Genomic DNA, 233372 nt, shown 5'->3' with positions numbered 1-233372 from the left:
CCTTCATATTCAAAGACAGGAATGGAATGGCACACAGAGTTCTTCTTATGCATTGACTCTCTGACATTCCTTTATACCACCAGCTATAGAAGGCTCTCTGCTTTCAAGGGCTAATATTATTAGATCAGGCTCAGCTAGACAACCTTCTTGTCTTAAAGTCAATTCTGCTATATAATATAACACAGTAATGGGAATGAGAACTAATCATATTCACAGGTTCCAGGAATCAGGATGGGACATCTTTGGGAGACCATTTTAGAAATTCTGCCTACCATAGTGGGCCACATGGATCCATGAGCCCACTCAGCAATTATTTTCTCAATTCCTGAATACATGGTTGGAATAGACACTCTTGGCTACTGGAAGAATCACAACATTGGGCCCTTGACTTGCAAAAAGGGATTTATTATTATAGGAAAGGCCAAGTAGAAGCCTGGGCGACATGGTAGGGAATAGTGTTAGCTTCAGTCTCTGGTACTGAGTATGGAGCTATTAGTCTAGGATATGCTTTATTTTCTGAATGAACAGAAAAGACCACCAGAAACAATAACTTTTTCTTTTTATGTGATTGGGATAATAGTATTCCCTTACTGTTTTACCCAGTGCCATGTCAGCTGTCAAAATTGAGAACACAGAGACATTGATTATCTCACCTTCCTGTAGAATATCATGCTATCCACTTCATTGATAACATAGTGTTGATGGACCTAGTTAAAAGGAACTGGCAAATATTCTAGGTGCCTTTGCTAGATATATGCATTACAGAGGTTGGGAGAGAAACTTACAACCTTAGTGAAGTTTCTAGGAATTGTGTAGTCTGGGGCATATGGAGATTAGCTCCTTCAAGTGAAAGACAAATTACTGCATATTGAGTGTTATTACTAATAAAAAGGCGTAGTACTTAATGGGATATTTGGATTCTGGTGGCAACATGTCTCTTATCTGAATTTGCTGCTCTAACTTATTAAGTAATAAATAAAGATAAGCTGATATGATACTTGAGTTTTATGACCTGTTTGGTCCCATTATGCCCAAAGCATCTGGTAAGAATGTTGTATGGTGTGCAGAGACACACATAGGCTCAAAATAAAGGGATGGAGGAAGATCTACCAAGAAAATAGAAAACAAAAAAGGCAGGGTTGCAATCCTAGTCTCTGATAAAACAGACTTTAAACCAACAAAGATCAAAAGAGACAAAGAAGGCCATTACATAATGGTAAAGGGATCAATTCAACAAGAAGAGCTAACTATCCTAAATATATATGCACCCAATAAAGGAGCACCCAGATTAATAAAGCAAGTCCTTAGAGACCTACAAAGAGACTTAGACTCCCACACAATAATAATGGGAGACTTTAACACCCCACTGTCAACATTATATCAACGAGACAGAAAGTTAACAAGGATATCCAGGAATTGAACTCAGCTCTGCACCAAGCAGACCTAATAGACATCTGCAGAACTCTACATCCCAAATCAAAAGAATATACATTCTTCTCAGCACCACATCGCACTTATTCCAAAATTGACCTCATAGTTGGAAGTAAAGCACTCCTCAGCAAATGTAAAAGAACAGAAATTATAACAAATTGTCTCTCAGATGACAGTGCAATCAAACTAGAACTCAAGATTAAGAAACTCATTCGAAACTGCTCAACTACATGGAAACTGAGCAACCTGCTCCTGAATGACTACTCGGTACATAACGAAATGAAGGCAGAAATAAAGATGTTCTTTGAAACCAACGAGAACAAAGACACAACATACCAGAATCTCTGGGACACATTTAAAGCAGTGTGTAGAGGGAAATTTGTAGCACTAAATGCCCACAAGAGAAAGCAGGAAAGATCTAAAATCGACACCCTAACATCACAATTAAAAGAACTGGAGAAGCTAGAGCAAACACATTCAAAAGCTAGCAGAAGGCAAGAAATAACTAAGATCAGAGCAGAACTGAAGGAGATAGAGACACAAAAATCCCTTCAAAAAATCAATGAATCCAGGAGCTGGTTTTTGGAAAAGATCAACAAAATTGATAGACTGCTAGCAAGACTAATAAAGAAGAAAAGAGAGAAGAATCAAATAGATGCAATAAAAAATGATAAAGGGGATATCACCACCGATCCCACAGAAATACAAACTACCATCAGAGAATACTATAAACACCTCTACTCAAATAAACTAGAAAATCTAGAAGAAATGGGTAAATTCCTCGACACATACAACCTCCCAGGACTAAACCAGGAAGAAGTTGAATCTCTGAATAGACCAATAACAGGCTCTGAAATTGAGGCAATAATTAAGAGCCTACCAACCAAAAAAAGTCCGGGACCAGACGGATTCACAGCCGAATTCTACCAGAGGTACAAAGAGGAGCTGGTACCATTCCTTCTGAAACTATTCTAATCAATAGAAAAAGAGGGAATCCTCCCTAACTCATTTTATGAGGCCAGCATCATCCTGATACCAAAGCCTGGCAGAGACACAACAAAAAAGGGAATTTTAGACCAATATCCCTGATGAACATCTATGCAAAAATCTTCCATAAAATGCTGGCGAACTGAATCCAGCAGCACATCAAAAAGCTTATCCACCATGATCAAGTGTGCTTTGTCCCTGGGATGCAAGGCTGGTTCAACATATGCAAATCAATAAACATAGTCCAGCATATAAACAGAACCAAAGACCAAAACCACATGATTATCTCAATAGATACAGAAAAGGCCTTTGACAAAATTCAATAGCCCTTCATGCTAAAAACTCTCAATAAACTAGGTATTGATGGGACGTATCTTAAAATAATGAGAGCTATTTATGACAAACCCACAGCCAATATCATACTGAATGGGCAAAAACTGGAAGCATTCCCTTTGAAAGCTGGCACAAGACAGGGATGCCCTCTCTCACCACTCCTATTCAACATAGTGTTGGAAGTTCTGGCCAGGGCAATCAGGCAGGAGAAAGAAATAAACGGTATTCAATTAGGGAAAGGGGAAGTCAAATTGTCCCTGTTTGCAGACGACATGATTGTATATTTAGAAAACCCCATCATCTCAGCCCAAAATCTCCTTAAGCTGATAAGCAACTTCAGCAAAGTCTCAGGATACAAAATCAATGTGCAAAAATCACGAGCATTCCTATACACCAATAACAGATGAACAGAGAGCCAAATCATGAGTGAACTCCCATTCACAATTGCTTCCAAGAGAATAAAATACCTAGGAATCCAACTTACAAGGGATGTGAAGGACCTCTTCAAGGAGAACTACAAACCACTGCTCAACGAAATAAAAGAGGACACAAACAAATGGAAGAACATTCCATGCTCATGGATAGGAAGAATCAATATCATGAAAATGGCCATAGTGCCCAAGGTAATTTATAGATTCAATGCCATCCCCATCAAGCTACCAATGACTTTCTTCACAGAATTGGAAAAAACTAAAGTGCATATGGAACCAAAAAAGAGGATGCATTACCAAGACAATCCTAAGCCAAAAGAACAAAGCTGGAGGCATCACGCTACCTGACTTCAAACTATACTACAAGGCTACAGTAACCAAAACAGCATGGTACTGGCACCAAAACAGAGATATAGACCAATGGAACAGAACAGAGCCCTCAGAAATAATACCACATATCTACAACCATCTGATCTTTGACAAACCTGACAAAACAAGAAATGGGGAAAGGATTCCCTATTTAATAAATGGTGCTGGGAAAACTGGCTAGCCATATGTAGGAAGCTGAAACTGGATCCCTTCATTACACTTTATACAAAAATTAATTCAAGATGGACTAAAGACTTAAATGTCAGACCGAAAACCATAAAAACCCTAGAAGAAAACCTAGGCATTACCATTCAGGACATAGGCATGGGCAAGGACTTCATGTCTAAAACACCAAAAGCAATGGCAACAAAAGCCAAAATTGACAAATGGGATCTAATTAAACTAAAGAGCTTCTACACAGCAAAAGAAACTACCATCAGAGTGAACAGGCAACCTGCAGAATGGGAGAAAATTTTTGCAGTCTACCTGTCTGACAAAGGGCTAATATCCAGAATCTACAAAGAACTTAAACAAATTTACAAGAAAAAATCAAACAACCCCTTCAAAAAGTGGGTGAAGGATATGAACAGACACTTCTCACAAGAAGACATTTATGCAGCCAACAGACACATGAAAAAATGCTCAACATCACTGGCCATCAGAGAAATGCAAATCAAAACCACAATGAGATACCATCTCATACCAGTTAGAATGGCTATCATTAAAAAGTCAGGAAACAACAGGTGCTGGAGAGGATGTGGAGAAATAGGAACACTTTTACATTGTTGGTGGGACTGTAAACTAGTTCAACCATTGTGGAAGACAGTGTGGTGATTCCTCAAGGATCTAGAACTAGAAATACCATTTGACCCAACCATCCCATTACTGAGTATATACCCAAAGGATTATAAATCATGCTGCTATAAAGACACATGCACACGTATGTTTATTGTGGCACTATTCACAATAGCAAAGACTTGGAACCAATGCAAATATCCATCAATGATAGACTGGATTAAGAAAATGTGGCACATATACATCATGGAATACTATGCAGCCATAAGAAAGGATGAGTTCATGTCCTTTGTATGGACATGGATGAAGCTGGAAACCATCATTCTGAGCAAACTATCGCAAGGACAAAAAACCAAACACCAGAAGTTCTCACTTGTAGATGGGAATTAAACAATGAGGACACTTGGACACAAGAAGGGGGACATCACACACTGGGGCCTGTTGTGGGGTGGGGGGAGGGGGGAGGGATAGCATTAGGAGATATACCTAATGTAAATGACGAGTTAATGGGTGCAGCACACCAACGTGGCACATGTATACATATGTAACAAACCTGCACGTTGTGCACATGTACCCTAGAACTTAAAGTATAATAATAATAAAAAAGAATGTTATGTGGAGGCTCTTGCAAGACTTAGTAAGAGAGTCACTTTGAAGAACATCTAGAATTTTGGAGCAAAGTCATGCCCTTCTCCTGCATTTGAGAAACAGCTTATTGGTTGCTAATTGGCCCTGGTAGAGATCAAATTTTGATCATGGGATAACAAGTGATTATGTGACTTGAACTGTCCAATATAAAGTAGTTATAATGTTGGACATAAACAGCAGCCTTCCACCATCAAGTGGAAATTGTACTGTGTCCAATAACTTTTGTTGGTCTTTCCAGATACATTTTTTACCTTGTTATTTCCCTCGGGAGATGACCATACACAATATCAGTAGACAATAACTATTACGTCCCCTGATTTCCAGCTTCTGGTTGGGTTGAATCAATTAGGAGCCTGGTGGGAGACTGAAAAAAGAGGAGGGAAGTTCCTTTCATGCAAGGTTACCTTGGGTTTGCTGTGTCCCTTAGCCAAAAGTCCTTTAATCTTGAACTTCTCTGAAGGAAGCCCTCTTCACGTAAGTTTCTCTTTTTGGATTACACTACCTGGTTCTCTTCTTTTGCTACTTCAAACTTAGGGAAGGTAAAAGCCCCAGGGTATTACACTATCCTTTTGTGATTTTCCCACACTCTGCACATACATTTGTTAATAATTTCTTCATTAAACCCTCCTCACATGATCTTATTTTGATGGCCTCATTCATTCCTGGTTCAGGACCTGACTGATGCAGTGTCTGGTACTAGAATTAACCACAAGAAAACAGAGCCTGAAAATTGGATTCTAGTTTGGGTTAATTATTCATATGAGTGGAACTGAGATATGCGTATTTCCAGAGTCATACGATTGCATCACAATCACTCAGATTATCATTGTTAGTAGCAAGGGATAAAGTGCAGGTGAAAAGAAAAGTGTTGGTAGATTACGTCCTAAAGACACAAATAAATTTTGTAAGCAGGTGGGTCAGACTCCTGGGGGAGTTCCCTTCAACAGACTAATGAGAGAGGAAAAAACTCGCTTAAAGATGGTACATTGACACATGGGTGGCTCTGACAGTAAGGAAAGAAAGATCTATTGTTTATTCAGTTGTGTGCCCGCTGGAAGATGACACTTTGTGAGTGGGGTGCTGTACTATAAGAAGTGGTATATGCTATGAGCTAAGAAGTTATACAAAGTGCTGTTTCTTCCATTTTTTCCCATTATCCCATAGTCTACAAATGGGGGTGGAGTTACCTGGCTTCTCTTTCTATTTTACCTAATAACCCATTCACATACATTTTGCTTTCCATTTCTGCAACTTTTGCCTCTGTTCTTCTGAAGAACCTCCAAAGTGTCTTCCATATCAGTCCCATTTTTATAGATAAGGAAACCTAGGCAAACAGAGGTTAAGTAACTTGCCTAAATTCACATAGCTGTCAAGTGGAAAGGCCAAGCTCAAACCAGTCTGTCAGACTCCAAAGCCCATGATTCTTTGATTATACTCCGAAGAAGACAAAGCAGGAATGTAGGCTAAAAGAAGGTAGGCAAATGGTATGAGCAAAGAGGTTTATGTAAAGTTTCAGTCACCAGGATAAACAAAGCAAAACTCAGTAGGACCCTTTTGCAATAATTTCAAATCCTATGATAGGAAACACAGAAGGATTGGGTGGAAGGAGACCTTCTAGCTATGGAGCCTCCTAGTGTGAAGGGCAAGTGCACCAACCCCAGCCCCACCTCCCCAGCACACTATTTTTGTGCATGTGGTTGTTAGGGAGCTAATGCCAGGATAGAGCCCAGAATTAACCCCAGAGAACATCAGAGCTATATGTTCTTCATGCACTTGGCAATTCTCAAGTGCCATACCTTTGCTAAGTGACTGGGAAAGGTAAGTGTTTACTTAGGATATTGCAGGGCAAGACTTCGAGGGAATCTGTTAGATACAAGTTTAAATTCTCTTAAATCTAGGGTAGTGCTCAGAGGGATCCAAGACCTCAAAGAGCATTTTTGGGTCCTGGCCTGATATTGTTTGGAATCCTGAGTTGCTCCTGGCATCTGGAGGAGCTGGAGGGTTGTCTGGCTGCTTGAAAAGGCCAAGAAAATCCTGCCATTTCATCTTCCCAATGTGTTACAGAAAAGTTTCCCAAGCTTGTGAATGGAGTGTCAATTCCAAACTTTGTCCCTTTGGGCCAGCAGAAAGCATTGAGTCCTCTTATAAAAGCAGATCATTCAGAGTGGAGAAACAGCAAAGTTTTAAAGTGGAATGTGATGTGTGTGTGTGTGTGTGTGTGTGTGTGTGTGTGTGTGTGTGTGTCCCTTAGAAGAAAGCCTCTTTCAGAATGGAAAACATTTAGTATTAATTGTTGTGAGGTGTCCTCATTAAACTTCCCATTGCTCTGTGCAAGGTCATGGTAGGTGCTCAAAGGGACTGGACAGATGCAGAACAAGTGTAAAAGGGAATGCTCAGGTGTAAAAGAGCAGTGCCCACCTCTGTCTCTGGCTCTCTTCCTCCTGGGGTTTGCCCTTACAAATTGCTCCTGGGTTTTTAACTGTGCTGGGGAGTTGCTACTACTACATACAGCCCTCAGGGCACAGTTCCTTCCAGGACACTCAGAGTATCTGCATCAGTGTTACCTGGAATGGCACTGAAAATGCAGATTCCTCATATGGAATCCAGATTACCCTGACATGTTACTTAGAAAAGCTTCTCTGGGTATTCTTACAAATGAAAGTCTAGACCATTTCTGCAGGGGCTTCTACCTGTTACCCAATATTGACAGTCAATTCTAAGAGCTTTATCTATATTTTTTCATTTAATCTTGACAATATTCCCCCGGTTAAGAACTATTATTATCTCCAGAATTTTTACAGAAGCTGAACATGAGGCACAGGGAAAGTAAATAACTTGTTCCGGGTCACATAGCAATTAGTGGAGTCAGCATTCGAACTCAGAGAGTTTACAGAAAACATGCTCTTAGTCATTATGGTAAGCCCTGTGGATTAATCCTTCTTTTCTTTATGTTGATCAAGATCAAATTGTGTTTTTTCTTCTTGCTGATGAACTTTGCTAAGGGATGAAGGGGAAACACATTTTCAGTGGAGAATTTCTTTATCCCTTCTACATAAGAACTGTCTGGACATGGTAGGTTTGGTTGACATAGCTTCCCCAGAGCAATCCACGTCCTGTCCTTAACTCATGAGGAAACACTTTGCCTCCACTCTGCTCCAACCTGCCCTTTCGACCTTACTTCCTGCTCCGGTGCAGGAACCTGGCTCCAGGTCAGCAGATCTATATACTTCCTCATGCCTACATCTTGGCCTAGCCAGTGTGGTTGCTTTGGCTTTCCCACCTAGTAAAGGACAAACATATGCTTATGCAATCTTCAAAGACCAGCCAGTTCAAATATTCCCTTTTCAGAGAAGGTATCAGAAAGTCCACAAAAAGCCTTTATCTTGTGAGGTCCCAGGGCCACTTAGCAGCCTGAGACCCACTTTTTGGGGCTTCTTTCCTCTCCTGTAGCAGGCGCAATGCTTAGCTACCTTTTCTCTTATAGCTTCTCTAGCTGAGTGGGGGCGGGCTTTGTTTGCTTCTTGACTTGTGAAGAGTGGGTTTCTCATTGTCCTGAAGGCAGATACATGGCCCTTTCCACTTGAAGAGTTTTAGTCCCATTCGTTATGCAAGCATCAAAAATCTTGCAGCTTAAGGAAACTTACTTTATTTTGTCATCGCCTCTGGTTCACAGCTCAATTCTCTTCCTGAGATGGTTACTGAGATAAACTTTCTCCTCCATGTTTTTCCCCTGAGGATGAAGTTTCATTAGCCTCTCTCCTCTTGTCAATGCCCACAAGTGAATACAATGCAGTTATCTTGGTGCAGTGCTCTCTGTCCAAAGTAGGGGCCTTGAGTTTCGACTTCTTTAACACATTTTGGCAGGCCTGTGTTCTGCTCAGAAGGGCTACCTTCAGACATTTCCTCTGAAAAGTCTGTCCTGCCCATTTCTTCCTGAGGTGAGCTCCTCAATTTTTAGGTCATGTATGAGAGAACAGCTCTACTTTTACTATATAATCACCATTACTCTAAGTGTACATGCTTTAATATTGTGATATTATAATATCACAATGTTATAGTTACACAAATAATACTGAGTAGAACCATTCCTCCTGAAAGGAAGTCAAGAACAGTAGAGAAGAGAGAGGCTTGATGAGGTTACTTACATGAGGGCGTGATCTATTCACCGTTTTGCTCTGACCAAAAAGGAGGAACCTAACAGATATTTCTCAAGACAGGAAAAGGAGGGAATCTGCTACCTTTTGGGCTCTGGAGGTTAGTCAGTGATGTGAAGCAGAGAGATCCTGGGGAAGAAGTGGGCCTTAGGAGGCACTATAATGAAGGGGCTGAAGGGAGGACCCAGGAGTCAATGAGGTGGATTTCCATCTGGCTGTTCCATTCACCAGCTGTGGAACCTTAATGTAGACATATTAATGAATTGCTGTGTCTTTATCTATTAGATAATAATAATTATCCCTACTTTGTAGAATTGTTGTGAAGGCTGATGAGTTAATATGTGTGAAGTGCAAACGAGAATGCTTGACATATAGTAAATGCTGTATAAGTGTTGGCTACCTAAAGGCCATATGACCACTGAGAGAAAGGAAAAGAAGGAGAGATGAAATGAGGGAGAGCAGGAGAGAAATGTGTTTGGGGAAAAACACAGAACTTACAGGTGGAGGGACTTTCAGGAAATCCGAGGAAGCATCTGGTCAGCAAATAGAGCAGAAAGTCAGGAAAGGGTGCTTGGATCAGGGAGGGAAATGTATACCTTGAGGAAGCAGGGGGCCAGGAGCTCTCATGAGAGGAAGAGATGGATGGAGAATCTAATTGGTGCACCTCCTTGGTCCTGTAGGAATACTGAGGGACCCAAAGAAGAGAGTGAGAAGGCATGTGTATCTCACCAGACCTCAAAGTGGTGCCCAGCCAGAGTCTCATGGGCTTGGGTATCTCAGAAGTTTGGCCTCAGGTGCAATTAAGACACAGATGAAAGAGCCCTTGACAACCAGGATGTTGTGCCAGCCAAGTCAAGTTGTAGCCAGGTTTCTGTTACTTTAAGATGAAGAAACTATGTTCAATTACTTTACCACTCAGGAGGATATTTAAATTATCCCATTTTCCTTAGCAAAGAAAAGAAACTATAGTCTGGTCTCAGCCAAAGTTATAACTGCGAGCAGAAGCCATTTGGGGAGTGTTTTCTTAAATTTTTATGTGCATCAGAATCACTACCTGGTCTGAGTGGAGCCTGGCAGTTGCGTGTTTAAGAGGGAACCATGTTATTTTGATGTTTACCAAAAAGTTTAGGAAACACTTCTCTCTCAATGCTTTTCAATCTTTAATGTACACACACATTACCTGGGGATTTTGTTAAAGTGAGGATTCTGAAGGTCTGAGGTGAGACTTGAGATTCTGCATTTCTAGCAAGCTCCCACGTGATGCTGATGCTGCTGGTCTGAGGACGACATGGCTTAAAATATTGTCCCCGTTTTGTTTTATTTGAACATTTTTATGGATATATAATTGTTTTACATATTTATGGGGGTACATGTGATATTTTGATTTAAGCATACAATATGTAATGAACAAATCAAGGTAATTGAGATATCCATCACCTTAAACATTTATCATTTTTTTGTGTTGGGAACATTCCAATTCCACTTTTTTAGTAATTCTTAAATATACAGTAAATTATTGTTAACTATAGTCATGCTATTGTGCTACTGAGCATTAGATCTTATTCCTTCTAACTAACTATATTTTTGCACCCATTAACGTATCCCTACCTATTCCTCCCCACACTACCCTTCTCAGCCTCTGGTAGCCATCATTCTACTCTCTATCTCCATGATATCAATTTTTATAGCTGCCAAATATGAGCAAGAACATGCAATATTTATGTGCCTGGTTTATTTCACTTAACATAATGTCCTCCAAGTTGCATCCATCTTGCTGCAGATGACAGGATTGTATTCTTTTTTATGGCTGATAATATTCCACTGGGTATATGTACCACATCTTCTTTATCCATTCATCTGTTGATGGACATTAGGTTGATTCCATATCTTGGCTAGTGTGAGGAGTGCTGCAATAAACATGGGAGTACAGATATCTCTTCAATATGCTGATTTCCTTTCTTTTAGATATATACTCAGCAGTGGGATTACTGCATCATGTGGTAGTTCTATTTTTAGTTTTTTGAGGAACCTCAATACTGTTCTCCACAGTGGCTCTAGTAACTTAAATTCCCATCAACAATGCAGGAGCATTCTCCTTTTCCTACATCCTTGCCAGGATTCATTATTCTTATTATTCTTTGATCTTTTTATTTATTTATTTACTTTTTTATTATACTTTAAGTTTTAGGGTACATGTGCACAACGTGCAGGCTTGTTACATATGTATACATGTGCCATGTTGGTGTGCTGCACCCATTAACTCATCATTTACATTAGGTATATCTCCTAATGCTATCCCTCCCGCCTCCCACCACCCCACAACAGGCCCCGGTGTGTGATGTTCCCCTTCCTGTGTCCAAGTGTTCTCATTGTTCAGTTCCCACCTGTGAGTGAGAACATGTGGTGTTTGGTTTTTTGTCCTTGCAATAGTTTGCTGAGAATGATGGTTTTCAGCTTCATCCATGTCCCTACAAAGGACATGAACTCATCCTTTTTTATGGCTGCATAGTATTCCATGGTGTATATGTGCCACATTTTCTTAATCCAGTCTGTCATTGTTGGACATTTGGGTTGGTTATTTTTTGATCTTTTTGACAAAAGCCATTTTAACTGGGGTGAGATGATATCTCATTGTGGTTTTGATTTGTATTTCTCTGATGATTAATGATGTTGAACATTTTTTCATACGTCTGCTTGCCATTTGTATGTGTTTTTTGAGAAATGCCTATCAGATTTTTGCCCATTTAAAAACTGAATTATTAGATTTTTTTTTCCTGTGGAGTTGTTTGAGCTCCTTATATATTCTGGTTAATAATCCCTTGTCAGTTGAATAGTTTGCAAGTATTTTGTCTTATTCTGTATGCTGTGGTATAATACTTTTGGTATTATTTCTTCTGTAAATATTTGGTGGAATTCAGCAGTAAAGGCACCAGATTTTAAGCTTTTTTTTTGCTGGGAAACTTTTTATTACTGCTTCCCCCTTGTTACTCGTTTATTCAGGTTTGCATGTCTTCATGGTTCAGTCTTGGTATGTTGTATGTGTCTAGGAATTTATTCATTTCTTTTAAGTTTCTAATTTATTGGCATATGGTTTCTCATAATAGTCTCTAAAGAACCTTTAAATTTCTGTGGTATCAGTTGTAATTTCTCCTTTTTTGTCTCTGATTTTATTTATTTGAGTCTTCTTTCTTAGTCTGGCTAGTTGTTTTTCAATTTTGTTTGTGTTTCAAAAAGCCAGTGTTATGATTCATTGATTCTTTGTATTTTTTTAAGTCTTAATTGCATTTATTTCGGTTCTGATCTTTATTATTTCCTTTCTTCTACTAATTTTTGGTTTGGTTTGCTTTTGGTTTTTTAGATCTTTAAGATGGATTGTTGGGTTGTTTAAATCTTTACTTTTTTTGATATTGGCTTTAATTGCTATATCTTCCCTTTTAGTATTGCTTTTGCTGTATCCTATAGGTTTTGGTATATTGTGTTTCCATTTTCATTTTGTTTCAAGAAATTTTTAAATTTTCTTCTTAATTTCTCCATTGACCCAATGATCATTTAGAAGCATATTGTTTAATTTTCCTGTATTTGTATTATTTCCAAAATTCCTCGCATTATTGAGTTCTAATTTTATTCCATTGTGGTCAGAGAAGATACTTGAAATGATTACAATTTTTGAAGAAATTTTTTGAGACTTGTTTTGTGATCTAGCATTGAGAATGTTCCATGTGCCAAGGAGAAGAATGTGTATTGTGCAGCTGTTGGAAAAAAATGTTCTATAATATAAATGCCTATTAGGTCCATTTAGTCTGTAGTGCAGATTAGGTCTGATGTTTCTTTGCTCATTTTCTGTCCAGATGATCTGTCCAACACTGAAAGTGGGATGTTGAAGTCCCCAACTCTTATTGTATTTGGACCTATCTCTTTAGCTCTAGTAAAATTTGCTTTAGACATATGGGTGCTTCAGTGTTGTGTGCATTAAATATTTACAATTGTTATATTTTCTTGCTGAATTGGCCCCTTTTGTTATTATATAATGACTTTCTTTTTATCGCTTTTGTCCTGAAATCTAGTTTTATCTGATATAAATATAGCTACTCCTGCTTGTTTTGGGTTTCTTTTTGCATGGAATATTTTTTTCCATCCCTTCATTTTCAGTCTGTTTGTGTCTTCATAGGTGAAGTTGGTTCCTTGTAGGCAGCATATAGTTGGATCTTGTATCTATAAATATATATATAATATATATATTTGGAGCTTCCATATTTTATATATATATATATATATATATATATATATATATATATATATATTTTTTTTTTTTTTTTTTTTTTTTTTTTTTTTGGGGGAGGCAGTGTCTTACTATGTTGCCCAGGTTTCAAACTCCTGGTCTCAAGTGGTTCTTTCACCTTGGCCTCCCAAAGTGCTGGGACTACAGGTGTGCACCACTGTGTAAGGTCTTGTTTTTTTTGTTAAATTCATTCAGCCACTCTATGTCTTGATTGGATAATTTGGTCCATTTACGTTCAATATTATTGTTAGGTAAAGACATACTACTGCTGTTTTGTTACTTGTTTCTTGGTTGTAATGTTAGTCATTTCTTCCCTTCTTCTTGTCTTCCTTGGTGTTTGAGTAATTTTTCTCTGGTAGTATGTTTTAATTTCTGGCTTTTTATTTTTATGTTTCTATTATAGGTTTTTGCTTTGTGATTACCATGAGGCTTGCAAATAACACCTTTTAATCAATTATTGTAAACTGATGATAGCTTTAACTCTGATCACAATTAAAAGAAAAAAGAGCAATCAAAGAGAAAATAAAAAACTCTACATTTAATCTGTATCCCTCCTGTGTTTTGACTTTTTGTAGTCTCAGTTTATATTTTTTATATTGTCTATTTCTTAACAAATTGTTGTAGTTATTGTTTTTGATAGGTTTGTCTTTTAGTCTTCATACTAAAGATATGAGTGGTTTATACACTGCAATTACAGTGTTGGAGTATTCTCTATTTGTACTTACTTTTACAGTGAGTTTTATACCTTCAGATGATTTATTGCTGCTTGTTAGCATTCTTTTCTTTCAGATTGAAGAACTCCCTTTAGCATTTCTTGTAAAACAGGTCTAAAGTTGGTTTAAATCCCTCAGCTTCTATTTGTCTGGGAAAGTTATTATTTCCCCTTCATGTTTAAAAGATAACTTTGCTAGATATAATATTCTAGGTCAAGGGATTTTTTTTCTTCATCACTTTGAGCATGTTATTCCATTCCCTTCTGGCCTGTAAGGTTTCCTCTGAGAAGTCTGCTGCCAGACATATTGGAGCTCCTTCATATGTTATTTGCTTTTCTCTTGCTGCTTTTAGGATCCCCCCTTTGTCCTTGATCTTTGAGAGTTTGATTATGGTATATCTTGATGTAGTCCTAAGTGGGTTGAATTTTCTTGGTGTTCTTTGACCTTCTTGTATCTGGATATTCATATCTTATTGTTTCTTTAAATAAACTTTCTACTCAGATCTCTTTCTCTAGACCAAAAACTTTTGATTTGCCCTTTTGAGGCTATTTTCTAGATTTTGTAGGCTTACTTAATTTTTTAAATTCTTTTTTTCTCCTATGACTGTATTTTCATATAGTCTGTCTTTGAGCTCACTAATCCTTTCTTCTGCTTGATCAATTCTTCTGTTGAGACTCTGATGCATTTTTCAGTTGGTCAGTTGAATTTTTTGGCTCCAGAATTTCTGTTTGATTTTTAAAAATTATTTCAATCTCTATGACAAATTTATGTGATAGAATTCTGATGAATACCTCCTTTGTGTTACCTTAAAGTTCGTTGAACTTCCTCAAGATAGCTCTTTTGAATTCCCTGACTGAAAGGTATCTTTGTCACTCCAGGATTGGTCACTGGTGCCTTATTTAGTCTGTTTGATAAGGTCACGTTTCCCTAGATTTTCTTGATGATTGTTGATGTCTGAGCATTGAAGTTAGGTATTTATCCCAGTCTTTGCAGTCTGGCCTTGTTTGTACCTGTCCTTGAGAGGGCTTTCCCAGAATTCAATGGGGATTGAGTGTTGTTACCAAAGCCTGTGGTCATTGAAGCTGTTTTAGCACTAGAGGGCACCCTAAACTGAGGAACACTGTGATTTTTGCAGACTCCTAGATACACAGCCTTGGTGTACTTGGTGGATTTGGGGAAGATAAGGGAGACTTCTCCAGGTTCCAGGTGAAGTCTGTTGCTCTTCTCTTTCACTTTCCTTCAAGGAGAAGGAGTTGGTGATATGGTTTGGCCCTGTGTTCCCACCGAAATCTCATCTTGAATTGTAGCTCCCATAATTCTCTCATGTTGTGGGAGGGACCCAGTGAGAGATAATTGAATCATGGTGGCAGTTTCCCCCATACTGATCTCATGGTAGTGAATAAATCTCATGTGATCTGATGGTTTTATAAGGGGAAACCCCTTTTCCTTGGCTCTCATTCTCTTCTCTTGTCTGCCGCCACGTGAGAAGTGCCTTTAGCCTTCTGCCACGGTTGTGAGGTCTCCCCAGCCAAGTGGAACTGTGAGTCCATTAAACCTCTTTCTTTTGTAAATAGCCCCGTCCTTGGGTATGTCTTTATTAGCAGTGTGAAAATGGACTAATACAGTCAGTCTCTGCACTGAACTGGAGTTGGGGAGGGGTGACGTGGGCACTCCCATGGCCACCACAGCTGGCACTGATTGGGTCACACCTGAAACTTATGACCTTCCAGATGAACACAGTACTGGGACTTGCCCAAGACCCACAGCCACTACTTCCTGCCTGCCTGCTGCTGCTGTTTATTCAAGACCAAAGAAGGGCACTTTAGGTAAAAGGGCATAGTTGGTGAATCCTGCTGGGACAGGGTCCATCCCACCAGGTCAGCAGATTGGTCTAGAAACACCACCCAGGAACAAAGGCTTGGAACTGGGAGCTTTAGGAATCTGCCTGTTGCTTTATTTTACTAGGCTGAGCTGATCCTCAGGTTGCAAAACAAAGTCCTCTGTACTATTTCCTCTCCTTCTCCCAAGCGGAAGGAATTTCTCCCTGCACTGCACTGCACTGCACTGCACTGCACTGCACTGCACTGCCTGGAGTTAGGGAGAAGTGATGCAGGCACTCCTGTGGTCACTGCAGATGGTGTTGCATGGGGTTGCACCCCAAGTCCACTGCCTCTGTGACCAGTGCAGCACCAGGGCTTGCCCAAGGACTATGATCTTAATCGCTGTGGCCTGACTGCCATTCAAATTTATTTGGGTCCCCAGGCCACTTTAGTCAGCTGGTGCTGAAGCTGGCCAGGATTAGAGTTCCTTCTGCTGGGGTGGGAAATTCCCCTCTGGCCCAGGGCTTGTCTAAATGCTCCCTCTGTGGGCACTGGCAGAACTCTGCCTGGTATTGTATTCCACTGTGATAGGGTGGTACTGAATTCCAGTGAAGAATCCCACACATAATTTGCTCTCCCTTCCCCAGGTGCTCAGGTTATCCCTTTGTGCTGTGTTGCCTGGGGTTGTGGGAGGGGTGGGGTAGGCACTGCAAGACTGTCCTTCCTACCCTCTTCAATGCCTCTTTCTTTGTTACTATGTTAAAACCAGATACACTATCTTTGTTATTATGTTAAAACCAGATCATAGTATCACTCAACTGAACTTTGGGTTCGTATGAAGGTGCTTTCTTGCAAGGATAGTTGCTCAGTCTGTTGTTCCTCGGGAGGGGATGGGCAATTGCTGGAGGATTCTATTTGACTATCTTGCTCTGCCTCCTCAAGGACTACGTTTTGAATAGCAAGACTGAGAACAAGTACCAAAGTCTGGGGGAAAAAGAGAGGGGGTGAGAGAGAAATCCTAGTATGGTTATGGTTACATAGGAAATGATGGCAAATCCCAGGAGTGGGAGAATTGGAAAAAGCTGTATCTGCTGTTTTCCTCCGTTTTATGTGCAGGAAACTTAGCTTAATGTAGAATCACCTGCCATACATAGGCAGTTACAGATTCCTGGGTTCCACCCTTGACTTACTAAATCAGAATCCCCAGGGAGGGTTTTGGGAGTTCACATTTTAAAAAAGCACCCCAAGTGATCTGTGTCATTAGATAAGTTTGGGAAACATTGACAAGAGTGTTGAGGAGAAAGTCAATTAAAAACTAAGCTAGTTTAAGATTAAATTTTAGAATAGATCACCGAAAACTATGTGTGATATAAGGAAATTTTCTCAGTCACCTGTAATTGTTTTCCTTATTGCTTGAAGAAATTTTCCATTTTATTGAATGCATTTTAGAGTTTTAAATACAAAACTTACATTATGTTTTATAGATTTAAGTTCAGAAAACTAGGAAAACAGTGGAGGTGAGAGAAAGTGGTAACAAAAAATTGAATGAAGATCCTTTAAAAAATGTGAGCTAATGAAAAATTTGAGTCTATGGAAAGAAAAGTGGCATTAGCAAATGAAACATTAAATGCTTACTACATGTTGTACTAGAAAATCATTGAAACCCTGATGAGCTCTGGATTTTAATGGTGTTCATTGAAAATCAGTGTTAAGCTTTAATAGATTACCAGAAAAATGTCTCTTGGTGTGCTTTGCAAAGTTGAAAATATTGATTAATGTGGTGACCAATTTCATCATATTAGGGGCCACAGAGATGTTTTAATTGTGGTTCTGAGAACATATAATTGACTACACCATTTTAAAGCTTGTATACGTATGGTGGTAAATACATCCATATTGTTATGCAGTCATCACCACCATCTATCACCAGAACTCTTTCATCTTGCAAAACTGAAAGCATTTCCATTAAACACTAACTCCCCATTCCATTCTCCCCTTAACCCCTGGCAATCACCATTCTACTTTTTGTCTCTATGGTTTTGACTACTATAAGTACCTCATATAAGTGGAATCATACCATAAGTCTTTTTGTATCATCTTCCACCTTTAAAACAGGGAAAATTAGTCTTTTGCCCTAGTGTCTCTTTCTTGTGCCTTCTCCATCTTTCTAATTATATATATTTGGTGTCATGCCCTCATATACCCTTTGTCTTACCACTCTTTTCTCTTTTCCCACATGAAAAACTTTTCAAAATGTTGATCAGAAAGACAGACTAAACACATATTTGTTCTCATTGAACTGTCAAGGATTGCAGATCTTTCATGGGTGTTTTCTTAGTCGGGTGTTTTTAACAGAAGCAAATGATTAGCAGAGAAATAAATCTCAAACATCAGTGAATAAATGCAAGATATTTGTAGTCAGTAGAAAAGTATGGGTGGGGTAAAAATTCCAAAGCCCAGGCCACAGCTGAGACCAATTAAATCAGAATCTTGAGAGTGGGCTCTAGGCCTAAGTATTTATTTATTTATTTTTTACAGCTTCCATAGTGACTCTAATGTGTGACCACACTTGAGAATCATTGTGTAAAGTAGATGCAAAGACAGCAGCTCTGAGCCATGCTTGGACATTAGAATCAACTGGGAGCTGAAAAAAAATATTGCCCAGTGCCCGAGCCCTGTCTCAGGCCAATTAAATCAGAATATTTGGGAATAGAGGCTGGGCAATGATGTCTGTTTAAAAAGCCCCCAAGTGATTCTAATATATAGGCAGGATTGAGAAGCACTGAACTAAAACATAAAAAAGCAGGCCCCCAAATTGAGTTTCTGAATAATTTTTTTCAACCTTCAAACAAAAATAATCTTTATGCTTCATACATACTTTCTGCTTATGAAAAATGGAATGCTATTAGAAAACAAAGTGGTGAAAATGGAATGATACTGAATTTTAAAGGAAATGTGGACAAGTAGCAGAGGCTGAAGACAGAAATAGGTGACTTTTATGTTAGATTTTTAGTTTTTATTACAAAACTAATTTGCATTTAGTACAAATCCTTTTAAAATAGGAATAAATGAATGATAATAAAAGTGATCAGATATAACCACCCTTAACTTTTTGAGATATATCATTTATCTTTTTTGTATTTTGTATTTCCATATTTAAATTTATTCCTATAGTACATAGTGTTAAAAAACATTATTGTGGAGAATTAAAAAAATAATTTCAACTTTTATTTTAGATTCCGGGGGGTACATGTGCTGTTTTTTTACATGAGTATATTGCATGATACTGAGGTTTGGGGTGCAACTGATCCTGTCACCCAGGTAGTGAGCACAGTACACAGTTGTTAGTTTTTCAACCATTGCTCCCCCTACCCCCATAGTATTTCTCACCGTAAATTGTTGCCATCTTTATGTCCATGAGTACCCAGTATTTAGCTTCCACTTAAAAGTCGAAAACACATGGCATTTGGTTTCCTGTTCCTACATTAATTCACTTAGGATAATGGTCTCCAGCTGCATCCATATTGCTGCAAATGACATGATTTCATTATTGTGGAGAATTTTGCACATATATAAAAGCAGACTGATAGTATAACGATCTTCCATTACTCAATCACTTCACTTCTATAATTGTTGACTCATGGTCCATATTCTTTTATCTAAACCCTAATTCACTTCCCCCATCATGAATTATTTTTGAAGCAAATCAAAGGCAGTACAGTATATCATTCGTTCATAAGTAGCTTAGGTTTTTTTCTCAGTTAATATATTGTGAATATTTTTCCATTTCACTAAATATTTTCCTATTCATTTTTAATGTCTGTATAGTATTTCATCATATGAATTTATCATTATTCATTTAAACAATCTCCTACTTTCTTTCTTTTTTTTTTTTGAGATGGAGTCTCGCTCTGTCACCCAGGCTGGAGTGCAGTGGCGCGACCTCGGCTCACTGCAAGCTCTGCCTCCCGGGTTCACACCATTCTCCTGCCTCAGCCTCCTGAGTAGCTGGGACTATAGGTGCCCACCACCACACCCGCCTAACTTTTTTTTTTTTTGTATTTTAGTAGAGACGAGGTGAAACCATGTTAGCTAGGATGGTCTGGATCTCCTGACCTCGTGATCCGCCCACCTCGGCCCTCCTAAGGTGCTGGGATTACAGGTGTGAGCCACCTCCCCAGCCAACAATCTCCTACTTTCTTTTTCTTCTAACTCTGGAAACTTAAAGTTTGTTTATCATTAATACTCTTTATCATTAACATTCTTTTTCTTTTCTTTCTTTCCTTTTTTTTTTTTGTAGTGCCCTAAAGTCGATTTTTTCTTTTATGTTGTTAGGCACTTAGCAGCCCTGAGTTCTGTGGAGTGAGCCGTTAACATTGCTTCTTTAATTTTACCTAACTTCTCTCACTTTTTCCTTCCTCCAACATCTTTTCCAATACCTTCTTTACCCTTTACTTTTAGCCTCTTTGAGATAGGCACAAGAGTCAAGAAGTCAAGAAATCAGTTGATATTTGTAAATTGCCCACCCTTGGGGATATAAAATAGGTAAGACATCTGACCTCTAAGAAACTTAAACATTGTAACTGTATTATTTGAAGACATGCTCTAATATCAACAAGTGATCATGATAAATTAGAACATTTCTTTTACTCAGGATCAGGATATACGTCATGTAAAGGTCTCATTTGAGTTGTGTTTGTATTAGGATATACTACCAGGAGTAGTAGAATGAGTAGTATTTAGGACATCGATTTTCACTTGCTTCAATAGGTGATGTCTGTGTTCATCTTCAGTGAAAGGACAGGCCAAGGGTTAATCATAACTAAGTAAATGAAATTCTCAGAGGCATGAAGGAAATGTGATTTTTTGGTATTATTTCCTGGTTGTCCTGCTTTGCCTAGGATAGAATTTAATGAGAGGGTAGTTGACAATGCCAATGAACTTTCTCAAATGTTAGATGTCTTAAATGTGCTCTGAAAGTGGCTGCTTTTTATTCTATTTGGAATCGGCCTAAGCCTTTGGCTGTACACAATAGGCTCTGACTCTGAAACTAACAGAGGACATAACTGTGGCAGTCCCATGGTATCATAAAATATGTTAATCCACTCATAACTTGCCAAACTCAAGCATCTACAGAAAAAGAAAATATAGGATCTAATTGCAAATGAAATGACACAAAATGAGCTGAATCTTTATCCACTTTCCTTTTAAAATTTTAAATACTTTGTAATGATTTTTTTAAATTTTTTGTTTTTTTAATGGGAAACGAATTTTATTATAAGTCAGATCAGTCTCCCCAAGCATTCAGAGGTTTTTTTTTTTTTTAATTTAAGTTCTGGGATACATATGCAGAACGTGCAGGTTTGTTACATAGATATACATATGCCATGGTGGTTTGCTGCACCTTTTAACCCACCATCTAGGTTTTAAGCCCCACATGGATTAGGTATTTGCCCTAATGCTCTCCCTCCCCTTGTTCCCCAACCCCCGACAGGCCCCAGTGTGTGATGTTCCCCTCCCTGTGTTCTCATTGTTCAAATCCCACTTATGAGTGAGAACATGTGGTATTTGGTTTTCTGTTCCTGTGTTAGTTTGCTGAGAATGATGGCTTCCAGCTTCAGTCATGTCCCTGCAAAGGACATGAACTCTTTTTTTATGGCTGCATAGTATTCCATGGTGTACATATGCCACATTTTCTTTCTCCAGTCTATCACCGATGGGCATTTGGGTTGGTTCCAAGTCTTTGCTATTGTAAATAGTGCCGCAATAAACATACTTGTGCATGTGTCTTTATAGTAGAATGATTTATAATCCTTTGGGTATATACCCAATAATGGGATTGCTGGGTCAAATGGTATTTCTAGTTCTAGATCCTTGAGGAATCGCCACACAGTTTTCCACAATGGTCGAACGAATTTACATTCCCACCAACAGTGTAAAAGCGCTCCTATTTCTCCACATCCTCTCCAGCATCTGTTGTTTCCTGACTTTTTAATAATTGCCATTGTAACTGGTGTGAGATGGTATGTCACTGTGGTTTTGATTTGCATTTCTCTAATGACCAGTTATGATAAACTTTTTTTCATATGTTTGTTGGCCACATAAATGTCTTCTTTTGAGAAGTGTCTTTTCATATCCTTTGCCCACTTTTTGATGGGGTTGTTTTTTCTTGTAAATTTGTTTAAGTTCCTTGTAGATTCTGGATATTAGCCCTTTGTCAGATGGATAGATTGCAAAACTTTTCTCCCATTCTGTAGGTTGCCTGTTTACTCTGATGATAGTTTCTTTTGTTGTGGAGAAGCTTTTTGGTTTAATTAGATCCCATTTGTCAATTTTGGCTTTTTTTGCAGTTGCTTTTTGTATTTTAGCCATAAAGTCTTTGCCTATGCCTATGTCCTGAATGGTATTGCCTAGGTTTTCTTCTAGGGTGTTTATTATTTTAGGTTTTACATTTAAGTCTTTAATCCATCTTGAGTTAATTTTTGTATAAGGTGTAAGGAAGGGGTCCAGTTTTTGTTTTCTGCATATGGCTGGCGAATTTTCCCAGCACCATTTATTAAATAGAGAATCTTTTTTCCATTGCTTGTTTTTGTCAGGCTTGTCGAAGAGCAGATGGTTGTAGATGTGTGGTCTTATTTCTGAGGACTCTGTTCTGTTCTATTGGTCTATGTATCTGTTTTGGTACCAGTACCATGTTGTTTTGGTCACTGTAGCCTTGTAGTATAATTTTAAGTCAGGTAATGTGATGCCTCCAGCTTTGTTCTTTTTGCTTAGGATTTTCTTGGCTATACGAGCTCTTTTTTGGTTCCATATGAAATTTAAAGTAGTTTTTCTAATTCTGTGAAGAAAGCCAATGGTAACTTGATGGGAATAGCATTGAATCTATAAATTGCTTTGGGCAGTATGGCCATTTTCATGATATTGATTCTTCCTATCCATGAGCATGGAATGTTTTTCCATTTGTTTGTGTCATTGCTGATTTCTTTGAACAGTGGTTTGTAGTTCTCTTTGTAGAGATCTTTCATCTCCCTAGTTAGCTATATTCCTAGGTATTTTATTCTTTTTGTGACAATTGTGAATGAGAGTTTATTTGTGATTTGGCTCTTGGCTTGAGTGTTGGTGTATAGGAATGCTTGTGATTTCTGCACATTGATTTTGTATCCTGAAACTTTGCATAAGTTGTTTATCAGCTTAAGAAGCTTTTGGGCTGAGACGATGGGGTTTCCTAGATATAAGATTATGTCATCTGCAAACAAAGATAATTTGACTTCCTCTCTTCCTATTTGAATGCCAGTTATTTCTTTCTCTTGCCTTATTTCTCTGGCCAGGATTTCCAATACTATGTTGAATGGGAGTGGTGAGAGAGGGCATCCTTGTCTTGTGCTGCCTTTCAAGGGGAATGCTTCCAGCTATTGCCCATTCAGTATAGTGTTGGCTGTGGGTTTGTCATAGATTATTCTTATTATTTTGAGGTATGTTCCTTCAATACCTACTTTATTGAGAGTTTTTAACATGAATCAATGTTGAATTTTATCAAAAGTCTCCTCTGCCTCTATTGTGATAATTATATGGTTTTCGTCTTTAGCTCAGTTTATGTGATGAATCATATTTATTGATTTGCATGTCGAACCAACCTTGCAACCTAAGGATGAAGCCTACTTGATTGCTGTGGATTTGTTTTTGGATGTGTTGCTTGATTCAGTGTGCCAATATTTTGTTGATGGTTTTTGCATCAATGTCCATCAAGGATACTGGCCTGAAGTTTTTTGTTGTTGTTGTTGTATCTCTGCCAGGTTTTGGTATCAGGATGATGCTGGCCTCATAGAATGAGTTAAGGAGGAGTCCCTTGTCTTCAATCTTTTGAAATAGTTTCAGTAGGAATGGTACCAGTTCTTCTCTGGACATCTGGTAGAATTCAGCTGTGAATTGGTCTGGTCCTGGGGCTTTTTTTTTCGTTGGTAAACTGTTTATTACCACCTTAATTTCAGAGCTCATTATTAGTCTGTTCAGGGATTCAATTTCTTTCTGATTCAGTCCTGGGAGGGTATATATATCCAGGAATTTATCCATTTCTTCTAAATTTTCTAGTTTGTATGCATGGAAGTATTTATAATATTTTCTGATGGTTGTTTGCATTTCTGTCGGTTCACTGGTAATATCCCCCTTATTGTTTCTGATTATGTTCATTTGAATCTTCTTTATTTTCTTTTTTATTAGTCTAGCTAGTGCTCTATTTTATTATTTTTTTCAAAAAACTACCTTCTGAATTCATTGATTTTTTGAATATATTTTTGTGTCTCTATCTCCTTCAGTTCAGTTCTGGTCTTGGTTATTTCTTGTCTTCTTCTAGCTTTGGAGTTTGTTTGCTCTTGGTTCTCTAGTTCTTTTAGTTGTGAAGTTAGGTTGTTAACTTGAGATCTTTCTCACTTTCTGATGTGGGCATTTAGTGTTATAAATTTCCTTCTTAACACTGCCTAAGCTGTGTCCCAGAGATTCTGGTATGTTGTATTTTTGTTCATTAGTTTCAAAGAACTTCTGGATTTCTGCCTTAGTTTCATTATTTACTGAAGAGTCATTCAAAAGCAGGTTATTCAATTTCCATATAATGGTATGGTTTTGAGTGAATTTCTTAGTCTTGATTTCTATTTTTATTTCACTGTCCAAGAGACTGTTATAATTTCAGTTCTTTTGCATTTGCTGAGGAGAGTTTTACTTCAGATTATGTGATCAATTTAGAGTAAGTGCCATGTGATGATGAGAAGAATGTATGTCCTGTCGTTTTGAGGTGGAGAGTTCTGTAGATATCTATCTATTTGATTCAGTGCTGAGTTCAGGTCCTGAATATCTTTGTTAATTTTCTGTCTCAGTGATCTAATATTGTCAGTGTGGTGTTAAAGTCCCCCACCATTATTATGTGGAAGTCTAGATCTCTTTGAAAGTCTCTAAGAACTTGCTTTATGAATCTGGGTGATCCTGCATTGAGTGTATATATATTTAGGATAATTAGATCTTCTTGTTAAATTGAACACTTTACCTTTATTTAATGCCCTTCTTTGTCTTTTTTGATCTTTGTTGGTTTAAAGTCTCTCTTGTCAGAAACTAGGATTGCAACCCCTGCCTTTTTCTGTTTTCTGTTTGCTTGGTAGATTTTTCTTTATCCCTTTATTTTGAGCCTATATGTGTCATTGCATGTGAGACAGGTCTCTTGAAGATAGCATACCAATGGATTTTGGTTCTTTATCCAGCTTGCCACTCTGTATTATTTAATTGGGCATTTAGCTCATTTACATTTAAGGTTAGTATTGATATGTGTGGATTTGATCCTGTCATCATGATGCTAGCTGGTTATTATGCTGGCTTGTTTATGTGGTTGCTTTATAGTGTCACTGGTCTGTGTACTTCAATGTGTTTTTGTAGTGGCTGGTAACAGTCTTTCCTTCCCATAGTGCTTCCTTCAGGAGCTCTTGTAAGGCAGGTCTGGTGGTAACAAATTCTCTCAGCGCTTGCTTCTCTGAAAAGAATCTTATTTCTTCTTCACTTATGAAGCTTAGTTTGACTGGATATGAAATTCTTGGTTTGTATTTATTTTCTTTAGGAATGTTGAATATTGGCACTCAGTTTCTTCTGGCTGTAGGGTTTCAGCTGAGAGGTTCACTGTTTTCTGATGGGTTTTCTTTTCTTTCTAACTGTTTTTAACATTTTTTTCTTTCATTTCAACCTTGGAGAATCTGTTGATTATGTGTCTTGGGGATGATCTTATCATGAAGTATATTACTGGTGTTCTCTGGATTTCCTGAATTTGAATATTGGCCTCTCTTGTAGGTTGGGGAAGTTTTAATGGATGATATCATAAAATATGTTTTCCAAATCGGTTCCATTCTCTCCATCTCTTTCAGGTACACCAATCCGTTTTAGATTCAGTCTCTTTATATAATTTCATATTTCTTGATGGTTTTGTTTGTTCCTTTTCATTCTTTTTTCTCTAATTTTGTCTGCCTTCTTATTTCAGAAATCCAGTCTTCAAGTTCCGAAATTCTTCCCTCTGCCTGGTCTATTCTGCTATTAATACTTATTATTGCATTATGGAATTCATGTAGTGTGTTTTTCATCTCTATTGGGTCAGTTATGTTCTTCTCTATACCGGCTATTTGGTCTGTCAGCTCCTGCAATGTTTTATCATAATTTTTAGCTTTCTTGCATTGGGTTGCAATGTCCTCCTTTAGCTTAGTGAAGCTCATTCCTATCCATATTCTAAATTCTACTCCTGTCATTTCAGTCATCTCAGCCTCAGCCTAGTTCTGAACCATTGCTGGAGAGGTGGTGCAGGTTATTTGGAGGAAAGAGGGTACTCTGTTTTTTTAGTTTTTAGTGTTCTTGAACTGACTTTTTTTTCCTCATCTTTGTGGGCTTATCTACTGTAACTCCTTGAGGTTGCTGACCTTTGGATTTTTTTTTTTCTTTTAACAATCTGCCACTTTTCTGTAGGGCTGCTGTCTGGGGTCTGCTCCAGTTTCTGGGGGTATGCTCCAGTTTCTAGTCACCTTGGATTTTCCAGTACCTGGAGGTATCACCAGTGAAGGCTGTGAAACAGCAAAGATGGTAGCCTGCCTCTTTCTCTGGGAGCTCTGTCCCAGGAAGGTATAGACCTATTGCTGGTCTAAAGGCACCTGTATGAAGTGGCTGTAGACCCTGGTTGGGACCAGGTAAACCCTGGGAGGGCCTCCAGTGAGGGTTGGGAGGTCCTGCCCAGTGAGGAGGAATGGACTGGGGACTTGCCTAAAGGAGCAGTCTGCTCACATTTTGGTAGAGCAGCTGTGCTGTGCTGGGGGACCCCTTTTACTCCCAGTTAGTTTGGATTCTCCAAAGCCCACAGGATAGAAGGGTCCAAAGGGTGGAAGGGCCAAGTTGCCTAAACAGCAAAGATGGCCACCTGCCCCTCCCACTGGGAACTCTATCCCAGGTAGGTGCAACACTGCTGCCAGTGGCTGGCTGGAATTTCAAGCCAGTGGATCTTATCCTGTAAGGTGCCATGGGAGTGGGGCCTGCAGACTGTTGCCCCTTGGTGCCCTGGATTCAGTCTCTTTCCCTGGGATATGTAGGGGGGTGTAATCTCCTGCTTTGCCAGAGTTTCAGTTACTTTTGCTGGGAAGCCCAGAGCTGAAGTATCTAAAGCTCCTGGGTCTCCGTGCTTGCCTGAGTGACTGCTCTGCCAAGACTCCAAATATCTCTCTGTGTCAGACTGTAGGCCCTGGTGGAGTCGGTTTGTGAGGGGTTCTCCTGACCCAAGAGTTGTAAAGCTTTGTGGGAAAAGCATGGTTTCCTGGGGTCGCACATTCACTCACTGCGTCCTGGGTCGGGGAGGTTCCCCAGGCTCCTGGGTTTGCCATCATACTGCCTTGCTTTTTTCTGTTCTCTGTGGGTCGAGTTGTTTCCTTGATTAGTCTCAGTGTGAGTACCTGGATGTTTCAGTTGAAGGTGCTGAATTTATGCACCCCTTTCATTCTTCTCTGTGAGAGCCACTCACCCTAGCTTCTTCTAGTTGGCCATCTTGACCACTTCCCGTGTTTTTTTTCAGATTGTTCACTGTTGGCCTATAGAAATACTTTTTGTTGTGTTTTGTTTTGTTTTATTGAGACACGGTCCTGCTGTGTCACCCAGGCTGAAGTACAGTGGTGTGATCTCAGCTCACTGCAACCTTCACCCCCTTGGGGTCAAGCGATCCTCCCACCTCAGCCTCCCGGGTAGCTGGGACTACAGGCGTGTGCCACCATGCCTGGCTAATGGCTAATTTTTGTATTTTTTGTAGAGACAGGGTTTCATCATGTTGCTCAGGCTGGTCTCTAATGTCTGGACTCAAGCTATCTGCCCACCTTGGCCTCTCAAAGTGCCAAGGTTACTGGCATGAGGCACTGTGCCCGGCCAGAAATGCTACTGATTTTTGGATGCTGATTTTGTGTCTTGAAACTTTACTGAACTTATCAGTTCTATGGTTTTCTTGGTGGAGTCTTCAGGTTTTTCCAAATATAAGATTATGTCACCTGCAAACAAGAATAATTTGACTTCCCTTTCAACTTGGATGCCTTTTGATTCTTTCTCTTGTCTGATTTCTCTAGCTATGACTTCCCATACTATGTTGAATAATGCTGGTGAAAGTGGGCATCCTTGTCTTGTTTCATATCTTAGTGGAAAGATTTTCAGTTTTTCCCTATTCAGCATGATACTAGCTGTGGGTCAATTGTCTATGGCTTTTATTGTGTTGAGGTATGTTTCTGCTGTACTCAGTTTTTTCAGGGTTTTTATCTTAAAGGAATGTTGAATTTTATCCAATACTTTTTTCAGCATCAATTGAAATGATCATAAAGTTTCTGTCCTTTATTCTGTTGATATATCACATTGATTGATTTGCATATGTGTTGAACCGTCATTGTATCCCTGGGATGAATCCTTCTAGGTCGTGACTAATGGTCCTTTTAATGTGTTATTTTTATTTCTATTATTATTATTTTTTTTGAGACAGAGTCTCGCTCTGTCGCCCAGGCTGGAGTGCAGTGGTGCAATCTCGGCTCACTGCAAGCTCCGCCTCCCGAGTTCACGCCCTTCTCCTGCCTCAGCCTCCTGAATAGCTGGGACTACAGGCACCTGCCACACCACGCCTGGCTAATTTTTTTGTATTTTTAGTAGAGACGGGGTTTCACTGTGTTAGCCAAGATGGTCTCGATCTCCTGACCTCGTGATTCACCCATCTTGGCCTCCCAAAGTGCTGGGTTTAATGTGTTACTGAATTTGGTTTGCTAGTCTTCTGTTGAGAATTTTTGCATAAATATTTAGCAGAGATATTGGCCTGTAGTTTTTTGTTTTTTTTTTTCTAATGTGTCTTTGTCTGGTTTAGTATCAGGGTAATACTGGCATCATAGAATTAGTTTGGAAATATTCCTTTCTCTGTTTTTTGGAATAGTTTGATTAAGTTTGGTAGTAGTTCTTTAAATATTTGGTAGATTTCAGTAGTGATGCCATCAGGTCCCAGGCTTTTCTTTACTGGGAGACTTTTTATTATGGTTTTGATCTTGTTACTTGTTATTGGTCTATTCAGGTTTTGAATTTTTTCATGGTTCAAACTTGGTAGGTTGTATGGGTCTAGGAATTTATAAATTTCTTCTATATTTTCCAATTTATTGGCATATAGTTGCTCATAGTAGCCACTAATGATACTTTGAATTTTTGTGGTATCAGTTGCAATGTCTCCTTTTTCATCTCCAATTTTATTTATTTGGGTCTTCTCTCTTTTTTGCTTAGTCTCACTAAAGGTTTGTCAATTTTGTTTATGTTTTCAAAAAAACCAACATTTCATTTCGTTAATCTTTTGTATTTTTTTGTTTCAATTATGTTTATTTCCGCTCTGATCTTTATTATTTCTTTTCTCCTACTAATTTTAGATTTAGTTTGCTTTTGTTTTTCTAGTTTTTAAAGATGCATCATTCGGTTGTTTATTAAAAGTTTTTCTGCTTTTATTGATGTAAGTGGTTATTGCTATGAACTTTGTTCTTGGTACTGCTTTTGCTGTATCCCATAGATTTTAGTATGTTGTGTTTCTATTTTTGTTTGTTTTAAGAAATTTTTAAATTTTCTTCATAATTTCTTCACTGACTCACTGGTCATTCAGGAGCATATTGTTTAATCTCCAGGTATTTGTATAGTTCTCAAAGTATCTCTTGTTATTGATATCTGGTTTCATTCCATTGTAGTCAGAGAAAATACTTGATATAATTTCAATTTTCTGAACGTTTTAAGATTTGTTTTGTGGCCTAACATATAGTCTATCCTTGAGATTGATCCATGTGCTAAGGAGAAGAATGTGCATTCTGCAGCCATTGGTTAAAATATTCTGTAAATATCTATTAGGTTTATTTGGTTTATAGTGCAGATTAGGTCCAATATTCCTAGGCTGATTTTCTGTCTGGATGATCAGTCTAATATTGAAAGTGGGGTATTGAAGTCTCCATGTGTTGTATTGGGGTTGATCTCTGTTTTTAGCTCTAATAATATTTGCTTTTATATATCTGAGCACTCCAGTGCTGGATGCCTATATGTTTACAACTTTTGTATCCTCTTATTGAATTGACCCCTTTATCATTACATCATGCCCTCTTTGTCTCTTATTTATAGTGCAGATTAGGTCCAATATTCCTTGGTTGATTTTCTGTCTGGATGATCAGTCTAATACTGAAAGTTGGGTATTGAAGTCTCCATGTATTGTATTGGGGTTGATCTCTCTTTTTAGCTCTAATAATATTTGCTTTTATATATCTGAGCACTCCAGTGCTGGATGCATATATGTTTACAACTTTTGTATCCTCTTATTGAATTGACCCCTTTATCATTACATAATGCCCTCTTTGTCTCTTATTCTAGTTTTGTCTTGAAATTTATTTTATCTGATACAGCTACTACTGCTTTTTTTTTTTTTTTGGTTTTCATGTGCATGGAATATCTTTTTCCATCCCTTATTTTCAGCCCATGTGTGTCTTTGTAGGTGAAGCATGTTTCTTGTAGGCAACAGGTCATTTGGTCTTGTTTTTAAAATCTGTTTAGCCACTCTATGCTTTTGAGTAGAGAGATTAGTCCATTTACATTCAATGTTATTATTGATAAGTATAAACTTACTACATTCATTTTTGTTATTTGTTTTCTGTTTCCTTCCTTCCTTCCTTCCTTCCTTCCTTCCTTCCTTCCTTCCTCTTCCTTTTTGTGAAAGTGATTTTCTTTGGTGGTATCTTTAATTTCTTGCTTTATATGTGTTTTGTGTATCTGTTGTAGGTTTTTTGATTTAAAGTTATCATGAGGTTTGCAAATAACATCTTATAACCTATTATTTTAAACTGATGACAACTTAACTCTGATTACAAAAACAAACAAGCAAAGCGAAAAGTAACAAAACCTTTATACTTTAACATCATCTCCCCTGCTTTTCAACTTTTTGTTTATTTACATCTTATTTTACTATCTATATCTTGACAATTTGTAGTTATTATTTTTGATAGGTTCATTTTTAATCTTCCTACTCAAGATATAAGTAGTTTACACATCACAATTACTATGTTATAATAGTCTATATCTATTTACTTACTGTTACCAGTAGCTTTGTACCATCAGATGATTTCTTATTGCTCATTAACATCCTTTTTTTTCAGATTGAAGAATTCCCTTTATCTTTTCTTGTAGGAAGGACTAGTGCTGACAAAAATCTTTCAATTTTTGTTTGTCTGGGAAAGTCTTTATTTCCCCTTCATGTCTGAAGGATATTTTTGCTAGATGTACTATTCTAGGGTAAAAGTGTTTTTTTACATATATCATGCGACTCTCATCTGGCCTGTAAGGTTTCCACTTAAAAGCCTGCTGCCAGACATATTGGAGCTCCTTTTTCTGTTATTTTTTTTCTGTTCTCTTGCTGCTTTTAGGATCCTTCCTTTATCCTTGACCTTTGGGAGTTTGACTATTAAATGTCTTGAGTCAGTCTTTTTTGGGGCTAAATCTGATTGGTGTTGTATAACCTTCTTGTACTTGAGTGTTGATATCTTTCTGTAGGTTTGGGAAGTTCTCTGATATTATTCTTTTGAATAAACTTTCTACCCCAATCTCTCTGTCTAACTCCTCTTTAAGGCCAATAACTTTAGATTTTCTCCTTTGAAGCTGTTTTCTAGATCTTGTAGATAATTTTTTAAAAATTCTTTTTCTTTTGTCTCCTCTGAATATGTATTTTCATATAGCCTGTTTCAAGCTTATGAATTCTTTCTTCTACTTGATTAGTTCTGTTGTTAAGAGACTCTTGTGCATTCTTCAGTATGCCCATTGCAGTTTTCAGCTCCAGAATTTTTGCTTGATTCTTTGTAGTCATTTCAATCTTTCCATTAAATTTATCTGACAGAATTCTTAATTCCTTCTCTGTGTTATCTTGGATTTCACTGAGCTTCCTCAAAACAGCTATTTTGAATTATCTGTCTGAAAAGTCACATATTTCTGCCCCTCTGGGATTGGCCTGTGTTACTGTTTTTAGTTCCTGTGGTGGGTAATATTTTCTGTGGATAGTCTTGATGCTTGGGGATGTTCGTGGATGTCTGGGAATTGAAGAATTAGGTATTTATTGTAGTCCTGGCAGTCTGGGCTTGTTTGTGCCCATCCTTCTTGGGAAGGCTTTCTAAGTATTCAGAGAGACTTGAGTGTTGCGATGTAAGTCTTTGGTCATTGCAGCCATATCTGCCTTAGGGAGGACCCCAATCCCAGTAACACTGTGGCTGTTGCAGACTTGTATAGGTACCACCTTAGTGGTCTTGGGTAAGATCCATGAGAATTCTCTGGATTATCAGTCAGTGACTCTTGTTCTTTTCCCTTACTCACCCCCAAACAAAAAGAGTCTGTCTCTCTGTGCTGAGTTGCCTGAAGCTGGGGGTTTGCTGACACAAGCACCCCCTGTGGCCAGCACCTCTGGTAGTGCACTGGATCAGACCCAAAGCTAGCAGAGAACTGGGTCTCACCCCACGCCTATGGTGACCACTGCCTGGTTCACTCAAGGCCCAAAAGCTCTGCAAGCATCAGGTGGTAAATACTGCCAGGCTTATGTCCTTCTGCTTAGGGCAATGAGTTCTCCTTGGTCCTGGGAGGGTCCAGATCTGCCACCTGGGAGCCAGGGTCTGGTGTCAGGAACCTTACAAATCTACCCGGTTTTCTATTCTACTATGGCTGAGCTGGCACCCAAGCCATGAGACAAAGTCCTTTTTAGTCTTCCCTCTCCATTACTTAAAGAGAGGAGTCTCTCCCTGTGGCTACCACCACCCCAGGCCTGTGGTGAGTACTGGCTTGCTACTGCCAATGTTCTATCAAGGCCTAAGAGCTCTTATGGTCAGCTTATGGTGAATGCTGCCAGGCATGAGTCTCTCCCTTTAGGGCAGTGGGCTTCACTCTGGCCCAGGGAAGGTCCAGAAATGCCAGCCAGGAGCCAAGACCTGGAATCAGGGAAAGCAGGAGTCTACTTGTCACTCTATCCCAGTGTGGCTAAGCTGGTATCCAAGCTCCAAGATAAAGTCCCCTTTACTCTTCCCTCTTTTTTCCCCAAGCAAAAGAAGTCTTTTCCTGTAGCCACCACAGCTGGGAATATGCTGGGTCACACCTGAAGCCAGCATGGCTCTGAGTCTTACCTGAGGCCAATGATGAGTCCTGCCTGGCTACCACTACTGATTATTCAGGGCCCAAGGGCTCTTTAGTCAGCAGGTGATTAATCTTGCCAGAACTAGGACATTCCCTTCAAGGTAGTGAGTTCCATTCTAGCCTAGGATGTGTCCAGAAATGCCATCCCAGAGCTAGGGCCTGAAATAGGAGCCTCAGGACTCTGTCTGGTGCCCTATTCTACTATGACCAAGCTGGTATCCAAGTTAGAAGACAGTCTTTTTTACTGTCTCCTCTCCTTTCCTCAAACAGAAGAAAAGTGTCTCTCCTGGATCTGTGAACTGTGCTGCCTAGAGTTGGGGGAAGGGTGATACAAGCACTCCCTTGGCTACCCTAGCTGGTGTCTCACTAAGTCACATGCACCCTAAGCCCACTGGCTCCAAACCCAGCACAACACCAGGACTTTCCCAGGAATTGCAGTTTTTGTGGCCCAGATTACCTTTTAAGTTTATTTCAGGACCCCAGAGCACTTTAGCCCATGTTGGTGGGGCTTGCCAGAACTCAGGCTTTGACTGCTACAATTAACAACTTGCCTCTGAGGACAAAAATCCAAACACCACATGTTCCCACTCATAGGTAGGAATTGAACAATGAGAACACTTGGACACAGGAAGGGGAACATCACACACCGGGGGGCCTGTTGTGGGGTGGGGGGAGGGATAGCATTAGGAGATATACCTAATGTAAATGACGAGTTAATGGGTGCAGCACACCAACATGGCACATGTATACATATGTAACAAACCTGCACGTTGTGCACATGTACCCTAGAACTTAAAGTATAATAAAAAATAAAAAATAAAAAATAAAAACCTTGCCTCTGGCTAGGGCTGGTCTAAACGTTCACTCTATGTGCACTGGCTGAATTCTGTCCCATGTTGCTTTCTGCTGTGACAGGGCAGCACTGGGTTCCAATGCAAAGTCCCACAATCACTTTGCTCTCCCTCCCCCAAGCACACAGATTCTCTCTCTGTGCCATGTGGCCAGTGATGGGGGTCGTGTGGTGTAGGTGATTGAAAACTCTCTTTCTTACCCTCTTCAGTGCCTGTTTCCTTGATATAAATTTAAAACTAGGCACTGTAATTGCTCACCTGATTTTTGATTCTCATAAAGGTGGTTTTTTGTATGTGGATAGTTGTTTAACTTGTTTTTCCTGCAGGGGGATCTCTAGAGGGTTCTATTTGGCCATAGTTGTCTGCCTCCTCCCCTATATTGCCTATTAGTTTTGCTGGTTCCATCTCATGGCATCTTTTCTTTTTGTGTGTCTGATTATCTTTAATCGTGTGAATTATCCTGTAATCACACTATGATTTTTAGAAATAATTTGAGACCCAGGAAGAGCTTGTCTTTCTCTAAGGAGTATTTTTAAAAATATTTAGTTAGATTATGACAGTATGTGGGAGAGCTAGCAATATGAATTCATCTTAATCCTAGTTCAGGGCTTGATATTTTCTGTGTTACCCAGATAGCTTGAAGGTGGTATACAGTCCATGGAAGGACTTGTTTCTTTTGATTTTATTCTCTTTTCTAAGATGCAAAAGTTCAGGGTGCAAAATGGGAGGTTGTTTTCTAAGATCCTGACTCTCTATTGCCTTGGATTGTGATCTTTGCACTTTGTCCTTTAAGCCTTCTCCAAAGCATAACTCTGTCTTTCGGTTATCACTTCCAGATCAATAAATGTCCACAGGACAAAAGCAGTGCCAACTGTGGGGCTCACCTTCCTGGATTCCTGTCTTCTTCCTAGATCTTGGTCCGGTAAGTTTTCTAACATCTTGTTGGTTCTCTGATGCTTAAAGAAAATTCAAAAACATTTCACCACTTCTTTTTATCTGTCTTCAGTGGAAGGGTTGGTCTGAATAACCTAGTCCACCATTCAAGGCCCAGTTGGCTTTCCTTAAGGTTTTGCTACACAGTTTTGTATTTCTAAACCATGTATCATGCGGGTTCCTTTTCTGTGCTTATAAAACTTTTTATATGGAATGTATTTTTCTGAAAATTGTTTTTCAGTATCACCCCTGTTGATGTGTGTGGCTTTAGTTCATTTATTTTTGCCAATGTATAGAGTTTCATTGTGTAAATATATCAAACTTTATTAATTGTCCTATCAATTGGTATTTGGGTTATTTTCAATTTATTTGCTATTATGAACAATGCTAACATTGAATTCATAACATTTAGTGCAAATATTTTAAAAGAGATCTTAGTAAATTGAGAGATATATCATGTTCATGGGTAAAGAGACACCACATTGCAAACATGTCTGTTTTCCCCAAATTGATTTATAGATTCAATTAACTTTTATATATATAACAACTTCAACATGCTTATTCCCACGGAGAGTCCATTGCTCATTAGACACCATGCTGCTCTAGAGACACATGGAAAAATAGAAGATGGACCCTGACTTCCACAAAATAGTTGTTTTAAATATCGCTTTGTCTTCCACCTCTTCTTTGCCCAAAGTAATAACTTCTTTCAATTGAGAAAAAGAAGGCCAAATTAAATAAATACTTTCAACTTTAAGTAGGTGTTATGCTATGAAGTACAAAGTATGAAGTATGTTCTAAATGTTCTAAATCTAGAACACTTTCACCTAGGACATGTTCTGAGAATCACATTCCCAGGTGGTAGCAAATAGTCATGAACAGAATTAGGGAGAGGCAAACAGGGCACACAGATGTTACTTGATGTTACTTATGTTATTTTCCTTTATAATTATTCTTTTGTGTTTACTCAATATTTAACAGAAACAATTTTAAAAACTGTTTTATAATAGAGGGGAAAATGTTTTAGAGGCTTATGTTGCAATTCTTAGTTTGGATGGTGAGCTCATGAGTATTTGTTTTATATGCATACACATTATATAAACACACATACAATCACATCTATACTTCCATATGTATCAAATGTTACAAAATACATCATTAAAAATGTCAGGAACAGATCACCCCTCCACCTTTGCCCCCAACTCCGTACATAGTGGACTCACTCCTCCCCAGTCCCATACCTCGGTGCACTCCACCCTGTTCCCTCGGCCCTATACCCCAGTGTGCCCCAGCCCTGCCCCAGCCTCCACTGTGTTTCCTTCCTCCCCGCACAACTGCCCCTCAGCTGATTTCTCCTCTGCAGCACAGACTCCCTGGAGAATGCAGCTTAGTTTCAGGGGTGAAGACAAGCCGCCTGCTAGGGGTAGCAGTGGACAGCAGGAAGCTGTGCCCCTGGGCAAAAAGCCACAGTAGCAGCTCACCTAAGAGCATAGGCAGTTCTCTATCCCACTGGGTCCACAATGGCCTGGGGACAGCCCAGCACCCAGAATAGTGCTCAGCAGGGACTGCAGACTCAGGATTGGACTGCCACACAGATCATGGCCCAGGTGGTGTCTGAGGAGGACACGGACAAGGATGTGCTTCTCCCCCAGCTGCTGAAGTCCAATGAGTCCATCAGTGCTTTCTGCCCCTTCCTGGCAGAATGAGACTTTCAAGCTTGGGCTTCCAAGTCACCCTCCTTCTCAAAGCTTGACTCAGTCAAGAACAGACAGAGACGCAAGTCTTCAATGAACTTCTTGAAGATTATCAATCTGAAAATCTTCATTAGGAAATTCCTGCTCTTGAGTGGGGTGGGTTCAGGGAGATCGGGAAAAACGAGAAAAGGCTTTTGCTTCAGAGTTAAGTTATGTGGCCTTTGTGTTGGCCTTTGTACTTTGCTCTTGGTTGCCATAGATGAGGCTCAATAAGGCTTGGGTCAGGGGTCTAGGCCCTCTGGATCCAGCCTACAGGCCAGGTCAAAGGCTAATGACACTTATGTGACTTTTACCAGGTCTCTAGTTTGGTGTTGTGCTCACTGCATCCTGGGAAACTTCAATGCCCTTTTAGGCCCTGGTCTGCTTCGTGGATAGCAGCTGCCTTCCTAGATGCTCCTGGTCCTTCTTCCTGAGACTCAGATCTGAGTCCAGGCTGCTTTCTTCTTCTCTTACACAACCACCTCCTTCTCTAGTCCTTGATGTTCCCTTCTCTAAATACTGGCTATGAAATTGATGAGTCTCCAAAGCTTTTTCTAAGATGGCTGCCAAGTTCCCTTTTGTTTCATTTTTATTTTACTAAGGCAGGACCATTCTGGCGAGATGGGCTCTCCTCCCACCTCTGGTTCAAGGGTTCCCCACAGACTTGGCTGAGCCTTTCTTGGAACTGGTCTGTAGTATGAAACTCTTCCTAGCCAGGCTTCCTTTCTGTCCTCTCTCCTTCCATGGTGTCAGTACTGCATCATTGTCTGAGGCTCTCTTCACCTTTTTGTGCATCATCTTCTAACAACTGTCTTTCATTTTTTTTTTTTTGAGTTGGAGTCTCACTCTGTCATCCAGGCTGGAGTGCAGTGATGCAATCTCTGCTCACTGCAACCTCCACCTCCTGGGTTCCAGTGATTCTCCTGCTCCAGCTTCCTGAGTAGCTGGGATTATAGGCGTGTGCCACCATGCCTGGCTAATTTTTGTGTTTTTAGTAGAGACGGGGTTTCACCATGTTGACTAGGCTGGTTTTAGACTCCTGACCTCAGGTGATCCACCCACCTCAGCCTCCCAAAGTGCTGGGATTACAGGTGTGAGCCACCTTGTCCGGCCTCTAATCCCATCTTGATGTCTGCTTCTTGGTGAGCCTGAGTTGATGAACTAATGCAGCCTTTCCTTTTTAGCACACAGGCCTGTAGAAGCAACATAAGTAGGATCAAAATATTCCTTCTGAAATTTGGGTTTCTGAGATTCTTCATAGAGGGGCACACACATCCCCATGAGTCTAAGTGGAGATATACTCTCCTGGGGATTTTATTATACCTCCTTATGTATCTGGGACTCAAAACTATCTGTCAGCCTCTGATCAGAGATCTGGAGACTAGAAGCCAGTCCTGGAACTGGAGCCAGCTGCAGGTGTGAGAAGAAGCCCAGGAAGGTGGAGCTCCATGTCTAGGAGGCTGGGGCAGGAAGACCTGGTGAGAGGAAGGTGGAATATATGGGTAGACAGGCAGAGGAATAGAGCAACCTGGGAGATCGCTGAGGTGAGGGGTCTGACAAACTGTACCCTCATCCTCAGGTATGATGCCAAACCCAAGACTAATCCCTGAAGACAGGAACAGGGTCAACACCTGATCCCAGAGGAGCTCGACCATAGCTGGGAAAAACTGGACAGGATGCTGACCACATTGGCTCAGTGGTGCATCATGGGTCCTTCTGCGCTAGGCAGGACTCCTTGAAGTCCTGCTGATTGGGAACAAGGTTAGAATCAGAGTCTCGGGTAGAAAGAATTTGAGAGTGAGGTCAGGTGGAAAGGGGGTGGTGGGGGGCTCAGGAAAATAGGTTCCTTCATGAGTGGAGAAGGGTGGGCAGCTCCCTAGGTACCTGCCTGTTCTGTGAGCCATACAAAAGGCTGCAGCAATGCTGTATGCTGTCTTTGTGGAGGACACTTGGGAAGAACACTGGACAGGCAAAATCTGGGGTACATCTTACTTTGTGACAATCTAGCGATTGCCTGAGGTCTGCATTTTCATGGGCATGACAGACATATATGAACATTTCTCAAAGTGCAGCAATTGGATAGATCAGCTCTTTAGCAGCACCATGAGCTGAAGAAGCTTGAAGGACCCTGACAGATGCTGGAAGTTCCTGGTAATGGCACTAATGGAAAATGTGGACATTTGAGAGCTGACTGCTTTCTTTAGCCTTTAATTCCAATTTCCTTTCCAAATCTATCTTCAACCCAAATTGCTACAAAGGGGAAAACTGACATGCTAAACCTCTTCCTGGGCTCAGGCTTAACAAAGGCACAAACAGTTAAAAAATCTCTACAGAGGGAAGGAGGAGTAGCCAAGCTTTTCATAATGCAGATGCCGCAATGTCAATTCCCAAATGCACTGAGCTGGCTAGCAAGTGGCAGAACTGATGTAGAAACTGGACAAATTCTAGGAAGCACATGGGTGCCAGTGGCAGGCAGTGAAGCCAACAGCCACAGTAGGCCAGACAGCAGGGAATTAGGAGGCTGAGAGTTCAAGAGGAACCAGATCAAATGCTGTTTCTCAGGTTTGCCACTTTGAAACATTCTCCCTAGTGCCAGTTAAATATTCAGATTCCCAGGTCTCTCTCCAGATGTGCTGCTTTGGAATCTCCAGATGATGACCTAGATTGTTATTAACAAGCATGTTTAGGAAACACTGGTACAGAAGAAAGTGCATCCTAAATCAGAAGATTTGACTGGTTAACTGAATCCTCTGTTGGCCCTCTGATGAAAAGGTTTGCTTGGATTTGTGTCTCGTGATTTCCACCCCTGCTATGATCTCAGACCCTGTGCTAATGTGGAAACATTACTTTGATGGAAACATAGAATGTTGTAACTCAAAGGACTCTTTCAAAGGCCAGGGAAGATGGCAGCAGGCACCAACTACTTTCTAGATACTGTGCTGGGCATTTTTACATGCAATATCTCATTTATTTCTTGTAGCAACCTCAGGCAGGTAATATTTGTTTCTTTTACACGGGAGGAAAGTAAGGATATCACACGCTAAGTATCTTGTCCCAAATCATGCCTTCACAAGGGTCAGAGCTAAAGATTTATTTGAATGCTTTTTGTTTGACATTAAAGCTCTTTGCCTTTCTACCTAAATACATTGCCTTTGATGTCATTGAGACACTTCATTTTGGGGAGAAGTAAATGGAGGCACAGAGGCACAAAGTGACTTGCAAAAAGTTACATAGAGAGTTGTGGTGGGTCTGGGATGGGATCCTGGGACCCCTAGGTCTTGTTCTGGTGCTCTTTCTTCCAAGCCAAGAGCTCATCTCGGTGGAAGGGCCCCTGCAGAGGCTTGTACTTTGGACCTGTTATGCACTTCTTGGATAGCTTCACAGACCAAACTCAAGCTCGTGTCTCTCTGCCAAGATCTCAGGCTTTTATGCTAGCCACATTTTGTTTACCATTTCCCAATATATGAGAATAAGAAAACTACATTAAAGCAAATGTTTATAAGAGTCAAATCTCTTAGATGAGTTTTTTTAAAAGTTTCTATTGAAATAGTTTTAATAGTTGCCTGTGAAAACATACCTTTTACCCACTGATAAAGCAAAATAGGAAGATTGCCAGGCAGGGGTAGGGAATGTGGTGAGGTGAACCACATGTGACAAACAACTCAGTTGGCAGCAGGGAGCTCACTATTGAGCAGGCCGTGTTCTTTGACCTGATGCCCAGCAGCCTCAGGACATCAGAGGAGGCAGGAACCTGTGCAAACCTCTCCCTCATCGCCCCCACTCCACAACTGCAGTGTTCTGGGAATACATGCTGACCTTTCTTCTTTCTACACTTTCTCTTGTGAACTCTCTTCTGCCAGGGATAATCTCCCTGATTTTCTCTCTAATTAATTCTCATTCCTTCTCTAAAGCCATAGTTCAAATTCTGCCTACTTTGTAAACATTTTTTTTCCCTCACAAGGAGATAGCTTCTCTCCCAGTCAGAAACAGTGCTTGGCATCTCTTATGCTCCTCCTTAAATGCTTCCTTGTTTTGTACTGACTTCCATTTTGGTCTTAGCTGCAGGATAAGACGTTCCTTAAGGGAAGGGAATCTTGTCTTTCTCATCTTGTCTTCTCTCAGTGCCTAGCACAGTACCTCAGCCATTAAGGAACACACAGTGAATCTCCAAGCATGGGGCCCAGCATAATAAAACACTTCAGTGATCTTCAACTACCTAATTTCTGAGTCTTCTAACTGAAGAATCTTATGGTTACTTTCCTCACAGCTCTCAACTTCTCTCCTTTCTCAGGCTCTGCTTGGGGAGAACCTTCTTACCTCCTGGTCATTTTAGACCACATGTTTTGGTGCTTGGGAAGAAAGAAATCCTGTTTTTCTTTCTTGGTCAAGATCTATCTGTAAGTCTGGAAGAGCAACTCTTGTCCTCTGTTGACTTCAGGGGCTGGGACTTGATTTTCATTTGAGCTGAAGGATAACTGTGCATTTCTGTGCCTGAAGCAGCCTTCAGGACCCACACTGGTTGTGGAACTGGTTGGTTGAGGAGGACTTAAAGACAATAGAATGAAGCCCCATGGTGGAGGGAACAGGGAGGACCTCCCTCAGCTCTGCCTCCCATGAAGACATCAGAAACCTGAAGGGAGTCCTCAGAGAGAATGTTGCTATAGGCTGTGAAGAAACTTTAGGAGAAGTTTGGGAGCGGGCTAGGATGAGAAGAAATGGCACCAGAAGTGTTTTTTTCAGGGAAGTAGAAGTTTGGGGCAACCAAAGCTGGAGGCTGAGTAGTGGGAGAACTGCTAATTCTTAGAGTGAAAAGCAGTGAAACTCTGAGTTTAGATTCTAGTGGCTTTCAGAGAGACTCACTGGGACCCAGACAGACAGAGTTTGACCTTCCAAGTGACTGAGAGAACTAATGAAAGTGCTTTTGGCTTTGGACTGAAGAGTGACCTGGAAAAGGAAAATACCATATGAGGTTGTGCCCTGAACTCTGAACTCATGTAAAGTAGTTTTACATGCAGTAATTTTGTAACCAAGGTACAAAGAAGTGTGTGGACTAAACAGTTGATTGCTGGAAGGGGCACAATAAAGGAAGAACTAAGGGAGAAAAGACCTGCCACTCTTACTTAGCAAACACTGACAATTTCATATCCTCCTTTCCTATTTGGATGCCTTTTCTTTCTTTCTTTTGCCTCTTTGCTCTGGCAAGGACTTTCAATACTATATTGAATAGAAGTGGTGAGAATGGGCATCTTGTATCAGCCTGTTCTTGCATTGCTATAAAGAAATACTTGAGACTGGGTACTTGATAAAGAAAAGAGGTTTAATTGGCTTGCAGTTTTGCAGGTTATACAAGAAACAAGTTGCTGGCATCTGGTCAGCTTCTGGGGAGGCCTCAGGATACTTACAATCATGGCAGAAGGCAAAGGGGGTGCTGGCATGTCACATGGCTGGAGCAGGAGCAAGAGAGATTAGGCAGGTGCTACACACTTTTAAGCAATCAGATATGTCAGAAACTTACTCTGTATCATGAGAACAGCACCAAGGGGATAGAGCTAAACCATTCATGAGAAATTTGCCTCCATGATCCAATCACCTCCTACCAGGCCCCACCTCCAATACTGGGGATTACAATTCAACATGAGATTTGGGTGAGGACAGAGATACAAACCATTTCATCATCCTTGCTCCAGATCTTAGAGGAAAGACTTTCAAGTTGTCACTATTGAGTATAATGTTTGCTGTGGGCTTGCCATATATGGCCTTTAATGTGTTGAGGTATATTCCTTCTACACCTACTGTGGATGAGAGTTTATCATGAAAGGATGCCAAAATTTGTCAAATGCTTTTTCTGTATCTAATGATATGATCATATGGTTTTTGTCCTTCATTCTGTTAATGTGATGTATCACATTTATTGATTTGCATATGTTGAACCATCCTTGCATCCCAGAGGTAAATTCCACTTGATAATGGTAGATGATCCTTTTAGTGTGTCATTGAATTCTTTTTCCTAGTATTTTGTTGGGAATTTTTGCATCTGTGTTCATCAGGGATATTCACCCATAATTTTCTATTCTTGTAGTATCCTTGTCTGGCTTTGGTATCAAGGTAATGCTGGCTTCATAAAAAGAGATTGGAAGTATTTCTTCTTCTTTGATTTTTTTGTAAGATTTTGAGAAGAATTGGTATTAAGTCTTGAAATGTCTAGCAGAGTTCAGCAGTGAAGCCATCAGGTCCTTGACTTTTCTTTAATGGGAGACTTTTTATTAGTGATTCAATATTCATACTCACTGGGCTTGTTGCATTTTCTATTTCTTCATGATTCAGTCTTGGTAGCTTGTATGTGTCTAGGAATTTATCCATTTCTGTAGATTATCCAATTTGTTGGCATAGAATTATTTACATAGTCTCTTATGATTCTTTGCATTTCTGTGATATCAGTTATAATGTCTTCTCTTTCATTTCTGATTTTATATATTTGACTCTTTGTTTTTCATAGTCTACTTACAGATTTGTGGTTTTTATCTTTTCAAAATCCAACTCTCAGTTTGTTGATTTTTTCCTGTATTCCTATCTTATGTATTTCTGCTCAAATCTGCATCATTTTCTTTCTTCTGCCAACTTTCTGCTTAGTTTGTTCTTATTTTTCTAGTTCCTTGAGGAGTAATGTTGTTTGAGATTTTTTCTTCTTCTTGATGTAGGTATTTATTGCTATAAACTCTCCTATTAGAACAGCTTTTGTTGTATTCCATAAATTTTGGTATGTTGTGTTTTTATTTTCATTTGTCTCAGATATTTTTAGATTTTCATTTTAATTTCTTCATTGATCCATGGGCTATTCGGGAGTATGTTGTTTAATTTCCATGTATTTGCAAACTTTCTAAAATTCCTCCTGTTGATGATTTCTAGTTACACTTATCGTGGTTGGAAAATATACTTGATATTGTTTCAATCTTCTTAAATTTTCGAAGGCATGTTTTGTGCTGTAACATGTGCTATATCTTACAGAATGTGCACTTGAGAAGAATGTGTATTCTGTGGCTGTAATGTTCTGTATATGTCTGTTAGGCCCATGTGGTCTAAAGTGCAGTTCAAGTCTGATGTTTCCTTACTAATTTTTTTTTTTTGAGAGGGAGTTTCATTCATGTTGCCCAGGCTGGAGTGCAATGGCATGATCCCAGCTCACTGCAACCTCTGCCTCATGGGTTCAAGCAATTCTCTTGCCTCAGCCTCCCAAGTAGCTGGGATTACTGGCATGCGCCACCATGCCCGGCTAATTTTATAGTTTTAGTGGAGGTGAGGTTTCACCATGTTGGTCAGGCTGATCTGGAACTCCTGGCCACTCCTGACCTCAGGTGATCCACCAGCCTTGGCCTCCTAAAGTGCTGGGATTACAGGCATGAGCCACCGTGCCCAGTCTCCTTTTTAATTTTTTGTCTGAATAATCTAGTCATTGTTGAAAGTAGGTTATTGAAGTACCCAAATATTATTGTATTACAATCTATCTCTCCCTTAAGATCCTTTAATATTTGTGTTATGTATTTAGGAGTTCTGATGATGGGTGCATATATATTTATAATTGTCACATCCTCTTGAAAAATTGACCCCTTTGTCATTATATAATGGCCTTCTTTGTGTCTTTTTACAGCTTTTGACTTAAAACGTATTTGTCAAACGTAAGTAGAGCTACCCCTGCTCTCTTTTGGTTTTCATTTGCATGGACTATCTTTTTTCATCTCTTCACTTTCAGTCTGTATGTGTCTTTAAAAGTGAGATAAGTTTCTTACTAGGCAGTGTATAATTGGGTCTTTTGCTTTTTTCTTTATATTCATTCAGTCACTCTATATCTTTTTGTTGGAGAATTTAATTCATTTATATCCAAGGTAATTATTGATAGGTAAGGACTTACTGCTGCAATTTTGTTAATTGTTTTCTGGTTGTTTTGTAGATACTTTATTTTATTCTTTCTCTTTTGCTGTCTTCCTTTGTGATTTGATGATTTTCCGTAGTGGTATGCTTTCATTCTTTTGTATGTTTGTTTTGTGCTTCTAAATGTTTCTGTCTTTTGGTTACTATGAAACTTATATAGAACATCTTATAATCTGTTTCAAGCCAATCATAGCTTAACTGTAATTGTATATAACAAATCTACAGTTTTAGCCCCCAATTTATGTTTTTGATATCAGAACTTAACATCATTTTGTAATGTGATTCCTTGACAATTTATTTTAGCTATAGTTATTATTAATTGTTTTGTCTTTTAGCCCTTATACTAGGAATAAAATTGTTTTCATCACCATTATTACAATCCTAGAGTGTTCTAAATAGGGCTCTGTTTTACTTATATCGTTGAATTTTGTGCTTTTGTGTGTTTTATGTTATCAATTAGAGGTCTTTTTTTTCAGCTTAAAGAACTCCCCTCAGCAATCTCTGCAAGGCGGGTCTAATGGTGATAAACTCTCTTAGATTTTGCTTGGGAAGGTTTTATTTCTTCCTCATTTGGGAAAAAAAAAGCTTTGCTCTGTCAGTTATTCTGGTTTGGCAGATTTTGCCCTCAGCAGTTTGAGTATATCATCCCACTCTCTCTTGATCTGCAGGATTTCTGCTGAGGAGACTACTAGTTGTATTGGCACTTCTTTAGATGTGATATATTTCTTATCTGTTGCTGCTCTCAGAATTTTTTCTTTATCTTTGGTTTCTGATAATTTGATTATTGTGTGTCTTGGTGAACTCCTCTTTGATTTGAATTTGACTGGAGACCTCTGCACTTGGTGTACCTGGATGTTGCCATCTATCCCCAGATTAGGGAAAATTTCAGTCATTATTTCTTCAAATATGCTTTCTGGGCCCTTTTTTCTTTCTTTGCCATTTGGAACTCCTGTTACATGAACACTGAATCTCTCAGTGGTGTTTCAAAATTCCTGTACTTTCTTCATTCATTTACTTTTTTTGCTTCTCTGCCTGGATAATGTCAAATATTCTGTCTTTGAGCACACTGATTCTTTCTTCTGCTGGATTGAGTCTGCAGTTGACTCTTTCTATTGAAGTTTTTAGTTCAGTCATTATATTTTCATATCTAGAATTTCTATTTTGTGCTTTTCTATTGTTTCTATTTCTTTATCTCACTTTGTGTATTGTTTTCCAAATTTCATTTAATTTTCTATCTGTATATTCTTGTAGTTCACTAAATTATTTGAGAAAATTGTTCTGAATTTTTTGTCAGTAATTTCATAGATCTCTATTTCTTTAGGGTCCATTATTAGAGCCTTATTAGTTTAATCATGAAAGTGCCATGATTCCCTGATTATTTTTAATCCTTGTGTCCTCTGCTTATTTGAGCAGACAGCCCCCTTTTTAGCCTTTACAGGTGTTCTTCGGCAGGGATGGGCCTTCACTGTTTAGCTTGTGATTCTGGGAGGACTAGCTGGTAATGACCTCTAGAAGTCAAAACTGTTTGTGAGTTCTTTAATTGGCTGAGTCACTGCTTTTGCTCTGATGTTGGGTGGGGCTTCTGCCTGGGCTCTGCTGTCTGGAAGATCACTGGCTGGGTTCTGAAATCAAGTGGAGCTGCTGACTGGGTACTGTGATGGCCTCTGGTCAGGCCAGCTACAGGATGTATTCCCTGGCTGAGTGATTCCACTATTTGGGATCTGTATTTGGACAGTGCTGCAGGCAGGGCTCTGAGGTTATGTGTAATTGCTGCTAGGGATAAGTTGAACCAGTCTATGCTCCTATAAATGCATAATTGTGGATTGTCTCCCTGTTAGTTTGGAGCTGTGGGGTGGACTTTTGGCTGAGTTGACCTGCTATTTGACCTCTCAGGTCAAGCAGGTCTATTCTCTATGCTTCTCCAAAAAGCACAGAGGTGAGTCTTCCTGCCTGGCAGGCTTGTTGCATTAGCTTTTTGACTGAATGAAGCTGTTGCTTGACTTACTGGGTCAAACAGATCTAACTCCTATATTTCTTTGAAATGGATGAAGGTGAGCATCTCCCTGCCTGGGCAGAATTGTTGGGGTGGGTTTGGAAACTGAGCATTGAGACTAGTCATCTATGAACTCAAGCTAGGTTGAACTTCCCACCATGCTTCTGAAAATGACCAGCTCAGCTTTGTGGGTGGGCTATGAAGTTGGCTGGTATCTTCAACTGAGCACCACAGGCCGGGTGCGGTGGCTCACGCCTGTAATCCCAGCACTTTGGGAGGCCGAGGCTGGTGGATCATGAGGTCAGGAGATCAAGACCATCCTGGCTAACACGGTGAAACCCCGTCTCTACTAAAAATACAAAAAATTAGCCGGGCGTGGTGGCGGGTGCCTGTAGTCCCAGCTACTCGGGAGGCTGAGGCAGGAGAATGGCGTGAACCTGGGAGGTGGAGCTTGCAGTGAGCCAAGATTGCGCCACTGCACTCCAGCCTGGGCGACAGAGTGAGACTCTGTCTCAAAAAAAAAAAAAAAAAAAATTGAGCACCACAGTTGGCAGAAATATAGAAATAACATTAAAATCTATACAGAGGTCACTGTGATCTATGTCTCTTTCTTTATTTCTACCTGACCCTAGGAAGTCTAGTCATGCTGTTACCCCTAGTGTTTTCCATGAGGTGAGACCAGAGTGGGACTCCTGGAAGTATCTCAGAATGCTAGAGAGAAACTGAACGATTGCCTCTGGTTCTGTTTTCCTCCTGTATAAGCTGTGGGTCCAGGGAATCCACTCCACCTGGCATTGTGCTGACTTGGGTGAGGATGAGGGGCAGTGCAGTTGAAATGAGACTATTCTTCTTTCTCTTCAAATTTGGTTTTCATCCAGTTCTGCAGACAACATGGTTGTCTTAGTCTTGTTTCCAAGTGTTGGAGTTTTTAAAAAGCTGTCTTGTCTGGACAGTTGCTAGTTGAACTTTCTGTGGGGAGGAGTAGAGCCTGAGACTTTCTATTTCTCTGTCTTGCTGCTGTTCAGTCTTTCTTACATTGCCTCTCTTACTTATACAGATAGAAAGTCTCCCAAATAGCAGATGAAGTGACCTCAGGGCTTTCAGATTCTTGTCTCTGAGTGTAAAGCATCAGGCCAGGTTGGGCATGTGTTGAAATGGGATGGGTTCCATTTCAGTCAGTCTCACACATGCTTCTTCTTGGGGGATGCCCCGATTGGAGGGTTTAATCTGAGACCGTCTAGTTGTGTTACATACCACCCTTTCCTATATCTAATCTATTGCTCTAAGTCATATGAAATTGTCAATCTAGGTTTGAAGGGCAGGATCAAGAGATTTCCACATGGTTAGATGAAAAAAATAAACAAAACCACACTTGCAACAAAACACCTTTAAAGTGGTTGGAACCTACTTGTGCTTTCTTTTCCTAGTAGTATCTGGAAGAGCCTAGCGCTTGTCTCAGACCCCACTGTGCTCTGTGAGGGACCCCTCTGCTCAGAGGACAGTCATATTAGTCCTCTTATTTGTCCTCTTATTCATTATCCCAAAGCCTTTCCACTAGCTTTGGGATAATGAAAGAGGGATCCGTAGTTATCCCTGTAAGTGGTAAGTGAAGGCAGATTTGGTGATGGTAGTGATAAGTGGATGGGATTGCCTTATTAATTTATTGATATGAGATATAGGTGTGTTTATGAAAAGCTGGCTCAGAAGCAAACATTAGGGATTAGAAATACTTTCCTGTTAATCTTCATAATTAAGCTAAAGACGGTTTTTCCAGTGGGACATTTTAACCCTGGAATAGTACAAATTAGACTTCCAAAAGCAACCCCTTAAAACATCAGCTAAGTGAAGGGAAAAATATGTTTTAATAAGACATCAATGAAAACCAGAAGTCACAACCAATCCATTCGATGATGAATGGAACATGTTGTATTAAAAACTGGGTTCCCTTGTGTCACTATGTTACCAGACTTCCAGTGGCTTAATGTTGCCTTTGTTGGCAACCTGGAGAATGTGGTTAAGAAGACTAATTTGGCCTGCAGAATCTAAGGAAACTTGACTGTCTTAGTTGTGCATGTTGGCACTGTGGAAGAAGGCATTGGGGCATCTCAAGTCTGGTTCCAGGGCTTAACAGTAATCAAATATACAAAGGTAAACCTCTCTCCCTGTGTCTCTCAGGTTAGCTGCTTTTCATAATATGCAGGAGAGCTATGATGGAGAGAGATAAGTCCTTAGTCATGATGAGTCTCCAAAAGTGACCTTTGATGCCAATGATGAGTGTCTATGAGGGAGGATTTACACATTAATCACATGAGCCTTGGGTTTGTACTGGCCACGCAGCATTTGAAAACCTCCTCCTGGGCCTGAGCTCCTGGTTCCTTGGCTCCAAGAATACTGCTTCAAAGTGTTCTCTGAAAGAACCAAGCATCACCAGAGAGGGTGAATGTCAGTATAGCATGGCACCCCTTTTGGAGTTTTTATCGTCCTCATCTTTTTATCAGGAATATAGAAGCAGTACAATTATAATATACAGGAACTCCTCACTTTGCATGGTTCCAATATGCATGAATTTCCACTAGCTAAATTTCTGTTATCATGGTATATTAGCTGTGAGTAATTGCATAAAGTATAAACTTTGCTGCTAGCAATTCAGTCCACAAATAACTACATAAATAACAGATGCACATCATGATCAGTGACTAATCACATCACTTTTTTCAAAGTAAGCTTATAATTGTTCACTGAGCTTCTGTTATGTAGTTCAGACACAGAGAGCAAAGCTCTCTATAGTTTTATCACTTCCTTGACTCTCAGTTATGTATCCATGTGATATTTTAAAAAATGGGAAATTGAAAGATGGAATTGACCAACAAAGATGAAAGTCCAGAAAAGAAAAAAGAGGTGATAACACTGGAAATTGAATTTAAATTGAACATAAATAGAATTGTAGAAGAAATGATTGTGGAGATGTTGACACTGCTGTTGTTTGCAAGACTCTAGATGTAAGTCTTACTGATACAGGAGATAGAAAGAAATTATTTGGGCAGGTAGTGAAGGTAAAAGAGTCCTCAGCAGGGCTTCTCTTTTTAACAAAAAGCATCCTCCCAAATCATTTCTTTTCTAACAAAGATCAGCCTTAAAAATTGAGCTGCAAACATAGATAAGCAAGCTAGAAGTTTGCACAGGTTTATGCTGGAATATGTGCCAGTAGAAAAGGGCTACCTGGAGGCCAGACATATCCAACATGGAGGTTCCATCTTCCCTTTTTTTTTTGTTACCACACGTGCAGTAAAAAAGCAGGCAACATGGTGCTGGCCAGGCAGAAGACCCATCTGCATAATAAAAGATTAGGGTGGGGGAAGCCAGCTTTTTGTGCCTTATGCAAATGGCACACCTAGCCCTAGCCAGTTTTTCACACCTTATGCAAATGGCACACCTAATCCAACCAATTTTTTGTGCCCTATGTAAATTAGACACTGCCTCCTCACCACACATCTATAAAACCCCCTGCATTTAGCCACGAATCTGGTGACCCATTTTTTGGGACTCCTCTCTGCTTCATAGAGCTTTTCTCTTACTTATGCCTATTAAACTTCTGCTCTTAACCTCACTCCTTGTGTGTCTGCATCTTGATGTCTTCTATCCACAGACTGCCATGTCTCCTATCCACTCTCTGTGTGCAATGCTGTGGGAATTTCTATGGTTCAGGGAAATAATCCTGTTAGGCAAGATCAGGAAATACTGCAGTAACTGGGAATATAGCTCAAGGGATTGCTGCTTTTGTGATTTTCTAGGAACCGAGGGTTTCCTCCCCTTCACCCATGAACGTCTCTCTCTATCCTTTCTCCTGAAAACACGTGGTATTTCAAGTCCTACAATGCCACCTAGTGGAATAGGAATCCTCTCCATGAGGCACATTGTCATCCCTTTGCCAAAACACTCAGTTTCCCAATTCTCCTCCCTTTTTGCACCCCTCTACTAGAGAACAGGCTTTATACCCCATCTGTGAATGGGAAAACTCAACAATGAGGAGAAAAATGTCCTCCAAAACCAAATTTGAGCCCCAATACTGTCCCATCAGCAGGAAAACCACCACTCAGTCCCTACATTCTTTTAAGGCACCTCTTCTGCCTTCAATTAAAATGGTACTTCAATAGTAAGAGGATATGTATGGAAGTTAACCAGAACCACTGCATAAGAATAAATACTCCAGTCCAGCCCATAATAGCAGAATGTAGAGCTTAACCCAGTAGACTTCCTCCATTAAGGGGCCTTGTCCAAATCTGGTTGTTGTGTAGTGTTTCCTGAGATCCATCTACTGGGGAGCCATGCAGATCACACAAGTGTAGGAAGTCAAAGGGAAATCACCAACAGAGGGACTAGAGCTGCATGGGTAAGCGTGACTAACTCCATATCTTAGTTCCTCTGGATCCATGGCTGAGGGTCACACTTGCGTCCACAGGTGGCACTTTTAATGTGTGCCAGGGCTCAGAGAACCAAGGAGGGAAAACAGTTGGGGGGACATCCCCACTGTCTTCCCTTCCACCCTGGACCATTCTAAAGGAAGGACGGGAATGAGGGACACCTTGTCTCCTGTATCTTTCTAGCCATCTTTAGTCTGCACACCTCTGGAGTACCTTCTGAAACAGTGAGACTACTTTAACCCTGAAACTTTGCTTTACACAAGGGCATGTCCTTCTTGCTAGACCTTTGAAGGCATTATGCAATTGACTCAGCTCTTAGCAGTCATATCATGCAGGCCCAAAGGGAGTGATTCCCCAAAACTAGAAAAGCAACTTCTGGGGGAATTATCTGAGGCAGCTATTGGGTGTCCCAGACCTTCTTGTCCTCTTTATTTGGAGCCCCCTCCAATTACACCATCAGCTCCTCCAGCTCCACCATCGTCAAAACTCTTCATTCCTCCAGCTTCACTCTTACCCCTACAGGAAATGTCCAATGAAGGTGTTGCCACTAGGGTTCAAGTTCCCTTCTCATTGCAGGACCTTAGGCAAATAAAGGGAGACTTATGCAGATTTTCTGATGATCCCAATAGGTATATAGACGCTTTCCAAAATTTAACTCAGATGTTTGACTCTCATGATGGGATGTTATGCTGCTGCCAAACCCTAACCACAGCTAAAAAACAGGCAGCTCTGCAGGCAGCAGAGAAATTCAGAGGTGAGCAATATGTCTCCTATAGTGGGACAAAAAGGAAAAGAGAAAATAGGGAAAATGAAGAAATAGGAGAATCATTATTCCCAATAGGAAGAGAGGCAGTAACTCTTGACAACCCTGATTGAGACCCCAGTGACTCCACAGATGAATGGGAGAGAAAACACTTTTTAATGTGCATATTGGAGGGCCTACAAGGAACTAGGGCCAAATCTCTTAATTAATCTAAATTGTCCATGATAGACCGGAAGCCAGATGAGAATCACTTGGCCTTTATGGGCAGGCTGAGAGAGGCGCTAATAAAACACATATCCTTATCCCCTGATTCAGATGAGGGACAGATAACACCAAAGTACAATTTATTACACAGGCATCTCCCAATATTAGAAGGAAACTGCAGAAGCAGGCTTTAGGACCAGACAGCACCTTGGAAAACCTCCTGAGGATGGCCACCTCGGTCTTTTATAACAGGGTTAAGGAGGAGGCCAAGGAGAAAGAGAAGAAACACAAAAGAAGGACAAAGGCTCTAGTAGCTGCTTTGCAGGCTTGCAAGATCCAGGATCCCTGAGGTGCATCTGCTAGTTGCTACCAGTGTGGCAAGTCAGGGCACTTTAAGAAGGAGTGCCCAGGGAGCAAGAAGAAGCCACCTCAACCCTGTTCAGCCTGTGGCAGGGACCACTGGAGATTGGAGTGCCCTTGGAGATGGAAGTCACTGGGTTAGGAGCCAGTCTCACAGATGGTCCAAAAGGACTGATAGGTTCCGGGGCTCAAAACCCTGGCACCAGCAGCTCAAACTGCCATTATTGCACAGGAGCCCCAGGTGATTCTGGAAATTGAAGGAAGAAGAGTAGACCTCCTTCTGGACATTGGAGTCAGCCTCTCTCTTTTCCTCTCTAATCCAGGCCTCCCCTCTTCCCATAGCATGACTGTGATGGGCATCTCAGGAAAGGTTCTAACCCAAAATTTTCCTCAACCTCTTAGTTTTAGTTGCGGGGGGGGTGGGGGGAGGCTACTATTTACACATGACTTCTTAATTATGCCTGAAAGTCTCACTCCTTTATTAGGTAGAGACATTTTAGCTTGCATGGGGTTGGCATCCTTATAGCCCTGGGACAGACTCTTTGTCTCTCCCTGGTGGAAGCTAATATTAATCCAGAAGTGTGGGCAACTCAAGGAAGAATAGGTTGAACTATAACTGCTAGGCCAGTCCAGATCCTTCTTAAGGATCCCACTTCTTTTCCTAACCAGAGAAAATATCCTCTAAAGCCAGAGGCTAGAAAAGGGCTAGAAGCCATTATTAATAACTTGAAAATGCAGGGCCTCTTCAAACCCTGTAACAGCCCTTTCAAATACTCCAGTATTAGGAGTGCAAAACCCCAATGGAGAATGGAGACTAGTTCAGTACCTCTGCCTCATTAATGAGACCATAGTCCCAATTTACCCAGTGGCCCCTAATCCTTATACCTTGCTGACTCAATTACCTGAGGGAACTAAATAGTTCACAGTCCTAGGTCTAAAAGTTACCTTTTTCTGTAGACTATTACCTCCTGACTCTCAATACCTGTTTTCCTTTGAAGATCTCTCTGGCCAAACTGCCCAGTTAACATGGATGGTGCTACCTCTGGGATTTTGACACAGTCCTCACTTGTTTGAAAAGGCACCATCAAAGGACCTTTCTGAGTTTTCGTATCCTGAGGTCAGAATCTTGCAATATGTAGATGACCTTCTGCTCTGTGTCCCAACTTAGGAAGCTTCTCAGGAAGACACAGAAGCTCTTCTTAATTTCTTAGCTGACAGAAGATATAAGGTTTCAAAGTCCAAGACCCAGCTTTGCCAAACCTCAGTAAAGTACCTGGGTTTAGTGTTGTCTGAAGGGACCAGAACATTAGGGGAAGAAAGGATTAAGCCCATTTCCTTCTTCCCCCTCCCTAACACCTTCAAGCAACTAAAAGGATGTTTGGGCATATAGGATTTTGCAGACTATGGATACCTGTGTACAGTGAGCTAGCTCACCCCTTATATCATCTCATAAAGGAGACCCAAGTGGCAAAAACTCATTTCCTAACTTGGGAACCTGAATCTCAAAAGGCCTTTAATCATCTAAAACAAGCCTTTCTTAAGGCATCAGCCTTCAGCCTTTCCGTAGGGAGGGCCTTCAATCTTTATGTATCAGAAAGGAAGTAAATGACCCTGGAAGTTTTAACTCAAGCTCAAGGACCAGCTCAACAGCCAGTGGCCTACCTGAGTAAGGAACTTGATTTGGTGGCTAAAGAATGGCCAGCATGCCTCTGAGCAGGGTTGCCATGGTGACCTTACTCGTACCAGAAGCCACCAAATTAAAACTCCCCTAGAAAATCCAGACTGGACCCTCTTTACGGATGGAAGTTCCTGTGTGGAGCAAGGAGTCCGTTAGGCAGGATATGTCGTAGTCACTCTGAATGATGTTATTGAAACTGCACCCATCTCTCCAGGCACAAGCACTCAACTAACTGAACTGATAGCTCTTACAAGAGCACTCAAATTAAGCAAGGGAAAAGTAACTAACATTGGCACTGACTCCAAGTATGCTTTCTTAGTCCTTCATGCTCATGCTGCCATCTGGAAGGAAAGGCACTTCTTTACAGCTAATGGGCTCTCTATAAAATACCATCAGGGGCCGGGCGCGGTGGCTCACGCCTGTAATCCTAGCACTTTGGGAGGCCGAGGCGGGCGGATCACGAGGTCAGGGGATCGAGACCACGGTGAAACCCCGTCTCTACTAAAAATACAAAAAATTAGCCGGGCGCAGTGGCGGGCGCCTGTAGTCCCAGCTACTCGGGAGGCTGAGGCAGGAGAATGGCGTGAACCCGGAAGGCGGAGCTTGCAGTGAGTGGAGATCGCGCCACAGCACTCCCGCCTGGGCGACAGAACGAGACTCCGTCTCAAAAAAAAAAAAAAAAAAAAAAAAAAAAAAAAATACCATCAGGAAATTAACAGGTTATTATCCTCTGTTTTCCTTCCACAAGAGACAGCAGTGATGCATTGTAAGGGACATCAGGGGGAACAGATGAAATAGCTGAAGGAAAAAAGTTAGCTGATCAGGCAGCCAAGTCAGCAGCAATTAAGCCTCAGGTTCTTAACACACTCAAAACCTCTCTAATCTGGGAAGGCTCTGTAAGAGAAATTAAGCCCCAGTACTCCCCTCCAGAAATAGAATGGCCATTTCTTGAGGGTACACTTTCCAGCCCTCAGGGTAGCTACAGTCAGAGGATGGCAAACTCCACTTGCCAGCCTGTAGTCAATAGAAAGTCCTTAAGACCCTCTCCTCTACCAAGCTTTTCACTTGGGAAAGGATAAAACTTATCAGTGTGCCCAGAGATTGTTTACAGGGGAGAACTTATTAAGAATAGTCAAATATGTTAATGCTTGTGAAGTCTGTCTTAAAAATAATCACCTCAACAGGCAGCTCCTTCCTCCTTAAATCCAAAGGATGGGAAGCTATCCAGGGGAAGACTGACAGATAGATTTTACCCACATGCCAAAGATGAAGGACATTCAATACCTCCTGGTATGGGTAGATACTTTCACTAACTGGGTAGAAGCATTTCCATGCTATACAGAAAAGTCGTCTGAGAATAAAAGTGTTAGTTAATGAAATAACTCCCCACTTTGGTCTACCTAAATACCTCCAAAGTGGCAATGGCCCCTCATTTAGGGCAGCCGTCACACAGGGGATCTCAAAGGCACTAGGCATACAGTATCATCTCCATTGTGCTTGGAGATCCCAGTCCTCAGGAAAGGTAGAGAAGACAAATGATATTATCAAAAGACACCTCAGAAAACTGTCCCAATAAACTCACCTTCCTTGGGTCACTCGTCTTCCCATGGCTTTATTGTGGGTAGGAAATACCCCTTCAAAGTTAGGTCTAAGCCCTTTCGAGATGCTGTATGGATGGCCTTTCCTTACCAGTGATTTTTTATTAGACCAGGAAACCTCTGAATTGGTTAAGCATGTAACCTCTCTGGCTCCCTTTCAACAGGAATTAACACAACTAGCAGAAGCCCAACCCCAAGAAACAAGGCCACCTTTATTTAACCCAGGAGATTTTGTATTGCTGAAAGCTCTCCCTTCTCTCTCTCCTTCCCTAAGCCCAAGCTGGGAAGAGCCCTACACTTTTCTTCTTTCAACCCCCTTGGCGGTAAAAGTTACAAAAATTGACTCCTGGATACATCACATTCAAGTCAAAGCCTGGAAGGCTGAGGGAGCAACTGCTGACAGCCTAGAGGAATGTCCCTGATATCAATGCAAAGAAATAGGAGATCTTAAGCTGAAAATCAGAAAAGATAAGTAAATGAGTAAGGGTTACTCATCCTACTAAGTCTCACCCCTAACTTATCAGATACTTCTGGTCATTTCTACATTTCCTCTCAAAATTCACTGTCAGATATTAGAACTTCTTTTTGGTGCATACTTGCAGGAAGATTTTGATTATCCATGGGATTAAATTTGTAAATTCATAAACCCCCCAAGGGAAATTCTATATCTTAGTCAGTAAAATTTTAGATGGAAATTATGTATTATGCCACTCTTGTGGGAACTGCTATACTCACTCTACTATTTGCAGTAGGACTATACACTGTGGCACCTGCAATGTGGAATTCTGGTTGCAAAATTTTAATTGCTGTAATATTCTGCCTAATTATCATGTTTGTAACAAGTAATTATATAATAATTACAGGAAAGATTTAGCCAAAATTAACACTAAAGTTACTCTAGCCACCCAATCCAATGTCACTTATCCTAAGAAAAACATTGCTTTTATATTAACGCTTCTGGTAAAGTACAGCGACATCTGGTGGAGGCAAACTAGTATTACAACCAATCGGAATGGCTAACAGCTGTCAAACCCTATTGTCATGGTTATGGCCTATACTACCCCCACTAATAATGGTAATCTTAATACTCATATTCGAGCCCTATATTCTAAATCTTCTTGTAAAATTTATCTCTTCTCACTTAGAAGTTATTAAACTCCAAATGGTGCTGCAGATGGAACCATGAATGGACACACCTTTCTTCTGAGGATGCTTAGATTGACCCCAGGAGGAGCCCTAGCTGTTTTTCCCCACACAACACCCCTTTTCAGCAGGAAGTAGCCAGAAAGAGTCGTCATCCAACACCCCCTAACAGCAGTTAGGGTTACCACTCCTGAGAGGGGAAATATGATAGAGGAGATAGAAAGGAATTATTTAGGCAGATAGTGAAGGTAAAAGAGTCCTCAGCAGGGCTTCCTTTTAAACAAAAAGCATCCCCCCAAATCGTTTCTTTTTTAACAAAGAGCAGTCTGAAAAATTGAGCTGCAAATATAGATAAGCAAGGTGGAAGCTTGCATGGGTGAATGCTGGAAGCTGTGCCAATAGAAAAGGGCTGCCTGGAGGACAGACATATCCAACATGGATGCTCCATCTTCCCTTTGTTTGTTACCACATGTACAATAAAGAAACAGGCAACATGGCACCAGCAGGCATAGGATCCAATTGCATAATAAAAGATTAGGGTGGGGACAGCCAGCTTTTCGTGCCCTATGCAAACAGCACACCTAGCCTTAACCAGTTTTTCACACCTTACATAAATGGCACATCTAGTCCAACCAATCTTTTTTGCCCAATGTAAATCAGGCACCACCTCCTCACCGGGCTTCTATAAAACCCCCCTGCATTTTGCCACGGATCCAGCAACCCATTTTTTTGGGACCCCTCTCTGCTTCATAGAGCTCCTCTCTTTTGCCTATTAAACTTCTGATTTTAATCTTGCTCCTTGTGTGTTCACATCCTTGATTTTCTTGGCATGAGACAATGAACCTCAGGTATCACCCCAGTCAATGAGGCCACTTCATTACCTTCACCAACGCATTAAACAGAATCTCACTCTATATCCTAAATTATGTGACGTGAAGAAGACAAGCACTATTCCAACTGTGCTTGATAAGTGGTTTTTTCAAAGAAATAAGACAATTCTCAATATTACTAAGGTTTTAAATTACAGTGTACTAAATAAATATTAGTTTTACTGTTTTCCCTCACCATTTTCCTATATATTCATAACCAACAGTAAGATAGTTTTTAATGTCTTCACAAAAAAATTTTAAAGGTCACAGAACAATTGTGATTTCTCCATTGATAATTAAAATTACTTTACAGGGTTTCAGCATGCACAGTCACTTTTAGGGTCCCGTGCTACGGTGCAAAGCAAGGACTGCTAATACATGCACACACACACAACACATACACACGCACACACCCCACTGGCTTTGATTTGCTGTTACAGTTAGGCCTTGAACAACATGGGAGTTAGGGGCACCAACCCCTACATAGTTGAAAATCTGTGTATAACTTTTCACTCTCCCAAAACTTAACTTCTAGTATCTAGTGTTGACCAGAAGCCTTACCAATAACATCAAAAGTCAATTAACAAATACTTTTCCTGTTATATGTATTACATACTGTATCCTTACAATAAAGTAAGCTAGAAAAAAGAAAACGTTATTATGAAAATCATAAAAAAGAGAGAATATGTTTACTGTATTGTACTGTATTTATCAGTATGATAAGTTTGTGTTATCTGTTGACAAGATGAATTATGTATCTGAAATGGCTGGCAACCTCAGCTGCAGGACACTTTGAGGAGACGGCTGATTGCAGATCTAGGGCAGAGAATGAATAAGGTAAGCCTGGAATGACATGTTTTGCAGAAAGCAAGTAAGCACTCAAAGACTAATGAGGTCATGTCAAAAGGACACAGGAGCCAGTCTGGAAAGGCTTCCAGTAGCCAAAGTTGGGACAGTTGAGGATCAAAAAGAAAAAGGACTATAAATGATGGAAACACATAAAACATGTAAAAATCAACCTGTCTTTAACTTTACTGAGAAAAATCCAAAACAAAGCAAAACCTTGCTTACTAACATGGGGGTCACTGCTAGAGCAACTTCTTACTCTAGATATTGGTAGCTAAAGAAAAAGAATCAAACACATAGTCTGTCTTTCCAGTAGGGACTGTGTATCAGGACAACCCCATAGTCCCAGTTTTTAAGGGAAAGCTCTTCCTTACTGAAGACTGTCTGCTAAAAAACAGAAAGCGGCAGAGAACTGGATTGTCACAAAATAGTCCCACTCAGACCTAGAGCTGATTCCAAGGGAAAAATGTAACTTTATATTGGAGGAATCTGATAATCAGCCTCTTAGTCATCAAATCAACATCCCTAATGGTGGCAAATGCAGATGACATGTGCTGTCTCTGGATGTTATGTATGGTGACTTATACAGCATCATCTATGAGGTACTCTTGCCTAGGATGTTTACCCAGAATCTAATTACACCTTTAGAACTAACTTCAGCTTACAGAAAATGCAGAGGATATAGGGAGAAAATGAAATAAAGCCATAAAGAAATTGATAAATCCCAAATGTGTCTGTTCTACAAGGCAGTTTAATTGTTTCTCCAGCAAGATAATAAAGGGAGGGGTTGTCTGTTCTTAATTAAAAGAGACTTAAGAGGCACATTAATCAAATGTAATGTATGGTACTTCATTGGACATTGGTTTGAATAAACACATTATAGAGCTCATTTTGGGGAGATCACTGGAAAATTTGAATATAGACTAGGTATTAAGTGATATTAGGAGACTATTATGAATTTTATTAGAAATAAATAAATTTTATTAGCAATAAATAAATAGCACAAAAACTTCCTTTTCAAGATGCATAATAAAATACATAGGGGTATGATATTGTAAGACAACATGTAAGATCTGTTATTTACTCTAAAATGCTTTAGCAGAAGAAAACTGAAAGGAATTAATATGGCAAAATATTAACAATTTTAAATTTAAAATGATGAGTATATGAGTGTTCATGATGCAGTTTTCTCCACTCTTCTTTATGTTTGAAACTTTCAAAAATAAAAAATATCCATTTTGAAACCAAAGATGTCTGATGACTAAAATGTCTGGCTGCCTGAGTGTGTTGGTTTGTCTTTCAGATTTGTGGAGAGGGAATTGGGTTCCTGGTTAAAGTGATAGGATTGTTTCATCATTGGCTATGATCTGAAGCCCTTAACCACAAAGTTGGAAAGCCAGCAAGACAATTGTCCTGGACACTGATTACTGGGTGTCACTGTGCACCTAAGGACTTCTTCCTTAGCTTCGTCCTGCCCTGATGCTCTGAGGTCTCTCTCACTGGAGGTCAAACTGTCCTGGACAAAGTCCCTTAAGCAGTGAAGTATTTTAGATGACCTTTCACCACTTGGACCCACTCTGTCCCCTGCCCCCACCCCATTAGGGAGGTTCAACTGAGATGAGTTTTCTATTGCGTCCAGGTCTGAGAGTCATTTATCCTCACTTACCTGTGTCTCTGACTACAGAAACTGACTGAGATACTTGATAGAAACTTGGGGCTAAGGAGAAAGCAAAAAGTTCCATTCATAGAATTAAATCACTCTCTATCTTTCCCTGAAACCCTAGATTTGAGGGAAACAGAGACTTTGGTATTTAAATAGTTGATACTCTATTTTTTAATTAAATTTTTTGTACGTTTTTATTTTTTTAACTGACAGATAAAATTGTATGTATCCGTTATGTAGAACATGATGTTTTGAAGTATATATACATTGTGGAATGGTTAAATCTATCTAATTAATAAATGTACTACTTCACATAGCTATCGTTTTTCTGGTGAAAACACTCACTTTTTTGTGTTTTTAAGAATACAATATATTGTTATTAACTATAGTCACCATACTATACAATAGGTCTATTGAACTTATTCCTCCTATCTAACTGTAATTTTGTATCCTTTAACTAACATCTCCCAAACCCACCCTCCCCTCCAACCACCCCAGCCCACCATTCCACTCTCTACTTCTACAAGATCAACTTTTTTTAGGTTCCACATATGAGTGAGACAATGCAGTATTTGTCTCTCTGTGCTGGCTTATTTCACTTAACATAATGTCCTCCATGTTCATTCATGTTGTCATAAATGCCAGAATTTCCTTCTTTTCTGGCTAAATAGTATTCTTTTGTGTGTATATATCATATTTTCTTTATCCATTCATCTGTTGATTAATACTTAGGTTGATTTCATATCTTGGCTATTGTGAATAATGCTGCAATAAACATGGGAATTTAGGTATCATTTTGACAGGTCACTTCCAAGATGGCCAAATAGGAACAGCTCTGGTCTGCAGCTCCCAGTGAGACTGATGCAGAAGATGGATGATTTCTGCATTTCCAACTGAGGTACCTGGTTCATCTCATTGGAACTGGTTGGATAGTGGTTGCAGCCCACAGAGGGCAAGATGAAGTAGGGAGGGGCATTGCCTCACCTGGGAAGCACAAGGGTCAGGGGATTTCCCTTTCATAGCCAAGAGAAGCCGTGACAGACTGTACCTGGTGAAACGGTACACTCCTGACCAAATACTGCACTTTTCCCACAGTCTTAGCAACCAGCAGACCAGGAGATACCCTCCCGTGCCTGGCTTGGCAGTTCTCATGCCCATGGAGGCTTGCTTACTGCTAGTGCAGCAGTCTCAGATCGACCTGTGACTCTGCAGCTTGTTGGGAGGGTGGGGCATCCACTATTGCTGAGGCTTGAGTAGCTCACAGTGTAAACAAAGAGGCTGGGAAGCATGAACTGGGTGGACCCACCACAGCTTAGCAAGGCCTACTGCCTCTCTAGATTCCACCTCTGGGGGCAGGACATAGTAGAACAAAAGGAAGCAGACAGCTTCTGCAGACTTAAACGTCCCTGTCTGACAGCACTGAAGAGAGCAGTGGTTCTCTCAGCACAGCATTTGAGCTCCGAGAACAAACAGACTGCTTCCTCAAGTGGGTCCCTGATCCCCATGTAGCCTGACTGGGAAATACCTCCCAGTAGGGGCCAACAGACACCTCAAACAGTCGGGTGCCCCTCTGGGATGAAGCTTCCAGAGAAGGATCAAGCAGCAATATTTGCCGTTCTGGAGTCCCCACTGGTGATACCCAAGCAAACAGCGTCTGGAGTGGACCTCCAGCAAACTCCAGCAGACTGCAGCTGAAGGGTCTGACAGTTAGAAGGAAAACTAACAAACAGAAAAGAATAGCATCAACATCAACAAAAAGGACATCCACATCAAAACCCCATCTGTAGGTCACCAACATCAAAGACCAAAGGTAGATAAAACCACAAAGATGGGGAGAAACCAGAGCAGAAAAGCTGAAAATTCCAAAAAAACAGAGCACCTCTTCTCCTCCAAAGAATCACGCTCCTTGCCAGCAAGGGAACAAAACTGGATGGAGAATGACTTTGACGAGTTGACAGAAGTAGACTTCAGAAAGTCAGTAATAACAAAGTTCTCCGAGCTAAAGGAGCCTATTCTAACCCATCGCAAGGAAGCTAAAAACATCGAAAAATGGTTAGATAAATGGCTAACTAGAATAAACAGTGTAGAGAAGACCTTAAATAACCTGATGGAGCTGAAAACCACAGCATGAGAACTTTGGGATGCATGCACAAGCTTCAATAGCTGATTTGGTGGAAGAAAGGATATCAGTGATTGAAGATTACATTAATGAAAAAAAGCAAGAAGACAAGATTAGAGAAAAAAGAGTGAAAATAAATGAACAAAGCCTCCAAAAAATATGGGACTATGTGAAAAGACCAAATATACGTTTGATTGGTGTACTGGAAAGTGACGGGGAGAATGGAACCAAGTTAAAAAACACTCTTCAGGATATTTTCCAGAACTTCCCTAACCTAGCAAGGCAGGCCAACATTCAAATTCAGGAAATACATAGAACACCACAAAGATACTCTTTGAGAAGAGCAACCCCAAGACACATAATTGTCAGAATCACCAAGGTTGAAATGAAGGAAAAAATGTTAAGGGCAGACAGAGAGAAAGGTCGGATTGCCCACAAAGGGAAGCCCATCAGACTAACAGCAGATCTCTCAGCAGAAACCCTACAGGCCAGAAGAGAGTGGGGGCCAATATTCAACATTCTTAAAGAAAAAAATTTTCAACCCAGAATCTCATATCCAGCTAAACCAAGCTTCATAAGTGAAGGAGAAATAAAATCCTCTACAGACAAGCAAATGCTGAGAGATTCTGTCACCACCAGGCATGCTTTACAAAAGCTCCTGAATGAAGCACTAACATGGAAAAGAGCAACCAGTACCAGCCACTGCAAAAACATGCCAAATTGTAAAGACCATCGATGCTATGAAGAAACTGCATCAATTAATGGACAAAATAACCAGCTGGCATCATAATGACAGGATCAAATTCAAACATAACAATATTAACCTTAAATGTAAATGGGCTAAATGCCCCAATTAAAAGACACAGACTGGCAAATTGGATAGAGTCAAGACCCATTGGTGTGCTGTATTCAGGAGACCTATCTCACATGCAAAGACGCACATAGGCTCAAAATAAAGGGATGGAGGAAGATCTACCAAGCAAATGGAAAGCAAAAACAAACAAACAAACAAACAAAAAAAAACAGAGGTTGCAATCCTAGTCTCTGATAAAACAGACTGTAAACCAAAAAAGATCAAGAGAGACAAAGAAGACCACTACATAATGGTAAAGGGATCAATTCATCAAGAAGAGCTAAATATCCCAAATATATATGCACCTAATACAGGAGCACCCAGATTCATAAAGCAAGTCCTTAGAGACCTACAAAGAGACTTAGTCTCCCATGCAATAATAATGGGAGACTTTAACACCACACTGTCAATATTAGACAGATCAGTGAGACAGAAGGTTAACAAGGATATCCAGGACTTGAACTCAGCTCTAGACCAGGTAGACCTAATAGACATCTACAGAACTCTAAACCCCAAATCAACAGAATATACATTCTTCTCAGCACCACATCACATTTATTCTAAAATTGACCACATAATTGGTAGTAAAGCACTCCTCAGCAAATGTAAAAGAACAGAAATCACAACAAACTGTCTCTCAGAGCACAGTGCAATCAAATTAGAACTCAGGATTAAGAAACTCACTCAAAACTGCACAACTACATGGAAACTGAACAACCTGCTCCTGAGTGACTACTGGGTGAATAAAGAAATGAAGGCAGAGATAAAGATATTCTTTGAAACCAATGAGAACAAAGGCACAATGAACCAGAATCTCTGGGACACATTTAAAGCAGTGTGTAGAGGGAAATTTATAGCACTAAATGACAAGAGAAAGCAGGAAAGATCTAAAATTGACAGCCTAACATCACAATTAAAAGAACTAGAGAAGCAAGAGCAAACAAATTCAAAAGCTAGCAGAAGGCAAGAAATAACTAAGATCAGAGCAGAAGTGAAGGAGATAGAGACAAAAAAACCCTTCAAAAAATCAATGAATCCAGGAGCTGGTTTTTGGAAAAGATCAACAAAACAGACCACCAGCAAGACTAATAAAGAAGAAAAGAGAGAAGAATCAAAGAGACACAATAAAAAATGATAAAGGGGATATCACCACCGATCCCACAGAAATACAAACTACCATCAGAGGATACTATAAACACCTCTACACAAACTAGAAAATCTAGAAGAAATGGATAAATTCCTGGACACATACTCCCTCCCAAGACTAAACCAGGAAGAAGTTGAATCTCTGAATAGACCAGTAACAGGTACTGAAATTGAGGCAATAAATAATGGCCTACCGACCAAAAAAAGTCCAGGACCAGATGGATTCACAGCCGAATTCAACCAGAGGTACAAGGAGGAGCTGGTACCATTCCTTCTGAAACTATTCCAATCAACAGAAAAAGAGGGAATCCTCCCTAACTCATTTAGCATCATCCTGATACCAAAGCCTGGTAGAGGCACAACAAAAAAGAGAATTTTGGGCCAATATCCCTGATGAACTTCGATGCGAAAATCCTCAATAAAATACTGGCAAACCAAATCCAGCAGCCCATCAAAAATCTTATCTACCATGATCAAGTGGGCTTCATCCCTGGGATGCAAGGCTGGTTCAACATATGCAAATCAATAAACGTAATCCATCACATAAACAAGACCAACAACAAAAACCACATAATTATCTCAGTAGATGCAGAAAACGCCTTTGACAAAATTCAACAGCGCTTCATGCTAAAAACTCTCAATAAACTAGGTATTGATGGAACATATCTCAAAATAATAAGAGCTATTTATGACAAACCCACAGCCAATATCATACTGAATGGGCAAAAACTGGAAACATTCCCTTTGAAAACCAGCGCAAGGCAAGGATACCCTCTCCCACCACTCCTATTCAACATAGTATTAGAAGTTCTGGCTAAGGCAATCAGACAAGAGAAGGAACATGATTGTATCTTTAGAAAACCCCATCTTCTCAACCCAAAATCTCCTTAAGCTGATAAGCCACTTCAGCAAAGTCTCAGGATACAAAATCAATGTGCAAAACATCACAAGCATTCCCAGACACCAATAACAGACAAACAGAGCCAAATCATGAGTGAACTGGCATTCACAATTACTACAAACAGAGTAAAATACCTAGGAATCCAACTTACAAGGAAAGTGAAGGACCTCTAACTATAAGCCACTGCTCAACAAAATAAAAGAGGACACAAACAGATGGAAGAACATTCCATGCTCATGGATGGGAAGAATCAATATCATGAAAATGGTCATACTGCCCAAGGTAATTTATAGATTCAATGCTATCCCCATGAAGCTACCACTGACTTTCTTCACAGAATTGGAAAAAACTACTTTAAAGTTCATATGGAACAAGAAAAGAGCCCGCTTAGCAAAGACAATCCTAAGCAAAAAGAATAAAGTTGGAGGCATCACACTACCTGACCTCAAACTATACTACAAGGCTACAGTAACCAAAACATCATGGTACTGGTACCAAAACAGATATATAGACCAATGGAACAGAACAGAGGCCTCCGAAATAACACCACACATCTACAACCATCTGATCTTTGACAAACCTGATAAAAACAAGAAATGGGGAAAGGATTCCTTATTTAATAAATGGTGCCGGGAAAACTGGCTAGCCATATGTAGAAAGCTGAAACTGGATCCCTTCCTCACACTGTATACAAAAATTAACTCAAGGTGGATTAAAGAGTTAAATGTCAGATCTAAGACCATAAAAACCTTAGAAGAAAACCTAGGCAATACAATTCATGACATAGGCATGGGCAAAGACTTCATGACTGAAACACCAAAAGCAATGGCAACAAAAGCCAAAATTGACAAATGGGATCTAATTAAACCAAAGAGCTTCTGCACAGGAAAAGAAACTATTATCAGAGTGAACAGGCAACCAACAGAATGGGAGAAAATTTTTGCAATCTACCCATCTGACAAAGGGATAATATCCAGAATCTACAAAGAACTTAAACAGATTTACAAGAAAAAAATAACTCCATCAAAAAGTGGGCAAAGGATATGAACAGACCCTTCTCAAAAGAAGACATTTATGCAGCCAACAGACATATGAAAAAATGCTTATCATCATTGGTCATCAGAGAAATGCAAATCAAAACCACAATATGATACTATCTCACACCAGTTAGAATGGCGATCATTAAAAAGTCAGGAAACAACAGATGCTGGAGAAGATGTGGAGAAATAGGAATGCTTTTACACTTTTGATGGGAGTGTAAATTAGTTCAACCATTGTGGAAGACAGTGTGGTGATTCATCAAGGATCTAGAACTAGAAATAGCATTTGACCCAGTAATTCCGTTACTGGGTATATACCCAAAGGATTATAAATCTTGCTACTATAAACACTCATGCACACGTATGTTTATTGCGACAGTATTCACAATAGCAAAGACTTGGAACCAACCCAAATGTCCATCAATGATAGACTGGATAAAGAAAATGTGGCACGTATATACCATGGAATACTATGCAGCCGTAGAAAAGATGAGTTCATGTCCTTTGCAGGGACATGGATGAAGCTGAAAATCATCATTCTAAGCAAACTATCCGAAGGACAGAAAACCAAACACCACATGTTCTCACTGATAGTTGGGAGTTGAACAACGAGAACAGATGGACACAGGGTGGGGAACATCACACACTGGGGCCTGTTGGGGGATGGGGGATGGGGGAGGGATAACATTAGGAGAAATACCTAATGTAAATGATGAGTTGATGGGTGTGGCAAACCAACATGGCACATGTATACCTACATAGCAAACCTGCACATTGTGCAAATGTACCTAAGAACTTAAAGTATATATATAAAAAAGATATCATTTTGACATATGAATTTTATTTCTTTTGGATCTATTCCCTGTAGTGGGATAGCTAAATGAGATAGTAGTTCTATTTTTAGTTTTTTGATAAAACTCCATACTGTTTTCTGTAATGGTTGTAGTAATTTACATCCCCCACCAACAGTGTGTTAGGGTTCCCTTTTCTCCATGTGTTCACCAACACTTACATTTTGTCTTTTTGATAAGTCATTCTAACAGGTGTGAGGTGATATCTCGTTGTTTTGCTTTGCAGTTCTTTGATAATTAGTTATATTGAGCATTTTTTTCATATACCTATTGGCCGTTTGTATGTCTTCTTTTGATTAATGTCTTCTTTTGAGTATATTAAGGTCCTTTAACCATTTTTAAGATTGGGTTATTTGTTTTCTTGCTATTGAGTTGTTTGAGTTCCTTATATATTTTAGATATTAAGCCCTTGTTATATGTATAGTTTTCAAATATTTTCTCCCATTCTATAGGTTGTCTCTTTACTCTGTAGATTACTTCCTTCACCATGCATAAACTTTTTAGTTTGATGTAATCCCATTTGTCTATTTTTGCTTTTGTGCCTATGGTTTTGAGGTCATATCCAAAAAAATCATTGCTCCGACAGATGCCATGAAGGTTTTCTCCTATGTTTCCTTCTAGCAGTTTTATAGTTTTGGATTTTAAATTTAAGTCTTTAATCCATTTTGGGTTAATTTTTGCATATGGTAAAAGATAAGGGTCTAATTTCATTCTTCTGCATGTGGATATCCAGATTTCCCAACACCATTTATTGAAGAGACTGTCATTTTCCCATTGTATATCTTTGGCACTTTTGTTAAAAATCAGTTGACTGTAAACGTGTGGATATATTTCTGGCTTCTCTTACTGTTTCATTGGTCTATGTGTCTGCTTTCATGCCAGTAACATGCTGTTTTTGTTGCTATAGCTTTGTAGTATATGATATTAAGTTTTGAACCTCATTGTACTATACACAGATTCACTACAGGGTATAACTGAGAATACAGGAATTCTAGCCCACCCTCTTATTTTACAGATGAAGATAGGCACAGAGAAAGTAAGGAGTTTGCCTAAGAGTGGTAGAGCTGGGCCTAGAATTCACCTGAGCTCAAGCTTTTTCAACCTATCAATTTCAAGCTATTTTCTACCAGATTGTCCCCAAATTCTTTGCCTCCACCCAGATCCTTTCTTGATGCTACAAGAAGTTTTCTAGATATTTCTGCCCCCATGCATCTTGTGACCTACTTTGATAAAGATTTAAAAAAACTAGATTGGAAGATGGTGGATTGGAGGCAGTGTTAGCATGCCTCTCTGACTTGGAAAGACAAAATAGTGTGTAGAGATTCACACTATGAACTTTTTTTCCAAGAAGCAATGCAGGAATTTAACAAAAAAACTGAAGGAAACCACAGACCCTTTGAAAGAAGTAGCAGACTACAGCCTACTCTGTGAGCCAGGCAAAAATCTGTAAGTCCCCAGAGTGTTAGAGGGTGAAAGACTGCCTCCAAGATACAGATCCCTACCAGGGAATCTGACAATCCAAGTCCTGAGGGAGGGCCTTAACCCTACTGAGGGCTGGAACTGATTTAGGGAGTGGTGAAAAATATATAAGGAGCAGCAGCAGGAAGAGCATTGTGTGCATTCCCAGTCTCCAGTGCAGACTAAGGGAAGCCATTTCTGATTCTACCTCACAGGAGATTTTATGGAAGTCTGCTAGCTAACGCAGGCAGTGGTTGTAGTTTGAGAGAAACTCCCAACTGAAATTTGCAATATAATCTCGAGTGATGATGAACTCCTCTTGCCAGAATTGTGGGGGAGAGAGGCCAGAATGTGGGGGAGAGTGGGAAGTGTGCTGCAGCCATGTCTGGAGGAGCTGGATACCCTGGCTTTTTGAGCAAACTGGGAGGGGAATGGCCTGAAAACCAAGGTTGTTGTCTCCCCTGTGAAGGCATATGGCCTGGGGCAGTTTTGAGTTTTGAGTGTAGACTGCCTGAAACTTACCTAGTTGCTGCTAGCAGAACACTGCAGGTATGAGAACTGCCTTGCCAAGTGCATGGGAGCAGGGTGGGGCTTACTGGCACCTGCTACCCCCGTTTCCTGAGAGAACTCTTCTGTGCAGCTGAGGCAGCCAAGCTTCTCCCTGGAACATTACCCCAGTGGCCAGAGAACCACCCCCTGGCCCCTACAGGGACCACTGCTTGCCCTGAATGTGGACAGCCAGAGCGCAGACCTGCCTGACCCAGCCCCCATCTGGCTTTGCCTCTGCACTCGCCCTGATAGCTTAACACAAAGGACAGAACTGTTTGGTGGCTTTATAGCCCCACCTATCGCCTGAAAAACCAGAGTGCCACTCCTGGGTAACATAAGGCAAGCATAAATCCCACTGCTACTACCACAGCTGGTGCTATTTTACAAGGGCCACCTCCTGGCCAGAGGTCAGCTAACAATTAACCTCAGCTATCACCACTGTCTTTACCACTCTGGCTAACCAGGAGGTCCCAAGTCTGTCCATGTGACCAGTACATTGCTACTGCAACCAGCATTTAAGAAAACCAACAATATAAGGCTATTTATAACCAAGGAACCTCACAGAGTCTACATCACTGCCCTGCCACCCCCATGAGAGCTGGTGCTGGTACCTACTGCTGGGAGACTTGAGGACAGATCACATTACTGAATCCCTTGCAGACATTCCCCAGCACCAGCCTGGAGTGTGGCAGCCCCACCAAACAGCTAGACCCAGAGGAGCAGCAGCATTCACAGTAATCTGGTTCTCAGGGACTCCTACTCCTAAGGGAAGGGGGAGTGCGCCACATCAAGGGAACACCCTGTGGGACAAAAGAATCTGGATGGAAGGCCTTGAGTCCTAAATCTTTCCATTGGTGGGAAGTTCCTTTCAGCAGAGGCACAGTTGTAGTGCTGGGCTCAGTGGGGAAAGTCTGCAGCTCTACTCCAACAGTCAGGCAGTCCTGGTACTCCTGAAGAATCTTGGAGAAGGGGACTTATTTTTCCCCCATCCACCACTGCAGACATAGCTGAGGGTTCTCCCATGGGCACTCAGGATGGGTGCACATATAGACAGCCTTTCTGGAACACTTTAAGGTGACTGCATTCACACAGGAGGAGCACTCTTCAGGTTCAGGCTTGCATGGGAGATAGGGTCACAATTCCTCTCTACTTGGAACATCAACATTTCTGCAGATGAAAATAGGTGCCTGTCTGGTCTGAATAGCCAGAACTCTGGGTCAAGAGTGTGCCTGGGAGGTAGATTGCTTTCCTGCTGGCCTGGCAGGGAAGCTGAGGTGGCTTCCATCCTCCCCATCAATAAGATCTCAGTGAATTTAACTGAGAGCTTCCCTGGCCCCTCTGTTGAGGCTGGGATCTCTGCCCACCATTGTGTATTGCGTTTATTCACCTGCTTTAGCCACAACTGGTTTCTACCAAGGAACACCTCCCCTACTGGCCTGAAGTATGAACTGTTCAACCCAGTAAATAAAATACTGGGGAAAAATAAATAAATAAGTGCACACCATGGAAGAATGAGATAAGCTTCAAGAGACCGCTGCCATTTCAATCCCATAGGGGATTGTGAAGTTTCTCACATACCAAGGATATTGCTACTATAACAAGCATCTGACAAAACCATCATATGAAGATTCCTTATAGCCGAGGAACTCATACAGCGTCTTCACCCTTGAAAGCACCAAGAGCTGAATTAGGCTACAATAAACTACATGCATTAAAGTCACATCCTTAAGAGGGAAAATTTAATTTAAAAAAACACAGTCAAACCAAAAGTAAATTCAAGAATAATTAGAAGAAATAGTAAACCCAAATGAGAAGGAGCCAGAAAAGTAATTCTGATAATATGACAAAGCAGGGTTCTATAACACCCCTAAAAGATCATACTAGCTCTCCAGCAATGGATCCAAACCAAGGTGACAACTTTGAAATACTAGACAAAGTATTCAAAAGGTTGATTATTAAGCCACTCAAAGAGATACCAGAGAAAGCTGAAAACCAACATAAAAAATTAAAAAAACAATTCAGGACATGAATAAAATTTTTCTAAAGAGATATTTTAAAGAAAAGCCAGTCAGAACTTCTTGAAATGAAAACCACATTTAGGGAATTACAAAATGTAGTGGAAAGTTTTAACAACAGACTAGAACAAGAAGAAGAAAGAATTTCAGAACTTGAAGCAAGGCTTTAGAATTAACCCAATCAGACAAAAATAAAGAAAAAATGAATCAAAAGAAATAAACAAATTCTCCAAAAAATATGGGATTATGTAAAATGACCAAACCTAAGAAAAATTGGTGTTTCTGAGGGAGAAGAAAAAGCAAATGGTTTGGAAAACTTATTTGAGGGAATAAATGAGGAAAATCTCACTGGCCTTGCTAGAGATTTAGATATGAAAATGCAAGCAGCTCAAAGAACTCCTGGGAGATTCATTGTAAAAAGGACATCACCATATAGTCACCAAGCTATCTAAAGTCAACACGAAGGAAAGAATTCTAAGAGTAGTGAGACCAAAGCATCAGACAACCAATAAAGCAAAAGCTAAGTTTCTACTTCTCAGTAAAAACTTACAAGCCAGAAGGGATTTTAATTTATCTTTAGCTTTCTTAAACAGAGCAACTGTCAGCCAAGAATTTTGTATTCAGCAAAACTAATTTTCATAAATGAAGGAGAAATAAAGTCATTTTCAGACAAACAAATGCTGAGTAAATTTGTCACTATCAGAGAAGCCCTACAAGAAATGCTAAAAGAAGTTTCAAATCTTGAAACAAAAGCTCAGTATGCACCAGAATAAAATCTCTTGAAAGCATAAAACTCACAGGAGCTATAAAACAGTAACACAATGAGTAAAACAAAGTGGGTAACAACTAACATGATGACTGGAACAGTACCTCACATCTCAATATTAATATTGATTGTAAATGGCCTGAATACTCCACTTAAAAGATACTGATTGGTTGCATGGATAAAAAAAAAATTGCAAACCTAATATCTGCTGCCTTCAAGAGACTCACCTAACATATAAGAATTCATATAAACTCAAGGTAAATGGGTGGGAAAAGATATTCCATGCAAATGGAAACCAAAAGTGAGCATGAGTAGCTATTATTATATCAGATAAAACAGACTTTAAAGGAACAAAGGTAAAAAAAGACAAAGAAGGTCATTAAATAATGCTAAAAGGATCAATCCCACAAGAAGATATTACTATCCTAAATTTATATGCACCTAACATTGGAGCTCCCAGATTAGTAAAACAATTACGCTAGACCTAAGAAATGAGATAACAGCAACATAATAATAGTGGGGGACTTCAACACTCCACTGACAGCATTAAACAGATCATCAAGACAGAAAGGCAACAAAGAAACAGTGGAATTAAACTACACTCTAGAACGAATGGACCTAACAGATATTTACAGAACATTTTACCCAACAACTGAAGAATATACATTCTTCTCTTCACCACATGGAATGTTCTCCAAGATTGGTCATGTGATAGGCCACAAAACAAGTCTCAATAAATTAAGAAAATCAGAATCATATTAAGTATTTTCTCAGACCACAGTGGAATAAAACTAGAAATCAACTCCAAAAGAAATACTCAAAACTATATAAATACATAAAAATTAAACAACCTGCTCCTGAATAATTTTGGGGTTAACAATGAAACAAAGATGGAAATTTAAAATATTCCTTGAAACGAATGATAATAGCAACCTAAGTTATCAAAACCTCTGGGATACAGCAAAAACAGTGCAAAAAGGAAAGTTTATAGGGCTAAATGCCTACATTGGAAAGCCTGAAAGATCACAAACTGACAATATAATGTCACTTCTCAAGGAACTAGAGAAACTAGAACAAACTAAAGCCAAAGCTGGCAGAAGAAAAGAAATAACAAAGATCAGAACAAAACTAAATTAATTTGAAACAAAAAATACAAAAGATCAATGAAACAAAAAGTTGGTTCTTTGAAAAGATAAACAAAATTGATAGATCATTAGCTATGTTAACCAAGAAGGGAGAAGATTCAAATAAGCTCAATTAGAAGTGAAACTGGAGACATTACAACGAAAACCACACATATACAAAAAATCATTTAAGACTACTATGAACACTTCTATGCACACAAACTAGGAAACTAGAGGAAATAAATTCTTGGAAACATGCAACCCTCCTACATTAAATTAGGAAGAAATAGAAAGCATGAACACACCAATAACAAGCAGTGAGATTGAACTAGTAATAAAAGAAAAATTGCCAACAACAGCAGCAGCAGCAGCAGCAGCAGCAACAACAACAACAACAACAACAACAACAAAAGCCCAGGACAAAATGGATTCACAACTGAATTCTGCCGGACATCCAGAGAAGAATTGGTATGAATCCTACTGAAACTATTCCAAAAAATTGAGAAAGAATGAATCATCTCTAAACCATTCTATGAAGCCAGTATCACCCTAATGCCAAAAACAAGGAAAGTACATAACAAAAAAAAGAAAACTATAGACAAATATCCCTAATAAACGTAGATGCAAAAATCCTCAACAAAATACTAACCAAATCCAATAGCACATAAAAAAGATAATACACCATGATCAAGTGGGTTTCATCCCAGGGATGCAAGGATGTTTTAACATACATGAGTCAATAAATATGATACATCACATAGAATTAAAAAAAACAAAAACAAAACCATATGATCATCTCAATAGATGCAGAAAAAGCATTTGATAAAATCCACATTCTTTCATGGTGAAAACCCTCAACAAACTAGGCATAGAAGGGACTTACCTCAAAATAGTAAAAGCCATATACAACAAACCCACATCCAACATCATACTGAATGGAGAAAAGTTGAAAGCATTCCCCCACACTTAGAATTGGAATAAGACAAGAATGCCCACTTTCATCATTTCTGTTCAACATAGTATTGGAAATACTAGCAAGAACAATCAAGCAAGAGAAGGAAATAAAGGGCATCCAAAATGGAAAAGAGGAAGTCAAATTATTGCTCTTTGCTGATGATATGATTATATACCTAGAAAACCCCAAAGACTTATTCAAAAGACTCCTATATTTGATAAATGAATTTAGTAAAGTCTCAGGTTACAAAATCAATGTACACAAAGTAGTATCACCGCTATATACCAACAACAACCAAGCTGAGGATCAAATCAAGAACTCAATTTTTTTTACAACAGCTGAAAAAAAAGACCTAGGAATACACTTAGTCAAGGAGGTGAAAGATCTCTATGAGGAGAACTATAGAACACTGCTAAAAAAATAATGGATGGCAAAAACCAATGGAAACACATTGACATTATGGATTTGAAGAATCAATATTATGAAAATGACCATATTACCTAAAGCAATCTACAGATTCAATGCAATTCCTATCAAAATACCAACATAATTTTTCATAAAATTAGAAAAAACAATTCTGAAATTCATATGAAACCCAGAAAGAGCCCAAATAGCCAAAGAAATCCTAAGCAAAAAGAACAGATCTGGAGGCATCACATTACCAAACTTCAAATTATACTACTAAGGTATAGTTACCAAAACAACATGGTATAAAAGTAGACACGTAGACCAATGAAAAATAACAGAGAACCCAGAAATAAAGCCAAATACTTACAACCAACTGATCTTTGACCAAGCATACAGAAATATAAATTGAGGAAAGGACACTCTATTTAATAAATGGTGCTGGGAAAACTGGATAGCCACATGTAGAATAATGAAACTGGATCACTATTTCTCACCTTATTAAAAAATAAACTCAAGATGGATCAGAGACCTTCAGATCTTAAGTCCAAGACCTGAAACCGTAAAAATCCTAGAAGGTAACCTAGGAAAACCTCTACTGAACATTGGCCTAGGCAAAGAATTTATGACTAAGACCCCCAGAACAAATGCAACTAAAGCAAAAATAAATAAATGGAACCTAATTAAACTAAAAGCTTCTGTACATCAAAAGAAATAATCATCAGAATAAACAGACAACTCACAGAGTAGGAGAAAATATTTGCAAACTGTGCATCTGACAAAGGACTAATATCCAGAATCTACAAGGAACTCACACAAATCAGCAAGAAAAAAAACCCACAAATAATCCCATCAAAAAGTGGACAAATGACATGAATAGACATTTCTTCAAAGAATATATACAAATGGCCAACAAACATATGAAAAAATGCTCAACATCACTAATCATCAGATAAATGCAAATTAAAACCACAATGAGACACTATCTTACCCCTGCAAGAATGGCCATCATTAAAAAGTCAAAAAACAGTAGATGTTGGTATGGTTGTGGTAAAAAGGGAACAATTAGATACTGCTGGTGGGAATGTAAATTGGTACAATCTCTATGGAAAACAGTATAGAGACTTCTTAGAGAATTAAAAGTAGATCTACATTTGATCCAGCAAACCCATTACTGGGTATCTACCCACAGGAAAATAGTCATTATAGAAAAAAGAGCCGGCGTGCATACATTTATTGGAGCACAATTCACAATTGCAAATATATGGAATGAACCTATGTGCCCATTGACCAATGAGTGGATAAAGAAAATGTGGTATGTATATATCATGGAAAACTACTCAGCCATAACAAATGAAATAATGTATTTTGCAGCAACTTGGGTAGAGCTGGAGGCCATTATTCTAAGTGAAGTAACTCAGGAATGGAAAATGAAATACCATATGCTCTAACTTATGAGACCTAAACTATGGTTACACAAAGGCATACAGAATGACATAATGGACTTTTGAGACTCAGAATGGGGAGGGTGGAAGCAGGGTGAAGGATAAAAACCTACATATTGGATACAATGTACACTACTTGGGTGATGGTTGCACTAAAATCTCAGACATCACCACTATGCAATTAATTTATTCATGTAACCCCAAACCACCTGTACTCCAAAAGCTATTGAAATAAAAACAAAAGAACTAGATTGTGCTTTAGTTGGAAAATTAAGGGTGAAATAGTAATGCAGGGCAGCATAGTAACACAAGGCAGCATATACACATGGCAAGTGAGTAATGAGTGCTGATGTCAGAGGATGCTTCTAGAAAAAGGCACAGAACTAGGCTGGTTGAGTCTTTAGGTGGTTTTTCAGTAGGTTCCTCAAATTATAGTCCTACAGGACAAGAAACTTGGTTTTTCCCATGTTTCCCGAGAGCACCGTACTGTCTAGGCCCAATCCACCCAAGTGACATTCTCAAGAGATTGCTGTGAAATACGGAAGGCCAATTTATTGGTTTTCAGGGGGGACTATGCATGTTTAGGGACCCAGATAGTTGTATCTTTATTCAGAGGATTCTCTCCCTAAAGAAGAGAGAGCGAAACCATCACCAGCATTTTGCCTGGTGATTTTTGAATCAGAGCAAAGGATACCAGATAGACTTAGAAGGAAGATTACCTTAATGTGACCAGACCCATCCACCCATCCTGTTCAGTGTCTTCACTGTAAGTCCTTTGGACTGGGTGGAATTAATACTACTCAAGCCTGCTATTTGAGTCCTCTTGCTTGCACATTTTAATACAATTGGTTATACAACAGGTTTTTTTTTTCAAATTTATTTATACTTTGATTTGATTCATAGGTCATTCTTCCTGCTTTGATCAAGCAATCATCATGTCCCTTTAGGTAAGGAGACCATCCATTTCATAAGAGTTTTGCCAGTCAATGTCTAGATGTTAACTCACTTTTAAGTTCCAGGGCATTCCACTGTAGCTCGCAGGTAGGCATCAAACAAATGAGAAGGGCTCTAGGACAGTGTTTCTAAGAAAGGGAACCTAACTGGGACTATGACTGTGAGAAGGTTTTCCTGGTTAAGAAGTAACTTAGGGAGCTCAGCTAAGGGTGAAATAGACCTGTCAGCCATTTCTCCATGCTAGACGCTAGCTCCTCTATCTCTGAAGGCCCCTTCTGAATAGAATTCTCATGTCACACATGACCTTGGCAGAATCATCTTTTTTTCTGGGAGCCCAGATGGAGTAAAATCATCTATAAAAGGTGCACAGAATGGAAGGCACATTTGGGGCAATGGCTATGACACATGGGGGCTTCTAGGCTTAATATTTTGCTAAGGGCTGTTTGGAAACACACCTTTGGCTGTGGCCTCTACAGTGTTTTCTCTAACTTGTCCTTTCTGCTAGTCTATTGGCTACGTTTAGAAATCTTGCTGAAGGAAAGTGTCGCATTATGAAACAATCACTGTTTTTGTGCTTTTAACATACTTTCCCCCCAGCCAGGATCTGTCTTTAAGGATGGGAGGTGTATCAGTCAGGGTTCTCTTATAAGGGAGTTTATTAAGTATTAACTCACACTATCACAAGGTCCCACAATAGGCTGTCTTGTAAGCTGAAGAGCAAGGAGAGCCAGTCCGAGTCCCCAGACTGAAGATGTTCGAGGGCAGGAAGCATCTAGCATGGGAGAAAGATGTAGGCTGGGAGGCTAGGCCCATCTTGCCTTTTCACATGTTTTTGCCTGCTTTATATTCTCTAGAAGCTAATTAGATTGTGCCCACCAGATTAAGTGTAGATCTGCCTTCCCCAGCCCACTGACTCAAATGTTAATCTTTTTGGTGACACTCACACAGACACACCCAGGATTAATACTTTGTATCCCTCAATCCAATCAAGTTGACAGTCAGTATTAACCATCGCAGGAGGAGAGCATGAGCTACCTTCCAGGTAAGAGCCACTTGACTTCAAGCCCTTTCTGTGTCAGGTTCCTTTTGGGGTCTGTACTCACTCTGGCACCACAGATTCTTATAAACACCAAAGGAAGCAGGTTTAGGGAAAGGAGATCTCTTGGAAAAAGCACAATGAGGCCCACAGTTGAGGCCCCCAAATGGCCACAGGCTTTTCTCTGAAGAAGCCATGGAGCTCCCTCCTGATGATAAAGCTAGCTCAGCTTGGACGTCAAGCATGGCTCTGGGGCACTGAGCCCAGAATTTGACCTTTGTTCAAGAACAGAGATCCCAGATGCTGGCTCCCAGGACTGTGCCTGTCCACAGTGATGTTTTCACTGAGATGCAGTGAACTGTCAGTGTCTGGTCATCAACTGTTTTTTTCTAGAATGGAAAAGACTTTCTTTTATTCTGTAATAGTATTTATCTACTTTTTAATGTCAAAAATATTATTTCTTGTATGAAATTATTATAATGGCAAACATTAGCTTTTTTAAAAAAATATTCAATTAGCAAAGTAAACAGTTGGCAATCCTTGGGTCTTAATTTTTAAGAAAATTAAATTTAATTTGTGAACCTCTCGTTTTGACCAAGGAAAAACTGGTTTCTCAGAGGCTGGGGATTGATTAGTAGGAGGGTTTTTTAGAAAAGGTGGGTTTAAAGCTCCGTGCTTCTAGATTCATTCATCTCCCAGTCCTTCCTTGAACTGTTCCTTTCTTAGACCTCATCTTCCCTTAGCTCTGACCCAGTTTCCTCATTGTGCAGACCTGCTTCTCCAAGAACACAGTGAACTTGGCCCGGCAGAGCTGTGGTTTGTGTCCACCCCCATAGCTTATGTCCTTTGATGTTCCGCCTGACTAATGGCCTGTCCATTCTCCTTCAGGACACATAAGGTGATGTCTTCCTGTTCTTCCTAATGGCATTTTTGGCCCACTACTATGAAAAAAGATCACATTAATACATAAACTGCCCCATGGAACAGATTCTAACTTGGAGATATGATTTAAAAGCTCTATATAACCCTCAAATATCTTTAAGAAAGGTCACTTAAATTCCTACTGAGATTTTTTTCAGTGGTCTTCCAGAAAAAAAGAAAAATTAATTTTTACCTGGAAGCAGTAGTGCATTGGCGTAGTTTATTAGAGCTGTTTAGCCCACTATCATGAAAAAACTTATTTGATCATCATTTTCTTATCTAGCATATCAGAGGTCCTTGAGGAAATTGGAAACGGGCAGGTAGGAAATCGGATGGGGTGATGTAAGGATGAAACTGATTGTGCATTAGGGTTTTATTCTACTCTGGATAGAGAAGGTTGCTGAAGAAACTCATGAAATCTTTATGAGCGTGTGTGTATGTGTCTCCAAGCACAGGGAGGTACTGAAGACTCATGAATAATAGAACTGGAGCTAAAAGAAGGTATTACATGCGAAAAATATATGGATTAAGGGCATTAGACACAAACATCTGCCTGCTTCACAATACTGTCCAGGGTTGGCCTGAAGGGTAAGAAGCAGGCCTGCCTCTAACATTTGTGGGGCTGAGTAAGGATCACATTAATGCCCTAATTACATATATCTAAATATTTAAAAGGTATACATTAAACCAATGAACTATTAAGTAAAATCTGTTTCTTTCTTTTTTTTTTTTTTTTTTCATTTTTTTAGAGAGGATCTTACTCTGTTGCCCAGGCTGGAGTGTAGTGGCACAATTACAGCTCACTGCAGGCTGACCTCCCAGGCTCAGGTAATCCTCCCACCTCAGACTCCTGAGTAGCTAGGACTACAAGCATGTACTACCGCACCTGGCTGTTTTTTTAATTCTTTGTAGAGATGGGGTCTTACTGTGCTGCCCAGGCTGGTCCTGAGCTTTTGGATTAAAGTGATCCTCCTCCTCAGCCTGGGAATGCTGGGATTACAGATGTGAGCCACCATGCCTGGCCAAATCTATTCTATCTTAACTTGACCAATATACAGCTGATTTTTATTATTCATGGATTCTGTCTTTTCAAATTTGCCTACTTGTTAAAGTTTATTCATGACCCCAAAATCAATACTTGGAGCACTTTCATGGCCATTTATGCACATGCACAGAGTTGCAACAAATATGAGTTGCCCAATGTGTGTGTTCTCAACTGAAGTGCCATGTTTTGTCTTTTTTTTGTTGGTGATTTTGTTATTAAAAAACGCCCCCAAGTGTAGTGCTGACATGCTGTCTACTATTCCTAAGTGGAAGAAGGTGGTGATGTGTCTTATGGAGAAATACAAGTGTGAGATAAGCTTCATCCAGGTGTGGGTTATGGTACTGTTGACCATGAGTTCAGTGTTAATGAATCAACAGTAAATAAGGTGTTTTTAAACAGAAGTACATGTAAAATGAGGTTATGTATTGATTAGCTGGCAAAAATGCAAAACAAAGTTAAATATTAATCAGTTGACAAAAATGTTGTGATCAAAGATTTTGGGAACCTAATGCTGTATATCTCCTGGGGTAAGCAATCAGCGTTCAATAACTCAATGTTCATAATGACTTTATAGAACATAACTGCTATGAATTATGTGAATTGATTAAACTTCCAAGGTGACAAAATTGAAAAATATGTGTAAAGCTATCATTTTTATTTGACTGGAGCTCATTAAAACATCACTGGATTTAACTTAATTATATCAAGTGTGTCTGGATATTTTGTTGATAGGCCTATGATATTTGGATAGATAATAAGGACATGCATAATTCATTACCTATTATAGCTAATTTTACAATATTTATTTGTATTGCCTTCATTTCATCAAAATCACTAATTATATTGTTATAATCAAGATTTTTACCTGTTCTATTAACATTAATGATTAAAATTTTTTTCCTTTACATTTTACTGCCTTGGTATTTTTTTTTTATTATTATACTTTAAGTTTTAGGGTACATGTGCACAACGTGCAGGTTAGTTACATATGTATACATGTTCCATGTTGGTGTGCTGCACCCATCAACTCATCATTTAACATTAGGTGTATCTCCTAATGCTATCCCTCCCCCCTCCCCCCACCGCACAACAGGCCCCAGTGTGTGATGTTCCCCTTCCTGTGTCCAAGTGCTCTCATTGTTCAATTCCCACCTATGAGTGAAAACATGCGGTGTTTTGTTTTTTGTCCTTGCAATAGTTTGCTGAGAATGATGGTTTCCAGCTTCATCCATGTCCCTACAAAGGACATGAACTCATCATTTTTTATGGCTGCATAGTATTCCATGGTGTATATATGCCACATTTTCTTAATCCAGTCTGTCATTGTTGGACATTTGGCTTGGTTCCAAGTCTTTGCTATTGTGAGTAGTGCCACAGTAAACATACATGTGCATGTGTCTTTAGAGCAGCATGATTTATAATCCTTTGGGTATATACCCAGTAATGGGATTGCTGGGTCAAATGGTATTTCTAGTTCAAGATCCCTGAGGAATCGCCACACTGTCTTCCACAATGGTTGAACTAGTTTACAGTCCCACCAACAGTGTAAAAGTGTTCCTATTTCTCCACATCCTCTCCAGCACCTGTTGTTTCCTGACTTTTTAATGATCGCCATTCTAGCTGGTGTGAGATGGTATCTCATTGTGGTTTTGATTTGCATTTCTCTGATGGCCAGTGATGATGAGCATTTTTTCATGTGTCTTTTGGCTGCCTAAATGTCGTCTTTTGAGAAGTGTCTGTTCATATCCTTCGCCCACTTTTAAAATTTAACTATGTTTTAAGTGAATATAACATGAATATATTTTATAATAAAGTATAAGTTTATACAAGGAAAAATTTAAGACTATATATTAAATTTATTTCTTGTAAAATATTAGAAATTATTTATTATATAAAAAATTAAATTATAATTAATGGATATCAACATTTAAGATCAGCTTTAATTAATCAAATTTTTAATTTTATTATTTGAAAATATAATTCAACCATTGAATATTTTTATAAAAACAAAACTATTTGTCATTCAGTGCTCATCAATTGCCAATCTATTGTTATCATTATAGACCTACATTTATATACACACAAAATGTGATTGTCTAATATTTCTTTCTAGTTGCCATGTAGAACTGTTGCAAACACTGTAATTACTGAATACTTCTGAATTAGAACTTGAGGAGAAGCAAGAAAATAAACTTGGCATTACTTGTAAACAATACTTTCTTATTGAACAACCCTTCTTATTAAAGAGTTAATTGTCTCATGCTATATAGGAAGAAGTACTTTAAAACTAATTAATTTGTATCTTCTTTTATCTAAGTGTTTTTGTCACAAATCCTTTCCGTACTCTGAGTCCCTTTACATCTCTGGTTCTTATGTCTGCAGTGAAACAACCTAGTGAGATCCAGTACAGCTTCCAACTTATATTAGACCAACTTTCCTCCCTATGACATTAATAGCTGGGGTATGGAGCTGTCAGAGTGACACGTAAACTCCAATCAGATCACCAAGTGGCCTCAGAAATGCACACATACAAGGTAAGACTGCAAGAAACTTAGAAACAAGAGCTAGAAGGCTAAAAGAGCTGAATAGAGATTTTGGTGGGTGCCCACTTCAGTAGATTTGGAGTTTTGATTTTAATTCCTGCCAAATGAGAGTGATTGGATGAACACCTCGGCCTTCCCACTGAGGCCTCACATCTTAGAAATAAAGACCATATTACAGGACTAAATGATTTTCCCCAGGACTAAGGGTGATACCAAAATAGAGCTACTCTTAAAAACAAAACAGACCAGGCACGATCTCTCATGCTTGTAATCCAAGAACTTTGGAGTATCACTTGAGCCCAGGAGCTTGAGATCAGCCTGGACAACATAATGAAACCTTGTTTCTTACAAAAAATTTAAAAATTAGCTGGGTGTGGTGGTGCACACCTGTAGTCCCGGCTAGTCAGGAAGCTGAGGTGGGAGAATTGCTTGAGCCTGGGAGGTCAAATCTGCAGTGAGCTATAATTCACCACTATGCTCCAGACTGGGTGACAGAGTGAGACTCTGTCTCAAAAACAAAAACATAAACAAACACACAAAACAACCTGCAAACCAAGTCTTCACAAGTTCAGAGTGATCAAGAAGAGGGATCAAATTTAGTGTCTCTACAACATGTCATTCATAATGTTCAATAGGTAATACAGAACTATTAGATGTTAAAGAAACAGGAAAATATGATCCAAGGTCAAGAGAAAAATCAGTTTATAGGAGCTGACTATGGTTACTCAGATGTTTGAAAAAGCAGAGAAGTGCTTTACCAACATATGTAAAAGAATCTGTGGGAAAAATGTTAAGAGTGAAAAGTTGGTGAATTTTTGAAAATATACAGGCACTGTAAAAAACATTCTAATGAAAATTCTACAACTGAAAAATAAAGTATCTGAAGTAAAAAATTGGATGAGATTAGTAGAAGTTTGGCCGATATAGAAGAAAGGATTATAAATTTGAAGACAGGTCAATAGAAATCATCCAAACTGAAGTACATAGAGAAAAAAAATGGTTGAAAAATAGCAGAGTCCAAGTGATCTATGGGACACTATTGAATACATATTGAAGTTTCAGAAGGAGAGGTGAGGGAGAATGAGGAAAAAATAGTTGAAGAAGTCTTGGTAGAAAAATTTCCAGATTGGGTAAAAAGATACCCATCTATGATCCAAGAGTCTTGGAGAATCCCGAACAGGGTAAATATACGGAAAACTAAATAACGTAAGAGTCAACTGCTGAAAACAGAAGGTAAAAGACATCTTAATATTTGACACAATTCTTCATTAGTCTCTTGTGTTTCTACACATCTGATCAAAGAGACTAATTTCCCTTTTGTTCCAGACTACCTTTTCAAAGATGGTTGTATATCAAACAGCCTTGGAAGATAGAGTGTCTCCTTGTGTAGCACAGGACAGGTTTGTTTACTGCTCAGTGTAAGAAATGTAATGTTTCCCTCCAGGACCAAGGTCTGGCAGGCTTACTGAAAGGCAGCTATTAGCTTGCTACTGAGTTCTTGTGGAAATTGAACACCTGACCATGGAGGCATTGTGTTGTGACTCTCTGCCTTGATATAACCATTTTTGGGTGTGTTAACTCAGACTCAATGAGTAGGAATCTAAGAGCTCTACTTGTCAAATGGAAATGGTATGTTCAAAAATGTAGCTGGCCAGATTCCGGTGGTATCTTGGCTTTACATGAAAAAGTGCCTTTTATTCCTTTGGGAGAAACTTCATTCCTATTTTACTGCCTGAAGCAAAACTATTGCTCAGTGGGCCCTTGAATCACCAAGGTTTCTCTAAATACCTGGGTTTAGTTAACAGGTGGCTAGACTAAAATCTGACTAACTTGAGCTGTTGCCAATGGCCTCGTGTTTGGTATGCCACACAGAAGCAACACACTGGTGGATTAATGGAACCCTTCTTTTGGGGCCATGAACCATGAGAACAAATTGTGGCTGCCTACTGAACTGTCTGAATTACTCATGGATGCCTACAGTAAGGGCCTATCTTTTTTTTTTAACAGCAGCATGGGACTCTATTTTGTTTATGTTACCATATTTTATTTAATCAATCTTTTATGCTTGAACATTTAGATAGCTTCCAATGTTTTGCAATTACAAATAATCCTATAGTGAATAAACCTCATACATATGCATATTTTTTACTTAATTTTTATAGTAGTTTTAGATTCACAGCAAAATTAAGAGGAAGGTACTAAGATTTCCCATACACCTGCTGCCCCCACCTGTGCATAGTGTCCCCCGTTATCAACATCCCCCACCAAAATGGTACAATTATTAACAATTGATGAACTTACATTGACACAGCATAATCACCCGAAGTCCATAAGTTTACTTTAGGGTTCACTCTTGGTGTTCATTCTATGGGTTTGGACAAATGTATAATAACATGTGTGTATGACTCATGCACATGTGTTTTTGTATCCCTAGAGGTGTATCTTTAGAAGTGGGGTTGCTGAGTCAAAAGGTAAATGCATCGGTAATTTTGTCAGAGATTGCTATATTCTCTTCCAGTTAGGGTTGTTATAGAGTGCATTCCCACCAGCTATCTATAAAAGTTCTTTTCCCCTCTATATCATTGCCTGCAGGATATATTGTCAAGCTCCTGAACTTTTGCCAATCTGATGAGTAAGAAATGGTGTCTCAGTGGTTTTAATTCTTGTGTTTCCTTTGTCTGACTTCCATTTCAACAACATTCTCTATGACCACTTTAAAAAATTATAATTGTATTTTAATTAAGTAGAGATATGGGAGATTTTTTAAAATATCAAATTCTATAGATGAAATCTATAGTGTATAGTCTGAAATGAAAAAAAGCACTGCAGAAGAAAACAAAACAAAAAACCATTGGAGAAGAAAAGATTAATGAGCTAGAAAAAATAGAGGTAGAAACTAACACAAATGAAACATAAAGGGAAAAATGAATTTGAAAAATAAAAAGACTATCAGTGGGAAAACTTTAAACACCCTACTATATGGGTAAAAGGAATTACCATTTTTTATTTCTTTTTAACATTTTTTTCTAATTCTGTGAAAAATATCATTGGTAGTTTGATAGAAATAGCATTGAATCTACAAATTACTTTGGGTAGTATGGCCATTTGAACAATATTGATTCTTCCTATCCATGAATGTGGAATGTTTTTCCATTTGTTTGTGTAATCTCTGATTTCCTTGTGCAGTGATTTGTAGCTGTCTTTGAAGACTTCCTTCACTTCCCTGGTTAGCTGTATTCCTAGGTATTTTATTCCATTTGTGGTAATTGTGAATGGGATTGCAGTCTTGATCTGGCTCTCAGCTTGGATGTTGTTGGTGTATAGAAATGCTATTGATTTTTGTACATTGATTTTGTATTCTGAAACTTTGATGAACTTGTTTATTAGATCAAGAAGCTTTTAGGCAGAGACTATGAGGTTTTCTAGGTATGAAATCATATTGCATGCAAATAGGAATAGTTTGACTTCCTCTCTTCCTATCTGGATGCCTTTTATTTCTTTCTCTTGCCTGAATGCTCTGGCTAGGACTTCCAGTACTATGTTGAATAGGAGTTCTGAGAGTGGGCATCCTTGTCTTATTCTGGTTTTCAAGGGGAATGCTTACAGTTTTTACCTATTCAATATAATGTTGGCTGTGGGTTTATCATAGATGGCTCTTATTATTTTGAAGTATGTTCCTTCAATGCCTAGTTTGTTCAGTGTTTTCAACATGAAGTGATGTTGAATTTTATTAAAAGCGTTTTCTGCATCTAGTTCTGTTTATGTAATAAATCACATTTATTGATTTGCATATGTTAACCAATCTTGAATCCCAGGAATAAAGCCTACTTGATCGTGGTGGATTAACTTTTTGATGTGCTGCTGGATTTGATTTGCTAGTATTTTGTTGCAGATTTTTGCATCTATGTTGGGATATTGGCCTGAAGTTTTCTTTCTTTCTTGTGTCTCTGCCAGGTTTCAGTAGCAGAATGATGCTGGCCTCATAGGATGAGTTAAGGAAGAGCCTCTCCTCAATTTTTTGGAATAGTTTCAGTTGGAATGGTGCCAGCTCTTCTTTATACATCTGATAGGAATTGGCTGTGTATTCATCTGGCCTGAACTTTTTTTGGGTTGGTAGGCTTTTTGTTACTGATTCAATTTCAGAGCTCATTATTTTTTCTGTTCAGGATTTGTTTCTTCCTGGTTCAACCTTGGGAGATTGTATATTTCCAGGAATTTATCCATTTCTTCTAGGTTTTTTAGTTTGTGTGCATAGAGATGTTTGTAATAGTCTCTGAGGATTTTTTTTTTTTATTTCTGTGGGGTCAGTGGTAATGTCCCCTTTGCCATTTCAAGATTATGTTTATTTGGATCTTCTTTCTCCTTTTCTTTATCACTCTAGCTAGTGGTCGATCAATATTATTTATTCTTTCAAAGAATTAATTTTTGGTTTTGTATGGTTTTTTGGTCTCAATTCCCTTCAGGTCAGCTCTGATTTTAGTTATTTCTTTTCTTCTGCCAGCTTTGGGGTTGGTTTGCTCTTGTTTTTCTCATTCCTCTAGGTATAATGTTAGGTTATTAATTTGAGATCTTTCTAAGTTTTTGATGTGAGTGTTTAGTGCTATAAACTTTCCTCTTAACACTGCTTTAGCTGTGTCCCAGAAATTCTCATATGTTGTTTCTTTGTTTTCATTTGCTTCAAAGAATTTTTTGATTTCTGCCTTAATTGTTTACCCAAAGGTCATTCAGTACCAGGTTGTTTAATTTCTATGTTGTGTGGTTTTATCTTCCCAAATTCTTCTACAGAAGCTGGTTCTCTGAGGCTAGTACTTCTAGACCTACAAACTTTCAAGTACTTTCTCCATAGTCAGGGTTTTGTTTCCAGCCTGTGTTCGGTATTTTTTTGTATTTACTGTTCTACTTTTTTCTTCTAGAGATGATTTTTGTTTGTATTTCTTCTAAGTTCTCTCCTTCCTTTTCTTCTTTTTCATGATGACTTTTTATTTCCTTCCCACCCCCACACACTCTTCACACCCACAGGATTGTGGTTGTGGCAGAGGCTGTTGGTAGAAACTGTGTTGGAATTTGATCCTTTATTTTTCCTGAAAGCCTAGTTTATTTCTCTACTTGAGTTTTTTTTACATTTAACTCTTCAATCAATTTGTAATGGTAAAGTAAGAATTTATCACTAATTTTTTCCTTAAATAGCCAATTTTTCAAAACCATGACATGTCATAATATGATTAGTTTTTTATTATTCGGGTTGTGGTAGTTGCTTTATTAAATACTAGGGTCTAGTTCAAGAGAATCTATTGGCTGAACATGGTAGCTCACACCTGTACTCACAATGCTTTGGGAGCCTGAGGAAGGAGAATTGCTTGAAGGCAGAAGTTAGAGGATGTAGTGAGCTACGATTGTGCCACTGCACTCCACTTGGGAAACAGACTGTCTCAAAAACAAAATAAAACAAACAAAGAGAGTACCTATTATAAATCATTAAATTCAAATATCAGTACCATAATGTATTACAATCCTTTCAAATATAAACTTTTAATTTTAGATGTATGGAAAAATTCTGAAGATAGTCTAGAAGGATTTCTCATACCCCACACCCAGTTTTCCCTATTATTAACACCTAATATTATCATGGGACGCACATTTGTGTGCACACAAAAAAAAGAACCAATATTGACAGGTTGTTATTAACTAAAACACACATTTCATTTAGATTTCCTTATTTTCAAATGAATGTCTGTGTTGTGTTTCAGGATCCTAGCTAGGATACTATACCATATTTAGTTGTCCTGTCTCATCAGGATCCTCCTGGTTTGTATTTACTTTTTTTTGTGATAGTTTCTCAGATTTACTTTGTTTTCAACGACATTGAAGGTTTTGAGAAGTATTATTCAGATATTTTGTGAAATGTTTTTGAATTTGGATCTGTTTTTCCCCCATGATTATACTGGGGCTATGGATTCTTAGAGAAGGAATAAAATATAGGTTAAGTGTCATTTTCAACACATTGTATGAGGGGTACATACTATCAATATGACCACCTTAGTCTGTTCATGCTATTGTCCCAAAATACCTGAGTCTAGGTAATTTATAAGCAACAGAAATGTGTTTCTCAAAGTTCTCGAGGCTGAGAAGTCCCAGATCAAGGTGACTGTAGGTTCAGTGTCTGGTGGGGCCTTAGTCTCTCTGCTTCCAAGATGTTGCCTTGTTACTGTGTCTTCCTGAGGGATGAATGGTGTGTTCTCATATAGCAGAATGGTGGAAGGGCAAAAGGGGCATCAGCTATTTTCCCCCAACGTATTTTTTTAATTAGGCACTAATCCATTTATGAGGGCAGAGCCCTTGTTACTTAGTCAATTCTCAAAGGTCCCACTTCTTAATTTCACCACAAGGGGATTCAGTTTCAACATGAATATTGAAAGTAAATAGAGGGAAAACATGTCCAACAAGTGGATTCTGAGGCATTTTTAAAGTCTAGAGGTCAAGAAACTGAAAAGGGATGATCAAAGGAGGTTGAGTAGAATGGCCAATAAGGTAGAAGGAAACCATGGGAATGTGATGTGTTGAGAGCCAAGTAAAGAAGGAAAGCATTAATGAATCAAACCATTCATCTTCTCTGCTCCATCCCCAGTATGCAAAACTATGCTAGAAGGAATGGCATTGCTTGTGTCCAACAGATTCACGATCTCCAAAAATAACTTTCACTACTATTCACTGTTGTGGCTCTTCTAAACCTTCACCCTTCTTGATTCCCTCTCCTTCAAGATGATTTGTCTTCTGCTTCACAGAGAGAACTGATATAATCAGGCTTTAACTTCCCCGACTTACCAGTTTTGTACCTCTGTCTATATGTGCATCTACTTTCACCTTCCTCTCTCAGCGTCAGAGGATGGGTGGACTATTTTCTGTTTAAGATGTGTCCCCTCACAGCCAGCATTTTTGTTTAAGTCCCACAGTCCCCTGTTGAAAATTGCTTATTAGTTTTCTTTATCTTTATATTTTTAGTTTCTTTCTGTCTAGTAGGTTCTTTCCAGTGGAGTGGGGGAAGCTGAACTGAGGAAACGTAGAAGAGCTTATGCTTATTATTTATTTATTCTTCTAAAGCATGGAGGGGAGTTCTGCCTACCCTTAGGGAGAAAACAGCATTGAAACAATATTTCTCATTCTTCCCACCTCTTCCTCCCACTTCCTCAACACGAGTGGGACGATTTATCTTGCTGATGAGATCAGGGCAAGAGGCAGTGCTCATGAGTGGTCTGTTTTTTTTGCCTTCTCTCCTGTACAGCCAGCTGTTTTGATTGGTGAGATTTGTCATTCTTTCTAGGCTGTCTCCTCTATGCAAAATACTGGTGGAAACCATGATGTGCTTGCTCAGGCCCCACAACTTCCCATCCTCTGCCTGGAAGTCAGTGAGATACTTTAGCTGTTGGAGGTAAGTTAGGAAGCACATTTCAGGCTGGGTGCAGTGGCTCATGCCTGTAGTCCCAGCACTTTGGGAGGCCGAGGCGGGTGGATCACACGAGGTCAGGAGTTCGAGATCAGCCTGGCCAACATGGTGAAACCCCGTCTCTCTAAAAATACAAAAATTAGTCAGTCGTGGTGGTGGGCACCCGTAATCTCAGCTAATCAGGAGGCTGAGGCAGGAGAATCACTTGAATCTAGGAGGCAGAGGTTGCAGTGAGTCGAGATCATGCCACTGTACTCCAGCCTGGGAGACAAGGGTGAAACTCCATCTAAGATAAAAATAAAAATAAAAAAATTAAAAAAAGCACATTTCAATTTCTAGTACAAGCTTTGTTCTCTGTTTCAACTTTATTATGAACATAACTGATATTTCCCCTCCTATTTGACTCATATCTGCTTATCAATTTGGTTCAGAACTTGGAGAAGAAGAAAGGTATAATTAGTACCTGGAACTTCCAACATATAATACTGGGAAAACTTCAGAGTAGATTCTCATTTGGAGACAAGGTTACCCTGTAGCAAGAAAGAGCCTTCGTGTGTGACCAGAGAAGAGGATTTAGCATGTCTCTAATCAGTGTGGTTTGCTGTACATTGTTGAGAGCAGATATGGTGGGTGTGCCTGATACTGGCATCAGATCAGAGTGTTTTAGTTCTGTCTAGTAAAGGCTTACTTCAGAACAGGTGGTGCTTCAGTATAAAGGCTTTTAAGGCTTGAGTGGATGCAACACTGTTTTTATCAAGTTGTTTTTAACATTTATTATTATTTATTTATTTATTTTAGAATCCAAGATTGCCAGATGTTACTGCTGTAAAAAGATGGGGACAAAGGAATGCTACTTAACTCTGCTGCATTACATGTTACTCAAGCCCGTAAAATTCATGCAGCAAATGCTTTTGGTGTTCTGCTTTGGATCCCCCAGCACTCACCCACGCACCAGCTGATAGCTTCCTACTCTGACAACTCTGAACTAAATTCAGCCCTGGGTGCTTTTTCCACTATTATGTTTGCTCCAGTTCCTGCTGCCATTGTTGTAAATAAAGGATGCAGGTTTTACACAGCAGGGTGAACCTCTCACCTGCAAGTAGTGTATCCTTGCCAGTGCTTTGAGATATGCAACTGCTGGGCTCTTGCTACTTTGCTTATGTGGTTTCAGCCCAATCTCAGTCCTGTTCATCCTAATTTCTGACCCCATTTTTGCAAACAGCAGGTATAACTTTTCCATTTCTGATGAGTCCCATATCTCTGGAACTGTATGTTTTTGCTGGCACATTATGAACTATGCTGTTGCTGGGCTTTTTTTTTTTTTAACTTTCTTTACTTCTCTTTCTTTCTCACACTAGTTTATACCTGATTTCAGCTACTTTTGGCAACCCCTATACATATTCTGGAGATTGAAAATGTTATCTGTCTCCTAGTTGTGTTAAAAATGTAGGCTGGGTGCAGTGGGTCACGCCTGTAATCCCAGCACTCTGGGAGGCCGAGGCGGGCAGATCACCTGAGGTCAGGAGTTTGAGACTAGCCTGGAGAACATGGTGAAACCCGTTTCTACTAAAAATACAAAAATTAGCTGGGCATGGTGGCGGGCACCTGTAATCTCAGCTACTCTGGAGGTTGAGGCAGGAGAATCGCTTGAACCCAGGAGGCGGAGGTTGCAGTGAGCTGAGATCGCACTGTTGCACTCCTCCCTGGGCAACAAGAGCAAAACTCCGTCTCAAAAAGAAAAAAAAATTGGAGTTTGCAGGATATTTTATTCTACTCATTCTCAATGTCTCCTTGCAAGAGGACAAAGGGTGACACCTTGACTTATGCAGCTATGTTCATACCAGAAATTTTGGGAGTTGTATCATTCAGGGTGCATACAGAGACAAGAATTATACCAATTATTTCATAAGAAACAATCTTATGTAAAGAAAAGACAAAAGAGAGAGTGAGGTATCCCAGAGCCAACAGTGACAGAAAGAAGCTACTACTCCTTTTGCTGAGGGTACAAAGAGAAGGATTTGGGATTCTTAAAACCTTAAGGTGTAAATGAGCAGTCCTTGTACATTTGGGACTCAAACTCTGAGATGGAGGGACACTTTTTGGCTGGTACTTGTACCTCAAGAATTTGGAATACAGTTCCATGATGGTGGGACTCAGACTTCTGAATGATTGATAGCTGCTTGACTGGAGCTGGTGTCTCTGGTCTTACAAGAGGAAACCCTTGGAACTAGGACGGACTTCTGAAGAGGTATTGGCTGGTTGGTGTTGGCGGCTCTAGGGGACTGGGGGTGGGGGTGAGGAAATGACTATTTTGTTAGTGTGGGAAAAATGCAAATTGGAAGAAACAAGTAAACTGGAATCAACTGGTGCTCTTAGTTGATGAACCATTGCTGTAGTGACACTGATAGAATCAGGGAATAAACAGGAAGGAGCAAATCCTTTGTTCCTCCTTCAGGCTCCCAGTCTCACAATAGTGCAGAGTCTCACACATTGGCAGAGAGGAACAGGGAACCAGCGCCATCAAGCAAAGGACAGAGTCTGGGTTTGAAATTATGGGACAGCAGTTCAGTGTCCTTTTCAGGTAAAAACACATAGCTTTCTTTAATTCTGACAAAATCTGCATTTTTGTTCTTTAGCTACTTTATTCTCACTTTCTTCTGTAGATTAAGTTTGGCACTTCTGGATGTATTCTCCATGGTCTTTATCCTTTTACACTGTGTGCTTTTTTAGCTTCATCTTCTAACTCACTAATTTGCATTTCAACCGTATCCAATTAGGTAGTTAATAACTAAATTTTTTGATTTCAATAATTTGTTTTCATTTCTAAGGCCTCGGATGTATTCTTTTTCATAACTGTTCTTGTTTTATGGGTACAATATCCCTCCTCATCTTTCTGATATAATATCTTTATTTTGGAGTGCTGGGCCTTAATTTTTTTTGCCTTAGAAGTTTCTTTTTTTTTTAGATTAGAAAAAATATAGCTGGAAATATGCTGCTAGATACTGAGTGCATATTTTGACCAACTCAAATGCAAACATGTCCTTGCAAAATTCACCAGTTGGCCAAGTTAAAAATCTGCCTATTTCCCAATAGAATTTCACATCAGTATTCTCCTTAGCAAATGTATTTGATGAATGAAAAACAGTGACTAGGGCTGGGTGTGGTGGCTCATGCCTGTGATCACAGCACTTTGGGAGGCCAAGGCGGGTGGATTGCTTGAGCCCACAAGTTTAAGACCAGCCTGAACAACATGGCAAAACCCCGTCTCTACAAAAAATAAAAATTAGTTGGGTGTGGTGGCATGGGCCTATAGTCCCAGCTACTGGGGGGCTAAGGTGGGAGGATTGCCTCCGTCCTGGAGGCGGAGGCTGCAGTCCTCACTGCACTCCAGCCTGGGCAACAGAGCAAGATGCTATCTCAGAAAAGAAAAGAAAAACTGTGACTCAGAAGGGTGGGGGCTGCTGGCTAGGGCAGACTTTAGATGCTGTCCATAGCTTTGAACTTGCCGAAGGCCTGCATGGGACTCATATACTTCTCTTACTGGCATTTGATGGAGATCACGTGGGATGCCTTCACTGTTTGTACCACGATGTTCATCGTACAAACACAATGTTCAGCAATTCCTTGGCTGCTGGATTGGGGTTACTGTGCTGTCCATCCTGGAGATGACAAGCTCCTCACTGAGGTTATGAACCATGGCCATGATTTTGCTGCAGATGTTGAGGTGGTGGCAGTAGAGGGTGATGTGCTGCAGGTGGGCTAGCAAGTGCGGCTTCCAGGCTGAGTCTGAGCAGTAGTTTGTAACGATAAAGTTAAGCTGATCCATCCTAGATCTTGTCTTAGCAATTTTCTTGGCTGCACTGATCTTGTCTGATGAATTTTTGAGCAGTCCTTCACATTGGGTAAAGTCAGTCATCTCTATCATTAGCATGTACATTACCATAAGTCTGCTTGGCCAGCATGATGATGTCATTGCCACTGTTACCCCATTTGGACATGTCAGCATCCAGATTGCTCTTTTGTTCTTCTTCTAGTTGTCTGACTAAGTCATTTTACTCAACAATAAATTGTATTTATTGTCTGTCTTTCATGTCTCACTCTTCAGAAATCTGAAAATTCTTATCTATGGGATAATTTTTTTAGATTAGATTTCCTGTTCCATAATGGTCTTTGTGCATCTCACTAAAGAAAATTGGGTGAAGCTACTATTAAGTTTTATGCTTTGAACTGTTTTCTCTGAGAGCCAGGGATGGGTGGGATATACCCTTAGGCATGAGGCACCATCTATTGGTCTTCTGAGCTAAACTGTTAATTTTCCCCTGAAATGATCAGATACGCAGACACTTATCCCACCTGAAGACATTTTCTGTTGCAGGTGATTGGCCTGCAGAAGGCAGGTGGAGATCTATAGTTAGTCAACCAGTCTGTTTGCTTCCCTTGAAGTATGCCCACAAATCTCATTATTATGTTGGTCGCCCCTCATGATCCCAGCTTCTGCCACCTCCAGATACAGAGCTCCCATGACATTGCTAGCACCTTTTGTAGTTGTGCCCTCTTCTGGATTCTCACCTGTGAGATGGTGTGTGGTTTTCCCTCTTCTCTCCAATCCTGTCTCTTCTCAGTGTCTTGAAGATTCCTCACAATGTCTGATTCTTTGAGGCTTCCATCTTGTTTTGGAGTGGAGCTGCATACTTACTAAATTTTAATAATTATCTTTTAAATTATTTTTAGTGCTGGCAAAACTAGAGCATGTAACATGTGTTTGGCTTAGAATATAAAAACTAGAAATAGTTCCTGGAATTTTATATGGTGGAAGTGAGAGGGTGATGGTTTACTACTTGTCAGCTTATGGAACTAAAATAATGAGGATTTGTACCATGACTATGTGTTCCATAGAGAAACTATCTAGAGGAGGAAAGGATGAAGCTAAATAGAGGAAAGAGGGAAGGCTCTGAGAGCACAGACACAGTGCAGTTCTCGAGGTTCCTGGAGCTATTCTTTCTTGGTCCTTACTATTCTTTCTTCACTTTAGTGACCCATCCCAGGATCCCTGCAGTTTACTTCCCCCATCCTGGATTTTGCCCATCCCTCACTTTTTCTTTTGCTTGAGGTGCCATATGTGTCCATCTATAAATACAAAAAATAAACCTATCTCACCATCTCACGCGTGAGAATGCAGAGGAGGGCACAAATACAAAAGGTGCTAGCAATGTTGTGGGAGGTCTATGTCTGCAGGTTTGTTTTCCCTCTTTATAGCTGTACCTCAGAAAATAGTTTATCCTATTTAGGGGACCCTCTCAATGGTTTCATTCTGAATAACAATGTTCAATGATGTCTGGGGAGCACATGAGCCTGAAATAACCTTCATCCAGTGCTAGTTTTGGGTACTGATAATGTTGAGCTTTACCTGTAATTAATCTAATCAATCAATCTAATCAATCTAAAATTGATTAGAAATGTTGATCATTAATAATGACAAAATACATTTTGTCATTGTTTCAAAAGACAAATTAATGTAACTTTGGATGTTATAATAATACAGTAAAAGGTTTACTTATGGACATCAGAAATATGCAACTCTAGGGTGAATGGGGAAAAATACCCGTTATATATTATGTGAATATCCTATGGCTTGGGACAAAACTTCCAGGGACAGTATCATATACAGATTCAAAAAATGCTATACTGAAAAATCTAGAAATTACAATGATACACTCTGGGAAAATTGTGTTGAATGATTTATTGAAAGTGAGAATGCATCAGAAGAGTGTGATAAACTGATTTAAAGAAATGCATAGTATTCATTATAAAAAAGTTATCCCAGTAGTTTCCTATTATATTATTTTATATATAATTTTGAATATGGAGTAAAAATAATATGAAGTATTGATACATAGGTATTTGACTATTTGACATAAATTTCTAAAAGCATTGATTTGGGCTAATAATTTATTTTTTAATTTTCAAGTTTCCTCCTTGGGAAAATGGAAGGCTGTATTTGAATATACAAGGCAGTGGGTGTTGGGTGTCAATTGCTTGCAAGTCCTGTCTAATGTGTCAGGAGCCAGTGGATGGGTTATCTCTACAGGAATATAATCAATAAGGTGTGTATTCAGGTCGAGCTAACTGCTTGTCACTTTTTCTCTCTCATGAAGTGCAGCTAAAGAAAATAGTCATTCTCTTCTTAAAGTATTAAGATCCAGGCCAAAGGAAATGGAATAGCTAGCGGCTGTTTAAAATGTGGGAAACATAGCACTGCTAACCAGTTATCCACTCCAAATGAGAAATGTGATGTGCTAGAAAACATATTGGAGAAACATGGTTGGGTTCTAGAGGTAAGTACATAGTCCCTCTGTGGAATTGAGGCATCTGATAATTTAGAGGGCATGAATTTCAGGAGCTGACTGAAGTGGGAAACCCAGGAAAGAGAAGCACATCTTATAAGGCTTCCAAGGGCACTTAGTTTTCTGCTAGTCTTTCTAGGAATGCAGGTGCCTGGCAACTGAAGCACGTAGAACCGTCTATTCAAATCTGCCAATACTTGTTTAGAAAGGCTACTCAGAGGACAAAGCATATTTTCAAACTGTGAATTAGAAGCTTCAAATAGAATTGAAGCTCAGAAAAGATTATATGCCTCGAGGAAAGAACAGCCGTGTTCGTAATGATGTTTAGGTTCAAGTTCATAGATGCTCAAACTGGAGAGCCCATAAAGCATCCAGCAGTTTGGTTGCTTTCTTCTGAGGAATGTGAACTGAATAGATTCTTTTTCTTTTAAGAGGAAGCAGCTTTTGCTCTAACTGTTGGTCCACGGACTAACACATGTGTTAAGAAGAAATCACATATTGGCTGAAACTAAGGGACTCACATTGCCTTTGATGTGGCCTGGCATAAAATTTGGTCCATAATGAGCAACAGACACCAACTCTGTCTAGCTCAAGCTTCAACACTGCATGTTATTGGCAGGTTGAAATGCAGTTGCTAGGTGGCTGACTAGGGTCACCCAATTACTAAGGGAATCACTCCCACACACATGGCTGGACTAGACCTTAAGTGGTTTAAGCACTGAAAAAATTGTGTCTCTTCATATATGTAATCCAAATGGAAAACAGCACTAAACCACAAAGTAAAGTTTCTGCTGTTCCCAAAATGAGTATTTTAATTCTTTTGAAATTTTGGCATTTTAAAAACCTTTTTTCCTCCATTTTTTGATGCCTTTGCCATGCTGTTGTCTTCAGTACATGCTGAATTTATTTAATGGACAAGTCAACACTTCACAAACACTAGCCTCACAGTGAATCACCCTTATATTGTGCTGAGGGGGATGTAACTTATTAAAACCTCAAAGGAGGGCAACTTGGTAGTATTAGCAAAATAAAACATGCACACAGTCTTTGGCTCAACAATTCTCCTTCTAGGAACTCGTCTACAAAAGCACTCACACTTGTGCAAAGTAATACACATGCAAGGTTATTTAGCAAAATGATAGAAACAGTTTTCATACTCATAAAAAAATTAGACACATCCAGAGAGTGAACTGTTATACATTTGTTTCTTTAAAAAATGAGAGAATTCTTTATGTATTTTAGAGGCATTATCTTCAAGATATAATGTTAAATAAAAAGCAAATGTTCAAGATAATTTATATAATTTAGTGCCATTTGTGTAACATACACATTTACTTCTGTATGTACAGAGCACTTCTGGAAGGACACATCAAAACTGGCAGCAGCGTTTGTCTCTTAGGAGTAGAACTGAGGAGTTAGTTGGCCAGCAGAGATGAGAGAGGGGGTTATTTTTCACTGCATTTTTAATCTTTTGAATATTATAGCATTTATAACTAGCTTTCCAAAAAGGAATAAAATCAAATAATCTAGGAAAACTAATTAATTTTTGTGTTAGCAAATGACAAACCACCATATGTCTTAAACCCTTGAGGCAACTTAATAGTTAAAACCATGGAAGGTAAAACGGGGGAATGCCAACGATATGTTTTATTAAGAAAGGGAAAGATGGATTCTCAGATTTGATTAATATTACTGCACATGTGTTCCATGGGCTATCAGTGTGGGCATCACCTGAGAGCTTGTTAGAAATGCAGAATTTCAGCCCCCATCCCAGACTCACTGAATCAGATTACACAGTTTAAGAAGATTCCTGGATTGAATACACGCTAAGGTGTGAAAAGCACTGTTCTATATTCCTCTTCCACTATTCCTCTGTGTCTATGGTACAGCTGTTTTTGTTTTGTTTTGTTTTGTTTTCTGAGACAGGGTGTTACTCTGTCGCCCAGGCTGGAGTGCAGTGGTGTGATCTCGGCTCACTGCAACCTCCACCTCTCAGATTCAAGAGATTCTCCTGCCTCAGCCTGCCAAGTAGCTGGAATTACAGGCGCCCACCATGACGTCTCACTAATTTTTGTATTCAGTAGAGACAAGGTTTTGTCACATTGGCCAGGCTAGTCTCGAACTCCTGACCTTGAGTGATCTGCCCGCCTTGACCTCCCAAAGTGTTGGGATTATAGGCCTGAGCCACTGCACCTGGCCTATTGCTGGTTTTTTTGTTTTGCTTTGTTTTGTTTTGTTTTAACCAGTGTTAGATGTTTGGGGACAAGCTAAGCTTTGCTTGACCTGGCACAAGTATTAACAGAAGCCAGAAGTCTAACCTCATTTTTTTTTAATATTCTTTTTCAGACTGTGTACTTTTTCCTCTACAGTATGCTGGCTATGACTGCTGGTTTTCTCTCATATTTGTTCTCTTCTTCTTCCTCAGTAATAAAACTCTTAACTTCTTGTTAGGCACATGGAAGCCCATGTAATGGTTATATTCCTCAACCATTCTCATACCTAGATGCAGCCAAGTGACTAGGTTCTGGCCAAAGGGGTGTTTGCCTCTCATGGGACATGTCGTTAAAGAGAGGGGCTGTGCTCTTTTTGAATGTTCCTCCTTCATTTTTCCTGAAATAGGAATGCAGTGTCTAAAGCTCTAGCAGCCTTGGGTAGCCTTGGGAGTTGGGAGTGGGAACCATGCTTAGGAAGCAACTGGAGAAAAGAAGCCTAATGCAACCATGAGATCCTGGAGCCTGACATACAGGTAAAGCTCAACATTTACCTATTAATAATTAATGATGAGTTTCACATCTTGAAGGCGATTTTTTAATGTAAATAAAATTCTGAGGCTTTTGAATGTAGATGCAAGAAGGCACCTGACTTCTAACTGTGTGTGTGTGCGTGTGTGTGTGTGTGCACGCACACACCTGTTTGTTTGTGTTTGGAGCATCATAGCTAATTGATGAACTATGATCAACTGAAAAGTCATGTTTATGGTATTAAAATACATTCTAATTATCATTAATACAATTTTCCTAGAAAAGAAAGATGAAGGAGGTAAAGTTGCAAGTGATTTCAGTGTAGTGGAAGGAAACTAGTGAGGTAGGCGGGATAGACACGGCCTCAAGATGGAGTCCCATTATGCAGGAAGGTACCCCATGGTAAAGAAGGGCACCTGTGTGTGTGTAGTCAGGTGAATATACTTTATATGTGCATGAATTATATACGTGAGCCACACACACGTACACACACACCTAAACACATCAATCAATTGCACATTTACTCTTTCATTCAATATCTATTTTATTTCAGGTGCTAGGTAGGTGCTGCTGATATAAAGATAATAAAAACTAATGTTTATTGAGAAACTCATATTATCCAAGAATTATGTTGAAAGCTTTAGAGTATCCCATTAAATCCTCCCTAGAACACTTTGGGGAGGTATTTGTAATGAACATTTCTAACTTTTTAAAAACCAGAGTGAATATAAACTTTTATTTTTCTTTCATTTCTACAAATAAAAGATAGTTTCTAGTTTTAGCTCAACACAAATTGAACTAACGAGAATCAAATTTACATCTGTCAGAAAAATAACAAATAGATGACCATTTCGTTTTTAAAATTTTTTGAATTTTTAGTTTTTGTGGGTACATAGTAGGTGTATGTATTTATGGGATACAGAAGATGTTTTGATACAGGCATGCAATGTGAAATAAGCACATCATGGAGAATGGGTTATCCATCCCCTCAAGCATTTATCCGTTGAGTTGCAAACACTCTTTAAGTTATTTTAGAGTTAACTTACTATTGAGTATAGTCACCCTGTTGTGCTATCAAACAGTAGGTCTTATTCATTTTTTCTAACGTTTTTTTTAATACTCATTAACCTTCCCACCAGATAACCTTTTAAAGTAGAGGCTTGTCTTCAAAGCTTGAAACACGTGGCTCAAAATGTTGTGGTATGTGTTACTAGAGAAACAAGTGTGATGCCAGAATTAGGGTTATAGCTGACACAAAACAAGTTGTATCTGTTTCTCAAAATTGCGATGTAAGTAGGCATGCCACTTGTATCTTCAGAAAAGAATAAGTTGTTAACAACTAAACACATTAACTCAGTTTTGAGATAAATTAATAAGCTTGCCTTTGGGTTTGAATCTGGACATATTATTTATGAATATTAATTTTTCCTGAACCATTTTAGAGAAATATGAAAACATCACACCTCTCTGTCCTTTAATACTTCAGTGTGTATTTCCTAGGAACAAATACATTCTCTTTCATAATCAGTATAATTACAAATAAGGAAATTTAACATTTATGGATTATGATGATGCAATCAGCAGTCAATATTTGAATTTTGTCAATTGTTTCCAATATGTCCTTTATATCAAGGGTTCTCAATCCACAGGCTGTGGACTGGTACGGGTCCTGACCTGTTAGGAACCGGGCCACACAGCAGGAGGTGAGCCGCAGGCCAGAGAGCATCACCGCCTGAGCTCTGCCTCCTGTCAGATCAGCTGCCGCATTAGATTCTCACAGGAGCAAGAACCCTATTGTGAACTGCACATGCGAGGGATCCAGGTTGTGTGCACCTTATGAGAATTTAACTAGCCCCACCACCAGCCACTCCCAAAAAATTGTCTTCCATGAAATAGGTCCCTGGTGCCAAAAAGGTTGAGGACCAACGCTTTATAGGTATTCCTCTTCTTCCTCCATCTGTCCTGGCTCAAAATCCAGTCCTGGATCGTGCATCGCATTTTTTGGTCCTGGCTCTCTGGTCATTTAACTGGAACAATATCTCAGGCTTTCTTTGTGTTTTCTGACCTTGACATTTTTGAAGAGTGCAGGTTAGTTATTTTATAGTCTCTCAACTTGAGTTTGCCTGATGTTTTCTCATTATTACATATTACTTTGGTATTTTTATTTTTGCAGGATTAGCACGGAAGTGATGTTGCAGCAATATCAGTATGCTTATCCCAACATTTGACAATTTAATTTTGATCACTTGGTTGTGATGGTGCCCATAACATTCCTCCACTGTGAAGTTACTATCTTCCCCTATGATTAATAAATTGATTATGAAAGATTCTTTAAGGCTATTTGAATATTCAGCTCTTTAGAATGCTTTCACACATGAATTTTTAGCAACTATTGATGATTTTCTAATTCTATCCTTCTATAATTATTAGTTGCTATTCTATTGTAAGGAAGTGTTCCTCTCCCCATTTATTGACTGTTGATATATGTATTCATATCAGCATGGACACATGGATTTTACTTCACTCAGTGGATTATAATTGCTTATCACAATTACTTATTTTGAGGCTCAAATTTCCCCAGATTTAACCTGCGGTAGACTCTTGTATCTTTTTTACATAATTCTGTGAGCACTTCTTTACCTTCTGCCACAGGAAGATGTTCTGTGTTCATTATATATATTTTTTCTGCCCCTGTCCTGAAATTAGCCTTTTCTCCAAGTGCATTAGTTCCTTTTGGTGGAAAATGCTATTTATAAATAAAGATCTAGGTACTACGTATGCACATTGCCCTGATGTGTCATTGGTCCTATGCCCCCTCAGGAGACAAAGCTAAAAAAAAATACACAGATATATAAATAAGTACACACATATCTATATTTATTTGACTATTTATCTATCTATTTAAAAATCCTTCATGTTCATGCTGACTGTTCTAATGTAACATCGCATACCACATTTTCATCTTTTCTTTTTCCATATTTGTAATTTCTTTAACAATGAGAAAACTGGCTCGAATTGTCTTGAATATATTTATACATTTGCTCAAACCAAGAAGACACAAGGAGTAGTTTGATAATCTCTAATCCATACTTCCGTGCAAAGCAAATGTAACAATTATATTAAAATTTGCCAATTTCCTTGAGGTAAATTTCATATATAATGAAATGCACAAATCTTAAGAGGACTATTTGATGAATTTTTATGAATGCTTGCACTTATGTAACTCAAACCTGTATCAAGATACAGAATGTTTTTATCATGCTAGAAAGATTTCCATGTCCCTTCCCATGCAGTGTCCCTCCTGCCCAGATAACTATTTTTCTGATCTTTTTTTTTCCACCGTAAATTAACTTTACCTGCTTTGGAACATTATATAAATGGAAGCACTGAATATATACTTTTTTGCATACATAGCATAATGTCTATGAGATGAATCCACAATTTTGCATGTGTCAATAGTATCAGTAGTAGTCACTTTTTGTCTGAGTAGTAGTTTGGCTAAGTTGTTGGAATATATAGAATACAATTTTTGGAGTCTATTCTCCTCTTAGTGGACATTTGGGTTGTTTATAGTTTTAGGTTATTATTAGTAAAGTTTCTATGTACTTTCTTGTATGAGTATGTTTGTGGACTTTTCATTTTTTGGGGGGGATGAATACCTTGGCGTTGAATTGTTGGATCATAAAGTAGGTGTATTTTAACTTTATAAAACTGTCAACATTTTTGTTAACTTTTTTGGTGTTATTCTTTTTATTTTCAGACATTCTAGTAAATGTGTAATGGCATTATGTAGTGGTTTTAATTTTAGCTTATCTGATGACTAATGATATTGATAACTTTTTTGATTATGAGCTATTTTTCTATCTTCTTTTGTGAAGTGTTTGTTCAAGTATTTCACCTATATTTTAATGGGGTTTTTGTCTTTTTAATATTGAGTTGTAAGAGTTCTCTATAGATTCAGATGCAAGGACTTGGTCAAAAAGTACTTGGTCAGAAAGGTCAAAAAAATTGTCTCCTATGTTTTCTTCTTGAAGTTTTACAGTTTCAGGTTTTAAATTTAGCTTTATGATCCACTTTGAATTAATTTTTGTGTGTGCTGTGAATTATAGGTAAAAAATCCATATGTTTGGTATATGGACATCTAATTTTTCCACACTATTTATTGAAGACTTTCCTTTCTCAACTGAATTACCTTTAAGCCTTTGTCTGTCTCAGTTGATCACATTTGTGGATCTATTTCTGGGCTATATTTTGTTACAATATTCTATGTTTCTATCTTTTCACCAATACCATATCACCTTTATTGTGATATCTTTTTAGTATGTCTCGGAATCAGCTTGTGTAAGCCCTTCAACTTTATTCTTTTTTTTCAGACTTATTTGGCTATTCTAGTTGCTTTGCTTTTCCATATAAGCTTAGAAGCTTAATAATTCTACTGAAAATCCTGTTGAGATTTTGACTGAGGTTGCAATGAATCTGTAGATTAATTGGAAGTTAAGTGATATTTTAACAATGTTGAGTGATCCAAAGAGTGTTGTTTTTTTCCCCCAGGAATGGATCTTGAATTCTGTCCAAACTTTTTCTGTGTTCATTGAAATGATTATATATAGCTTTTCTCTTTACTCTCTTAATCTGTGAATTACATTAATTGATTTTCAAATGTAGAGCCAACCTTTCTATCTTAGGAATAATACCACGTGTTCATAATCTATTACCTTTTAAATATATTTCTGTATTTGATTTGTTAATATATTGTTGAAGATTTTTATAAGAGATATTGTAAAGGATGGTCACAAGTTTATGTCTTGTATAACATTCTTTATGCCTGAAGAACTTCCTTTACTATTTCTTGTAATGTAAGCCTGCCAGAAATGAATTGTCTCAGCTTTTGAAAGCATGAAAAATTATTTTACCCTCATTTTTCAAAGATACTTTTACTGCACATAGAATTATGGCTAACAATATTTTCCTTACATACTTTAAAGATGTCACTCCATCAACTTGCTTTCACAGTTTCTGACAAGAAGTCTGTTCCTCTTTATGAAATGATTTTTTTACTCTGTATATCTTTGATATTTCATCTGCAATTTTGGTCTTCAGAAGTTTAAATATAGAGGGTCTTCTGCTTCCAAAATGGTGATGTGAGATAAGTTGGCTTTGCTCCCCATCATAGAAAACTAAAAACAAATATACAACACTGAGATTTTTACCAACAACAACCTAAAGCTCAAATATGAGGATGAGACAGTTCCCAGGGCCATAGAGAAGTGGAAAAATGAGTAGATGGGAGGAGAATAATAAGACTTTTACATTTGCATTACCCTTCCCCACATTCTGCTCAGCACCAACACACAGAAAATCGCCACCTAACTCACAGTTTCTTCATTGGAAGAAGTGAAATTGAGGTAACCAGTGATCTTTTCCACCTTTTTGGGTTCCCTGGCAGGAGACTTTTTTTTTTGCCTTAAACCACAGGAAGCATCATGAGTGCCCCAAAGAGAAATATCTCTGAGGACAGGCAGGGACAAAGCGGGTAGGTAGGACTACCATCCCCATCCCTGGGGACTCTGCTTTGTAACTTGGCCAAAGGAGACACCAAATCAGAGTGGCTGTTCAGTGGCACTATGCTGCAGGAGGTATGGTTCACAGGTCCCTGAACATGAACCCCTGGTCAGCCTTTCCACACTGCCAGATAATCCCTTTGGATCTCCCCTATTTGGAACAGGCAATGCTCCAACTATTTAATAGAGCCGTGGCAAATGTGAGCTTAAGGAACTATCTAGAGCTGAACAGGAGGCAGAGACATAGTGGTAAAGGTTTACTAAGCAAATATACTAAATGAAAACCAAAACAAGCCAGTCAGAGAATTTGGGGATTAATAACTAATCCTAAAATGCAAAGACATAAATAAAAACTCACAAGAAACAATAACAAACAAGGAACCACAAACTCCCCAAAAGGACAAAGAAAAAATCCAGTGACTGACCCTAACAAGAAGGTGATTTGTCAGCTCTCTGAACAAGAGTTCAAAATAGCAATTTTAAAGAAACTTAGTGATCTTTAAGATAACACAGAAAAGCAATTCAAAAATGTATCAGAAAAATTGAACAAAGAGATTAAAATTAAAAAAAAAACACACAGCTGAGAACTGAGAAATGCATATGCTGAACTGAAGAACTCTTTAGAGGCTCTAAATAGCAAAATGAACTAAGCAAAAGAAACAATGAATGAACTCAAAGACCTGCTATTAGAAAATACACAGTCATAGAAGAAAAAAGAAGAAAGAATGAAAAGGAGCAAAGACTGCCTGCAAGATATTTAAAAATTACATTAAAAGACCAAATCTAAGAATTAATGGTGTTCAAGAGGCATCTGAACAAGAGCAAGGGGAAGAAAGCTTATTTAAACAAATAATAGAAAACTTTCCAAAATTAAAAATATAAATATCAATGTATAGGAAGATCTTAGAACACTAAACAGATTCAACCCAAAATAAGGCTACCCCAAACATATAAGAATCAAATTCTCAAATGTCAAGGACAAAGAGAAGATTCTAAAAGCAGCAAAAGAAAAGATGCAAATAACACCTAAAGGAGTTCCAATTTGTCTTGCAACAGGCTTTTAAATAGAAACATACAGGCCAGGAGGGAGTGGAACAACATTTTAGGGTGCTTAAAGAAAAAAAAAATAACTGCCATGTGAGAAATGGTATCCAGCAAAATTATAATTCAGATATGAAGGAGAGATAAACTCTTTCCTAGACAAACAGAAGCTGAGAAAATTCAGCACCACTAATCCTTTCGTATAAAAAAATACTAAAGGGAGTTCTTCAATCTGAAAGAAAATAAAAACACTAACATGTGAAAGGAAACTTTTCAAGGTATAAAGCCCACTGGTAAAATAAAGTACATGGACACACTCAGAATACTCCATCACTGTTTTTGTGGTATGCAATTCCTCATAACTATAGTATGAAGCTCAAAAGATTAATCTATCAAAAACAATAATAGCTACAGCAACCGGTTAAGAGACAGGTACTATAATAATATGTAAACTGAGACAACTAAAAGTAAAAATATGGGAGTTGGGCGGGGATGGAGTTAAAGCGTAGAATTTTTTTGTGTATTTGTCTTTGCCTGTGTTTCTATTCTTTTGTTTGTGATCTAAGATAAGTTGTCATCTCTTTAAAATAACTTGCTGTAAGATTTTTTAAAATAGCCTCATGGTAACTGCAATGCAACAACCTATAATAGATTCACAAAAATAAAAAGGAACAAACTAAAAGATATTCCCACTTAACCACAAAGGAAGATAGTAGGAAAAGAAGGGGGGAAGAGAGATGTCCCAAAACAACCAGAAAACAAGCAACAAAATGGCAGTAGTAAGACCTTACTTATCAATAGTAACACTTAATATAAATGGCCTCAGTTCTCTAATTCAAAGGCACAGAGTGACTGAATGGACAAAAAAGCAAGACCCAATTATATACTGTCTTCAAGAACCCTAGTCACCTATAAAGACACACATAGGCTGAAAGTAAAAGGGTGGAAAAAATATTTTATGCAACTTGAAAAAAAAAGAGAAGAAATAGCTATATGTAGATGAAATAGACTACAAATCAGAGACTATAAAAAAAGACAAAAAAGTCACTATCCAGTTATAAAGCGGTCAATACAGCAAGAGGATATAACAATTGTAAATATCTATGCACCCAACAAAGGAGTTCCTAGTATATAAAGTAAACATTAATAGGTCTAAAAGGAGAAATAGACTGGAATACAATAATGATAGGGGACTTTAACACCCCACTGTTACTAATGGACAGATCATCCAGACAGAAAATCAACAAAGAAACATTAAACTACATACTAAACCTAGTAAACCTAACTAATATTTACAGAACATTTCATCCAACTGCTGTAGAATACACATTCTTTTAATCAGCACATGGAACATTCTCCAGAATAGACCGTATCTTAGACCACAAGACAAGTCTAAACAAATTTAAAAACAGAAATCATATCTGGTGACCTTCCTGACCACAGTGAAATAAAACTAGAAATCAAAAAACAAGGGGGAACCTCTGAAAATACACAAACAAATGGATATCAAACAACCGGATCCTGAATGAGCAATGGATTAATAAAGAAATTGAGAAGAAAATTTAAAAATTTCTTGAAATAAATAAAAATGAAAATGCAACATATCAAAATCTATGGGATACAGAAAAAGCAGTACTAACAGGGAAGTTTATGGCAATAAATGCTTACATCAAAAAAGTAGAAAGACTTCAAATAAACAACCTAATGATGCATCTCAGTGAACTAGAAAAGGAAGAATAAGCCAAACCCCAAATTAGTAGAAGGAAATAGATAATAAAGATCAGAGCAAATATAAATGCAATTGAGACAAAAGTTATAGATCAATGCAATAAAAATTTGTATTTTTAAAAGATAAAATTAACAAACCCTTAGCTAGACTAAGAAGAGAAGAGAGAAGACTTAAATGAATAAAATCAGAAATAATAAAGAAAATATAACTGATGCAGTCAAACCCCAAGACTGGGGCTCAGCTTGGGAGGGTTCTTGGTTTTACTCAGGAATGAATTCAAGAGTGAGCTGAGGGTGAAACAAAGTAAGTTTATCTGAGCAACAGTGTATAGAAAAATGGCTGCTTCATAAACAGATTAGGGATATCCCATAGGCAGAGTAGCACTCAGATTGAAGGCTAGTTATATTTACACCTACTACTAATTATATACTAATTAAGGGGTGGGTTATTTACAAACTTTCTGGACAAAGGGCAGGGAGTTCCTAGAACCATATAAATTGACTTCCAGGTTGTTGCCATGACATTTATAAACTGTTGCTGGTGGGAATGTCTTATGAAAATACATTGTAATACCTAGTCCTACCTGTTTTTGTCTGGCTTCTTTGCTACAACCTGTTTTGTTCAGCAGGGTCATGACCAGTGCTCAGAAGACAAACCCTGCTGATCTCCTACCTGGTAACAAATGAGACCTCAGAAGTACAAAGTGTCATTAGAGACTATTATGAGCCACTACAAACCAACAAGTTGGAAAACTTAGAGGAAATGGATAAATTCCTGGACATATACAACTTACCATGATTGAAGAATGATGAAATAGAAAACCTCAATAAACAAATTACAAGTAATGAGATCTAAGCCATAGTAAAAAATCTCTCATCAAAGAAAAGCCCAGGACCAGATGGCTTCACTGCTTAATTTTACCAAACATTTAAAGAAGAACTAATACCAGTTCTATTCAAACTTTTCAAAAAAATGGAAAAGAAGGAAATACTTGCAAACTCATTTCTGAGGCTGGAGTTATCCTGATACTGAAACCAGATAAAGATACAATAAAAAAAGAAAAATAGAGGCCAATATCCCTGATGAACATAGATGCAAAAATCCTCAACCAAATGCTAGCAAACTTAATGCAACAACATATTAAAAAGATCATTTACCGTGATCAAATAGGATTTGTTCCAGAGATACAAGGTTAGTTCAACATATGCAAATCAGTAAATATAATACTTCATATTACAGAATCCAGAACAAAAACCATATGATTATTTCAATAGAACCTGCAAAAGCATTTGATAAAATTCGGCACCCCTTTATGATAAAAACCCTCATCAACATGGGTAGAGGAGGGACATAGTTTTAGAAAAGGCCACATATGACAAACCCACAGCTAACATCATACTCATGGGGAAAATGTGAAGACCTTTCCTCTAAAGACTGGAACAAGACAAGGATGTCCACTTTCACTGCTATTATTCAACATAATAGTGGAAGTCCTTGCCAGAGCAATTAGACAAGAGAAAGAAATAAAGGGCATCTTTTATTAAAAGGAGTCACATTAGCCTTGTTTTGTTGGCATATAGTTGTTCATAATTCAGTAAAGTTGCAGGATACAAAATCAATGTACAGAAATCAGTGCATTTATATGCCAACTGTGAATAATCTGAAAAACATAAAGAATGCAACCTCATTTATGACAGCTATAAAAATATAAAATACCTAGGAATCAGTCTAGCCAAATAAGTGAAAGATCTATATAAGAACAACTGTAAAACTCTGATGAAAGAAATAGAAAAAGACACAAAAATGGAAAGCTACTCAATGCTCTTGGATTGGAAGAAATAATAGTGTAAAATGATAATACTACCCAAGGAAATACACAGATTCAATGCAATCTGTATAAAAAAATGACATTCTTCACAGAAATAGAAAAAAAATCCTAAAATTTATATGGAATAACAAAAGTTCCTGAACAGGCAAAGCAGTCCTGAGCAAAAACAGCAAAGCTAGAAGCCTTACACTACTTGACTTCAAACTTTGCCACAAAGATACAGTAACATCATAGAATTGGCATAAAAATAGACTCCTAGACCAATGGAACAGAATACAGTATCCAGATATAAATGCATTCATTTACAATTAACTCATCTTTGAAAGGAGTACCAAGAACATACAATGGGAAAAGAAAATCCTTTTCAATAAATTGTGTTACGAAAATTACATGAAAAAGAAAAAATCTACACCTCTATCTTTCAGCATACACAAAATTTAAATCAAAATGTATTGAAGACTTAAATATAAGATCTGAAACTATGAAACTACTAGAAGAAAATAATGGAGAAATGTTCTAGGACGTTGGTCTGGGCAAAGATTTTTTTGGCATAACACCTCAAAAGTACAGGCAACTGAAGTAAAAGAGACAATTGGGATTTATTTAGTAAATAAAGCTAAAATACTTCTAAAAAGCAAAGGGAGCAATCAACAAAGTGAAGAAACAATCCACAAAATGAGAGAAAATATTTGCAACTATCCATCTGCCAAGGGATTAATAACAAGAATATATAAGGAACTCAAACAACTCTGTAGGAAAAAAATCTAATAATCCAATTAAAGAAGGGAAAAAGATCTGAATAGACATTTCTCAAAAGAAGATATACAAATGGCCAACAGGTATATAAAAAATGCTTAACATCACCTATCATCAGAGAAATGCAAATCAAATCAAAACCACAATGTGACGTTAAGTCATCCCAGTTAAAATGGCTTGTATCAAAAAGTGGCAATAACAATAACACATGCTAGCAAGGATATGGAGAAAGGGGAAAGGGGAACCCTCATACATTGTTGGTGGGAATGTAAATTGGTACAGACACTGTGGAGAACAGTTTGGAAGTTCCTTAAAAAACTAAAATTAGAGCTATCATATAATCCAGCAATTCCAGTACTGGGGTCTTATCTGAAAGATAGGAAATCAATGTATCAAAGAGATAGCTGCACTCCCATCTTTATTGAAGCACTATTCACAATATCCAAAATACAGATTCAAGCAGTGTCCATCAATGAATGAGTGAATCAAGAAAATGTGCTACATATACCCAATGGAATATTATTCAACCATAAAAAAGAATGAAATCCTGTCATCTGTAGTAACATGGATGGAAATGGGAGGTCATTATGTTAAGTGAAATAAGCCAAACAAAGAAAAACAAATATCGCATGATCTCATTTATATGTGGGAGCTAAAAAAGTAGAACTCATGAAGATAGAGAGTAGACTGATGGTTACCAGAGGCTGGGAAGGGAAGGGAGTAGACAAGGATAAAAGGAAATAAAAGAATATGAATGTATTTATTACCACTAAACTGTACCCGTAGAAATGGTAAAGATAGTAAATTATATGTATGTATACATATATATCCTTAATAAAAAATAAAAAATAAATATTATTCTGAGTATTGGTATTTGTTTTGATTCTGGTTCTCTGAGCTTATTGGAGGTGAGGTTTAGTGTCTTTTAATATTTCTTCAAAATTCTTGACCACTGTCTCTTCAGATATACGCCCCCATCCTCTATGTTTTCCCTCTCTAGGATTCCAGTTACACATATATTAACACATTTGGTATTATTCCACAGCTTTAGATGCTCTATTTTGCCTCTCTACCTTTTTTTAAACCTTTTTTCTTTCTTTGTGTTTCAGTGTAACTTCTTTTGACCTGTCTTCAAGTTCAGTGATTCTTTTCTTAAAACTGTCCAGTCTGTTAAAAAGTCTGTCAAAACAATTGTTCATCTCTTTTATCATGTGTTTTATTTCTAGCACTTCCATTAAATTTTTTTTTTTGCAGTTGCAAGATTTAATAGAGTGAAAACAGAGCTCCCATAAAATGGGAGGGGACCCTAAAGGGGTTGCTGTTGCTGGCTTGAATGCCTGGGTTTATATCCCAATCATTGTGCACTCAAGCATTATATCCCCCTGTGCTCTCAAGCGATAGATGATTGGCTATTTCTTTACCTCCTGTTTTTGCCTAATTAGCATTTAAAAAAATTTTTTTTATTATACTTTAAGTTCTAGGGTACATGTGCACAATGTGCAGGTTCCTAATTAACATTTTAGTGAGCTCTCTTTACTACCTGATTGGTCAGGTGTGAGCTAAGTTGCAAGCCCTGTGTTTAAAGGTGGATGTGGTTACCTTCCCAGCTAGGCTTAGGGATTCTTAGTCAACCTAGGAAATCCAGCTAATCCTGTCTTGCAGTCCCCCCGCTCAACAGGAAAACCCAAGTGCTGTTGGGGAGGTTGGCTGACGACTGCTCTAACTGCTTCCTGCTGAATTGGGGCATAGTAGGGGTTGTGCAGTTGAGATTTCCTCGGGAGGGGTGCCTTCGATGTCATCAACATCGGAGTATGGAATAGCAGGCCGGTCCAGGGGACCATGGTAGATCTTAGTCATGGACTGCATCTGCGGCTCCATTTGAAGAATGATTTATAGTTCACAGCTTTGATTCTGGAAGAGACAAACTTAGCAAGGAGGTTAAAGATACAGGGATTGAAATGGCCTGCAGTGCAGGGAATTATTTCTTTGGCACACTTCACAGGCCCTGACTATCTGCTTGACAGTTTTGAAAAGACCTGGTCCAGTAAATAATAATTTGGCCATCTGATGGGTGCTATCAATGCCTAAGTGAAAGGTTTGGTGAAGGGTTTTAAGTAATTTCCATTGATTAGCTGCAGGCAAAAGTATTTTTCCTTCTTCAGTGGCTAGCCATCCCGAGGGGAGGAAACTGTGTCTTCTTGAGGCTCCCCATTCAATTTATCCTGTTGAGTACTGGGGCTTGGTTTCCCAGAGGGGATTACCCCATATTAGGGGTCCTTCTATAAACATTTCTAATGGAGGGTCCCACCTTGTGGCTCTTTTGGCTTCAATATCTGCTTGGCGGTTCCCTTCTATTCTTTCCTTTCCTTTCTCCTGACCCCGGCAGTGTAAGACTGCCACCTCTTTAGGTGGCATGTACAGCCAATAATAATCTCCTGATGGCTTCCTGATGTTTGATAGGTGTTCCCTCGGAAGTTAGGAATTCCTTTTCTCTCCATATTGCTGTGTGGGCATGGAGGACTAGGTAAGCATGCTTAGAGTCTGTATATATATTTACCCTTTTTCCTTCTCCTAATTCTAGTGTATAATGGCCCCTGCTTTTCCTAGGATGTCTCTCCCTAACAGAGGAGTGGGGTTTTCAGGTATAATTAGAAAGGCATGTGAAAAGAGTAAAGTTCCTCAGTCACAACTTTGTGGCTGGGAGAAGTATCTAGTGACTGCGTGTCCTAGGACCCCTCAGATAGTGACAGATCTGGAGGACAGTTGTCCAGGACAGGAGAATAAGACCGAGAAGGCCGTGCCAGTGTCCAGGAGACAGTTAACCTTCTGGCCCCCAACGCTCAAGCATACCCAGGGCTCTGTGAGGGTGATGGCATGGGCTGGCACTTGCCCCGGGCACCCTCAGTCCTGCTGCTGAATCATCTGGTTAGTGGCTTCTGACTCAGAGGACCTTCGTCCCCTGGGGCAGTGGGCCTTCCAGTGATTCCCTTGACATAAGGGGCATGGACAGGGGGAGGCTTATTTCTATTTGGACAATCTTTTTTAAAGTGTCTTTGTAGACTGCACTGGAAGCAATCCCTATTAGGCATTCAATTTGCCCAGGCTTTCCGTGTTCCAGAGCCACCAAAGTCCACTTGCCTGAGGGCCATGACTCAAGCAGTGGCCTTTTTCTTATGTCGTTTGTCCCATTCTGCCTGTTCCTCCTGATCTCTATTATAAAAAACCAAGGTTGCCAAGTTCAATAGGGTTTCTAAGTTTTGCTCTGGACCTAAGGTGGACTTTTGAAGTTTTTTTTTTTAATGTCTGCAGCTGACTGAGTGATAAACTTATCCTTTAAGATTAGTTGGCCTTCAATAGAGTCAGGTGAGAGAGAGGTATACTTCCTCAATGCCTCCCTTAGTCTCTCCAGAAAGGCAGTAGGATTTTCTTCCTTTCCCTATGTTATAGGGGACATCATTGAATAATTTATAGGCTTCTTCCTAGTTTTCCTTAGTCCTTCTACCACGCAAGTTAGTAAATGTCTGCAGCACCAATCTCCTTGTTCTGATTCTGTGTCCCAATGATGGTCTACACTGGGAACTGCCTGCTGGCCTGTGGGGAGTTGTTCTCTTTCCTCTGTTGTCATCCTATCATTGACCTGACTGAGATAACAGAGATCGCCAAACTCTCTGGCTGCAGTTATGGCAGCACTTCTTTCATTTGGGGTTAGTGTCTGATCTAGCAGTAACATTATATCTCTCCATGTCAGATCAAAGGACTGTCTTAACCCTTGTGAAACATCAATATAGCCATCAGGGTTATCTGAGAATTTACCTAGGTCTATTTTAATTTGCTTCAAGTCTGACAGGAAAAAAGGTACGTACACTCTGGCTGGGCCGAATTCTCCAGAATACATCTTAGGGGTGTTTTTGCCTTGGGGGGGAACGTTTCCCATCTGAAAAAAAACAGGGGATGCCAGTACCCCTAGTCATTTTCCAATAAGCATTAGTCGTAGAGTGTCCTCTAAGGTCCTAATGCTTATTCTTTTCCAGGGTGCGTAAACACCCATGGACCTCTGCTTATCGGATTAGTTATGCTCACTGATGTAGCAGTCCTGCACCTGTTTTCCCACCTTTCTTGACCACAAAGAAAGGGGTCTGGGCTGCTGGATTCTAGTGGTCCTTTACTAGCCTGCCCAACGTTGCCTTTGTGCTCAGAGATGAGTTCTAGAGCTGGGCTAGGTTCCTGAGTATTTCATAACAACCCAGACGCCCCATCAAGATGCACTCCCATAAACAACTGTTCTTATGCAAATTCATTTCAGAGAAGGTATAGGTAACCTTTTGAGTCAGGATTGGGATAAAGTCTTTTTGATTCTGTAAGTACTTTAAGGCTTGGCTGAGTGCAAACAGCTTGCACGCACGTTTGAGCAGACCAATTATTAGGCAATTCTCCTAACTGCTTCCAAAAGAGTCTCCCTATCAATTACTGAACACCCATTGTGTTTTTTACTCAATCACCTGAGAGGAGCCATCTACCCTTCTGTTCTGAAGGGAGTTCCTTCTAGGTCTGGTCGGACCTTTGTATGGTAATTAAGATTTAAATCCCCTGTTAGGAAATCTGCTGGGTTAAGGGAATTTTCAGTGGTTAATGTTAAATCACCTTTTTCTAACAGAATAGCCCCATACTTTAAGATTTTTGAGTTAGTAAGCTACCTTTTTCTTTTTTGACTTAGAATAATTCTGAATTGGTGAGATGTGCTCACAGTGAGGTTTCCTCTAAAAGTTATTTTTCTACTTTCTTCTGTTAGCAAAGCAGTTGCCGCTACAGATTGAATGCATTTGGGCCATCCGTGGGTTCCTGGGTTAAGGATTTTTGATAGGAAGGCTACTGGTTGTCAGTGGTCTCAGTGTTTTCAGGCTATGCCCTTGTTTACACTGACAACAAGGTAGTATTGGAGTGTTATAGGGTCATAGAGAAGACTTTCCATGATGAATTATAGGTTTTAAATTTACCCTGGCTTTTAAAGGAATAAGGCACACTGTTTTTTCTTTACTACTTCTATCTCTCTTTTTCTCTCTCTCCCTCTCTTTTCTCTCTTTTCTCTCTCTCTCTCTGTCTCTCTCTCTCTGTATCTTCCCTCCTTGACTTACTCAATTTGCTTTCATCCTAATCTCTTACGTTTTCATAGACCCAGTTCCAGTTGTTAAAGTACTGGGTTATCAGTTCTAAGGCCCTGGCCAAGGAGCCAAGGCTTGGAGATTGTATTGCAGAGGGGTAAGCTGGGTAGAAATCAGGGGAGGAGAGCATCTTACAAATGGGAGAGCAATCCTCCTAGCCATTTGCAAACTTGGGGCCCTGGCAAGGGTGGTGGGGAATGGGTCCCACATAACTGCCCATATTGAGGGCTGTATGCCTAAATTGAGAGGGACACCAGGGACAGGACTCTCTGGGTTCATAGCCTAGATGCCTAAGGACACAGTGTAGAGCTTCCTTAGATCACTTTGGAAATACAACTTGCTCTAATACTTGGGAGAGGAAATGAAAGTCTGAACCATTGGTACCTAGGAGGCAGGGATCAGAGGAAGTAGACTCAGAGGTAAGTAGAATTTTGGGGCTACATTTTCAAGAAAGTCATGGTCGGAACCCAGGAGGTAAGGGTCAGACAGAAAGTTAGGGGTGCACGCATGGGCAACTGTTGAGTAGAGACTTCTGGCTGCACCATGATCTCAACCAGCTAATGCCAGGAGTTTGGGATGACACCTTTCTGCCTCTAGTCGGCCCTTGGCTTCCCCAGGAAAATTGAAAGTGGAAGCTGGTTCTAGGCAGACCAACACTCCCAACCCAGAAGGGTTGGGGATTGCTAGAAAGCCCTTTCCCAGATAGCCTCACACCTGAGTCTTAAGTCTGGCGGCTATGCTAATCATTTTTAACTGGCTGATGGGTGCCCAGTGTTTTCCTCCAATTCTAAGGAAGGATAGGACAGAATAGCAAGCAAAAGTGGTCCAATATTACTCACTGCTTTGGAGGTCCCTTCATGGTCGCCAAAATGTTACCGGGTGGTCCTTGTTCTTAGAGCTCCCAAGATGGTGGTGGGCCGCTTCCAAGATGGCGGCAAGCCTCTTGTTCTCTGACCTGGGGTTCTTGGCCTCATGGATTCCAAGGAATGAAATCTTGGGCCATACAGTGAGTGTTATAGCTCTATTAGAAGCCATGGGTCGTGGAAGAGAGCTGTGGAACCCAGTGACTAGTGTTTTGCTCAATTAGGACAAACCTTCTCCATGGGTAGATGGTTAGTGCTGATTATTCAGTGTTTTCTAGACCGGCATTGGGGGCAGTGTTTTCCTGTACTGGCCAAGCACCACCCTAGTTTAAACAAGGTTCACCAATAAGTTTTTAATTTGGTTTGAAACTGAGAAAAAAATCATACATTTAAGAACACTATATAACACTAAAATTAAGGAAATGCAGAGAAAACCTGTGAAATACTACATAAGAAGGCCAACCCCAAGACACACAGTCATCGGATTCTCCAAGGTCAAAATGAAAGAAAGAATGTTAAAGGCAGCCAGAGAAAAGGGGAAGATCACATACAAAGGGAACCCCATAACACTAACAGTAGACCTGTAAGCAGAAACCCTACAAGCCAGAAGAGATTGGGAGCCTATTTTCAACCAAGAATGTCATATCCAGCCAAACTAAGCTTCATAAGTAAAGGAGTAATAAAATCCTTTTCAGATAAGCAAATACAAAGGGAATTTAACACACCTGCCTTATAAGAGGTCCTGAAGGGAGTGCTAAATATGCAAAGAAAAGACCATTATCAATCACTACATAAGCACACTTAAATACATAGACCAGTGACACTATAAAGCAACAACACAAAGAAGTCTGCATAATAACCAGCTAACAATATGATGACAGGATCGAATCCACACATATCAATACTAACCTTGAATGCAAACAGGCCAAATGCCCCAATTAATAGACACAGAGTTGGCAAGTTGGATAAAGATGCAAAACCCAGTGGTACGCTGTCTTCGAGAGGCCCATTGTACATGAAATAACACCCATAGGCTCAAAGTAGAGGGATGAAGAAAAATCGACCAAGCAAATGGAAAACAGAGAAAAGCAGGGGTTGCTGTTCTAATTTCAGAAGAAACAGACTTTAAAATAACAGAGATTAAAAAAAAGACAAGAGCATTATGTAATGGTAAAGGGCTTGATTCAACAAGAAGACCTACCTATCCTAACTATATATGCACCCCACACAGGAGCATCCAGATTCATAAAGCGAATTTTTAGAGACCCTCAAAAAGATTAAGACATCCCACAATAATAGTGAAAGATTTTAACACCCCACTGACAGTATTAGATAAATCATCGAGGCAGAAAACTAACAAAGATGTTTGGACCCAAATTCAACACTTGACCAAATGCAACTAATAGACATGTACAGAACTCTCCACCCCCAAACAACAGAATATACATTCTTCTCATCTGCAGATGACACACACTATAAAATTGACTACGTAATTTGGCATAAAACCATCCTCTGCAAATTAAAAAAACAACAAAAAAATCATACTTACCATATTCTTTGGACTACAGTGCCAAAAAAATAAAAATCAATGCTAAGAAAATCACTCAAAACCATACAATTAAGTGGGAATCAAACAACATGCTTCTGAATGACTTCTAGGTAAATAATGAAATTAAGGCAGGATTCAAGAAATTCTTTGAAATGAATGAGAGAAAAAGGATAAACATACCAGAAGCTCTGGGAAACAGCCAAAGCATGTTAAGAGGGAAGTTTACACTACTAAGTATCCACATCAAAACTTTAGAAAGATCTCGATTTAACAAACCAACATCACAACTAGAGGAACTAGAGAAACAAGGGAAATTAACCTGAAAGCTAGCAGAAGACAAGAAATAACCAAAATCAGAGCTGAACTGAAGGAAATTAAGACACACACACACACACACACACACCCCCGTACAAAAGAACAGTGAATACAGGAGCTGTTCTATGAAAGAATTAATAAGATAGACCACTAGCTAGAATAATAAAGAAAAGAAGATGCAATTAAATGCAATCAGAAACAACAAAGGGGACATTGCCACTGAACCCACAGAAATACAAAACACCCTCAGACTCTATTATAAACAGCACTATGCACACAAGCTAGAAAACCTAGAAGAAATGGGTACATAAAGAGGATATCACCACTGATCCCAAAGAAATACAAACTACCATGAGATAATACTATAAATACTTATATGCAAATAAACTAGAAAATCTAGAAGAAATGGATACATTCCTGGACACATACACCCACCCAAGACTAAACCAGGAAGAAGTTGAATCCCTGAATAGACCAATAACAGGTTCTGAAATTGAGGCAACAATTAATAGCCTACCAACCAAAAAAAGTCCAGGACCAGACAGATTCACAGCCAAATTCTACCAGAGGTACAAAGAGGAGCTAGTACCATTCCTTCTGAAAGTATTCCAATCAATAGAAAGAGAGGGAATCCTCCCTAACTCATTTTATGAGGCAAGCATCATCCTGATACCAAAGCCTAGCAGAAACACGTCAAAAAAAAATAGAATTTTAGACCAATATCCCTGATGAACATTGACGCAAAAATCCTCAATATAATACTGGCAAACCGAATCCAGCAGCACATCAAAAAGCTTATCCACCACGATCAAGTTGGCTTCATCCCTGGGATGCAAGGCTGGTTCAACATACTCAGATCAATAAATGTAATCCATCATATAAACAGAACCAAAGGGAAAAACCACATGATTATCTCAATAGATGCAGAAAAGGCCTTCAACAAAATTCAACAGCTTTCATGCTAAAAACTCTCAATAATCTAGGTGCTGATGGGATGTATCTCAAAATAATAAGAGATATTCATGACAAACCCACAGCCAATATCATACTGAATGGGCAAAAACTGGAAGCATTCCTTTGAAAACCGGCACAAGACAGGGCCGCCCTCTCTCACCACTCCCATTCAACATAGTATTGGAAGTTCTGGCCAGGGCAATCAGGTAGGAGAAAGAAATAAAGGGTATCCAATGAGGAAAACAGGAAGTCAAATTGTCCCTGTTTGCAGATGACATGATTGCATATTTAGAAAATCCCATCATCTCAGCCCAAAATCTCCTTAAGCTGATAAGCAACTTCAACAAAGTCTCAGGATACAAAATCAATGTGGAAAAATCACAAGCATTCTTATACACCATTAACAGACAAAGAGCCAAATCATGAGTGAACTCCCATTCACAATTGCTTCAAAGAGAATAAAATACCTAGGAATCCAACTTACAAGGGATGTGAAGAACTTCTTCAAGGAGAACTACAAACCACTGCTCAACGAAATAAAAGAGGACACAAACAAATGGAAGAACATTCCATGCTCATGGATGGGAAGAATCAATATGGTGAAAATGGCCATAGTGCCCAAGGTAGTGTATAGATTCAATGCCATCCCCATCAAGCTACCAATGACTTTCTTCACAGAATTGGAAAAAACTACTTTAAAGTTCGTATGGAACCAGAAAAGAGCCTACATAGCCAAGACAATCCTAAGCAAAAATAACAAAGCTGGAGGCATCACACTACCTGACTTCAAATTATACTGCAAGCCTACAGTAACCAAAACAGCATTGTACTGATACCAAAACAGAGATATAGATCAATGCAACAGAACAGAGGCCTCAGAAATAACACCACACATCTACAACCATCTGATCTTTGACAAACCTGACAAAAAGAAGAAATGGGGAAAGGATTCCCTGTTTAATAAATGTCGCTGGGAAAACTGGCTAGCCATATGTAGAAAGCTGAAACTATGTCCCTTCCTTACACTTTATACAAAAATTAATTCAAGATGGATTAAAGACTTAAATGTTAGACCTAAAACCATAAAAACCCTGGAAGAAAACCTAGGCAATACCATTCAGGACATAGGTATGGGCAAGTACTTCGTGACTAAAACACCAAAAGCAATGGCAACAAAAGCCAAAATAGACAAATGGGATCTAATTAAACTAAAGAACTTCTGCACAGCAAAAGAAACTACCATCAGAGTGGACAGGCAACCTACAGAATGGGACAAAATTTTTGCAATATACCTATCTGACGAAGGGTTAATATCCAGAATCTACAAAGAACTTAAACAAATTTACAAGAAAAAATCAAACAACCCCATCAAAAAGTGGGCAAAGGATATGAACAGACACTTCTCAAAAGAAGACATTTGTACAGCCAACAGACATATGAAAAAATGCTCATCATCACTGGTCATCAGAGAAATGCAAATCAAAACCACAATGAGATACCATCTCACACCAGTTAGAATGGCAATCATTAAAAAGTCAGAAAACAACAGGTGCTGGAGAGGATGTGTGGAAATAGGAACACTTTTACTCTGTTGGTGGGAGCGTAAACTAGTTCAACCATTTTGGAAGACAGTGTGGAGATTCCTCAAGGATCTAGAACTAGAAATACCAACTGACCCAGCAATTCCATTACAGGGTATATACCCAAAGAATTATAAATCATGCTACTGTAAAGACACACATGCACATGCATATTTATTGTGGCACTATTCACAATAGCAAAGACTTGGAACCAGCCCAAAAGTCCATCAATGATAGACTGGATTAAGAAAATGTGACACCTATACACCATGGAATACTATGTGGCCATGAAAAAGGATGAGCTCATGTCCTTTGTAGGGACATGGATGAGGCTGGAAACCATCATTCTCAGCAAACTATCGCAAGGACAGAAAACCAAACACCGCATGTTCTCACTCATAGGTGGGAATTGAACAATGAGAACACTTAGACACAGGGTGGGGAACATCACAGAGCCTGTGTGGGGTGGGGGGAGAGGGGAAGGATAGCATCAAGAGAAATACCTAATGTAAATAATGAGTTAATGAGTGCAGCACACCAACATGGCACATGTATACATATGTAACAAATCTGCATGTTGTGCACATGTACCCTAGAACTTAAAGTAGAATTAAAAAAATAATAATTAATTAAAAAAAGAAGTTAAAAAAACAGAAAGGATGAGTAAAACCTAGTATTTGCTAGCACAACAGGGTGAGTGTAGTCAACAATAATTTAACTGTACATTTTAAAGTAACTAAAAGAGTATAATTGGATTGTTTGTAACACAAGGGATAAATGACATGATGGATACCCCTGTTTTATGTGATGTGATTATGCATTCCATGCCTGTATCAAAGCATCTCATGTACCCCATAAATATATACACCTATTATTTACCCACAAAAATTAAAAAATTAAAAACAAAAACAGCAACAAAAAAAGAAAATTTCAGGCCAATATCCTTAATGAATGTTGATGCAAAAATCCTCAATAAAATACTGGCAAACCAAATCTAGCAGCACATCATGAAGCTTATCCAACACGATCAAGTTGGCTTCATCCCTGGGATGTAAGGTTGGTTCAACATATGCAAATTAATCAATGTTATTTATCATGTAAACAGAACTAAAGGCAAAAACCACATGATTATCTCAATTGATGCAGAAAAGGGCTTCAATAAAATTCAACATTGCTTCATGTTAAAAACTCTTACTAAACTAGATATTGAAGGAACATACCTCTAAATAATAAAAGCCATATATGACAAACCCACAGCCAACATCATACTAAATGGGCGAATCTTGAAAGCATTCCCCTTGAAAAGTGGCTCAAGACAAGGAGGCCCTCACTCACCACTCCTATTCAACATTTGAGACTCCAGAAAATCCTGATTCAAAGGTCAACACTCTCAAAAATCAAAGGTAGATAAACCCACAAGGATGAGAAATAATCGATGCCAAAACACTAAAAACTCAAAAAGCCAGAGTGCCTCTTCTCCTCCAAATGACCTCAACACCTCTCCAGCAAGGGCACAGAACTGGGCTGAGGCTGAGATGGTGGAAACGTAATTGAGGTTTTTGCATTGTTGAAATTTGCATTTGATATTGGAATACATTCCTAAGTAAATGTGGTTATGTTATATATCATTTTAATGCATTTTTCTTGCTTTATCCATGTTTTTTTGCAAATGACTTCTTACTTGCTGTTTATTTTATATTTATCTTAGAGTATGGAAATGATGTTAGACAAAAAGAAAATTTGAGCGATTTTCTTATTCGAGTTCAAAATGGGTTGTAAAGCATTAGAGACAATTTGCAACATCAACAGCACCTTCGGCCCAGGAATGACTAATGAGTGTACAGTGAAGTGGTGGTTCAAGAAGTTTTGCAAAGGAGACGAGAGCTTTGAAGATGAGAAGCATAGTGGCCGGCAATCAGAAGTTGACAACGACCAATTGAGAGCAATCATTGAAGGTGATCCTCTTACAACTACATGAGAAGTTGCTGAAGAACTCATTTGGCATTTGAAGCAGGTGAAAAAGCAGGTGAAAAAGCTTGATAAGTGGATGCCTCAGGAGCTGAGTGAAAATAAAAAATATCATTTTGAAGCATCATCTTCTCTTATTCTATGCTACAAGGAATCATTCTCAATCAACTTGTGATGTGTGATGAAAAGTGGATTTTATTCAACAACCGGTGATGACCAGCTCAGTGGTTGGACTGAGAAGAAGTGCCACAGCACTTCCCAAAGCCAAACTTATACCAAAAAAAGTTCATGGTCACTATATGGTGGTTTACTGCTGGTCTGATCTACTACAGCTTTCTGAATCCCAGTAAAACCATTACATTTGAGAAGTATGCTCAGCAAATTGATGAGATGCACTAAAAACTGCAATGCCTGCAGCCAGTATTGGTCAATAGGAAGGGCCCAATTCTTCTCCACGACGATGCCCGACTGCACATTGCACAAACAATGCTTCAAAAGTTGAATGAATTGGGCTACAAATTTTTACCTCTTCCGTCATATTCACCTGAGCTCTTGCCAACTGACTACCAGTTCTTCAAGTATCTCAACAACTTTTTGAAGCACTATTTATAATAGAAAAGGCATGGAATCAACCTAAATGCCCATCAATTATAGATTGAATAAAGAAAATGTGGAACATATATACAATATGGAATACTATGCAGCTAGAAAAAGGAATGAGATCAGGTCCTGTGTAGGGACATGGATGGAGCTGGAAGCCATTATCCTCAGCAAACTAACACAGAAGCAGAATACCAAATACTGCATGTTCTCACTTATAAGTGGGAGCTGAATGATGAGAACACATGGACACATGGGGGAAAACAACATACACTGGGGCCTGTCAGAGGTTGGAGTGGAGGGAAGGAGAGCATCAGGAAGAATAGCTAATGGGTGCTGGGTGTAATACCTAGGTGATGGGATAATCTGAGCAGCAAACCACCATGGCACTTGTTTACTTAGGTAACAAACATGCATGTCCTGTACATGTACTCCTGACTTAAAAGTTCAAGAAAAAAATTAAAAAATTACAAACCTGTCAGGGTAGAGTGGCTCATGCCTGTACTTCCAAGTCTTTGGGAGGCGGGGGTGGGAGAATTACTTGAGGCCATGAGTTTGAGACCAGCTTGGCCAACATAGCAAGATCTCATCTCTACAAAAAATAGTTTTTTAAAAATTAGCCAGGGGTGGTGGTATATACCTGTAGTTCTAGCTACTCCAGATCAGAGGCTGAGGCAGGCAGATGGCTTGAGCCCAGGAATTCAAGGTTACAGTGAGCTATGATCATGGCACTGCACTCTAGTCTGGGTGACAGAGTGAGACCATGTCTTTAAACAAAACAAAGCAAAACAAAACAAAACAAAAACCTGCATATATCCCAGAGAACTGACAACTTACATTCACACAAAAAGCTATACATTAATCTTCATAGCAGCTTACTTGTAATAACCAAAACCTGACTGAAATGCCTTTCAAAGGGTGAATTAATAAACAAACTGCGCAATATTCATGTAATAGAATACTACTCAGCAATAAATATGAACAAAATATTTATACTACATGGATGAATCCTCAAGGAATTATGCTGATTGAAAATCCCAAATGGTTACATACCATATGATTCCATTCAGATAATCTTACTGAAACGACAACATTTACAAATAGAAACAGATTAATAATTTCTAGGTGTCAGAGATGGGAGATGAGGAGCAATGGAAAGGAGTAAAGTGAGTGTGACTATGAGAGGGCAAACTAAGGAACCTTTGTGGTGATGACATTATTCTGTATCTTGATTGTATCAATGTCAATAATCTGGTTGTGCTATTGTACTGTAGTTTTGGAAGATGTTACTATTGAAGGAAACCAGGCAAAGAATGCACAGGATCTCTTCCTATTATTTTTTTAAAATGCATATGAATCTGTGATGGTCTCAAAATATAAAATTTAATTTTAAAAATCCATTATTTGCTATCTGACCCTTAAAAATTATTTATATTATATATTTAATTTATATATTATATTAATTATATTTACATAAAATATAATTTTATATATATATAATTTTTAAGGGTCAGATAGCAAATATAATGGATCTTTTAAATTAAATTTTATATTTTGAGACCATCGTGGATTCACATGCAGTTTTATAGAAATAAATAAATATATATAAAATATATAAAATATGCATGTAAAATTATCTGGTGGATATGCAGCCCATCCTTTCCTCTAGATGGCAGTTCTCAAAGAGTTCTCTACAGAGACCTTTTCGGAGCATTTAAGTGTCAATACTATTTGCATATTAATACAAAGGCCAATTATACTAAGTATACACTAACGTAGGTATTACTAATGTAGGTATACTAATGTAGGCACCTTGGAGATATTGTGGGTTCAATTCCAGACCACCACAATAAAGCAAATATCGCAATAAAGCAAGTCACATTAAAAAAAAGAAGTACTAGCGATTTTTGTACATTGATTTAGTATCCTGAGACTTTGCTGAAGTTGCTTATCAGGTTAAGAAGCTTTTGTGCTGAGATGATGGGGTTTTCTACATATAGAATAATGTCATCTGCAAACAAAGATAGTTTGGCTTCCTCTCTTCCTATTTGAATGCACTTTATTTCTCTCTTGCCTCATTGCCCTGGCCAGAAATTCCAATACTATGCTGAATAGGAATGGTGAGTGAGGGCATCCTTGTCTTGTGCTAGTTTTCAAGGTAAATGCTTCCAGCTTTTGCTCATTTCAGTGTGATGTTCTCTGTGGGTTTGTAATAGATGGCTCTTATTCTTTTGAGGTATGTTCCTTCAATATATAGTTTACTGAGAGTTTTTAACATGAAGGGATGTTGAATTTTATCAAAAGCCTTTTCTGCATCTCAAGATGGATTAAAGACTTAAATGAAAAACCCAAAACTATAAAAACCTGGAAGACAACATAAGCGATACCATTCAGGACATAGGCACTGACAAAGATTTCATGACAAAGATGCCAAAAGCAATTGTAACAAGAACAAAAATTGACAAATGAGATCTAATTAAACTAAAGAGCTTCTGCACAGCAAAAGAAACTCTCAACAGAATAAACAGATAACCTGAAGAATGGGAGAAATATTTTGCAAACTATACATCTGACAAAGGTCTAATATCCAGCATGTATAAGGAACTTAAACAAATTTATAAGAAACAAACAAACAACCCCATAAAAAAGTGGACAAAGGACATGGACAGATACTTTTCAAAAAAAGACGTACATATGGCCAACAATCATATGAAAAAAAGTTCATCACTGATCATTAGAGAAATGTAAATCAAAACCATAATGAGATATCACCTCACACCAGTCTGAATGGCTATTACTAAAAAGTCACAAAAAAAACAGATGCTGGTGAGGTTGTGGAGAAAAGAAAGTGATTTTACACTGTTGGTGGGAGTGTAAATTAGTTCAGTCATTGTTGAAGACAGTGTGGCAATTCTTCAAAGACCTAAAGACAGAAACACCATTTGATCCAGAAATCCCATTACCGGATATATACCTAAAGGAATGTAAATCATTCTGTTATAAAGACACATGCATGTGTATGTTCATTACAGCACTATTCACAATAGCAAAGATATGGAATCAACCTAAATGCCCATCAATGATAGACTGGATAAAGAAAATGTGGTACATACTTAGAAATAGAATTACTCGGTCATGTGGTAACTCTAAACTTTTTGAGGAACTGCCAAATTGTTTCCCAAAGTGGCTACACAATTTTACATCCCCACTAACAGTGTATGAGAGTTCTAATTTCCCTGTATCCTTGTTAACATTTGTTATTGTCTGTCTTTTTGATTATAGCCATCCTGAGAAGTGTTAAGTGGTTTCTAAATGTGATTTCGATTTGCATTCCCTTAGTGACTAATGATGGTGGGCATCTTTTCATGTATTTATTGGCCATTTGTATATATGCTTTGGAAAAATGTTTATTCAGATTCTTTGCACACTTAAAATTTTGGAGGGAAAATTATTAATTCACTAATAATTATGTAGATTTATCAGGTACAGTGTGATGTTTTGATCTATGTGTACATTACAGAAATGTTCAATTAAGGTAATTAATGTATCCATGAACTCACATATTTATTGCTTTTTTTGGTGAGAACATTAAAAATCTAGGTAAGCAATTTTGAAATATACCACACATTATTACTAACTGTGGTCACTATGCAGTTTAATATATTACTGAAACTTATTTTTCGAATCTAACTAAAACTTTGTATCCTTTGAACAACATCTTCCCTTTCTTGCTTTCTCCCTCTTACCCTTAGCCTCAGGTAACCACCCTTCTACTCTCTGTTTTTATGAGATTGATTTTTTTAGATTCCACATATGTGTAAGATCATGTAGTATATGTCTTTCTGTGTCTGGCTTATTTTACTTAAAATAATGTCTTCCTGTACCATCCATGTTGTTGCAAATGATAGAATTTCTTTCTTTTTAGAAGCTGTTTAGTATTCCATTGTGTATATATATCATATTTTCTTTGTCCGTTCATGTGTTGGTGGAATCTTAAGTTGATTCCATATATTGGCTATTATGAATAATGCTGAAAATGGGAGTGCAGATACCTCTTCAACATATCAGTTTTATTTCCTTTGGATACTGATATGGTTTGGCTGTGTTCCCACCCAAATCTCACCTTGAATTGTATTAATCCTCTTGTGTCAAGGGCAAGGCCAGGTGGAGATAATTGAAACATGGGGACAGTTTCCCCCATGCTGTTCTTGTGGTAGTGAATAAGTCTCACAAGATCTCATAGTTTTATAAATGGGAGTTCCTCTGCACAAGCTCTCTTGCCTGCTGCCATGTAACACCTTACTCTGTTCCTCATTCTCCTTCTGTCATGATTGTGAGGCCTCCCCAGTCATGTAAAACTGTGAGTCAATTAATCCTCTTTCCTTTATAGAGTACCCAGTTTCAGGTATGTCTTTATCAGTATCATGAGAACAGACTAATACAGTACCTTGGTACCAGTAGAGTAGGGTGCTGCTGATAAGATACTCAACAAGTATGGAAGTGACTTTGAAACTGGGTGACAGGCAGAGATTGAAATAGTTTGGAGGGCTCAAAAGAAGACAGGAAAATGTGGGAAAGTTTGGAACTTCCTAGAGACTTGTTGAATGTTTTTGACAAAAATGCTGATAGTGATATGGACAATAAGGCCCAGGCCAAGGTGGTCTCAGATGGAGATGAGGAGCTTGTTGGGAACTGGAATAAAGTTGATGCTTGTTAGGTTTTAGCAAAGAGACTGGTGGCCTTTTGCCCCTGTCCTAGAGATCTGTGGAACTTTGATCTTGAGAGAGATGATTTAGGGCATCCCAGGGAATAAATTTCTAAGCAGTGAAGCATTCAAGAGGAAGCAGAGCAGGAAAGTTTGGAAAATTTGCAGCCTGATGATGCAATAGAAAAGAAAGCCTTATTTTCTGGGGAGAAATTCAAGCCTGCTGCAGAAATTTGCATGAGTAATGAGGAGCCAAATGTTAATCTCCAAGACAATGGGGAAAATGTCTCCAGGGCATGTCAGAGACTTTTGTGGCAGCTCCTCCCATCACCAGCCCAGAGATCTAGGAGGAAAAAATGGCTTCCATGGCTGGACCCAGGGGCCCCCTCCTGTGTGCTGCATCAGGACCTGATGCCCTGTGTCCCAGTTGCACCAGCTATGGCTATAAGGGGTCAACGTACAGCTCAGGCTTTCAGATGTTACAAGTCCCAAGCCTTGGTGGCTGTATTAGTCTGTTTTCATGCTGCTGATAAAGACATACCCGAGACTGGGTAATTTATAAAGAAAAAGGTTTAATGGACTTACAGTTCCTCGTGGCTGGGGAAGCCTCATAATCATGGTGGAAGGTGAAAAGCATGCCTTACATAGTGGCAGGCAAGACAGAATGAGAACCAAGGAAAGGAGCTTCCCCTTATAAAACCATCATCCGATCTCATAAGACTTATTCACTACCACAAGAACAGTATGAAGGAACTGCTCGCATGATTCAATTATCTCCCACCAGGTTCCTCCCACAACACATAGGAATTATGGGAGCTACAGTTAAAGATAAGGTTTGGGTGAGGACACAACCAAACCATATTTATTTTGTATCTGGCCCCTCCTAAATCTCATGTCCTCACATTTCAAAACCAATCATGCCTTCCCAACAGCCCCCCAAAGTCTTAACTCATGTCAGCATTAACTCAAAGTCCACAGTCCAAAGTCTCATCTGAAGCAAGGCAAGTCCCTTTCACCTCTATGAGCCTGTAAAATCAAAAGGAAATTAGTTACTTCCTAGATACAGTGGGGGTACAGGCATTGGGTAAATACAGCCATTCCAAATGGGAGAAATTGGGCAAAACAAAGGGGGCTGCAGGCCCCATGGAAGTCTAAAATTCAGTGGGGCAGTCATATCTTAAAGCTCTGAAACGATCTTCTTTGGCTCCATGTCTCATATCCAGGTCATGCTGATGTAAGAGGTGGGCACCTATGGCCTTGGGTAGCTCTGTGCCTGTGGCTTTGCAGGGTACACCTCTCCTCCTGGCTGCTTTCATGGGCTGGCATTGAGTGTCTATTGCTTTTCCAGGTGCACGCTGCAAGCTGTCAGTAGATCTACCATTTGGGATCTGGAGGATGGTGGCCCTCTTCTCACAGCACCACTAGGCAGTGCCCCAGTTGGGACTCTGTGTATGGGCTTCAACCCTACATTCCCTTTCCACACTGCCCTAGTGGAGGTTCTCCATGAGGGTCCCACCCCTGTAGCAAACTTCTGCCTGGACATCCAGGCATTTCCCTACATCCTCTGAGATCTAGGTGCAGGTTCCCAAACCTAAATTCTTGACTTCTGTGCTCACCCCTGTAGCCAACTTCTGCCTGGACATCCAGGCATTTCCATGCATCCTCTGAGATTTAGGTGCATGTTCCCAAACCTAAATTCTTGACTTCTGTGCACTGGCAGGCTCAACAACACATGGAAGCTGCCAAGGCTTGGTACTTGAACCTTCTGAAACCATGGCCTGAGCTGTATCTTGACCCCTATTAGCCATGGCTAGAGCATTTGGGATGCAGGACACCAAGTCCCTAGGCTGCACACAGCAGGGTGGCCCTGGGTCTGGCCCATGAAACCATTTTTTCCTCCTAGGCCTTTGGGCCTCTTGATTGGACAAGCTGCCATGAAGACCTTTGACATGCCTTGGAGACATTTTCCCCATTGTCTTGGGGATTAACATTTGGCTCCTCATTACTTATGCAAATTTCTGCAGCTGGCTTGAATTTCTCCTCAGAAAATGGGGTTTTTCTTTTCTATCACATTGCCAGGCTGGAAATTTTCCAAAATTTTATGCTGTTTCCCTTTTTAAAACTGAATGCTTTTAACAGCACCAAGTCATGTCTTGAATGCTTTGCTGCTCAGAAATTTCTCCTGCCAGATACCCTAAATAATCTCCCTCAAGTTCAAAGTTCCACAGATCTCCAGGGCAGGGGGAAAATGCCACCAGTCTCTTTGCTAAAACATAGCAAGAGTCACCTTTACTCCAGTTCCCAACTAGCTCCTCATCTCCATCTGAGACTGCCTCAGCCTGGACCTTATTATCTATATCACTATCAGCATTTTGGTCAAAGCCATTCAACAAGTCTCTAGGAAGTTTCAAACTTTCCCACATCTTCCTGTCTTCTTCTTAGCCCTCCAACCTGCTCCAACCTCTGTTACTCAGTTCTAAAGTCACTTCCACATTTTTGGGTATCTTAACAGCAGCACCCCACTCTACCATTACCAATTTACTGTATTAGTCTGTTCTCATGCTACTGATAAAGACATACCTGAGACTGGGTAATTTATTATTATTTTTTAAAAAGAAATTTAATAGACTCACAGTTCCACGTGGCTGGGGAGGCCTTACAATCATGGCAGAAGATGAAAGGCATGTCTTACATGGTGGCAGGCAAGAGAGAATGGGAACCAAGTGAAGGGGGTTTCCCTTTATAAAACCATCAGACCTCATGAGACTTATTCACTACTATGCAAACAGTATGAGGGAAACTGCCCCCATGATTCAATTTTCTCCCAGTGGGTCCCTCCCACAACACATGGGAATTATGGGAGCTACAATTAAAGATAAGATTGGGATGAGGACACTGCCAAACCATATCATTGGCTTACATGGTACTAGGTGTGCAGGTGCACAGAAGTCAAGAATTAAAGTTTTGGAACTTCCGCCTAGATTTCAGAGGATGTATGGAAATGCCTGGATATCCAGGCAGAAGTTTTCTGCAGTGACAGAGCTCTCATGGAGAATCTCTGCTAGGGCAGTGTGGAAGGGAAACATGGGGTTGAAGCCCCCACACAAGAGTCCTGACTGGGGCACTGCCTAGTGGAGCTGTGAGAAGAGGCCACTGTCCTACGGACCCCAGAATGGTAGATCCACTGACAGCTTGCCTGTGTACCTGGAAAAACCACAGACACTCAATGCCAGCCTGTGAAAGCAGCCAGGAGAGGAGCTGTACCCTGCAAAGCCACAGGGGCAGAGCTGCCCAAGGCCACAGGAGCCCACCACTTGCATCAGCATGACCTAGATGTGAGATATGGAGGCAAAGGAGATAATTTTGCAGCTTTAAGATTTGATTGCCCCACTGGACTTCGGACTCATATGGGACCTGCAGTCCCTGTGTTTTGGATAATTTCTCCCATTTGGAATGAGTGTATTTATCCAATGCTTATGTCCCTACTGTATCTAGGAAGTAACTAACTTGCTTTTGATTTTGCAGGCTCATAGGCTGAAGGGACTTGCCATGTCTCAGATAAGACTTTGGACTGTGGACTTTTGAGTTAATGCTGAAATGAATTATTACTTTGAGGAACTGTTGGGAAGGCATTATTAGTTTCAAAACCTGAGGACATGAGATTTGAGAGGGGACAGTTGCAGAATAATATGGTTTGCTGTGTTCCCACCCAAATCTTATCTTGAATTGTAATCATCCCCACATGTCAAGGGTGGGGCCAGGTGAAGATTAGTGAATCATGGGAGTGGTTTTCCCTATACTTTTCTTGTGGTAGTGAATAAGTGTCATGAGATCTGATGGTTTTATAAATGAGAGTTCCCCTGCACATGCTCCCTCCTGCCTGCCACCATGCAAGACATGTCTTGCTTCCCCTTTGCCCTCCACTGTGATTGTGAGGACTCCCCAGCCATGTGGAACTGTGAGTCCATTAAGCCTCTTTTTCTTTATAGATTACCCAGTCTTGGGTATGTCTCTATTAGCAGAGTGAGAACAGACTAATTCAGGTACATACCCAGAAATGGAATTGCTGGATCATATGAATATTCCATTTTTAGTTTTTTGAAGAACTTCCATACTACTTTCCAAAATGCCTATAATAATTTATATTCTCACCAACAGTGCACAAGGGTTTTATTTTCTCCACATTCTTTTCAACATTTGTTATCATTTGTCTTTTTGAGTAATAACCATTCTAAAAGATGTGAGGTGATATCTCATTGTGGTTTTAATTTGCATTTCCCTGATGACTAATGATATTGAGCATTTTTCATATATCTGTTGGCTATTCATATCTCTTCTTTTGAGAAATGTCTGTTCAGACTCTTTGCTCATTTTTTAGTTGGGTTTTGCTTTTTTATCCATTGAGTTGTTTGAGATTCTTGTGTGTTTTTTTATATTGGTTCTTTATCAGATGTATGGTTTGTAAATATTTTCTCCCAATCTGTGGGTTGTCTCTTTATTCTGTTGTTTCCTTTGTTGTGCAGAAGCTTTTTAGTTTGATACAATCCCGTTTGTATATTTTTGCTTCTGTTTCATGTACTTTTGGAGTCCTATCCAAGAAGTCATTAACCAGCTCAATGTCATGAAGTTTTACCCTTCTGTTTTCTTTCAGTAGCTTTACAGTTTTAAGCCTTATGTTTCAGTCTCTTATTCATTTTAAGTTAATTTTTGTATATGGTATGAAATAAGGGTCCAATTTCATTCTTCTGCATGTGGATGTCCAGTTTCTCTACACCATTTATTGAAGAGACTGTTCTTTCCCTATGGTGTGTTCTTGGCACCTTTGTTGAAAATCAATTAACTGCAAATATTTAAGTTTATATCTGGGCTTTCTATCCTGTTCCCTCGGTCAAAATGCCTTTTTTAAATTCCAATAGCATGCTGTTTTGATTACAGTAGGTTTGTAATATATTTTGAAATCTGTCAGTGTGATCCTTCCAGCATTGTTCTTTTTGCTCAAGATTGCTTTGGGCGTTTACAGTCTTTTGTAACTCCGTATAAATTTTAGGATTGTTTTTTCCATTTCTGTGAAAAATGACATGGAATTCCAATACAAATTGCATTAAATATGCAGATTACTTTGGTTAGTGTAGACATTTTAACAATATTAATTCTTCCAATCCATGAACATGAACTATATTTCTTTTTACTTCTATCTTCAATTTCTTTCATCAATGTTTTATCATTTTAAGTATACAAATCTTTCAGCTCTATGGCTAAATTTACTCCTAAGTATGTTATTTATTTTTTGATGCTATTGTAATTGAGATTTTAAAAATTCTTTGGATAGTTCACTGTTAGTGTATAGAAACACTACTGACATTTTTGTTGTTGTTGTTGCATGACTCAATAGTTTATTCTTTTTTCTTTCTCTCTCTTTTTTTTTTTTAATTTTGAGACGCAGTCTTGCTCTGTCACCCAGGCTGGAATGCAGTGGCATGATCTCAGCTCACTGCAGACTCTGCCTCCTAGGTCCAAGTGATTCTCATGCCTCAACCTCCCATGTAACTGGGACTGCAGGCAGGTTCCACCATACCTGGCTATTTTATTTTTTATTTTTAGTAGAGTCAGAGTTTCACCATATTGGCCCAGCTGGTCTAAAACTTCTGGCCTCAAGTGATCCACCTGCCTTGGCCTCCCAAAGTGCTGGGATTACAGGAATGAGCCACCACACTCAGCCAGTTTATCCTTAATATATACTGTTAAGTTGTATTTCATTGTATGGATATGCCCCAACTTGTTTTTCTATTCTCCTATATTCAGATAGTTGAGTAGTTTCCAGTTTTTTACTATTATGAATAAAAATGTTATGAACATTCACGTACAAGTCTTTTTTTGGAAACATGCTTTCATTTTTCTTGTGTAAATAAGTAGTGAAATTTCTGGGTCTTAGGGTAGATGTCTATTTAACTGTATAAAAAATAGCCAAACAGTTCTCCAAAGTGGTTGTACCATTTTGTACTTCCACCCAGCAATATATGAGGGTTTTACTGCATATTATCTTCATTTGGCATTATCATTTTAATCCTGCTAGTAGGTGTGAAATTATGTTTTTAATTTGCAGTTTCAGGATTATGTTGAGCACTTTTCATACTTAATTGGTGTTTTGTATCTCTTATTTTGTGAGTTATCTTTTTAAGTCTTTTGCCTATTTTTATAGGGCTAATGGTTTTCAAAATTTTAATTTGTAAGCATTCTTTATGTATGATGGATACATATCCTTTGTAAGATATTTGTATTGTAAGTATTTGTTTCTAATCTGTGGATTATCAATTCAGTTTCTTAATGGTGTCTTGAGTTTCAGAATTGTTTTTTATTTTGACAGTGCTGCAGTTACTACGGTTGCATAACAAACGATCCCAAATTTTTTGGCTTAAAATAATGACAGCATTTATTTTACTCATGAATCTATAATTTTGGTAGGACTCAGTATGGATAGCTTGCTTGTGTTCCCTTTGATGTCATCTGGGTGGCTTAAAGGCTGGGGGCTAAAATCATCTGAAAGTGTATGTCTAGAAGTTGATTCTGACTACTGACTTTATCTTTTTTTAATTATTATTATTTTTTTAGATGGAGTCTTGCTCTGTCACCTAGGCTAGAGTGCAATGGTGCAATCTTGGCTCACTGCAAACTCTGCCTCCTGGGTTCAAGTGATTCTCCTGCCTCAACCTCCTGAGTAGCTGGGATTACAGGTGCTCGCCACCAGGCCTGGCTAATTTTTGTATTATTTAGTAGAGATGGGGTTTCACCATGTTGGTCAGGCTGGTCTCAAACTCCTGACCTCAGGTGATCCACCCTCCTTGGCCTCCCAAAGTGCTGGGATTACAGGCATGAGCCACCGTGCATGGCAACTACTGACTTTTGTATGTTGATTTTGTAATCTGAAACTTTATTGAATTTGTTTATCAGTTCTTATAGGTTTTTGGGGGAATCTTTAGAGTTTTCTTCATAAAAGGTCATGTCATCAGCAAAAAAAGATAATTTTACTTTTTCTTTTTCTGTGTGAATGCTTTTTATTTCTTTTTCTTGTCTAATTGTTTTGGCTAGGACTTCCAGTACTATGTTAATTAGCAGTGGCAAGCGTGGGCATCTTTGTATTGTTCTTGATCTTAGAAGAAAAGCTTTTAACCTTTCAGCATTGAGTATGATAGCTGTGGGCTTGTCATACATGACTTATATTATGTTGAGGTACATTCTTCTCTACCTATTTTTTGAGAGTTTTTAAAATATAAACAGTTGTTGAATTTTTATCAAATTCTTTTTCTACTTTGTTGATATCATATCACATTTATTGATTTACATATGTTGAAGCATCTCTTCATCCCTGGGATAAATTATGCTTGATAATGGTAAATGATGTTGGTAACGTCCTGATGAATTTAGTTTGCTAGCTTTTTTTTGGTTGTTGAGAATTTTTGAATCTGTCTTCATCAGTATATTGGCCTGTAGTTTTCTTTCTTGTAGTATCCTTATCTGGCTTTGGTATCAGGATAATGCTGACCACATAAAATAAATTTGAAAATATTCCCTCCTCTTCAATTTTTGGGAAGCATTTGAGAAACATTGGTATTAGTTCTTCTTGAAATGTTTAGCAGAAATTAACAGTGAAGGCTTTGGGGTCCTGTGTTTTTCTTTGATGGGAACATTTTTATTATTGATTCAGTCTCTTTATTTGTTATTGGTCCGTTTAGATTTCTATTTCTTCCTGATTCAGTCTTGGCAGGTTGCAGGTTTCTAGGAATTCATCCATTTCTTTTTTTGCCATCTTTAAAATTGGGCTATTTATCTCTTCATTATTGAACTTGAATTAAAAAATACATATCCTAGATACTAGGTCCTTATCAATGATATAACTTGTAAATATTTCTCCCATTTTGTGGGCCATCTTTTCACTTTCCTGATGGTAGTGTTTTCAGAATGAAAGTTTTTTTCTGAATGAAGGCTTTGGTCCCACCTAAGAAACCACTGCCTAATTTAAAATCATAAAGATTTACACCTATGTATTCTTCTAAGAGTTTTATAGTTTTGACTTTTACACAATGTGTTTGATCCACTTTGAGTTAATTTTTGCATGTGGGGTGAAATAAGGGTCCTATTTTATTTTACTTTCTGCATCTAGCTATCTGGTTGTACCAACATCATTTGTTAAAAAGACTATTCTTTCCCCATCGAATGATCTTGACAACCTTGTTGAAAATCAGTTGACCATAGATGTATACATTGACTTTTGGACTCCTAATTCTATTCCATTGATAAATGTATCTATTTTTATGTTAGTACCACACTATCTTTATTATTGTTATTTTGTACTAAGTTTTATAATTGGGTAATGTGAGTCCTTCAGTTTTTTTTTCTTTTTAAAGATTATTTTGTCTATGCTATATCAACTTTCCTGTTTCTGAAAAAAGTCAGCTGGGATTCTGACAGGGATTGAAGTGAATCTGTAGATCAGTTTGAATAGTATCTTAGTTTGCTCAGGCTGCTGTAACCAAATATCATAGACTGTGTGGCTTAAAAAACAGGAATTTATTTTTCACATTCTAGAGAGTGGAAATCCAAGATGAAGGTGTCAGTGGACTCAATGTCTGGTGAGGGCTTTCTTCTTGGGTTGCAGATGGCGATCTTCTTATTGTGTTCTCATGTGGTAGAGAAAAAGATCTCCCTCTTTCTCTCTTAGAAAACTAAGGCCACAGTCCTATTGGATTTGGGCTCTACTCTTATGATCTTACTTAACCTTAATTACCTCCTAAAGACTGTATTTCCACATAAAGTCACATTGCAGGTTAAAACTTCCACATATAAATTTTGGTAGAACGTAATTTAGTCCATAGCGGGCAGTATGATTTCTAACAATAGTAAGTCTTCCAAACCGTGGACATGGGATATCTTTTCACTTATTTAAGTTTTCTTTAATTTCTTTCAACAATGTTTTGTAGTTTTTAGTGTACAAGTCTTGCACTCCTTTTGTTAAATTTATATCTAAGTATTTTGTTCTGTTTGGTGCTATTGTAAATGGATTGTTTTTGTAATTTCATTTCAGGTTTTCTTTTCTAATGTATAGGAATACAACTTATTTTATATATTAATCCTGTATTTTGTAACCTTATTGAATTTATATATTATTTCTAATTTTTATTTTCAGTATCTTTTAAACAAGATCATAATCATGCCATCTGAAAATACATAGCTTATGTCTTTCTTTCCAACAGTTCCAACCATTTACTTCTGTGTTTTGGTTTTCCTTTCCTGCCCCCGTTTTGTATTATTCTATTATTTTTTAGATTTTATCTTAATTTTCCTGTTGAATTTTAGTTATTGTTTATAATTTCATTTTATAGGGGTGCTTTAGAGATTTCAATATACATTCATAACTTTCACAGTATATAATTACAATGCACTACTGCACATAAAAAATAGAAATCTTACCACTTAGTAAATTCATCTCTCTATCTCTTATGATATAATTGTATATGTGGTACACCAACATATATTATAAATTTTATAAGACAATGTTATAATAAAATTATAAACAGTTATATGATGTCTTAGTCAGTTTGGGCTGCTATAATGGAATACTATAGGCTGGTCAGCTTAAACAGCAAACATACATTACTTGCAATTTTGGAGTCTGGGAATCCAAAGGTCAAGGTGCCAACAGGGTCAGTGTCTGGTGAGGGCCTATCTTTCTGTAGATGGCTGTCTTCTCATTGTACCGTTACATAGCTGAGAAAGAGAGATCATTGTCTTCTTACAAGGGCACTAATGCTATTCATGAGGGCTCCACCCTCATGAGCTAATAATTACCTCCCCAAATCTCCACTTCCTAATACTATCACACTGGGGTGGGGTGAGAATTTCAGTGTATGAATTTTGGAGGATACAAACATTCAGTTCCTAACATATGGATTACATAATTTTAAGACGAAAATAAAAAAATATATTTTGTTTGTTTTTGCATTTACGCAGATGTCAATTTCTGATGCTCTGCAATTTTTGCTGAGGACACACTTTCATCAGGATTCTTTTCCTTTTAGCCAGAAGAACTTTAACATTTATTGAGTGTAACTATGAATCCTCTTATATTTTGTTTATCTGAAAAAGTCCTTATTTTGCCTTCATTACTGAATGATATTTTTGCTGGATATAGGTAAAATGCTGAGCTTTTTTTTTTCCAGTATTTTAAGAATGTTCCACTTTCTTCTCATCTATAGGTTTTATGATGAGAAATCAGCTGTTGATCAGAATGCTGCTTCTGTAGACAATATGCTGTTTTTCTATTACTGACTTTAAGGTTTCCTCTTTGTCTTCACCCTTCCATATTTAAATATAACGTGCTTCAGTGTGGGCTTCTTTGTGTTTTTCTCTTTGTTGCTTATTGAGAACCTTGAATCTGTAAACTTTTGCCTTTTATCAAATTTGGAAATATTTCAGTCATTATTTCCTTGCAAACTTTTTAATTGGTCTTTCTTCTCCTTTTAGTAATTACAGCTACATATACATTTGACTGTTGGATTTCATCTATAAGATAACTGATGCTATGTTTTTTTCCAACTTTTTCTAATGACATATCTTTAAATTATCACTTCTCTTCTTCCTTATTCAACTATTATGTCTAATTCATAATTTTTTATTTCAAAAATTATTTTGGTTCTAGAATTTCCATCTTAAAAATTATTTTTACATCTCTGCTGTGATTTCTCATTTCTCTGTTGAGATATTCATGAATTGAAAGCATGTGAAAGATTATCCATCACAACCCTCAGAGGAACCATTGCTTTTGACACATTGATCTCAGACCTCTAGCCTCCAGAACTGTTAGAAAATAAATTTCTATTGTTTAATTGACCCAATTTGTGACAGTTTGTTACAGCAGCCTTAGCAAGCTAATATGGGCTGATTGTTTATGCCAACGATGTGACTCAGAATGGAGATGATTAGAGGGGTGGGGCTTTGAGCAACATAGTATCAGCCTGACTTTTGCAAAGGGAAAGTGGCTAGAGACTGAGTTCAGTCACATGGGTAATGATTCAGTCTGTCATCCGTACATAATAAAACCTTACTAAAAATGCTAGACACTGAAGCTCGATTGAGCTTTCCTGGTTGCCAATATACTGCATATTGTCACACTCAGATGCTGGGAAGGTAGTGCATACTGACTGCATGGGGAAAGAACAAGGAAGTTTCATGTTTGAGACTCCCCCAGACTTCACTCTCTACCTCTCTTCCTTTCTATTTTTAATTTTTGTGGGTACATGATAGTTGTATATATTTAAGGGGTACAATGTTTTGATATAGGCATGCAATGCATAATAATCATATCATGGCAAATGGGGTGTCCATACCCTCAAGCATTTATGCCTTGTGTTACAAACAATCCAATTATGCTCTTTTAGTTATTTCAAAGTGTACAATTAAATTGTTATTGACTATAGCCATCCTGTTGTGCTATCAATTAGTAGGTCTTACTCATTCTTTCTACATTTCGTACCCATTAACCTATCTCCTTTCCACCACCCACTACCCTTCCCAGCCTCTGGTAACCATCCTTCTACTGTTTATCTCCATGAGTTCAATTGTTTTGATTTTTAGATCTCAGAAATAAGTGAGAACATGTGATGTATGTCTTTCTGTGTCTGACTTATTTTACTTAACATAATAACCTCCAGTTCCATCCATCTTGTTGCAAATGACAAGATCTCATTTTTTAATGGCTGAATAGTACTTCATTGTGTATATGTCCCACATTTTCTTTATTAATTCATCTATTAATGGACATTTAGGTTGCTTCTAATTCTTGGATATTATGAACAGTGCTACAACAAACATGAGAGTACAGATATCTCTTTGATATAAAGATTTCCTTTCTTTTGGGTATGTACCCAGCAGTGGGATTGCTGGATCATATAGTAGCTCAATTTTTAGTTTTTTTTTTTGATCCTCCAAACTACTCGCCATAGTGGTTATATTAATTTTCAATTCCACAAACAGTGTACAAATGTTCCCTTTTCTCCATATCCTTACCAGCATTTGTTATTGCCTGTCTTTTGGATATAAGCCATTTTAAATGGGATGAGATGATATCTCATTGTAGTTTTCATTTGTATTACCCTAATGATTAATGACGTTGAGCACCTTTTTATAGGCCAGTTTGCCATTTGTATGTTTTATTTTGAGAAGTGTCTATTCAGATGTTTTGCCCATTTTTAATTGAGTTATTAGGTTTTTTTTCCTACAGAGTTGTTTGAGCTCCTTATATATTCTGGTAGTGAATACCTTGTCAGATGAACACTTTGCAAATATTTTCTTCCATTCTGTGGGTTGTCTCTTCACTCTGCTGTTTGTTTCCTTTACTGTGAAGATGCTTTTTAATTTGTGATCCCATTTGTCCATTTTTACTTTGGTTTCCTGTGCTTGTGGGTAGTACCCAAGAAATCTTTCCCTAGACCAATGTCCTAGAGAGTTTCCCCAATGTCTTCTTGTAGTAGTTTTATTGTTTGAGGTCTTAGAATTAAGTCTTTGTTTTTATTTGATTTTTGTACAAGGTGAGAGATAGGGATCTAGTTTTATTCTTCTGCCTATTGATATTCAGTTTTCCCAACACCATTTATTGAAAGACTGTATTTTCCCTGGAGTATGTTCTTGGCACTTGTGTTGAAAATCAGTTCACTGTAGGTGTGTGGGATTTGTTTCTAGGTTCTCTATTCCATTCCATTGGTCTCTGTGTCTTTTTATGGCAGTACCATGCTGTTTTGGTTACTATACCTCTGTAGTATAATTTTTAGTCAGATAATGTGATTCCTCAGTTTTGTTCTTTTTGCTTAGGATAGCTTTGGCTATTCTGGGTCTTCTGTGAATCCATATACACTTTAGGATTTTTTTTTATTTCTGTGAAGAATGTCATTGGTATTTTGACACGAATCGCATTGAATCTGTAGGTTTGCTTTGGGTAGTATGGGCATTTTAACAATATCAATTCTTCTAATCCCTGAACATGGAATATCTTTCCATTTTTTGGAGCATTCTTCAACTTCTTTCATCAATGTTTTGTGGTTTTTATTGTAGAGATCTTTCACTTCTTTGGTTAAGTTAGTTCCTAAGTGTTTAATTTTATGCATGGCTGTCATAAATGGGATTACATTTTTTGTTTCTTTTCCAGATTGTTCACTGTTGGGATATAGAAATGTTACTGAATTTTGTATGTTGATTTTGTATTCTGCAACTTAACTGAATTTGTTTATCAGATCTAATATTTTTTGTATCTAATAATTTTTGTAAATTAAATTGTTTTTAATTTTTCTAAATATGAGAACATATCATCTGCAAGCAAAAATAATATGACTTCTTCCTTTTCAATTTGGAGGCCCTGTATTTCTTTCTCTTGTCCATCCAATTGTTCTAGCTAGAAATTCCATTACTATGTTGAAGAACAGTGGTGAAAGTGGGCACCCTAGTCATGTTCCAGATCTTAGAGGAAAGACTTCAGTTTTTCCCCATTCAGTGTGATACTAGCTGTGAGTCTGTCATATATAGCTTTTGTTATGTTGAGGTATGTTCCTTCTATACCCAGTTTTTGAGCAATTTTATTATGAAGAAACATTGACTTTTTAAAAATTTCCAATTTTATTTTAAGTTCAGGGATATATGTATAGGATGTGCAGGTTTTTTACATAGATAAATGTGTGTCATGGTGGTTTGCTGCACAGATCATCCCATCACCTAGGTATTAAGCCCAGAATCCATTAGCTATTCTTCCTGATGCTCTCTCTTTCCACCCCACACCCTCTGACAGGCCTCAGTGTATGTTGTTTCCTCCAGTGTGTCCATGTGTTCTTATCATTCAGTTCCCACATGTAAGTGAGAGCATGTGGTATTTGTTTTTCTGTTCCTGTGTTAGTTTGCTGAGGATAATGGTTTCCAGCTCCATTCATGTCCTTGCATGCGACATGGTCTCATTCCTTTTTATGGCTGCATAGTATTCCGTGGTGTATATGTACCACATTTTCTTTATCCAATCTATAAATGATGAGTATTTAGGTTGATTCCATGTCTTTGCTATTGTGAATAGTGCTGCAATGTACATACACATGCTTGTATCTTTGTAAAAGAATGATTTATATTCTTTTGGATATATATCCAGTAATGGAATTACTGGGTCAAATGGTATTTTTGCCTCTAGGTCTTTGAGGAATTACTACACTGTCTTCCACAATGGTTGAACTAATTTACATTCCCACCAACAGTGTAAAAGCATTTCTTTTCCTCCTGAGCCTCTGTTATTTTTTGACTTCTTAATAACAGCCATTCTGACTGGCATGAGATGGTACCTCACTGTGGTTTTTATTTGCATTTCTCTAATGATCAGTGATATTAAGCTTTTTTTTCCACATGTATGTTGACAGCATGTATGTCTTCTTTTGAGAAGTGTCTGTTCATGTCCTTTGCCCACTTTTAATTTTTTGTAAATTTGCTTAAGTTCATTGTAGATGCTGAATATTAGACCTTTGTCAGATGGATAGATTGAAAAAATTTTCTCCCATTCTCTAGGTTGTCTGTTTACTTTGATGATAGTTTCTTTTGCTGTGCAAAAACTCTTTAGTTTAATTAGATAACATTTGTCAATGTTTGCTTTTGTTGCAATTAGTTTTGACATCTTCACCATGAAATGTTTGCCCATACCTATGTCCTGAATGGTATTTCCTAGGTTTTTTTCTAGGGTTTTTATACTTTGGTGTTTTACATTTAAGTCTTTAATCCATCTTGAGTTAATTTTTGTATCAGATGTAAGGAAGGGGTCCAGTATCAATTCTTTGCATATGGCTAGCCAGTTCTTCCAGCACCATTTACTAAATGGGAAATCCTATTCCCATTGCTGTTTTTCTTTTTTTTGTCAGTTTTGTCAAAGTTCAGATGATTGTAGGTGTGAGGTCTTATTTCTGGGTTCTCTATTCTGTTCGGTTGTTCCATGTATCTGTTCTTCCACCAGTACTGTGTTGTTTGGGTTACTGTAGCCTTGTAGTATAGTTTGAAGTTGGGTAGCATGATATCGCCAGCTTTGTTCTTTTTGCTTAGAATTATCTTGGCTACTCAGGCTCTTTTTTGGTTCCATATGAATTTTTAAATAGTTTTTTCTAATTCTGTGAAGAATGGCAATAGTAGTTTAATGGGAATAGCATTGAATGTATAAATTACTTTGGGCAGTATGACCATTTTCGCAATATTGATTCTTCCTATCCATGAGCGTGGAATGCTTTTCCATTTGTTTGCGTCCTCTCTTATTTCTTTGAGCAGTGGTTGGTAATTCTCCTTGATCCTTCACTTCCTTTGTTAGCAGTATTTCTAGGCATTTTATTCTTTTTGTGGCAATTGTGAACGGGAGTTCAGTCATGATTTGACTCTCTGCTTGCCTGTTGTTGGTGTATAGGAATGCTAGTGATTTTTGCACATTGATTTTTGTATCCTGAAACTTTGCTGAAGTTGCTATCAGCTTAAGAAGCTTTTGGGCTGAGACAATGGGGTTTTCTAAATATAGAATCATGTCATCTGCAAACAAAGTTTAAGTGAGTGAGTTCCTCTCTTCCTATTTGAATACACTTTATTTCTTTTTCTTGCCCGATTGCCCTGGCCAGAACTTCCAATACTATGTTGAATAGGAGTGGTGAGAGAGGACATCCTTTTCTTGTGTTGCTTTTCAAGGGGAATGCTTCCAGCTTTTGCCGATTCAGTATGATATTGGCTGTGGATTTGTCATATATGGCTCCTATTATTTTGAGGTATGTTCCTTCAATACCTAGTTTACTGAGAGTTTTTAACATGAAGGATGTTGAATTTTATTGAAGGCCCTTTCTGCATCGATTGAAATAATTGTGTTTTTTGTCTTTCATTCTGTTTATGTGATGAATCACATTGATTGATTTGCATATGTTGAACTCACCTTGCAACTGGGGATGAAGCCTACTTGACTATGGTGGATGAGCTTTTGGATGTGCTGCTGGATTCAGTTTACCAGTATTTTATTGAGGAGTTTTGCATCAGTGCTCAGCAGGGATATTGGCCTGAAGTTTTTTCGTTGTATCTCTGCCAGGTTTTAGTATCAGAATGATGTTGGCCTCATAGAATGGGTTAGGGAGGAGTCCCTCTTTTTCAATTTTTTGGAACAATTTCAGTAGAAATGGTACCAGGTCTTCCTTGTACCTCTGGTAGAATTAAGCTGTGAATCTGTCTGGCCTGGGCATTTTTTAGTTGGTAGGCTATTTACTACTGCTTAAGTTTCAGAACTCATTTTTGGTCTATTCAGGGATTCAATTTCTTCTGGTTCAGTCTTGGAAGGGTGTATGTGTCCATGACTTTTTCCATTTCTTCTAGATTTTCTAGTTTATTGCATAGAGATGTTTATAGTATTCTCTGATGGTTGTTTTTATTTCTGTGGGGTAGGAGATATCCCCCTTACCATTTTTTGATTGTGTTCCTTTGAATCTTCTCTCTTTTCTTTATTAGGTTAGCTAGTGACCTATTTATTTTATTATGTTTTCAAAAAGCCAGCTTCTAGATTGGTTGATTTTTTGAAGGATTTTTCATGTCTCTGTCTCCTTCAGTTCAGGTCTGATCTTGGTTATTTCTTGTCTTCTGCTAGCTTTGGGGTTTGCTTCCTCTTGGTTCTCTAGTTCTTTTAGTTGTGATATTGAGTTTTATCAAATGCCTTTTTAGCATGAATTGAAATGATCATATCATTTTTGTCCTTCATTCTGTAGATATAATGTATCACACTGCATATGTTTAGCCATCCTTGCATCCCTGGAAGAAATCCCACTTGGTCATAATGAATGCTATTTTAAAGTATTGTTGAATTTGGCTTGTTAGTGTTTTGTTGAGAATTTTTGCATCAATATTCATTAGAGATATTGGCTTGTAGATTTCTTTTTTTGATTCATATTTGTCTGGTTTTGCTATCAGGGTAACACTGGCCTCATAGAATGCATTTGGAAGTATTCTAGTCTCTATTTTTCAGAACTATTTGAGTAGGACTGGTATTAGTTGTTCTTTAAAAGTTTGGTGGTACATGTGGCCAACAAGCATATGAAAAAAAGCTCAACATCCACAATCATTAGGGAAATGCAAATCAAAACGAGATACCATCTCACACCAGTCAGAATTGCTATGACTAAAAAGTCAAAAAATAACAGATGCTGGTTATGTTGCAGAGAAAACAGAACACTTTTACAATGATGATGGGAATGTAAATTAGTTCAATGCTTGTGGAAAGCAGTGTGTAGTGATTCCTCAAAGAGGTGAAACCAAAATACCATTTGACCTGACAATTTCATTACTACTAGGTGTATTACCAAAGGAATATAAATCATTCTATCGTAAAGACGTGTGCACTCATGTGTTTATTGCAGCAGTATTTACAATAGAAAAAACATGGAATTAACTTAAATGCCCACAAATGGCAGACTGGATAAAAAAATGTGGCACATATATACCATGTGATACTGTGTAGCCATAAAAAGGAACAAGATCATATCCTGTGCAAGAACATGGGTGGAGCTGGAGGCCACTATACTTAGCAAACTAATGCAGGAACAGAAAACCAAATACTGTATGTTCTCACTTATCAGTGGGAGCTAAGTGATGAGAACACATGAACACATAGAGGGGAACAACAGACACTGGGGCCTACCTGAGGTGTAGGATGGGAAGAAGGAGAGGATCAGGAAAAATAACTAATGGGTAGTAGGCTTAATACCCGGGTGATTAAATATCCGTACAACAAACCCACAGGATAAGAGTTTACCTACGTAACAAACCTGCTCATGTACCTCAGAACTTAAAATTAAAAAAGAAAAAAATCTTTTACATTGTTTTCTTCATTTCATTTATTTCAGCTCTGATATTTATTATTTATTTTCTCATACTAATTTTGGGTTTGGTTTGATCTTGCTTTTCTAGTTTGTTCATTTGAAGTTTTTCCTCTGTTTTGATGTAGGCACTTATAGCTATAAACTTTCCTCTTAATACACTGCTTTTGCTATATCCCATAGGTTTCAGTATTTTATATTTTCATTATCATTTGCTTAAAGAAATGTTTCAACTTCCTTCTTAATTTTTCATTGGCCCACTGTTCATTCAGAAGCATGTTGTTTAATTTCCACGTATTTGTATAGTTTCCAAAATTCCTCTTGTTACTGATTTCTAGTTTTATTACATTGTGGTCAGAGAAAATGCTTGATATTATTTCATTTTTTGAAGGTTTTAAAGCTTGTTTTGTGACCTAACATATGGCCCATTTTGAGAATAATCCATGTGCTGAGGAAAATAAAGTATATTCTGTAGCCATTGGATAAAATGTTCCATAAATATGTATTAGATTCTTTTGGTCTATAGTGTAGATTAAGTCTGACATTTCTTGGTTGATTTTCTGTCTGGAAGATATGTTCAATGCTGAAAGTGGGGTGCTAAAGTCTCCAGCTATTATTGTTCTGGGACCTCTCTCACTTTTGCTCTAGTATTTTCTTTATGTATCTGGATGTTCCAGTGTTGGGTGCATGTATATTTACAATTGTTACATCCTCTTGTTGAATTGACCCCTTTATCATTATATAATGACCATCTTTGTCTCTTAGAATTTTTGCCTTGAAATCTTTGTCTGATATAAGTATAGCACTTCTGCTCTTTTTTGGTTTCCATTGGCATGGAATATCTTTTTCCATTCATTTATTTTCAATGTATTTGTGTCTGTATAGGTGAAGTGTGTTTCTTGTATGCAGCATATCAGTGGATCTTGTTTTTTCATCCATTCAGCTACTTTATGTCTTTTGATTGCAGAATTTACTCAATTTATATTCAATGTTATTCTTGATAAGTAAGGACTTACATCTGCCATATTTTTATTTGTTTCCTGTTTGTTTTGTGTTCTCTTCCTTCTTTCCTTCCTTCCTGTCTTCCTTTAGTAAGGATCATTTTCTCTGGTGATATGATTTAGTTTCTTGTTTTTTTATTTTTTGTTTATCTATTGTAAGTTTTTTGGTGTGAGGTTACCATGAGGCTTGCAAATACTACCAGATAACCCATTATATTAAGCGGATAACAACATTATTTGCATTAAAAAACAAACAAGAAAGCAAAAAAATAAAACTAATAGAAACTCTATGTGTTATTTTTCCCCCTTCTTTTTTTTTGTTTTTATCTTATTGTACTATGTCTTGAAAAGTTGTTGTAGTTATTATTATTATTTCTATAGTTTTGGGAAAACAGGTGGTGTTTCATTACATGGATAAGTTCTTTAATGGTGATTTCTGAGATTTTGATGCACTCATCATCCAAGCAGGGTACACTGCACCCATTATGTAGTCTTTTATTTCTCACCCCCCTTGCACCTTTCCTACCGAGTCCCCAGAGCCCATTATATCATTCTTATGCCTTTGCATTCTTATAGCTTAGCTCCTACTTATAAGTGAGAACATACAATGCTTGGTTTTTCATTCCTGAGTTACTTCATTTAAATAATGGTATCCAACTACATCCAGGTTGCTGTGAATGCCATTATTTTATTCATTTTTATTGAGGAGTAGTATTCCATGGTATATATACCACATTTTCTTTATCCATTCATTGCTTGATGGGCATTTAGGTTGGTTTCATATTTTTGCAATTATGAATTGTGCTGCTATAAACGTGTGTGCAAGTATCTTTTTGCCATAATAATTTCTTTTCCTCTGGGTAGACACCCAGTAGTGGGAGTGCTGGGTCAAATGGTAGTTCTACTTTTAGTTCTTTAAGGAATCTCCATACTGCTTTCCACAGTGGTTATACTAGTTTACATTCCCACCAGCAGTGTACAAGTGTTCCCTTTTTACCACATCCACACCAACATCTATTATTTTTTGATTTTTAAATTATGGCCAATCTTGCTGGAGTAAGGTGGTATTGCATTGTGGTTTTGATTTGCATTTCCCTGATCATTAGTGATGTTGAGCATTTTTTAATATGTTTCTTGGCCATTTGTGTATTTTCTTTTGAAAATTGTCTAATCATGTCCTTAGCCCACTTTTTGATGAGATTGTTTTTTTCTTGTTGATTTGTTTGATTTCCTTGTAGTTTCTGGATATCAGTCCTTTGTTGGATGTATAGATTGTGAAGATTTTCTCCCACTCTTTGCATTGCCTGTTTACTCTGCTGATTGTTTCTTTTGCTATGCAGAAGCTTTTTAGTTTAAGTCCCATATATTTATCTTTGTTTTTGGATTTTTACTCATGAACTCTTTGACTAAGGCAATGTCTAGAAGAGTTTTTTTTTTATTTTATCTTCTAGAATTTTTATGGTTTCTGATCTTTGAATTAAGTTTTTGATCCATCTTCAGTTGAATTTGTATTAGGTGAGAGATGCAGATCTAGTTTCATTCTTCTACATGTGGTTTGCCAATTATCCCAGCACCATTTGTTGAGTAGGGTGTTCTTTCTCCACTTTGTTTCTGTTTGCTTTGTCAAAGATCAGTTGGCTATAAGTATTTGGCTTTATTTCTGAGTTATCTATTTTGTTCCATTGGTCTATGTGTCTGTTTTTAAATCAGTACCATGACTGTAGTATAGTTTGAAGTTGTGTAATGTGATGCCTCCAGACTTGTTCTTTTGGTTTAGTCTTGCTTTGGTTGAGTGGGCCCTTTTTTGGTTCCATATTAATTTTAGTATTTTTTAAAAATTCTGTGAAAAAATGATGGTGGTATTTTGATGGGAATTTCATTGAATTTGTAGATTGCTTTTGGCAGGGTGGTCACTTTCACAATATTGATTCTACCCATCCATGAGCTTGAGCTATGTTTCCATTCATTTGTGTCACCTATGATTCCTTTCAGCAGTATTTCATAGCTTTCCTTGTAGAGGTCTTTCACGTCCTTGGTTCAGTATATTTCTATGTATTTTATTTTATTTTTTGCAGCTATTCTGAAAGGGGTTATGTTCTTAATTTGATTCTCAGCTTGGTCTCTGATGATGTATAGCAGAGCTACTGATTTGTGGACATTAATTTTGTATCCTGAAACTTTGCTGAGTTCATTTACCAGTTCTAGGAGCTTTTTGGATGAGTCTTTAGGGTTTTCTAGGTATGTGATTATATCATCAGCAAACAGTGACAGTTTGACTTCCTCTTTGCCAGTTTGGTTACCCTTTATTTCTTTCTCTTGTTTGATTGCTCTGGCTAAGACTTCCAGTACTATGTTAAATAGAAGTGGTAAAAGTGGGCATCTTTGTCCTGTTCCAGTCTGCAGGGGGAATGCTTTTTTTTTTTTTTTTTTTTTTGGTGGAGTCTTGCTCTGTCACCCAGGCTGGAGTGCAGTGGCATGATCTTGGCTCACTGCAACCTCCACCTCCAGGGTTCAAGTGATTCTCCTGTCTCAGCCTCTCAAGTGGCTGGGACTACAGCTGCCCACCACCATGCTCAGCTAATTTTTGTAAATTTAGTAGAGACGGGTTTTCACTGTATTGGTCACGCTGGTCTCAAACTCCTTGGCCTCCCAAAGTGCTGAGATTACAGGCGTGAGCACCACACCTTGCAGGAGAATGCTTTCAACTCTTCCTCAATCAATATATTGTTGGCTCTGGGTTTTCATGTATGGCTTTTATTACCTTAAGGTATCTCTCTTCTATGCTGATTTTGCTGAGGGTTTTAATGATAAAGGGATGCTGGGTTTTGTCAAATGCTTTTTCTGCCTCTCTTGAGATGATAATATGATTTTTGTTTATAAATTTGTTTATGTGGTGCATCACATTTATTGACTTGCATATATTAAGCCAACCCTGCGTCCCAGCTATGAAACCCACTTGATTATGGTGGATCATCTTTTTGATATGCTGTTGGATTCTGTTGGCTAGTATTTTGTTGAAGATTTTTGCATCTATGCTCACCAGGAATATTAGTTTGTAGTTTTCTTTATTTGTTATGTCCTTTCCTGGTCTTGGTGATAGGGTAATACTGGCTTCATAAAATGATGTAGGGAGGACTCTCTCTTTCTCTTCCTTTTGGAATAGTTTCAGTAAGATTGGCACCAGTTCTTCTTTGAATGCTGACAGAATTCACATGTGAGTCCATCTGGTCCTGGATTTTTTTTTCCCTTGGCAACTTTTTCTCACTGTTTCAATCTCAGTACTTGTTATTTGTCTGTTCAGAGTTTCTATTTCTTTCTGGTTTAATCTGGGAGGGTTGTATATTGCCAGAAATTTATCCATCCCCTTAGGTTTTTTAGTTTATGCACATAGAAGTGTTCATAGTAGCCTTGAATGATCTTTTGTATTTCTGTGGTGTCCATTGTGATATCTGCCATTTCATTTCTAATTGAGCTTGCTTGGATCTTCTCTCTTCTTTTCTTGGTTAATTTCACTAATGGTCTATCAATTTTGTTTATCTTTTCAAAGAATCAACTTTTTGTTTCATTTATCTTTTGTATTGATTTTTTCTTTCAGTTTTATTTAGTTTTGCACTGATATTTTTATTTTCTTCTGCTGGGTTTGGGTTTTGTTTGTTCTATTTTCTGTAGCTTTTTGAGGTGTGAGCTTAGGTTGTCTATTTGTGGTCTTTCAGACTTTTTGATGTAAGCATTTAATGCTATGAACTTTCCTCTTAGTACTGCTTTTGCTGTATCCCAGAGGTTTCGATAGGTTGTGTCACTATTATCTTTCAGATCAAGGAATTTAAAAAATTTCCGTTTTGATTTCATTATTGACTCAAAAATTATTCAGGAGCAGATTATTGAATTTCCATGTATTTGTATAGTTTTGAGCATTCCTTTTTGGAGTTAATTTCCAATTTTATTCTACTGCGGTATGACAGAGTACTTGCTATAATTTCAATTGTCTTAAATTTATTGAGACTTGTTTTGTGGCCTCTCATATGATCTATCTTGGAGAATATTCCATGTTCTGATGAAAAGAATGTATATTCTGCATTGGTTGGGTAGAATGTTTGTAAATACCTGTTAAGTCCATTTGTTATAGGGTATAGTTTAAGTCCACTGTTTTTTTGTTGACTTTCTGTCTTGATGACTTGTCTAATGCTGTCAGTGGAGTATTCTATTGAAGTTCCCCACTATTACTCTGTTGCTATCTATTTCATTTCTTAGGTCTGGTAGTAATTGTTTTATAAATTTGGGAACTCCAGTGTTAGGTGCATATATAATTAGAATTGTTATATTTTCCTGTTGGAGTAATCTTTTTGTCATTATATAACATCCTTCTTTGTCTTTTTAAACTGTTATTGTTTTAAAGTCTGTTTTGTCTGATATAAGAATAGCTAATCCTGCTCGCTTTTGGTTTCCATTTGCATGGAATGTCTTTTCCCTCACTTTTACTTTAAGTTTATGTGAGTCTTTATGTGTATGGTGAGTCTCTTAAAGACAGCAGATACTTGGTTGGTGGAATTTTATGTATTCTGTCATTCTGTATTTTTTAAGTGGAACATTTAGACCACTTTGCCTTCAACGTTAGTTTTGATATATGAGGTACTGTTGTGTTCATCATGCTAGTTGTTGCCTGAATATCTTTTTTATTTTTCATTGTGTCATGATTTTATAGGCCCTGTGAGATTTATGCTTTAAGGAGGTTCTATTTTGGTGTATTTTGAGTTTTTGTTTCAATATTTAGAATTTCTTTTAGCATTTCTTTTAGTGCTGTGCTGGCTTGGTAGTGGCAAATTCTCTCAGCATTTGTTTGGAAAAGACTTTATCTCTCCTTCATTTATGAAGATTAGTTTCAGTGGAATCAAAATTCTTGGCTGATAGTTATTTTGTTTAAGGAGGCTAAAGATAGGACCCCAATCCCTTCTGGCTTGCAGAGTTTCTGCTTATCAATCTGCTGTTAATCTGACAGGTTTTTCTTTATAGACTACTTGATGATTTTGCCTCACAGTTAAGATTCTTTCCTTCATCTTGACTTTAGATAACGTGGTGGCTATGTTCCTTGGTGATTATCTTTTTGCGATGAATTTCCTGGGTGTTCTTTGAACTTCTTGTATTTGGATGTCTAGATCTCTAGGAAGATTAGGGAAGTTTTCCTCAATTGCTCCCTCAAATAAATTTTCCAAACTTTTAGATTTATTTTCTTCCTCAAGAACAAAGAACACCAATTATTCTTATGTTTGGTTGTTTAACAAATCTAAAATTTCTTGGAGGTTTTGTTAATTGTTTCAGTTCTTTCTTGCTCTTTGTTTTTGTCAGATTGGGTTAATTCAAAAGCCTTGTCTTCGAGCTCTGAAGTTCTTTTTTCCACTTGTTTGAGTCTATTGTTGAACCTTTCCAGTGTATTTTGCCTGTCTTTAAGTGTGTCTTTTATTTCAAGAAGTTGTGATTGTCTTTTCTTTATGATATATATTTCTCTGAAGAATTTTTCATCCATATTTTGTATTTTTTTGAAAATTTCTTTTTTTTATTATTATTATACTTTAAGTTTTAGGGTACATGTGCACAATGTGCAGGTTAGTTACATATGTATACATGTGCCATGCTGGTGTGCTGCACCCATTAACTCGTCATTTAGCATTAGGTATATCTCCGAATGCTATCCCTCCCCTCTCCCCCGACCCCACAACAGTCCCCAGAGTGTGATGTTCCCCTTCCTGTGTCCATGTGTTCTCATTGTTCAATTCCCATCTATGAGTGAGAACATGCAGTGTTTGGTTTTTTGTCCTTGCGATAGTTTACTGAGAATGATGGTTTCCAATTTCATCCATGTCCCTACAAAGGACATGAACTCATCATTTTTTATGGCTGCATTAAATTGGTTTTCACTTTTCTCTGGTGCCTCCTTGAGTAGCTTGATAATTAACATTCTAAATTCTTTATCTGGTAATTCAAAGACTTATTCTTGGTTTGGGTCTATTGCTGGACAGCTAGTGTGATCTTTTGGGGGTGTTATGGAATCTTGTTTTGTCATCTCTGGTTCCTTCTGATTTAAGTAGACTATGTCAGTGGAAAGATCTGGAAGTCAAGGCCTGCTGTTCAGATTATTTTGTCCCACAGATGATCCCTTGATGTGGTGCTCTACCCTATCCCCCAGGGATGGGGCCTCTTTAGAGCTGGACTGGAGTGATTGCTATTGCCTTTCTGGGTCTAGCCACCCAGTGGGACTACTGGGCTCTGGGCTGGTGCTGAAAAATGTCTACAAAGAGTCCTGTGATGTGATCCAGCTTCAGGTCTCTCAGCTGTGAATGCCAGTGTCTGCTCTGGTGGAGGTGTCAGGGGAGTGAAGTGGACTCTGTGGGAGTCCTTGGTATTAGTTTTGTTTAGTGCACTCGTTTTCTCAAATGCTGGTTATGCTAGCAGTGAAGCTGTCACATGGACAGACTCAGGACTTCCGGTTAGCCAGGGTGTTGTAGGTGGTGGAATTAGCTGTTGTTTTCTCCTTCCTAGGATCAGGTTTGTTCTGTTATGGGTTGCTGTAATGGCTTGAGTTGGATGGCCTCCAGCCAGGAGGTGGCACTTTCAAAAGACCACCATCTGCGGTAGTAGAAGGGAGATATAATCTTTTTTTTTTTTTAATTGCTGAAACTCCTGTGTTTTTATATTCTTTCTTTTTTTTGGGCTGTTTTTATTTTTGTTTTTTTTTAAATTATACTTTAAGTTTTAGGGTACGTGTGCACAATGTGCAGGTTTGTTACATATGTACACATGTGCCATGTTGGTGTGCTGCACCCATTAACTCGTCATTTAACATTAGGTATATCTCCTAATGCTATCCCTCCCCCCTCCCCCCACCCCACAACAGGCTGCCGTGGGTGATGTTCCCCTTCCTGTGCCCATGTGTTCTCATTGTTCAATTCCCACCTATGAGTGAAAACATGCGGTGTTTGGTTTTTTGTCCTTGCGATAGTTTGCTGAGAAAGATGGTTTCCAGCTTCATCCATGNCCTNACAAAGGACATGAACTCATCATTTTTNATGGCGCGTAGTTATTCCATGTTGTATATGTGCCGCATTTTCTTGATCCAGTCTATCATTGTTGCACATTTGGCTTGGTTCCAAGTCTTCACTGTTGTGAATAGTGATGCAATAAACATACGTGTGCATGTGTCTTTATAGCAGCATGATTTGTAATCCTTTGGGTGTATACCCAGTAATGGGATTGCTGGGTCAAATGGTATTTCTAGTTCAAGATCCCTGAGGAATCACCACACTGACTTCCACAATGGTTGAACTAGTTTACAGTCCCACCAACAGTGTAAAAGTGTTCCTATTTCTCCACATCCTCTCCAGCACCTGTTGTTTCCTGACTTTTTAATGATCGCCATTTTAACTGGCGTGAGATGGTATCTTATTGTGGTTTTGATATGCATTTCTCTGATGGCCAGTGATGATGAGCATTTTTTCATGTGTCTTTTGGCTGCATAAATGTCTTCTTTTGAGAAATGTCTGTTCATGTCCTTCACCCACTTTTTGATGGGGTTATTGGTTTTTCTCTTGTAAATTTGTTGGAGTCCATTGTAGATTCTGGATATTAGCCCTTTGTCAGATGAATAGATTGCAAAAATGTTCTCCCATTCTGTATGTTGCCTGTTCACTCTGATGGTATTTTCTTTTGCTGTGCAGAAGCCCTTTAGTTTAATTAGATCCCATTTGTCAATTTTGACTTTTGTTGTCATTGCTTTTGGTGTTTTAGACATGAAGTCCTTGCCCATGCCTATGTCCTGAATGGTATTGCCTAGGTTTTCTTCCAGGGTTTTTATGGTTTTAGGTCTAACATTTAAGTCTTTAATCCATCTTGAATTAATTTTTGTATAAAGTGTAAGGAAGGGATCCAGTTTCAGCTTTCAACATATGGCTAGCCAGTTTTCCCAGCACCAGCACCATTTATTAAATAGGGAATCCTTTCCCCATTTCCTGTTTTTGTCAGGTTTGTCAAAGATCAGATAGTTATATATATGTGGCATTATTTCTGATGGCTCTGTTCTGTTCCATTGGTCTATAAGTATGTTTTGGTACCAGTACCATGCTGTTTTGGTTACTGTAGCCTTGTAGTATAGTTTGAAGTCAGGTAGCATGATGCCTCCAGCTTTGTTCTTTTGGCTTAGGATTGACTTGGCAATGAGGGCTCTTTTTTGGTTCCATATGAACTTTAAAGTAGTTTTTTCCAGTTCTGTGAAGAAAGTCATTGGTAGCTTGATGGGGATGGCATTGAATCTATAAATTACCTTGGGCAGTATGGCCATTTTCATGATACTGATTCTTCCTACCCATCATGAGTGAACTCCCATTCACAATTACTTCAAAGAGAATAAAATACCTAGGAATCCTACTTACAAGGGACGTGAAGGATCTCTTCAAGGAGAACTGCAAACCACTGCTCAGTGAAATAAAAGAGGATACAAACAAATGGAAGAACATTCCATGCTCATGGAGGATATAATCTTGCCCTGTGTTGGCCAGGATTAGTACTCGGGTTTCTCAGGTGATGAGCGGGGCCATAGAGCTCCCAAGAGTTTATGTCTTTTGTTTTCAGCTGCCAGGGTGGGTAGAGAAAAACCATTGAGCGCAGGGTGGGTGGGGTGGGGGCGCAGGATTGGGCAGGTCTGATGCTACTTGGGCAGGGCTTGCTGCAGCCACTGTGGAGGACAGAGAGGTGGTTCTTAAGCCAATGGTGTTATGTTCCTAGGGGGATTATGGGTGCCTCTACTGCATTATACATGTCACCAGGGAAGCGGGGGAAAACAGGCAGTGACGGGCCTCACTCAGCTCTCATGCAGCCAGCAAGGCCACTCTTACTCCCGCCATGCCCCTCCAACAGCACTGAGTTTATATCCAGGCAGCCTTTGAGCAGGGCTGAGATCTTTCCCCAGGCTACAATCCTTCCCACTGAGAAAGCAAGCAGGGCTCTCAGGCCTCCCTTCCCTGCCTGCCCTTCCCTTCAGCTGCAGCTTCTGCAATTGTATGTGCACTTCCCATTTGCCCCCCACCCCGTTTCTGCACAGGAAAATTCGTACTCAGCCAAAATTATAACAAAGATCAGCTAGGAGCTTCCTTCACCCTGTGGCCCCTCCCCAGTTCTACTGGCTGCCCTCCCTTCCTGAAGAATCTCTGTGAGATGAGGCCAGGAATGGTTTCCCTGGGCTCCCCCAGGCCTCGGCACAAGGCCTCCAGCCCTCCCTAGAGAGGCAGATGAGAGTCTTTCCCCAATGGAGGTGTTCTCTCGCTGAGACCAGGGCAGGTGCCAAGGTGTCTGTGGAGTTCCTGGGGGCATCCGGGCAGAGGGGAGAAGGAGGACCTGGGAGAGCACACCTTCCTGCCCTCACTAGAGAGGTATTTATTAACTTCTGCGCTCCTGGCCACTGACTGAATTCGTGTCTACATTATCAGCTCATGTAAATTCATTATCCCAACAGCTGGGAATGAGCTCCACTGGATGAGGTGGTGGATGAGGGCCCGGGGGCTGGCAGCTATCCATGCACTGTACAAGCTCTCTTGACATGGGCAGTTCAGTGGAAGTGTCTACAGGGCTCTTCCCATTGCTTCTTCTACTTTTATGTTTTGCTTGGCATCCTAAATCTGTTTCAGCTCTGGGTAAGGTTAAATCCTTCTCCTGTGATCTGGATTTTCAGGTTCCCCAGTGGGGATGTGTGTTCAGAGGCAAACTTTTCCCTGCTCACACTTTGGGAACTCACAGTTTTTTGGCTGTCTCATAGAGTTTGCAACAGTAAAACTGCTTCTTTCAAAGGGTCTGTGAATTCTTTCAGTTTTCCTGGTATGTTCCCATGGTAGTTCTTGCAGCAAAAGCTCACAGTGTGAGTCTCCACACACTGTTCTGTCCATTCCAAGCAGGAGCTGCATGTTAGTTCTGTCTGCTATCCACCATTTTCCAATTTTGTGATATAGTTATGATTTTTTATTGGTTTGTTGTTTTGTCTTTCTATTTAGGACAAGAATAGTGTACACACTGCAGTTAGTGTTATAATATTTAGTGTTTTTCTGTGTACTTACTATTACCAGTTTGTTTTGTATCTTCATATTACTTATTATTACTTAATAAGTGATTACTTACTGCTCATTAATGTCCTTTTCTTTTTGATTGAAGTATTCCCTTTAGCATTTCTTGTAGGACAGGTCTGGTGTTGATGAAATTCCTCAGCTTTTATTTTGGAAAGTCTTTATTTCTCTCTTCCATGTTTGCATAATATTTTCACTAGATATATTATTCTAAGGTAAAAGATTTTTCCTTCAGCATTTTAAATATATCAAGCCATTCTCTCCTTGCCTGTAAGGTAAGGTTTCTACTGTGAGGACTGCTGCCAGATGTATTGGAGCCCCATTGTACGTTATTTGTTTCTTTTCTCTTGCTTGTTTTAGGATTCTTTCTTTATCCTTGATCTTTGGGAGTTTAATTATTTAAATGCCTTGAGGTAGTCTCTTTTGGGTTGAATCTGCTTAATGTTCTATAACCTTCTTGTACTTGAATATTGATATGTTTCTCTAGGTTTGAGAAGTTTTCTGTTATTAGCCCTTTGAATAAACTTTCCACCCCTCTCTCTTTCTCTATGTCCTCTTTAGACCAATAACTCTTAGATTTGCCCTTTTGAAGCTATTTTCTAGATCCTGTAGGCATGCTTCATTCTTTTTGATTCTTTTTTCTTTTGTCTCCTCTGACTGTATATTTTCAAATAGCTTGTCTTCAAGCTCACTAATTCTTCTGCTTGATCAATTCTGCTATGAAAAGATTCTGATGCATTCTTCAATATGCCAATTGCATTTTTAGCTCCAGAATTTCTGTTTGATTCTTTTTAAAATTTTTAAAAATTCTACTTTAAGTTCTGGGATACATGTGCAGAACATACAGGTTTGTTACATAGGTATACATGTGCCATGGTAGTTTGCTGCACCTTCAACCCGTCATCTAGGTTTTAAGCCCCACATGCATTTGGTATTTGTCCTAACGCTCTCCCTCCCCTTGACTCCAACCCCTTGACAGGTCCTGGTGTATAATGTTCCCCTCCCTGTATCCATGTGTTCTCATTGTTCAACTGCCACTTATGAGTGAGAACATGGGGTGTTTGATTTTCTGTTCCTGTGTTTGTTTGCTGAGAATGATGGCTTACAGCTTCATCCATGTCCCTGCAAAGGACATGAACTCATTTTTTTTATGGCTGCATAGTATTCCATTGTGTATATGTGCCACATTTTCCTTATCCAGTCTACCATTGATGGGCATTCGGGTTCCATGACTTTGCTATTGTAAATAGTGCTGCCATAAACATGTGTGCATGTGTCTTTATAGTAGAATGAATTATGATCCTTTGGGTACATACCCAGTAATGGGATTGCTGGGTCAAATGGTATTTCTGGTTCTAGATCCTTAAGGAATCACCACACTGTCTTCCACAATGGTTGAACTAATTTACACTCCCACCAACAATGTAAAAGCATTCCTATTTCTCCACAGCTTTGCCAGCATCTGTTGTTTCCTGACTTTTTAATGATCAGCATTCTAACGGTGATGAGATACCAATGAGATGGTATCTTATTGTGGTTTTGATTTGCGTTTCTCTAATGATCAGTGATGATGAGCTTTTTTTCATATGTTTGTTGGCCGCATAAATGTCTTCTTTTGGGGAGTATCTTTTCATATCCTTCATCCACTTTTTGATGGAGTTTCTGTTTGATTCTTTTAAAGTATTTTAATCTCTTTGTTAAATTTATCTGATAGAATTCTGAATTTCTCCTATGTGTTATCTTTAATTTCTTTGAGATTTCTCAAAGCAGCTATTTTGAATTCTCTGTCTGAATGGTCCTATGTCTTGTTTCTCCAGGATTGGTCCATGGTGCCTTACTTAGTTCATTTGGTGAAGTCATGTTTTCCTGGATTATCTTGATACTTGTAAATGTTCTTTGGTGTTAGGATTTATTGTAGGCTTCACTGTCTGTGTTTTTTTGTTCCTGTCCTCCTTGGGATGGATTTTCAGATATTTGAAAAGACCGGAGTATTTTGATCTATGCTGTATCTGCTTTAGAGGGTACCACAATCCCAGTAATGCTATGGTTCTTGCAGTTTCTAGATGTACTGCTTTGATGGTCTTGGACAAGATCCAGGATAATTCTCTGGATTACCAGGCAGATACTCTTATTTTCTTTCCTTACTTCTCCCAAACAGAGTCCCTCTGTCAGTTCTGAGACACCTGAAGCTAGGAGTGGAGTGAAACCAGCACCCCTGAGGACACCACCACTATGACTGTGCTCAGCCAGACTTGAAGCCAGCACAACACTGGGTCTTCCCTGCTGTAACCACTCCCTGGCCACTGCCTATGTTTGCTCAAGGCCTTGGGGCTCTACAATAAACAGGTGGAAAAGCCATCCAGGTCTGTGCCCTTCCCTTCAGGGTGGCAAGTTCCCCCAAGCCCCAGGTGGGTCCAGAGATGTTGTCTAGGAGTCAGGGACTAGAGTAAAAAACCTTTGAAGTCTACCTGGCATTCTATTGCATTAAAATTGAGCTGGGGGGACTCGGGGGAAAGTGTGAGAGGGGAGTAGGGGATAAAAGACTACACATTGGGTACGGCGTACACCGCTTGGGTGATGGGCACCAAAATCTCAGAAATCACCACTAAGAACTTATCTGTGTAACCAAACACCACCTGTTCCCCAAAAACCTATTGAAATAATAATAATAATAAATAATAATAAAATGAATAAACAAAAACACTGAGCTGGCACTCAAACCACAAAACACAGTCTTTCCCACTCTTTCCTCCCCTGTCCAAAGGCAGAGGAGCCTCACTCCACAGCCCACAAGAAGTACTGCTGGATTATCACAGGTATTCATTTAAGGCAGAAAGGCTATTAAGTCAGCTGGTGGTGACTGCTGCCTGGCCTGGGACTCACTCTTTGGGGCAGTGGGCTTCCCTGTGGCCCAGGAAAGGTCTAGAAATGCTGTTGAAGAGTCAACTCTTGGAATCAAGGGCCCCCAAGAGCTTGCTTGGTGCTTTACCTCCCTGTGGCTGAGCCAGTACCTGAAACCAGCTAGTCTCAGAGGCTCACCCAAGGCCCTTGATGTAGTATCTGGGTATCACTGCTGGTTATTCAGAGCCAAAGGGCTTTTCAGCTAGCAGGTGATGAACGCTGCCATGACTGGGTCTTTCCCTTCAAAGCAGTGGGTTCCCTTCTGGCCCAGGGTGTTTCTAGGAATGTCACCTGGAAGCTAGGGCCTGGAACAGGGACCTCATTATTCTGACTGGTGCCATATCTGTTGTGGCTGAGCTGGTATCCAAGATGCAAGGCAGAGTCCTCCTCAACTCTTTCCTCTCCTCTTCTCAAGCAGCAGGAAGGGGTCTCTTTTAGAGTTGTGAGTTGTGCAGCCTGGGATTGGGGAGGGGTGATGCCAGCACTCCCTTGGCTGCCCCAGCTGGTGTCTCAGTATATTTTGCACCCCTCAGTCCACTGTCTCTGGCCCTAGTTCAGTACTAGGACTTGTCTAAGAATTGCAGTTCTTTTGGCCTAAACTGCCTTTCAGGTTTAGTCAGAGATCCAGAGCACTTCAGCCCTCAGTGGTGAGGTTTGTGGGAACTGAAATTCTGACTGCTGGAATTAGTGATTCCCCTTTGGCTGGGACTGGTTTGAATGCTCCCTTTATGTGTGGGCATCAGCTGAACTTTGTCTGGCTTTCCTTTTTGCTGTAACAGGACAACACTGAGTTTAATGCCTCACCATTGATGTGTTCTCCCTCACCCAGTGCACGAAAATGCTCTTTGCACCACACCACAGCTGCCAGGGTGTGATGGAGGGGTGGCTTCAGTGCTTCAAGACTCCTTCTGCAACCTTTTCAGTGCCTTTTTCAGCAACACAAAGTTAAAAGCAGGTACTGCAAGTGCTCACTTGAGTTTTGGTTCTTGTGAAGGAGCTTTGCTTGCACAGATAGTTGTTAAATTGGTGTCCTTGTTGGGGAAACAATCAGTGGAGCCTTCTATTCCACCATCTTGCTCCACCTCCCATAGTACTATACATCTCTTCTTTTGGCTAGTTCTGTTTGGATATTTTTGCTATAATAAAACTGTAGTTGTAAGTATAGTGCTTTCCAGAGTTCTTTAATTTTTTTTAGTGAATTATCAAGCTTGAAGGGTTAGTGGGGATTCCTAAATATGGTAGCCAGCTGTTTAGAAGTATAGGTAGCTTACGTAACCTTGAACTTGCAGCTGATGTCTGAAGTAAGGACAGTGTTATGGAGGACCATGTCCTTAACTTTTGAAGTTTGGCTCAACTCTAGTAGTTGTTGTCAAAAGTTGATGTAACATGCCTAGTAATTTTAGGAATGCTGGATATTGTAAAGGCTATATTCTTACTTGTCTGGATTTAATTGACTTCCTTTAAACAGTGTTGGACTGTGTTAGGTTACTTGTGAGTCATCTTGATCCTTTGGGGGATTGATTTTATGTTTTGTTAAGAAGATAGCTTTTATTCTACCTAATTCCAATACTCTGTAGATCATTTCTACTACTAAACCATGGCCTTCTGGGATCTCCCAGCTAGCTGTTTCCTGGAGATTATAAATGACTCTAACACATCTTTCATATGCAAACCAACTAATTCAGGGCTCATACGTTCCCCAACCACTTCCTTTATCAGGACTCTACACCCTGGGCCACTATTCTCCTGCCCTAATCAGCCAGGTCCAGGTAACAGAAAAGTAAAGACAGCCGCTGTACCCCAGAGCCTGCTAAAAGTATTCAAACGAGCTAATCCTAAGCCTGATTACCTTGTCATGCCCACTCTTTCCTGCAGAAACTACAGTAAAGGCTCTTGCCCACCTTGACCCCTCACTCCAGCTGCCTCCTAACACTGGTGCTTCTCCATGTGGTCTTGGGTGGTGTGCTGTGTCTTCTGTTTGTAGGGATCTGTCGATATAAACCTTTTCCTTCACGATAGTCATTTCTGTGTCTGCATATGTTACCACATTGATTAAAAAGAGTAAGTACTGTATGATTCCACTTACCCGAAATTCAAAAGCAGACAAAATTAACTTATGGTGTTAGAAGTCAGGGTAGTGGTGTTTTTTTTTTTTGCTTTTTTTTTGGTTTTTTTTTTGCTTTTTTTTTGTTTTTTTTTTTTTTCCTGGAAGGAGGATGTAAGGAGGCAGGAGCACAGATCCTGATATGCTGATAATCTGTATCTTGACCTAGGTGCAGCTTGCAAGAGGGTGTTCAGTTTGTGCAAATCAACCAAGCTGTATATTTATAATTGGGCACTTTCTTCTTGCATGTAATACAGACCAGTTGCATTATTGGTTCCAATTTTCTACCTCCCACTATATCCCTGCCCTTTACCATGTAACTTTACAAATAGTCTCTCACTTTGGCTCTAGAATCCACCATATGACTTGATTTGGCCAATACAATAAATAGGAAGTAAGGGTGTGCTTGTTCTTGGCCTGAGCCTGAAGAGGCCTTGTGTGTTTCTTCTACTCTCGTACTTTTGTTATTAACATTATATAGACATGGTGGAGCTAGCTCACTCATCCCAGGATGAGAGCCTCAGCTAAGTTTCTCCATCCAAACACAGCCTGGAGCTGGGCTCTAACTTGTTACACAGATGAATGAGTGAATATTGTTAAGATAAGTCAAGCCCAGCCCAGATTTCTGACCCACAGCCAACCCACAGATGCATAAGCTGAAGATGACTGGTTTTATCAAGCTAATTGTTATAATAGTGGAGAAAAGATCATGAGGACAAAAAGTGGGCAGAGTCGGAAGAAAAGAGAGGAAGAAATTGAGACAGAAGACATTTCATTTAAAAAAATATTCCATTGAGCTGGGTTTGAAATAGTGCACTGCCTGTTCTCCTAATGCTGTATGGTATCATGAAATCTATTGTTTACTGAGTCTATGAGCCAGCTTCCTAGGGAGGCTATGGCAATTGAGGACAGGGAAGAGGTAACACTCAGGAACATAGAAGGAGAATTTGGGTCCAAGTGGGTGGAGGGAAAAATAACTGGGTTTAGTTTTGGGTAGGGCTGGTTTTGAGGTCTCTGAAGGACATGTAAGTGGAGTTTTCCAGCAGGGAGAAAACGCAGAGCTAAAGCTCATATCTTTGCTGGCAATCTAGATTTGGGCATCTTCAACAAGCAGGTTGTAGCTGAGGAAGCTGGGACTGGACTTGTACTCTAAAGCCAGTGCAAAAAAAGCTTGAAACGGCTATGATGGCTAAGACCTGGCTTTTCCATGAAAAATGCTTCGGTCAGTATGAGTGATTCCAAAGTGGTGATCAATTAAAAACTGAAGTATGATTAGCATTAATTATAACCCAATGGGAATATGATAAACGACTCTTGGTCAGCAAGCAGAGGGTGCCCTGTAGTGCTAAAGCATCACCATATACCATGTGTGCCAAGAATCAGGAGACACCCCAAACGGGAGCAGATGAGGGGTTGTGTCTGTCATTGGACCAGCTGGCCTGATCCAGCAGAAGTGGATGGAGATACACTGAATGGGGCTCCTGGGAGGCGTGAGTTGAAGGGGAAGGAAGAGAAGAGACCTCCAAAGTAAGGGAAGAGTGAAAAATGAGAAGGACTGGGGTGGAGCCCCAAGTAGGGACCAGAGGAGAAAACAGGGATAAAGTAATCAAGGGAGATGGGACAGGAAGATGAAAGAATGAGGTAAACAGCAGGTGGGAAGAGGAGGTCAACCTAAAGGAGAAAGCCGGGTCGAAGAAAGAAGGAAGAGAAGAAAAGAAGGGTTGGGAAACAGAGGAGGAGGCAGCCAAGAAAGCCTGGAAGCTGAATCATAGAACGGAAGAGGTAGAAGACGGAGGGGCTGGAGGATAACATAAAGGTGGGAAACGGAAGAGAGAAAGAACCGCGTCTGCGTGTATGACGGCTAGACAGGAGTTCAGAGAACAGCGGGGTCGCCAGGCCACCACCTGATGGGCCACGGCTCATTGGCTCTAGGAGCTGGGAAAGGGCATCCCAGGAAAGAAGCCCTAGACTTTAGCCTGAGTCTGGGCCACTCTAGGGGACCGGGAGTGGGGTGGCGGGAGAGGACGCGCAGAATCTCGACTTCTGGCCCCAATCTGTGCATGATCACCCGAGCTCAGCGGACGCTCCTCTCTGACCCAGGCAGGCGGCTCAGGGACGCGTGCGGGGATGCAGAGAGAAACCGCTGAGGAATTAGGGCCGGGAGAGACTGGTACCTGCCGGGGGCGTGTGGTGGGGCAGAGCTGGCACTGATGCTGAGAGTGGCTAAGGAGCGCGGCGCCCCAGAGCAGAAGGGCTGGCAGACGCTCAGAGAGCCAGGATGGTTCAGGGTCCAAGGAAGGTCCTATGTTGGGTGGGAGCTGTGAGGGAGTGAAAGTGCATGAGGAACCGGAGGAGATGGAAAGACCTTGGCTTGGGTGTTCGAGGGTGGGACTGCGTGGTGACCGACGGCACAGAGGGTGTGTGTTGGGGCGGAAGAACCACCCCAGCTGAATCGTCCCCGTGGGGTTTTCTTCCCGTGTCTTAGTTCCAGAAGTATGCGCATCAGACGCTAATAGTTGAGGAACAAGTCATGGAAGGACAGCCTAAGCGGGAGGTGAATGTAAAGCCGTGGAGAGGGCGGGCGAACTAAGAAGGCCTTCGTTCTCCTCCGGCCACCGCGGCTGCATCCTTGAGAAAGGGGTATTGCTGCGAACCGCGCCAGGGCTGGACGCGGCGAGGTGGGAGGCAGGATGGAGGGGCGGGAGCCAAGGCCGAGGGGGCGGACACGGGTGGCGTCTGGCGCTCCATAAAGGGGTTGCGGGGGCCGCGCTCTCTTCTGGGAGGGCAGCGGCCACCGGCGAGGAACACGGCGCGATGCAGGTTCAGTGCCAGCAGAGCCCAGTGCTGGCAGGCAGCGCCACTTTGGTCGCCCTTGGGGCACTGGCCTTGTACGTCGCGAAGCCCTCCGGCTACGGGAAGCACACGGAGAGCCTGAAGCCGGCGGCTACCCGCCTGCCAGCCCGCGCCGCCTGGTTCCTGCAGGAGCTGCCTTCCTTCGCGGTGCCCGCGGGGATCCTCGCCCGGCAGCCCCTCTCCCTCTTCGGGCCACCTGGGACGGTACTTCTGGGCCTCTTCTGCCTACATTACTTCCACAGGTAGCGTTTTTCCCTTGCGGGCGCCCAGTGCAGCGCACTGCCCTGCTCCCGGCGTCCAGGAGCGCAGCGTGGAGCGCGCACCGAGGAACGCCAAGGAGGCAGCGTGGGGCGCTGTGAGGAACGCGGAGGCCAGCCTGCCTGGCGCACCTGGCGGGGGCCGGGGCCGGGGCTTGGACGCTAGAGAGTTGACAAGCGGCTGCGGCACAGACGCCGCCTTCACTCCCCCAGGACCTCATCCGCTCTCAGCAGCTCCAAATCCTCTGGCTGCTCGAGAGAAAGAGGTCCTGCGGGCGGGAGGCGACCTGGAAAGCTCAGGTTGGGGAGACCTATTGGACAGGACTGTTCCTTAACTGCGCGCAGGCGGCGGTTACCTGTGGCATATCGCGCCCCGCCCCGCTTCCCTTTCTTCCTTCACCTTTTCCTTGCAGGGTGGGGACAGATTAGTTCTGGGATCTTGGGAGAGTCTTACGCGTTTGGCATCTCCCGAGGGAAACTCAGCTCAGAGGTTCTCATTGATTTAGTCTTTGCAGGTCTAAGGAGGAAGGTGGGTAGAGCCCAAATCCAGACTTCACAGATGGGGAAGAGAATATAGTGAGATCCCACTGACTCAAGCGAGGGTCCCCGCTTCTTAGGCCCCTCCCAAAAGGGACCAAGCACACCACCAATTCATCTACCTTTCCAATTTCCCTGGGACTTGAAATGTGAGTGGGTAACTTACAGCTCAAATGTTCTTCTAGATTTAAAAAATCCGGGTTCAGGAGAACTTTGCTTTCTGCTCTGGGAAGGAAAGACAGGAAAGAGACCAAGGGATGTCAGGGTTCAGAGAAAGACTGTCCAGCCTCAGTAAAGTCTCACAGGGAAAGGGAAGAACGAACACATTGTTAAATTGCCTACCATGCCCAATCGTTTAGTATCTATGGTCTCACTTAACTCTGTTGTAACCTTTTGAGAGATATTTATTATGTCCACTTTACAAAGAAACTGAGGCTGAGTAAGGTTATGGGACTGAAAGAAGACAATACAGCTGGTGCCCGCTAAGATGCAAATCTGAGCTTGTGAATCTCTGAGGTTTAAGACCTTTTAGCCGTTTTAAGTAGGCAGATATTCTATGCAAGAAGAGAACAGAGCCCATAAACAGAGAAAAGTTATCAAACGAAATCAAAACCTTGAAGGTTTTGCCTTATTTTGAGTAGAAGATTCCTAGGGTCAAAAGATCAAGGAAGTTTGGATTAGAAATTAGGATAAAGAATGCCTCTGGCATAATCTGTCTCGTAAAGAGAAAGTGATGCCTCATTTCGAGAGAAGAAGGTGTCAGAGACGGATTTCAAACTGTCTTTCTTAATTTCCTCTTATCCTCTGAATCTTCTTTATTGGTCAAGATTTAATATTTATGCAATCTTAACTGAATTCTCACTCTTTTTAAAAGGCAAATGTTGTCAAGTAATAAGAACTAAACTGTATCCTTTCAACAAATATTTACTAAAAGCCTGCTGTGAACAAGATTCTTTATTTTACACAGATTTTATTTTACTCAGATTTAGATGGTTTAATTTGCACAGAAAGAAGGATGTTGGATACAGGAGATAAGAGATTAGTTTTTTATTTCACTGATTTTTGAACAGACATTTGACAGAAATGTGATTTTTGTCAACAATTATTTTTATCTTCAAATTAACTACTGTATGTTGGCAACATAAGCAATATTTTTATGAGGTCATTTCATCTTAATGATTAGTGTTTTGTGACAATCATATTAATGTAATCTTTAGGCTTGTTTTTGAAATCAAAAGGCACTTTGCACAATACATTATGACCGGTGCATTTAAAAAAAAACCCAAAGGAGTAATTATGCATAAAACAAATATCTACATATTGTCCTTCTTCAGAGGAAATTTTAAAATATTAGTAAAGGACTTGGAGATTCATTCTGCCTGAGGGAAAATTGCCCACTGGAAGTACAACTCTTGAGCTACTTGTTCCTGAGGCATCGGGATCTGATGTTTGTCTTTCCTCTTTTTTGAATTCTTTCTTTGAAGCCACTGGAGTGTGTGATCTGTTATTATTTGAGTGCTTACAGGGTGTTACACTCTGTGTGCCAAACACTCTGAGTAAATAATTTACTCATCCTCATACCAACCCATTTAGGTAGGCACGCCCATTTTGCAGGTGGAAAACTGGAGCAAGAAAAGGTTAAATAACTTCCTTGCCCAAGGTCACACAATAACGAGGAATCAGAGTTCAAACCCAGGCAGTAGACTCCAGATCTCAGGCTCTTCAGGTATGATAATAAACTGTTGTATACTTGTTGGATAAATGCGACCTCATTCTTGCTTTTTAAAAACTATATTTATTCTTAAAATTATTATGTAAAAATTTTTTAAATTATAAAAACATTTTTTCCTAATGAAAAATGGAAAAATCCCAAAAGTAGAAAATACTCATAATTACATCTAAGTATATTAAATATTAATGTTTTAGAGAATTTCTATCAAATCTTTTTCCTTAGTAGATTTTCACACATGCTTGTTATGTTGAATATATGGTTTTTTAGTTCTGTTTAATTACCTAACATTTTATAGTATTTTCCAACATTATCACAGATTTCTTAATATCTGCTTATTTCATCTACTGTAAAAATAATAATTTACCTATATATTCATTTATAGTTGGACATTTAATTTGTCTTGGGGTGAGGCTAGGTTCATTGAAGCTGTGATGTACATTTTTTGCATCTAAATTCTTTTCAAAGGTTAGATCTATTTTCTTAGGATTTCCAGAAGTGGTTCAAAGGTTATGAACATTCTTTAGGGTCTTGATATAATCATACATATCTGTTTCGAGGCTTAAGGAGTCATTTGGCTTGATACTGAGGGTGCATTAAGGAACAAGCATCAGGCTGTCTTGGCTTTATCTCGTGCTGTGTGTTGCTAAGACAGAGAATAAGACGGAGAGACAGGGAGAAAGGATGGCTCAGGTTTGGCTCAGACTCTTTTGCAAAATGTCCATTGGGGACTGTTCAAAGCAGCAATATGTCCCATCAAATAGAAGTTAAAACTCATTGTACTTTTCTCAATACAAGGATGGCACACAAGAATGTAGATTCCACAGGGTCAAAGGTTTTTGTCTCACTTTTATGGCTGTATCCCCATTGTATACAAAGAGCTGGTACATAGTTGGTACTCACTAGAATTTGTTGAATGCATGAATGAACTCTACTTACAACAACCGTACAGACAGAATTGTAGGAGAGCTAGCAATTACTTGGGAATCATAATTGCTGAGATTGCATAGTTAGGTCAATTCAGATAACTTTCCTCTCTTCAGAATCTATTGTTGTGGCTGTTTGGATTCTTTAGCCACATGGAAATGACTGCTGCCTAAGCACATTGCCTAATCCCACTGCCAAAGGCATTTGAAGTCAAGAGTTATCTCACCTCTTTTTTTTTTTTTTTTTTTTAATGTTTTTTTTTTTATTATACTCTAAGTTTTAGGGTACATGTGCACATTGTGCAGGTTAGTTACATATGTATACATGTGCCATGCTGGTGCGCTGCACCCACTAACGTGTCATCTAGCATTAGGTATATCTCCCAATGCTATAAGAAAAACCAACACAGAGACCACCACAGTTCCCAGAGTGTGATATTCCCCTTCCTGTGTCCATGTGATCTCATTGTTCAATTCCCACCTATGAGTGAGAATATGCGGTGTTTGGTTTTTTGTTCTTGCGATAGTTTACTGAGAATGATGGTTTCCAATTTCATCCATGTCCCTACAAAGGACATGAACTCATCATTTTTTATGGCTGCATAGTATTCCATGGTGTATATGTGCCACATTTTCTTAATCCAGTCTATCATTGTTGGACATTTGGGTTGGTTCCAAGTCTTTGCTATTGTGAATAGTGCCACAATAAACATATGTGTGCATGTGTCTTTATAGCAGCATGATTTATAGTCCTTTGGGTATATACCCAGTATTGGGATGGCTGGGTCAAATGGTATTTCTAGTTCTAGATCCCTGAGGAATCGCCACACTGACTTCCACAATGGTTGAACTAGTTTACAGTCCCACCAACAGTGTAAAAGTGTTCCTATTTCTCCACATCCTCTCCAGCACCTGTTATTTCCTGACTTTTTAATGATTGCCATTCTAACTGGTGTGAGATGATATCTCATAGTGGTTTTGATTTGCATTTCTCTGATGGCCAGTGATGATGAGCATTTCTTCATGTGTTTTTTGGCTGCATAAATGTCTTCTTTTGAGAAGTGTCTGTTCATGTCCTTCGCCCACTTTTTGATGGGGTTGTTTGTTTTTTTCTTGTAAATTTGTTTGAGTTCATTGTAGATTCTGGATATTAGCCCTTTGTCAGATGAGTAGGTTGCGAAAATTTTCTCCCATTTTGTAGGTTGCCTGTTCACTCTGATGGTAGTTTCTTTTGCTGTGCAGAAGCTCTTTAGTTTAATTAGATCCCATTTGTCAATTTTGGCTTTTGTTGCCATTGCTTTTCGTGTTTTGGACATGAAGTCCTTGCCCACGCCTATGTCCTGAATGGTAATGCCTAGGTTTTCTTCTAGGGTTTTTATGGTTTTAGGTCTAACGTTTAAATCTTTAATCCATCCATCTCACCTCTTGTTGACTGTGATTACAGCTGTGGAATGACCCCTTGTCTAAACTCTCTGATTGGTCTTCACTTTCCCAAGAAGTCTTGGTGTTCCATACAGTGGTCAGTCACATCACTTATGCATGTGGTGGCTGATGTCTTTTTCAAGACTTTGATGGGACCTTGATAACTGAATGAACAAGACAAAGAAACATTTTTTTTTCCAGAGAAGAAGTGACTACATTGTGAAAAGGTTTTGGGCAATGTAATTTCCATGATATACATCTAGAAGCAGAGTATAATGCACACATTAGAGTCTGTTTGAATTCGGAGAGATATTCCTTGAGGTTTAGATGCTGAAACATTTTTTTGATTAGCCAAATAAAATGATGGCTTCAATAAGGTGCTTTTTGCTTTATTAGTCAGTTCATTCCCCAGCGGAATTTCTCCTCATCCTTCAAGATTCAGGTCAGGCATCCTTTCCTCCAAGAAGCCTTGTCTGAGTCTTTTCTTTTCTCTAAATCCAGTTGTGATGCTGTTCTTTGGGCTTTCATAATAGGCAGTGTGGCTTTCGATGAGGCATTTCACACACTGGATCATAATTATCTGTTCTAAGGAAACGTAGTTCTCATCTGCCCAGCCTCTTCATTTTACAGAAGCAAAGCACAAAAGGTTGGGTCAGTTAGGGGGAAATCAAAGAGTTGGAACTTGAGTCTTCTCATGAGCCCCTGCCAATGCTTCTCTTATTTCACGAGAGGTGCAGATGTCTCAACTATTCAGAAGTAATCAGACCTTGCTAAGGAAACTACTCATCTGCTGAGAATCAGAATGAGAATTAATGGCTACTTTGGAAACAATAGACAAATCTCTCCTCTTAGAGATTAAGAAAAAAAAAGCCCAAGCAAGAAAAGCAACATTCCTGTGATCACTTAATCATGTGTTAAGGATGTTCCTGAATCATAATTTAAATAAATTAAGATTAATTGAAGGATTTTTTTAGAATGAGAGTCAGCAAACTTTTTCTGTAAAAAGCCAGGTCATGATCTCTATTGCAGCAACTCACCCCTACTGTTATAGCGGGAAAGCAGCTACAGACATTATGTAAACAGATGAATGTGGTTGTATTCCAATAAAGCTTTATTTACAAAAACAAGCAGTGGGCCATATTTGGCCTATGGGCCATAGTTTACCAATCCCTTCTAAAGAAAACTATGAATGGCGTGGCTTTACATTCAGTGCCCTGGTAATTCTATAATAAAATTTGGTTAAATTCTATAGCAAAGCAGCGGGCATATCTTAGAAAATTTCTGCTACATGTAAGTGGGGACTTGGCAGTAAATATTGTTTTCTGAGAATTCTTGGGTTCTAAGTTTTTATTTGAACTTTTATGGGAAAATAGTAGGAGTCTTGGAGTTTTCATTCTAAATGGAATGACATCATAAGCACATCTGAAAAATATATAGCTATGTTTGCCAAAAATATAAACCAGCTTTGGAGATCGTGACCACTTCACTTTTACCACACTGAAGAAAGGACCAACTTTTTGTCCATTTAAAATCTAATTTAATGTCACTTAAAAAGAACAAACAAAATAAAGAATTACGATGGGAATTCAAGGATTCAGACTGGCAAAGTGACATGTACCAAGTTACATGGCAAGAAAGGGCAGAGTGGAGCTTGAAGCCTGGTCTCCTGATCTTTATCAGAGTTCTATAGGCTCAGAACTATGCTAGGTCTCATGGGAGTCATAGGAGTACAATACCTAGTGCTTGCCCTCTAGGAAGAAGGCAGGAAAGAACCTTCATTGTGTGCTTCTCACTCTTTCTGGTGTGAAACTTGGGTGGCAGCAACGTCAGTCTGACAATATCAGGCAGGTGGGAAAATGTAAACTGAGGGGGAAAGAAGCCTGGTTAGCACGGGCCCCCGCCAGGCCACTGAACATTCATCTGAGAGGGCCCTAGTGCCTGTCTATGTTTGATTGTGCATGGGACAGGGGGCAGATAGATAGGTGGATAGGTGTTGAGGGGGCCTCAAAATGGCACCCTTCTTCTCCATTCAAGTTCAGAACTAACTGAGAGATCCAGGAATTAGGTAACTAGAGACATATTACCACCTTTTATTACTGGTAAAGCTGGTTTGGGGGAATGTGGCTTAGATTTTTGGATTATATGGGCCTTATAACACAGTACCTCAGAAATAATTAGCTATGATCATGGCTGGGCAACCACAGGCCTCTCACAGTGGTACCTGTTCTGAAAAGACAGCAGAAGGGCTGAGCTGTACGCATCCTTTGGCAGGTCCTGCTCCCAGATTGACCCATCAGGTAATTCACATTTCCTTGCCTGAGGAGGAATGGGTGAGGGACAGTGGAAGGGCTTGCAGTGATGCTCTAATGAAGGGCCCTCAGCCAGCTGTAGGGGGAGCATAAATATTTTTTGTTACTAGATGGAATACAAACGTTGTCTACTTATTGAATTTTGCCACAGCCTGGCAACTTGTTTCTGCAACTTGGGGTACTTCCCGTTCTGCTGTTGACTCCCTGCCATGTATGGCAATGGGGACATCAAAGTCTGGACTCAAGTTGTTTTAAAAGTTTCTGTGCTCAACCCAGGAGCCTTTAACGAGACTCAGCTCAACATAGGAGCTCTAAATTTTAAAAACCCCTGAACTAGGGCCAACAGTGCAATTTGTCTTCCATTTGGTTATAGAAGGGAGAGAAGGGAAACCAATATTTATTGCGCTCTGGGTGTTCCAGGCATTATATTATGTTCTTTGCATTGGCTATCTCATTTTGTCCTTGAGGCAATCCCTGTTATTAGTGCTATTTTACAAGTGATTGCAGTGCAGAGCATTGATGGAGTGAGTGGGAGTGAAGATGGGAGACTTGACCTGGTCCTTGAAGAATGGCCTGTTCCCAGATTTCTGGGTGGGGACATGATGTCTGTTGGGAAAAGGGGCCCATTTGGTGATCTGTGACTTAAATTTGCCTTATACTTTGTATACTCAGTCTTGGAGTATCTCTCTACTTTTAGATTCCAAACATCTTCTGTAACTATGCCATATTATCCAGTCCTACTACCCAAGTCTTAAATTAGGCTCTGGGCCTCTTTCAATTTCTTTTTTTTAATATTTGCTCCATATTGTTAAGGCTGATCCTAGAAGTTACTGTGAAGAAAACAGGGTAATTTGGTTTTGATATTTTTTCTTTCTAACCACGAAACATCCCAAGATCTTTTTTCATGTATAGACTCTGGTTCTCTCTTGCCTCTCTGCCTGCCCTCTTGTATCAGCAGTACATGATCTTACTTCTATCTTTTAAAACTTAACTCTGTGTCTCATGCTGTCAGTCAATGCCCTTTACTTGCCAAAAGTTACTCATGTGATAAACAAATCTAAGTTCTAGTGTATTGGGTTGTTTGTTTTCTTATTATTGAGTTTTAAAAGTTGTTTATGTATTCTGGATAGAAGTATTTTGCCAGGTATAAACTTAGCAAATATTTTCTCTCAGTTTGTGACTTGTCTCTTTTATTCTCTTAACTGTCTTTTGTTTTAAAAAAATTATTTTTAGGTTCAAGTTTACATATGCAGTTCTGTTATACAGGTAAACTACATGTCTCAGGGGTTTGGTGTACAGATTATTTCATCACCCCAGTAATAAGCATACTACCCGATAGGTATTTTTTCAATCATCACCCTCCTTCCATCCTCCACCCTCAAGTAGACCCCAGTGCTGTTGTTCTCTTAGTATCCATATGTACTTGGTGTTTAGCTCCCATTTATAAGTGAGGATATGCAGTTGGTTTTCAGTTTCTATGTTAGTTAGCTGAGGATAATGGCCTGCAAAGGACATGATCTCATTATTTTTCATGGCTGCATAATATTCCATGGTGTATATATGCCACATTTTCTTTATCCAGTCCACCATTGATGGATATTTAGGTTGAGTTCATGTCTTGACTGTTGTGAATACGTGCTGCAATGAGCATGCACATGCATGTGTCTTTATGGTAGAACAATATATATTCCTTTGGGGATATACCCAATAATGGGATTGCTGAGTTCAATGGTGATTCTGTTTTAAATTATTTGAGAAATTCCTCCTAGCAGTGTATAGGCGTTCCCTTTTCTCCATAACCTTGCCAGCATTTATTATTTTTGACTTTTTAATAGTAGCTATTCTGATTGATGTGAGATGATATTTTATGGTGGTTTTGATTTGCATTTCTCTAATGATTAGTGATGCCGAGCATTTTTTCATATCCTTGTTGGCCACATATATCTTGTTTTGAAAAGTATCTGTTGATGTCCTTTGCCCACTTTTAATTGAATTGTTTGGTTTTTGCTTGTAAATTAGTTTAAATTCCTTATAGATGCTGGATATTAGACCTTTGTCAGATGCACAGTTTGCAGATATTTTTTCCCATTCTGTAAGTTGCATGTTTACTCTCTTGATAGTTTTTTTTCCTGTGCAGAAGCTCTTTAGTTTAATTAGGTCCTATTTGTCAATTTTTGGTTACGTTGCAATTGCTTTTGGTGTCTTTGTCATGAGGTCTTTGCCAGATCCTATGTCCAGAATGGCATTTTCTAGGTTTTCTTCTAGGGTGTTTATGGTTTTAGGTTTTGCATTTAAGTCTTTAATTCATCTTGAGTTGATTTTTGTATGTGGTGTAAGGTAGTGGTCCAGTTCCAATTTTCTGCATATGGCTAGTCAGTTATCCCAGCTCCATTTTGAATAGGGAGTCCTTTCCCTGTTACTTGCTTTTGTCAACTGTATTAAATATCAGATGGTTGTAGGTATGCAGCATTGTTTCTGGGCACTCTATCCTGTTCCATTGGTCTATATGTCTGTTTTTGTACCAGTGCCACGCTGTTTTGGTTACTGTAGCCTTGTAGTGTAGTTTGAAGTCAGGTAATGTGGTGCCTCCAGCTTTGTTCTTTTTTCTTAGGATTGCCTGGTTATCCCAGCTCTTTTTTGATTCCATATGAATTTTAAAATAGTTTTTTTCTAATTCTGTGAAGAATGTCATCAGTAGTTTGATAGGAATAGCATTTAATCTGTAAATCGCTTTGGCAGTATGGCCATTTTAACAATATTGATTCTTTCTATCCATGAGCATGGAATGTTTTTCTGTTTGTGTCATCTCTGATTTCTTTCAGCAGTGTTTTGTCATTCTCATTGTAGAGATCTTTTACCTCTCTGGTTAGTTGTATTCCTAGGTATTTTATTCTCTTTGCTGCAATCATGAATGGGATTGCATTCTTGATTTGGCTGTCAGTTTGGATGTTGTTGGTGTATAGGAATGCTAGTAATTTTTGTACATTGATTTTGTATCCTGAAACTTTACTGAAGTTGTTTATCAGACCAAGAAGCTTTTGGGAAGAGACTATGGGGTGTTCCAGGTATAGAATCACATCATCTGCAAACAGGAATAGTTTAACCTCTTCTCTTCCTATTTGTATGCCTTTTATTTCTTTCTCTTACCTGATTGCTCTGGCCAGGATTTCCAGTACTATGTTGAAAAGGAGTGGTGAGAGAGGGTATCCTTATCTTGTTCTAGTTTTCAAGGGGAATGCTTCCAGCTTTTGCCTATTCAGTATGATGTTAGCTGTGGGTTTGTCATTGATGGCTCTTGTTATTTTGAATTATGTTTCTTTAATGCCTCATTTGTTGAGGGTTTTTAACATGATGAGGTGTTTAGTTGTATTGAAAGCCTTTTCTGAATCTATTAAGATAATCATGTAGTTTTTGTTTTTAGTTCTGCTTATGTAAATCACATTTACTGATTTGCATATGTTGACTCAACCTTGTATCCCAGGGATAAAGCCTGCTTGATCCTGGTGGATTAGCTTTTTGATGTCCTACCAGATTAAGTTTGCCAGTGTTTTGTTAGGGATTTTTGCCCTGATGTTCATCAGGGATATTGGCCTGAAGTTTTCTTTTTCTGTTGTGTCTCTGTGAGGTTTTGGTATGAGGATGATTCTGGCCTCATAGAATGAGTTGGGGAGGAGTCCCTCTTCCTCAATTTTTTGGAGTAGTTTAAGTAGGAGTGGTACCAGCTCTTCTTTACACATCTGGTGTAATTTGTCTTAACTGTCTTTTGAAAAACAGAAATGTTTAATTTTGATGAAGTCTAATTTTTCCATTTTTCTTTGGCTTTTGATGTGATATCTAAAAAATTTTTGCCTAATCTAAGGTCACAGTGATTTTCTCTTATATTTCCTTCTACAAGATTTGTAGTTTTAGGTTTTAATTTCAGGTCTATGACACATTTTGAATTAATTTTTAAAGTAGGTTTCCAAGTTTGAATCAAAGTTTTTTTGTTGTGTTTTTTTTTTTTTGTTTTTTGTTTTTTGCATGTGGACAGTCAATTGTTTTAGTACCATTTGTTGAAAATACTACTTTTTGTCCAATGAACTGCCTTTGCACCTTAACTTTAAAAATAGGAGAATTATATGAACAGATACTTTGCCAAAGAAAACGTATGATTGGCAAACAAGAACATGAAAGGATGCTCATTATTAGTGATTAGGGAAATGCAAATTAAACCACAATGGGGTATCACTATGTGTCTGATAGAATGGCTCAAATAAAAAATACTGACCATACCAAGTGTTTGTGAGGATGTGGAAGAGCTGGAACTCTCATACCTTTGATGGGAATTTAAATGACAACCACTTTGGAAAATGGTTTGATAGTTTCTTAAAAAGTGAAACATATACCTATCATATAATGTAGCCATTGCATTTCTGGTTATTTTTCTAAGAAAAATAAAAGCATGTGTTCATACAAATGGTGGTAGCAGCAGCCTGACTGGAGTGGCTGCAGTGTTAGAGGCATGGCTGGGGCTGCGCACTCCACAGAGCTGGCACGGCCAGGAACAGGCATGAGCCCCATCCCCTACCAAGTTGGTGGGGCAGAAGGCCAGTGCTCCTTGGCGCAGCTGCAGCCACCCAGCCATGGCTCTGGACCCGGGCTTCCCTGTGCTCTCAGGGGCCTGGGAAGCGCCCCTGCCCCTGAAGGCTTGGAAGTACCTGCTCCCGCTCCTTGGCCTCTTCCCACTCTAGGCACCTGCTCTGGGGTGGAACAAAGTTGTGGCTGAGCCAAGGTGCTGTTGCTCGGCCTGGCATGTGCAAGCTCAGGGCGGCATTGACACACCAGCCCCCTGCCGCCTTGGCCCCCTCCAGACTTTGGGTGCTGATGAGCATGGGAGGAGGGGCAAGTGGGGGCTGAGGGTGGCTTAGTGCAGGCTTGCAAGCACCCCTTGGCACTAACAGCCTGGGCACCATGGATGGCATGTGGATGGTGGCAGGAGGCAGACAGGCTCCTGGGTGGAAAGGGGCAGGTCTCGGGTGAAACCCCACCTTCAAGCCAGGGATGGCCTGAAGCCTGGGTGCTGGGCTGTCAATTCTGGATGGAGTCAGTGGCCCAGAGTGACAATTTATGGTGCTTTTTCTGAACCTGCTCATGGTGGCCCATGGACCAATCAGCACGCCCTTCCTTCTGAGGCTATAAAAACTCTGGACTCATCCAGACTTGGGCAGACATCAGGACTACCAGCTGTGGGAAGGAACTGCCCACTTTGGGTCTCCCGAGAGCCTCTCTGTCACTCACTGAAGCTCCTCTCTGCCTTGCTCATCCTCCAGTTGTTTGCGTACCTCATTGTTCCCGGACACGGGACAAGAAATCAGGACCTGCTGAATGCGGGGACTGAAAGAGCTGTAACACAAACAGGTCTGAAACATGCCCCCCTGCTTGTCACATTGCAGGCAACAAGAAGGAGAGAAGAGCTGGGACCCTTCGGGGAGCCCAGAACTAGGGGAGCCCTGAGCCAGGGCTATGACACCCTCTTTGGGGCTTTGTGGTTCCTGGCATCTCCAAGCTTCCAGGCACCACCATGTTCCCTTCATCCAGATGTGGGTGCCCACAGTGGAAGCCACTTGGGGTACATCTGGTCCAACCATAGCCTCACATGGAGCCGGCACTTATGCTGTCATCTGGAGCTGCTTGCCTTGCCCAGCAACCAGTGTGCCTGGCTGTGCACAGTGGCTGGACCCTGCGCTCACTCACACACACACCCCTCATCATTCTGTGCCTGGCTCACCCTTGGCAGGTGTGGGATCCAGGCCTGTAGCATGAGCCAAGTGCAGCCTGCCAGGCTGAGTGGACAGATTGAGCTCAGTGGGCATGAGCAATACTCAGGCAGAAGGCACTACTGGCCACAGAGGTTTCCAGCTGGTGAAGTGACACCCCAAGGATCTCGTGACACAAAGACTTGTATACAAATGTTTGTAGTAGCTTTATTTGTACAAGCCAAAAACTAGGAGTACATGCTTTATGATTATGTTTATATAAAATTCTATGAAATTTAAACTAATCTATGGTGACACAAAGTACATCAGTGGTTTCCTGAGGACACAAGAGGGACAAGAAGGTAGAACTACAAAGGGTATGAAGAACCTTTTGTTGTGATGGATGTGTTCATTATTTTTATGTCACATGGCTTCATGTGACATGAAATATATCTACCAAACTGCACTGGTAGATATATATATATATATACACACACACACACACACACACACCAAATTGCACCCTTTAAATAGGTTCAGTTGACTGAATAGTAATTTACTTCAATAAAAATAAGAAAACTAGGTAGGCCTGTGAAAAAATTATATGTATATGTGGCCCTGTGTCACTGAGAATTGTTCAAAGTTTCTGTGAAGTTCATCTGGAAATGTTCAACAAGTGCTGATAAGCTGTTTCACTTTTTTGAGGTGTGAGTAGAGGAGGGCCAGGAATTCTACTCAAGGGAAATAATCCAAAAGGAAGAAATCAGTCTACACAAAGTTATAGTGTTACTATTCACAACTGTGAAACACTGGAAGTTACCTAAATGCTCTACAATTGGGGATTGATTGTAATCAATATGATTAAATTACCATATATATTTCAAAAATATTAGTTGCATGGACTATATCTGTGTATGGAAATAAATATATGGAGCCATTTAGTTAAAAAGTAGCACATAAAGAGTACACTCTGATTTAATCCATGTTGACATGTACAAATGAAAATTGACCATGATTGGAATATAAAGTGATGTAAATAGCTGATAATTTAGGTTTGTATTTTTTCCTTTTAGTATTATTAAAGTATTTAATTATTTAACTCCTATTATACCTTATAGAAGAAATAATACTGTATTACAAAATTTTAAGATGTATTTTACAAACTGACCATGCAATTAAATCTCAGCAGAGATATGACACCCCATAAGTAGTTACTGTTCTGAGGGATTTTAAAAGTCACACTTCGTGTGTGAGATCTCCCCCACTGAGCTGCTATGACACAACCCACTTATGAAATTGTCATCTTTCTATTTCTCCTTTGTATCAAGATGTTGATGATCCCTTAACATGCAATCATGTTACCTGGCAAAGTAGCACTTGGCAAAGTCCAAACTATTATCCTTTTAATATTTTGAATCTGAGAGGATCTCATCTCTTTCATCCTTAATCATGGTAATTTATATTTTCCACTTTTTTTCCAGATCTTTTTGACTAGAGCTTTAGAAATTGTATTGATCATCTCAGAACTAGATTTTTATTTCATTGAGTTTCACTATTGATTTTGTTTTACATTTAATTGTTTTCTGTTTTGATCTTTATTATGTTTTTTCTTATGCTTACTTTGAATTTTATTTGCTCTCCTTTTTCTATTTTTATTAAGGTGGAAGCCAAGGTTATAAATGGAGACTTTCTCTTTCTTCTAATATGAGCATTTATTGCTTTGAATTTCATCCTACATATTGTTTTGTGGCACCTCACAAATTCCGACATGTTGTTACCATTTTAATTTATTTCATGTATTTTAATTTCTCCTTTGATTTATTCTCATATCTATGGGTTATTTAGAAGGGTGTTATTTAGTTTCCAAATGTTTAGGAATTTTCCAGACATGTTCTGTATTCATTTCTAATTTAATTCCACTGTGGATAGAGAGCATACTTTGTATGACATACATCCTTTTAAACTTACTGAATTTAAAACTTGTTTTATGGCCCAGAATTGGGTCTATCAATCGTAATAATTGTTCTGTGTAAACATGAAAAGAATGTGTATACTGCCAAGAAGAGGAGTGTTCTAAAATTGTCCATAGGTTATTTTGATTGTTAGTGTGCTTCAAATTTCTATATCCTGATGATTTTCTCTCTACCTATTCTACCAGTTATTGAGAGAAGAGTATTGAGATATCTGATCAAAATTGTAGACTTGCTTTTTTTTCTTACAGCTCTATCAGTTTTTGCTTCATGTATTTTGAAGGTCTATTATTACATGCATAGAGACAGAACTGGTATGTCCTCTTGATGAATTGATGCTTTTATCGTGATGAAACAATCTTCTTTATTCTTGGTAATATCTTGCTTTGAAATCTACTTTTGTCTTATATTAACTTAGCCACTACAGATTTCTTTTTACTAGGGTTAACATGGTATATGTATCTACCATGTTTATTCCAACATTTTACTTTTAATCTGTTTCTGTCTTTAGATTTAATGTGTGTGTCTCAAAGGTGGCATACTGTTCAATTTTTCTTTCCCCCTGCCCCTGCCATTCTGACAATCTCTGATTTTTAACTGGGATATTAGAATGTTTATATTTAATGAGATTATTTATACAGTTTGAATTATGTCTATCATCTTGCTATTTGTTTCCATTTGTGTCTCTGTTATTTGTTCCTATTTCCTATTTATATTCCATCTTTTGGATTTAGTATTATTTTATTTCAATTTATATTGTCAGTTTATTCATTATAACTCTTTTGTTAATTTGCTTAAAGGTTTATTGCATGTATCTTAAATTTATCAGTCTTCCTTAAGGTGATATTATACCACTTCAAGTATGGTATAAAAATCTGAAATAATGTACTTCCATTTCTTCTCTCTTGCCCTTATGTTATTGTTGTTGTTTTACTTACATATGTGCTATAAAAGCCTCAACTTATTACTATTATTTTTGTTTAAATCGTCAATTATCTTTTAAACAGTTTTAAATAAGATAATAAAAAAGTTATATATTTGCTTATGTGGTTGCCATATTTGATGCTTTTCATTTTTGAGGGTTGATTTATATTTCTATGTGGTATCATTTTTTCCTTTTACCTGAAATCAGAATTTATATTTCTGAAAGTGTTTTTATTTCTTGTTTTCGAAGATAGAAAATTCTAGGATATAGCAATCCAGATTGACAGCTGCTTTCTTTCATTACTTTAAAGATGTTTCACTGTCGTCTTGTTTGCATTATTTCCAACAAGAAATCTGTTCTTGCCCTTATCCTTGTCCTCTGTACTTAACGTATCTTCTTATCTTTGCCTACTTTTAATATTTTCATGTTATCACTGGATTTGAGATGTTGGGTTACTATATTCCTTGGTGTATTTATATTTCTTATTCTGGGCTTCCTTAAACTTGAATCCATGAGCTTGAGTCTTTCATCAAAATTGGACGATTTTCATACACTATTCTTCATTCCCTCCCTACTTCTCCTTTCTTTTGCTGAGGAAAATATCTATGAGACCTACATGTATATTAAACTGTCCTACAACTCACTGATGCTCTTTTCATTTTTGTGGATTCTTTTTTTTTTCTGTGTGCTTCTTTTGGGTAATTTCTATTGCTATTCTTCAAGTTCATAATCTTTTCTTCTACAATGTCTTATCTGTTGCTAATCCCATCTCTGGTATTTTTATCTCAGGGATTGTAGTTTCCATCTCTAGAATTTTGGATTTCGGTCTTTTTTTCTCTCTTCCATGTCCCTACTTAATTTTGTGAACACATGGAATGCAGTTATAACAGCTGTTTTAATATCATTGCTAACCTAATATCTGTGTCATTTCGGTGTCAGTTTTGACTGATTAATTATTTTTCCTATAATAAGCAGTGTTTTCCTCCCTTTTTGCATGCCTGGTAATCTTTGATTGGAGGGTCAGAAAATTGTACCTCATTGGGTGTTGGATATTTTTGTGTTTCTATAAATATTCTTGAGCTTTGTTCTGGGATGAAGTTAAGTTACTTGGAAACAATTTGATCATTTCAGGCTTTGATCTGATTTGTTCAGTGGTTCCAGAAGAGTGTTAATGCTAGGGCTAATTAATAATTTCCTCTGAGGTAAAGCCTTTTTGAGTATTCTACCCAATGTCTTATATGAGCTTTTCTATCTGGCTTATGGGTACAGGCTCTATTTGTGGCCATGTGTGATCACTGGATACTGTTCCCTTTAATTCTTTTGGGTGATTCTTTCCTCACACAAATGCATGAATTAACACTCTGCTAATACTTGAGGAAAATTCTCTGCAGGTCTCCGTGTGTCTCTGTCCTTTTCAGCACTCTGTCTTGAAAATTCTAGATGTCTTGATTTCTTGAAATCTCAATTTTGTTTTCTCAACTCAGGAAGTCTTTTAGCTTCTCCCTGGGATCCCCTTCCCTGTACCTCAGCCTGGAAGTTTTCTCAAACCAGGAAGCTGGGTCAGTTATGAGGTGGTGTGAGTCATTTTTTTCTTGCCACTCACTGTTTTTCATTGCCTAATATCCAGTGTTTTGTAAATAATTATTTCATATAACTTACCTTTTTTTTTTCTAGCCTGGAGGATAAATCCAATTCCTGTTATTCCTCCTTGACTGGAAGCAGAAGTGTCTCCAATGGGTTTTAGTATTTATCTTTGCTAATTGGATAATCTGCAATACTGGTTGATTTGTTGGTTTTAGTGACCTCTACTTGTACTCAATGTCATGTTTTTTTCCCCAAACTTTCCATCTTCAGGCTTGACGTGTAATGCTTTGGGACGTATTTTACTTAGAAGACTAAGTGGGATAGCAGAATGATGACTTCCTTTACATGAGTCCTGTGGCTCCATGTAGCTGCAGCTGGGAAGGTGGCTGTAGGACTATAGAGTAGGAGATAAAGAGTGGGAGATACCAACAGATGGTTATGAATGATTGGTTTGAAACTTTCACATGGAAAATTATGTTGCAGAAACCTCAGATTGTGCTTTTGTTCTTTTTTTGTTTGGTCCAAATGAACAATGGAATGGAGGTAGATGTAGGAGGGAGATATGCTGAGGTAGATCAATCTTTGAATGTTGCCTTTGATCAGGGCTACTGAATCCCTGGACATTTATTTATTTGTTTTAAAAATTTAATTCAGGGGGTACATGTGCAGGTTTGTTACATGGGTATATTGTGTGATGCTGAGGTTTGAGCTTCTAATGATCCCATCACGCAAGTGGTGAACATAGTACCCAATAGGTAGTTTTTCAACCCTTGCCCCTCTCCCTCCTTTTCCCTTTTGGAATCCCTGGTGTGTATTGTTCCCATCTTTGTATCAGGACAATATTTAAATGTAGGTGGAAACTTTTTAAAAGTTCTCAAATTTATGGCAATATCTAGGCCTCATTGCTGCAAAACTGTACAGAGCTGTTTGCTTCCAAATAACATCAGAAGACTTGGGATTGTTAATGGGTACATTAATATGATTAGATTGAATGAATAAGTTCTAGTATTTGATACAGACTGACTACAGTCAATAATAATTTATTACTCATTTAAAGATAACTAAAATAGTATAATTGGATTGTTTGTAACAGTAAGGATCAATATTTGAGGTGGTGGATACCCCATTTTACCCTAATGTGATTATTACACATTGCATCCTTGTATCAAAATATCTCATGTACCACATAAACATATACACTATATACCCACAAATATTAAACATAAAAATTTTTTAAAAAGGAAAAAAAAGACCTGTAAACCTGGGCTGCACTAAGAAGCTAAACAACTGAACTTAGAAAACCACAATTTTCTTTTTGCAAACATTGAGAAATAAAGGAGACAAAATTATAGCTCAGAGAAATGGCATGTATTTATCCAACAGTGAAAGTGCCTGTTATGTCCTTAGCTGCTCTTCATAGGCTTGCTGAGCTTTTTACTTCAAGCTGAAAACCATCCCATGTCAATATTTGTATTTTCTTGATTTTGTAATAATCAGTTAGCATGAGTGGCTGAGCAACTGTTGTTTCATGATGCCAAAATCCACCTCAAGTTGATCAATTTATAGAAAACGGTAAACTAGTTATTCAAATAAGTTGATTTAGTTACTCAGGCCATGAAGTTGATCTGATTCTCTTTGATTTTGATCTTCTGGGGTATTAAAAATTTTTTTAAAATGGAGCCAGTGGTCAGTAGCATGCCTATGGGAGGTTTCACTCCAATGATCATTATTCTTTCTATCATTCTGGGGAATCCTCAAAGTTTTTTAAAACCTTGGTAATTCATTAGATGTTTGGATTGAACATCTATTTTAATGTAGAGGCAGGAAGAAAGATACTGAGTGGACAGTTCCAAGGTCTCCCAGTATTACCAGGACATGCCATAAATACTTAAAAACATAAGCAGGGAACTTAAAGGTTTTCTGCTGTATTTTAGATATTCACAAGCTAATCATCTCAAAGATTTTGCATGATTTAAATGGATCTGCCAGATTAGGACCATTAGATAGTTAAAACCAGATAACATTTGCATGGGGTTGACAATGGGATGTGGCTGCCCTGTCTTCCAGCATGGCAGAGTAAGATGGGAAGAAGTCTTGAGTCATTGCTCTTTGGGGAAAATATCATTATATGTCTAGGAGGCCTTAATATTTGTCTTACTAGAGAAAGTAATTAGGTTAATATTGCTGTGCTAATAGAGTCTTGGAGCCTGAAAACTGGGCTAATCCACACTGTAAATACTGGAGGCCGTGTGTTTCCCCAGTTAGGGCACACTTGGAGAGGAGTCAGGTGTGCTCTTTTACAAATCTCATTGCATTATTATTGAGCTCTTGGAAAGGTGCTGAGTCTTCATTTTAGAAAAAGGGATTAGATGTGGAGGGAATCACTTTGCTTTCCCCAGGGAGGCATTTCTCTATTGCTTTTCTAGGGTTGGGATAGGTATATAGAAGGTTTGATTCTAGAATTTATAAAATGATATTCTGGGAACTTTGAGCAATATTTTAGGGAGGGCACCCATCCAAAAAACTAGATGAGTTGCTGCCTTTCTCTGCAACAGCCCTTAGGAGACTAGCTTCTGATCTTCTTCCTAAACTTGGTATCCAGTTTATTTTGCTTGTCTTCCTGCAGGCCATTCTTGTGGAGACACCGAGTAACAAAGTCTTGAAGTAATGTGTGACAAGCTCTGTAGGGCTATAGGATTATAGAGCAGCTACTCAGAGGGCAAGGGTATGAAGAAAAAGAGCAGGTGCATAAAAGGAACAGGGAAAGGGGAGTAAAAGGAAATGGGGAAAGAGGTTTAAAGGAGATACAACAGTAAAAAGAAGAAAAGCTGGGAAAGGAGAAAGGAAGCGCAGCAAAAAAGGTGGAAAAAGAAGAGAGAGTGCTGATGCAGGTTTTTCAGGGGCCTATATTGGGCAAAGCATTGAACAAGTTACACCCAAAGGCCAGGAGCCTGAAATCAGGTGCCGGTTCTCAAATAACAAGGGCTTATTAAGAATCAGTGCTATTGCCTAGGATAGTTAAACAGAAATACAAAAAGTGCTGGAGAAGTTCAGGGAACTGTGAGATATAGAGGGAAAATCAGGGGAAGATGGACAGGAGATGGGAGCTCTAGACACCCTTAGACATCTTGGTTTCAGGTTCATTGGTCAGAACTCTCTCCCCATCCCCACAGTCTATCTAGATGCTTACATCAAAGGCAATGCTTGCTTGACAGATTTCTAAATAGCAGTAGCAACAAGATGGAAAGAAGAATGGAATGTCCCATTAGAGGATATAGGGCCAGGACTTCAGAAAGAGTTCATATATATTAATCACATGTCTTAGAATATCCTGGAGCACCTGTCCTCTCACCTACCTAAAATACTTGATTCCCAATGGTCAATGACTTTTTAAAAAAAGGGGGGGGGGGGGATTGGTATGTACATAGATATTGTGGGAACGTACAATTTTTTAAAAAGTGATGATAAAGTTCTATAGGTACCTTCACAAACCACTCTGTTCTACTTAAATCTTAACAGTTCCTGGAGGAAACTTTGAGATTACTCTTCAGAGCTTACTTTGGTGGTTGGGGTGTGTTGTATGGCTTTGTGTGTGTGTGTGTGTGTGTGTGTGTGTGTGTGTGTGTGTGTGGGTTTGTTTACTTTTACTTATGGGCACTGATGTATTGGTTACTAGAAAGTTCATAGATAAATTTTTGTCCTATTCAGTAGACAAACATACCTGACTTGTTGACATAGAGTCTAGGTGCTAACTTCATTAGTCAATTCACCTTACTTTCATATCTTTATTTTCATTTGCCTCCTTTTTCTTTAAATTTTAGGCCATCTTACAGCACTTTATACATCTATGTTTATGGCCTTAAATCTTTTCTTTTTCTTTTTTTAAGAGCAATTTGGGAAGAACTAAAATAAAATTGAAATACAAATCAACATTTTTTGTTTTATGCAAATGTATGTTAAAATATTCAAAGAATAAAGAGGTTTTTTAAAGAATAGTAGGTTCTAGCACGGCTCAGTTAAAATATGGTATCACTTAGTAAGAAACACTTTCTAAAAAACAATTTATATTAGCCATAATTAAGAAAAAAAGGGATATTGAATAAGTCAAAGAGTGGTTTCCAGGGAAGTCTTTCTTTGTCTGGAAAGATACCATAGGATTTTCTGCAGACAGCTTACTCATTTTTTTCTTGATTGAAATCTGGAAAGGAAAACTTGCAAGAAAACATTCCATTCTGGACTCGGCAGCAGGTCAAGCCAAAGTGGCAACATTTGCAGCCTGGAGATCACACAGTCTGGGAGCTCAAACATTTAGGCAATAAAAGCTGATGGAAGCCAAAAAGCCACGCCACTGGCATCTGGTGTCAGGGTAGCTGCTGGGGGAGATCTGGCCATGGTGGTGGGGCCCAGCCATATAAACAAGTTCAGAGGTAGAACTGGAGCTGTGTACTGGGTTGAAGCATGTCTCTCCTAAATTCATGTTTTCTCTAGAACCTTAGACTATGACCTTATTTGGAAATAGGGTCTTTGCGATGTCATGCATTGCTTAACATTGTGGTTACATTCTGAGTAATGTGTTGTTAGGTGATTTCATCATTGTCCAAACATCATAGAGTGTACTCACACAAACCTAGACGGTACAGTCTCCTACACACCTAGACCATATACTATATCCTATTGTTCCTAGGCTGCAAACCTCTACAGCCTGTTACTGTACTGACTACTGTAGGCAATTGGGGTACAATAATCTAATGAGACTATAATCATATATTTAGTGTGCCATTGACCGAAATGTCATTATGATGCATGACTGTAGTTAAGATGAGGTCATACTGGATTAGGTAGGTTCTAAATCCAATGTGACTAGTGTCCTCATAAGAGGAGAGAAACAGACACAAACACAGGGAAACACCGGGACGATGGCCATCTGAAGACAGAGGCAAACATTGGAGTGATGCAATGACAAGCCAAGGAATGCCAAGGACTGCAAACCATTGCCAGAAGCTAGGAACACTCAAGTAAGGACTCCTCCCTAGAGCCTTTAGAGGAAGCATGGCTCTGCCAACCCCTTGATCTCATACTTCCAGCCTTCAGAACTGTGAGACAATACATTTCTATTGTTTTAAGCTATCCAGTCTGCGGCAATTTGTTATGGCAGCCTAGGAAATTAACACCAGGCATACTTCAGAGCAGGACAGGTCAAGGGATAACCAAATAGGTCTCCTGTTACTAGAATTATTTACAATGTCAGAGTAGTTCTTGATGTTTACTTGGCCCTCTCTTGGCAAAGGCTCTTTGTATTTTCCTACACTAAAGGTCTGGCCAAGTAGGGGTTCAGATTCTCTTCAAGTATAGAAACTCCCCCCGATTTTTATGTTTGCTGGCCTTCCAAGTAAGATTTCCATTGAAGAAAATGCTCCATGGCTAAAAAGCTTTAAAATCCATTGGTATTATCGGCAGATTTGGACTCTATAGAGCCTAGTTTCTAAAGTGCTTCATAGTGCCGATCTGAAAGTGAGATAGCACTAGTCCTATCAGAGGATTGTTCAACCTGAGACTCTGCATCAGAAGGTCAGGCAGCACTGACCTGTGTCAGGCCTGGAGCAGGCTCTAGGAGGCTGCTTTCGTGATGAGTTCCTTTTTGTTCAGGAGAATATAAGGAAGCTGGTCCTATTTTAGAAGCAATAACAGCCTTTGAGTTTGCTCTAGGGCAATTGCAAAATCAAGAGCCCCCAGGGTGCTGTACTCCAGATTTCTAGGTCACAGATATCCAGACCAGAGTTGACCAGAAATTGGCCAGAATGGGTTCTGGGGATGTGGATGAATTTCCATTTCTCATCCATTCCTACTCCATCTCCATTTTATCATTCTCCATTCCTACTCCCTCAATACCAAAATTAAAACAAATTGTTGATTACTAGGTAGCCTTCACATTGAGTTTTTCCTATGGTATAACCCTTGAAAAAAATTGATCAACCAGACCATTACAAGAAAAAAAATTATGGTTTTACTGAGTTAAGCCTTTTACTAGGTTTTGCGGTCCAATTTCTCTGTGTAGACATAGACTTGGAAAAGCCAAAACATCTAAGCAATGCAAATTTAAACAAATTAGTTAAATCTGCCACTGGGAGTCATTATGTCATTGGCTTTTAACCTGGCTGCACATTAAAATCATCTGGGGGAACCCTTAAAATGACTTCTGCTCAAAGTCATGTGCCCAAGGTTGTGATTAATTTGTCTTCAGGGTGATTCCTCCCCTTTAATATTTCTAAAGCCACTCAGGTGACTTGCTTGTGCAACCAGGGGTGTAATCCTCTGATGTGGACATGTGACTGCAATAGAGGAAAATGCTAGAGAGCAGATACTCTGGAATCAGTGCCACCTGGACTTGAATCCCAACTCTGATATCTCATAATTATGTGACCTTGGGCTAACTTAGTCTCATTGTGCCTCAGTTTCCTTCTCTGTAGAATGGGAATAATAATACCTATCTCCTAGGGTTGTTATAAAGATTAAATGAGTTAATATGGGCAAAGTACTTAGAACATTGCCTGGAACATAGTACGCAATATATAAATATTAGTTGTCTGTCGTCCTTTGCTGACATTTCCCTTACTGGATGTCTGAACTGAAATTGATCTCAATAGTGTAATATTACTCCAACAAGTTATATTAACTTCCTGTGACTGCTGTAATAAATTACCACAAAGTGGCTTAAAACAAAATAAATCTTACTCTTACTATTCTGAAGGCCAGAAGTCTGAAATCAAGGTGTCAGCAGGGCCACACTTCTTCTGGAAGCTCTGAAGGAAAACCTGCTCCTTTCCTCTTTCAGCTTCTGGTGGCTATTGGCATTCCTTGGCTTGCGGTCACATCTCTCTTTGCTTCATCTTCATATTACTTCCTCCCCTGTGTGTCTTTCTTCTCCTGGTATTTCTTGTATAAGAATCCATGTGTTTGCATCTAGGGCCCACGTGGATTATACAGGATGAGCTGCTTTTCTAAGGATTCTTAATGTAGTCACATCTTTTGCCATAGAAGATAATATTCACTTTTTTTTGCTATCATAAGGTACTATTCATAAGTTCCTGGAATTAGGACATAGAGATATCTTTTTGGGGTCTACCATTCAACCCACTATACAAGATGGCATAATAAAAAGTAAGCTTGGATGGGAGGCATCACTGACTCATTCTGTGTTTAGTGGACTTCACATTTGGCCTGCACATCCCATTCTCTAATATGTCTAAAACCATTATTTACACAACAGGTACCATCCAAATATACAAACAAGTGACTATTTATTGTCAATGTTTGTAGTTACTTCTCGGCAAGGACCCACAGAAGTGGAGCAAGTGCTCAGAGGACTGGTTGGCCCAATGGCCTTTGGCATATAGAGAGCTCCAACAAGGAAAGGCTTCCTGGTGGTTTTGCTCCAAAGAGAACAATTTTTTGAGAAACTCTATTTTGTGCTAAAATGTGTACCCAAAATCTCACCAATGATGGCTGTTTTTTATTTTGTTTTCATTTTAGAGATATGATCTCACTATATTGCCCAGGCTGGCCTTGAACTCCTGGGCTCAAGAGATCTTCCTACTTTACCCTCCCGAGTAGCTAGGACTACAGGCTGCATGACTACGCCTGGCTAATTTTGGGTTTACATTTGGAAAAGTCTGATGCTTATTTTAAAAGAGAACAGGGTGATGCTACATTATCAGGACATGTTTTCTGTCCCAAGTGATAGAAAAATCAATCTGAATAGGCTTAAGTGAAACCCTAATTTATTAACTCTCATAACTGGAAAATTCCAGCTTCAGGTCCAGATCAATGCAGTGGTTCCAAAGATACTATCAGGACCTGGTTTCTTTCTCCAGCTCTTGGCTCTACTTTTGCTGGCTGTAGTTTCAGAAAGGCCGTCCTTAGGTACTGGCAAGACAACTGTACTAAGACCTACATTCTCTCAGGTTCAAGGCACATGAAAATAAACAGTCCTAGAAAAAAATGTAAGCAAAACCTTACCGAGATTTGTTGGGTTGAATACTCATGCCTGAGACAACCAATGTGATAGCACCCCTTCCTGTTCTGTTTGGCCGAGGACCTTGGAAAGGATGACCCCTCTTAATACATGGGCTAAGACTGTGGAAAGAGGTAGGTCTGTTCTGAAGAACCAGTGTAGGTACCATCAGAAGGGAGAATGAATATTGGGTGGCAAATACAACAGATGACCACTGTAGATGCAATTAGGTCCTTGGACTAAAATGTCTGAAATCCAAACCTGGGTTTTCTTGAGCGACATGTGGGATTTTTTTTTTTTTCTAGTTGTGTGTGTTGGTCACAATTTCCCTTTCCACTTGGAAATAAGTGAGTTATTTTGAAGCAGAAGACCCACATTTAAATTCCATCTCTGCTGCCTCTTTGTAGCTGTGTGGCCTTGGGCACATTACCTTATGTCTGTAAGCTTTAAATTCTTCACTGGCCTGGCGGTAACACACACACACACATACACACACACACACACACACACACACACACACACACACACACACGATCAGGATAGAGGCCATCTTACCAGGACTATTCATCACCAGGGCACATAAACAGAATAAGCCTACATGAACACAGTCTGATTGATACCGAAGAACCATCTGTCCCTACATATTTTTCATGGTCCTGAAACATGTTGGAAATTTCTACCATTTGAGTAATGGAAGGAATGTTTAAAGCAACATGTTTCCAGAGAGCCAGGTGAAAAATGCAAATTGATGCCAGGGAAAAGCAAAATGAAATCCTGCATCACTGACTACTCCTTATCCGCCACCTTAGAAGGGATGAGCCAAAGTCACCTTGTGTGATCATTCTCAACATGCAAGGCAACCATCAAGAGACTTCAGGCAAAATGATCTTTCTGTTTTTCCACATTTGTTTTAGGATTCTTCTCTAACTGCTTCTCCTGAGGCAGTGTTCCCTGGGGATATCCAATACCACAGGGAATGTCCATATTGAAAAACTATACCTAGAGCTCTTCTTTCTCCAAGTTGTCTCCAGTTGCAAAAATGACCTCTTCATCTCCGTAATCACAGTGCTCATTTTCACAGTGGAGTTGCTATTAGGTAGGGCAAGTACCATCTGATTATGAATTGATTAAAGCATTCATATTAAGCATGTGTGAGTGACAGGCTCAACTTTTTTTTCAGGGAGTTAGTGTTTATCTTCAATCTTCTAGATTGAGGTAAGACATTTTTTGAGAAAGATACCCGGGTCTTTTTCCCTTTCTCCTAGATCGGTTGCAAGTGTACTCACAACAGATGTTATGTGGTATTCTACTTCTAAAAGACTGTTGGCCGTAGGTTTTAGCTATCACTTGGAAGATAACAAGTAGTAGAATTATCCTTCCTGTTATGGGTAGGAAGGAATTCCTACGGATAGGAATTATCTCAAGATCCCTCACAGATGTGCACTATCATGCTCCAAAAGGTTTATTTTTCCTAGAAATTGACTAGCCTTCAAGTCTTTTCAGTTCTCTTATCAAAACTTACTACTCCTTTGTCCAAACCCTTTACTATTCCTTTGTCCAAACCTCCGTAACCCCTGTTACAGCAGCCACAGGGAGCTAATATACCTTGTTGGAGTTATATTAGACCATTGAAATCAATTTTAGTTCAGACATCCAGTAAGGGAAATCTCAGCAAAGGACCACAGACAGCTAATATTTATATATTGCTTACTATGCTTACTATTCCTTTGTCCAAACTCCTCAAATATCCTTCCTTTAGATTGCAGAGTAGTATTCTGTGGTGTGGACCTACCTCAGTTGAATTGGCAGTTTTATTTTTCTTCAGCTGTTTGAATGTGTCATTCCACTGTCTTCTGGTGTGTAAGGCTTCTTATGAGAAATCTGATGGTATTATTGATGTGTCCTTGTATGTGACGTGTCACATTTCTCTTGCTGCCTTCGACAATTTCTTTGTCTCTGTATTTTGGCAATTTGATTGTAATGTGTCTTGGTCTAGATTTCTTTATATTCATCCTATTTGTGGTGCTTTCAGCTTCATGAATCTGAGTGTTCATTTCCCTTCTGGAATTTGAGAAATTTTCAGTGATTGTTTCTTTAAATAAGCTTTTTTTCCTATTGTCTCTCTGCTTTCCTTCTAGAATCACCATAATGTATATATTTGTTGTCTTGATGATGTCTCATATGTCCCTTAGGCTTTCTTAACTCTTTCATTCTTTTTTCTTTTGCACTTATAACTGGATAATTTCAAATAACTTGTCTTTGAGTTCACTGATTCCTTCTTAGGTTTGATCAATTCTGTGTTTGAAGCTTTCTATTGATTGTTTTTCTTTCAGCAATTAGATTCCTCAGATGCAGAATTTGTCTGGTTCTTTGTATAGTTCCTATCTTTTTACTGAGAATCTCATTTTTCAGGTATTACTTTCCTGATTTCCTTTGGTTGTTCATATGTTTCCTCTCGTAACTCATTAAACTTCTTTATGATAAGTATTTTGAATTCTTTGTCAGGCATCTAAAAGATCTCCACTTCTGTAGGGTTGGTTGCTGGAGATTTGTTTTTTCCTTTGATTGTGTCATGTTTCCCAGATTTTTTATGTTTCTTGTAGCTTTGCCTTGGTGTCTGCACATTTGAAAAAACAGCCATCTCTCCCAGTTTTTATGGAGTGGTGTTGACAGTTAAAGACCTTCATCAATTAGCCCAGCTAGAGATTTGGAGAGCCTCTCACATAGCAAGCTGACTGCCTCTTTTCCTTTGTTCTTAGCTGCCCCCATCAAACTATACTCATTCTGTCAGTCCTTTGGGTTGAGTGGAACAGGGACTGGCATTCTTCTGGCAATGTAGTGAAAGACCAAGAGGTTGGAGGTATACACCACTCTTCTCTCTTCTTGGTGAGATGCCTAGGTTCTGCAATTTCTCCCAATCTCACAGAGCTCTGCTATCCTGTAACAATCTGTTTACGCCCTTTCCATTGTTGAGTTGACCGAGGGGTCCAAACTATGGCAGTACTGTCAATGTTCCATGTGGGGCAAGATAGAAACTGTCCCCTTGGACAATTCACTGAAAGACTGGGATGCCGGATGGTCATTCCACTTCTCTTCCCCTCCTAATGAGAGAAGTGTGGGTTGAGGCAATATCCCTTGGCATTGATCTGTGCTGGCTTTGGGGAGAGGCTGACATAGGTAAAGTGTAATTGCTCTTCTTATTTGTTTTAATGTGGCTGTTCTTCATTTTGTGCTCATCTAGGATGCTTGCAACTTCTCATAAAAGTAGTCTCACAAAGGTATTTTGGTGTGTATATTATTGTTAGCTTGATGTTTCTGTGGAATAATGAGGTGAGGGACCATTTATTCTACCATCTTGCTGATATCACTCCCCTGAAGTGCAAAAGTTTTAAATTTTGATGAAGTCCAATTTATGAGTTTTCCTTTTATGGATGGTGCTTTTGGTGTCAAGTCTGAGACCTCTTTGCTTAGTCCTAGATCCTGAGGATTGTCTCCTGACTGAAAGGCTAATTTTCCTCCATTGATTTGCTTCTCCACCTTTATAAAAAATCATTTGAGCCTATTTTTATGGCTCTATTTCTGGGTCCTATATTCTGTTTTGTCAATCTATGTGTCTATCCCACCACCAACAGCACATAGTCTTGATCACTATAACTATTTAATAAGTCTTAAATCTGATAGGAACTCTGACTTTTTTTTTCCAATTATTTTAGTTATCCAAGTTCCTTTGACTTTCTGTATACAGATGGTCCCTGAAATTCAACAGTTCTACTTAAAACTTTTTGACTATATGAAGGTATGAAAGCAAAATGCATTCAGTAGAAACCATACGCAGTGTCCACACACTGTTCTGTTTTTCACTTTTAGCACAGTACTATTAAATAAATTGCATGACATATTCAACACTTTATTATAAAATAGGCTTTGTGCTAGATTATTTTGCTGAACTGTAGGTTAATGTAAGTGTTCTGAGTAAGTTTAAGGTAAAGCAAGCTAAGCTGTTATATTTGGTGGGTTAGTTGTATTAAATGTATTTTCAACTTCTGATATATTGAAAACAATGGTTTTATCAGGAAGTAATCTCATTGTAAGTTGAGGAGCATGTGTACATTTTAGAATTATCTTGTCTATATTTTTTAAAAATTTCTGGGATGTAATAAAAATTGCATTGTCATTTTGGGGGAGAATTAATATCCTTGCTATATTGAGTCTTTTAATCCATGAACATGATATGTCACCATTTAAAAAAGATCTTTAATTTATTTTATTAATTCTTTGGAGTTTTCACTATAGAACCCTTGTACATGTTTGGTTAGATTTACAACAAAATATGGTAGTTTTGGGGTCATCGTAAATTTGGTGATATTTTTAAATTTCAGTGTCAACATATTCATTAGTAGCAAATAGAAATTTAATTGTGTATTTTGTATCCTGCAAATTCACTGAAATAATCTATTAGAAGTGAGGGGTTTTTTTCTGTATATTTTTGGGGATTTCCCACATAGATAATCATGTGATTTGCAAATGACTTTTATTTCTCCTTTTCTAATCTATAAATTTTTTTCTTACCTTATTACACTGACTAGAATTTCTAGCATGTTGTTGAATAAAAGTAGTAAGAATGCACATCTTTGTCTTGTTCACGATCTTAAGGAAAAAACATTCAGTTACTGACTGTTCGATATAATGTTAGCTGTAGATGTTCCTTATCAAGTTCAGGAAGTTTTCCTCTACTCTTATTTTCTATTTCTTATAATTTTATCATTAATAGAAATTGAATTTTATAAAATTTTTAAATGATTGATATAATCAGGTTATTTCTCTTTTTTTATTCTGTTAATAAGGTGGGTTACATCAATTGATTTTTAAGTATACCAGCCTTGCATCTCTGAACTATATCTCCAGTTGGTCATGCTATATAATTCTTCATATAGAATTACTGAATTCTGTTTGTTAAATGTTTTTGCATCAATTTTTATGGGGACTAGTAGCCTGTAATTTTTTTCTTGTTCTTCTTTGCACTGTCTTTATCTGGTTTATCTTTACCTTTTTTTTTTTTGGATTAGGGTAATACAAGCTTTATAAAATGAATTGAGAAGCTCTTCTATTTTTTGGAAGAAATCACATAGAATTGGTATTAATTACTTAAATGTTTGGTAGAATTCTGCAGTAAAGCCATCTGGACAAGGATATCTCTATTTTGGGGATATTGAAAATTAAGAAATAAATTACCTAGTTTATTTTTTAAAGTGGTTACAAAAAACAAAGATGAATGTAGTTTTTAATTTACCTTGAGACTTGGTCTTTGATCCATGAATTATTTAAAAGTATGCTGTTTAGTTTCTAAGTTTTGGAGAATTTCTTGTTATTATTATGTCTGATCTCTGTTTTGTTTCTATTATGGCCAGGTGACATATTCTGTATAATTTTACTTTTTAAAAATTTGTCTAGGATTGCCTTATGATATAAGATGTGGTCTACTGTGGTATATATCCCATGGCCACTTGAAAAGAATGTGCATTCTGCTGTTGTTTGATGCTGTGTAATAGAAATGTTGATTATATCTTGTTGGTTGATAGTGTTGTTGAGTTCTTTTATATCTTTGCTGATTTTCTAGTTTTCCTAGTTTTCTGGTTTTCCTATCTATGGTTTAGAAATGGGTGTTGAAGCCTTCAGCTTTAATAGTAGATCTATTTATTTTTCCTTCTGGTTTTGCTTCATATAATTTGCCAGTTTGTTGCTTGATGCACACACATTTAAGACTTCTATATCTTCATGGTTAACTTACCATTTTATCATTATATAATGTCCCTCTCTAATTCTGGTAATTTTGTTTGCTCAGAGTCTACTTTATCTGAAATTAGTATAGTAACTCTACTTCATTTTTACTTTTAACATTTATTATTTTTTATTGTGGCAAAATACACATAATAGAACTTAACATTTGAACCATTTTGAGTGACATTAAATACATTCTTAATGTTGTGCAACCATCACTTCTATTTAGCTCATGACTCTTTATCTTATAAAACTGAAACTCTGTACCTAGTAAGAAAATAATTCACGCCTGTAATCCCAGCACTTTGGAAGGCCGAGGCGGGTGGACCATGAGGTCAGGAGATTGAGACCAACCTGGCTAATATGGTGAAACCCCCTCTCTACTAAAAATACAAAAAATTAGACTGGTGTGGTGGTGGGCACCTATAGTCCCAGCTACTTGGGAGGCTGAGGCAGCAGAATCGCTTGGACCTGGGAGGCGGCGGTTGCAGTGAGCCGAGATTGTGCCACTGCACCCCAGCCTGGGTGACAGAGTGAGACTCCATCTTAAATAATAATAATAATAATAATAATAATAATAATAATAATAATAATAATTCCCTCTACTTCCAGCCCCTGGAAGCCACCATTCTACTTTCTGTTTCTATGCTTTTGACTACTTTTAACTACCTCATATAAGTGAATCATATGGAATTTGTCTTCTCGTGACTGGCTTATTTCACTTAGCACATTGCTCTCAGGGTTCATCCATGTTATAGTACGTGTTAGAATTTTCTTCCTTTATAAAGCCATTGTAAGTATATACCACATTTTGCTTATCCATTTATTCATCTGTCAATAGACACTTGATTGCTTCCACATTTTAGCTATTGTGAATAATGCTTCTATCAATGTGTGCACAAATATTGCTTCAAGACCCTGTTTTCAGTTCTTTTAGATGCATATTCAGAAGTGGATTTGCTATGTCATGTAGTAATTCTATTTTTAATTTTTGAGTAACCACCATATTGTTTTCCTCAGTGGCTGCACCATTTTACATTTCTACTATCAGGGCACAAGTGTTCCAGTTTCTCCACATCTTTGCCAAGACTTGTTATTTTTTGTTTTCTTAATAGTAGCCATCTTAATTGGTTTGGTTGGAGATGGTATCTCATTGTAGTTTTGATTTTAATTTCCCTAAAGATTAGTGATGTTGAGCATCTTTTCAGGTTCTTATGGGCCATTTGCATAGCTTCTTTGGAGAGACATTTATTCGAGTCCATTGCCCAATTTTTTGTTGTTGTTGTTGAGTTTTAGGAGTGCTTTATATATTCTGGATGTCAATCTCTTGTCAGATATATGCTTTGCAAATACTTTCTCCCATTCTGTGGGTTGCCCTTTTCCTCTATTAATAGTGTCTTTGATGTACAATTTTAAAGATTCTCCATGAAGTTCAGTTTTTCTGTTTTTTCTTTTGTTGGCTGCACCTTTGGTAGCATATCCAAGAAATCACTGCCAGATACAGTATCATGATGCTTTTGTCCTACGTTTTCTTTTAAGAATTTTATAGTTTTTTTCTTATATTTAGGTCTTTGATCAATTTTGAGTTAATTTTTCTATATAGTATTAGGTAAGGGTCTAATTTATTTATTTTGCATATGGATATCCAGTTTTCCCAGCATGATTTGCTGAAAAGACTGTTCTTTCTCCACTGAATGGTCTTGACATCTGTTTTAATCAGGGTTCTTCAGAGAGACAGAATTAATAGGAGATATATATCTATATCTATATCTGTATCTATCTAACTATATCTATATCTATCTATCTATCTATCTATGTAGAGAGAGGCGGGGGAGATATAAGAAAGGATTTATTAGGGGAATTGACTCACTTGATTATGTAGGCTGAGAAGTTTCATAACAGATCATCTGTAAGCTGGAGTGCCAGGGAAGCTGGTAGCATGGCTCATTCCAAGTCTGATGGCCTTAGAACCATGGAAGCCAATGTTGCAATTCTCAGTCCAGGACTGAAAGCCCGAGAGCCTGGAGAATTGCTGGTGCAAGTCCTAAAGTCCAAAGACCAGAGAATCTGAACTTGTCTCATGATACAAATATAATCTACCATGGTATATAGCCCATGTACACTTGAAAAGGGTAGAAGAAATGAATTCTGGCTCCAGAAGACAGATCAAGAATTTGTCCTTCCTTTACATTTTTATTCCATCACCCACATTGAGGGCAGATCTTCTCCACCCAGTCCACCAACTCAAATGCCAATCTCTTCCAGAAACACCCTCACAGATGCACCTGGGGTAGCCCAATCATTAGAATCAAATGCTAAATCACTTGGGTTTCCCTTTTACAGAAGGGAGACATGATCAGTTTCTACTGAAGCATTGAGAATAATTTGTACTTTATCAGCTGCTGGGTATCCCTTAATCCAGTCAAGGTCACATCCAAAATCAACCATCATAGCACCCTTGTCAAAAATCATTTAACCATATATATTAGGGTTTATTTCTGGACTCTGTATTGTATTTCACAGGTCTATGTGCCTTTTAGACTTTTATTTTTATTTTTATTTTATTTTATTTTATTTTTTGAGATGGAGTTTCACTCTTGTTGCCCAGGCTGGAGTGCAATGGCGCCATCTCGGCTCACCACAACCTCTGCCTCCCAGGTTCAAGTGATTCTCCTGCTTCACCCTGCCTAGTAACTGGGATTACAGGCATGTGCCACCACGCCTGGCTACTTTTTTGTATTTTTAGTAGAGACAGGGTTTCTCCATGTTGGTCAGGCTGGTCTTGAACTCCTGACCTCAGGTGATCCGCCCTCCTTGGCCTCCCAAAGTGCTGGGATTACAGGTGTGAGCCACTGTGCCCAGCCTATTTTTATTTTTTTTAACTTTAAAATAAAGTTGAGGGGGCACATGTACAGGTTTATTACATGGGTAAGTTGCACGTTGCTGAGGTGTGGTGTACAAACGATCCCATCACCCAGTTAGTGAGCATTGTAGCCAACTGGTAGTTTTTCAGCCCTTAGCCCCCTCTCACCCTTCCCACTTTATTAGTCCCCAGTGTCTGTTCTTTTTGTCTTTATGTTCAAGTGTACTCAACGTTTAGCTCCTACTTATAAGTGAGAATGTGCAGTATTTGTTTTCTGTTCCTGTATTAATTTGGCTTTGAATAAAGGCCTCTAGCTGCATCCATGTTGCTGCAAAGGACATAATTTAATTTTTTATGGCTGCATAGTATTCCAAGATGTATATGTAACATATTTTCTTTATCCAGTCCATCATTAATGGGCATCTAGGTAGATTGCATGTCTTTGTCTTTATAGGCTTTTATTGTCTATATGCCAGTACTATATTGCTTTGATTACTATAGTTTTTAGTAAGATTTGAAATCAGGAAATGAGAGTCCTCAATATTTTTTCTCCTTTTTCAAAATTGTTTTGGCTTTTTGATGTCTCTTGAGATTCCATTTGAATTTTATAGTGGACTGTTTTATTTCTGAAAAAAAAAAGTCATTGGAATTTTGATAGGGATTGTATTGAGTCAATAGATTGTGTTGGTAGTATGGACATTTGAAAAATATTGTCTTCCAGTCCATGAACATGGAATGTTTTCCATTTTTATATTCTTCTTTAACTTCTTTCAGCAATATTTTATAATTTTTTACTGTACAAGTCTTTCACGTCTTTAGTTAATTCCTAAGTATTTTATTTGTTTTGATGCTATCGTAAATGAGACTTTCTTAATATCCTTTTCATATTGTTTATTGTAAGTGTATAGAAATGCAACTGATTTTTGTGTGTCAACTCTCTATCCTGCTACTTTGCTTAATTCGTCTATTAACAGTTTTTTAAAAATGTATGTGGAATCGTTAGAGTGTTCTAGACACATGATCATATCATCTGTAAGCAGAGATAATTTTAGTTCCTTCTTTCTGATTTGTATCTCTTTGATTTCTTTTCCTTGTCTAATTGCTCTGGCTAAAACTTCTAGCACTATGTTGAATAGAAATGGCAAAAGCAGCACCCTTGCCTTGTTCCTGATTTTAAAAGAAGAGCTTTCATCTTTGAGTACGTTTGCTTTGGGTTTTTAATATACAGATTTTATTATGTTGAGGAAGTTGCCTTCCATTCTCAGTTTGGTTGGTGCTTTTATCATGAAAGAGTGAATTTTTCAAATGCTTTTTCTGCATCAATTAATTGACCACGTGTTTTACCCTCTGTAAGCCTGACAACGCTATGGATTACACTGATTGATTTTTGTATTTTGAGTTATCCTTGCATTCTAGAATTAAGTCTTACTTGATCATGGTCTATAATTCTGTTTATATGCTGCTCAATTTGGTTTGCTAGTATTTTGTTTAAAAAATTGCTTTGATGTTCATAAAAAATACTGCTCTATAATTTTCTTTTCTGATAGTGTCTGTGTCTAAATTTGGTGTCAGAATAATGCTGACCTCATAGAATAAGTCAGGAAGTGTTCTCTCTCCTCTTCATTTTTTTTTTGGAAAAGTTTGAGAACAATTGGGGTTAGTTCTTTAAATGGTAGAAGTATTTCTACTATTGGTAGAATTCACCAGTGAAACTGTTAGATCAAGGGCTTTTTTTTTCATTATGAGATTTTGATTTTTGATTACTTATGTAATCTCCTTACTAGTTATAAGTCTTTTCAAATTTTCTATTTCTTTATGATTTAGTCTTGGTAGGTTTAGTATTTCTAGGAATCTGAACTTTTTCATGTAGGTTATCCAATTTTGGGGGGTACAATTGTTCATAGTGCTGTCTTAGAATTCTTTTTATTCCCATAGAATAAGTAGTAATGTCCCACTTTTATTTATGATTTTAGTAATATGAGTCTTGTCTCTATTTTTCTTAGTCAATCTAAGTGTAGAATTGTCATTTTTAAAAAAAATTTTTAAAGAAGGAGCATTTGGTTTTATTGGTTTTACCCTTGTTTTTCTATTCTTGATTTCTTTGATCTTTGTTCTAATCTTAATTATTCCTTCTTTCTGGTAGCTTTGGGTTTAGCTTATTCTTTTCTAGCTCCTTAAGTTGTAAAGTTAGTTGGCTGATATAGGATCTTCCTTGTTTTTAATATAATCATTTGTAGTTTCAAATTTCATGCTTAACACTACTTTTGCTGCATCCTATAAGTTTTAGTATGTTATGTTGTCATTTTCATTCATATCTAAGTATTTTCTAATTTCCCTTTGCTTTCTCTTTTGATCCATTAATTTTTTTAAAGAATGTGTTTTAAAATTTTCACATATTTATAGATTTTTCAGTTTTACTTTTGTTATTGATTTCTAACTTTATCCTGTTGTGGTCAGAGTTGTTTTGTATATTTCTGTTAGATCTAGTTGGTTTATTGTGTTAAGTTCTCTATGTCATTACTTATATTCTGTCTAGTTATTCTATTCATTTTTGACAGTGTGGTATTGAATTCTTTAACTATTATTGCAGAAATGTCTCTTTTTACTTCAATTCTGAAGTTTTCACTGTCTTTATTTTGATGGTCTGTCATTAGGTGCATAAATGCTCATAAGTCTTCTATCTTCTTGCTATACTGAACCTTTTAAGATTAAGTACTTTTTTTGTTTCTTGTAACCATTTTTAAAAAAATTTAAAGTCCATTTTGCCTGTTAGTACAGCCACATCTGCTCTTTTTTCATTTCCATTTGCATGAAATGTCATCTTCCATTTTTCCACTTTCAATTTATTTGTGTCTTTGGAGCTAAAGTGAGTCTCTTGTAAACAGCATATATTTGGATCATTTAAAAAATCCATTCTGCTCATCTATATTGGTTGAAGAGTTTAATACATTTTCATGTATGCTATTACTGAAAAGGAGGAACTTACTTCTATAATTTTTATATTTGTTTTCTCTACACCGTATAACTCCCCATCCCTTGTTCCCTTTTGTATATATTCTATAGCTATTTTCTTTGCAGTTACCATTGGAATTACATTTAACATCCTAAATTTATAACATTCTAACTTATAAACCAGCTTAATTTCAATAACATAAAACTCTGCTACTTTAACAGCTCCTTCCCATCTCTCTTTGATTGTTAATGTCACAAAATTGCAACTTTATATATCATGTGTCACAAAACATAAATAATTCCTTGAAATGCATTAAACTCTTCTATGGAAAAAATAATGAGTTAGAAACCATAGTTTCAGTGATATTAACTTTTAGACTAATAATTGTTTTTTTAAAAAGTATTAGTTTCTTAAATCATGTACAGAACACAAAGTCAAGAAACATTGTTATAATAATACCACCTTTTACAATGTCCCTATGTTTACCTTCATTGATATTTTTATTTCTTTATATAGATTCTAGTTACTGTATAGTATGCTTTCATTTTAACCTGCAGGACTCCCTTTAACAGTTTTGGCATGGCAGATGTAGGGCAGCAAGCTATCTCAGCTTTTGTTTAGCTGGGAATGTCTTAAGTTTCTCCTCACTTTCAAGTTTTGCCAGATATGGTGTTCTTGCTTGACAGTTTCTTTTTTATATTAGCACTTTGAAAATATCAGCCCACTGCCTTCTTATCTCTAAAATTTCTGATGAGAAATTTGTAGATAATCTTATTGCAGATGCTTGGTATGTGACAAGTCATTTCTATCTCTTGCTGCTTTCAAGATTTTCTCTTTGCCTTTGTATTTGGAAAGTTTGATTATAATGTATATCCATGTGGGTATCTATGAATTCATCTTACTTGGAGTTAATTGAGCTTCTTGGAGGTTTATGTTCATGTCTTTTTTCAAATTCGAAGAATTTTTCACCATTATTTCTTCCTATATTCTCTCTACTCCTTTCTTTCTCTCTGCGTTGTCTGGGACTCTCATGGTGTGTATGTTGAGCCCCTTGATGATGTCTCACAGGTCTCTTGGGCTCTGCTCACTTTTCTTCAATTTTGTTTTCTTTTTGTTCCTCAGACTTGATGATTTCCATTGCCTTATCTTTGAGTTCTCTGATTCTTTCTTTTGCCTACTCATATCTTCCCTCAAAGCCCTCTAGTAAATTTTTCATTTCTGTTATTTTAATTTTTAGCTCCAGATGTTCTTTTTAGGTTTTCAAAATCTTTATTTGTATTGTCATTTTGTTTTATACATTGTTTTCTTGACTTCATCCACATGTACTTTTAGTTTATTTATTTATTTATTTATTGAGACAGGTTCTTGCTCTGTCATCCAGGCTGTAGTACATGGTTCAGTTAGCTCACTGCAGCCTCAACCTCCTTGGCTCAGGTGATCCTTCTGCCTTAGCCTCTTGAGTAGCTAGGACTACAGGTGTGTGCCATCCATGCCTGGATAAATAAATAAATAAATTTAATAGAGATGAGGTCTCACTATGTTGCCTAGGCTTTTAAATTTTATTTTTTGGGTATGTAGTAGGTGTATATATTCATGAGGTACATGAAGTATTTTGATACAGGCATGCAGTGCATAATAATCACTTCTAAGATACAAAATAAAGCCCTCTTTACTCTTTGCTTTCCTTTCCTTAAGCAGATGGTGGGAGTAAATTTTGTTGTGAGTTGTGTTGCCTGGTGTTGCAGGAGGAATGGCACAAGCACTTCCTTAGCCACCCTGGCTGGTGTCCAATGTTCACTGATTCTAAGCCCAGCACAGCACTAGGACTTGCCCAGGAATTGCAGTCCTTGTGGCCTAGACTGCCTCTCAAGTTTGTTTAGGATCCCAGAGCACTTAAGCCCATGGTGGTAAGTCTTGTGAAAATTCAAGTTCCAGCTGCTGGGATGGGTGATTCCCCTCTGGCTAGGGCTGATCTATATGCTCCCTGTGTGTGTTGGCATTGGCTGAGTTTAGCCCAGCTTTACTTTCCATTGTGACAGGGCAGCATTGAGTTCAATGCAGAGCCCCACAATCACTGTACTGTCCATTTCCCAGGTTTACAGATTGTCTCTCTGTGCTATGTGGCTGCTGCCAGAGGGATAGGGGAGGGGCATCATTGGCAATTCAAGACTATGTTTCTTACCTTCTTCAGTGCCTCTTTCAGCAATATGAAGTTAAACCAAGTACTGTGATTGCTTATCTGATTTCCTGTTTTTACGAAGGTGCTTTTTGTGTGTGTAGATAGTTTGTTAAATAGGTCTTCTGCAGTGGGGATCATTGTTGCAAGGTTCAGTTTGGCCATCTTGCTCCACCCTCCCTCTTTTCCAGTTCTTAAAGTATCTTCAAGACAGTTATTTTAAAGTCTTTTTTGAGTAGATCTGCTGTTAGGTCTTTTTCAGGGGCAGTTTCTGTTGACTATTTTTTCCTTTGAATGGGCTATATTTTCCTCTTTTTTTTTTGAATGCCTTGTGTTTTTTTTTGTTGAAAGTTGGGTATTTCAATTTAATGATGTGGTAACTCTGGGATGCAGACTCTTCTTTTTCCTCAAGGTTGTTTGCTTTTTGTTATTGTTTTGTTTGTTTATAAAAATTGCTTTAGTCTGTCTCTGTGCCAAGGATCAGCCTGAGGTGTAAACATAAGGTCTTTACTGGTATTCTCTGAGCTTGCATCTTTCTGTGGTCATGTGTGTTAACTTTCTAATTTTCCCCATATATTCAGTTGTTTGTGAATGTCCTTATCTTTAATATCTGGCTCCCAAAAGGAGAAAAAGAGAAAAATGAAAAAGGGAGTGGAAATAGGGTGCCAGCCCTTTAAATCTCTGGAAGTCATTTCAGCTGGATGGGGAGGGGTTTGCAACAATGGAATAAGGTGTAACAGCAAAGACCCACCACCTCTTTGTCTGTACCTCTCTGATCAGAAGCAGCAATCATCAATCTAAGCACATATGCCTGATACTTAGAGGACAGGGTCCATTTTGCTTATCCTGGCTCCTTCAAGCTGTGTGCAACAAGCTGCTGCAGGAATACATGCACAGCTGCCTGCCACAGGGGTGGGGATAGGAAATGGGTAGCTGTTACTGTGCTAAGAGCTAAAATTGACTGAGCTGAAATCAAAGTTAACTGCAATGTACCATCCAAATGTTTCCCTGAAAGTTGCAAGCCTTCAATAGACTCCAGATTTCCAAAACAGTTATATCAGACATACTCTGTCAGTGCAATTATTGCCTAAGCAGGGAGACAGATTCCTCGTGTTTCTTACTCTTGCAGCTCCCCAGGATGCTCTCCCTACCTTCCTTTATTTAATGTTTTTATGATACATCTTTTCCCCTTTTTATTACGTTTACCCTGACTATATTGTTATATTTGAGTGAGTTTCTTGTCATCAACCTATTGTTTGGTTATGTTTTAGTCAACTCTTGTCTTTTAATTGTCTTTAGCCAACTCTTGTCTTTACAATGATTTGAATTATTTACATTTATTGGATTTATTAATGTATTAATGCTTAAGTCTGAAATTTTATTTTTTGTTTTATATTTGTTCTCTCTGTTTTTCTATGTGTTTTCTTTTTTTATGCTTCCTGGTGATTATATGAATATTTTTTAGAATTTCATTTTGATTTATCCTTAGATTTGATACAAGAGAATCTCTTTCATATAGTTTTTTAGTGATTGCTCTTGGTGTTAAATTATATATGCACAATTTTTCATAGTTTAAAAGTGTTGTCATTTTACCAGTTTGAGTGTAGAAAACATACTTCCCGTAATGCCACATTTTTCTTCCTCATTTATAATATAATTGTCTTAAATATTCCCCCTTCGTACATTTAGAATTACATAATACAGTGTATTGGCATCTATTGATTTTTAAAAATTCAGTTTGAGACCTTCTTGGTTCTTGGTATGTTAAGTTATTTTCCATTGAAACCTGGACATTTTGAAACCTGAACGTGGAGGCTCCTTGTTACTTTTGTGTGGCGGTGGGGTTTTTGGCTCCCTGTTAGTCCTCCACTGATATCTGTTTGGCTGAGAGAGTTGGGAATGTTTCCTTTCACCTCCCAACTGGTTTCCACTGACACCATGGAATGCAGTGGAGGAGGGAAGGTGGCCTTGTTGTCACTGGGAAACGGTGAATATTCCAACTCTCCACTAGGGCTTCTCTGATACTACCCAGGCCAGCAGGAGGATGTGGAGTTAAGAAATCCTGGCTCCCCATGTTGTCTCTACTAACACTGTGGAGAAGTGGGATGAGCTTGTTACTTCCCAGTAGGAATTCCTGACTCCCTACCCAGCCTTTTCTGACACAGCCTGGCAAGGGGTTAGAGTGCCTATAACAGCTTGGTAAGGGGGAAGCACAGGCTTCTGCACTTCCATCAGACTTTGCTAGTGGGGTGAGAGTGAGCCAGTTTTTCTGTGGTGTTTGTTATAACAAAGCAACTATATTCTAAAAGTTTTTGTCTTTCTGGTTTTTCCCTTTTTCTCATTCCTTGGCTAGAGAAAGTAAGATTTTGTTTGGCCTTTTTGATCTGTGATGGTTCCATTTTATGGTTGCCAACTTCAATGGCTCTAAATCTGGAATATATGAGGCAAAATGAAAATCCAGGAACACACTGCTTTGTTTTTCTTCAAATCCTAAGGTTTCTAGCCCATATGCCTTGTTCTCTCCAACTTTTAGAATCTTCTCATGTTTGCTTTTTAAATAACGTCCAGAGACTCAATTATATGTAGCAGGAGGAATGTGGAAAAGCATCTCCACTTCACACCCCCCTGGAAGTAAAAGTTATGATGCATATACAGTGAGATAAAATTTGAAGCTCTGCATGCGTATGATGTGTGCCACTTATAGCACATGATAGACTCTCTTTCATTCAAAATTCATTCCAGGCCTGCTGTGTCCCAGGCACTGTTCAAGGCATTGCAGATATAGTGATGAACAAAATAGATAACATTTCTCTCTTTATGGTGCATACATTCTTGTGGGAAGAGGTGGACAATAAACACAGAAAGTAGAATATGTTAGTAAAAAATGCTACTGGAAAAAGTAAAGTAGATTTATGAGGCTAGTGAGTGCTGGAGGCATTGGAGGTTATTTATTTTACATAAGGTGGTCAGGGAAGCTAACATTTGAGCAGAGTGGCTGCAGTGAGATGGACAAAGACAAAAGTGGTAGAAGAGAGCAGAGATGTAGTTGGGGAATCAGATTGTCTAGGGTCTTGAAGGCAGTCAAGAATTTGGGCTTTCATTTAGTCATGAAGGAGGTTTTCAGAGAGAAGTAATATGATCCAGTTTACAGCTTTATTGGTCTGCTATATGGAGAATAGATTGCGGTGGAGTAAATGTGGTGGTCAAATGAGGAGGCTTTTACAAATACCCGGGAGAGGTTTAATGAGAGATTAAACTCAGATGGAATAATGGAGTTAGTGAGATGTGGCCAGATTCTGAAAACATTTTGCAGATAAAGATGACAGAAATTGCTAACAGATTTTATGTGGGGTGTGAGAGAATGAGAGAGAGAGAGAGATCAAAGATGGTCTAAGATCTTTGGCTTAAGCAATTGGAAGAATAAACTTGGCATTTACTGAGATGGGGAAGACCGAGGGAAGTGCAAGTCTGGGGAAGAATGGGGAGTCAGAGGTTTGGGTTTGACTGTGTTAAAATTGAAATATCCATTAAACTAGGGGCATAGTAGGAGGTTGCCCACAGGAGTCTGAGTTTAAGGACTGCAGATATCCTGTCTGGAGATATCAATTTGGGACTTGCTGTCCTATAGATAATTGCTTTTGTCTGTTTTGCGCTGCTATAACTGAATACCTGAGACTGGGTAATTTACAAAGAGCAGAAATCTATTTCACACGGTTCTAGAGGCTGGGATGTACAAGGCCAAGGTGCCAGCATCTGATGGACTCCTTCTTGGTGTATTCTCACGTGGAGGAAGGCAGAAGGTGAAAGGGCAAGAATGAACAAATCCACTCCCTCAAGTCCTATTTATAGCAGCATTAATCCATTCATGTTGGCAGAGCCCTCATGACCTAAACACCTCCTAAAAGGCCCCACCTTTCAGCACCGTTGCATTGGGGATTAAATTTCCAGCACACAAATTTTGGGGAACACATTCAGATTATATGAATGATATTTAATGATATGTCTAGATGTGATCACATAGACAGAGACTGTAAATAAAGAAGAAAAAGAGTCCTGAGTTCTGGGGGCACTCTCATATTTAGAGGTCAGGAGGATGAGGAGAAACCAGCAAAGGAAAATGAGAACAGATCAGTGAAGCAGAAGAACCAAGAGAGTGTGGTGTGCTGGAAGTTGAGTAAAGAAAGTGTTTCCAGAAAGAGGGAGTGATTAATTTGTCAAATAAGAAGAGAGTTGTAAATTGATTCTTGGGTTTGGGAATGTGATGGTCTCTGGTGGCCCCACCAAGATTTGTTTCCATGGGAGGAGGGGGAAGGAGGAAAGAAGTGGAGGAGAAGACAGAGATGGTGAGCATAAGCAACTCTCTGGAGTTGCTATAAAGGAAAGCAGGAAAATGGAGTAGTAGATGAACAAGGTTACAGGGTCAAGAAAGGTGTAATTACTATACAGAACAGTTAAATATATACATGGAAACTTTGTATTTATCTATAGAGTTTGAATTTATTTTGATTGACAATGAGTCTAAAATTTCATATAGTGAAAAGTCTTCAATTGGCTTGATAATCTTAGCAATAGCATTTATATTTGAAGAAGACTTAGTTAAATATGAGTTGGTCTATGCAAGATGTGTAATTTTAAAGCTTCTTTTCTTTGGTTTAATTTGGATTTGCAATTTCAGTTAACCCTTTCCAATGAATCCCCCCAAATGAATATTTACTTAGCAATGATAAAAAAACTTTATATTTACAGAGTACTTATCAGTCTCTCTATAAGAACAAACATAAAAGAATGAAAATTTACATTAGAGGTGTAGGAGGTAATTAAAGTGATGTGGTCCCAAACCAGGGAAACTGAGTCTCAGACCATAGGTGGAGCATGGGATCTGAAGGGGAAACTCACCTACAACTCTACAGCACCAATTGCCAGCCTCTTGGGCTAATAGACTCTCTCCCGCTTCTGTCATTGTCTTTGTCTTTTTCTACAGTGAAACAAGCTTTGAACTATTTCCAGCTTTCCAATAGCAAAGTTATTCAGATTAGATGAACTTTATTTGTTCTCCGGGACATCTAGTTCTCCAAAGTCTTCTGTCTGTACCATGTGTTCACCAAACCTCCTTCTTTTTCCTGCTGGGAAACCCAATCAGCTGCATTTCCCAGCCTCCCTTGCAGTTGGGTGGGGCCAAAAGAATGAGGGTGGAATTTATGCCACTTCCAGCCTGAAGCATGGTCATTAAGAAAATCTTCTACACAATCCTCCTTGTCCTCTCTCTTCCTTTGCCTGCTGGATAGATGCAGAAGATTCCTTGGAAGGGCCTGGGTCCTGAATGGCTGTGGAGCAGAAGCTTGAATAGCATCTTACTGTGGCATGAGCAAGAAATGAGCTTTTATTATGTTGATCTTTTGATACTTTGTAGTTGTTTGTTACAGTAGTGAGCCTGCCCTGATTAATACATACTTCTACTGCAAGTATTACAAAAATACAACTTTTTAAAAAATACCTTTCTGTAGCCTTTCAGGATCCTTTCCTTCTAAGAAGTCACCTTCAGGCTCCCAAAGCTTTCCTGGAGTGTGAATGCAAGGAGAAACAAATAGCAACAATCCTGTATCAGTTACTTTTTCCTGCATCATCTTATTTAATTTCTGTAGGAATCCAATGATTCTCATAAAACAGTAGTCCAATGAGTCCAGCCTCATAATCCAATAAGGTTAATAATTAACCTCAGTTTACAGATGAAGGAGTTTGTCCAAGATCACAGAGTTATGAAATAGTGAAATCCTTCGAGCCTGACCTTTTTAACCACGGAGCCCTTGCTCTCCCACTACATCTTCACTCTGTTCTTTTTCCCTCTGGGGAAGGAAGTAAAACTCATGAATCTAATTCACTTATGCACACTCTGGTATTAGAGACTCAATTTCCTTTCTCTTGTTGTGTGTATTTGTGTTTTGAAGGAGGTGAGAAACAGAGAAGGTAATTATTTACTGACATGAATTGTAGGCACTGTTGTGATTGGGTGGGGTGGGAGGCATTCTGCAGACGACATAGTAGACCTGAGTCCAGGTGTGAAGGGGAGAGGGAGACAGCAGACAGCATTTAGTTTCTAGGGAGACAGCACAGGAAACTAACCTTTCTTTCCCCTTCAGCTTTTTAATACAAATAATTAAAGATCCTCATAGTCCATTAACTGGCCAGGAGAGCAGATGGTAGAGGTGAGAAGTTTCAGCATCCTGAGAACACTTGAGCAGCCTCCCTGTTCCAACAGAATTGTCCATATTCAAGCCAAGAGAGGAAAGATGTGGAACTGCTGTTGCCAAGGGGGAAAGTGCAGGTCTTCAATACCACCTTGATGTTTTATGTTTATAAAATTTGGCTCAGCTGGGCGCGGTGGCTCATGCCTGTAATCCCAGCACTTTGGGAGGCTGAAGCAGGTGGATCACGAGGTCAAGAGTTCCAGACCAGCCTGGCCAATATGGTGAAACTCTGTCTCTACTAAAAATACAAAAATTAGCTGGGCATGGTGGCAGGTGCCTGTAGTCCCAGCTGCTTGGGAGGCTGAGGCAGGAGAATTGCTTGAACCCTGGAGGTGGAGGTTGCAGTGAGCCGAGATCGTGCCACTGCACTCCAGCCTGGGCAACAGAATGAGACTCTATCTCAAAAAAAAAAAAAAAATTGACTCACACATAATGCAACACCTGTCTGCATACTTTTGCCAGTCACTCCATAATTTAAAATGTGCTTCTTCATAGGAAGCATCAAATTAGATAATTTCATCCTCACAGCAATTTTAGGAGGCAACACTCACATATGATCCAGGTAAAAAAAATGGTGACTCACATCCCTGACATGAAGCCCAGGGCATTTCTTAGACTTCCTGTTTTTGAGAAGGAAATCTAAGACAAACCTCCCAGACTTTGAAGGATGGGTGTTCCTATCCAAAATGCAACTGTGATTATCTGTGAAATCTGCAGATCTTGTCTGCTCTTTCTTGTCTGCAAAAGATCAGATGAATGCTCTGGAGATGTGTGTGGTTGTCTAGCATGAGCATGTGCGTGTGCATTTGTACATGTGTGTGTGCATGCATATGTGTGTGTGTTTTTGTGTAAGAGACAAAGAAAGAAAAATGAATATAAAATTTACAGAATCAAATATCAGTTTTCAAAGCTTCAAGATCCAATTGTGTGTATAGGATTATCTGCCCTGTTTAGGAAAGTGTTTTCTGGAGTGGAGCTCCAAGTCTGTGATGAATGTGCCAAACTAGGGGTTCCTTCTCGGAGAGTCATCATATCCTTAGTATGCCATGGCTTGAAGAAACCCCACAATGAGTAAATATTAGGTCTTGTCTGATGTTATAGATCCCAAGCTTACTTAACTATGGATTCTCTTTTTTGAGTCTATCACTCATTCACATACAGTGACAGTACATCTTTTTGAAAATGCCAATTCAAGAGTAATTAGAAAGGTTTAATGTAGAAAACTAGGATTATCAGAAGACCTAGATTTTGCTCTTACTCTATCACTAATAGGCTTTATAATTTTTGATAAATTATTTTTATTTAGTTCTTTTTCAAGTATTTTTTTCTGCCTTGAAGGAAACATTTCTTTAAGGATATTTATTGTACTTATTTAAAATTGTTGTTCTGTCATGATAATTCCACTTTGCATGGTACATGTTATTCATTATTTATTACATAAATTATTTATATATTACATGTTGTTGATTATTTCTTAGTGGTTGTACTTTTCAGGTATGTAATTATTTTGGCCTGTGATATACATCCTCCTGGAGAAGATAATTTGTATTGGGTTAAGGCGAAATGGCAGAGCCTGGTTTTTGTACCTTCTGGTGTGAGCTTAAGAAAGAGGTGGGGATGAGACCATGTTCTTTTTTAACAGTGAATCCTAACCTTTCCTCCCTGTGTGTCCCAGGACATTTGTGTACTCACTGCTCAATCGAGGGAGGCCTTATCCAGCTATACTCATTCTCAGAGGCACTGCCTTCTGCACTGGAAATGGAGTCCTTCAAGGCTACTATCTGATTTACTGTGCTGAATACCCTGATGGGTGGTACACAGACATACGGTTTAGCTTGGGTAAGTGAATCTGCCCACTTCTCACCTACTTCCCAGCTAACAACCCTTCCCACAATCTACATCGCCATGGCCTCTCCCTACTGCAATGACCTCGTAATGATCCCATCTTCCCCTCCCTCACCTCTACCCTGATCTTTTCTCTATATGGTAGCCAGAGAGATTGTTTAAACACATATCATGCCATTTCCCATCGCAAAACTCTCCAGTAGATTTCCTTTACTCTCAAAATAAAATACAAATTCCTTCCCACTGCCTTTAAATCCTAAATATTCTTGGTCTTTTCAATTTCCCAACCTCTTTTCCTGGCTCCCTGCACCTCCTTTTCTGTGCTCCAGTGCCAGTGGCCTTCCTGCTGTGCCACAAGCTGTCAAGCTTGTCCAGCCCCAGTGTTTTTGTATAGGACTGTTCCCTCTGCCTAGTACAGGGGTGTCCAGTCTTTTGGCTTCCCTGGACCACATTGGAAAAAGAAGAATTGCCTTGGGCTACACATATAATTCACTAACACCAATGATAGCTGATAAGCTGAAAGAAACATTGTTTCTTAAAACAATGTTTTAAGAAAGTGTACGAATTTGTGTCAGGCCACATCCAAAACTGTCCTGGGCTGCATGTGGCCCACAGGCTGTGGGTTGGACAAGCCTGGCCTAGAAGGCTTTGCCCCCATGTATTCATGGGGGTTGGTTCCTCACTTTATTTAGTTCCCTACCAATTTGCACCTCCTCAAAGGGACTTTCCCTGACCACCCTATCTAAAATGGTTGAAGACACTGCTGTGTGTGCTGTCCCCCTTCCCTCCCCGCTCCCCTACCATCCCCTGCCCCAGATACCCTTTCTTCCAGGCTAATGATCTTTTGACTAGGCAAGGTGGAAAATCCTTGTTTTATATCAAATCAAATAAGGTGAGAATAGACTTGATTGTTTCAACTAAACTGTTCTTGCTTTTTGCCTATTTTGAAAAGCACCAAAGTGCTTTGCTGACAGGTTGGGTTGGGCCTCTTTGTGGGACGGTGAGTGTTTCTGGGCTGTAATAATGCCTTTTGGGATGCAGGATCTAGCATCCCTGATCCTGGCTGTCCTCACCTCAGAACAGGGCCCTTTCTGTACCAGTGGATAGTGCATGTGGAGACACCTCCAGGATATGTGGCTAAGTAAGATAAATAAAAATGTGAACAGTGTGTGTAGTATGCTACTTTTAATGTCAGAATGTGTGTGTGTGTGTGTGTGTGTGTGTGTGTGTGTGTGAACTGGCAGTGATGGAAGTCAGTTTGTTAGTGGCCACGCCTCCAAACTAGCTCACGTTATTTCATGAGAGTGGGTGTTTCAGTCAGGAATGCGTTCAGAAAACCATATAATAGTGACGGGAATAATTCAGAATTCATAGTTCTTACATAACAAGTGTCGAAGTAGGTGGCTTCTGCATTCCTGTGGTTGCTTACTGACACCATTAATAACTCAGGCACTTTGTGTCTCCCCTATTCTTAGCATGTTTACCTGTGGTCCTCTTATTCATCACTTCATGGTTGCAAGATGTTGACTGTAGCTCAAGGCATTACATCTGGCAATCAAGACAGGAAGAAAGACGAAGTAGGGGCACCGGTCTTGCCTGCACCTTTTATCAGAAAAGCAAACGATTTCCAAGGAAGTCCCCCAACCAAGACTTCACTTTACATCTTATTGGTGGAACTAGCTCATGTGACCCCCTTTCTCAGTGCAACCTCTGTAGTGGGGGATGGCAAAAGAAAAGGGGCTGGAATCAGCTGTTGAGATATGAAACCTCGATTTGACTGTTTGTGAATGAGCTAAAGGCTTACTATTATGATCCATGCATTTGTTTGTTTATCTATTTAAATACTGGACAATGGTGCTACCTCCTGCTCTCCTCTCTTTTCTAATCTGTCTCCATCAGTGGTGCCACTGTGTACTTTCAGCCCAAGTCTAGGAAACAGCACACCCAGTGCTCCCCATTCAGGACCAGGACTCATTGCCCTCCCCACTTTCTGCCACGTCTTAGGACCATTCTTAGATTTAGAAATTAAATGCCCCTCCTTTCATTTTAGCTTAGTTTGTGAAAAAAGCACCACAATCTGGACACATTTAAAAAAAATTTCTCCTTTCTCTCTTCTTTGTCAAGGTGTCTTCTTATTTATTTTGGGAATGGGAATAAACATTCATAGTGACTATATATTGCGCCAGCTCAGGAAGCCTGGAGAAATCAGCTACAGGATTCCACAAGGTAATGTCTCCCCTGCCCCCAGACTCTCACTCTTCCCTGGAGCCTGTCCCAGGGATGATGCTATGGTAGCAGATGGAGAGGGGACAGTGAGGGCACGAATGATACAATACCTCTCAGCTTGCTCTTGACTTCCCCTGCAAACCCAGTCCCATCACAGTACCTCTGCATTTCTAATCTGAACCCAGAAGCTCCAGAGAGCTACCAGAGCCCTCAGGAAGGTGCGAGACCGCAATACCCGGAAGGTGGGAGAGAGTGGGAGATTTGAGTAGGGTTGGAATCGGCTACCTACACCCTCATTGCAGTAGGTAAGGTTGTCATGTACAGAGGGCTGATCCTTTCTAGGTTGCAAATGATGCTGAATGCTTGGCCAATAAATGTGTCCCCTCCAATTGATCTAGACTTATCTTGTGAGCAGTTAAGGCTAGAACTTGCGTATTTCCTGCCATTCATATATACTTTTAAAGGTGTAGAGAACTATATTTACTTAATCAAAACTTAGGATGGGAGGCCTTACAAGCACAAGTGCATTTTTGGAGATAAAGGTGAGCATGTTTGTAATCCTAACTGCTCCAAAGAAACCAGGGTATGAGATTGACAAATATACGCAGATGGGAGCAAATCAGTCCAAGTCATCCTTCAGTAGGTTTAGATGGGTATTTGTGTAGGTCCTTGGCTTCCACCGTTTTTGATGTAAATACAACCCTTTATTTACATCAAAAAATTTCCTCAATTATGACATGATGTTAGTGCACATTAATAGTCATTGATTAAGAAATTAATGACAAAGTTACTATGAATTCAGTAACAGATTCAAATGAATTTGAATGTTGTTAATATCCTAACAGTATCTACATCAAACAAAAATAATTTAGGAGGTTAAGATGTGCCGTTTACTGTCTTCATAGAAAATTTATAGGCCCTTTGCTTTAGATCCGTGGTTCCTCCCAGGGCGTAGGGAATCACAGGTTGGGAACCACTGACGCAGTCTCATCTTCAAGAAAGATTCAACTCTAAGGGGCTTTGATTTTAAAAACATTCACTCCATAACTAGATAAATAAAGAAGAGCAGAGAAAGCACTTGAAAACCAGTTGCCAAGATTAGTTTCCAACTTTTGAATTATAATAGAGAATGATTTAAAACAAAGTATTTTTATGTAACTGTAGAAAGAACAAAATTGTTTCGGTTGAAACATCCCCAGTTTAATGTGGGTAATAAAATTTAGTGTGGATATATTTAATATCATTAGAAATATGCTGATTTCTAGATACAGTCCTGAGAGAAGAAATACCTGGTTGGATAGAAAATGAAACATTTAAAATCTAGAAGCCGACTTCACCAGCCTACAGCAGGACAAATACCTGCAGCTCCTACTCTCTGCTTTAAACATGAACAGAGGAGAGTGCTTTGCAGAAGGGTGGGGAGGGGCAAATCCCATAAGAGAATCTAAATTCCTTCTCCCGTGAGTTCAGATTTTTATTATTTTAATGTAGTGTGCAGTTTCACATTTTGGGACTGTGAATGTGAACGTGTGTGTGTCCAGGAAAGGAGCGGGGAGGTAAGAGGTGGCCCAAAAACCTTCCTTAACAGAACAAAACAAAAACCAGACCTCCTACACCTCTCCCTTATCCTACCCAAAGCTAGTGGTCCAGCAGTTGTTAGAGATTTGGATAGAGCCCGTTAAGCAGTTGAGGCCACTCTTCGCAACTCCAGAATGTTCTCCAGGCAACAGGCTGTTGTTGCTTTGTTTCCCCTTCTCCCCAAGAGGATTCCACCAAACTCCTATGACTATGGAGGGAGCCTCCAGCCCCACATTTGTTCTTGCTGCCTTTGTGTATTTTGGAACAACACAGATGGGTTTAATGTCAAAATGATTCAGTTGCAATGATTGACCTTCCGATTCTTCTGCACGCAGGTGGCTTGTTTACGTATGTTTCTGGAGCCAATTTCCTCGGTGAGATCATTGAATGGATCGGCTATGCCCTGGCCACTTGGTCCCTCCCAGCACTTGCATTTGCATTTTTCTCACTTTGTTTCCTTGGGCTGCGAGCTTTTCACCACCATAGGTAAATTTTTCAATAAAAGCGGCAGCATTCACGTAGCTTTCTTCTTCTCCAAACAGGCTTTTAACCCGCAGAGGAAGATTGAGAAACCGAAGATATTTAATTTTTTAAGGGAAGGTTGATACTATAATCTGGGTTAGCATATTCTGACTTGCTGGGCTTGTATTGAAGTTGGAAGTTAGCTGGATGAGAGTAGCAGTAATAAAATTTTTTCTAAGAACAAACATAAGTCCATGTAAACAGAGGCAACTGAGGTGACGGCCGGGAAGGTCCTGTGCCTGTCTTGTTGAAGAAGGCTGTCCAGCGAGAAGTGCCTTGCACCTTCTTGGGTTAGCTGACCCAGGCTCTGTGCCCACCAGGCAGGCTTACCTGGAGATGCTTAGATAAAGCCTCAAGAAGCGGAAGAAGCCGCTTCCATTTCCACCTTCAGTTTCATCCCCTCCCACCACATTTCTGGAAGTGTGCTCCAGAGGTGGGACCATGGCCAGCACTTTCCAAAGCTCCACAGATATTTATTTATTTATTTATTTATTTATTTATTTTTGAGTTGGAGTCTCACTCTGATGCCCAGGCTGAAGTGCAATGGGGCGATCTTGCCTCACTGCAGCCTTCACCTCCCAGGTTCAAGTGATTCTCCCACCTCAGCCTTCCAAATGGCTGAGACTACAGGCCCACCACCATGCCCAGCTAACTTTTTGCATTTTTAGTAGAGACAAGTTTCACCATGTTGGCCAGGCTGTCCTTGAACTCCTGACCTCAAGTGATCTGCCTGCCTCGGCCTCCCAAAGGGCTGGGATTACAGGCAAAGCCATCACGCCTGGCCTCCACAGATGTTCTGAGGCACAGCAGGCTAGAGAACCACTGGGAAAAAGTACTATCTTGGTGACTATGTGGCTGCTATTTTTGGCAACAAGATTTGGTGCTAACAGTTCAGGTAATCACAGAGCCCTGGAACTCCAGAAGGATTATTTCCCCTGGAATCTCTGCAATGCCAGGGTTTATTTTGGTACTGCCTTCCTTCCCTGACACCCACCCTCTATAAATCATAACCAAGGCCAACCCTGGATTCTGGGGAAGGTAGGACAAGAAATCCCATGTATGGGGCAATCTTAGGACTGCCCTATCTGCTGGGAAATGCCAGGGATTGCAGGTGTTTCAGAACCCTCCCTCTGAAGGTCTGGCCTAAAGCTTCACTAATCCACTAACCTGGGGTGGAGTGGGGACAAAAGAATTAACTAAAAGTATTGCTGGAAGTGAAAGGTAATATATTAGGTTGTTATCAGGCTTTAACTTGCCAAGTGTAAATGTCAGATCCTTTCCCTAAAATGGCTTTTGTGGAAAGAGAAAGCCTATAATTACTGGAGACTATGGATACTCAAACAGGGAATGAGTGGTCTTGGAACCAGGACCCTGGGGTTATGACTCAATGCCTAGTTTTGAAGATTTAACTAAGAATGAGTTCCTTTTTTTCTGATTAGAATTGTTCGAGGACAACAGTTCTGAAATGAATGAAGCAACAGCTAGTGACCTATTCCTACCACCTCCTAGACTCTGTGAGGAGGGGTGGCAGAGGGTTCCTAGCCCATAAAAGAGTCATAACAGTTCTTACCATTTCAGGCTGGGTCTGCTGCCCACCAGAGGCAGAGCGGGAATGGGAGAAGAGAAGGCATCACTCAGCACTTGGAGGGTCCCTGGGAAGGAGGGACTCTACTGTGCTTGGTTAGGGGAGGGATGGTAATTCCACCAGACGTTTCCAGCTGCTGCAACAACAAAACCCAAATTGAGGCCTCATCCTGTGATGTCAGACCTCCCAGAGAAGGGCCAGAAGGCATAGTTTTTAATAGGCTAACAGGACTTTGTGAAGGCTTCTATAAAACAAAGCCAGGCACTCACATCAGAGGCAGCACGGGCGGAGGCAGCCCACCAGACTTCTCAAATCACAGTACCGAAAACCAGCCACCTTTTGTAACTTATTATTTGCCCCCTAATTCAAACTAAGGTACTTTAATACAGTGTGTCATCTTGATTATGCCTTGAGGACCGCCAGCATCAACTAGTTAGGAAGACAGCCTGGCAACTTAAGCAGACAGGCTTCTTATAAGATGCATTCGTCTCCTGTGGCTGCTGCAATACATTACCACAAACTGGGCGGCTTAAAACAACACAGATTTGTCCTTTCATAGTTCTGGAGGCTAGAATTTTGAAATCGAGGCGTAGGCAGGGCCAGGCCCCCGTGACGGCTCTAGGGAAGAATTCTTCCTTGCCTCTTTTTAGCTTCTGATGGTGGCCGGCAACCCTTGGTGTTCCGTGGCTTATAGCTGCATCACTCTGATCTCTGCCTCCGTCTTCACATGGCCTTCTCTCCTGTGTGTCTCTGTCTCAGTCTCTTTGTCTCTTCTCCTCTTCTTTTTAGGACACAGTTATATTGGATTAAGGGCACACCCTGCTCCATTATGACCTCATCTTAATTTTATCTGCAATGGTCCTAGTTTCAGAAAAAAAAAAATTACCCTCTCAGTTACTGGGGGTTAGGACTTCAACATATCTTTTGACGAGACAAAATTCAACCCATGATACATGGTGACAATTTGCTGGCATTCCCAGGCCTCATGAAGGGATATTTTCCTGGGAACATTGCTGGTTCTCTTTGCCCATAGTCTTTGGTTCCCTGTATTTCCCAGCTGAATCCAAACAAGTACCTCCTTCTAGATACTACATTTTTTTTTCTGGTAGGATATACGTAACAAAAATTTTACCACTTTAGCCGTTTTTAATTGTAAAATTCAGTGGCATTAGGTACATTCATAATATTGCACAGCCATCACCACTACCCTCTGCCTGTTACTTTTCATTTCCCAGCAAAAGAAGCTTCAACATTTACAAGAAATAGGCTGTGGGAAGGAGAAATAAGAATCATAAGTGACCATCGAAATAGTCAGGCCCAAAATAACTGTAGGTTGACTTGTAACAAAGATTTGGTAAGAGCAAACCTCAGCTGTCAGCCACTGCTCCATTATATTTACAATTATTCCTTTCTTGTCTTTTAGGTTCTACCTCAAGATGTTTGAGGACTACCCCAAATCTCGGAAAGCCCTTATTCCATTCATCTTTTAAAGGAACCAAATTAAAAAGGAGCAGAGCTCCCACAATGCTGATGAAAACTGTCAAGCTGCTGAAACTGTAATTTTCATGATATAATAGTCCCGTATATATGTAATAGTAGGTCTCCTGGCGTTCTGCCAGCTGGCCTGGGGATTCTGAGTGGTGTCTGCTTAGAGTTTACTCCTACCCTTCCAGGGACCCCTATCCTGATCCCCAACTGAAGCTTCAAAAAGCCACTTTTCCAAATGGCGACAGTTGCTTCTTAGCTATTGCTCTGAGAAAGTACAAACTTCTCCTATGTCTTTCACCGGGCAATCCAAGTACATGTGGCTTCATACCCACTCCCTGTCAATGCAGGACAACTCTGTAATCAAGAATTTTTTGACTTGAAGGCAGTACTTATAGACCTTATTAAAGGTATGCATTTTATACATGTAACAGAGTAGCAGAAATTTAAACTCTGAAGCCACAAAGACCCAGAGCAAACCCACTCCCAAATGAAAACCCCAGTCATGGCTTCCTTTTTCTTGGTTAATTAGGAAAGATGAGAAATTATTAGGTAGACCTTGAATACAGGAGCCCTCTCCTCATAGTGCTGAAAAGATACTGATGCATTGACCTCATTTCAAATTTGTGCAGTGTCTTAGTTGATGAGTGCCTCTGTTTTCCAGAAGATTTCACAATCCCCGGAAAACTGGTATGGCTATTCTTGAAGGCCAGGTTTTAATAACCACAAACAAAAAGGCATGAACCTGGGTGGCTTATGAGAGAGTAGAGAACAACATGACCCTGGATGGCTACTAAGAGGATAGAGAACAGTTTTACAATAGACATTGCAAACTCTCATGTTTTTGGAAACTAGTGGCAATATCCAAATAATGAGTAGTGTAAAACAAAGAGAATTAATGATGAGGTTACATGCTGCTTGCCTCCACCAGATGTCCACAACAATATGAAGTACAGCAGAAGCCCCAAGCAACTTTCCTTTCCTGGAGCTTCTTCCTTGTAGTTCTCAGGACCTGTTCAAGAAGGTGTCTCCTAGGGGCAGCCTGAATGCCTCCCTCAAAGGACCTGCAGGCAGAGACTGAAAATTGCAGACAGAGGGGCACGTCTGGGCAGAAAACCTGTTTTGTTTGGCTCAGACATATAGTTTTTTTTTTTTTTACAAAGTTTCAAAAACTTAAAAATCAGGAGATTCCTTCATAAAACTCTAGCATTCTAGTTTCATTTAAAAAGTTGGAGGATCTGAACATACAGAGCCCACATTTCCACACCAGAACTGGAACTACGTAGCTAGTAAGCATTTGAGTTTGCAAACTCTTGTGAAGGGGTCACCCCAGCATGAGTGCTGAGATATGGACTCTCTAAGGAAGGGGCCGAACGCTTGTAATTGGAATACATGGAAATATTTGTCTTCTCAGGCCTATGTTTGCGGAATGCATTGTCAATATTTAGCAAACTGTTTTGACAAATGAGCACCAGTGGTACTAAGCACAGAAACTCACTATATAAGTCACATAGGAAACTTGAAAGGTCTGAGGATGATGTAGATTACTGAAAAATGCAAATTGCAATCATATAAATAAGTGTTTTTGTTGTTCATTAAATACCTTTAAATCATGGATGTTAAGCAGTTTTGTTTGAATTAAAATATCCTGGGACTTCTGGAGATTTTCACAAGGTATTGGGGTGTGCTTCCCTGTCCCGCCTGTCCCTCATTCCCATTCACCCTGTCTGTAGTGTCGTTTCCTTTCTTCTCTTCTCTCTTCATGAAATTAGGGGCTGTGTGCTGGAAATAAAGAAGTATGACTTATACAGCCTCTCAGCCACAATTCAGAACTACAAGGAAGTACAATAAAGGTGCAGGAAAACGTCATGAGGTTAGATGCCACTCCTGGTGCTGAGGAATACACAGGGGGAATGAACACACTTGGTGAAGTAAATCTTCAGGTGTAGCTTGAGCTCTGTGACATAAAAGACTTCCAGTTCTCTCCATGACATTGAAAACTACCTTGCTTAAGTCCTTTATTTTACTACCATGTAAAACATCCAGGCCGGTCCTTGAGATGAAATAAATATACAATAAATGGCAGTACTCAGTCTCAGGACAAAACCGCCATTTGGCAATTTCACTTTTTGCCACAAGAGGGCGCTTTCTAAAATAGTATTTAGTCCAACCTTGACTTAATTAGGTCCAACCCCAGTCCTGTTGCCTGATCGTGGACCTTTCAAGTTAGCATGATCGTGGAACTTCTTAATCTGAATATAGGGTAGAGTAGCGTGAACTCTATGAAAGCTGAAACCTTCCCTTGATAATTCAGGTATTCTCAGTGTTCTAGGGCTGTTGTGTTCAATGACAGTTTGTCATTGTTTAGGGCTAGGATATGTATGTGGATTAAATACAGTAAAGGTCTGAACATGTGCTCATCTCTAAACATATTTCTTCCCACTTTTAAAAATAGGGTGCAACAAAATTATAGTTAATTGAGGTTTCCATGGACTGTTTTTTGGCTAAAATAATCTAACAGTGTCCTAGCTCACAAGATACTCTATCTTGGTCTTGCTGAAGCTTTCACGGAAGAGGCGTTTTCCTGCCAACCTTGAAGAAAATGTTGAGTTTTGTTTGTTTTTCAGAATTTAGACTTAAAGAGCTGAAGCAGACCTCAGACATCAGCTATTCCTACCACTTCACATTATAGGTAGTGACACTGAGACCCACAGAGTTAAAAGGCCTCCTCACAGCTGGTACAGAGCTGGTCAGAGCAGCCATCTCATTTTGTCCCTTTGAGGGTCAGATGTATGCTTCTTCTGCTTAAGGCACAGCCTTTAGGGCTGCCATCTGGATTTCTACAGAGCTCATGCAGGAGAAAAATAGCCAGAGCTTAAGTGCTGTTGCATAGTTCAGTTTATACACCTATTGTCCCATGCCTGTTTGTGTGTGAGGCTTCCCTCGCTCCGTGGGAGCACCAGGCTCATGCCCTTTCATAAACCTATTTGACAGAATAGAGAGTTTTCCCTCATTGGTGTAGTCAAGACAACATGTGTGTTCAGCATGGAAAAAAGGTTTCAGGTCATAAACCCCCTTATCCCTAATGCTTACTTTCATAAAGAACAACAGTGGCTCCACTGTATTCTAAAAGGAAAAAGGAGCTCTAATGAGAAATACGCAATTAAACAGCTATTTAGGCGGCTTAGACCCTTTCAGGAACAAATAAATAAATCCGTGGTTTTACAACCCTGAAGTTTGATAATAGCTCTCTTGGATTTTTGTGGTTACCTCATGGCAATCTCACTAAGAAGCAGGGGAGCAAGCTCTTGGCACATGAAGGAATAGGCTCATGAAGATTCATTTCTTTTCCCGCTTGGCCTTTTGGTTCTCTAATAAGCTGTGAGCTGAGGTCCATGCAGGGAAAACAAGGAGGGTAACGGCAAATGTAAAGTGAATTTTTCTGGAGAAGGATGCTGATTATTTTATAGCATCTACACTATCCTATGATGAAAGAGGCATAGAGCCGGGTGGCAATGTGAGTTCTTGGGTGATTTAATAAGCCATCGAGTGGATTTAATTTCTAAGTAAGACATTTGTTTATTCTTTGTACAAGTCCATGGAGTTGTGATCTTAAAGAGTTCTGTGTTATTTGCATTGTGCCTCATTTCTCCCCATCAACCTTAGCTTGAGATTTGGATGAATAAAATAAATAACTGGAGAAGGTTAAAGTATGCACCAAGCTGTGTTAGTTTCTTTAGTCCTGTCTTTTTGGGTTGAGGGTTTGGTTTTGCTCAATGCAGTAACAATCTAGATTCTTTATTGGAGGGATAGCGAATATCCCTTCCGACATGGCAAGCTGGCTGGGAGGAGGAGGACAACAGAGAAAGTGGAGGAAGGAGGGGAGTAATGAGCGAGGGTCTAAGGGAGGGTTGGCAATGGAAGGCCCTTGAGAGAGAGGGGCCTCCCACTGACAGAGTGGGCTTCCTCCCTTTCCTGTGTCCAGGCTGCACAAGCCTGGTCCCTTCTTTATCCTCCCAGGAAAAGACCTCCCTCTGACAGAGAGAATAAACACTTGTTAGAGCTCCATTTCATAAAAGAAGAAGCTGACTTTTAAAAAACACAAGCCATTTGGCTGTGCTTCACCATAAATAATTGTATTTCTGTCTGCTCACCTCGTAAAGATAGTTTTAGTTCTGCGTAGTAGTGACATTGTGAGAAAGAGGTGAAGTAATTGCTCTTAGAGCGTGTGGCAGCATCCAAGTCGGCTGAGGCCAATGGGAAGATGGGAGCATCCAGAAGAATAAGCAACTGCCAGGGTTCCCCTTTTCAAGGCCTTTGTTTTCCTTTACTCCAGACGCACTCCCCAAAAAAGGATCCTTCCTTATAGAGAAGCGTTTTTACAGTGTTGACTAGAAAGCAATACCGTAAAATCAATTAAATTTTGTCAATGTATTAGTGCTTTCATTTGTTACAAGTTGCCTTTCAGATACTATTTCATTAAAATAATTCTTTATGATGGTTTATAACAGGATAAGCTCTGAACAGATAAGTAAGTGAGGGGAAGTAGAAATAGGAGTAAAAAGTAAAATAAAGCCAGAGATAAAGTTAAAATGCAAAAATGCCCTTGGAAGATCATGTACAGTGGCTAAATCTAAACATAAATTGGGTCCTGAGTCTCCAAAGTACAGAAGGAAATTACCAGTTGCTAAATCCACAACATTCACAAAAGAAAAACAACTTGACCAGGGAAACACAACTATTACCGGTACTGAGACTCATGATAAATTTCTACACTGTGTGATGTGGGGAACTATGTTCATGAGAGCATCTTTACAATAAATGCAGGGGTCACTTTGTGCAGCTTCTTATAATGTCTTTCCACAAGGACAACATTCTAATGCGCAGCTCAATTCTTTAGAAGCAAAGGGGATGAGGAGGTTTTTTTTCCACTTAGGGTGTAGAAAGCCACCAGATAACCATTCCTACTCTAAAAATGAGAAAAAACCAGATAGTATATAAGATTATAACTTTTTGAGCCTTTTAATGAACTGAGATAGGAGAGCAACCAGAAGAACTGAATTTCAGAGGAAACACACAAACCGTTTCACTTTCAGCGGAGTATGGGAGGAAGAGGTAATGGCCATAAGAGTGGGAAAGAAGAAAACAACAGAAATTTCAATGAATTATCAATAGCTGAGTGGAACCTAGCATGAGATTAGAATCCCTGGGAGACTCAGACACTTGGCTGAACAAGCATCCAGATCTGCCCCAGGATGAGGAGTTTCCTGGGACACAGGACTTTCTGTGCTCAAACTGGAAAAGTCCTAGGCAGACCAGGATGACCTGGTCACCTTAGTCTGGTTGCCAGGTCTTTTACCCAGACCTCCACCTGGAGCTTATGAGGTGGGTTGGGGACAGGGAAGGGGATCTGAGAGGGCCCTTCTTTGGTGGTGCATAGTTACAAAAGCCCACTGTATTAGTTCGTTTTCATGCTGCTGATAAAGACATACCTGAAACTGGGAACAAAAAGAGGTTTAATTGGACTTACAGTTCCACATGGCTGGGGAGGCCTCAGAATCATGGCTGTGGAAAGAGAAAAATGAGGAAAAAGCAAAAGCGGAAATCCCTGATAAACCCATCAGATCTCGTGAGACTTATTCACTATCACGAGAATAGCATGGGAAAGACCAGCCCCCATGATTCAATTACCTGCCCCTGGGTCCCTCCTACAACATGTGGGAATTCTGGGAGATACAATTCAAGTTGAGATTTAGGTGGGGACACAGCCAAACCATATCATCCCACCCCTGGCCCCTCCAAATCTCATGTCCTCACATTTCAAAACCAATCATACCTTCCCAACAGTCCCCCAAAGTGTTAATTCATTTCAGCATTAACCCAAAGTCCACAGTCCAAATACTCATTTGAGACAAAGCAAGTCCCTTCTACCTAGGAGCCTGTAAAATCAAAAGAAAGCTAGTTACTTCCTAGATACAATGTGGGTACAGGTATTCGGTAAATACAGCCATTCTGAATGGGAGAAATTGGCCAAAACAAAGGGGTTACAGGGCCCATGCAAGTCCAGAATCCAGCAGGTCAGTCAAATTTTAAAGCTCCAAAATGATCTCCGTTGACTCCAGGTCTCGCATCCAGGTAACGCTGATGCAAGAGGTGGGTTCCCATGGTCTTGGGCAGCTCCACCCCTGTGGCTTTGCAGGGTACAGCCTCCTTTCCGGCTGACTTCACGAGCTGGTGTTGAGTATCTGTGGCTTTTCCAGGCACGTGGTGCAAGCTGTTGGTGGATCTAAAATTCTGGGATCTGGAGAACAGTGGCCCTCTTCTCACAGCTCCACTAGGCAGTGCCCCAGTAGGGACTCTGTGTGGGTCTTTGACCCCACATTTCCCTTCCACACTGCCCTATCAGAGGTTCTCCATAAGAGCCCTGCCCCTGCAGCAAACTTGCCTGGGCATCCAGGTGTTTCCATACATCTTCTGAAATCTATGCAGAGGTTCCCAAACCTCAGTTCTTGGCTTCTGTGCACCTGCAGGCTCAACATCACATGGAAGGTGCCAAGGCTTGGAGTTTTTACCCTCTAAGGCCACATTCTGAGCTGTACATTGGCCCCTTTCAGCCATGGTTGGAGCAGCTGGAACACAGGACACCAAGTCCCTAGGCTGCACACAGTGTAGGGACCCTGGGCCCAGCCCTTGAAGCCACTTTTTCCTCCTGGGCCTCCAGGCCTGTGATGGGAGGAGCTGCTGTGAAGGTCTGTGACGTGGCCTAGAGACATTTTCCCCATGGTCTTGGGGATTAACATTAGGCTCCTTGCTATTTATGAAAATTTCTACAGCTGGCTTGAATATCTCCCCAGAAAATGGGTTTTTCTTTTCTATCACATTGTCAGGCTGCAAATTTTCTAAACTTTTGTGCTCTGCATCCTTTGTAAAACTGAATGCCTTTAATAGTACCCAAGTCATCTCTTGAATGCCTTGTTGCTTAGAAATTTCTTCCACCAGATATCCTAAATCATCTTTCTCAAGTTCCACAAATCTCTAGGACGGGGGCAAAATGCCTCCAGTCTCTTTGCTAAAACATAACAAGAGTCACCTTTAGTCTAGTTCCCAATAAGTTTCTCATCTCCATCTGAGACCACCCCAGCCTGGACCTTATTGTCCACATTGCTATCAGCATTTTGGGCAAAGCCATTCAACAAGTTTTTAGGAGGTTCCAAACTTTCCCACATTTTCCTGTCTTCTTCTGAGCCCTCCAAACTGTTCCAACCTCTGCCTGTTACCCAGTTCCAATTCCACATTTTTGGGTATCTTTTCAGCAATGCTCCACTCTACTGCTACTAATTTACTGTATGAGTTCATTTTCACACTGCTGATAAAGACATACCTGAAAGTGGGAACAAAAAGAGGTTTAATTGGACTTACAGTTATATATGGCTAGGGAGGCCTCAGAATCATGGTGGGGGGTGAAAGGCATTCCTTACATGGTGGTGGCAAGAGACAAATGAGAATATCACTATCACGAGAATAGCACGGGAAAGACTGGCCCCCATGATTCAATTACCTCCCCCGGGTCCCTCACACAGCACGTGGGAATTCTGAAAGATACAATTCAAGTTGAGATTCGGGTGGGGTCACAGCCAAACTATATCACCCACCTTCTTCCAGGGCTTTCTGTTATAGAAAGCAAAACCTGCAAGCCTCTGGGAGAGGGATACGAAACCCTCCTTCTCTAAGACACAGGCAAAGGTCCACTGACTCTAGGGGAGGGGATAAAGCAAAAAAGAACCAGAAAAGAGGGCATTCAGGAAACTGCCCCATCCCCTGCTATACTGTCACTGAGAAAGGGGTAGAAACAAAAACTATTTCTTCTAAGGGGGTGGGTGGGGAGAAGGCAGCAAATCCAGCAACTCTGACCAAGAGCCTTGTTCCAAGGAGCAAGCATTAGCAGGCTACTGCATGGACATCGGGAAATGGCCCCAGTCTCAGGCAATGTTACACTGATGCTGATGGAGGGGTAGATGCAGAAGCTGTCTGTCCTCAAGGAGGGGAGAGGAAACCCAATCTGGACAGAAGCCTGCAGAGCTACAAAGAAGAGGTCTGCATCACTACGGGTCCCTCCTGACTAAGACTCCCCCACAGTCCAGCATTTGGCTGCAGAGTGTGGGATATGGTGCAGGAATGCTGAGAATTCCACACCATAGTGGCCGAGCCCCTTAGGACTCACCTAAGACTGAGGCTGGAGTAGGGGCGCCTAGGAACTATCCTAAGTCCAGCATACACCTCACACCCAATAGTGAGCAAGAGCAAAGAAGAAAAGAAGGGAAATTTCAACAAATTATCAATAGTTGAGTGGGGCCTAGCATGAGTTTAGAATCCCTGGGAGCCTCAGATACTCAGTTGACCAAGCACCCAGTTCTGCCCCAGACTGAGGGGTTTCCTGGGACACAGGACTTTCCATGCTTAAACTGCAAAAGTTCCCCGCAAACCGGGATGAGTTGGTCTCTACTGCTGGGGAGCACACAGAGAGAACCACGCATGTGGCACAGGCATGCTGAGAGCTGAGAGTAGAGAAGAAACAAGGAATAGCCCCTCTGGCCCTCCAGGCCTCACAGTAAGCACAAGGCAGCAGCAGCTCATCGTGGAAAGAATCTGAGGAGTGTGATGCATTACAAGTTAATTCAGTAAAACAAACCCCAAATCTAGCCTGTTCCCCCAGCCCCCAACTTATGATCTGGTAGAAAAGGCAAGCTTAATTCTGGGTATAAATACTATTTACCTCAGTCTCTACTGTTCCTTTATGTTTGGCGTTGAATAAAAAGTATGAACACACATACACATACATAAAACAAGGCAAAAAACAAAAAGATAATCCACTGTGACGAGATAAAGCAGTCAACAGAATGAGACAAAGAAGTGGTCCAGATATTAGAACTATCAGATAGGGACATTAAACTAATTATCATTAATATATAGAAGGATCTAGAGGAAAAGGTGGTGAACATGCATGAGCAGATGAAGAATGTCAGCAGAAAGACAAAAACTAAACAAATTCCAAGGGAAATGCTGACAAATCTCCCCACAACATCAAGAGATAAAGAATTAATGGGCTTGGCAGCCTGGATACAGTAAAAAATCAGTAAACTTGAAGACAGATCAATAGATTTATCCAAACTGAATCAAAGAGAGAAAAAAATATGTGTAATTAGAGTCCCATAAGGGTGGGGTGGGGCAGAAGGGGGAGGGGAGAGAGAGAGAGAGATAAATTGAGACAGAAGATTTCTTAAGCAAATGCATAAAGAGAAAGCAGACAGTTAGTCCTCATCTGGAAAACTGTGAAGTGGGTGAAATCTAATGTGAGCAAATGATTATCCTCTTTCTTCTGGCATCATACTTTCTGGTATGATGCCAGAAGAAAGAGGTTACCTGTTAAAGAATATCCAAACTATGTTAGTTGTTGACAGCACAAGGTCTGATTGTATCCAGGGGATATTTGCATTTCACTGAAGGAACATTTGCATAAAGATGGAAGGTCTTCAAGGTCCACATTAATGAATTTATGGTGAAATATCCACCCTCTGCCCAGCTAATGGGACTAATTTGAGGTCCATACCTTATCTAAGACCACTCATACACATCATTCGAAGTGGTACTCACATTAAACCTTCTAGGATGAAGGCTGGACTTTTATACCCATTGTTTCAGTTGTGACTCAAAGGGGTCCAGCCACAGGGCAGAGAGGGGCTGGAGCTGTGAGCCTGCTTCCTGGGTCAGTAATTTTGTTTCTGTGCTCTATGAGACTGATGCACAAACTTGGAGGCTCAGGACTGTGACAGTCCCCAACACCAGACAGTCTAGCAGAGCACCTAGAGCCAGGAACTTTCCCTCCAACAGTTGCCCTATGGTTGTGCTTTTCAAAGTATTGTTTCTGGACCCCTCCATCAGAATTGCCAAGGTGCTCCTATTCTGTCTGATCTACTTTGACATTTAGTCATGTTCTCACCACACTTTATCCCACCTTTTCAGAGCCACCACTATCTCTCAGAATTGTCATAAAAGTTTCTCAACTGATCTCCCCACTTCCATACTTGCTTCCCCATAGTGTATTCTCAACACAGCAAGCAGTCAGAGTGATACTTTTATAAGTACTTGTAAACCTTTTCGCATCATCTTCAAAACAGTATTTGGGCTCCCATCTCACCCAGAGCAAAAGAGTAAGTCTTTGCAGTGGCCTACAAAGCTCTACAGAATCTGGGCTCCATTACCTCTCTGACTTTATCTCCTGTTGCTCTCCATGTGGCCCACTGTCCACTACCATGCTGACTTCCTGGAAGATCCTCAAAACCCCCTCAGCCCTAGGATCTTTGCACATGCTCACTCCTCTGCCTAGAACGCTCTTCTTTCAGACACTCACGTGGCTCACCTCTCACTTCCTTCAGGTGCCTGCTCAAATACCGCGTTGTAAGAAAGGTCTTTCCTGCCCATCCTGTTCAACATAGTGCCCCACTCCTACCCTTGGTACACTTTCTGCCTTATCCCTATAATGGTTTTCAAAGCACTTACACCGTCTAATACACAAGACAGTTCCTAGTTTATGTGTTCATTCTCTGTCTTTCCCCACTAGACTATAAGCCCCCGAAGGCAAGGACTTGTGTGTTTTGTCCTCTGCTGTGTCATCAGTATTTGCATGGGTGCCTGGCATAAAATGAGAGCTTAGTAAATATTTATACTATGGGAAGAGCTAGAAGCAAATTTTCCTTTCTCTAAATGTGGGGGTACTTGGAGAGAAAAGGACTCCTAAACATGGCTAAAACATGTACAAACTTTACTGCTGCTTCCCATCATCCTGAGACCTGGGAGGAATAAAAGAAAGGATGGCAAGCTGAATGGGATTTTAAAGGCTAGATCTTGCCATTCTAGGTAATTAATACATGACTCCTGCTCATGATAAAGAAGGTGGTGGTGTTTGCATCAGTGTATGGATCTCTAAGGGGGCTGGGCCTGGTATCATCCAGTCAAGCATAGAGCAGAGTGTCCAGGCAGGTCCTGGCAGGTGTGGTGGAAGATTGGCAGTGGCCACTGGATGAGGTGCATGTCCTGATGCCTCAGGCAGTCCTGGACAGACGGTCATTTGGCTCCTTCTTTTTGGCATAGGTTGGCCACTTGTCAAGTGTGGCCAGGCCTTCAGGCTGGGCTGCTCGGTCATAAGTAATACACTAACCTGGCTGGGCACGGTGGCTCATGCCTGTAATCCCAGCACTTTGGGAGGCCGAGAAGGGCGGATCACGAGGTCAGGAGATCAAGACCATCCTGGCTAACATGGTGAAACCCCGTCTCTACTAAAGAAATACAAAAAATTAGCCGGGCATGGTAGCGGGCCCCTGTAGTCCCAGCTACTGGCGAGGCTAAGGCAGGAGAATGGTGTGAACCCGGGAGGCGGGGCTTGCAGTGAGCCGAGATCGCACCACTGCACTCCAGCCTGGGTGACAGAACAAGACTCTATCTCAAAAAAAAAAAAAAAAAAAATAGTAATACACTAACCCTTTAAACACACACACACACACACAAACACACACACACAAACAAGCACAGTTCCACATTTCAACTCTCATTCTGGTGCCTAAATTCAACCTGTCCTATGATTATGTTGCATTTTCAGCTTTATATTTAAGGTCTACACAGAATTCCACTACATTAGGAAACATCTTGTGACAAACCGTCTCATTACAAGTGTCATTTTCTTGAGGAACTCCCATAGAGGGTGATGTGGTTTGGCTCTATGTCCCCACCCAAATCTCATGTCAAATTGTAATCCCCACACATCAGGAAAGGGGCCTGGTGGGAGGTGATTGGATCATGGGGGTGGATTTCCCCCTTGCTGTTCTCATGATAGTGAGTGAGTTCTCATGAGATCTGGTTGTTTGAAGGCTTGTGGCACGTTCCCCTTCACTCTCTCTTGCTTCACCATGGTAAGACGTGCTTGCTTCCCTTTCACCTTCCACTATAATTGTAAGTTTCCTGAGGCTTCCCAGGCATGCTTCCTGTTAAGCCTGTGGAACTGTGAGTCAATTAAACCTCTTTTCCTCATAAATTACCCAGTCTCAGGTAGTTCTTTATAGCAATGTGAGAACAGACTAATACAGAGGGGATTGCCCATGGATCTTAATTAAGGGAGTGGGCCAGATGCTTCTTATGCACATTAAACACTGAGGACAGTGTTGTTGGCTTATATCTTGTAAAAGCTAACTTTCTACCTCTTCTTGCAGTTTGATTCAAAGAAGTCTAAAAGAGTCCTATGACACAAATGTCTTCCTTTCTAGCCACCCGTGGGGTCAAAAGTTCCTACCCTGGCACTCTTTTTGGGAGACAGAGACTTTTACGTAAGTTAAAGCACCAGGTGACCTGAAATTGCTCTAAGTTAAATGCGTCTTGGCAGGGATTAAATGGTTTGGTTGATCCCTTGTCCCAGGGCAGAGAACAAGGTGAGGAAACAGAAGCAGGGGAGAAGGCTGCAGAGGGAAGGGGCTGAGTGGCACTTGGGGTGCCCTCTGGTAGTAGGGACTGCTTAGGTGCACAGATGGGAACATGAGCAAGTGGGATTGAGGTTTGAACTCTGGGCACCCCAGAGACTGGGGAGGCCAGGAAGGTAACAAGGAGTAAACTTCAGAGGAGAGATATTTAATTAACTGCAAAGAAGACAACACATCTGATTGTGAACTCCTCATCACTGGAGTGTTCCAGAGAGCCTGGAGGATGACTTGCTGGGGAAGCTCAGGTTGAACAGAGGCCTGAGTTTGGACTTGGGCTCTCTAAGGCTCCTTCTAGATTTATAACTCTAAGTGCCAGGCATTGAATGTATAATTCCTGGTTCACCAGTTTGCCTGGGCCAACCTGGCCTGTAGTTCATGTGGTTTATGGGAATCAATCCAGGTCTGTGTAGAATTTTCTGAGGCATTAATAATTCAGTTGCAGTAAGCTCCAAGGCAGAGCCAGTAACATCTGAATATGAGTCAGTAAAAAAATGCAGGACTCAAGAAGTTTAGTTCAAATCAAAGGAAAACTCTATCTCCTGGAGCACTAACTTCCAAATTCTGGGCCACAGCTATTCTAGGAGTCAAGTGTGGTGAACAATCACCTGGGCGACACAAGGAAGCATCTCTGGGGAGAGCTGGCTCTTTGTGGTAGGGGGATGGACAGTGCCTACAGAAGTGGGGTCAATGCTCAAACACTTTATTCACATTCAAGGGAGCAGGTGGGGGAAAACAGATGAAACTATAATGGCTGGTCAGAAACTCTAGAAGGGTCATATATCAGTGACTTCATTATGCAAATCACTTCATTAGGCAGGAAAAATTTTCTGTTTCATTTACTTTTAGGAGAAAGAAAAACATCATAAGAGAGAAAAATGATATTAGAAATTTCTTTAATCTATTTGATAAGAAGTTATTTATTTACAATAAACTGCATCTATTTCAAGTATACAATACAATGAGTTTGACACTTGTATACACCCATGTCACAACCACTACAATCAAGATACAGGATATTTCCTTAACTTTAAAAACTTCTTCATACCACAGTCCATTCTCCCCTTCACCCATGGTTGTAGACAACCACTGATTTTCTTTTCTTCAGTATATATGTGGAGTCTTCAAATAATTCACAGAAAATGCATATTATGGAAAACCTATAATGGATTTAAAATATTTTTTGTGCCAAAATAAACTTGTACCAGGTAGTTATAACATATCTGAACAGGATCTAGTTTGAGGCACTAAGAAAGATAAGAAAGACATGGGTTTGAAAGACCCCCTATCACAGCAACATGAATTCTCCTAAAATTGAAGCAAGAACGAACATCCACTTGATGCTGAAGCTTGGGTGGAAGAAGGGTGAAATCATTGATGCTTCACAAAATGTTTAAGGAGGCAATGCCCCAAAGAAATCCACAGTTACAAATGGGTAACTCATTTTAAGAAGGGACAAGATGATATTGAAGATGAAGCCTGCAGTAGCAGACCATCACATCAATTTGTCAGGGAAAAAAGAATCTTGTTCCACTCTAATAGAAGAGGACCGATGATTAACAGCATGAACAATAGCTAACACCATAGACATCTCAATTGGTTCAGCTTACATATTCTGACTGAAAGATGCCCACATAAGCTGGGGCCAAGAGCAGAGCTTTCAATGGACATTTTAAACAATGGGATCAAGATCCTGAAGCATTTCTTTGAAGAATTATAACAGGAGATAAAACATGGCTTTACCAATATGATCCTAAAGACAAAGGACAAGCAACATAATGGCAGCCAACAGGTGGAAATGGTCCAGTCAAAACAAAATTGGACCAGTCAAGAGCAAAGGTCATGGTAATGGTTTTTTGGGGGATGCTCAAGGTGTTTTGCTTGCTGACTTTCCGGAGGGTCAGATAATGGTAACATCTGCTCATTATGAAAATGTT

General features: G+C 39.2%; 1 protein-coding gene and 1 long non-coding RNA gene across 8 annotated transcripts, besides 1 other annotated feature; both read left to right on the top strand.

Moving 5' to 3' along the window:
- The first annotated feature begins 15827 nt into the window (after positions 1-15827).
- Positions 15828-79465, top strand: LOC107985862 (uncharacterized). 5 transcript variants are annotated; one of them, XR_001739387.1, is made up of 7 exons: positions 15828-15966; positions 34847-34932; positions 58377-58468; positions 76671-76714; positions 77670-77763; positions 78528-78655; positions 79428-79463. It is a non-coding gene; the product is annotated as an uncharacterized LOC107985862 (long non-coding RNA). The 5 variants fall into 5 exon arrangements; XR_001739388.1 differs by lacking the exon at positions 78528-78655 and having other exon boundaries at positions 79428-79465; XR_001739389.1 differs by lacking the exon at positions 78528-78655 and having other exon boundaries at positions 77713-77763; positions 79428-79451.
- Positions 69221-69515: an enhancer, noted in NCBI's record as "tiled region #3493; K562 Activating non-DNase unmatched - State 13:Ctcf". NCBI's record gives its function as "activates a minimal TATA promoter and a strong SV40 promoter by Sharpr-MPRA in K562 cells {active_cell/tissue: K562}" and the evidence as "EXISTENCE:reporter gene assay evidence [ECO:0000049][PMID:27701403]".
- On the top strand, positions 82106-222635 carry SRD5A2 (steroid 5 alpha-reductase 2). Of its 3 annotated transcripts, XM_011533072.3 has the most exons (7): positions 82106-82257; positions 95868-96042; positions 98671-98797; positions 211349-211512; positions 213643-213744; positions 215658-215808; positions 218853-222635. In XM_011533072.3, the coding sequence occupies exons 3-7, from the start codon at positions 98772-98774 to the stop codon at positions 218917-218919; spliced, it is 510 nt and encodes a 169-aa protein (XP_011531374.1). In that variant the 5' UTR covers positions 82106-82257; positions 95868-96042; positions 98671-98771; the 3' UTR covers positions 218920-222635. The 3 variants fall into 3 exon arrangements, with proteins under 3 accessions (XP_011531374.1, NP_000339.2, XP_011531371.1); NM_000348.4 differs by lacking the exons at positions 82106-82257; positions 95868-96042; positions 98671-98797 and adding an exon at positions 164177-164495; XM_011533069.3 differs by lacking the exons at positions 82106-82257; positions 95868-96042; positions 98671-98797 and adding an exon at positions 185596-186662.

The sequence above is a fragment of the Homo sapiens genome, chromosome 2, assembly GCF_000001405.40.
Source record: "Homo sapiens chromosome 2, GRCh38.p14 Primary Assembly".
Lineage (NCBI taxonomy): Eukaryota > Metazoa > Chordata > Mammalia > Primates > Hominidae > Homo > Homo sapiens.
This window is presented reverse-complemented; position numbering and strand designations above follow the sequence as displayed.

Coding starts and splice junctions, on each gene's coding strand:
- SRD5A2 (NM_000348.4), top strand. CDS start 164,215: ATGCAGGTTCAGTGCCAGCAGAGCCCAGTGCTGGCAGGCAGCGCCACT. Junction 211,513..213,642: donor AGACATACGGTTTAGCTTGG/GTAAGTGAATCT, acceptor TTCTTTGTCAAG/GTGTCTTCTTATTTATTTTG. Junction 213,745..215,657: donor CAGCTACAGGATTCCACAAG/GTAATGTCTCCC, acceptor TTCTGCACGCAG/GTGGCTTGTTTACGTATGTT.